This window comes from Natrix helvetica (genome assembly GCF_964273705.1).
Source record: "Natrix helvetica genome assembly, chromosome: 1".
Taxonomy (NCBI): domain Eukaryota; kingdom Metazoa; phylum Chordata; class Lepidosauria; order Squamata; family Natricidae; genus Natrix; species Natrix helvetica.
This window is the reverse complement of record NC_138548.1, coordinates 350,197,368-350,482,371: the sequence shown is the minus strand read 5'-3', so window position 1 is coordinate 350,482,371 and position 285,004 is coordinate 350,197,368. Positions and strand designations below refer to the sequence as shown.

The window sequence follows — 285,004 nt, the reverse complement described above, 5'->3', positions numbered from 1 at the left end:
CTATACAGAACAGAGTAACAGAGTTGGAAGGGACCTTGGAGGTCTTCTAGTCCAACTCCTTGCTCAGGCAGGAAACCCTATACCATTTCAGACAAATGGTGATCCAGTGTCTTCTTAAAAACTTCCAGTGTTGGAGCAATCAGTTCCTCTGATCAATTGTTCTAACTGTCAGGAAGTTTTCCCCTAGTTCTAGTTCGCTTCCCTCCTTGTTTAGTTTCCACTCATCCATTGCTTCTTGTCTTGTCTTCTGGTGGTTTGGAGAATAAATTGACTCCCTCTTCTTTGTGGCAGCCTCTCAGAGATTGGAACAACCGCTTTCACGTCAACCCTAGCCCTTCTTTTCATTAAATTAGAGATATCCAATTCCAGCACCCGTTCTTCCTATGTTTTAGTCTCCAGTCCCCTAATCATCTTTGTTGCTCTTCTCTGCACTCTTTCTAGAGTCTCCACATCTTTTCTACATCGTGGTGACCAGAACTGAATGCGGTATTCCAAGTGTGGCCTTACCAAGGCATTATAAAGTGGTATTAACACTTCATGTGATCTTGAGTCTATCCCTCTGTTGATGTAGCCTAGGACTGTGTTGGCTTTTTTGGCAGCTGCTGCACACTGCTGGCTCTTATTTAAATGGTTGCCCACTAGGACTCCAAGATCCTTCTCACAGTTGCTACTAGTAAGCCAGGTACACCTATACTATACCTGTTTTTCCTTGTGGTATTTTTCAATACTAAGATAGGTAGGTAAGCCCCACAAGGTAGGTAGGTAGGTGGCGTCATTGCAGCTCATCCTTTCACATATAAGCACCAAATACCCTCATAAACAACATGTGAATTCTGCTGATTGTCTGCATTTCAACAGCAGTATTTGTGGGGCATTTGTATGTCTTTTTGTGTCAAGGACAGATAGAACATTGCAATGCAAGCTCTACCATCTTTTGAACATGTGTGTACAGAATCCATGAATGTAGCAAAGGGGTGGGTTTTGCATTGGTGCTCTGCCTTCTTTCTGATTTGATGCTTTCTCCTTTCCTACTGTGTCGGTACCATAGATCCCGCCACAAATTGGATTACAAAAGTATCAAACGTTTCTACATTTTTATGGAGAATAGGATTGAACAGAAGGAATCATAATGACTAATTTGGAACCACTGATTTAGCAACAATTTGAGATGTAATAATTAGCTGGAGTCACAGAATAACAGAATAACAGAGATGGAAGGGACCTTGGAGGTCTTCTAGTCCAGCTTTGCCCGAACCTTTCTAGGTTGGCAGCGCAGCATGGGAAGAGGGGGAGGATTAGGGGATGGTTTTGTGTGAAGGGGTAGACGCGCACACAGCTTCATTTCTATGGCCGTGAATGGGGCTGTGCACGCCAGCCAGCCACTCATGTGGCCCAGTAGTGAATAGAAATAGAATGGAATGGAATGGAATGAAATGAAATGAAATAGGATGGGATGGGATGGGATGGGATGGGATGGGATGGGATGGGATGGGATGGAATGAAATAGAAATAGAAATAGAAATAGAAATAGAAATAGAAATAGGAATGGAATGGAATGGAACGGAACGGAACGGAACGGAACAGAACAGAACAGAATAGAATTCTGTATTGGCCAAGTGTGATTGGAGACACAAGGAATTTGTCTTTGGTGCATATGCTCTCAGTGTATGTGAAAAAATAAAATACATTCATCAAGAATGAAAAAATACAACACTTAGTGATAGTCATAGGTTACTAATAAGCTATCAAATAGTACTAGGAGACAAATAAAAAATAAATAAATTGAAAGATACAAGCAACGTGGCCATAATCATAAATGGGGAGAAATAGATACTAGGAAGGAAGAGAAGAATAACAGTAATACATTCTTAGTAAATTATTGACAGTGTTGTGGGAATCAGTTGTTAAGCAGAGTGATGGCATTCGGGGGAAAACCGTCCTTGTGTCTAGTTGTTCTGGTGTGCAGTGCCCTACAGCGTCGTTTTGAGGACAGAAGTTCAAACAATTTAAGTGCAGGATGTGAGGGGACTGTAGATATTTTCACGCCCAGTACTGGGTTGTGACCCACAGGTTGGGGACCCCTGTTCTAGTCCAACCCCCTGCTCAAGCAGGAGACTCCATAGTATGCCATTTCCGACAAATGGTTGTCCATGCTCTTCACACTTAACGTTGCCATGAAACTCCGTGTTTCTCATTGTTTTGAAAGACTGGTTCTGACCATGTGTGTCTTTCATGCTTCTGTTTGCACTGCCTATCCCCAGGCAATCCTGAGATCAATTATCCTGAGTCTAAATCAATTAGACTTTATATTGCGCTCATAGTCCATGCAGATAAAGAACTGTAAGCCTTTAAGAAATCATGTTTGATTGTCACATGCCAAAAAAAGTGCCATTTGTATTGTGGTTTGGCTTGATAAATAGTAGAAGGCTAGAAGAGCAAACAAAGAGGGCAGGGGAGTCGGTGGATAAGAACCATGTGCCTGGGCTCCAAACTAGATCCATTGCTTAGCAATAGCAGGGACCTGATACACTGCAGTAATCCTCTGGCATAATTCAGATTGTGAAATTTTCCTTTGTGATATTAAATCTGGGGATTTCCCAGATGACCTTTCCTCTTTTCCTCCCTCCACGATCCAGGTTTCCCCAATTTCTTTTCCCAAACCTTGGGAATTCCTGTCCACCTGCTGACCAAGGTCTTCTGGCCTCACCCTTCTCCCACCCAACTCTTGAATTGCTTAATAGACGGGGTTATTTCCCAAAACTCAGCTGCTTTCTCAGGGTGGGGCTAGCCAGCAACACGTTTGGAGGGAGGAAAATCAACATTTCATAAGCAGCTGCCCTGCATCGCTGCTGTCAGTACCAAAGCAGCAGCAGAGAAACTGAAAGGCGGACAGGGAAAGAGAGGCAGGAATGCAGAGGGTTCGTCCACTCCTTTACATCGCCACTGTCCTTGGGGCACTTGGCACAGGTAAGCTAAAAGATTCGAGAAACACCTGGTGAGTTTCCTCCAGGTGCCCAGAGCTATGTTGTGCTTGAAGGAAGCTATTGGCTCTCGAAGCCTGAAACTTCTCAGACTTTTGTCCTGCTGACAATGATGCCGCAAGGGTTGAGGAGAAGGGTTGTCACATGAAAATAATGAAGTTTTAAAAGTTTTTTTTTCCTAGTTCCTCTGTTGGAACTCTTTGCTAGTCAATATTTGCTGCTTTCTCCTATTCTCCAGTCTTTGCTCCCTGTATTTTGCATAACTGCTTTTTTGACCTCTTCTAAATAAAGGATCGGTTGTCTATTTAACTTTAGCATGATTGCTACCCTAAAAAAAATCACAAAGTTAGAATAATGAAATGTCAGAGAGATGTTTCTATCAATTCAATCAAATTTGGGTGGATTCAAAATTTATCTCAATAGCAAGAGACCATTATGTGGTTATGTTTTATGTAACATTTTATGCATGGTAAATTTGTGCGTGTAAACTGTGACTTTGCACTTTCTGTGTTTTGTCACTTTCTATGTTTTTTTTTCTCCATGCATCTTGCATTCATCATGTTAATCATAGTTCAATAAAAAGTATTTCTAGCTGCTTTTTGACATGCAAAAATATTTGTGTGGATGACTTATAATGGTTTTTCAATAAGAGGCTATTTTTAAGAACCAACATTCAGTGGTGATAATGTGGTAGCCTATAGGCAACCTTATTTGACAACTTCTGTGCTTTATAGGCAAGGCTTATGAAAAACAATCAGGAGATTGTCTCATAGAATCTTTGGCACTTGGCATCTAAGAGACGAGAAAGCTTTCAAAATGAATGTTGAGTTTTGAAATCAAAACCATTTCCTTTCTGAACTGCACATTTGAAAAGCCACAAAAGGGCAAAGGTCTGTTTCAAAATCTGTTCAAATGCCTTGGATGTGTTTCAAAATCATTTAGGTGTCAAAATTGCGAATGCACTATATCTTTCTGTTTATGAATCCTTTACACAGGCTTTTATATTTGAGGCATACACAATAGGTTTCATATTTATTCTTACAAGGAAGTTTTCAGCATACTGTAAAGCATTTGTCATTCATTAAGCATGGTGTGATCTCCTGGATGTCCCATTCCCATTTCCCAGTGTATGAAAAGCTATACAGTAGGGGCAAAAGCTTAGATTTCAATTATTTAATTAATCTTAGTTGTTTGATTAATTTATACAGCTGCCTATCTCAAACAGAAGATTCTGGGCAGCTAGCAATCTTTAGAAACAAAGTAACAACCATTTCTAGGCTGCATCAACAGAGGGATAGAATCAAGATCACGTGAAGTGTTAATACCACTTTATAATGCCTTGGTAAGGCCACACCTGGAATACTGCATTCAGTTTTGGTCGCCACGATGTAGAAAAGATGTGGAGACTCTAGAAAGAATGCAGAGAAGAGCAACAAAGATGATTAGGGGACTGGAGCCTAAAAATATGAAGAACAGTTGCAGGAACTGGGTATGTCTAGCTTAAGAGAAAGAAGGACTAGGGGAGACATGATAGCAGTGTTCCAATATCTCAGGGGTTGCCAGAAGGAAGAGGGAGTCAAACTATTCTCCAAGGCACCTGAGGGTAGAACAAGAAGCAATGGGTGGAAACTAATCAAGGAGAGAAGCAACTTAGAACTGAGGAGAAACCTCCTGACAGAACAATTAATCAGTGGAACAGCTTGCCTCCAGAAGTTGTGAATGCCCCAACACTGGAATTCTTTAAGAAGATGTTGGATAGCCATTTGTCTGAAACGGAATAGGGTTTCCTGCCTAGGCAGGGGGTTGGACTAGATGACCTCCAAGGTCCCTTCCAACTCTACTATTGTATTGTATTGTTTGTATTGTATTGTATTTTTAGTCCTTCTTAAAAATAATTGCAATGGAAAAGCATAATGTCAGAAAAAGATGTTTATAAGTCTAGCTCTTTCTCTGACTTATGGGAAGATTTATTTGCTTATAAACTTCTCTTTCTGGCATTATGTTTTATCCAGTGCAATTGACTTTAAGAAAGATTATAATAAGACTATAATGGTTGTTATTTTGTTTTTAAAGATTGCTAGCCACCCAGAATCATGTGTTTGAAATGGGCAGCTGTGTAAATTAGATGAACAAATAAGATTAGTGAAATAAATGAAATGATAGCCTTTGGCTTTATATAGCTTTTCATACACTGGAAAAAGGGAAAAACCCAAGAACCGTGCTTTATAAGTGGAAATGCCTTATAGTGGGCTGAAAACTTCCTTGTAACAATAAATATGAAACCTATTGGGTATGCATCAAATATATATACCTGTGTGAATGACACATAAACCAAAAGACATACTGCATCCACAATTTTGACACCTAAATGTTTTTGCGTTTGCTACTTGCATTTTAACAGGGATGCGGTGGCTCAGTGGCTAAGATGCTGAGCTTATCAATCAGAAAGGTCGCCAGTTCAGCTGTTCGAATCCCTAGCGCCATGTAACAGGGTGAGCTCCCGTTACTTGTCCCAGCTTCTGCCAATCTAGCAGTTCGAAAGCACGTTAAAAAATGCAAGTAGAAAAATAGGGACCACCTTTGGTGGGAAGGTAACAGCGTTCCGTCCCACCTTCAGTGTTTAGACATGCTGATCACATGACCAAGGGGATGTCTTTGGACAGCTCTGGCTCTTTGGCTTTGAAATGGAGATGAGCACTGCCTCCTCAAGTTGGGAATGACTAGCAGATGTGTGCGAGGGGAAGCTTTACCTTACTGCATTTTAACAGCAGCTGATCCATGGCTAAGCATATCTCAGTAAGAATTAAACTGAGATTTAGCACAAGTAAAGATAAAAACCACAGTGATTGTATTCTCTTTCTTGAAGTACTTAGGTTGGATTTTTTTTTTTTTTTGCAAGACTGTAATCAGTTTTTAGGCCATTTATAGTGGTTTTTGTTTGTATGGGCTCTTTCTTTCAGAAATAAGACAGCCTAAAGTTTAGAAAGTTTATGACTATTGGCTTGAGGTATATGGGACTTTCAGAAACAGTCCTTCCTGAACAAACTGGATTAGCCATTAGACTAAGTACACTAAATTGCAAGGTTATTGACAGACCTGCACCTTTCATCTGGACATTTCCCAGTAGAAAGAATTTGTCAATATTACCCCATCCCTTTCTACAAATGTGTGTGCACCCTTGCATACTTACAAAAGATAAATCAATTGTCTCTCAAGGGCGTGTAATCTCTAATTTACCAAATATTGCTGGATTTCATTTCCCAGCAAGGAAAGTCAACTATACCCAAAGGACCAGAGGACAGCATTTCTCAGTCCTGGCAGTTTCAAGCCGTGTGGACTTCAATTCCCAGAATTCCCTAGTCAGCATGGGGTATTGTGGGAGTTGAAGTCTACACATATTGAAGCTGCCAACGTTAAAAATGCTGCTCTACACAGATATCATTGCTCATGAAGGACCCCTCCCCATAATGCATTTTAGTAACAGCCTGCACTCTCTCTTACACACATTGTGACAGGCAGGGGCACCAGAGCAGCCATCTTGACTTTTTTGACCCTGTGACCCATGTTTTGTTTCCAAGGTCAAGTGCAAAGAGACACGATAGCAGTGTTCCAATATCTCAGGGGTTGCCACAAAGAAGAGGGAGTCAAACTATTCTCCAAGGCACCTGAGGGTAGATTAGAAGCAATGGGTGGAAACTAATCAAGGAGAGGAGCAACGTAGAATTGAGGAGAAATTTCCTGACAGTTAGAACAATTAATCAGTGGAACAGAAAATGCCTCCAGAAGTTGTGAATGCCCCAACACTGGAAGTTTTTAAGAAGATGTTGGATAGCCATTTGTCTGAAATGGTATAGGGTTTCCTGCCTAGGCAGAGGGTTGGACTAGAAGACCTCCAAGGTCCCTTCCAACTCTACTATTGTATTGTATTGTATTGTATTATTGATTGCATCTGGCCCTTTCCTTGCACTCTTGCAATCTCCAGCAGACATTTGTGATTTTTAGACAGCCAGGGAGAAGGGAGGAAATCTTTCCTCATGGAGTATAGGCAGTCCTTGACTAACAGCAGTTCATTTAGTAACTGTTCAAAGGACACTATGACCGTTTTTCACACTTATGACGGTTGCTGTATCGCCATAGTCACATGATCAAAATTCAGACACCTGGCCACTGCCTCATATTTATGACCGTTGCAGTGTCCCAGGGTCTGCAATCAACTTTTGTGACTTTCTGACAGGCGAAGTCAATGCGGGAGCCAGATTCACTTAACAACCATATTAGTAATTTAACAACTGCAGTGGTTAACAACTATGGCAAGGAAGGTCATAAAATGGGGCAAAACTCACTTAACACTTAGCAACAGAAATTTTGGGCTGAATTGTGGTAGTAAGTCAAGGGCTAATGGGAAAGGGTGGCAAAGATGGGGCCCCTGATGCATTTTTCAGACTGTAGGTTTATAAAACAAGACTAATTTCAGATTTGGGAAGTGGTGTGTGTGTGGGGTGTCAAATTGAACCCACCCTTCCCCAATGCAGCTCCACACGAAGGAAGAGGGAGACCAATTCCCAGCTTCCCAAAATGGTGAGACTCCGGATAGCCTTCGTGCTGCCACTGCCTGAGGTAAAATGGCCCTCCAGTCATATCCCCCCTTTTTTCAATGGGGAATTCGTATTAAGGCGAGATTGTTTCAGAGCTTGACCTAAAGGGCAAAGGAAAGGGCAAAGGGGATTATTTAATCAAGATATCAATTTTATTTAACCTTTGGTTTTAATTTATTTGACTTTTAATGTAGATGTATTTTTTAGGCCTGGAAGCTTCCCAGAGTTACTTATGGCAAGATGGGCGGCCAATAAATGTCACAAATAAATAAGTAAAGTGGCAAAACTCACTTAACAACACTCCCACTTAGATTTGGTCTCAGTTGTAGTCAAGGACTGCCAGTACATAACACCACAGCCCTCGGACCCTGAGTGATACTTTACTCAACCCTGAAATAAGCTTTGCCTTTTTACCTCAGGCAAACATACTCAGCTCCCAGTGGTTTTCAAACAATGAACATAATGTGAAAATCCTCTCCTATGGTGGGTCGTTGCAATGGGGGAGGGCAAGACCAGAGTCCGTGGCCTAGATAATATGTTCCCCCCCCAGAGGGGGTCAAAAAAGTCAAGATGCCAGCCACAGACAAACGATCAAACTCTACCCCTTTTACAATGCAAGCAAAAACACCTAAAAACGGTGAAGCATCAATTGCACAATTGAGGCTGCCATCCTAACTTGGCTGCCTACACGTTCAGGGGAATCTAAAGGAAAGTATCTCCTCTATAAAAGCAATCCTCACTTAACGACCATCTGAAGTTACAAAGGACCTCCCCAGAACTATTTAGGACCCAGTTCTGAAGTTCTGACAGTCGCAGCCCTAAACAATCACACAACAACTTGGCAACTTGGCTCTCGTTTATGGTCATTGGCAACTTCCTGTGGTGGTGTGACTGCAGTTTTTGACAATTTTTTTTTTTTTGCCAGTTTACGGCATTTACTTCCCGTTTCCAGCAAAAAAACCAGCCATTGAAAATAGGTTTGCTTAGTGACTGTGGCATGTACTTAACAACATCACCAGAAAGGTTGTAAAATCTGGCGTGGTTAAGTGGTGTCCCGCCACACCTTGCAACTGTAATTCCAGGCTCACTTTCAGTCATAAGTTGAGCGCTACCTGTACACATTGATTTGAAAACATTTACACGGTGGCTGCATCCACACAACACACTGAGGTTATGGGGACTATTTCCCCCCCTTTAACCAAATTACTGGATCAAAGCCCTGCCCTTTGGACATAATAAATAGGCTTCAAATATGTTGTTGCATCGCCATCTTGACTGTATTGACCTCCTCGGGTGTCCCAATGTATGGCTTATCATTGCATTTAGCTAGAATTTAACTTTAGCTTGTTGTTGACTTCAAATTCTGATTCCTGGGAAGGGAAAACAGTTTCTGTCCCTCGGACTCAAATACTAAAGATTCAAGGGCACAGTTGTTTGATAAGCTAGGTTTATTACAGATACTTGGAAATCTGTCATTAAAGTGGAAAGCCAGCAATTACCAGCTAGGTACCTGAAGCCATTTATATAGCATTCCTGAGGTTTCCAAAAGGAAGGAAGCTGTTTTTTAATCTGCCTGCCTACCTACCTACCTATCTATCTATTTCTACCTACCTACCTACCTACCTACCTACCTACCTACCTACCTACCTAACCTACCTATCTCTATCTAAAGCCCATTCGCCTTTTGAAAAAGCACCTTTGAGTTTGAGACTATTAGAACCTCATTACTAACTTAACAGCTGCAGTGATTCATTTAACAAGAAAGAAATGGGACAAAACTCACCTATACAACTTACTTAACAACTGTCTCGCTTAACAACAAAAAATCTGGGGCTCAATTGTGGTAAAAAGTGACGGATTACCTGTATAGGCTCTGGCCCTTCTTTAGGCCTGAAGCCAGAATGGGAGACTTTGGGGCCAGTCCTTTCTCCCAGTGCTAAGGCAAATCACTTCTGAAAAACATTGCCAAGAAAACCGCATGGGCTTTTTAATGTAGTTGCTGGGAGTCAAGATTGACTTGCAGTCAGCAAGACTAAAATTAAAAATCATGTTGGCTATTCAGGATTTAGAATAGTGTTTGTCAACCTGTCAGCTTTCACTTCAGTTGACACATCTTAAATTAAATACTGCATCCAGTTCTGGTCACCACATTACAAAAAAGATGTTGAGACATTGAGTAACTAAGGTGATTAAGGATCTGGAGAAAAAAAAAACATTTGAAAAACAGCTGCAAGAACTGGGCATGGCCAGTCTAGAGAAAAGAAGGACTAGTGGGGACATGATAGCAGCATTCCAGTATTTGAGAGGCTGCCACAAAGAGGAGGGAGTCAAATTATTTTCCAAAGCACCCGAGGGCAGGACAAGAAACAATGAATGGAAACTAATCAAAGAGAGAAGCAACCTGAACTAAGATGAAACTTCCTAACAGTGAGGACAATTAACTAGTCAAACAGATTGCCTTCAGATGTTGTAGGTGCTTCATCACTGGAGGTTTTGAAGAAGAGACTGGACAGTCACTTGCCTGAAATAGTATAAGGCAGCGATGGCGAACCTTTTTTGGCTCCTGTGCCACAAGTGGGGGGAGCGCAGGGGGGGTCGTGTGTGGGCGTGCCGCACCCATAATGCAATGCACACACACCCAGTGCGCATGCGCGCACAACAGGCGCTCCCCCCATTTTTACATGCTTTTTTCGCCCTCCCCAGGCTCCAGAGGCTTTATAGGAGCCTGGGGAGGGCGAAAAGAGCCTCCCCCGCCCCCCCGGAAGCCCTCCGGAGGCTTCAGGGATCGTCCAGAGGCTTCCCTGAAGCCTTCGGAATGCTTAAAACGACCCTCCGAGGAAACCTGACAAATGGCTCCGCGTGCCACCTGTGGCACGCGTGCCATAGGTTCGCCATCACTGGTATAAGGTCTCCAAACTACTACTGTAAAAATAGTTTCTGGGAATCAATTTCAACTTGTTTCAATTCACCCAGTGTTACTCTGCAAGACTTGGATGAAACGTCCCACAGAATCTTTTCATCACTAGGTTGAGATGGCTAGTTAGATGATATTAGCATACAGGGAGTCCCCAACTTAACAACCATAATTGGGACGAGAACTTTCATTATTGCTAAGTAAGACAATTGTTAAGTGAGTTGTGCCTAATTGGCCACATTTTTGGCATGGTTGTAAGTCAACTATACGGTTGTTAAATGAATCTTGCTTCTCCCATTGACTTGCTTGTCAGAACCCAGATGAAGAAGTAACAAATAGTGATCATGTGACCCCAGGATATACAACCATTAAGTGCCCATTGCCAAGTTCCTGAATTTTGCTGGAAGCGAATGAAAGAGAGAAGCAACCTAAAACTAAGGAGAAATTTCCTATGGTCCCTTCCAACTCTGTTATTCTATGCTGTTCTGTTCTTATAGAAACTCCCCTCCTCCATCTGTTGTTAGCTCCTTCTTCTCCCCAGTTTGGAATTCTAATCCTATGCAGAATTCCCATTCCATCCTACCTGCCTTTAGAACCTATATTTGACCCAAGCTAACCAAGGACAGAACCAATGTAGAAATAAACAGAAATTTCCTGACTATCAGAACAATTAGTGGAATGATTTGCCAATAGGATGGGATGGGATGGGATGGGATGGGATGGGATAGAATAGAATAGAATAGAATAGAATAGAATAGAATAGAATAGAATAGAATAGAATAGAATAGAATAGAATCTGGAAGGGACCTTTGAATGTTTTCTAGTCTAGCCCCATGTTTAAGCAGGAGCTTAAACATGGTATATACCATGTTTATACCATTTCAGATAAGTGACTGTGTAGTTTCTTGTTAAAAACCTCAAGCAATGGAGCGAATGATCACGATTTCTGGAGGCAAGCTGGTAAATTGTCTTCACTATTAGGATATTTCTCCTTAATTCCAGGTTGCTTCTCTCTTTATTTGGTTTCTAACCATTGTTTCTTGTCCTGCCCTCTGGTGTTTTGGAGAATAATTTGACCCCCTTCTTCTTTGTGGCAGCCCCTCAAATACTGGAATACTGCTATCATGTCACCCCTAATTCTTCTTTTCTTTAGACTAGCCAAACCCAAATCCTGCAGTTGTTCTTCATATGTTTTAGTCTCCAGGCCTTTGATCATCTTTGTTGCTCTTCTCTGAACTTTTTCCAAAGTCTCAACATCTTTTTTGTAGTATGATGACTGTTGTGGTCCCGCAGGATCCGGTTGAGCTGCTGATGGACTCGGATAGCGAGGAACCATATGAGTCTGCCCTGGACGATGTGGAGGACCTTGTGCAGGGTTCAGACTCAGAGCAGGGACCAGAGAGGCTGGTTGGCCACCAGGAGGCGCCTGAGGCATGGAGCACTGGGGAAGATCAAAGGCAGTCAGTCCCTGATGCTAGATTGAGAAGGGCTGAGAAAGGGAAGCAGCAACTCCATAGGCAGACTCACAGAAGATGATTAAGCACAGATGGTTGTGGATTGGCCCCTCCCAAGAGAGATTATAGGTGAGGCGTTGGGAGGGGACATTTGCAGGAAATAACCGTTCAAATTAGTAGTTAAGAAAATCTATCTGTGTATTCTAGCCGTGTCTGTTCGTTTGGACTATCTGCGTTGTTTCATTTGAATTATCTGGGTTGCTGCAGAGCTACTCTATTGAACGTGAGTTGTCTGGGCCCTCAGCCAAAGGATTCGTTGGCAAACAGCCAAGCCTGTGTTCTGGTTTATTTACAGATGTGGAGTGGGGGGTGTCAGAACAGGTGACTATTTGTAGATGTGCCAACACTGAAAGTTTTTAATGAAGAGGTTGGACAACCACTTGTCTGGTCCCTTCTAGCTCTATTCTGACTGATTGAAAGTTGGCAAGGTTGAGAAACACTGACTTAGAAAACAGGTGGAATCCTTTTAATGTTCTCTTGTATTTCTTCCTGTCAGATGTCGTGGATGCTGGCTGTGATGTGACGAAGCCATACGAAATTGAAGGAGGCAAAACAGTAGCACTGCAGAACAACACAGTGCTTAAGTATATATGTCCAGATGGCCAATACCCATACCCGACTGAGTACCGGACATGCGAATGGAACAAATACTGGAGCACTATGAGAAATATAAATAATGTGGCCATCTCCCGGGCCAGGTGCCGAGGTAATAATTAATTTCTAAATTTAGAAAAGAAAGTCTGCCTTTCAGCTGGCCATGAAAGCAATGACACACTGAGGGGATGTCCTGTTCTGGAGCTCATGGTTTTAGGGCCCCTTTTGATTTCATGGGGAGACCTATACAGAGGTGGATTCCTACCAGTTTGGACCGGTCTGGCCGAACCGGTAATGGTTTTCCAGCCTGGGTCACCAGAACTGGCAGCGACCCAGGTCTTCCATGCCTCTGAACCAGTTCCCCGGTCGGCACAGCATTCCCCCCCCCCACTTTTTAATGTTCTGCACATGCGCAGATCTATTTTTTGTAGACTATTAACTGTGCAAAATTGTACACCCCCCCGAATTGGCACTAATGCTGGCAGCAACCCACCCCTGGAACCAAAGCTTTGCTAGCATCCAAATGTGTGAAGCTACCAATGCTATATCTGAAACCTTCCTGCATATCTTCAGCTACCAGAGATGCTGAGCGTCTACTTCAAAGATCAGACCTAACGATTTTACTATCAAAAGAAATTGTAATTTCTTATCTTAGAAGTCTTTCTTCCTCATTGAACTGTGTTCAACCTCAGGGAAAATACTATATATATATAAATTGGACAGTCCTGACTGCCAACCCTACTTTACATCCACAATGAGGTCAGAACATGCCTGGTCCTTTAAAAAGCATCATCGGTGACTCTCTTTAACCATGGGAATGGGAAAAGTGAATCTTGGTTGTGTGTTGAGGTGCTACTGGTGACCTTACAGCCAGAAAGATGCTCTTCATTTGTTATCTATCAGGCTATTTCTGAACACAGCTTAGAGCGAACATCTCTTTGAGAAAGCGGGTAGTGCCACAACATTGAAATAAGTATCAGTGTGTGTGTCTATGGAGATTCTCACTCCTCCAGGTCACGGTTGTCCCAAAGATGCTTTTTCAAGAGGCAACTGGACTTTTTCTTTGAAGACGTTTCACTTCTCATCCAAGAAGCTTCTTCAGCTCTGACTGAAGAGTATAAAGCCTTCCATTACCCACCATCCAGTCAGAGTTGAAGAAGCTTCTTGGATGAGAAGCAAAATGTCTTGCAAGAAAAACCAGAAAGTCCAGTTGCCTCTTGAAAAGCACCTTTGTACTGGTATATTTTTCCCAAAGCTGCTTTTCCAAACTAGACTTGTTTCCCTTCAAAACATTTCACTTCTCATTCGTGAACCTTCTTGGATGAGAAGTGAAAAATTTTCAAGGGGGGAAAAAAATCCAAAAACGTTCAAATGCCTTTTGGAAAAGCACCTTTGGGGCTTTTGGATGATTGAGAATCTCCATAGATTAGTGATGTGTTGAGAAATAGGCAGTCCTTTGGTCCAGCCATTCTGGACAACTTTTGACCCATCTCAAGTTATCCCTTTTGGGGGAAGGTGACAGAGATGGTGGTAGGCATCTACAGAAGATCTTGACGGAAGCAAGCTATCTACATTCCTCTCAATCTGTTGCCGGTTGTTTTCCGGGTGTGATTCAAGGTATTAATTATGACCTTTAAAGCGCTCCATGGCTTAGGCCCAGGGTACCTGCGAGATCACCTACTGCCACCAGTAGCCTCCCACCATCCAGTACGATCCCACAGAGTTGGCCTCCTCAGGGTGCCGTCGGCCAGACAGTGTCGGCTGGTGACCCCCAGGGGGAGAGCCTTCTATGTGGGAGCGCCTTCCCTCTGGAATGAGCTGCCCCCGGAGCTTCGCATAATCCCTGACTTCCAGTCCTTCCGACGCGCCCTAAAAAGTTGGCTTTTCCAGCAAGCCGGTCTGGCCTGTTAATTTTAACTTATTTTAAATGTATTGTCTTTTAAATTTGGTTTGTTTTTTTGGATATGTATTTAATTTTTTTTTAACTTTTGGGATGTGTTTTTTTTTTTAATGTTGTACGCCACCCTGAGTCCTTTTGGAGAAGGGCGGCATATAAATCCAAATAAACAAACAAACAATCTGGGTTCAGTCAACTACACTAGTTGTTCTTATGGATGACCAGCAAGGTGGGCTGGATGGAGGAAGTACAGTCCCTCTTGTCCTGCTGGTTCTCTCAGCAACATAGAAAGTCTAAAATTCTGTTACAAGGTCTTGAGTCCCAGTCAGACAACCCCTCTGCACAATTTCATACGCTGAATACTGAAATAGCTCAAGAAGGAGAGGGGAGGATTCATTTGTTGAGGTAGAGAATATAACCATGAAGTACTCAATCCTACTTACGGATGATTTATTTTTCTTCTCAGATATTCGTTGCCCCAGAGTTACAGAATTTGAAAATGGTTACTATGAGCCACCACAGCCATATTACAATATAAGCCAGAACATCACATTTACTTGCTACGGAGGATACAGCATGAAGGGGTCTGAAGTCCGCACCTGCCTTCCCAGTGGGAAATGGAGTGGAACAATAACCATTTGTGATGACGGAAGTGAGTGTGAAAATTAATTACATGCAAGTCCTATCACCGTTCTCACTTCAGATTTCCTTTTCTTTTCTGTCTTCGAAAACCCTTCAGTTTTTAATCTTCTATCATCAATACTGTGTCAATAGACACAGCTGCCATTAGCCAATATAGACTATCAGCCACCGATGCTGATGGCCCATTTCCATACACCGACACGCTCAGACATCATGCAGGGTGTCAATTCCCTCGAAACTTGCAAGCTCTTGTGCAGGACTCCTGTGTGATGCTCCTATAGAAAAACATGGTTGTATTCAATGTGGAAATGAGGCATCAACACTTCATTTACAGGTCCCAAAGGTGCTTTTTCAAGCGGCAACTGGACTTTCTGGTTTTTCTTTGAAGACGTTTTGCTTCTCCTCCAAGAAGCTTCTTCAGCTCTGAACTGAACTTCTTGGAGGAGAAGCAAAACGTCTTCAAATAAAAACGAGAAAGTCCGTCTGCCTCTTGAAAAAGCACTTTTGGAAGAACAATGGCCTGGATGACTGATAATCTCCACAGACACTAAAGCAGGACCAAAAATGAGCATCTCTCAGGCCATATTAGTTTTAACTTTTATCACACCATGCTGTCCAAACTTCAGGTTTAAAAATCATTTGTTTTGGTAGCAACATCTTTTTTTTTTCATCCAGCCCAAACAGCAAGCAGTGAAATATAATTTCAGACCTGGTAAAGCCAAACATCTCTTTCCTTTGCATCTTGTAACACTTTACATGTAACTTGTGGGTTTTTTTGCCATATAAATTTAGATAATCTTTATGCCATTGTTTAAATGGCCCATCAATTATCAAACTGGGTATTGTTTGAATCAAAAACATCATTTTGGGCAAAACATTAGTTTTTTAGTCAGAGTAATGCCCAAATATTTTATTTTCTCCTCGATCTTAAAGCCAGTGTTCTGGTTCTATTTGCTCTTCAATTATCAATTGTCAAACTGGGTATTGTTTGAATCAAAAACATCATTTTGGGCAAAACATTAGTTTTTTAGTCAGAGTAATGCCCAAATATTTTATTTTCTCCTCGATCTTAAAGCCAGTGTTCTGGTTCTATTTGCTCTTCTAAATTCATATTTTTGTTGACATCTTTGTCTTCTGATCACTAGTCTTATAACCTGCTAATACACCAGGTCCTTTTATTTTCCCATTAAAGTTTCTATTCCCTTGAATGGATCTTCCCAAATTAAGACCAAATCATTGCAAATGCCTCAATGTATATGTTTTTTTTTAAACTTAACCTCCCTAATTCTCTCACCTTGTCTTCTGTCCCTGCTCATTACCTCAAGAACTAACACGAACAAGGGTAGACGCGGCCAACATCTTCGTGTCTCCTCTCTTTTTGAATCCCACCTTTTGTTGCTTTAATTCTTAGCTTTTTGAGGACTGAAAGATATTTCATATACTGTATGTATAGTATATTTGTTGCTAAATGCATATACTTCAAAATGACTATTTATTCATGGTGTCCTCTCTTCTCCTACCTAGCTGGCCATTGCCTTAACCCGGGGATTCCAATTGGTGGCCGAAAAGAAGGAAACCAATATCGGATAGAATATCGGGTCCGCTACACTTGTGAGAGGGGTCTCATCCTTTTTGGATCCAGTGAACGGATTTGCCAAGAATCAGGAAGCTGGAGTGGATCAGAACCAGAGTGTCGACGTGAGCAGAGGGGAAAGAATGCCTGATGGGATGAATATGGGGGCTTAAACACTGAAAATGTGAATCTTGGGGTTGTGAGAGGAATTCTTGATTACAAAAATTAGTATATAGGGTTGTCAGAAATGTCCTTCTGGGTTCAGATCCAAGTGGGCAGAAAGACACTGGAAACAGGGTGGCTGTTTGGAAAGATGGTTTTAATGGTGGAGAGGATCACATGGCTTGAGATGCTGGGGAAAAAGGGAACAGATGCTGAGAGTGCCCTGGTTTTATGCCCTCTCTGGGCCCCACCTTAGAGCTTTCTGTTCCTGTGTAAGAAATTGGTGGTCAGACTCCCAGGGGGCGGGGGTCTTAGCTAACTTTATAGGCTGTTTGTCTCCCAGGCTTGGTTGAGCCTTGCTGGCTGATGTAATATTCTCAGGTGCCATGTGGTGAGATGGATAGAGGGGTAATCCTACCGTGTCCTGAGGGCCATGTCTTAATCCCATCACCCTGGATCTGAAAAGGGTAGATCTTTGTTACGTAGAGTAGACTGGCTCAGTCTTAATGGCCCATTGACAAAGGGGGGGGGGTGAGTTTCTGCCTCCCTTTTAGGGGAAATATTCAGCCCTTTTAATATTTCCTAAAATATTTCATTTTTCTAGGAGAGGGGTGGGTGCTAATTTCCTACAAGAGGAATACCATACCTTCATCATAGTTTGGTTGTTTCATTCAGGGGTTATGTCAGAGGCAAGCTTCAAATATAAGGTCCAAACCATGGTCAGGTGACCTGACTTACTTTCTCATTCTCCATACAACATTTTTTCCAAGCCATATTAAGACATTTATATTACACAGCTGAGACCAGTTTGGTGTAGTGGTTAAGGCATCAGGCTAGACACGAGGAGGCAGTGAGTTCCTTAGGCACGAAGCCAGGGTTACCTTGGGACAGTCAATTTCCCTGAGCCCTAGGAAGGATGCAAATCACTTCTGAAAAACTTTGTGGAGAAAACTGCAGGGGCATTTTCCACATGAGTAGATTTTTTTTTTAAAACTACTTCAAGTAGTAGCTTAGAAATGTAGGGTGGGTGGATGGGGGGGGGGGAATCTGCCCTGGGTTTCTGTTAAGAGTTAGTTGATGAAATTCACCTTAAGAAACACTGTAACTTCAACACAACAATTGGGTCAAATTTCAGAGCTTTGCTTTATTGTCAGTCAAGAATTCATAATAAATATCATTTTAAGGAATATGCATGTGAAAAATTGTCTGAAGGGTGAATACAAAATCAGGAAAGAAACCTCCTTCTATACGTGTTTACCTCAGGGGGATTCATTTACTTATTAATTACATATGTAATGACATACAGTGCCCCTAAAATGGACCAAACAGATAGCATTAGACCAGGGGTGTCAAACCCGCGCCGTCACGTGATGTATCCTGACTTTTTTCTCTTTCACTAAACCAGGGGTGGGCGTGGCCAGTGCATGACGCCTCTGACCCACAGGCCACAAGTTTGATACCCCTGCACTAGACAGTCTTCTATGTTTATCCCAAAGGGTCCCAGAACAGCAAAATGTGCAACTTCCCTTCTTAATACTTCAATCCTGGTTTTCATAAAAATTAGTTCTGTTTATTTTGGGGCATTCTCTTTTATAATTTATAAAAGAGAATGCCCCATAATGTTATAAATATAACATTCTCTGTTACTAATTGAGCCTCCTCTTGTTCCTTCCCAGCCCCATATACTTTTGACAGCCCAGAAGAAGTTGCCAACAATTTCATTTCATCTTTGACTGAAACTGCTGAAGCGGCAGATGCCAATAGAAATATCTGTAAGTCTTTGTAAATGGAACAGGCTTGGATAAATTCCCTTCCTAGCATAACAAGTGAGATGACAACTAATATTGTTAGATGCTCTCAATTTCTCTGAGTAGCAAATATTCTAGGGCAATTTAAGGGAGTATTGGAAAAAAGAACACCAAGAGGTGTTCCGATATCTCAGGGGTTGCCACAAAGAAGAGGGAGTCAAACTATTCTCCAAAACACCTGAGGGTAGGACAAGAAGGAATGGGTGGAAACTAATCAAGGAGAGAAGCAACTTAGAACTGAGGAGAAATTTCCTGACAGTTAGAATAATTAATCAGTGGAACATCTTGCCTCCAGAAATTGTGAATGCTCCAACACTGGACATTTTAAAGAAGAGATTGGATAACCGTTTGTCTGAAGTGGGGTAGGGTTTCCCGCCTAAGCAGGGGGTTGGACTAGAAGACCTTCAAGATCCCTTCCAACTCTGTTATTCTAAAGCCATTATCTAGGTTTTTTTAAAACAACAACAACAATCACTCTTTTTTCCTTTCAAGAATGTTAACTAGTTCAACTCAGGGACACTGATAATGTTACCTAATAACATCTTAGAAAGCACCAAGGACTCTATAGTTGAATCCTGAGTTACAAAGATTATCTTCCATGAGAGAATTGTTAAAAGCATCACAACTAAGACATTGTACAACATTTTTCTAAATATTCAAGCAGATCATTAGTTGAGGAAAAATGGAAGCATATCTCAGGGATACTTCCAAGGCAGAAGATTCTACCCATGATACCTTGGGCATGAGTCTACCACTGTGTAGACTCCATTCTCTCTCCGTGGATGTCTGTTAGATTAACAGCTGCTGCTACTCATAGACATATCTATTTGCTACCTTCTTCTGAACCATCTTGCAGCTCTGGACTGAATCTCACCTCAAAATACAGAGATGTTCCTAGTTATCAAGGGAATAGCTCCTGGTCGTAATTTCCATTAATGAAATTTGCAGCAGTTTGTTGTGGTAGCTGTACCTTATTTCAGTAGTGCCTCTACCATCTTGTGTGTAGTTTCCCCCTTCAGTGTTAAGCCAGTATTTTCTGTGCATTAAGCATACTTGGTCATTGGGGTCCCTGTGTATATGGAAAGACTTGGCCTCCCCTGTATTTTGTAAAGCGTGTTGCATTTTTATATATCTTGGCATCATCACAGACCAGTGATTTGGCTCTTCAGATGGACAATGCCATTTTGACTGTCGATTCAATAATACAGATTAACGGAGTTGGAAGGGACCTTGTGTGTCATGTAGTCCAAACCTGCACCCAAGGAGGAGATGTTATATTTCTGACAGATGACAGTCCAGTTTTTTCTTGAAAGCTTCCTGGATTAAGCTCCCAAACTTACGAAGGCAACTTCTGTTCCATTGGTTGATTGTTCTCGCTGTCAGAACATTTCTCATTATTTCTAGGTTGAATTTCTCCTTGTTCAGTTTCTACCCTTTATTCCTTGTCTGGTCTTTAGGTGCTTTGGAAAATAGCTTGACCCCCTTCCTCTCTGTGGCAGCCCCTGAGATATTGGAACACTGCTATCCTGTCTCCCCTGGTCCTTCTCTTCAATAGACCAGCCATGCCCAGTTCCTGTAACCGTTCTTCATATGTTTTAGTCTTCAGTTCCCTAATCATCCTGGTTGCTCTTCAGTATATACAATATAGTTCAGAATATACAATATAATTCAGTATATACAATACAGCTGAACTTCATTCATTAAAAACAAAACAAACGAGGCTTTATATCAACTATTGCAGTTAACTGATTGATTGAGTGAGTGATCATGTGCTATCAGTTTGCAATTACTTCATTCCCTAGAAAAAATGTCTAGTATATCAAAACTACACATAACTGGGAAAACAAGATATGAATATTATTTCTTTTTCTCTCCAGCCTCTACACAGAAGCGAAAAATTGTCATTAAGAAAGGAGGAACAATGAACATCTACTTTCTCCTTGATGCCTCCAAAAGTATTACTGTAGCGAATTTCAACAGTACACAGAATCTTACAATCAAGTTGATTGAGAAGGTATGGAAGAATGAGATAATTTCTTTGCTCAGTCCTGTACCAAGAAGATACTGGTACTAGTTACAAACCAGGGTTTATCAAATTTCGCCTCTTTAATATATATGGACTTTAAGACGCAGAATTCCTCAGCAAGCATGATGAAATTATAAGGCAAAAGTAAACTATTTTTAAGAACAAGGGGATACTGGAAACGTGGAAAGCCACTGAGAAATGGCTGCCGTTGTGAGACTGGCCCAACCTAAAATTCTCATCAGCTTCATAAAATATTCTCTAACCATCCCATGCAGGGGTCTCCAAACTTGGCAACGCTAAAAGTTGTGGACTTCAGTTCCCAGAATTCCTCAACTAGCCATATTGGCTGAGGAATTCTGGGAGTTAAAGTCCACAAGTTGTAAAGTTGTGGGAACTTTGTAAAGCGGAAGGTCCTTCCAGGTAGCAAAAAAATAAGGCTAAACCTTAGTGAAGTTTGCTTTGCACCAAGGCAGTTACATTATTATTATTATAAACTTTTATTCATTAAACATGAAAGTCCGTCAACTGAACATTTAAAAAGGTATCACAAATATCACTGACTGGTGCTGATGGTTAATATGGGCTGCTGTCAGCATCTTAGGTATCAACCAAGTACCTTCTTAAAACATACGATTACCCCCATGCCCAGGGACTCAAACAAGTCCAAGCTGAGCAGGCTTGGAAGGAAACCGTTAACCACAGTTAGTGTGAGCGGCCCATCAAAATTCTTGAATTGGACGCGGAATGTGCCACAGCCTAAGACAGGGATACAGTTTCCCTGATAGTTGCTTAGCCAAAGTTCTTGATGCGTTTGGGATAGCCTTCTTCAGCTTTGCCCAGGATACAATGGTCAGGGATGACCCAGTATCGATTTCCATGCTGCACAGTGACCCCTCGATTTGGATGGTGACTCGCAGCTTTTTGTTTTTGGCGTGCTGGCTTGCCAAATCTTTGTCTGGAACACTGTCGTTGATTTCGCTCTTTCTGGCTTTTGTCGGGGCTTCCAGGACTCCCACCTGGGTGGTCTCAGTTTTCCCGACTGGCTAGACACTCTCTTGGATTGATGAGCAGATGGACGGTCTCCCCGGCAGACTCCGGCCAGGTGTCCTCTATGGTCACATTGCTGGCAAATGGCAGGTCACACCGCTGAAATGGCAGGCTGATCCTTGGTGGTTTCTCCCACAGCCGGCGCAAGGCGGGAAACATCCTTCGAATTCGCACGCTGTCTTTTTCTTTTTGAAAGGCAAACCTCGTCCTCGCTGTCAGACGAGAGGTCTCATTCGGCGTTCTCGTGATGAACTGCAACAGCTCTGCATGTGCTTTTCAGACCACCAGGTTTCCTCAGCATCTCTGTTGATTTTGTTGCGGATTCAGTAGCTCTGGCCTCACCTAGTGCAATTTGTAATGTGAGGTTTGTTTTGGCTAACAGCCTTTGCTGCAGATTAATGTCCCGTACCCCACAGATTATTTGGGTTCAAGCAGCAACTCATCTAGGTCTTGAAATTTGCAGTACGCTGCGGAGTGCGGCAACGTACTGATTGATAGTCTCCCCTTCTTTCTGCTCGCAGAGGTTGAATTCGTGCTGCTGCATGAATTTTGAAGGATCCAGCACATAGTGCGTCTTAAGCATATTCTGAAGTGCTGACCAGGTGACTGTCTGGACCGGAGTTGGTTTAGACAGAGCCTTGGCGGTGTCGAATACCTCCGGCACACAGTAGCTCAGGAATAGAGCTCACTTTCAGTTGTCCAATAGACTGAGAAGGCCGTTGGCTCCCATAAAGCACTCGAACCTCATCATGTAGGAGTACCAGTATTCCGTGGTTGGATAGAAGGGAGCTGGTGGGGCGTGCGTAGTCATTTTGATGAGCCGAGGCAAATTTGAATTTGCTGCTCAAAATGGCCGCTTGGTGCCTGATGTTAGTTCCGACTGGACTTACTGCTGGATCGTGTTGTCAGCTCTTTTGCCTAGTTGTCTTCCAATCCCATCTTCGTCACCAGTGTTAGATAGGGTGAATGGATGAGACAGGACCTGAAGCCTAGGTTCAGTGACAAGCAACAGCTCCTTATTAGACAACTATTTACAAATCCAGCCCCGGCCATGTCTAACTGCTAGCCCTTTTATAGGGAACTGTCAGATGGCTCAGCCAATCAGCTTTGAGTATTTTCCCGCCAGAATGGAGGACCTTGGTGGAGCCTATTGCTCTGGTCTCAATATGTAACACCTCCACTTAGAGGTCCTTCCACCTATGTTTCAAATCCCTGGTAATCCATAGTTGATCTTTAAAAACAAACAAACAGTAAAATGAAAGAGATTTATACTGAAAGAGATTCATATCTTTAATAAGTCCTCAGCAGCTTGAGGGACTTGATAGAAGAAAAACATTATTTATTGTTAGCTTCTGGGTCAAGATGGCTGATTTGCTGTGCCCTTTCAATACGTCAACCTGCAAAGCTCTGGAATGAGGCATTTGCAGAAGTTCTACAATAGGGTATCCCCAAACTTTTGTGGAAGTCATGGAATGGGGTAGTCTTGCCATATTTGTAAGTCTATGCCAGCAAGAATAGGCCAGGTTGAAAGGCTGGGAATGTAAAACCTTCCCTCACCAGCAAATGCTTGGTGGTGGGAGATTTTATGCGCTGAAGTGTCTAAGCCACTCCCATTCCCTTGGGACTGAATGTTAATGAACCTAGTTGAGAAATGCGGTACACGTCTTGCTTCTTTTTGTCTCCTGGTTTCCCTTTGTAGATCTCCAGCTATGACGTCTCCCCCAATTATGCCATCATCACTTTTGCCACAAACACCAAAGAAGTTTTGTCCACAATTGATGCACACAGCACTGATGCAGCCTGGGTGATTGAGCAACTACAAAATATTAAAATTTCTGGTGAGGTATATTTCTGATCTTTGCCACAGGGATAGGTCTGGCTAGAAGAACATTTTGCTCACTCACAATCTGTTTCATTTTATAATCTGAACAAGAAGTCTTTTTCATACTTGGAATAAATAAGTTTGCACACTTATATGTCACTCTGTAACATTTTCATTCTATTCCAAGCAACATCTACATCCTTAAGTCTTTTACTCTACTACCTGTATAGTAGCCAAAATATTGTTGCCCGCATTCTATAAACTAGGAAGTATTAATATACATTCAAAAGGCTTAAGGAATTCTTGAGACTGAAAAACATTCAATACTGAAGAACGACAGCTCTTGATGTTTTTCTGAGGGGAGGTCTGAAGATCAATTAGGTTATATTGCTGCTGCAGGTGTAGCCTGAATAGCAAATGAGATTTGCTAAGGGAAAGGGAAAGAGAAAGATTCCCCTTGCACATATGCGCTAGTTGTTCCCGACTCTAGGGGGAGGTGCTCATCTCTATTTCAAAGCTTAAGAGCCAGTGCTATGTGAAGATGTCTCCGTGGTCATGTGGTCGGCATGACTAAACGCCAAAGGCGCATGGAGTGCTCAGAGGTGGGGTGCTCCCATTGCGGCCCAGATTGGGTGAACTGAAAGTAGTGGCAATGGGAGGCTCCGCCCACCCACCCGGACGCTTCTGCAAATGCGCAGAAGCATCACATGAGCGCGCCCGAACCGGTAGTAAAAAAAATTGGCAACCTACCACTGGGAACACTGTTCACCAACGTGGTCCCTATTTTTCTACTTGCATTTTTTACGTGCTTTCGAACTGCTAGGTTGGCAGAAGCTGGGACAAGTATCGGGAGCTCAACCCATTACACAGCACAAGGGATTCGAACCGCTGAACTGCTTACCTTTCAATCGACAAGCTCGGCATCTTAGCCAGTGAGCCACCATGTCCCTTTTTTGCTAAGGTACCCAGCTGCAAATAATTGTGTTCATTTTTCTCCTTTTATCTCTTCTTTTTTTCTCTTTAGAGCATAAGATAAAGCCAGGAACCAACATCGAGAAAGCCCTGAAAAGTGTCTATGAAATGATGATTAGCCAGGAAGCTGAGGAGAAGAATCGTGGATTAAATCCTGCTCCTATTGTCAATTCCACACGCCATGTGATCATCCTCCTGACTGATGGTGAGGAAAATGAACACATACAAAAAAAACTTTCTTTTTTTTCAGCTACTTTTTAATATTTAATAGAGCAGCGACTTCAATATTTGTTGGAAAGAACCTTTATGCTATTTATTTAACCAATATATTCCTTACTCTGGAATTTAAATGAAATTTAAGGCTCAATTTCTTTTCTTAATATATACTGTATATTCAGGAAAAGTTGCTTTATATTTTTATCCTTTTCTCCATCATCTTCCAGAATCCACAGGTTCAAACCTTTTACTATGTGTGTAAATCCCCCCCCCTCCAAATAACCTTTTTTTATTCAAAACATTACAGTCTAAAAAAAATTGTACAAAAACAAGAGAATTTAAAAATCTGCATTAAACAGAACAAAAAACACAAACACACACGTATATATCATCCAACTTAGTTGAATACTGATAAATATATTGTAACAATGTTAGTTTCCCCTTCTTTTCCGAATTGAGTCCCAAATTTTTAAAATTCTACCTCTATTTTCTATTTATTTGACCTGTCAGCTATCTACTATATTAAGAACAGTTAACAGGCAAAGCAACAGAAAAAATAAACTTTCAAAATCTGTTAACAATCTATTATTGTATTTATCTTGCAGAAAGTCTACCATGACTTCTTTATCTATTCCAAATCACCACAACAGTTATCTCTGCTCCCTCCTGGATGAATATCAAATATCCTGATTTTCTCCCTAATAACATATCTTATAATAATAATAATAATAATAATAATAATAATAATAATAATAATAATAATAATAATAATAATAATAATAATAATAATAATAATAATATATTATTTCTTAGCCGCACCCTCTCCCGAAGGACTCGGGGCGGCGTACAATGAAACATATGAAATAAATATGTGGACAAAACAAACATATAACAGAGACATATACTGAGACACACACAAGGAGGAGGTCGGCTGATAAATAAAAACAATTAAAATACAGTATTTAAAAACCCCTAGAAATTAAATATAATTAAAATACCCAGTTAAAAACCCGTCAGGAGCGATATGGTTAGATCAAAGTTGAGCCAGGCCAGCTGCTTGGAATAGGTGGGTCTTATGAGTTGCTATCTGATTAAATATAGTAAGTCCATTGTCCAAAGTCAATCTATCTTCCCCAAAAAGGCCCAGTCAAAATTGTTTTCCAATTGGTTATAATAAATCCATCCCCAATCTCCATCAATCTTAACTCATCAAGCCTGTCAACTCTAAGGTCCATATTTATTTTTTTAGCCTTCTCCATTTGAACTTGTAGGTAAAAGCATTCTTTAGAACAAAGAAAAGACATACCGTGTTTCTTTTGACCCCCAAAATAAATGCTTGGCCTTATTTTTGGGGAGGTTTATTATTTTTGAGGTGCAGGAGGTGGTGAGCATGGTCACTTCATGGCTGCTGCTGTGTTGCAACATTTTTGGGGATGGCTTATTTTAGCCCATGCGCTCAAAAGCCCGATTGGGCTTATTATCCAGGGAGGTTTTATTTTCAGGGAAACAGGGTACATATAAAAATCATGTTAAAATCCAACAAGGGCTTAGAATAAATCAGCATTTGACCAATCAGTTAACAGCATCAAAAAGCCAGCTTTGGCAGCAAAAACAGCTGATTGGGAGTACGCTGATCAGGAGGAGAAAAATATTTCCCTGGTATTCAGCACACACCATCTTGGGGAAAGTCAAACCCTTTTTGGAGCAAGATCACTACTGAGTCTTTAAATGGCATATCAAAAACTTAATGGGGCTGGGGGAAATCTTTGATTTCAGTGATTCAATTTCATTTGAGTTGAATGAAGTGAATTATTTCTATAATTCCACAGAAACTTTGGAAGAGCTGTGGGACCACAGAATTTTGAGAGGCAACTTGATCACTTCTACCATATAATAACTGCTACTCTCAACCCTTAGGTCTCTACAACATGGGTGGGAATCCAATCCCTATCATGAAAAGAATTAAGGAATTCCTTAAGATTAAGGAATCTGGCTCCAATTCTCGCAAAGAATTCTTAGGTAAGTTCCAACGATCTACACATCAGGAAAGAAATGGGGAGAAAAATACTTTAAACCAGAATGTCACAATGTTTGGCCTCATTTGCCTGTGATAAGATTTTCTGCCAATATATAAGCCAGAGGTGGTATTCAACAGGTTCTGACCACTTCTGGAGAACCAGTAGCGGAAAGAGAGAGAGAGAGAGCACAAAGAGAGAGTGAGCAGACAGCAGAGAGTCAGAGAGTAGTTGGAATGTACCAACTCTTGCCATACTAACGTCAGGGGTTTCTCCCCCAAATCTATTGTAATATGTCCAAGAAAGACTTAAATCATCCAGGCCGAAGGTCTCTAAAAGATTGAATCATTGCAACTGGACCAAAATTTGTTGAGCTATGTAAGATTTTAAAGGTTAAAAGCAAGATGTCTATCTGATGTAAACCTATGATATAGATGTGTCAATAAAGTTTCTAAATAGTCTTCAAAAGCAGCCCCATATAAAGTATTTTGCAGTAACACACAACACCCACACCCACCAGAGGTGTTATTCAGCAGGTTTTGACCAGTTCTGGAGAACCGATAGAGGAAATTTTGAGTAGTTCGGAGAACCGGTAAATGCCACCTTTGACTGGCCCCGCCCCATCTATTCTCTGCCTCCCGAATCCCAGCTGATCGGGAGGAAATGGGGATTTCGCAGTAACCTTCTCTGGATTGGGGAGGGAATAGGGATTTTACAGGATCCTTCCCCAGGCACGCTAACCAAGCCATGCCATGCCATGCCCACCAAGCCATGCCCAAAGAATCGATAGTTAAAAAAATTGAATCCCACCACTGACACCCACACATTGTTAGTGTGGAATGGATGAAAGGACAAGTTTAGAGTCTGGAGTTTGTACACAATTCAGTGTGTACATTACTCTCGCAAATACATAATTTTTGTATGGATCTTTTTCCTAAAATGCATTTTTATTGCTGGTGAACTGCAGATTTCAAATGATATTTAAGAATGTTGGTTCACTTGTATAAATTTAGGTTAAGAAACTTCATTAAGTTTACATTCAGTGGAGATCTAAGCAAGTTTGTCCCTGATCCTTCAAGAGGGTTCCTACTTTTCTGTTGATTAAGAACACATATAACTGCCTTGTTTTAAAAAATGTAGTGATGGGTCATTGAGAGAATTCTCATACTAGATGAAAACTCTAAGTGTAGGTATTGAGTATGAAATGAGTAGTTTCCAGGCTAGGTGTGAACATAATGCAGGGGTCTGTTTAAACCCATGCAAAGATAAAAGTAATTTATATCTTTGAAAACGGCAGTGGGCAAACAGTTGTGTGTGTCTTTATTTTTGCCTGCAGTAAAACAAACCCTCATCTAATCCATCTGGTTTTGGAGTTTTCTGTCAAAATTAGACAGTGAAATGTCACAATGAAATATTGGGAGATTTTTTATAGATAGCGTGGTCTTAGCCAGGAAGATTGACAACAATTGCAATGCTGTACTTTATTAAGGACTCACCACTACAAACTACTGTTGCCTTTTTTTTGGTCAGAAACATTAGTCCTTCCCTCCCAACCTATGTCCATGTTTGCTTGCAGATGTTTATGTCTTTGCTGTTGGAGATACAATCAACAGGCAAACCTTGAATAATTTGGTATCGAAGAAACCTGGTGAGAAGCATTTCTTCGTAATGAAGGACATAAAGGACCTGCAAGAGTCCTTTGATTCAATGATCGGTAATTTCAACCTACCTTTTGTTGATTTGTTTGCATGCTTCTATAGGGCTTGTAATCCTTCTTGGAAAACTATTGCATTTCAGGAGCCTGTGGACTTTACTCCACTGGTCGTTGCTAATTATAGCAGGCAGTACTCATCTCTGTTTCAAGGCCATTGAGCCAGTGCTGTCTGAAGACATTTCCACGGTCATGTGGTTGGCATGACATCGCAGAACGTTATTACCTTCCCACCAGTGGTACCTATTTATCTACTTGCATTTACGGGCTTTCGGACTGCCAGGTTGCAGGAGCTGGGATGAGGAGGGAAACTCACCTGCTTCCATGGAGCTCGGGTCTTGAACCTGAGCTGTCAGATTTCCAGCCAACTGTGCTGCCCCACTCATTTACATGTACATGTGTTTTTTAGAGGGTTTATTAAAGTTCTCCAGCAGTTCCCTTCACTCAGCCTCAGAACTCTCCCAAATAATTCCAGCCACAAGCAGACCAAGATTAGTTCACAAGGCAATGGCCAATACTCCATAAAACAATAGAAAGTTACCCCAACAAATAAGTCCACCAAACAAACTTAAAGTCATCAGGCAAAACTGAAAGTACATCCATGAGGGCTCACTCGGCAAGAGAGGTGCAGAGTTTCCAAGCCACAAAGTCACCAGAAAGCACGAACAAACACACAGTCTTAAGCTGAATATGTTGTTCCCAGTAACGCCTCCCTCTGCTTGCCATAATAAATAGGTTTCCAGTGGAGCCCATCAAGACAAGCAGGGCCTTCTCCTGAATAATCTGGCAGATCTCATTTGCTCTTGTTTTTTCTCTGTCCTGGGTGCTTTCGGATCCACCACGGAAAGCAGCTCTACCTCCTCCTCTTCACTCACCCGAAAACTGTCCTCAGCTGAAGCCTCCCTTAAATCTCCTTCGGTCGGCAGTTCAGAGTCATTAATTAACCCAGTTCCTGACTTGCCAGGAACGAGCTTGTCCTCCCTTGAGCTGGCCTCCGAGGAAGAGTCAAAGGAGTTACAATACAATACAATAGTAGAGTTGGAAGGGACCTTGGAGGTCTTCTAGTCCAACCCCCTGCCTAGGCAGGAAACCCTATACCGTTTCAGACAGATGGCTATCCAACATCTTCTTAAACACTTCCAGTGTTGGGGCATTCACAACTTCTGGAGGCAACTTCTGTTCCACTGATTAATTGTTCTCACTGTCAGGAAGTTTCTCCTCAGTTCTAAGTTGCTTCTCTCCTTGATTAGTTTCCACCCATTGCTTCTTGTTTTACCCTCAGGTGCCTTGGAGAATAAATTGACTCCCTCTTCTTTGTGGCAACCCCTGAGATATTGGAACGCTGCTATCATGTCTCCCCTAGTCCTTCTTTCTCTTAAGCTAGACATACCCAGTTCCTGCAACCGTTCTTCATATGTTTTAGCCTCCAGTCCCCTCATCATCTTTGTTGCTCTTCTCTGCACTCTTTCTAGAGTCTCCACATCTTTTCTACATCGTGGCGACCAGAACTGAATGCAGTATACCAAGTGTGGCCTTACCAAGGCATTATAAAGCGGTATTAACACTTCATGTGATCTTGATTCTATCCCTCTGTTGATGCAGCCTAGGGCTGTGTTGGCGTTTTTGGCAGCTGCTGCACACTGCTGGCTCATATTTAAATGGTTGTCCAGTAGAACTCCAAGATCCCTCTCACAGTTAATACTATTGAGTACAACTCAACTACAATTGAGTTGTCCGAGGAAGACATCACACCGAGAAGCCCAGCATCTTAACCTGAGCCACTGTGCTGCCTTGTTTAAGAACCCACTTTTCCAGAATTTACCCCACTTCCATTTTTCTGCCGAGTGTGACTTTCCATAGCTACCTAATCTTCCTATTTACCCTTCTTATCCTTTTCAAGGAATCCTTGACTCATAGTTTCTTGCCTAGCCTCCATGTTATTAGGCCTTCAGCTTTTGTAGAAAACTCAAAGGTCTGAGAAAAGTGTCTCTCTCTCTTTCCAGATGAGAGCGAAGTTTTGTCTATGTGTGGCTTGGCAAAAGAACACCTGAAAGATCAAGAGAATAATCCCTGGAATACCAAGATCACCATCACGGTAAGGGAGACCTTTGGAACAGAACTGAGCTCGGAGAAGAACGCTTTCTTTGGTTATGGAGGTAGTTCTTGACTTACAGCAGTTCATTTAGTGACCGTTCAAAGTTACCGCGGCACTGAAAAAAGTGACCATTTTTCATACTCGCGTCTATTGCAGCATCCCTATGGCCATGGGGTCTAAATCTGGACACCTGGCAACTGACTCCTATTTATGACGGTTGCAGTGTCCCAGGGTCACACACTCCCCTTTTGCGACCTTATGACAAGCAAACTCAACGGGGAAGACAGATTCACTTCATAAATAGGATTCAGTTTCCCAGTGCCTGAGTTTTGCTCTTGCGACCATGGGGATGCTGTAACGGTCGTAAGTATGAAAGATGGTCACAAGTCACAAAATGAACTGTTGTAAATCAAGGATTACTTGTTTCTTCTCCAAGACATTATACCCATTCCTCATCTGGTTTTCCTTCTTATTACCTTGATTGCTATCCTCTGGACATGATGCATTTTTCAAAGTCCTTCCCAAACATTAGTGCTCATACTTGGATAAAATATAATCAATGGACAGTAGAGTGGCATGGGGATTTTTCTTGATGTTGACATTATTTTTATTGTAGATGCAAATTCAGTGGCATTAACTCAATAGCTGATGACTTCCCAATCACCAGGGATCATTGCGATACAGAGAGTTAAGGATTTATTTTATCTTCTCTCTTTGTCTGTAATGGTGCTTGCTTTTGGTCTAAGACAGGGGTGTCAAACGCAATTTCATTGAGGGCTGCATCAGGGCTGTGCTTGACCTTGGGGGGGGCGTGGCCAACTGGGTGGCCATGGCCAGCTCTCCCAAAACTGCTGGCATGTTTCCTATTGGATAGACTGGCCCATAGTGACTCAAGTAGACGGTGCCAGCCCCTTACATTTTTCAGGATGGCATTGTGGGCCAGATCCAACCACATTGCAAGCCCATGGGCCTTGAGTTTGACACCTCTAGTCTAAGAGATTGTTATTTCCTGTCACTTTGTTGGCATCTGCTCCCACACACAATAGAATACAAGCACCTACAGGTAAGATATAGTTAGCTGGGCCTAAGAAACCGTCTAAGTGCTAAGTGCTAGAAAAGAATCCAGCTCAGAGAACACCAACGACCCCTCATTTCAACTCTGAGCTACAAATATTCTCCTTTATTAGTTATGATCCAAGGACCTGGGAAAAGTGGGGGAAAGGCAGAACTGTTGTAGCTGATTGCAACTCTTAGAGAGCAATCATTGCCCAGTATTAGAGTACAGTACAGGTGGAGCAAAGGGTAAGAACTAGGATTATCTAATACATGGGTCGTAAACCTGGTCCCTACCGCCCACTAGTGGGCATTTTGGGATTCCAGGTGGGCGGTGGGGATTTCGGAGGTTAAAACCTCCTTTTGAACTAATGCGCGCGAGAATGCGTGCGTTAGGGATTTCGGAGGTTAAAACCTCCTTTTGTGCGAGTGAGCAGGCGAGCACAAGTGCGTGCACAAGCAAACACGTGGGAAGAGGAAAGGGAGGAGTAGAAACTGTTAGCAGGGACAGGCAGAAGCGGAGCAGAGCAGTTGCAAAATAGGAGAAAGAAAAGGCAGGAGAGAATTGTTGTTGGCTAATAATAATAAGTAGGCTAACTAGCTCAGCCTTACTTTTGTACATAGCCCTAAGGAAGATAAAAAAAGGAGATAAAAAGGAAAAGCACTCCTTTCTAAAAAATATTCCACACTTGCGCAAAAACTGGTGGGCGGTAAGGAAATTTTTCCATCAAGAAAGATCCATTAGTGGGCGGTAGGTAGAAAAAGGTTGACTACCACTGATCTAATATCACGTATAGGAGGATGGTGGTGCAGTGGTTAGAATGCAGTATTGCAGGCTAACTCTGTCCACTGTCAGGAGTTCGATCATGACCGACTCAACGTCGACTCAGCGTTCCATCCTTCCAAAGTCAGTAAAATAAGGACCCAGATTGTTGGGGCAATAGACTGATGTTGTAGACCACCCCGAGAGTCACAAACCAGTGTTCCCCAAACTTTTTTGGGGGGGGGGGAGGCCTGGCATGGGGGGGGAGCCGCTCACAGCCCTATACACGGTTACAGCAGATGCTGGTGCCAGCAGCCCGATTCGTGGCGCACGCGCCTGCCGCTGACACGATTGGAGTTGTGAGTGCTAGTGCCCGCTGCTCAGGCAGCCCAGTTGCGAATAGGCCACAGCTTGGTAGTGGACAGAGCCCACGGGTGTGGGACCCCCATTGTAAGTCACTATGGGGAGGGTATATACTGCCCATTCTAAGTGCTATTGCTATGGTAATAATAAGAATTCTTCAGTTAACGTTGCGTAAAGAATAAATCCTATTGAATGTAGTGGGAATTATTTCCAAGGAAATCTATGTAGGATGCTTTTGTGGCTTACTCGTGGCAATTTTTCTCTTCCAATCACAGCGTTCTGGTGGGATAGGGTTTGGCAACTGCAAAGGAACCCTCGTTTCCGAGTATTTTATCTTGACAGCAGCTCACTGTTTCACTATCGACGATACGGCCGACAACATCAAAGTCACAATTGGAAACGGTAAGCACAATTTATCTTTTGAGAGGAAGCTGATAGCGTGTGGTCAACTGGCCAGGAAAGAAACATGCCTGGCTTTCTGCTTCAGAGTAACCCAATGGGCTGGGATCATCTGATGGTCCCCACCATGTGGCAATACGCTATGCAGGCCAAGGCAGCAGAAAGTCTATTTTTTACTTTCCTGTTTCCTAGACAAGCAACAGTATCCTGTGGCTGCCGTTCATCTCCACCCGGAATACAATATCGGAAAGCTGAAAAATCTTGGAATCCCCGAATTCTATGATTATGATGTCGCCCTGATAAAACTTAGCAAAAAAGTTCATTTCAGTTTCAATGCGAGGTGAGATCTCGCAGAGGAGAGACAGAGATGGCAGAGCACTTTCAATTCTGTCTCAAAGGAACATTGGAATCAAGAGCTGTACAAAAGGCCTTGTGTTTTTTTAATCTCAGTCTTTTACTTTATCAAAGACAAGTCGGTTGTTTCATATTTCAAAGGCAAATTGATGGGGATGATATGTCTTAAATCAGTGAGCGGTGCTGGGGCCTAGAGGTGCAGCTCTCGCTTCACAATCAAGAGGTTGTGAGTTTGATCCTAGATAGAGGCAGATACTTATCTCTCCGTGCACAGTCGCAGTGGTGGGATTCAAATAATTTAACAACCGGTTCTCTGCTCTAATGATTGGCAGGGTAGGCGTGGCTGGGTGGTCATGTGATTGGGTGGCCAATTCGATGTCACTCACATCAACCCGGTGAATATCACCACTGGCACAATGAGAATGTATCTGCTGGGGGGGAAAAACCTCCGCATTGGCAACAGGAAGGGCATCCAGCCAGTAAATACTCAGTTGCCCAGACTCCACCCCGCAAGGAATTATGGGGTCATCAAAAGAAGATAATATGTGTTTTTCCAAACTTGGGAACTTTTAAGAGGTGTGGACTTTGACTCAAGGAATCCTTCAGCCAGCACAGGGCTTCCTGTTTTATTTTAGTTTGAAAAGTATTTATACATTAAAGAATTATCGTGTGCAGGGAGGAATAATTCTATTTAAAAAGATCTGAGCAGAAACTTAAAAGTCATAACGAGGTTGATGTCTCCTTGCACTTCTTAATTGTGTTCCATCACTGAAGGCTTTCAAAAAGAGACTGGACAACCATCTGTCTGAAATGATACAGGGCAGCGGCTCCCAACGTTTTGGGCACTAGGGACCGCTTCTGGGAAGAAAGGTTTTTTTTTCACAAACTGGAGTGGGTGTGGTTTTGTGTGCGCTTGTTAGCATCAGTGGTGGGTTTCAAATTTTTTTAGAACCTCTTCTGTAGGTGTGGCCTGCTTTGTGGGAGTGGCTTGCCAGCCATGTGACCGGGTGGGAGTGGCTTGCCAGCCATGTGACCGGGTGGGAGTGGCTTGCCAGTCATGTGACTGGGTGGGTGTGGCCAACTTCTAAAATGTGGTGAAGCACACTTAACAACGCTTAGCAACCAAAATGTTGGCTCAGAAACTCTGGCATTTGAAGCACGCAAGTCTTAAAGCTGTCAAGTTACAAGACCCTTGCACCCCTAACCCTTTAGAAAAAAAACCCCAGGGGTGTTCAAATTTGACAGCTTTAAGTCTTTAAGGTTTAGATAGGACTCTTAGAGGTGGGTGGGGCGATTAATGAGCCAGCCAATAAGTGAGTGGTGGGTGGGGCAAGCATGGTGCGGACGGGCGAGGGGAGGGAGCTGGAACCAGTTCTAAACGGCACGGTAGATTTGTGGAACCTCTTCTATAGAAGAGGTTAGAACTGGCAGGAACCCACCCCTGGTTAGCATGGCCCAGTTGCTGGCATGCTGCGGACCAGTGCCAGTCCATGGACTGGGGCAGGGGTAAAATCAACTTACCTTTGCTACTGGTTCGCAAATGTGAGCACATGTGCGCTTGCGCTCGCTCCGCTCGCACTCGCCATCTCCGCGCATGTGCAGAACCTTCCGCGCATGCGCAGAGTGTCAAAAACAGGACGTGATGACATCTGGGCAGGTGGGCCACCACAACCACTACCGGTTGACCCAAACCGAATAGAACCGACTGACTTTCACTATTGGACTTGGTGTTGGGACTCCTGCTGTAGGGTCTTCAGCAAAAGGTTGGACTAGAAGACTCCTTTACTCTATCTTCTGTGTTCTCCCCCACAGGCCCATTTGTTTACCGTGTACACATGGAACAACCCGAGCTCTGAGGAAATCCCTTGCAACAACCACTTGCCAGGACCATGGTAAGAGGATTATTTATGTTTAAAAAGGAACCACCATAAGGCAGAAGGGCAGTAGGTTCCCTGGGCAGCAAATGTTCTCCCAACGTAACTTTTCTCAACTTTGGCAAGTTTGGCGGACTTCAACTCCCAGAATTCCTTTATGGCTCTTCTGTTAACCTGTTCTCCAGAGGTGAGTTGCTCCCGGTTCTGCCTGGATTGGCTGAACCGGTAGTAGCAGCGGCAGGAGCCTCTGCTCCACCCCCCCATCACATGCGTGTGCATGTGCGGGAGCGCGCCCGAACCAGTAGTAAAAATATTGGCAACCACCACTGCTGTTCTCTGAATTTCTTTGCATCCCTCTTGTAACATGTTGCATCTTAGATTGATTCAATCTCGTACGTGAATGAATTGGACTGGGGGCAAACTTGCTTGAAACATTGGCCATGACTGGTCCATGGGATTGATGATTCTTCCCGCCTCTTCCCCTGTTCCTTTGTTTTCCCCACTAGATGTTCCTCTTCCTTCCAAAGGAAGGAACATCCTTTGGCCGTTCATTAAGCTCTTTTCGTATTGTTTGGTTTAACAGAGAATGAGCTGCTACCTGTGGCAAACATTCGTTCTTTTTTTGTAAGTGACTGTAAGTACCAAGACGAAACCGGCAGTGGGCTAGTTCGCAGACCTGTTCAAATCAAGAATAGTGACAAGGTAAGATCTTTGAGCAAAAAACCCTAAAAGGATTAGGTGGAGTGAGGCTCCCTTTAAGTCAAATCTAACACCTGAGGACTCCAATTTATTACATATTCCTCCCTCCCTCCCTCTTTTTCTTTCTTTCTTTCCTTCCTTCCATCCATCCTCCCTCCCTCCCTCTTTTTCCTTCCTCCCTCCCTCCCTTATTCATCCCTCCCTCCCTCTTCTTCCTTTCTTCCTTCCTTTTCTTTGGAGTCAGACAATGCCTCAATTGAATACATTAAATTAATAATAAATGTAGAGAATTTATATGACTACATACCGTACATGACCCTGGCAACTAATAGCAAGGGCATATTCACCCACCCCCCCACACACATGCACACACACTCCAAATAAAATTTCAAATAAATAACTTCCAGAGTGTTTCTGGAACTAAATAATTATCAAGTTAGGATAATATCTATTTCCAGGGTCTTCATTGGATTATTGTATTTCAATAATGATTGAATCTTGTATATAGACAAAAGAGTTCTGAAGAAAGGAAAAATCCTGATCTTGATTTTAGAGGATGTCTATATTTTTACGGGCAAACACTCTTATAGGGGGAAAAAAAAACCCATATTCCCTTCAAAGGGTACCTGCAGCTGAGGGTCAAATGGTGAAGATTTTATCTTGTCTGAGGATAGCTATTTGCTGGGAAGGGAATCAAAAAAGTCAAAATGACACTCAGAACACTGTGATTAGAGCTGTCCCTTTTTTAAACCCCTTTTGTTGGATTATACCACTTTGCTAAGTAGTGAGGATTTTTTTTTTTACTGTTCCTAATGGACATACCATGTTGACCTAATTCCTTGTGTGTCCAGTCACACTTGGCCAATAAATAATTCTATTCTATTGTATTCTTTAAAAAAATAGTATAAACCTAATTCTCTGTCAGGAAATATTTTATCAGCTGATATAAGGCAGGGAATGAGTCAGCAAGGTTTTTGGGCTGATATTACTTTAAGAGGCTGTATATATAAGAGAGGCCCTGTGAGGGTGTCCCTCTCTCCCTGTATGCTTCTGTGCTATAGCTGATGAGTGACTGCTTGCTCCTGGGTTATCTCAAAATAGTCACAATATGCACACTCTGACATTCTCCCTAAAATGGTAAATCTGTCCCAAACGGGCTGAGTTATAAAATGTCCTTTTGTAATTTCTCCGAATTCTTCAGAGATGAAAATTAAGCTTGATGGGCCAGGATTTTAATGTAGCTGTCACTCCAGCATATTCAGGGGTGATATTCAACAGGTTCTGACCAGTTTTGGAGAACCAGTAGCAGACATTTTGAGTAGTTCGGAGAACTGGTAAATACCACCTCTGACTGGCCCACCCTCATCTATTCTCTGCCTCCCAAGTCGCAGCCAATCGGGAGGAAATGGGGATTTTGCAGTAATCTTCCCCTGGGAGTGTGGTGGGAAAGGAGATTTTGCAGTATCTTCCTCCTGCCATGCTCACCAAGCCATGCCCACAGAACCAGTAGTAAAAAAAAAAAATTGAATCCCACCATTGACTGTTATTTGGTGAGCTGAATAGAGAATATGGGGTAGCTTGTAGCATCTCTTGAAGACAGAAAAGAGGAGGCAGTGGAAAGATGGCTGCACCAATCAGTGGCGTAGCGTGGGTTGTCAGCACCCGGGGCAAGTAATTTGCGCCCCCTAACCCGAGGGCGGCCCGACTGCAGCTGCCCCTTGGTCGGCATCAGTCAAGTGAGGCTCTCCATGCTGGCCTCCTGCCTTCCTCCCGAGGAGGAGCTTGACAGGGCAGCGGGAAAAGGCTCGACTGAAGGGAAGCAGGTGCCGCGGGGGTGGGAGGCGCACCGGGGGCTTCGGGAAGGCGCCGGCTCCCCGGGGCGCTCCAGGCGGAGCGGGAGGACGCGGTGGCGTTGCAGCCGCGGGCAGACGGAGCGCAGCGCCGCTCTCCTTCGGCTCCCGCGGGGGCGGCGCGGCGGGTCTTGGCGGCTCCGCTGGGAGGTAGGCGGTGCGCAGGAGGGGCCTGGGCGGGCCGGGGCCGGGGAGCTTAGTTCGCGGGCCAAGCTGGGCGCGGAAAGAGGCGGCCACAGTCCGGCAAAGGGCGGCGCAGGGCGAGTCAGGGTGCCCCCCCCAGATGTTGCGCCCGGTGCGGCCGGCACCCCCTGCACCCCCCACGCTACGCCACTGGCACCAATGTCACAAGTAGAGACTTACCCTAAACTGGGACTTATTAAAGACGGCATTCAAACAATCCCCACTCCAATGAACTATGGCTAAATGTGATGATTATGTAATGTCCCTTAATGATCCTCTTTGTTCAAATTTCTCTGTTTCGATTTTCTATTTCCAGAAAATGGCCTGTGAACAAGATGCGCGGAATGCCAAATTCTACAAAAACATTACCAATATCAAAGATGTGGTGACTGACAACTTTCTCTGCACGGGGGGACAGGATCCTGAGCTGGACCCCAATACATGCAAAGGTGAGGTGAATAATGGTACTCTCTACTGTTTCCGGGTTTCCTATCCCTTTGAGGCTTCTTGAAACCTCCAAAGCTTCATGGCAAGTGATCTTGCAAGTCACAGTAGATCAGCATTTGCAGGAAGAAAGGGAATGATTTATCAACAATATTTAAGAATATAAAGGCAAGGAGATCCTATGTTTGCAAGGATCTAAGAAAATGCCCTTCTGTTCCTTTTGGCTCTGGGCCCTAGTTATAACTACTATAACGACCTCCCCCCCGATATTAGAACCACCTCGGATCTCCGCTCCTTCCGCAAGAAACTCAAGACCCACCTGTTTCGATTAGCCGGCCTAGCCTAATTGAAATTGTAATTGTATTTACAGGGAACATCTATTACTAACCTTCCTGGATGGCTTTTTAAATTTTAAATTGGGGTTTTAAACTGGTTTTAGAATTGTTTTTAATTATTTAAATTGGTTTTGGGTTTTATACACAGACGGTATGTGTGCGTTGTTTTGTTTGATGTCTTATGTTATGTTTTGTTGTCATGAACATGAACGGTCTGTACACCGCCCCGAGTCCCTACGGGGAGAGGGGGCGGTCTATAAATTCAATAAACCTTAACCTTAACCTTAATAACCGATTATAACACCTAGGAAGCAGATAATTGGACTTTTCAACAGTAATTTTCACATAAACACAACAACAGGTATTAATGTATTACATTCTGAATCTACTGTATAACAGAATCAACAGAACAATAGAATTGAAAAGGACTTTGGAGATCTTCTAATCCAACTCCCTTCTCAGGGAGGAAGCTCTGTATTTCAGGGCCTTTCAGTGTAAATGCAACAGTTCGTTAATATAGCTACACCCCCTAGACTTTGGAAAACAGGGGCACGATGGTTCAGCGGTTAAAGATGCTAAGCTTGTCAGCAGGAAAGCTGAGGGCCCAGGTTCAAGACCTGAGCACTGTGTGACAGAGTGAGTTCCCATTCTTGATCCAGCTCCTGCCCGCTTAGCAGAACTGGACATGAATGAACAGGGGAAACTTTTACCATTCCTCTAGACCAGTGTTTCTCAATCTTGGCGACTTTACGTCCTGTGGACTTCAACTCCCAGAATTCCCCAGCCAGCACTCCCTCAGCATGATCCACTGGGGAATTCTGGGAGTTGAAGTTCATCCATCTTAAGGTTAACAAGGTTTGAAGAACACTGGTATAGACAAATATACATTCCTATAATAATCTAGTTTTTTAAAGGAAAATCTGGAGAAGACTGTTTTTGGTAGAACCTCCGAAATTATAATGAAAGTGAGAAGTCCCAGAAAATTGTCATGGAAGTTGTTTTATGCAGCTTCATAACCCATCAAATATGGTCATGCTAATACAGGAAATGGGAACCATGGCCCCTTTATGACCTGTGGACTTCAATTCCCAGAATCCCTGAGCCAGCATGGTTGAAGTCCACAAGTCATAAAGGGGCCATGGTTCCCAACCCCTTCTCTAATACACCCTCTTCCTCTAGTTTTTACATCACTGAATCATGTCTACATTTGGATACATGTTGATCATCATCTCCTTTTAACGACCCCATAATCCCTTGTGGGGTGGAGTCTGGGCAACTGAATGGAGCTAGCAGAGTGTTTACTGGCTGGATGCCCTTCCTGTTGCCAATGCGGAGTTTTGTTCAGCAGAAATATTCTCACTGTGCCCAGAGAGAGAAATTGTTAGGGTTCTAAATACCATGCAGAAATAAATCATTGTCCAAGGCAAAACATCCTTAAAGGTCCAATTTATTCTACAGGCAATTTAGCACGGCTATGGAAAATTCCAACTCTGAATTACATCCTGTGGGTTCACCCAGTTGAAAGTTCATGATCTATCCCCACACCCACAAATCCATCACATGTTCCAATCATCATCTTCCACGCTGGCATGTACACCCATCTTCTTCCGGCCAGGTGTCGAGGTGTGGAGACAAAAGATGACCTTGGCTTCTATAAAAGAATGTCAACAATCCATTCTACAATCCTCCTCCTTTCTATTCCCCCCTCCCAACTACTACACTAATGAAACAGCATAGAAAATTATAAGAAAGTGTGGCAGGCCAAAGATCCTAAAAAGAATATAACTACAGGCCTGACAGAAATATCTGCCTTTACCTAGGATGGAACTAACAGCCTCCTGATTGTGAGGTGAGAGTTCCACCTCTCTGGGCCACCACACACACATTTGGATAAATGTTGGTGCCTGTCTGAAATTCTCCCATGAACTGGATTCCTATATGTTATGTAGATTTGATCTGTCCATAACCAACTCAGTCCCTTGATTAAATCCCTTTTCCTTTTGGCTTGCAGGTGATTCTGGCGGTCCTCTCATTATTCAGAAAAAGTTGCGTTATATTCAGGTGAGTGGTTATTTCACCGAAACTGTTAGACAACAGCAGATGTGTATGTGAATGGCCCCAATTAAGCTTGTCAGCTTCAGACAATTGCCGGGATGAAACTCTTATTATCTTTCTGTCCCAAAGGTGATTTTTTAAGAAGCAACTGGACTTTCTTTGTTTTTCCTTAAAGACGTTTTGCTTCTCATCCAAGAAGCTTTCTCAGTTCTTGGATGAGAAATGAATTGAAGAAGCTTCTTGGATGAGAACTGAAACATCTTCAAGAAAAAGACAAAGTCCAGTTGCCTCTTGAAAAAGTACCTTCAGGACCACCATGACCTGGATGACTGAGAATCACCATAGACATATTATCTTTCTGCTATATGTCAATTGGCCGCATGGCTCCCAATGCCAAAAATTATCACAGAATCTTCAGATTAAATGGAGATGTCCATTTGCAATCATAATTTCATCGTCTTTGGTAAAGCACAGATTTTTTTACCCCCTTTATCTGATGTTGGTTTTCCTCCAATGAGAGCTATCAAACCCCCGGATTAAGTTTCTCACATTTTTCTATCTCTACCTTCTGTAGGTTGGCGTGATTAGCTGGGGTGTGGTTGATGTCTGCGGCCACCATGGTACAACATGTGAAGCACCCAACAAATTGAAGAAACGTACCTCCTATTCCAGGGATTATCACCTCAACCTCTTCAAAGTTATTCCATGGCTCAAAGAAAAGCTGGCTGATGAGGGACTGGAGTTCATCTAGAGAAGTTCTCTTCCCAGCCCGCTCAGATGCTCTGTGTAAATAGAAATCATTATCATTCCCAGTAAAGTCTGTGTTAACAATGGCTCTCCGATGTAACTGTATAGACAAAACAATAAATCTGATATGTGTTGTCCTTTGCTTATCTCCTATGTTGGAATGATTGGGTTTAGTATCTAAACAGAAGCATTTGCAAGAAAAATCAAGAAAGTGACTGTTTGGGGACCCGGAGCCCCCTGTAGGTAGTAATAGTAGTTTATTAACATAGCTGATAACTCGGTGTTGCCTGGATATTTATAGATGTCGAAGTGTTTGTCTGACAGGGAGCCATTGAGAGGGGCCTTTCTCCCTCCTACTTCCATGGCCATCCTCCATGCGCTCTCCCTTCCTACTCTAGGATGCTGCACTCACTCTCCTTAATGGCCCAGGCATTCCAGAGTTATGCTGCAACACACACAGACACACACACACCAGGGTGTCTCCCCTCACACCCCCACCCCCAGTATTTGTTTCCAGAGGGTAAGTCATCTGTGTACTAGTTTGGTTGAAAATGCTCAAGGCGTTCTAGAGTTATGCCGGAACATATATACATCCATCCATTTATATAGAGATAAGATAAGGATAAGGATAAGATAAGATAAGATATAAGGAGGAGGAGGAGGAGGAGGAGGAGGAGGAGGAGGAGGAGGAGGAGGAGGAGGAGGAGGAGGAGGAGGAGGAAGAGGAGGAAGAAGAGGAGGAGGAGGAAAGGAGAAGGAGAAGGGAAAGAAAGAAAGAAAGATTAGTCTTATGACCATATCAAAAGATAAGATTTTAAAAAATCAGAAAGAATAAAATACAATACAGGGAGTCCTCGACTTACAACCACAACTGAGTCCAAAATTTCTGTTGGTAAGCAACACTATAGTTAAGTAAATTTTGTCCTATTTTACAACTTATCTTTCCACAGTTATTAAATGAATCACTGCAGTTGTTAAGTGAAACTGGCTTCCCCACTGACTTTGCTTGAAGTTTGCCAAAGGCTTGCCACCTGAGCCCAGGGACACCCCAGCCGTCATAAATATGAGTCAATTGCCAAGATCTGAATTTTGACCACGTGACGTGACCATGGGGATACTGCAAGTGTCATAAGTGTGAAAAACCACCTTTTTTCAGTGCTGTTATAATTTTCGAACAGTCACTAAACAAACTGTTATAAATTGAGGATTACCTGTATGAGCGATATATTTGATGGCTGAGGCATTTTCCACATGTCCTTTCGAGATGTGACAGGTGATCCCATGGCCCATATTTGGCCATGGAATCCAACAACTCAAATCTTTCTATGGAAAAGGCCAGAGAATTCTGTCAAACTCATTGATAAGTATTTTTCAAACTGGAAAATAATTTTGTTCCTAGCCAACTGATTTCACATGTTTGCTGCCAGTTTGGCTGTCAATATCTAGGACTCTTTGTTTAAAAATTCCCCTTGCCTGAGAGGCAGTTGAGAGTGAAACAAATCACTTAAATATAAGCCAACAGTGTGCAGCAGCAGCAGCCAAGAGCCAATTCAATCCTAGGCTGCATTAATAAATGCATAGAATCAAGATCACGTGAAGTATTAGTACCGCTTTACAAAGCCTTAGTATGGCCACACTTGGAATATTGCTTCCAGTTTTGGTCACCGCAATATTAGAAAGATGTTGAGACTCCAGAAAGAGTCCAGAAAAGAGCAGCAAAGATGATTAGGGGTCTGGAGACTAAGATACATGAAGAACGGTTGCAGGAATTGGGTATGTCTAGTTTAATGAAAAGAAGGACTGGGAGTGACACAATAGCAATGTTCCAATAGGGACTATCATAAAGAAGAGGGAGTCAAACTATTCTCCAAAGCACCTGAGGGAAGGACAAGAAACAATGGATGGAAACTAATCAAGGAAAGAACCAACCTAGAACTAAGGAGAAACTTCCTAATGGTGAGAACAATTAACCAGTGGAACGTCTTGGCTCTTTCAGAAAGAGACTGGAGAGCCGCCTGTCTGAGTCAGACTAGATGACTTCAAAGGTCTCTCCAACTCTGTTATTCCATGTTATTTTATCTCAAGTTAAATTGGCTTACCCAGGAATTGGACCGAGCCATACTTATCTGTTGAGCATTGTTTGTAGCCAATCAGACTCCATTGAAAGAATCCTTTGCCGGTATTGGCAAATTGATGCTCTACATCAGGGGTGTCAAATGCAAGGCCCGAGGGCAGGATCTGGCTCGCGGAGTGCTTAGTCCTGCGGGGTTGCCCTGGAAACAACAAAGGACTGGCCCATGTGCTAAGTCCTCAACTTGCGACCGGTCCTAAAGTCCTCGACTTACAACCGGCCACAAGTCCTCGACTTACGATTGACAGCCAGCAACAGCCCAGCCGCGCCTGATTGGCTAAGACGCGGCTGGCTGAGCGTGGGCTGCCCAAGGCATTTCTATTGGACGCCCTACTTGACAGCTCCGTATAAATAGCTGTCAAGTAGGGCGAGGTGCTGAATTCTCTATGTATATAGTTGACTGTTGCTGTTTCTCAATAAATAGCTGTTCGGTTACCTCAGCCGCCTCACGCCTCATCTGTTCCTTCGAACTTCAACACTGGCGATGATGGGATGCTGACAGTCGCCGCTTGAACAGCCACTAAAGACAAGGAAGCGAAATTACTATTCTTTTTTTTTTCCTGAAGAGGACGATATTTTTACCTCACGCCGCAACAGCCATGGCTTTGCTCCCTCCATTCGCTCCGTTCGGAACTGCCGGCGAGTCATGGGCCGCGTTCCTGGAGCGTTTTGAGTGCTTCCTAATTGCTAACAATAACCATAACCCGCCCTCAGACTGCAAATGCAGCTTCTTTTTAAGCTCGTGTGGTCCCGAGATGTTTAATACGGCCAGGGCTCTCGCTTCACTTTGTGAGGGCCACACAAAACTCTCATGGGCTCCATTTTCTCTGGCAGAGGACTGCAGGAAGCTACCACAGCCGAAAACAGAGTCCAGGAAGGCCAGGTGTGGCTCTCACGAGCTCCATTTTCGCTGGCAGAGTGCTAGCAAAACGAAGTACTTGCAGAAGTGGCATTTGATCACACGAGTGATGTCGAGCTGGCCATGCCCACCCTTGGCCATGCCCCCCCCCAAGGTCAAACACAACCCTGATGCGGCCCTCAATGAAATCGAGTTTGACACCTCTGCTCTATATGCTAACTGCAGGAAAATTGCTGCACATAGTAGAGTGGAAGAATAATGAAATTCTCACAGGGGGGAAAAAATGAATAGTGAAAATGTCCACATTCGCATTAATGACAAAACTGAGCTGTTTCATCAGAAAACAAGCATCAAAAAACTTTTTAAAAGAAAATTGGAAACTTAATATTCTTTTAACTAAAAGAAAAAAAAATGAATTGCTGATTAATATATTTGAAGATGAAGAAAGATGCAGACTAAATGGGGGAGGGGGATTTCTAAATATTTAAGAAGGAAATGTAATTCTCTAGGGAAAAGAAAATGGAAAGCCACATATTTCTTAATTTTACTTTCCTTTTTATTCCTTTTTTTCTTGTTTCTTTCTGGATTTTTATTTGTTTTCTTTTTTTCTTTTGATCTGTCATTTACTCTACAGGTAGTCCTCGGCTTACGATCACAATTGAGCACCACGTTTCCGTTGATAAGTGAGACAGTTTTTCCTCATTTTTATGTCCTTTCTTGCCACAAATGTTATGCGAATCACTGCAGTTGTTAAGTTAGCAGCATGGTTGTTAAGTGAATCTGACTTCCCCGTTGACTTGGCTTGTCAGAAGGTCACAAAAGATGGTCACATGACCCCGGATACTGCAACCGTCATAAATACGAGTCGGATGCCAAGCGTCTGAATTATGATCATCTGCCCATAAAGTGAGGCCAAGGTCATAAGTGTGAAGTAAGTTTTTTTCAGTGTGGTTATACCTTCAAACGGTCACTAAATGAACTGTTGTAAGTCGAGGACTACCTGTATTACATGATAACTCCTAATAAATGTAAATTAAAAAAGAAGAAGAAGAGAACCAAACCAAGCACTATCTGGTAATCCATGTCTATATTTCTGTGTATGCTCACAGGCATATGATTTCTTCTGCATATACAAGGAGTCCTCGACCTACAATAGTTCATTTAGTGACCATTTCACATTACAATGGCACCAGGGGGGTTTCAGCTGGCGTTACTGCTGGTTCACTGGTGCGCGTGCTTTGCTCGTGCACATACTTTGCACGTGCGCCAGTGGTGGGTTTCAAAAATTTTAAGAACGTCTTCTGCTTGGTGGGAGTGGCTTACTGGCCATGTGACCATGTGGGAGTGACTTGCCAGCCATGTGACCGAGTGGGAGTGGCTTGGTGCTTAGCAACCAAAATGTTGGCTCAGAAACTCTGGCATTTGAAGCACGCAAGTCTTAAAGCTGTCAAGCTAAAAGTCTCTTGCACCCCTAACCCTTTAGAGAAAAAACCCCAGGGTGTTCAAACTTGACAGCTTTAAGACTTGTGGACTTCAACTCCCAGAATTCCTCCTCCAGTCATGTTGGTTCAGGAACTCTGGCATTGAAGTGTGCAAGTCTTAAAGCTGTCAAGTTACAAGACCCTTGCACCCCTAACCCTTTAGAAAAAAAAACCCAGGGGTGTTCAAACTTTACAACTTTAAGACTTGTGGACTCCAACTCCCAGAATTCCTCCTCTCGCTCCTCATCTTGATGATGTGCGGCCAGGCGAGGGGAGGGAGGGAGTTGGAACCGGTTCTAAACGGCACTGTAGATTTGTGGAACCTCTTCTATAGAAGAGGTTAGAACTGGCAAGAACCCACCCCTGACATGAGCACATGTGCAGTTCAATGGAAATTCTTCTGTGCATGCACAGAACTAAAAAAATAAGATGGTGATGGCAATGACCGGGAAATGGGTTTGGGGGCGTGGCCAGCCTAGGTAGCTGATGGTTCTGCAACTTAGGCCGGCATATCACTACCGGTTCAGCCAAATTGGGCCAAACCGATAGGAACCCACCTCTGAATGGCACTGAAAAAAGGGATGTATAGCTTTATCATAATTACAACCATTGGAGCATTCCCACAGTCATGTGATCAACATTCTGATGCTTGGCAATTGATTCACACTTATGACACTCAGAGTCCCAGGGTCATGTAATCCCCTTTTGCGACCTCCTGACAAGCCAAGTCAATGGAGACATCACATTTACTTAACAACTGGGTCACTAACCTAAACAACTGCAATGATTTCCCTAACAACTTCGGCAACTTCAAATTTCGATTAATAAATGCTCTGTCTTACATATTGGTAAACGCAATCAGAATTTCAAGTATAAACTAAGTGGCATTGATCTAGCAGATTACGCTCACTTTGTCAAGGACCTTTTTTGCGAAAATGGGCCCATTTTTTTTCAAAAAAAGGGCACGAATAGCCTTTCGGAGGCTTGTAGAGTGCTCCTGGGGCCTGGGGGGGGGGGGAATTGAGTGAAGAACAGCCCGTTTTTAGCTCATTTCTGCCCTCCCCAGCCCCCAGGAACACTCTGAAAGCCTCCAAAAGGCTATGCACGGCCATTTTGGTGAAGGGGGCAGGGTTTTGGGAGGCAAAAAAATGCTGTATTCAGTGTATAAGATGCACCCAGAAGCAAAAAGGTGTGTCTTATACTCCAAAAAATACTGTAGGTGTACTTATCGCTGATGATTTATGCTCCAAAGCTTACTGTAACAGCGTTGCAAAAAAGCATTAAGAATTGTAAATTTAATTTTGCACAGGTTTTTTTTTCCTGAAAACATTGTATTGCTAATTAGAGCTTATAAAACTTACACTAGACCAATTTTAGAGTATTGTTTAACTGTTTGGAATCCCCACCGTATGTCTCACATCAGTACAATCGAGCGGATTTAGGAGGATTTCACGAGAAAAGCCTTGCACTCTTCTGTACACAATAGAATTCCTTTTGCTACTAGGCTCCAAATTCTCTGTTTGGATAACTTAGAACTGTGTCACTTGCGGTCAGACCGAGGTATTGCATGCAAAATTATACGTAGTAATGTTTTACCTGTAAATGACTTTTTCTGTTTTAATCGCAATAATACGTGCGCGAACAACTGCTTTAAACTCCATGAAAATCGTTCTAAACTTGAGTGGAAAAAAATATGATTTCTGTAATAGAGATGCCAAAGTCTGGAATGCCCTACCTGACTCGGTTGTCTCAGCTACAAATTTTCACAGTTTCAGTCGCAAATTGACTTCCGTGGACCTTACTTCATACTTAAGTGGTAGTAGAGGGGTGCAGAAGTGCCTATCGTCCCTGCCATTGTATTTTTTTCTTTTATTCTTGTTTATGTTTTTGTTTGTCAAATTCCAATAAATAAAATAAATAAATAAAACTTTGGCAAGAAGGGTCATACATTTTACCTCCACCTGGGGTAAAATTCACCCCAATTAACCACTGTCTCGCTTAGCAACAAAAAATTTGGGTACAATTGTGGTCATAAGTCAAGGACCACCTGTGATGACATGGCAATAACTGAACTGTTTACATTTTTGCCATTACAGAGTCAGAATAATATTCAGGTACAGGGGGAGAGGGGGATTTCAAAACTATTGCCCCGAGAATATCGGGAAATGGTGTAATAACAGAGGTTGGATAAATCATTATCCAAGTACATAAAGAGTTCAGGTCATGGCCACCATTGAGTCCTTGCCAGGATCTAAGAATTGTCTAATTTGAAGTTAACCTCAGTATTACAGTTCATTTCTTGGGAAGAGATAAGAGGAGGTGGATCATAGCCAAGGAGAAAAATGAGGAAATGTTCACTGTGATGCAATTGTGTGATTTGCAAGAAATACCTGCCGTTGCATCACTTTCACCATTTCTATGAGATGCCTACAAGGGGTGTTTGTTTTGGAACGTTGAACGGTCACTAAATGAAGACTTTTGTAAGTCAAAGACTACCCATATTGCATTGTTATATTGCACTGGCACATCACCCATCAACGTTGTAGTTTTTTTTAAATACCCTGATGATCCTAGCAAACTTCTGATAAAGATAGGTTTACTTCAGCTAAGCATGATCAAGTTCCCCTTTTCATATTTGCCTTTTGTATTTCAGTAAAGTTTGTTTGAATTCTTAAATAAACACACGTCGATTTCCTGAAACTGGGGGATTTTCTGGCCATGATCGTTGTAGGCGGGAAAGTCACAGAAAAACAGAAATGCTATTGTGTTTCCCACAGCAGAAAAGGACTTGCTGGTTCTTTTATTTTCCCAATTCCTCTTTTTTCTCCCTCTTCTTAAAGTCTTGTGTTGATGTTTATATAGTCTTCACTTCGTTCACCCTGTGACAGGGATGAAATGCTACCGGTAGCAAAGATGGCAGCTGTTCGCTCAAACCGGTAGTAAAAAAAAAATACAACCGGTTCTCACGAACCGGTTTTGCCAACGATCTGTTGTGCCGCATGATTTATATTAGCTAGAAAGCCAATTTCCTGCTTTCTAGCTAATCTAAATCGCTATTCGCTTACTTCACTGTTCGCTTACTCGCTTGCCAGGCACGGTTGGTATCAGGCTCCTCACACCGACGCTCTGAGCATACGCCGAAGATCCTGCGCCTCACATTGCTACCAAACCGGTAGCAAAGGTAAGTGAATTTCACCCCTGCCCTGTGAGGTAAGTATGGAACAAAACATAAACTTGGATTTTACATTTTTAATTACAACTTCAAAGCATTGGCCCATTCACACAATATTAGGGGTTTCTATAGGATATGGTCAAAAATGAATATGGAAGAAAAATACGCTGAGTCCTGACACAACTGAGGGTCTCTCTGTGTTTTGAGCCTTCCAAACCTGGGAGGACTTTCCAAGACTAGACTTGGATAGAGTAGTGCGTCCCCATTGTACTCATAGTGCACAATCTGGGGGTTTCTGGGCCTCACAGTTCCTGTTTGTAAAGCAGGGGCAGTTTTAGATCTTCCTGTTTCTAGACTGCCATTCAGAGTCATTCACAGGTAAACTCAGGGGTGGGTTCCTGCCAGTTCTAACCCCCTCTATAGAAGAGGTTCCACAAATCTACAGTGCCGTTTAGAACCGGTTCCAGCTCCCTCCCCCCGCCTGTCTGCATATCATCAAGATGAAGAGCGAGAGGAGGAATTATGGGAGTTGAAGTCCACAAGTCTTAAAGCTGTCAAGTTTGAACACACCTGGATTTTTTTTCTAAAGGGCTAGTGGTGCAAACGTCTTGTAACTTGACAGCTTTAAGACTTGCACGCTTCAAATGCCAGAGTTCCTGAGCCAACATTTTGGTTGCTAAGCAAGAGCGTTGTTAAGTGAGTTTCACCACATTTTACAAGTTGGCCATGCCCACCAAGACACATGGCTGGCAGGCCACTCCCACCGGTCACATAGCTGGCAAGCCACTCCCACCCAGTCACATGGCCAGCAAGCCACTCCCACAAAGCAGGTCACACCTACAGAAGAGGTTCTAAAAATTTTTGAAACCCACCACTGGGTAGACGAGACCAAGAACTCAATTCCACAGGAAGGCTAAAACTACTTTTATTGAGATAATAGAATAGAATAGAATAGAATAGAATAGAATAGAATAGAATAGAATAGAACAGAACCAGTGGTGGGTTTCAAAAATTTTTAGAACCTCTAAAATTGTAACCTGTTTTGTGGGAGTGGCTTGCCAGCCATGTGACTGGGAGTGGCTTGCCAGCCATGTGACTGGGTGGGGTGGCTTGCCGGCCATGTGACCAAGTGGGAGTGGCTCGGTGCTTAGCAAACAAAATGTTGGCTCAGGAACTCTGTCATTTGAAGCACGCAAGTCTTAAAGCTGTCAAATTACAAGACCCTTGCACCCCTAACCCTTTAGGAAAAAAACCCAGGGGTGTTCAAACTTGACAGCTTTAAGACTTGTGGACTTCAACTCTCAGAATTCCTCCTCTCACTCTTCATCTTGATGATGTGCTGACAGGCGGGGGGAGGGAGCTGGAACCGTTTCTAAACGGCATGGTTGATTTGTGGAACCTCTTCTATAGAAGAGGTTAGAACTGGCAGGAACCCAGCCCTGAATGGAATGGAATGGAATGGAATGGAACTCGGAATGGAATGGAACTCGGAATGGAATGGAACTCGGAACGGAATGGAACATGAAATGGAACTGAACAGAACAGCATAGAATTCTTTATTGGACAAATGTGATTGGCCACACAAGGAATTTGTCTCCAGTGTGTAAGTTCTTATTGTGCATACAAAAACCATAGGTTATGTATCATAGATCATAGTTACAGTCATTAATCATAAGATACAGCAACAAGTGATAAATCATAGATACCAATAATAATAAAAACCAATGAGTGTGCTGAACATCCTCCTCTCCTCCTCTCCCTCCTCCTCCTCTTTATGGCAAGCAAAATGATAATATAAATAGCCAAGGTTTTATTTTTATCAGATGACTGAAATATTTCTAGAAGTTAAAAAGAATCTATTTTCCCCTTTTTTTAAAAAAAAAAATATCATTCTATATTGTTCGCTCTTATCCAGGGACCTTTTCAGATTTCATATCAGTATCATAAATATGTCATGAGGTTAATAGTGCAAACTAGCTCATCTGAGTGTACATCTGAAATTTTAAATTTAGATTTTAAAAAGCATCTGCCTGTTCATTTGCTGTATCTACAGGTGTAGAATAAGCTTTTGTTTTCCAGAATTAAAAAAATCTGGAGATTAAAATTGATAGGCTTTTGCTCTTGAGAACACTTTCATTAAAGGTATAATTTTACTTTGTGGCTAAAGTTTCAAAGGGGAAGCAAAGAGTTTCCCTGCTTTTGTTTCCTTGTTCCCAAAACTTTTGTTTCACTTATTTTGAAAAAAAAATTGCATATCCAAAGCACAGAACTGGCCCAGCTTAAAACTTGGTAACTTGAGTGATGTGCTTTTAAGCAGCTTCTAACTCGATCATTTCCTTCCAGCTGTATCTGCTAGCAAATATTTGCCAACCTATTCAAAAGTGTGGTTTTGGTTGAATGCCTAATGCAGGCATGTCCAAAGTGCGGCCTGGGGGCCAAATGTGGCCCTTTTTCAAATTTCAAGCGGCCCGCAGCCTCTTCTCCCCACTGGAGTTATTTGTTTAGTCTTTCATAAAATACCGTATTTTTCAAAGTATAAAGAAGCATCTTTTTCCCCTCAAAAAAGAGGCTAAAAATCTGGGTGCATCTTATACACTGAATACAGCATTTTTTGCCCCCCAAAACTCTGCCCCCTTCACCAAAATGGCTGTGCATAGCCTTTAGGAGGTTTTCAGAGTGATCCTGGGGGCTGTGGAGGGCATAAATGAGCAAAAAATGGGCCATTTTTTGCTCAACTTTGCCCCCCGTAGCCCCCAGGAGCACTCTAGAAGCCTCTTAAAGGCTATTCATGCCCTTTAAAAAAAAGGCCCATTTTCGTGGGAGAGTGCAAAAACTTTTTTTTTTAAATTTGCCTCTTCAAAATCTTGGTGCGTCTTATACTCTGAAAAATACAGTAGTTAATTCGCATTTAATGTTAAGGGTTCAAAGAATGTCAGGCTGAATGATCGGCCCCACACATTTTCACCTCACCAAATCTGGCCCTCCTCGCAAAAAGTTTGGATACCCCTGGCCTAATGAAAGAGGCACTAGAAAGAAGAAAGAAATACCGGTACTTGAAAGAAATACGATTGGGGCCAGATAGATGGATACTTGAATTCAGAAAATTCTTAAGCATACAATTGAAACCAGAAAGTTTCCTTTTATGCCTTGATGGACAAACAAGCTGAAATAAAACACAGAACTCTGTTTTCATATCTGTAAGGGAGGAGGAGGAGCTTCCGGCGATGGCGGTCGCCTCCTGAGCTCCTAAGAACGCCATGGAGCTCCCGACCGGGTAAGGGATTGCTGCCGGCCCTCATGTCATCGGAGGGCCGAGAGTTGGACAGCTCGACCACCCTGGCTTGTTTTGGGCTCGTTTTGGCCCACCAGGGTGGTCGGGGGAGATTGGAGGAAAAGGAGGAACGGAAGGCTGTAAACGGCCGGGGAAACAGCTGGGAAGCTGGGAAGCAATGGTGGCGGCGCGCGCAGCGCAGCGCGGCGTGAGGATTGCGCTGACGGCGAAAAAAGGCACCGGGGAGAAGAACGAGGCACCGGGGAGGAGAACAAGGCTGGGAGGCAATTGGGAGAGGCAGTTGGAGACAGCTGCGGCAGCGGGACGAGTGGAAAGAGTGGCGCCGCTGCCAGGGACTCCTCTGTGGTATTCTGCCGTATCCTGGCTGCTCCCATGCCCCCCCCCCCCCCCGGGTCTTGCCGGCGCCAGCAGAGGACGCCGAATGGTTATTACGATCTTGGAGAATTTTGGAGAACTTTATCCTAAACCGTGGAGAACTTTGGAGCGCCGGGTGGGGGGGCCAAGGTGGAGTGTGCCCACCTGGGCGTTCTGGATGGAAACCAGGAGTGAGGGCGAAGGTATAAAACAACGGTTGGGGGTGGCCTGGAACACCGGAGGCCACTGGAGGCCCTGTTTCAGGGCCATGGATAGGCCTGAACAGTTACCTAGGCCAAGAACAACTGGGCCAAGAACGCCCCCCCCCCCCCCATCTGGAACCACCTTGGACTGTCTCCCACCTTTCTGTCATCTCTGCCATCTTTCACCACTTGGGGATATTCGATCATTTCCCGCCCCCCCCCTCATCCAAGTACTAACTGGACATTGAAGCCTCCTACTTCCTATTGAGACTCTAACCCCCGTTTACCAACTTTTCAGTACCAGCACCCTTACCCCACTGGGTTTTTAACAATCTACTCGAGGTCAGACCTGCTCCGCCTGCGGGAGGCCCCTCTCTCGCAGGCATGGCCCTTGGCTCTCTCAAGGGCCTGCCTTGATGACGGGTTCGTGGACCCCGAGAGGTGTAGGAACCGGAAGCTAAGGGGATTTTTAGTAAAATGTTTTTTATCTTTTTTAGGGGGTCCCAGGGTGGGGGGGAGGGTTAATCAGACCGGGAGGAGGGCCAGAGCTGGACAGACAGGTGAGTCCAGGAAGGACGGGGATGCGGTGGAGGGGGGGAATATAAAGGTCACTAAAGCAGAGGGTTGTCCTATTACAACGGTCGCGGGGAGGAGGGGATGTGAGGACAGGATAAGATCCCAAGGTCGGTTGGGAGACTGTTGGTTACGCCCGGTCGCTTGTACCAACCCCTGCAGTCTAGGTGGACAGGTCCTACAGAGCCAGGGCCTGCGGCTGATGCTTTGCAACGCAAGGTCTGTCACCAACAAGGCCCCCCTCATTAATGAGTTGATCTCAGAGGGGGAGCTAGACCTTGCAGGGATAACGGAGACCTGGTTGGGCCACGAGGGTGGTTTACCCCTCGTGGAAATGTGCCCACCGGGTTTCCGTGCATTCCATCAGCCTCAGGCCCTGGGTAAGGGTGGAGGGGTGGCGGTGGTTATGCGGGAATGTTTAGAGCCGAGGGAGTTCACTGTCCTTCAGATACCCGGGTGTGAGTCCCTTGGTGTGAACTGGGGCCCAGGGAGGCAGTGGGGCTTGCTGATTGTATACTTGGCTCCTCGCTATGCATCAGCAGCCCTGCCCGAGCTCCTCGAGCTAATCTCAGCGACGGCAGTTGAGACTCCCAGACTTTTGGTCATGGGGGACTTCAACTTGCCGTCAACGGGAGCGGCTTCTGAGGTGGCTCGGGAGTTCATGGCTTCCATGACGGCCATGGACCTGACCCAATTAGTGCAGGGCCCCACTCACGAAGGGGGCCACACACTGGACCTCATTTTTGTATCTGAACAGTGGACGAGTGATCTGGGAATAGGGGATTTAGTCATCACGCCCCTGTCATGGTCAGACCACTCATCCCTCCGGCTGGACTTCCCTGGCGCTATCCCCCACCGCGAGGAGGCGGAACCAGACTCTATAAACTGGTACCGCCCCAGGCACCTGATGGAATCTGATAGATTCCAGACGGAGCTTGGGCCAATTCCTGTAGCCTTGTCCCGCTCCCGCTCCGAGGACCTAGTGACTGCCTGGAATAGGGCGACGACTGGGGCCTTGGACCGGGTTGCGCCTTTGCGACCTCTCCTGCGGCATCGACCCACCCGGGCTCCTTGGTTTACTGAGGAGCTTAGGGCGATGAAGCGCCACAGGAGACGTCTAGAGAGCAGGTGGAGGTCCTCACGCTCCGAATCTGACCGAACACAGGTAAGAGCCTATTTGCGGACTTACCTTGTGGCAATAAGAGCGGCCAAACGTAGACATTGTGCTGCTCTTATTGCGTCCGCGGATAACCGCCCTGCCGCCCTGTTTAGGGTGACCCGATCCCTTTTATCGCAGGGGGCGCGGGAGACACCCTTACAGGGTAGAGCAGAGGAGTTTGGAGAATATCTTCAGGACAAAATCGATCAGATCCGGAGCGGGTGGGCCTCCGTCAGTGGACCAGACGAGCTGCCAACAGCGAGTCTTGAGAGACCATTCTGGGAGGAGTTTGACTCTGTTGCCCCCGAGGATTTGGACAGGTTGCGTGGACGGCTACAACCTACCACATGTTTAACGGACCCGTGCCCCTCCTGGCTGGTACTGGCAGCCTGGGAGGTGACACGAGGCTGGCTCCTGGGCCTGGTGAACGCCTCATTGGGTGAGGGATACTTACCTACCGCCTTGAAAGAGGCGGTGGTGAGACCCTTGCTCAAGAGACCTTCGCTCGACCCAATGGAGCTAGCTAATTATCGTCCAGTCTCCAACCTCCCCTTCTTGGCGAAGGTTGTTGAGAATGTGGTGGCGCAGCAATTTCCACGACACCTAGACGAATCCGACTATCTAGACCCACGCCAGTCCGGCTTCCGACCCGGGCACAGCACTGAGACAGCCTTGGTCGCGTTGGTTGATGATCTCTGGAGGGCCAGAGATAGGGGTTGTTCCTCTATCCTGGTCCTATTAGACCTCTCGGCGGCTTTTGATACCATCGACCATGGTATCCTATTGCGCCGGTTGGAGGGGATGGGAGTCGGAGGCACCGTTTTGCGGTGGTTCGGCTCCTACCTCTCCGACCGGAAGCAATGTGTGTTGACAGGGGGGGCAGAGGTCGTCCCTGAGGCCACTCACTTGTGGGGTGCCACAGGGGTCGGTCCTCTCGCCTCTCCTGTTCAACGCATATGTGAAGCCGCTGGGCGAGATCATCCGTGGTTTTGGGGTTGAGTACCATCTTTACGCTGATGATACTCAGCTGTATATTTCAACCCCAAACCACCCCAACGAGGCTGTCGAAGTGATGTCCCGGTGTTTGGAAGCCGTCGGGGTCTGGATGGGGGACAACAGACTCAAACTCAACCCCTCCAAGACTGAGTGGCTGTGGGTACCGGCGCCTCGGTTCAGCCAGCTGACTCCATCGCTGGCCATAGGGGGCGAACAGCTGTCCCCTGTGGAGCGGGCGCGCAATTTGGGCGTCCTCCTCGATGCCCGGCTGTCAATGGAGGACCATGTGGCAGCCGTGGCAAGGGGGGCGTTCCACCAGGTTCGCCTGGTGCGCCAATTGCGCCCCCTACTGGACCGGAGTGCCCTGCGCACGGTCACTCATGCGCTGGTGATGTCTCGCCTGGACTACTGCAATGCTCTCTACATGGGGCTTCCCTTGGGACGCATCCGGAGACTGCAGCTAGTTCAGAACGCAGCCGCGCGGGTTATTATGGGAAGTACACGTTACTCCCACGTAACACCTCTCCTGCGCGAGCTGCACTGGCTACCTGTGGCCTTTCGGGTGCGTTTCAAGGTACTGATTACCATCTTTAAAGCTCTCCATGGCATAGGACCTAGGTATCTGCAGGATCGCATCCTACCACACACGTCCCTGCGACCTATCCGCTCACACAGAGAGGGGCTCCTCCTGGTGCCGTCTGCTAGGCAATGCCAGCGGGCGACACCTAGGAGTAGATCCTTCTCTGTGATGGGCCCAACCCTCTGGAATGACCTCCCCCCAGACATTCGAACTACCACCGACCTCCGTTCCTTCCGGCAAAAGTTAAAGACTCACCTATTTCAATCAGCTGGCCTGGCACTTTCTTAGTTTTACCTCCCGGGGATTTATTCATTTTAATTGGGTTTGGGGTTTTAATAAGCTTTTAATGTACTATATTTATTATTCTATATACAGTCTTGCAACCTCCTCCACCTACGTATTTAATTATTTAACTGTTTTATGTATGTATTTTATAACGCATTTTAGTGACTGTACACCGCCCCGAGTCCCTTTCGGGAGAAGGGGCGGTCTATAAATACGAATAATAAATAAAATAAATAAAATAAGTAAGTCTTGAATGCACAAAGATGGAAGAATTTAGAAATTCCTACAGTAGAAAAATGGATAGTGAAAATGATGGAGCAGAAGAACGAGCAAAATTGAAAAGAACAAACTTAGTTTCCATTTGGAAATCAGATTAGAATTTTTTGCTTGAAACAGGAAAAAAAATCAGATTTTTGCGAATTTGACGATTACAATGATTTATAAAATAGTTGTAATCATCAAATCCCAAAGTTAAGGATCAATTTTAGAGTATGTATCTGTGCTAAACAAAATCAGAACTTCAATTTTTCTTTTTCTTTCTTTCTTCTTTTCCCTATGCTCTCCCCTTTTAATTTTCTTTCTTCTTTCTTTCTTTTCTTTCCTTTCTCTCTCTGTCTCTTTCTCCCTTCCATCCTCCTTCCTTCCTTTCTTTTCTTTCTTTTCCTCCCTCCCTCCTTTCTTTTCTTTCTTTTCTTTCTTTCTTTCTCTCTTTCTCTTCCTTCCTTCCTCCTTCCTTTTCCTTCCTTCTTTTCCTCCCTCCCTCCCTCCCTTCTTTCTTTCTTTCTTTCTCTCTTTCTTTCTTTCCTTTCTCTCTCTTCTTTCCCTCCTTCTTCCTTCCTTTTTTCTTTCCTTTTTTCTTTTCCTTCCTTCCTCCCTTCCTTCTGTCTTTTCTTTCTTTCTTTCTCTTCCTTCCTTCTTCCTTCCTTTCTTTTCCTTCCTTCATTTCCTCCCTCCCTCCCTCCTTTCTTTCTTTCTTTCTTTCTTTCTTTCTTTCTTTCTTTCTTTCTTTCTTTCTATCTTATTGCGCTTAATAAACTCTTGTGAAAAGAAAGAATGTTTGGCTTGGCAGTCTGTTTCAGAGACGCTGATAAACAAGAAACTACTGGTTTTTGTTTGCACAAAGATTTCCAACAAAAATCTTTTGTAATTGAATTCTTTTGCAAACATTAACGAGTGTGGCTGCTGCCAATATCAAACTAACGAGGGCTTAGAAGAGTAAACTCTACAACAAATAGTTGTAGCAAAGGGGCTCTAATCTAGTGAAAGGAGGACTATGATTGCCATGAAAACAATGTTCCAGTATTTGAGGGGCTGCCAGAAAAAAGAGGGAGACAAGCTATTCCCCAAAACACCTGAGGGCAGGACAAGAAGCAACCTAGAACTAAGGAGAAATTTCCTGACGGTGAGAACAATCAATTAGTGGAACAACTTGCCTTCAGAAGTTGTAGGTGCTCCATCATTGGAGGCTTTTGAGAAGTGAGTGGACAGCCATTTATCTAAAAACGATATTATAGAGCCTCCTGCTTGAGCAAGGAGTTGGACTAGGAGATCTCCAAAGTCTCTTCTAGCTTAGTTATTCAGTATATAAACCAGGCTCTGTCTTCCAAGCCTTGGGTCCAGGGACGTGCGGTCAGGGGAGGCAGGGGAGGCAGAGCCGCACCGCTCTCATCATGAAAATAAAAAAAAAAAGAGAAAAGGGAAAAGGCGCTGAGGAGCCTTCTGCACACGTGGTCGGGAATGGGAGCGCTCCGTGGTCCCCTTCATGTTGACTCAGGAGTCAGGAAGGAGGGGAATGGGACCACGTGTGCAGGAGGCTCCTCTAGCCTCAGCCTCCCTCCTGCTCACGTCCCATTCCCCGCCTTCCTAAGTCAACATGAAAGGGACCGCGGAGCGTGAGCCGCGGTCGGAGCACGCTCCGTGGTCCCCTTCATGTTGACTTAGGAAGGCGGGGAATGGGACGTGCGCAGGAGGGAGGCTGACGTGGTCCCATTCCCCTCCTTCCTGAGTCAACATGAAGGGGACCGCGGCTCACACTGATGACGTCACCAACCTCACCAGCCGTAAAGCTCACCGCACGTCACTGCTTGGGTCAAATTGGTTGGTTAGGCCCTTCTGGAAAGATTTTGGTGGTTACAACTGATGGCTGTTTTTCTTTGGTCTTTCATTTAGGATGACGTGTTGTGCACCTTCATTGTTTTCTCTGTTGTGTCCTGAAAGCAGCCTAGAGTCATACAGACTTGGGGCATCCCATAAATTGAGCAAATAAATAACTTTTAAGAAAGCCAGGGATAGGCAGTCAATTGTCCCAGGGCTGCCTGCGGTTCTCAGGTTTGCTTGTTTTTCCGCTGAAAATTCTCAGCATGGTTTCCTCCTATTATAATCATTACGAGAAGTTGCAATGTTGTAACTGTGAGCCCGTTGCCGAGTACCTAAACTACGGTATTGTGTCAACAGAAACGCTGCCATGGCTGCGACAATGAGGACCTATTATGAACCTTCTCATTCAGGGCCATTGTAAACTTTCAAATGGTTGCTAAACAAGTGGTTATATACCAAGAAATACCCGAGGAGCCATGGTGGCGCAGGGGTCAGAATGCAATATTGCAGGCTAATTCTGCCGACTGCCAGCAGTTCGACAGTTCAAATCTCACCAGGCTCAAGGTTGACTCAGCCTTCCATCCTTCTGAGGTTGGTAAAATGAGGACCCAGATTGGTATAGGGTTTCCTGCCTAGGCAGGGGATTGGACTAGAAGACCTCCAAGGTCCCTTCCAATTCTACTATTGTATTGTATTGTTTGGGGGGGGGGGATATGCCGACTCTAAAACTCTTACAGAGGGCTGTAAAAGCACTGTGAAGCAGTATGTAAGTCTAAGTGTCAGGCCTGCAGTCATATTCCTTTTAGGCTCTTTGGCCTGCCACACTTTCTATTATTTCTTCTATGCTGCTTCATTAGTGGGGAATAGGGAGGAGGAATAGTAAGGAGCAGAATGTGTTGTTGTCATAATAAAACATTCCTTTCCAGAAGCCCAAGGTCATCCATTGTCTCCGCACCTCTGCACCTGACCGGAATTGGATGGGTGGAAATGCCAGCGTGGAAGAGGAAGATTGGACCATGTGATGGACTTGTGGATGTGGGGACAAGATCATGAACTTTCAACTGGGTGGAAAACCCAGGAAGCTTTCAGATTCGGGTTTCCACAGTTTGTACCAACATGTCTCTCTTATTAAATTGGAACTTTGATGAACGCTGTGCCTTGAATTCCGATTTAATTCTGGATGATATTTGGAATGCCAACACTAAGTGCTGTTGCTGTTGCTACAGGCTTTAGAACTCTAAGTAATAGAAAGCATAGATAAGTAATAATAGATAAGGTGCAGCAAATCTAAAACAAGCAAGAATAAGAAACACGCGTACATCGTTTCTGCAGCCCTCGATTTACCGTAGTTCCTTTAGTGACCATGTGAAGTTACAACGGCAGTGAATAAATTAACGTACGACCGTTTTTCACACTATGACCATTGCAGCAGTCCCAGGGTCACATGATCGAAATTCAGATGCTTGGCAACTGACTCACATTTATGACGGTTGCAATGTCCCGGAGTCACGTGATCTGTTTTGGCGAACTTCTGACAAGCCAAGTCAATGGGGAAGCAAGAAAGGTCGTAAAACGGGGCAAAACTCTCTTAACAACTGTCTCGCTTAGCAACAGAAATTTTGGGCTCCACTGTGGTCATACGTTGAGGACTAAAGGGAAAGGGTGGCCCAATCTTTCAGCAAAGATGGGGCCCCAGATATTTTTTTTTCAGAATGTGGGGTTATAGAACAAGAAAAGATGTGGAGACAGAGTGCAGAGAAGAGCAACAAAGATGATGAGGGGACTGGAGACTAAAACATATGAAGAACGGTTGCAGGAACTGGGTATGTCTAGTTTAATGAAAAGAAGGACTAGGGGAGACATGATAGCAGTGTTCCAATATCTCAGGGGTTGCCACAAAGAAGAGGGAGTCAAACTATTCTCCAAGGCACCTGAGGGTAGATTAGAAGCAATGGGTGGAAACTAATCAAGGAGAGAAGCAACTTAGAACTGAGGAGAAACTTCCTGACAGAACAATTAATCAGTGGAACAGAAAATGCCTCCAGAAGTTGTGAATGCCCCAACGCTGGAAGTCTTTAAGAAGATGTTGGATAGCCATTTGTCTGAAACGGTATAGGGTTTCCTGCCTAGGCAGGGGGTTGGACTAGAAGACCTCCAAGGTCCCTTCCAACTCTGCTATTGTATTGTATTGTAAGACTAATTTCAGAGTTGGGAAGAGGGGGTTGAAATACAAACTGAGCCCACCCTTACAGCTCCACGCAAAGGAAGAGGGAGACCAATTCCCAGCTTCCCAAAATGGTGGGACTCCATGCAGCCTTAGTACTGCCACTGCCTGAGGTAAAATGGCCCTCCATTCATATCCCCCTTTTTTAATGGGGGACTCGTATTAAGGCACGATTGGGGGGACTCATCAGAACAGGTAGTCCTTAACTTACAACCGTTCATTTAGTGACTGTTTGAAGTTACAACAGCACTGACTTACAACCGGTCTTCACACTTGCAACTGTCACAGCTGTTCCCACAGTCAAATTTGGGCGGTCGGCAACCAGGTTCGATTGACAGCCGCCTGCCATTGCTTTGTCCCAGGATCATCTGATCGCCCTCTGTGACTTTCCCAGCAGGTTTCCGACAAGCAAACTCAATGAGGGAGCTGGATTTTGTTTAATGGCCACATGATCCACTTAACAACCGCAGCGATTCACTAAACAACCGTGGCAAAAAAAAAAAAAGCCACGAAGTTGGACGCGATTCACTTAACAACCGCCTTGCTTAACAATGGGAATTCCGGTCCTAATTGTGACTGTAACTCAAATACTGCCTGGATATAAGAAGAGAAACAACATTCTTATGCCTTTTGATGGAAGTCTCTTGTCTGATTTGCAAAGATCTTTATTTTCATAATTTTAAAAAATTGCACAAAAACAATGGCGGTTCCCCCCCCCCCCTGCTTTTGACCTCTGCCATCCCACTAAGGACACTGACTGTAGGTGAAGATTTTGTAGGAGCATTAAAAGCAGGTTGTTGAGTGCGGGAAAGTGCCAGCGAAAGTTTGCCTTGCCTGCATAAAGCCGACGAGAGGAGGTGTTTGTGGGTTTAAAGGTTCCAATGTCTGCCTGACCCTCGGCCTTTTTGCCCCTCTAAGTAGAATTTCAAAACATTTTCAAATAAGCCAGATTTTGGCTTTTGGCTGACCCTTTGTCACCCGAGATGCTTATCAATGGATTTCGTTTACCATTTCCCACAACTCAGCTGCTTTCTCAGGGAGGGGCCAGCCCATCACATGATGGGAAGAAAGCCAAAACTTTTATAAGTACGGCAGCACAGAACTGCATTCCCCCTGCTGTAACGAAAGCAGGAGCGGGGAAAGAGAAAAGGAGCGGGAATGCAGTGCCTGGGCTCGTATATCCACCTTCTCCTCTTCCTGGGGGTGTTTTCTGCAGGTAGGGTGTGATATATTCCAGACCCAGTTTCAAAACTTAATATTATCCCCCTGCTTATGGACTACGAAGCGTTTGGGCTAAAGGTGCAAAAGATTCTCTTCTATCCTCCTTAAATGTATGGTTGCATGCTTGGAGGGTTTGCTTTCACAACATTTCCCCCCCAAAAAAGTGGATGCAGAAGGTCCCAGAAGTGAATTTCCCGTTAGGGATGTAACCCTAGGTTTGGCTTGGCAATGTATTTAAGCTATGATTGTAACAAAATGTATCTGTTACTTTAAATGCTAAAGAGATATAATTGGTTTGTTACCTCACGCAGCCATAAGAGGGAGCCAGAATGACTGCTAGCTCTCTGTTTGTTAGACGCTGATCCGTGTATTGTGAGGTACTGTGGTTTGCTACTGTTAGCTGTTTTTGTGTGCTAAACTGACTATTTGATAACTGAATGACTGAACCGTGTATGACTTGGACTGTTAACCGGACTCTGAATACCTCTATATTTCCACATAGTAAACTACTATATTTTATACTATTCAGTGTCCCTGTATGCTGGTTTGTGCGTGTTCTTCCATATCACTCTCATTACGCTTCTCTGCACACTCACTCTCCTAACGGGGAGCTTAAATTACTTAACATCCCCTTCTACACTATTCCATATTGTTTGATGCGTTATATTCTCCTTTGGCCATTGTTTGGTATTTCATGGTTGAAGAAGAATACACACACACACACACACACACACACACACACACAGAGAGAGAGAGAGAGAGAGAGAGAGAGAGAGAGAGAGAGAGCAATTCCTCCTAGGATCTCTGTACCCTGCTGAAGTATGTGATTTTCGAGCAAGCAGCAAGACACTGAACTAACCAACAAAGCTTAAGGCAGAGGTGTCAAACTAGATTTCTCTGAGGTCTGGATCAGCATTGTAGTTCTACTCTGCAGGCCAGCAGAGGAGGGGAGATGGGACAGAAGCCTCCTACAGCATCCTGCCAGCTGAAAACAGGACATGGGGGTGGCTGGGCTTGTACATCCCCCTGTGTCCCAATTTTGGCCTCATGTGAATACCCCCCACAGCTCATTTTGGCCAGCAGAGGCACCATGGGCCAGTGCTTGGATATTTCTAGGCTGGCCCCGTGGTCCAAATCTAAGCACCTGGCGGGCCAGATCTGGCCCATGGGTCTTGAGTTCGACCCCCATGGCTTATGGCAAGATTCCCAGTAGCTTGACATACTAAGCAGGCAGGGGATTTAAGATTCAAACAAATAGTTTTCCCTTGTTTGAAGCAACTTCAGCATCTGGGTTTGGGTTACTGTTGTGACCCAGCAGGATCCTTTGCAGCTGCTGAGTGACTCAGATAGCGACGAACCCTACGAGTCGGCTATGGAGGAGGTGGAGGACCCTGGGCAGGGTTCAGACGCAGAGCAGGGACCAGAGAGGCTGGTTGGCCACCAGGAGATGCCTGAGGCATGGAGCAGTGGGGAAGATCAGAGAGAGTTTGTCTCTGATGCCCGGCAGAGAAGGGCGGAGAAACGAAGGCAACAGCTGCTCCGGAGACAAGCTCCTTAGAGATAATGAAGCTCAGGAGGTTGGGGCGTGGCCCCTCCCAAGAGCTTATATAAACAGAGATTTTGGAAGGAGACTTCTTGCAGGACACAACCGTTTTTAAAGCAATCTGCAGTACGTCTGGTCTGATCTGTTTCTGTTTGTAACATGCTGGAGAAGCTGTTATCTGTATCTGTTGGAGTCTGGGTTGCTGCCAAGGTCTTATCTGTGAGTTCGTGTTTGGGCTTTCAGCCACCAAGATTGTAGTCCTGTTATTAAAGTGTGGCATCCAGCTAAGCCTGTGTCGGCATTCATTACTGGACGGAGGGGGGGTCAGAACAGGTTACTATGACTCTAGCTTCGAATCCCATTATTTATGATCCCAAGGATCATAAATCAACTAAGACCTCGTCTCTTCCTCGGAATTCCTTGGCTTGACTTTGGGCTGCTTAACTTGGAATTCACCTTTAAAGTTCTTATCTGAGTGATTCATTGTTTGTTTCCCTGCCCTTGCCTTTCTGCTACGTCTACGGCCTGGGTGTTGGGATTTACAGAAACGACTCTTCCCTTTAACACTGTGTGTGCCCAGGAGTTGTGTCTGTCTCCTGAACGGGTGCTAAGAAAGCCAGGATGCAAAAAAAGGGGGGGGGGATTCCATGTGGCATACAACAACAATCAAAACAATTTTGCGAAGTCGTGTCCGACTCACTGTGACACCATGGACAACGTTCCTCCAGGCCTTCCTGTCCGTTACCATCCTCTGGAGTCCATTTAAGTGGAGGAAGCGGAGACTCAGGGGGTTTTTAGTTAGTTGTTTTTTAAATATTTGTAGGGGGGGGTTTCAGGGGTTGTGGGGCGGGTGGGTCAGATCAGGAGCGATGTGAGAGCCGGGCCCCCAGGTGTGGTCGCGAGCAGAAGGGGCGGAAGGGAGGAGGAGGGGGAGGACACCATTCCTATACAGGGCTCTTTAATTCCAACAGTCGCAGGGAGGGGCAGATACGAGGACAATTTAAGAACTTACAGTCGGTTGGGAGACCGCGGTTGCTGGTTACACCCGGTCGCTTGTACCAACCCCCGCGTTCTAGGTGGTCAAGAGTCACAGACCCAGGGCCTAAGGCTGTTGTTATGCAATGCGAGGTCCGTTGTTAACAAGGCCACCCTCATTCACGATCTAATTTTAGAGGGGGAGCCGGACCTCGCAGGAATAACGGAGACCTGGTTGGGCCACGAGGGAGGTCGTCCCCTCGTGGAAATGTGCCCACCAGGATACCGAGCATTTCACCAGCCCCGGGCCCAGGGAAGGGGCGGTGGGGTGGCAGCAATTATTCGGGAGGACCTAGAGCCGAGGGAGTCCACTGTGCCACAGACGTCCGGATGTGAATCCCTTGTTGTGAAATGGGGCCCTGGGAGACAGTTGGGCCTGCTGATAGTATACCTGGCTCCTCGCTATACATCAGCGGCCCTGCCTGAACTCCTTGAGCTGATCGCATCGGTGGCGGTTGAGACCCCCAAACTTTTAGTGATGGGGGATTTTAACCTGCCGTCGGTGGGAGAAGCATCAGAGGGGGTTCGGGAGTTCATGGCTTCCATGACAGCCATGGACCTGACTCAAATGATTCAGGGCCCAACACATGAGGGAGGTCACACTCTGGACCTTGTTTTTGTCTCTGGCCAGTGGCTGAGTGATCTGGGAGGAGGCGACTTAACCATCACTCCCCTGTCATGGTCAGATCACTCACTCCTTCGTCTTGACTTCCCTGGTGCTACCTCCCGCCGCGGGGAGGCGGAACCGGAAAGTTCCAGATGGTTCCGCCCCAGGCGCCTGATGGAACCTGATAGGTTCCAGACGGAGCTTGGGCCACCTCCTGTAACCTTGACCCGCCCCCGGGTAGGGGACCTGGTGGTTGCGTGGAATAATGCAACTACCGGGGCCTTGAACCGGGTGGCGCCTTTGCGGCCTCTCCGGCGGCAACGATCCACCCTGGCCCCTTGGTTTACCGAGGAGCTGAGGGTGATGAAACGCCGCAAGAGACGTCTAGAGAGTCGTTGGAGATCCTCTCGCTCCGAATTTGATCGAACACAGGTACGAGCCCATTTAAGGACGTACCTTGTGGCATTGAGAGCGGCCAAACGTCAATACTGTGCCACTCTCATTGCATCCGCGGAGAACCGCCCTGCCGCCCTGTTTCGGGTGTCCCGCTCCCTCTTGTTTCAGAGGCCGCGGGAGGCCCCTCTACAGGGCAGGGCAGAGGAATTTGGTAAATATCTGCAGGATAAAATCGCTCAAATCCGGAGAGACTGGGTTCCTGTCAGTGATCCCATGGCGAGTCTTGAGGCTTCTATCTGGGAGGAGTTTGACTTGGTTGCCATCGAGGATTTGGACAGATTGCGTGGACGACTGCGACCCACCACATGTTTATTGGACCCGTGTCCCTCCTGGCTTGTACTGGCATCCTGGGAGGTTACACGAGACTGGCTCCTGGGCCTAGTGAATGCTTCGTTGGGAGAGGGGTCTCTCCCGGCCGCCTTGAAAGAGGCGGTGGTGAGACCCTTGCTCAAGAAGCCTTCCCTGGACCCTTTGGAGCTGGCCAATTATCGTCCTGTCTCCAACCTTCCCTTCTTGGCGAAGGTTGTAGAGAGTGTGGTGGCCTACCAGTTCCCACGACATCTGGAGGAAAATGATTATCTAGACCCGCGCCAGTCCGGCTTCCGCCCCGGTCACAGCACGGAGACGGCCTTGGTCGCGTTGGTGGATGATCTCTGGAGGGCCAGAGATAGAGGTTGTTCCTCTATCCTGGTCCTATTAGACCTCTCGGCGGCTTTTGATACCATCGACCATGGTATCCTGCTGCGCCGGCTGGAGGGGTTGGGGGTCCGGGGCACCGTTTTGCGGTGGTTCGGCTCCTACCTTTCTGACCGGACGCAGCGTGTGTTGACAGGAGAAGAGAGGTCGACCCTACGCCCCCTTACTTGTGGGGTGCCACAGGGGTCGGTCCTCTCACCACTCCTGTTCAACACATATATGAAGCCGCTGGGTGAGATCATCCGTGGTTTCGGGGTGGGATACCATCTGTACGCTGATGATACTCAGCTGTACTTTTCCACCCCGAACCACCCCAACGAGGCCATCGAAGTGATGTCCCGGTGGGTGGAAGCCGTACGGATCTGGATGGATGACAACCAACTCAAGCTCAACCCTTCCAAGACGGAGTGGCTGTGGGTACCAGCCCCCCGGTTCAGCCAATTAATTCCATCATTGGCCATTGGGGGCATCCATCTTGCCCCCGTGGAGCGGGCGCGCAATTTGGGCGTCCTCCTAGATGCCCGGCTGTCCATGGATGACCATGTGACAGCCGTGGCAAGGGGGGCGTTCCACCAGGTTCGCCTGGTGCGCCAATTGCACCCCCTACTGGACCGGGATGCCTTGCGCACAGTCACTCATGCGCTGGTGACGTCTCGCTTGGACTACTGTAACGCTCTCTACATGGGGCTTCCCTTGAAATGCACCCGGAGGCTGCAGTTGGTCCAGAACGCAGCCGCGCGGGTAATTATGGGGAGTACTAGGTACTCCCACGTGACACCGCTCCTGCGCGAGCTGCACTGGCTTCCTGTGGTCTATCGGGTGCGTTTCAAGGTTTTGATAACTATCTTTAAAGCGCTCCATGGCTTAGGACCTAGTTACTTGCGGGATCGTATTCTGCCCCATACATCCCTGCGACCAATTCGCTCGCACAGAGAGGGGCTCCTCCAGGTGCCGTCCGCTAGACAATGTCGTGGGGCGGCGCCTAGGAGTAGAGCCTTCTCTGTGGCGGGCCCAGCCCTGTGGAATGACCTCCCTCCGGATATTAGGAATACCTCTGACCTCCGCTCCTTCCGTATTAAGCTTAAGACCCACCTTTTCCAAGCAGCTGGCCTGGCTCAACTTTGATTTAACCATATCGCTCCTGACGGGTTTTTAACTGGGTATTTTAATTATATTTAATTTCTAGGGGTTTTAAATACAGTATTTTAATTGTTTTTATCAATCGATCTCCTCCTTATGTATGTATGTATGTATGTTTTAGTGTACCTTTGTTATATGTTTGTTTTGTTTACATATTTATTTCGAATGTTTCGTTGTACGCCGCCCCGAGTCCTTCGGGAGAGGGTGCGGCTAAGAAATAAATATATTATTATTATTATTATTATTATTATTATTATTATTATTATTATTATTATTATTATTATTATTATTATTATTATTAAGCTCACGCTTACTGCTTTGGTGACTCCATCCAGCCACCTCATTCTCTGTCGTCCCTTTTTTCTTTTGCCCTCCATCTTTCCCAGCATGAGGCTCTTCTCCAGTGAGTCCTTCCTTCTCATTAGGTGGCCAAAGTATTTGAGTTTCACCTTCAGGATCTGTCTTTCTAAAGAGCAGTCAGGGTTGATCTCCTCTAGGACCGACCGGTTTGATCGATCGCCTTGCAGTCCAAGGGACTCGCAGGACTCTTCTCCAGCACCAGAGTTCAAAGGCCTCAGTTCTTTGGCGCTCAGCCTTTCTTATGGTCCAACTTTCACAGCCATACATTGCAGCTGGGAAAACCATAGCCTTGACTGTACGCACTTTTGTTGTTAGGGTGATGTCTCTGCTTTTTAGTATGCTGTCTAGATTTGCCATAACTTTCCTCCCCAGGAGCAAGGGTCTTTTAATTTCTTGGCTGCAGTCTCCATCTGCGGTGATCTTGGAGTTCAGGATAATAAAATCTGTCGCTACCTCCATTTCTTCCCCATCGATTTGCCAGGAATTGAGAGGGCCGGATGCCATGATCTTAATTTTCTTAATGTTAAGTTTCAAGCCAACTTTTGCACTCTCCTCATTCACCTGCATCAGGAGGCTCTTTAGTTCCTTTTCACTTTCAACCACAATCATAAGAACATTTAAAACAACATAAAAATAAATAAAAGGCAAGAATGCCGCCATCTCTCCAGAACAGGAATTCAGAGGCATTGTCTCCGTTACTTCTAGTTTCCGTAATGCTTCTTCATTTCATATAAAAAAGTCAATACAGGCAGTCCTTGATGTACAACGGCTTGTTTAGTGACCACTGAAGGTTACAACGGCACTGAAAAAAGTGACGTAACCGTTTTTCACACTTACGACCGTTTCAGCATTCCCACGATCACGCGGGATTGGAGCACGCGGTGTGTGTGTGTGTGTGTGTGATGCAATCCCCTTTTGCCACCGTCTGACAAAGCAAGTCAATGGAGAAGCCAGATTCACTTAACAACCGTGTTACTAACTTGACAACAACAGTGATTCGCTTAACAACGGTGGCAAGAAAGGTCGTAAAATGGGGCCAAAAAACTCACTGAACAACTGTCTCGTTTAGCAACAGAAGTTTTGGGCTCAACTGTGGTCATTCAGTCGAGGACTACCTGTATCAAAAAGAGCTGCGCGATCTGAATCTTTTGGGAGAAATATCCATCTGTTTCAGTTCCAAGCCTGGAGAAAGACACTGGAAACATGGAGGCTGATTGGAAAGAGGGTTTAATGGTGAACAGGACCACCAAGCACATGGTCCTGTGCAGCTGACCACATGGAGTGGAGAGTGGGGTTTTTTTATACCTTTTCTTCGGCTTTGAATTTGAACTTCCTGTTCCTGTGCGAGAACATGTATTCTATTGACTGTTGTCAGATTCATATGGGGTCATGCTTGTCTGAGCTCCCAGGTTTGGTTGAAGTTTGCTGAGTGATTCAATGTCCTTAGGACAGCGATGGTGAACCTTTATTGGCTCGCGTGCCATAAGCGGGGGGAGCGCAGGGGGGTCATGTGCGGGCGTGCCACACCCATAATGCAATGCGTGACACACACACACCCGTATGCATGCATGCAGTACAGGCGCTCCCCACCATTTTTCGTTGCTTTTTTTGCCCTCCCCAGGCTCCAGAGGCTTTACAGGAGCCTGGGGAGGGCGAAAGCAGCCTCCACCGCCCCCCCCAGAAGCCCTCCGGAGGTTTGAGGGACCTTCAGGACGCTTCCCTGAAGCCTCCGGAGCAGTCAAATTGACCCTCCGAGCAAACCGGAAGTCCGTTCCCGAACTTCTGGTTTGCCCATAGGGCCGGTCTTTTGCGCTCCGGAGGCTTCGGGGAAGCTCATGAAGTGTCCGGGGGGCCTCCAGGGGGGAGGGGGGAGGCTCTTTTCGCTCTCCCCAGGCTCCTATAAAGGCTCTGGAGCCTGGGGAGGGTGAAAAATGGCTTTTAAAAAGGGTGAACTCCGCTGGCCAGCCCGCACATGCGCGCTGGCCAGCTGACAGGGCAGCGTCTCGCGTGCTCTGACAAATGGCTCCGCGTGCCATAGGTTCGCCATCACTGCCTTAGGAGATTGTGCAATGCAGTGAGCTCTGTGTCTTCCGCTAAAGGGTCCTATGATGTCCTGAAGGGCCATGTCTTAATCCCATCACCCTGGAGCTGATAGTCTTTTGTCTTGTAGATAGGCTGACCCAGTCCTGCTGGGGCTACTAAGAAAGGTGGCCACTGCTTTCCAAGAGCATGTTTCTCCTTTAGGGAAATATAAATATTCTGCCTTTTTAAATATTTCCCAAAATATTTTGTTCTGACTGAGGCTTCTCAAGAGCATGAAGCAAACTCCTTGTCCTGACAAAAACCCCTCTTGTGAATTTACGGTGAATTCTGCTCATTCACAGCCAGCAAAGTCTTTCAAGGGAGGATTTACACTCACCAACCTTATTTGGCTTGGAGAGCTGAATATCTGCAAAACTTGGCAGAGTGTCTTGGAGAGTCGCGAGCAAATTAATCGAACTAATTGTCTCCTGCAAACTCCACTCCCTTTTCGCTCTTCTTTTATTTCCTCTGGGAGGGGCCATTCACCATCTACCTGTGGCCTTACTCCCAAGTTGACCCTTGTTCCTTAGCTGTTCCCTTCGTCTGGCAGCTCTGTGCACGCGCACACTGGGAACAGACTCCAGCTGTTCTTCTGCCCCACTGATGTCTCACTCTGAAGGCATTTGATAACGGGCATACGGCTCTTTCCCCCTCTCTGCCTCCGACGCAGAGCCCTCAACAGAGCCTTCCCCAGACTCCAGGACCGGCCCATGTTCCTCCCCAACCTCCTCACTGTCTGAATCTGCTGCCAGTTCCACTGGCTGCTGGTGGGCCACAACCTATTTCATTCTTCTAGGAGAGGGATGGGTGCCAACTTTGTACAATTCTGGCTAACACTTTCACCACTCTGCTACCCTTTCAACTTTCCACTCTGCTTCCTTTCTAGGTGCAGTCGATGGAGCCTGCGACCCTAAAGCTGCTGAGATCATAGGAGGCAATTATACTCTCCTGGAAGATGGAACCTCATTGATCTATGACTGTCCTCAGGGACAGTATCCCTATCCGACACAATTCCGGTCTTGTAAGAGGGGCAACCAGTGGAGCCCCTTGAAGGGCAGGGACGGCAGGACTGTCGAGCAGGCTGTGTGTCAAGGTATAGTGGATTCATTTCTCAAAACAGAGGCCTGGTATGACAACTTCCCTTCTTCCTCTCAGACTTCATCGCCAACCAAGTCCAGGGTTTTCCACCACAGGCATTTTTGTAACTGTATAAAAATACCCCGTGGGAGTCACTAGCAGACTTATCAAAGTGCAAAAACATGTTTACTTTACTTTTATCTATTGTATTAGGCAAAGGTATAGATTCCCCTCACACATGTGTGCTAGTCATTCCCGACTCTAGGGGGAGGTGCTCGTCTCCGTTTCAAAGCCGAAGAGCCAGCACTGCCCGAAGACATCTCCGTGGCCATGTGGCTGCCTTCCCACCATAGGTGGTTCCTATTTTTCTACTTGCATTCTTTTGCGTGCTTTCGAACTGCTAGGTTGGCAGAAGATGGGACAAGTAACGGGAGCTCACTCCGTTACGCGGCGCTAGGGATTCAAACCGCCGAACTGCCGACCTTTCTGATCAACAAGCTCAGCGTCTGAGCCACTGAGCCACCGCGCCCATCATTTCCACCGGAGGCCTTTTTGTAACTGTACTTTTAAAAACCCCGTGGGAGTCACTAGCAGTCTTATCAAACTGCAAAATCATGTTTACAATACAATACAATGCAATAGCAGAGTTGGAAGGGACCTTGGAGGTCTTCTAGTCCAACCCCCTGCGCAGGCAGGAAACCCTATACCGTTTCCTTTATTTTATGTTTACTTTACTTTGATCTACTGTATTAGAAACATTTATAAAGGCGCCTATCTTAAAAACAACTCTGGTTGGCTTACAACCAATAAAACAATATTCATCAGAATGAAAAGAACCACAATAAGATTAAAACCAGGAAGCCGGCATGCAACCCTGAAGCACCCACACACCTCCTTTTAATTTTTAATTTAATCTATCGGGTTTTTTTAGGTGGCTCCCATTTCCCTGAACTTGACATGTATTGTGGTTTTATGTGGTTTTCACGCTTTTTATCTGTAAACCGCCCAGAATCACTCTAAGAGTGGGAGGGGAGTACCTATGTTTGATAAATTTGTGTGTGTGTGTGTGTGCGTGTGTGCGTGTGTGTTTGTGTGTGCGTGTGTGTGTGTGTGTGTGTTCCAGCATAATTCTGGAACTCCTCAAGCAATTTCAACCAAACTTGGTACACAGATGACTTAATCTCTGGAAACAAATACTGTGGGGGTAAGGCTCCCCTAACACCTGGGGGAGGGTGTGTTCTGTTAAGATACAGCCTGTTGTGCCTTAAAATGGCTTGTACTGTACAGCGCGGTGTAGTTGCCATGGTAACGCTTCCACAGTACTCCACAAGGGGGCTCCCTCTGGTAAGGGGGAATATCCAACATTAGAAATTATGTTTGGTCTGGACATTTTCAACAAAATCAGGGCTTTTTCTGTCTAATACAGGATTAGAATAAATAAATATCCAGGCAATGCCGAGTTATCAGCCAGCGAATAATATTTAAAAAAAATCTTGGTCGTATAGTGGTTAGAATGCAGTATCGCAGGCAAACTCGGCCCAAAGTCTGGAGTTCGATCCTGACCAGCTCAAGGTTGACTCAGCCTTCCACCCTTCTGAGGTCAGCAAATTGAGGAGCCCGATTACTGGAGGCAATGCGCAAATAAAGGGTTACGTTATAAAGCTCCCATATAAAGATATATAAAGATATGTCGGAACGCCATTGCTCTTGTTAGGGTTGAGCCCCAAATTTCAATGTGCTAAGTAAGACAGTTGTTAAATGGGTTTTGCCCCATTTTATGATCTTTCCTGGCCTGGTTGTTAAGTGAATCGCTGCAGTGGATAAGTTAATAAAGTGGTTGTTAATTGAATCTGGCTTCCCCATGGACTTTGCCTTGCAAAAGAGGGGATCGCGTAACCATCACAACACTGTAATTGTAATAAATATGAGACAGTTGTCAAGCATCCAAATTTTGATCATGTCTCTTTGGCGATGCAACAAGAGTCATACAAGTGAAAAATGGTCATAAGTCATTTGAGCAATCACTAGCAATAGCACTTAGACTTATATACTGCTTCATAGTGCTTTACAGCACCCTGTAAGCAGCTTACAGAGTCATCCTATTGCCCCCAACCATCTGGCTCCTCATTTTACTGAGCTGGGAAGGATGGAAGGCCGAGTCAACCTTGAGGTTAGGATCAAACTTCTGGCAGTGGGCAGAGTTTGCCTGCAATACTGCATTCTAACCACTGTGCCCCCACGGCTCTCTAAACGAATGGCTGTAAATTAAGGATTACCTGTAGTGATATTTGTGTTAGAATGCAACTTTCCTTTCATCACTCCTGTCAACGTTGCTTCTAGGCATGCCACAGTCTATGCAATTCTTTGTGGCTTCACAATTATAATGGTCTCCGATGAGCAGGGCCAGATTGATTGTGAATTGCAATTGTGGAACTGGAAGGAGCTGGAGCTGGGATTGGATCAGTGGTGGGATTCATTTTTTTTTACTACCAGTTCTGTGGGCGTGGCTTGGTGGGCGTGGCAGAGGAAGGATACTGCAAAATCCCCATTCCCTCCCCACTCCTGGGGGAAGGATACTGCAAAATCCCCATTCTCTCCCCACTCTTGGGGGGAAGGATACTGCAAAATCCCCATTCCCTCCCCACTCTTGGGGGGAAGGATACTGCAAAATCCCCATTCCCTCCCCACTCCTGGGGGAAGGATACTGCAAAAACCCCACCCTACTAACCTGCTTTCCAGCTCCGCTCTCCGTTGCAGGGCAACAAAAGAAGACCCAGCCAATCAGCTGGGACTTGGGAGGCAGCGGATAGATCAGGGGCGGGGCTAGCCAGTGGTGGTATTTGCCTGTTCTCCAAACTACTCAAAATTTCTGCTACCGGTTCACTAGAACCGGTCAAAACCGGCTGAATACCACCTCTGGATTGGATAGGACATGCAGAAAAATTGACCGATGTTTTTTCTCTTCCATCCAGCCATCCGGTGTGTCAGGCCTCTAGAATTTGAAAATGGCGTATTTGAGACCACCCAACAATTTTACAGCATAAACCAGGAGCTGAATTTCTCTTGCTACGATGGATACAAACTGCGAGGGTCCCAGATACGTACTTGTCTCCCCAGCGGGAAATGGAGTGGAGAAACAGCCATATGTGATGATGGAAGTGAGTCTGATTATCCTTCATGATCGAAATCTTCCATTTCTTCCCCCTTGGGGAAAGGTCTATGGAAATTCTCAATCATCCAGCTTGCTTGTCCCAAAAATGCTTCTGAACGGAACTAAAGAAGCTTCTTGGATGAGAAGCGAAACATTTTCAAAGAAAAAAAAACAAGAAAATCCAGTTGCCTTTTGAGGTGGGGGTGGGGAAGCACCTCTGAGTTACCCTTTGGGGGAATGTATTCATGATTTGAACGTGTGGTTGTCCTCTGATTGCTGTATTTTTTTATGTTATACTTTTTTAGTTTAGGGAATTTATATTACTGCCTATTCGCCCATGGTGACTCAAGGTGGCTTACAAGAATATAAAAACTTCATATATGAAACAATTAAACTAATAGAAGAGAATAATCATATAGTAAAATAATATAGTAAAATAACCCCCACCCCATGCCCCAGCAACAGCAAATCACACGAGTCGTTTAATGGGCTCCATCCAGCTCTGGGTTCCCCAGGCCCGCTGGCAGAACCAGCGCCTTCCAGAAGAGTGCTAAAGTGGGGGCCATTCTAATCTCTGGGGTGGTATGTTCCAGAGAGAGGGAGCCACCACGGATAAGGCCCTTCTTCTGGCTCCCACCAGGTGTTTCTCTCGAGGGGATGGGACCCTGAACATTCCTTACTTGCCCCCTCTGATGGATCAGGTAGATGTGACCAGCAAGAGACAAGTTCCGCAGATAACCTGATCCCAAGCCATGAACAGTTTTAAAGGTGACAAACAGCACCTTGAATTGTACCCGGAAGCAAATCAGCAGCCAATGCAGCACCTGCAGGAAAGGTGATACGTGTGCCTAGCGAGGCCTGCAGAAACCCAGGCAGGCTGCTACATTTTGCACCAACTAGAGCTTCCGGATACTCTTCAAGGGCAGGCCCACCTACATTGCAATAGTCAAGACGGGGAGTGACTCGGGCTAACCTTTTTGTTGTTCGGTGCCAAAAATGCGAGCACGCCTATGCGTGTGTGCCAGCACCCATAATGCAAAGCGCACACCCCCATGCGCATGCGTGCACCACCGCCAGCACGCTTCACACACACACTCATGTGCGCCTCACTACTTGCCTCCAAGCTGAGCTTGGTATTTCCTTCGGGGTGGGTGGGGGAGGCCGGTTTTGCTCTCCCCAAGCTCCAGGAAAGCCTCTGGATCCTGGGGGGTGGGGGTGGGTGTGGAGCGCAAAAAACAGGCCAATCAGTTTCGAGCTTCCAGAGTTTTGTTTTGCTTTGTTTGTTTTTGTTTTTTATTGGATTTATATGCCGCCCTTCTCCCAAAGGACTCAGGGCGGCGTACAACATTAAAAAACACACATCCTGAAAGTTAAAAAGAAATTAAATACATATCCAAAAAAAAACCATACAATTAATCAGTGGAATGACTTTACTCCTGAAGTTGTGGAAGCACCATCACTAGAATCTATGGAGATTCTCCATCCAGGTCATGGTTGTCCCAAAGGTGCTTTTTCAAGAGGCAACTGGACTTTCTGGTTATTTTTCTTTGAAGATTTTTCACTTCTCATCCAAGAAGCTTCTTCAGCTCTTCTGAGAGCTGCACAGAGCTGGAAAAGCTTCTTGGATGAGAAGCGAAACATCTTCAAAGAGAACACCAGAAAGTCCAGTTGCCTCTTGAAAAAGCTCCACCATCACTGGAGGTTTTTAAGAAGAGATTGGACAGCCATTTATCTGGAATGAGTCTCTTGCTTGAGCAGGGAGTTGGACTAGAAGACCTCCAAGGTCCCTTCCAAATCTGTTATTCCCTTAATTCTTAACATTCTTGAAGTCCACACATCTTCAAATTGCCAAGGTTTGAGAAACGCTGGTCTAGAACGATAGAACTGAAAACCAATGATTTCTCAAAGAGTTTGTATCATACATTGACGGTGTTCGATGTGTGGTTTAACTGTTTACCACCTTGAGTGCTTGGGAACGGCGGTAATGCAGAAATTGTACTTGCAGAGAAATAAATACATCGGTGTTTCATTCCCTTCCCCCTCTCCTTTTCAGCTGGCCATTGTCCTGACCCAGGAATTCCCATTGGCGCCCGAAAATACGGCACAGAGTATCAAAGAGACAGTTTAGTTCGCTACGAGTGTTCTAGAGGGCTGTCTCTTATCGGATCTAAAGAAAGAGTTTGCCAAAGATCAGGAATTTGGAGTGGATCTGAACCAGAATGTCGAAGTGAGTAAATAGGATAGGGAAAAGATGGGCTTTGCATCTGACAAGGTGAATTTGTCAAGGTTCCAAGTAACAGACCCAATGCAATCAAAACTCCGAGGCCAAAGAGCTCCTCAAAGTCCAAATGTATTACGCATGTCATATTGGCACATCTGGTGCAAACCTGACTCTGGAAGTCCCAAGGTTTTCCTCACCCAAATGAAAAATCAAAGTTCTTCCCCCCAGCCCACATTTCCATCATATCCGAGGTGGTATTCAGCAGGTTCTAACCAGTTCTGGAGAACCGGTAGCGGGAATTTATATATATATATATATATATATATATATATATATATATATATATATATATATATATATATATATATATATATATATATATATATATATATATATATATATATATATATATATATATATATATATATATATATATATATATATATATATATATATATATATATATATATATATATATATATATATATATATATATATATATATATATATATATATATACACATACATACATACATACATACATACATACATATATATATATATATACATACACATACATATATATATATATATATATAAATTTTTATTTTTAGACAAACATAAAACAAACAGACATAAACACACACAAAATTAAAATCCTTCTCCAATTACTTACAGCGTGTCGATTGGTTACAAAACGTTTGTGCTTTCTCACAATAGTCTTCACTTGCAATTTACATAAAGACTCATATCATCATTCTAATATATATGTATACAATTGTTATGGTTATTAAACATTCATTTGACTATAACTATTATTACATCCTTTTTATGTAAAATATTCTAAATTTAAGATAAATTTATGTTATGGCATTTACATCATCCTGAAATCATCCAATAGTATTACTGTGAAGTTTCCAAGAGTTGCCCTAATTAATTTATGAGTCCCGAAACAAGGTTAAAAAAAACCCCATTCATTTATTAGGACTAACATCTTGGCACGGACTTCTGTGTAGCTGAAACTAAATCCCACTTAATGGGCATCTGACCTTTATCCCTGTGCCCCCCCCCCCTCTGGCTGAGGTCATCAATCACATTCTCCAACAGGACATTATGGCAGGGTTCTGGACATGCACATTCACATCCCAGTACAGAAATATGAGACTTTTACTCTGGCCAAAAGTATGCATGGCATTCTCCCCCCCCCCCACTTTTCAAGTTGATAGTAGTCATGGAAACGCTTTAGGCGCTGACAATTACATCTTTATATTCTATTCTATATAGAATTCTTTATCTTTTATAACAAAGCTTTTAAACATCCTCTCCATAGTCCTCACTTACAATTTATATAAAATTTCATATTATCAATCTAGTGTATATATATATGCATTATTATCATTATTCATCATTTATTTAGCTATAACTATTATTACTTTATTTTATACATACTATTCTAAATGTAACTAAGTTTAACTTAATTTTTATTCTAACATTTCATTTCATCATCCTGTATCCTTCCGTGCATGTATGTCCTGTATATATGTATGTTTATGTGTTTGTATACATGTTTTATGTTTTATATACTCCATTGTACGCCGCCCCGAGTCCTGTCTGGAAAGGGAGCGGCTAATAAATTTAAATTTATTATTATTAGTAGTAGTAGTAGTACAGTCCTATATCTCTTGCCATTTGTGGTATTTGTATTCTAATTGTTTTCTTGATAAGTCTTATGTGGACTTCTCTTGGCACCTTGTTGTTCCTTGGGTATCTTGTAAAGACTCGAAACCCTTCATTTGTTCCTTCCATCAGCTTGCCTTTAGTTATCACTGGTGCTTCTGCCAGAATTTCTCTCATTGTTTCTGCCAAATTCTCTCCCTTTTCTTCTTCCATGTTTTGAGGTTTGAGATAGGGTTCCAGTTCGTTAATCTCTCCTTTCAACATTCCACTCCTGTCGTTTCCAACCACGCACGATTTGTTGTCAATGTCAACAATTTTCTTATTACTTTGTTCATATTTTTCTTCAATTTTTTGAACTCTATCCTCAAATTTCATCATCGTTTTATAAATATTCTCAACTCTTCCCTCTATTTTTTTCTGTTTTTTGTTCTATGTTCTCCATCCCCTCTTAAATGTTTTTGTACTTATTTGTACTTTTTGAATTTCAAACATAATCATTTGCAATGTTAATTTTTCTTCTTCTTCAGATTGCGCCATTCTTCCAGGTTATAAACACTGCCACTAAAACATCCAAAGCTTTTTTATTAAGTTTTGAACAAGTTCACTATAATCTTTCAAGTCAAGGTTTTCTCTTCACTCCAGTCCAGCTATTGATAGTACTCCAGAAGAGCACCTGCATAAACAATCCATACTCTTCCCACTATCCCTTTCAATCAACAAAATCAGGAGCCTTGAAGTATTAGATATGAGTCAGATGTTCACAGGAAATAAAAAAACAATGTTTCCAAGCCTCCAGCCTATAGATGGCAGTGTTGCTTCTTTTTCCTCTGCCTCTACCCCTCTCTTTAAATTCCGAACTTAAGAGAGAGAAACAAAGTGCTTAAAAGCAAACAATCCAGCTGAGCGTTGTAAAAAGAAAAGAAAGAGAATCATAATTCACAAATATGAAAAAAGAGGAAAAATAGAACAAGAGGGAAAAAAGAAACCAGTCCAATTTAAAAAGTAAGAGGCATTTGTAAAAGTTCCATCCATTAAAAAAAAAAAAGCAAAATTTAAAAAAGATAACACACTAAGTTTAATTCAGGCTTAATTCACAGCTTGCTCTCTTCTGTCTTCAATTTTAATTTTACTCTAAGTCTTTTTGGGTGTTCTCTTCTCTAATAGTAAAATTTATCTCACCATTTGACACTCTCTTTCTCCTGCTTTCCTTCCATTCAGGGGCTGTCCCAACCTTCTGCAGCTTCAATGGCTGCTTCTCTTTCACCAGAAAAAAGAGCTTCTTCTGGATCAATCATGGACTTTGCAATGTCCCTGAGATCAGCAGGGTGTGCCCTTCTCTATCACTGTCTCTACGGGACGGTTTAGGTCCAAAAGGGCCGTCCAGCAGCAGAGATATCGACAGCAATCCTGGATCTCAGTCCCGCCCTCCCGGTAGCAGAAATTTTGAGTAGTTTGAAGAACCGGGAAATACCACCTCTGATTGGCCCCGCCCCCATCTATTCTCAGCCTCCTGAGTCCCAGCTGATTGGGAGGAAATGGGGATTTTGTAGTATCCTCCCCCTGGAGTGGGAAGGGAATGGAGATTTTATAGTATCCTAGCCACGCCCACCAAGCCATGCCCACAGAACCGGTACTAAAAAAAATTGAATCCCACCATTGCATCACATGGTCCAACCAGGTCACAATCTTAACTCCTGTTGGTTTAAGTCCACGCCTCCCCAGCACCTGGTCCTGGTGAGAACGTCCTTAATTTCCAGGAGAAAGAATTTTATTTTGGCTACAAAGTCCCCAACTATCTCTACTCCTTCCCTGCCATTCCTACAGCTCCAACCACTTAGCTGTTGCAGCCCTGAAGATGCTCCATCATGGCCTCAGGGTTGACACTGTTACTGTTTTCTCTCTTTTTTGCCATCATTTATGGAACTATTGGGTTTTTTTTCTACCCTTACATACACACACACACACACACCCCACTGGGAACCAAATTCACTGTCTCTTTCTTTTTCCCCCCAGGCCAATTCACTTATGATTCTAAAGAAGAAATCGCCACCAAGTTTCTTCCATCCCTCATTGAAGTTGCTTTGTCTGCCAGCCAAGGTAAATTTTTGTAAGTGTGGTAGGAGATCAGGGGTGGCTGCTGGGGGTTTGCAGGGGTTTGGGAGAACCTCTAGCTAAGATTCTGTGCAGTTCGGAGAACCCCCAAATCCCACTCTGGTTGGCCCACCCCACCCCACCCTGCCCCTCCCAGGAGTCTCCATGCAGCCAGTTTTGGATGCAGGTAAGGGCATGTGCAGAGGCTTACGGAGGGTGAAAATGGGCCTACTGGAAGTTTGGGAAGTCCAGAAACCTTAACCGTTTCCAGACTCCAGAGGGCCTCCGAAGCCCACGGAGGACAAAAATGCCACCCCCCCCCCCATCTTGGTCCAGGAGGCAGACTAGGCCACGCCCATCGTGGCCACGCCCACCCAGCAACCAGGCACAGAACCCCTTGCTTAGTTTTTTGAAGCCCACCCCTGGCGTAGGATAGGAGACTGGGGCATCATTTCCCCTGCTTTCGTCATTGGAATCATGTGGTATCATCCTTGGTAGAAGGACTACTTGTTAAAGATTCCAATGCAGTTATCCACGTCTGATTGCTGCCATCTTTGTGAGGTGGGCCAGGTCAGGAAAGAGACTGAGGAAGGATCTTGAGAGCTTGCCAGAATTTCCTTCATTTCCTTTCTTATGCCTAGCAGAAACAAGGTGTGGGGAAAAAAGCATAACGATTGTCATACTGCAAACCCCATGCCTTATATTAGGGGGTCCCCATACTTGGCAACTGTAAGACTTGTGGATTTTAACTCCCAGAATTCCCCAGCGAGCATGAAATAGGAATAGCACTTAGACTTATGTACCGCTTCACAGTGCTTTAACAGCCCTCTCTAAGTGGTTTATAGAGTCAGCTTATTGCCCCCAACAATCTGGGTCCTCATTTTACGCACCTTGGAAGAACGGAAGGCTGAGTCAAGCTTGAGTCAGTGAGAATTGAACTGCCGAACTACTGGTAGCAGGAAGTCAGCAGAAGTAGCCTGCAGTACTGCATTCTAACTACTGTGCTACTGTGGCTCTTCACAAGTCTTAAAATTACCAAGTTTGGAGAAATAGCTAACACTCCAGAAGATAGGCTCAAGATCCAGATGGATTTCGACAGACTTGAGCACTGGGCCCTGTCTAAGAAAATGAAATTCAACGTACACGAAAGTAAGATTTTATACTTAGGCAAGAAAAACCAACCGTATGGGTACAGACTAAGAGAAAACTGGATCAACAGCAGTAACAGTGAGAAGGATCTTGGTCCTCACGGACAATCATTAGCAGCCAAAAAAGCCAACGCAGTTCTAGGCTGCATTAACAGAGGGATAGAATCAAGATCACGTGAAGTGTTAATACCAATTTATAATGCCTTGGTAAGGCCACACTTGGAATACTGCATTCAGTTTTGGTCGCCACAATGTAAAATAAGATGCTGACACTCTGGAAAGAGTGCAGAGAAGAGCAAGAAAGATGATTAAGGACTGGAGGCTAAAATATATGAAGAACGGTTGCAGGAACTGGGTATGTCTAGTTTAATGAAAAGAAGGACTAGGGGAGACGACATGATAGCAGTGTTCCAATATCTCAGGGGTTGCCACAAAGAAGAGGGAGTCAAGCTATTCTCCAAAGCACCTGAGGGTAGAAGAAGAAGCAATGGGTGGAAACTAATCAAGGAGAGAAGCAACTTAGAACTGAGGAGAAATTTCCTGACAGTTAGAACAATTAATCAGTGGAACAGAAAATGCCTCCAGAAGTCGTGAATGCTCCAACACTGGAAGTTTTTAAGAAGAGATTGGATAACCATTTGTCTGAAGTGGTGTAGGGTTTCCTGCCTGCGCAGGGGGTTGGACTTGAAGATCTCCAAGGTCCCTTCCAACTCTGTTATTCTGTTCTATTTTATTCTATTTTATTCTATTCTATTCTATACCTCCAAGGTCCCTTCCAACTCTGTTATTCTGGTTTTCTTTCCCTATCAGGGGCATCACCTAACAACAGAAGTGACTCACTGAATATCTACTTTCTCATTGATGCCTCAGAAAGCTTTGCCCGACCAAGTTTCACAAAGGCTAAGGAAGCATTGGTGAAGTTAATCGAGAAGGTAGGTTTCATTTTGAAAACTTCCTTGAACCAGCTTTGCTTCAACAAAACTGAAAGCGGCTTGAACTACAAGACCCATGTTCCAGGATTGTGAATATTCCTAGAAAGCTCTAGTGACATATAGAAGAAGGGCAGATAGCTTTTTGAAAGAAGGCGATAGGGTCAATTGGTGGGGGGGGGGGGGGGAGCAATGGCCAAGCTATAGAAATAGCCTTGTTAAGTAGGCAACAAGCATACAGTACACGTTTAATCCATCTATCTATCCTGAAACATGACATAGGTAATCCTCAATTTACAGCCGTTCCTGCAACGACTGTTGAAAATTGCAATTATGCTGAAAAATGTTACTGGCAACCAGTTCTCACACTTAATCCCTGTCGCAGTGTCGCCAATCTGAAATTCGGGCACTAGGAAACTTGGCATGTATTTGTGACAGTTTCAGCTTCACAGTGTGTGTGTGTGCGTGTGCGTGCGTGCGTGTGCGTGTGTGTCACCAATCTGAAATTCGGGCACTAGGAAACTTGGCATGTATTTGTGACAGTTTCAGCTTCACAGTGTGTGTGTGTGTGTGTGTGTGTGTGTGTGTGTGTGTGTGTGTGACACGATTACCATTTGTGGCCTTCCTGGGAGGTTTCCAACAAGCCAAGTCAATGGGGGAAGCTGGATTTGCTGGATGACCAAGTGATTCCCTTTAACAAGAGGGGGGAAAAGAGGGCACAATTTGTTGAGTGAGTTTTGCCCCGTTTTCTTGCCCCGTTGGTTAAGTGAGTCACTGCGGTTGTTCGATTAGTCACCCGGTGGTTAAGGGAATCTGGTTTCCCCATTGACTTTGCTTCTCAGAAGGTCGCAAAAGCCGATCACATGACCCAGGGGCACTGCAACCGTCATAACTGTGAGTCAGCTGCCAAGCATCTGAATGTAAATCACATGACCCTGGGGAAGCAGCCAACGGTCGTAAGCCCCAAAAATGGTCATGTCACTTTTTTCAGTGCCATTGCAACTTCAAATGGTCACTAAGTGAACTGCTGTAAATTGAGGACTGCCTTTATACAGTCTTTTATTTGTTTCTTTTTATAATTCATGCGGGCAGTCCTCAACTTGCGGCCACAATTGGAGACTGTCATTTGGTTGGGGCTGTTTACTGTTGGCTTCTTGGATAGTTTCTTGATTGGGGTGCTGTTTAATTGATCGAAGGTCTGATGTTAATCTTGGAATTAAGCTAATCTGGGTGCTGGTGGAAATTGTTTGGCTTTTTTTCAAGGGTGGGCTTCAAAAATTTCAGCAACGGGTTCTCTGTCCGGTTGCTAAGTGGGCGTGGCCATGGTGAGCGCGGCCTAGTTGGCCTCCTGCACCGCGGCGATGTGTGTGCATTTCTGCCTTCTCCAGGCTCCGGAAGCTTTCTTCAAGACTCCAGGAGGGCGAAAACTGCTTCCGGAAGCTGGAAACAGGCCCATTTCTGGCCTTCTGGAACTTCCAGGAGGCTCATTTTTCCCCCTCCTTGAGCGTCCACACAGGCCCTGCACTTACCTCGCATCCAAAACGGGCTGCGTGGAGACTCCTGGGAGGGGAGGGGTGGACAGAGCCAGTCAGGAGTGGGATTTGGAGGTTCTCCAGACCGGCCATAGCGTTAGCAATAGGTTCTCCCAAACCCGGGCGAACCTGTAGCAGCCTGCCCCTGCTTTTTTTTTTCTCTCTTTTGGGCTGGTTAATCGTCTCTTTTGTATAGTCATAGATGTTGTTAATGTCTATGTGTCTATTGATGACTTAGACTTAGAATAACTTTACTGTCACTTTAAATGTACACTAATCGGCATACATTAAAATGAAATTTCGTTGCATCCAGTTCTCAAAGGGTCTCCACCTCTAATATGCACTACAATAACATGACAAGAAAACTACGCATATACCCACATATACTATACGACACAGAGAGACAACACAATCTAGTTCAGATCGATAGATGTACGTAGCAAAAGAAACGAATCCTGCGGGTTTACCAGACGGATGGCGTAGGGAGCAAAGCTGTTACATAATTTGGGAGTCCTGCTAGAAATACTTCGAAACCTCCTCTCAGAGGAGAACAACAGAAACAGACCATGAAGTGGGTGGTGGCTAATTTGTCAGAGTGCCAGGTGGCTTTCAGAAATTCCCTAGCGTTTTTGGACTTGGTTCGGTCTAGGATGTTCACATTTTCCCAATTGAAAATATGGTTAAGGCTGCCTATGGTTTGCTTTGGGGTGACTTCAAGCAAAATTTATCAGAAGAGGTTTAACCCTTTGGCTTTTTAAAAATTATTATTAGTAGTAGCATTAGTATTATTATTTTACTTTTATTCATTAAACATGAAACTCAGTCAACTGAAAAAAGATGTATCACCAATATTATTGATAAGGGTTGCTGCCAGCATCCTAGGTATCAACCAGTATCTTATATTGTTGTTGTTGTTTTCATTATTATTGTTATTTTTATTATTACTGTTATTATATACTTTATTCAGTAAACATGAAACTCAGTCAACTGAAAAAAGATGTATCACAAATATTATTGATAACGGTTGTTGCCAGCATCCTAGGTATCGACCAGTATCTTATATTATTGTTGTTGTTGTTATTTTTATTATTATAATTATACAATTGTATCACAGCGGCCAGTTGTTTCACCGGATTTGGCATTGATTACTAGGACGTCGTAACATATTTTCGTAATATACGTGCAGATCCAAGCAGTACAGCTTTTTGCATTTGACTGATGGTGATTTTGTCAAGTTTTAACTGTTTTAAATGTAATTCCAGTGCTTTTGGAATAGCACCCAGTGTGCCGATTACCACTGGAATTACCACTGCTGGTTTGTGCTTATTATTATTATTGCATCAACAGAATTGTATCACAGCGGCCAGTTGTTTCGCCGGATTTGGCATTGATTACTAGTCGGGCCCCACCCAGGGGCCTAGGACGTCGTAACGTATTTTTGTAATATGTGTGCGGATCCAAGCAGTGCGGCCTTTTGCATTTGACTGATGGTGATTTTGTCAATTTTTAACTGTTTTAAATGTAATTCCAGTGCTTTTGGAATAGCACCCAGTGTGCCGATTACCACTGGAATTACCACTGCTGGTTTGTGCCATAATCGTTGGATTTCGATTTTTAGGTCCTGGTATTTCGCGATTTTTTCATGTTCCTTCTCGTTGACCCTGCTATCACCTGGTATTGCGATGTCTATGATTGTAACCTTATTTTTCTCAACCAGTGTGATGTCTGGTGTATTATGCGCCAGTATTTTGTCCGTTTGTATACGAAAATCCCATAGGATCTTGACCATCTGATTTTCGGTGACCTTTTTCAGGCCTATGTTCCCACCAGTTTGTTTTATTATAATAATTATAATAATTATAATAATTATAATAATTATAATAATTATAATAATTATAATAATTATAATAATTATAATAATTATAATAATTATAATAATTATAATAATTATAATAATTATAATAATTATAATAATTATAATAATTATAATAATTATAATAATTATAATAATTATAATAATTATAATAATTATAATAATTATAATAATTATAATAATTATAATAATTATAATAATTATAATAATTATAATAATTATAATAATCAATGTAATCAATGCCAACTAGTAATCAATGCCAAATCCGGCGAAACAACTGGCCGCTGTGATACAATTCTGTTGATGCAATAATAATAATAATAATAATAATAATAATAATAATAATAATAATAATAATAATAATAATTATAATAATTATAATAATTATAATAATTATAATAATTATAATAATTATAATAATTATAATAATAATAATTATAATTATAATTATTATTATTATTATTATTATTATTATTATTATTATTATTATTATTATTATTATTATTATTATTATTATTATTATTATTATTATTATTATTGCATCAACAGAATTGTATCACAGCGGCCAGTTGTTTCGCCGGATTTGGCATTGATTACTAGTCGGGCCCCACCCAGGGGCCTAGGACGTCGTAACATATTTTCGTAATATACGTGCAGATCCAAGCAGTACAGCTTTTTGCATTTGACTGATGGTGATTTTGTCAAGTTTTAACTGTTTTAAATGTAATTCCAGTGCTTTTGGAATAGCACCCAGTGTGCCGATTACCACTGGAATTACCACTGCTGGTTTGTGCCATAATCGTTGAATTTCAATTTTTAAGTCCTGGTATTTCGCGACTTTTTCATGTTCCTTCTCTTCGATCCTGCTATCACCTGGTATTGCGATGTCTATGATTGTAACCTTACTTTTCTCAATCAGTGTGATGTCTGGTGTGTTATGCGCTAGTATTTTGTCTGTTTGTATATGAAAATCCCACAGGATTTTGACCATCTGATTTTCGGTGACTTTTTCAGGCTTATGTTCCCACCAGTTTGTTGTTGTTTTAATATTATAATTTTTGCACAAATTCCAGTGGATCATTTGTGCTACTGAATTGTGCCGCAATTTATAATCAGTCTGCGCGATTTTTTTACAGCAGCTGAGTATGTGGTCAACAGTTTCATCAACTTCTTTGCAGAGTCTGCATTTGGCATCATCAGAGGATTTTTCGATTTTGGCCTTAATGGCATTTGTTCGGATAGCTTGTTCTTGCGCAGCCAGGATTAGTGACTCTGTTTCTTTCTTTAATGTACCTGTTGTTAACCATAACCAAGTTTTTTCACTGTCCACTTTATCTTTTATTTTTTCCAGAAATTGACCATGCAATGCTTTGTTCTGCCAACTCTCCATTCTTGATTTTATCACATCTTTTCTGTATTCTTGTTTCGTCCGTTGGGCCTTCAGTAGATTTTTGTTCTTTACTTCGATTAATAGATGTTCTTGACTTTCTTTTAAATAATCAGCCTGTGCATGTTTTTCTTCTTCAACTATTTGCTTCATTTGTAATAATCCTCTGCCACCTGATTTTCGGGGCAGGTATAGTCTATCAGTGTCACCACGTGGATGTAAACTGTAGTGCATTGTCATTAGTTTCCTGGTTTTTCGGTCCAAAATGTCCAAATCAGCTTGTGTCCAGTTAACTATACCAGCTGTGTATCTTATAACTGGTATTGCCCAGGTATTTATGGCCTTGATTGTATTTCCACCATTTAATTTAGATTTCAAAATTTTCCTAACTCTGTTGGTGTACTCTCTCCTGACAATATTTTTTACTTGTCCATGTTTGATGTTATCCAACTGCAAAATGCCTAAGTATTTGTAGGCTTCATTTTCGTTGCATTTAATTAGTTGGCCATTGGGCATTTCAATTCCCTCACATGTAGTGATTTTGCCCCTTTTTATGGATACAGTGGCGCATTTTTCCATGCCAAACTGCATTGAAATATCGGTACTGAATACTCGGACTGTGTTTGTCAGTGATTGGATTTCTATTTCTGACTTTCCATAGAGTTTCAAATCATCCAAATATAATAAATGTGAAATTTTTTCGGCTTCTTTGGCTGTTTGGTAGCCTAATTTCATTTTTTTTAAGATTACTGATAGTGGGATCATCACGATGATGAAGAGAAGAGGTGAAAGTGAATCACCCTGGAAAATTCCTCGCTTGATATTAACCATTCCATAGTTCTCATTCCCTACTGCCAACTCAGTTCTCCATTGTTTCATCGTCTTTTCAGTGAAGGATGTAATATTTTTACTAATGCCAGTTGTTTCTAAGCATTTTATGATCCAACTATGTGGCAATGAGTCGAATGCTTTTTTATAATCAATCCAGACCATATTCAAGTTCGTTTTTCTTTTCTTACAATTTTCTAATATCATTTTATCAATTAGGAGCTGATCTTTTGTGCCCCTACTCCTTCTTTTGTTGCCTTTTTGCTCTACTGGCAAGATGTTGTTTGTTTCCAAATAATCCATAATGTTATCTGCAATAATGCCTGTGAGTAATTTAAAGGTTGTTGGCAAGCATGTTATTGGTCTGTAGTTTTCAGGTATTGTTCCTTTAGTTGCATCTTTCTGAATCAAGTATGTTTTTCCAGTTGTCAACCATTCATCAATTTGACCATTTTGTAAAATTTCATTCAGTTGCCTGGCCAACATTGCATGTAAACTGGTCAGATATTTGAGCCAGAAACCATGTAATTGGTCATTTCCAGGTGATGTCCAATTCTTTACTTTTTTTACTCGATTTTTGACCATCTCAGTTGTTATTTCTAATACTTGCATTTGTTTGTTACCAATGCTTTCCTCAAAGTCATGTATCCACTTTGCTTCCTTATTGTAGTCCTTTGCATTTCCCCACAATTCTTTCCAGAATTCAGCTGTGGCCTGCTTTTCTGGTTTTTGACTTTTGGTGCCACCATTCACATTAAGACTTTGATAAAAACGCCGTTGGTCTGATCGAAATTGTTGATTTTGTTTATACTGGATGATTCGTGCCTCATATCTTTCAATTTTTCTAGCTGTTGCTGTTATCTGCTGTTTTACAATCTCTACAGCTTCATTGATGTTTCTTGTATCCAATCTGTATCTTCTGATTAGCTGATCTATGATTTTTCTGTTATTATTATTATTATTATTATTATTATTATTATCATTATCATTATCATTATCATTATCATTATCATTATCATTATCATTATCATTATCATTATAGATCTCCAGCTATGACCTCCTTCCCAATTATGGCATTGTGACTTTTGCCACCCAAAGCAGAGAGGTTCTGAGTACAATTAATGCACGGAGTAGCGATGCTAACTGGGTGTCTAAACTGCTGGGCTCCATTAGCACCGATGGTGAGCATACTGGATTGGGGGGGGGGGAGAAACGTAAATACAGTTAGTCCTCAACTTATGACCACAATGGAGCCCAACATTTCTGTTGCTAAGCAAGACATTTGTTAACAGTTAGTGAGTTTTACCCCATTTTGCAACCTTGCTTGCCACAGTTGTTAAGTGAAGCACGGACGATCTTACATTAGCTATCCGGTCGTTAAGTGAATCGGGCTTCCCTGTTGACTTTGCTTGTCAGAAGGTCACAAAAGGGGATGAAATGACCCCAGGACATTGCAACCGTCATAAATATGAGTCAGTTACCAAGCTTTTCCTCCCTCACATGACCATGGGGATGCTAGGACGGTCGTAAGTGTGAAAAATGGTCGCATCCTTCCGTGCCATTGTAATATTGTAACAGTCACTAAATGAAGTGTTGTAAGTCGAGGACTACCTGTGCCGTGGTAGGAGAGCTTGGAGCTCCTGCCATATGGCTGCCATAGCTTTTCTTTCATGTATGAGGGCAACCAAGAAAATTATTTTATTGATTTATTTTAATCAGCTTCACACTGAAGGCCCTTGTGGTCATATACATGACATTTGGGTGTAAATGCCTGTCAGAAAATTTCATTTATTGTCCTTTATTACCATTATATTTGTAATTTATCACCATTGACATTTATTACCATTATATTTGTGGATGGTCGCTAACCAAAATAGTCTCACAGGTGCTTTTTTTCAAAACTACAACTGGGCTTTGAAAAACTTTCCATTTTTTTTTAAGACATTTCGCTCCTCATCCAAGAAGCTTCTTCAGTTCTAACTGAATGGTGGAAGATGGAAAAATGTATATTCCTTGCAATCATCTGGTCCTTAACGCTCTCTCTGAGAGTCGTTGAGGGCTGCTTGGAGGTTTATCAGTGCCCTCAGGCTCACCTGAATAGTGCAAATGAGTGTGACGCCTTCTTGGAAATGCTAAAAGGACTGTGTTGCAAACAGGAGATATCCAGGGGTGGGCTTCAAATTTTTTAGCAAGGGGTTCTCTTCTGGATGGGCGTGGCCATGGTGGGAGTGGCCTAGTCGGGCTCATGCACCATGGGGCGGGGGCATTTTTGCTCTCCTTGGGCTCTGGAAGCTTTTCTTGAGCCTCCGGGAGGGCAAAAATGGCCTCCCCAGACTCCAGAGGCCCTCTAGAGCAGTGTTTCCCAACCTTGGCAAGTTGAAGATGCCTGGACTTCAACTCCCAGAATTCCCCAGCCAGCTAGCTGGGGAATTCTGGGAGTTGAAGTCCAGACATCTTCAACTTGCCAAGGTTGGGAATCACTGCTCTAGAGGCTGGAAACAGGCCTGTTTTTGGCTTTCCTCGAACTTCCATTTTTGTTTTGTTTTTTGCCCTCCCCGAGCCTCCACACGCATCCTGCACTTACCTGCATCCAATACGGGCCGCATGGGGACTCCTGGGAGGGGAGGGGAGGGGTGGCCAGGGCCCAGCCAGGTGTGGGATTTGGGAGTTCTCCAAACTGCACAGAATCTTAGCTAGAGGTTGTCCCGAACCCACAGCAGCCCCCCACCCCCACCCCGGTCAGAACTGAAGCAGTTTCTTCGATGAGAAGCGAAACGTCTTCAAGAAAAAACAAAGCCCAGTTGCCTTTTGAAGAAAAAAAAAAAGCACCTTTGGGACAACCCTGATCTGGATGACTGAGAATCCCCATAGATAACTAATCAAGATAATTGCTAAATGTGGAGCAGCTGTATATCTCGGGACACTCTGTTGATTTTCTGCTAGCTGTAGAGATGCTGTTTTTTTTCATCTCATGTTCCAATACAGGAAAATATTTGCAGCTCAGGGTTGTAAGGAAGAGTCCTTGATGCTCTCTGATGAGCATAGATTAATATCAGACCAATAATCAAAAAGTTTTAGAAAGTTAGCACCCACCCCTCTGAGAAGAATCACATGTTTTAAGGTAAAGATAAAGGTTCCCCTCGCACATACAGTATATGTTAGTCATTCCTGACTCTAGGGGGCGGTACTCATCTCCGTTTCAAAGCCGAAGAGCCAGTGCTGTCCGAAGATGTCTCCGTGGTCATGTGGCCGGCATGACTAAATGCCAAAGGCGCACAGAACACTGCTACCTTCCCACCAAAGGTGGCCCCTATTTTTCTACTTGCATTTTTACATTCTTTCGAACTGCTAGGTTGGCAGAAGCTGGGACAAGTAACGGGAGCTCATTCCATTACATGCTGCTAGGGATTCGAACCGTGAAACTGCCGACCTTTCTGATCAACAAGCTCAGCGTCTGAGCCACTCAGCCCAAGTATGAAATGTTTTAGGGAATATTAAAAAGGCAGAATATTATATTTCCCCCTAAAAGAGAAATAGAAATCTTAAGGGAGACAGAAACTCAGATCCACAGTTCACTACCCCTACGCAAGATACTAAGCTGAGGCCAGCTTTTCGAAATGTGGTCATCCATTCAAGACAGGATATTTTGAACAAAGGCAGAATTAGATAGAAGGGTAGGATCAGCCATTAAGACACAATAGGGGTGGCCCAACACCCTTTCAGGAGGGCACAAGCCTCCTCATGACATCATCTCGGAGAGTCCAGGCTTCAACCAAACTTAACTCAGACAATCTAAAAAGTTGGTCCCTACAGGAACCAATAGAATATATGCTCTTGCCACAGGAACAGGAAGCTCAAGTTCAAAGCCCAGAGAGGGCTGTTATAAATATGCTCTGCTCTATGTGGTCAGCTGCACCAGGACCTCAAATCCATGGGGTCCTGTCCATCAATAAACCATCTTTCTAATCAGCCTCTATGTTTCCAGTGTTTTGCTCCCCACTTGGAACTGAACCCAGAAGGACATTTCTTCCGACAAAGTAAACAATACCCCAATTGAGAAACTACTAAAGAAGCCAACAGTAAACAGCCCAGCCAAAGAACCTCTAAGACCAACCCCGCAGACAGGGCAAGGCACAAGAATCTAAACCGAGAGCAAATCCCACTCCTTACCAGCACTGATGGTGTTAACTGGTGTAGTAACGAAACAAGACAACAATCAAGTTCAGACAGCACCAAGGACCTTTCATTTCATGTTTCCTCTGTTAAGCTTATTGGGGCTTATTAAGGCTCACCAACTAATGCACTGTTCAACTCTGCATTTTGATTTTCCAGTACATGAGCTGAAGCCTGGAACCAACATCCAGAAAGGCCTTCAATCTGTCTATGAAATGATGATTGCGCAGGAGGAGGAAGAGGTGCGACTGGGGCTGAATCCCCCTCCTGTCTCCACCACAACTCGTCATGTCATTATCCTCCTAACAGATGGTGAGCACATCAAGAGGACGGTGCAAACTCTTGAGTTCTTTTGGTTGCTCTTGTTCTGTTGCTTGAGAAAGAATTTTTAGAGTACCTTAAAAAGATTATAAGAGAAGCCAACAGTCATTTCAAATGTCAAGCACCATTTTATACAAGGGCCTCAACTTGTCTGGGAAGGGAGGGAGGGAGGGAGGGAGGGAGGGAGGGAGGGAGGGAGGGAAGGAAAGGAAAAGGAGGGAGGAAAGGAGGCAGGAAGGAAGGGAAGGAAGGAAAGAGAGGGAGAGAGAAAGGAAATGAGGAAGAGGGAAAGGAATGGAAGAAGGAAGGAATAAAGGGAGGAAGGAAAGGGAAGGAGGGAAAGGGAAGGAGAAAGAGAGAGAGCAAAAGAAAAAGGGAGGAAAGGAGGTAGGAAGGAAAGAAGGGAAAGAGGAAAAGGAAGGAGGAAGAAAGGGAGGGAGGAAATGTAGGGAGGAATGAAGGAAAGGAGGCAGGAAGAAAGGGATAAAGGGAAGGGAAGGAGGGATAGGGAAAGAGAGGGAGAGAGGGAGATGGAGGGAGGGAAGGAAGGAAGGAGGAAAGATAGGAAGGAAGGAAGAAAGGAGGAAGGAATAAAGGGAGGGAGGGAGGAAGCAAAAGGGAAAGGGAGGAAAGGAGGTAGGAAGAAAGGAAAGAAGGGAAGGAGGAAAAGGGAGGGAGAGAGAAAATGAGGAAGGGAGGAATAAAGGAAAGGAGGTAGGAAGAAAGCAATGGAAAGGGAAGGAGGGAGAGGGAGAAGGAGAGAGGGAGGGAAGGAAGGAAGGAAGGAAGGAAGGAAGGAAGGAAGGAAGGAAGGGGTAGACAAAGGATTGAAGGCAATAAAAGCTGTTATTGTGCTAAAGTGCTTTTGAAACTGCTGGAAATAGAATCCAGGACCGAGTAAAAGCAATTTTTTAAAAAAATCCATAATATTCTGTTCCTTCTCTCACCTTATTCCCAAATAAACGTATGAAAGATCAGAATGACTCTTTGCAATAATCTTTCTTTTTCTAGGAAACTACAACTTGGGGGGCTCACCATCTTTTACCATCCAACAGATAAAGGAGTTTCTTAAAATTGGCATATCTTCCCCAAACTCTCGGGATGATCATTTGGGTAAGATGACGATCCGTGAGCCGGACGGCTTCATTTTTTCCTTGGCTGCATTTCACCATCCCGGCCAGTTGGGGCACTGGTTGTTTTATTTCATTTCCCTGAATTCCTTGTCTTATTTATCGCTGTACCGCTAAAAACTCTTGTGCCTCTTTTGCCTGTGACCTTTAACTGTGTGCAAAACAGTTTTTTGAAAGGATTTTTCTGTCATGCAATTTTAATGTGGAGAAACGATTGCTGGTTTCACGGCGCTATTCCTCTCCGTAACGTATGCTTCTGTCCACCTCTATGCCTAGATATTTATGTCTTTGGTAATGGCCCGGACGTCAACGTTGAAACTATTAATGCATTGGCTTCTCACAAACCCAATGAGAGACACGGCTTCATTTTGAAGGACTTGAGTGAACTGCAAGAGGTCTTGGAGGAGAGTCTGGGTAACTCTCAGTTTTCTTTTCACTGGTTTCATGATTCATTGACTTGACCCTGACATTCAACATTTTGTTTCCCTGCAAAGAAGGAAGTTGGAAGTTTAGGTTTAGGTTTAGGTTTATTTGGATTTATATGCCGCCCTTCTCCAAAGGACTCAGGGCAGCGTACAACATTAAAAACACACATCACAAAAGTTAAAAAAAAGATAAAACCCAATTCCAAAAAGACCAAACCGATTTTTTTTTAAAAAAAAGTTTCTATCTTTCATACCACAGCAATAGCAATAGCAATTAGACTTACATACCGCTTCACAGTACTATAGAATGGAATGGGAATGGGAATAGAATAGAATAGAATAGAATAGAATAGAATAGAAGAATAGAATAGAATAGAATAGAATAGAATAGAATAGAATAGAATAGAATAGAATAGAACAGAACAGAACAGAACAGAATAGAATTCTTTATTGGCCAAGTGTGATTGGATACACAAGGAATTTGTCTTTGGTGCAGATGCTCTCAGTGTACCTAAGAGGAAAAGATATATTCACCAAGAATCATAAGATACAACACTTAGTGATAGTCATAGGTTACTAATAAGCAATCAAATTATACTAGGAAACAAATAAAACAATATAAATTTTAAAGATACAAGCAACATGGTTATAGTCATAAGCGGGAAGAGATCTGTACTAGGAAGGAAGAGAAGAATAACAGTAGTACAGTCTTAGTAGATCATATGACAGTGTTGTGAGAATTAGTTCTTTAGCAGAGTGATGGCACTCAGGAAATTTGAAAAAAGAAGTTGGAACTTTCTATCTTTTGTTACACGGCTCGCAATAGCTCAGTTAGACTTATATACCGCTTCACAGTGCTTTACAGCCCTCTCTAAGGGGTTTACAGGATGAGCACATTGCCCCCAACAATCTGGGTCCTTATTTTACCGGCCTTGGAAGGATGGAAGGCCGAGTCAACCTTGAGCTGGTGGGAGTTGAACTGGCGAACTGCTGGCAGTCAGCAGATTTAGCCTGCAACATTGCATTCTAACCACAGCGCCAGTAGACAGTCCTTGACTTACATTCTTTTGTTTAGGGACTGTGTAGCACTGCAACAAGTGACTTATATGACTGTCATAAATATGAACCAGTTGCCCAGCATTCAAATCTTGATCACATGGCCATGGGTATGCTGCAATTGTCATGTGAAAACGGTAGAAGTCATTTGTTTTCAGGGCCATTGTAACTTCAAGTGGTCACTAAATAAATAAGTACCGTATTTTTCAGAGTATAAGGCACACCAAGATTTTAAAGAGGCAAATTAAGAAAAAAGGTTTGGCACTCTACAAACCTCCCCAAAATGGCCCGTTTTTTGTGAAAATGTGGCTGTTTTTTTTTTTTTTCCAAAAATGGCAATGGCTCAGTTATTATTAGATCTGTTGCATTTTCAACTGAAATCTCAGAAGAACCCCGTTACCTTTATGAGATTTGATGATCTCAAAAGAATTTGGTAACTCTTACATGTCTATGGAGATTCTCAGTCATCCAGGTCATGGTTATCCCAGAGGTGTTTTTTTTCCCCAAGAGACAACTGGACTTTCTTGTTTTTCTTTGAAGACGTTTCGCTTCTCATCCAGGAAGCTTCTTCAAGTCTGACTGGATGGTGGGGAATGGAAGGATTTATACTCTGTGCAGATAGCTGGTCATTTGCATCCTTTTAGGAAGTCATTGAGACCACTTGGAGATTTATCTGTGTCCTCAGGGTCACCTGAGTAGTCTTATATCTCTAGTCTACAACACAGTCCTTTCAACAAATCTCAGAAGGCTCCATAACCATTTTCACTACTCCGGTGACCCTCAGGACAGATAAACCGCCAAGTCACCTCAACGACTCTCTCCAAGAATGCAAATGACCCGCTGTCTGTAAGAACGATAAATGCTTCCATTCCCCACCATCCAGGTCGGAGCTGAAGAAGCTTCTTGGATAAGAAGTGAAATGCTTTCAAAGAAAAACAAGAAAGTCCACTTGCCTCTGGAAAAAGCATCTTTGGTAACTCTTATACTTTTTCATTGTAAATGTTTAATTGGCGGGCTCGGTAGACACCCTCTTGAAGTTTGGTGAATCTGTGGGTATCCATCCATGAATACCAAGTTTCCAAACCCACTTAAAACGTTTTCTCTGGTGGTGGTTGAGGAATAAAGTTTGAGGAACTCAGTATAGGAACTATGATGACCCAGGGTGGTAGCACATAGGCAACACAGACAGAGAACCCGTAGGAGTCCCTTTATGAACACCAACTGTGCCCCCAACGTCCCTTTCAACTCTCCAGCCTGGAGAAAAGCTCTTCCACAAACCTGTAACAGCCTTTGGCTGAAAATACTCCAGTCCAAACACTGTAAGCAGAAAACTTCCAAATCCAATAAGGCAAGATAAGGTAATTAATCTGGCAGGGCAAGCAAAATAAAGGAGTTCCAGAAAAGAAGTAGCATGACAGTAAATCAAATCAGTTGGGAGGATGCCAGGAACTCAGATAAGCAGTAACACCAGATGAATTCAGTGTTTGTTCCCAACCACTGCCCGTCCCATTTACCTCTCCTTTAAACTCCATCCCCAGGTGTGCCTTGTGAAGGGAATCGGAGCCCTTTCCTCCCTCGTAAGCCACACAACCCACGTTGCTCTCTTCTCCGTTCTTTCCTGCATGCCCTAGGATGAGGAGGGAGTGGGCCTTGGTCTTCACCTGAACCCCCTCTCCTGCCTCTCCCTGCTCTGCCCAGCCTGACTTTGCCCTTCCCTCGTTTCCTCCACAGCCAACGAAGCCATTCTCCTGCACTTTGTCAGCTCCGACGTGGGCATGACAGGAACTGTCCTCCATTCACTTTAGTCCATTTCCATCTTTTTTCTCCCAGCCTAAGGATGTCACTTGTGTCCTTCCTAGGAATCCAGAAGTCCCACCTCTGTCTCCCTTTCAATCTGCTCATTTTTTTGTCTGATCCTTTCAAAAACATATCTTTCTATTCCCAGGCGATGGTGAATCTTTGCCCATGTGTGGTTTCTCACCAGGAGAAGAAGCAGTAAATGACTATGAAAAGTATCCCTGGTTTGCAAGGATTGTCATCAATGTAAGACCGACTAACACCGGGATCGATAGGTAGCAATAGCACTTAGACCAGCGATGGCGAACCTTTTTTGGCTCGCATGCCACAAGTGGGGGGGAGCACAGGGGGGTCGTGTGCAGGCGTGCCGCACCCATAATGCAATACGCGACCTCCCCAGTGCGCATGCGCACACAACAGGCGCGACCCCCAATTTTTACATGTTTTTTTCACCCTCCCCAGGCTCCAGAGGCTTTAAAGGAGCCTGGGGAGGGCAAAAAGAGCCTCCCCTGCCCCCCCGGAGGCCCTCCGGAGGCTTCAGGGACCGTCCGGAGGCTTCCCTGAAGCTTTCAGAACGCTTAAAACCACCTCCAACCGGAGGGTGGTTTTAAGCGCTCCGAAGGCGTCAGGTAAGCCTCCGGACGGTCCCTGAAGCCTTCGGATCACTCAAAACGACCCTCCGAGCAAACCGGAAGTCACTTCCGGTTTGCTTGGAGGGTCGTTTTGAGCGCTTCGAAGGTGTCAGGGACCGTCCGGAGGCTTCCTGAAGCCTTCGGAATGCTTAAAACCACCCTCCAAGCAACCCGGAAGTCACGTCCGGTTTGCTCAGACAGTCGTTTTAAGCTCTCCGAAGGCCTCAGGGAAGCCTCCGGACGGTCCCTGAAACCTTCGGAACGCTTAAAACGACCCTCCGAGCAAACCGGAAGTGACTTCCGGTTTTCTCGGAGCGTCATTTTAAGTGTTCTGAAGGCTTCAGGGAAGCCTCTGGATGGTCCCTGAAGCCTCCGGAGGGCCTCTGGGGGGGTGGGGGAGGCTCTTCTCGCCCTCCCCAGGCTCTTATAAAGCCTCTGGAGCCTGGGGAGGGCGAAAAAAATGGCTTTTAAAAACGGTGAACTTGCTGGCCAGCGCGCGCATGCGCACTGGCCAGCTAACAGGGCAGCGCCTCACGTGCCCTGACAAATGGCTCCGCGTGCCACCTGTGGCACGTGTGCCATAGGTTCGCCATCACTGACTTAAACTAATGTACCACTTCATAGTGCTTTTACAGCCCTCTCTAAGCGGCTTACAGAATCAGCCTATTGCCCCCAACAATCTTTGTGGGTTGCCACAAAGAAGAGGGAATCAAACTATTCTCCAAGGCACCTGAGGGTAGAACAAGAAGCAATGGGTGGAAACTAATCAAGGAGAGAAGCAACTTAGAACTGAGGAGAAACTTCCTGACAGTTAGAACAATTAATCAGTGGAACAGAAGTTGCCTCGAGAAGTTGTGAATGCCCCAACACTGGAAGTCTTTAAGAAGATGTTGGATAGCCATTTGTCTGAAACGGTATAGGGTTTCCTGCCTAGGCAGAATTGTATTGTATTGTATAATCTGGATCCTCCTTTTACCCACCTCGGAAGGAGGGAAGGCTGAGTCAACCTTGAGTGGGTGAGATTTGAACTGCTGAACTGTAGCTAGCAGTCAGCTGAAGTGCCTGCAGTACTGCACTCTAACCACTGCACCATCTCGGCTCTTTTAGATACTTTTATTCTGGGCATACGAACAGCACAATAAGCCTTTTTAACTAAAACCCAGCCAATCCAGTAAAGATAACCATAAAATGTGACCAGAGAAAACATCAAAAGAGAAATCCGTATTCCAACCACGTAATGTGACACGTTTCCAAGACCATTTCATTTTTGGGGCGGACACCCAAAATGAAATATTCCATACTTCCAATAAAGGATAATATCTGTGGCTCAGGATTGAAATGAGGGGTCCTTGGTGCTCCCTGAGTTTGGATGCTTTAATGCAGATGTTTCATTACCCAAACTAAGTAACCTTCATCCGTGCTGGTCCTGGTGATGTTAATGTTATTTGAGATGAGCACTGATGACGTTCCCTATTTTGGGTAATGGAACATCTGCAAGGAAGCAGCCAGGCTCAGAGAGCGCCAAGGGCCCCCTTATTCCATATTTCAAATGCAGAATTTTGCACATAACGGCACAGCAACAAAATGTCTGGCAGAAGGCACTTTGTTCATGCTTCACCAATGCAAAATGATATGGTGCCATGCCTAAGAAGGATTCCTTTAGTAAAATCGCCATCGAGATAGCAACGTTTTCTGGGATCTGGTTTGCTTTCCTTAATCATCTTTGTCGCCTTCTGTGATTGTTGGGTTGGTTCTAAAGTCCAACTCTGTGTTTCTCAAATTCGGCAACTTGAAGATGAGTGGACTTCAACTCCCAGAATTCCCCATCCAGCATGGCTGGCTGGGGAATTCTGGGAGTTGAGGTCCACACATCTTCAAGTTGCTGAAGTCGAGAAGCATTGTTTTGAGCTAAGATTCTTGCCGCTCTCCGCGATCCCAGGATGATTTCCACGTCTAAATTTTAGGAACCGCGGCAAGAAATCTGCAAGGGAGTCATTGTCTCCGACCAGTACATCTTGACAGCAGCCCACTGCTTGGCCGGGATCAAAGACATCAGCGTCATCCTTGGTAAGCCAAATTCTCGCACGGGCGTGGAGATAGAAAGAAGAAGAGGTGGGTTGTTTCTAACGGGTGAAAAAAGACTCAGCTGCTTTGTTCTTGGACCATTTCAAGCAGGTCGTGATCAGGAGTGGGTTGCTACCAGTATTACTGCCAGTTCGGCGAGCAAACGTTTTACACACGTGCGCAATTTGCACCTAAAAAGATCTGCGCATGCGCACAATGTTAGCAAAAGGAAAAGGGGGGAATTAATTTTTTGCAATGACTATTGTTCTGCGCATGAACCGAATATCAAGATGGTGGCGCCAACAATAGAACCAGTTTGGGGGCGTGGCAGACCTACTCAGCTGAACCGGTCCAGACCAGTAGGAACCCCCCCTTGGTCGTGATGGTTTTAACACAGGGGTCCACAACACTGGTACTGGGCCATGGCCCATTGGGCCACACAACCAGGCCACCCAAGCTGCGGTCAAGTGCATGAGGGTGCAAATCTGCATTTGTGCAAGCAGTGTTCATGCATGGAAAATCACCCCGTCCACCGTCAACGGCGTTGCTGGTCCACAGAGCCGGAAAGATTGGGGACTGCTGTTTAACATTTCCGTGGTTCCATTATTATAATAGCCTCCTGTTCTAGGTGTCAGGCCTGCAGTTATATTCCTTCTTAGGATCTTTGGCCTGCCACACTCTCTATTATTTTCCTATGCTGTTTCATTAGTGTAGCAGTTGGGAGGGGGGAATAGAAAGGAGTAGGATTGTGGAATGTGTTGTTGTCATTCCTTTCTAGAAGCCCAAGGTCATCTTTTGTCTCTGCACCTCTGCACCTGACCGGAGCCATCTGGGTGGAGATGCCAGCGTGGCCGAAGAAGATTGGACCATGTGATGGATTTATGGGTGTGGGGATAAGATCATGAATTTTCAACTGGGTGGAATCCCAGGAAGCTTTAGAGTTGGGATTTCCACAGATGTGCCAACATGTCTCTCTTATTAAATTGTAACTTTAAGGATAGCTCTGCCTTGGACTCTGATTTAATAATGCATGATATTTGGAACGCTGACACTAGGATTCTCCAGCAGCACGAAGCCTAGTCCTCGTCCCAATAAACCCTTTTTATTTAATTTCTACTGAATTTCTCTCCAGCGAAGTCTTTCCTCTCCCACAGTCTTTCAAGATGGTTCACAATTACCGACCTTTATCAGGCTTGGAGAGTGGCCAGGCGGATATCTTTCAGACGCCTCCGCAATACTTGGCAAGAATGCAGGAATGAACTAATTGTCTCCTGCAAACTCCCATTTCCCTTCGCTCCTCTTTTATTCCCTCTGGGAAGGGGCGTTCATCATCCACCTGTGGCCTTACTCCCAACTCGACCCCTGTTCTTTAGCTGTTCCCTTCGTCTGGCAACTCTGCACATGCGTACACTCGGAACAGGCTCCAGCTGTTCATCTGCCTCATTGATGTCCGACTCCGAAGGCAGCTGATAACTGTCGGACAGCTCTGGCCCCATCTCTGCCTCCGACACAGAGCTCTCATCAGAGCCTTCCCCAGACTCCAGGACTGGCCCATGTTCCTCCCCAACCCTCTCACTGTCCGAATCTGCTGCCAGCTTTGCTGGCCGTTGGCGGGCCACAACACCTCCATTCTCTGCGAAGGTTTCCAGGAAATCCACATTCTCTCTCTCTCTCGCCTTTAGGAACCACCAACTTTGCAGTAGCAGAAATCCGATACCACCCAGAATATAATAGTGAGAAAATAAAAAATATGGGCACCCCGGAGTTCTACGGTTTTGATGTTGCTCTGGTCAAACTCAAAGAGAAGCATCTTCCATCTTTTACAAGGTGAGTTAAAAGGAGAATGAGGATCAGAGGATCCTGTAAAATTTACTGTATTTTTCGGAGTATAAGACGCATCTTTCCCCCCCCCCCAAAAGGGGGTGAAAATCTGAGTGCATCTTATACACTGAATACAGCATTTTTGCCCCCCCCGAAACCCCGCCCCTTTTGCAAAAATAGACGTGCTGAGGGTTTGGGAGGCCTGCAAAGTGCTCCTGCGGGCTGGGGAGGGCAAAAAAGAGCAAAAAATGGGCTGATTTTTGCTCGCTTTTGCCCCCCCTCCTAGCCCCCAGGAGCACTTTGCAGGCTCCTCAAACTCTCTGCATGCCCCGCTTTTCACAAAAAAATGAGGCATGCAGAGTGTTCGGGAGGCCTGCAGAGTGCAAAAACTTTTTAAAAAAATTTACCTCTTCAAAATCTTGATGCGTCTTATACTTCAAAAAATGCAGTAGGTCCGTTATCAGATGATGTCTCTTGAGTAGTGTGGTGGACCTCTTGCCTCCCAATCAGGAGGCTGTGAGTTCGATCCTAGGTAGAGGCAGATATTTCTCTCTCTGGGCACAATGAGAATATATTTGTTGCAAAAACTCCTCATTGGCAACAGGAAGGGCATCCGGCCAGTAAACACTCAGCTCCATTCAGTTGCCAAGACTCCACCCCGCAAGGGATTATAGCAGTGGTGGGTTTCAAAAAATTTTAGAACCTCTTTTGTAGGTGTGGCCTGCTTTGTGAGAGTGGCTTGCCGGCCATGTGACTGGGTGGGAGTGGCTTGCCAGCCATATGACCGAGTGGGAGTGGCTTGGCAGTCATGTGACTGGGTGGGTGTGGCCAACTTGTAAAATGTGGTGAAACTCACTTAACAACGCTCTTGCTTAGCAACCAAAATGTTGGCTCAGAAACTCTGCCTTTGAAGCACGCAAGTCTTAAAGCTGTCAGGTTACAAGACCCTTGCACCCCTAACCCTTTAGAAAAAAAACCCAGGGGAGTTCAAACTTGACAGCTTTAAGACTTGTGGACTTCAACTCCCAGAATTCCTCCTTTTGCTCTTCATCTTGATGATCTGCGGACGGGCAGGGGGGAGGGAGCTGGAACCGGATCTAAATGGCACTGTAGATTTGTGGAACCTCTTCTATAGGAGAGGTTAGAACTGGCAGGAACCCATCCCTGGATTATAGGGTCGTTTAAAAAAGATAATGACTAACTGTCCTTTCTCATCTTCTTCTTCTAATAGGCCAGTCTGCCTACCGTGCACAATCGACACCACTCGGATTCTGAGAAAGCCACATCCTCAGACCACATGCAAGGATCACGGTAAGAGAAACTAAGGGTTCAATTCTCAGTAGGCACAACAAATATTGTTAGTATCCCTACCTCCCCCCTCCCTTCCTGGTGTTTTTCCCACAAGACTCTGCCTTTTTGTTGAGGGAAGGACCAACTGAATGTTGATCCACTGGTTGCAACATAAATTGACCAATCAGTTTGTTGCCAGAACCTAACATGGGTTGAGAGGGACAGTCTGGCCCAGGGGTGAAATCCAGCAGGTTCTGACCAGTTCTGGAGAACCGGTAGCGGAAAGTTTGAGTAGTTCGGAGAACTGGCAAATACCACCTCTGACTGGCCCCAGGGTGGGAGTGGAGATTTTTGCAGTATCTTTCCCCTGCCTTACTCTGCCATGCCCACCCAAAAAAAATGAATTTCACCACTGGTCTGGCCCCAGATCACCCCGATGTCTTTCATGCCGGGCGGAACTAGAACTTACCATCTCCTGGCAATTGACCCAAAGTCACCCAGCTTATGTCACACAGATGTCTTTCATGCCTAAGGTGGAACTAGAATTCATTGTCTCCTGGTTTCTAACTTGGTGTTAGACCAAACTGGCTCTCCATTAGCATCACCACTACACCAAACTGTTCTCTCTATTAGCATCCCCAGTAATGAATTCAATGAACTCTTGATTTAATGGATTAGTAGAAGGAAGGGGGTATCCATTAAAACTGAATGTCTTTTAAATTGAGTGTTTAATAACAACAAGAATGAAGAACTGCATCTACATGGAGGGAAGTACGCAGTGGAGTACACCAAGGCTCTGTTTTAGGCCCAGTACTTTTCAACATCTTCATGAATGATTTGGATGAGGGGATAAATGAGGATAAATGGGGAACTCATCAAATTTGCAGATGACACCAAGATGGCAGGAATTGCCAACACTCCAGAAGACAGGCTTAAGATACAGAAGGATCTTGACAAACGTGAACAATTGGGCACTACCATGTTTTCCCGAAAATACATGTCCTCATAATACAGCCATGCCACATTTTTCTGGTGGGCAAAAATATAAGCCCCACAACCATAGAGCGTGCACCCAGAGCTGCCGCTGCCGAAAGACTCGGGTTGGAAGCCGCGGCTGTGCCCGGCTGCAATGGGGGTTTGCCGGGTGGCTGCTCGTGAGCGTGGTCACTTCATGGCTGTTGTGTTGCACTGCTGTGACAGCGCAACACGGCCATTCGCCCATGAGGCTGTGCCCGGCTCTTTGGGAGCCCGCTCGCAAGAGAGCAGCCGCCCGGCAACCCCAAAACAATAAACCCTCCCCCCCCCCCATAATAAAGCCCAAGCCATATTTTGTAGGTAAAAAAAAAATAAGACCCTGTCGTATTTTCGGGGAAACATGGTATCTAATAAAATGAAATTCAGTGGTGAAAAGAGTAAGGTTCTACATTTAGACAAGAAAAACAAAATGTACAGGTACAGTATAGATGGCACCTTGCTCAATAGTACTAACTGTGAGAGGTTACTGAGAGTAGTAACATTTCTCCATTGAATTCCATATTGGCCTATTAAAAATCTAGTTCTCCTCCTCCATCCCTTCCTTATAGATTAGCGCTTCACTAATACTCACCATCCTGCTTTACATTTTTTGTTTCTTCTTCTTTTTTTCCCCTAGAGGAAGCACTCCTGTATGATGGAAATATTCCTTCTCTTTTTATCACCCCCTGTGAATACAGCAGTGGCCAGAAATCTGGATTGCTCCAGAGAAATGTTTTGATCAAGAATGGACAAAAGGTGCTAACAGGGAATTCACTTTGAGTGAGCAGTTCAGCCACAGTAATGGGTTTGCTATCATAGATAGGTAGCCCTCGACTTACGAACATCCGTTTAAGAACCATTCAAAGTTACGACAGCACTGTGAAAAAAGTGACCGGTCTTCGGTCACTTTTTTCACAGTGCTGTCGTAACTTTGAATGGTTCTTAAACGGATGTTCGTAAGTCGCAGAGTCCCATGGTGATGTGATCAAAATTTGAACCCTTGGCAGTTGACATGTCTTTATGATGGTTGCAGCATGCCAGGGCCAAGTGATTGCCACTTGTGACACCCTCCCGGCTGTTTTCTGAACAATCAAAATCAATGGGGGAAATCCAGATTCACTTAACGACCGCACGATTAGCTTAACAACCATGGCAAAATAGGTTGTAAAACCAGGCGTGACCGAATGTCATCACCAAAGCACGTTCCAGCCCCAATTAGGGTCACACGTTGAGGGCTACCTACATTGCAACGTCCTGCTATCCATCATGTCACATAAGTAACAAACCTATTTCCAGACCAGCCTTCCCCAGCCTGCCTCCTTCAAGAGTTTCCCAACAACCATGGTGGCTCAGGTCCTGAAGATGCCTAGGTTTGGGATTCAGCCGGTAAAGGCCGGTTCAGGCAAACTGAATGCTAATTTTACATCTGGTTCGCCAAACCAGTAGTTGGAAGGACTGGCTGGCCCCACCTGCCCCTCCCCTCTACGCGGCCTGTTTTGGGTGCCAGGTAAGGACGGGGCCTGTGCGGAGGCTCTGGGAGGGTGAAAAACGGGCCTATCGGAAGTTCTAGAAATCTGGAAACAGGCCCATTTCCGGCCTCTAGAGAGCTTCCGGAGCCTTGGGGAGGCTGTTTTCGCCCTCCTGGAGGCTCAAAAAAGGCTTCAGGAGCCTGGGGAGGGCGAAAACACCGCCCCCCTGTGGTGCAGGAGGCTGAGTAGGCCATACCCACCATGGCCACGCCCACCCAGCAACCGGGCGGAGAACTCGTTGCTGAAATTTTTGAATTCCCTCCCCTGTTCAGGACCTCCTGGATGTGTTTTGTGCTTAAATCCATGTCTCCATTTCTCTCTCCAGAAAATGGCCTGCAACCTGGATGCTGAAGAAGCCAGACGATACGTGAATGTTGCAAATATCTCAGAGGTGGTGAACGAACACTTCCTTTGCACAGGAGGCATTGATCCACAGGTGGACCCCAATGTTTGTTCACGTAAGAAGAACTGGTGCCTAAATCTGATTCCTTCTCTTTAGGCCTGGGAAGTATAGGATCTTCCAAAGCAGCAAGTGATCTGGCCCAGCGTTAGCCTTATTAGGGTCTCCTGCTTGAGCAGGGGGTCAGACTAGATGACCTACCAGGTCCCTTCCAACTCTGTTATTCTAATTTCTTCTATGTATACATTGATAATTGGATAGGCGACTATTTAAGGCTGTGAGCTAGATTGAGGAGAAAAATTTTGGTGCCCTGAAAGAAAAAACAAACAGGCTACTTCCATATTTTTATCAAGAAAAGAACATTGATGTATCTCCCAGTATATGATTGCCCAAAGTGGAAGTGACAGTTGATTTACACAGAATTAAAATGAAATTAAAGGATTAAACCTAATTGAAAAGTAGATTCTGCATGCCAGTTTGACGGCAATACTTGGAGATGCTTCTGCGACTATTGGACTCAAGATTTCTCCAATGAGCTGTGCAACTCTTTCCTGAAATTCTTGTGCTCATGGATAATTTAGAATGTGCAAGATGGAAACTGAAGCACAGGAACATTCAAAGAGAAGCCAGGGCTCAAATAAACAAGATCAAGTTTATTAAAAATTGTCTGCTTTAATTACTTTGAACACTAGGAATCCTTCTTCTATCTGCTGTATCCCAAATGGCAGGAGTAGTCTTCTGTATTTGACTCACAAAGGGATTGCTTACATTGGGCAAGTAATAGCCCTCCATCTCCTCCTCCACCTTGGAGATATTTGGTTTAGGGATCAACAAGCAAAAGTTACTTTAATGGGAATTAAGCATCTATGTTTAATGTCTATGTTGGGGAAATCAGGAGATTCAAACAATTCAAATGAGTAAGATTTATTACAACACTAAGCTCGCCACATGAATCTGGCCAACTGAACATTAAGAAAAATGAGGGGGAGATAAGAGAGGCATTCAAGGTAGGATGGACTTAGATCACGGGTGTCAAACTCATGTCATCATGGTGGCATCACGTGACTTTTCCCCCCTTTGCTAAACCGGGCCTGGCCAGTGCCTGACACATCCGGCCCATGGGCCGGGAGTTTGACAGCCCTGAGTTAGATCTCTAACAGCCAGTGGTGGGTTTCAAAATTTTTTAGAATCTCTTCTTTAGATGTGGCCTGCTTTGTGGGAGTGGCTTGCCGGCCATGTGATTGGGTGGGAGTGGCTTGCCAGCCATGTGATTGGGTGGGAGTGGCCAACCTGTAATATGTGGTGAAACTCACTTAACAACACTCTTGCTTAGCAACCAAAATGTTGGCTCAGGAACTCTGGCATTGAAGCACGCAAGTCTTAAAGCTGTCAACTTACAAGACCCTTGCACCCCTAACCCTTTAGAAAAAAACCCAGGGGAGTTCAAACTTGACAGCTTTAAGACTTGTGGACTTCAACTCCCAGAATTCCTCCTCCAGTCATGTTGGCTCAGGAACTCTGGCATTGAAGCACGCAAGTCTTAAAGCTGTCAACTTACAAGACCCTGGCACCCCTAACCCTTTAGAAAAAAAAGAACCAGGGGTGTTCAAACTTGACAGCTTTAAGACTTGTGGACTTCAACTCCCAGAATTCCTCCTCTCGCTCTTCATCTTGATGATGTGCGGACGGGCGGTGGGGAGGGAGCTGGAACCGGTTCTAAACGGCACTGTAGATTTGTGGAACCTCTTCTATAGAAGAGGTTAGAACTGGCAGGAACCCACCCCTGCTTACAGCGCCACCCCTACCATGGTGCAGGAAGCCAACTAGGCCACGCCCACCATGGCCACGCCCACCCAGCAATGGGGCAGCGAACCTGTTGCTGCAATTTTTGAAGCCCACCCCTGTACTCGAGTTGTGGGGGAGGGGGATCAGAGAAGGAACATTAAGAATTTCATCCTTCCTCATTCATTACTTCAGGAAATTAGAATCTTTTTGGTGGTGCCTGAAATGTTTGATGAAACCAGCTTCTAGTAACATCGTTCTGGTTTAGAGCTTGGCTGTGCCTAGCCAGCTAACTCCTCGGCTAAGCTCCTTTCTTCTCTTGGTTGCAGATGATTCTGGTGGGCCTCTCCTCATTCAGAGAAGGCTACGTTACGTCCAGGTGAGTGGTGACTTGAGCCAAATCCAGCCAAACAGACCAACATGCCAACCTTCAAATATAACTGGAAGCTTGGTTCCTAAAACCATTCATTAAGGGGGAAGACCCATCCTACGGCGTTACTATTTGCGGTCATGAGAGAACAACGGGCAGCCATATTGGTGGATAAACCAAAATGTTATATATATGTCCTACTTAGATATTCTTTCTTCTCTCTGGAGCAGTGTTTTTCAAACTTGGCAGCTTCAAGATAGCAATAGCAATAGCACTTAAAGAGTTATATACAGGGGTGAAATCCATCAGGTTCTGGAGAACTGGTAGCGGAAATTTTGAGTAGTTCGGAGAACCGGCAAATGCCACCTCTGCCTGGCCCCAGTGTGGGGTGGGAATGGAGATTTTGCATTATCCTTCCCCTGCCACGCCCACCAAGCCACATTACATCCACCAAGCCACACCCACAAAACCGGTAGTAAAAAAAATTGAATTTCACCACTGGTTATATACCTCTTCACAGTGCTTTGCAGTCCTCTCTAAGCAGTTTACAGAGTCAGCCTGTTGCCCCCAACAATCCGGGTCCACATTTTACCCACCTTGGAAGGATGAGAGGCTGAGTCAATCTTGAGCCTGATGAGATTCGAACTGACAAACTGCAATCAGTCAGTAGAAGTAGCCTGCAGTACTGTCTTCTACCCACTGCGCCATCTTGGCTCTTCAATGTGTGGACTTCAATTCCCAGAATTCCCTAAACCAGTCCGCCAAGATTTCTGAGCGTTGGAGTTCACACCGAGATGTTGCCAAGTTTGGAAAAACACTGCCTTGGAGTCCGTCGAGGTTTACAGCCACGGTTTGTTCTCCATTTTGTCTCCCCTTCTGTAGGTGGGTGTGATCAGCTGGAGCGTGGCTGACATTTGCGAAGGCAGTAGATCCTTATTGTGCGACTCGGAGCCTGTGATGAAGCAGTCCCTTCCCCATGCCAGAGATTTCCACATCAACATCTTCAAAATTCTACCTTGGCTCAAGGAGCAATTGGGGACAGAGGTGGAGTTTTTGTAAACAATTAATCAGTGGAACAAAAGTTGCCTCCAGAAGTTGTGAATGCCCCAACACTGGAAGTCTTTAAGAAGATGCTGGATAGCTATTTGTCTGAAACGGTATAGGGTTTCCTGCCTAGGCAGGGGGGTTGGACTAGAACACCTCCAAGGTCCCTGCCAACTCTGCTATTGTATTGTATTGTATTGTATTGTAAATGCGCTTTTCTCTTTGCTCTGTCTTGAATAAACGGATGACGGAATTTAACATCCTTAAAACTGAATGTAATATTAATTTTGTGTATTAAATGTCAGGCAGGGAGGGAGGTTCACACAGGGGAGTTGTGTTGGCTCTAATTGTGTACACATGAAGCCAGAAAACCTGGTTAAATAATGTGTGCTCCAACCCTCATTGGTGAAGTGTAAGGAATCCAACCATCTTGTTACACTTGGGCGACAACTCTCAGAATGTCTAGCCTTCACGATAAACAGCCACTATCTTGCATTTAAAGGTAAAAGGTTTCCCATCCAGTCATTTCTAACTCTAAGGTAGTGATGGCAAATCTTTTTGTTGTCGCGTGCCGAAAGCGTGTGCACACCTGCATTTAAAGATGCAATTCATGCGCGCCCCCCACACCTCCAATCCCAGCACATGGGCACACACTCCCCTGGCACTCCCCTCATCCATGCGCATGCACACGAGACCCCCCCTTGCGCTTCCCTGCCCCCCATGGGCATGTGACCCCCTGCACCCCATTTTGGGCCTAGTAGGCCTTCCTGCAGTCTTCTTGAAGCAAAAATGGGCAGCTGGGGGGCCCTTGCTATCCCCTGCCCCCCTGTCAGTGACGTGCAGTCAGGTGAGGCAGGTGAGGCACAGCCTCACCACTCTCATCATGAAAAAAAAAAAGTAAAAGGAAAAAGCTGAGCTAGTTGCTGCCTCACTGTGGATGACTCTGCTTAACCTCACTGGTGCTCTCCCTCCCCAAGTGTAGTGACTTCCTCCCCAGGCCCCCATTCATTTCTCTCTCTCACACACACAGCTGGATAAAACTATATAAAAATCTAGCCCAGCTTCACTGATTACAAGTTTGAAAAGGCAACGTGGCTCCACCTGCAATCAAACTACACTTGGGGAGGGAGAGCACAAGCGAGCACTGAGGAGACCACAGGAGGAGGCAGGAAGCCAGGCAAAGAGCCATGCTGTAGTACACACACTTCCCCCCAGCCTCTTTCTTTTGGAAGGCTCGGCTCAGCTCCCCTCCGGCTTCTCTGCCTCTCCTCTCACCCCAGTCTGCCAGCAGGAGGTGGTGGGTGGGCTTTATTGTGTTCCAGGCATTTCCCACCCAGACAGCAGGCTGCATATGCAATGGTGGAGGTGTTTGGGAAAGGCAGCAGGGGAATGGGGGGGGGGGGGGATGGCAGAGGAGCTGCTTTCAAGTCACTGGAAAAGATATCCAATCCAACTTTTGTGTGTGGGGGGGTTTGTTTGAGAGTGAGTGAGAGAGGGAAGGGGTAGGAGAGATAGTCCAATCCAACTTCTGTGTGTGTGTGTGTGTGTGTGTGTGTGTGTGTGTGTGTTTGAGAGAGGGGGAGGAAGGAGGGGAAGGAGAAGAAAAAGAAAAAGAAAGAAGGAGCAAAGGAGAAAAACAAATGCTGTCGCTTTAAATTGGAACTGAGCATGCCTGGCTGTGGAATTCTGGGAGTTGAAGTCCACAAGTCTAAAAATATTTGAAACCCAGCACTGTGTCAGTGCCTCACCAGTCATAAACCTCACCGCACGTCACTGCCCCCTGTGCAGGTACGCACATCTCCCGCATGCATAGCAGAGGTCCGAAAATCAGCTGGCCAGCGGGAGGCGCGTGTACATGCACGGTGGAGCTGAGTGGGGGCAACGACTCGTGTGCCCATAAAGAGGGCTCTATGTGCCACTTCTGGTATGCATGCCATGGTTTCACCATCACGGCTCTAGGAGGTGGCACTCCTCTCCATTTCCTAGCTGAGGGAAACAACGTTGTCTGAAGCCACTTTCTGTGGTCATGTGGCCAGCATGCCTATACACGGAGGCACAAGGAACACTGTTATCTTCCCACCGAAGTGGTACCTATTAATCTACTTGCATTTGCATGCTTTCGAACTGCTAGGTGGGCGGGAGCTGGAGTAAGTAACGGGAGCTCCACCCGTTGCGCAGAACTCAGGTCTCGAACCCAGGCTATCAACTTTCCATCTGACAGGCTCAGTGTCTTTAACCCCTGGGCCGTTACGCCCCATCTTGCATTTACACGATCAAGATGTGCATGTTATTTTTGACTTCTATAAAGCCACAGTTAACACCATTCCATGTTCTGATGAGATGCTAAGCCTCCAACGCTGATTATGCGGGCCGTGTGGCCAGGTCACGACCATAACAGAATCCATCACGGTTGGACCTTGTGATGCCCATAAAAATGGGCCGGTCACATGATCAACCCAATTTTATAACCTTTTTTGCCGAAGCTATGCAGCAAAGCACCGCAGTCATTAAGGAAATCTGCAGTTGTGAAGTGAACCAATACAAACTTAACACAGTTGTTAAGTGAACCAATGCTTTTCTATGTTTTGCTGAACAACAGAAGTAAGTCAAGCTATTCTCCAAGGGAGTCAAGCTATTCTCCAAGGCACCTGAGGACAGAACAAGAAGCAATGGGTGGAAACTAATCAAGGAGAGAAGCAACTTAGAACTGAGGAGAAACTTCCTGACAGTTAGAACAATTAATCAGTGGAACAGCTTGCCTCCAGAGGTTGTGAATGCCCCAACACTGGAAGTCTTTAAGAAGATGTTGGATAGCCATTTGTCTGGAACGGTATAGGGTTTCCTGCCTAGGCAGGGGGTTGGACTAGAAGACCTCCAAGGTCCCTTCCAACTCTACTATTGTATTGTATTGTAAATGCTGGGTTGTGATGGGAAAAAATGTTGTAATAGGGAGTCACATATGGCCTTGCAGCAAACAGGAATAAGGCTGGGCTATGGCAATCCCTACAGCCTGAAATAGCTGATCATCGGGAGGCCCATGCTGAAATTGAAAGTGAAAGTGAAACGGGCTGTTTGCTGTTTGCTGCAAGGAGGCAAATTGCTGGGAGGCACATTTTTTTTCTTGTGCTAATCAGACTAAACAGAAACAGGCTGTTCGCGGTTTGCTGCAAGGAGGTAAGTCAATAACTATAAATGCCTATAGAATGTTCCAATAATTTATCTTATTTTTTAAAGACTGCTTTATGATTGTTCTAGACAACTTAACAAAATGAAGAAGCTTTTTAAAATAAATGCTTGATCTGAAGAGGGCCAGTGCTATTGTATCTTCTTTTAAATAGCAGAGAATAATGTATACTTCCAGAAAGCCACATCAATTTTAACAGCATCTGTACAAGCATAGTCTGAAATGTAACTCTATAAACAGTATATATCATCTATTACTGGCGGTCCTCGACTTACGATCGTAATTGAGCCCAACATTTCCATTGCTAAGTGAGACCGTTGACAAGTGAGGTTTGCGACCCTTCTTGACACAGTGGCTAAGCGAATCGCCGCTGTGGTTAAGTTAGTAACACGGTTGTTAAGTGAATCTGTCTTCCCCGTTGCCTTTGCGCTTGTCTGAAGGTTGCAAAAGGGGATTGCGTGACCCCGGGATGCTGCCATTGTCATAAACCACTTGTCAAGCATCCCAATTTTGATCACAGGACCATGGGGATGCCGCCACTGTCATAAGTGTGAAAAATGATCGTCACTCCCCCCCCCGCCATTTTGCTGTTGTTAACTTCGAACAGTTGCTAAATGAATGGTTGTAAGTCAAGGACTACCTGTGTCCTCATTTTTTACATCCACTTCCCCCATTTATTTGGTTGGAGATTAGTTTTCATACAGGAATTTTACTTTCTCTTCTTGCAATGCTGCTGTGACTTATATATACTTAAATCATAGGATTCAAAACAAGGTGGTCTTTATGTAGATCAGTGGTTCCCAAAGTGGGTGCTACCGCCCTCTAGGGGTGGTGAGATGGCTTAGGGGGGCGGTAAGAGGCAAGGGGGGCGGCAAAGGAGTGCTGGAGGTGGCCTCCTCTAGCGAGCTATTCAGAACAAGTTTGCTCACTCTCCCCCGCCCATCCAGAAGCTGCTTGATCGCTTGCTTCCCTCGTCCATCTGCACTATGCTAGCCCTGCCCACTCACTGATTGGCTGGCTCACCAATCACCCCACCCGCCTCTAAGAGCCCTATCTAAACCCAGTTAACTTTTTTTCTGTTTGGCTTTCTATAGATAGGGCTCTTAGAGGTGGGCGGGACGATTGGTGAGCCAGCCAATCAGTGAGCACAGGGCTAGCACAGTGCGGACAGGTGGGGGGGGAGTGAGTGATCAAAGGGAGGCCACTTCGCCTACCTTCGCTCCCACTTTGTCTTGATGAGGTCCCTGCAGCTGCGGGCGCTGATGGACGGAGGTAGCCAGAGCGGCGGGGAAGCCCGGGGGAGCGGGCGAGCGAGCGAGAAAGCTGCCTGATCCTCCATTCTCGCCCACTCGCCCGCCCGGGCTGCTCTGGCTACCTCCATCCGTCCGCACCCGGAAGCTGCAGCAACCTCATCAAGACAAAGTGGGAGGCGAAGGGGCCTCGGTGCCCTGCCTGATCCTCCTTCGCTCGCTAGCTATTTTGCCTGCATGGGGTGCCTCGGCGGAAGCCCTTTGCTGACGGCCAGACCTCCCCTCCCTGGGGCGACAGCCCATCCATGCTCACCGTCCCAGTAACGCTGCGGCCGCTCGGCCTGCGAAGAGAGGGAGTGAGTAAGAGTGAAGGGTGAGAGAGAGCAAAAGGGGCTCTCTGCAGGGGCTCCGCATTCCCCCCCACCCACCGGAGCCTTCCCAGAGGAGGTGGGGCTGGGGAATGTGGGGCGGGGAGGCACTGTCTGGGGTGGGACTAGATGACCTCTGGGGGTCCCAACTGGCCCTTCTGGAGACCAGAAGCAAGCAAACACACACACACACACACACAGCAAAAGTGTTTGGTTTTGAATATAATCCTCCCTAGTGCTTGGGGAAAAAATAAGAGGAACATTTGGATATACATTTTGAATTAACTTGGAAAGAAAATTGCTAAAATCACTTTTAGTTGTGTTCTGCATTAAGAATTCATGCAGTAGCATTTCTTGTTGAATTAGCAGAGTAATATTTACAACAGCCAGCTAAGATCGTTTTATCTGTCTTATAATATGCATGGGTAGAGGATTTAGGCATAAGTGCAATGTTTGCCTGTGATTATATAATAAATTCACAGCTTATACATTTGAATTAGATGTTATTCAATTCATGTTTAACCTATACTTGATATACTTGTATTCAATACATGTGTTAATTATGTCAATGGAAGAGATAGGAAACTGCATTAGTGATATATATGTCAATGCGTTGATTTGTACTAAAAATGTTTAGTTTAAAGAAGTTATAAGGAATCACAAATATGAGTGTGGAAAATGTAATGTAGTTGTGGATGACCCTTTGCATGAGTTGTATTGGGAAATAACAACAACAACAACAACAATAATAATAATAAAAATAAAAATAATGATTCCCCAAAGAGGTAAAAGGCTACATTTTGCTAGAGTTATTCTTTGCTTCCAAACTGTTGAGGAGGGGGATTGGACTCCATTGTCTATATTTCCCTTTCCATCCCCATGGTTCTTTAGTGAAAATTATAACCCAAGAACATAAAGATCTGTTAAAATGTTCCCATTCTCACTTTCCATATTGGGAATCCCTAGGTACCATGCAATAATCTCATCAAATAATTCAAGCAAATGTTGGTGACATTGAGCTGAAGCCAAAGTTCAAGAAATTGTACCAAGTGTTTTAGTTACAGAAAGAAATTTCTGATCGCTATCCTGCACTATGGACAGTGGTTAAGAAGCTCCTTGTTGCATTTCCAACATCATATTTGGTGGAACGTGGCTTCAGTGTGGTCTCCAAGCAAAGAAAATGACTCCAGATTACTGAATGTGGTGATTTAAGACTCCTGCTAAGAGCCTTAAAACCAGACATTGGGAAACTGGTATCACTTCATCAAGCCCATCCATCACATTAAGAATTTACTGAACAGTGAAGTAGTTACTAAATTTTGCTAAGTTTACTAAGTTACTAGTTACTAAGGTTCTTGATAAATGACTATCAGGCTTTGAAAACCTGGTATCACTGGATCATGTTCAACAATTTTGTTGAATTAACTAACTACAAAGATTTTTAAATTGGATTTTGAATAAATGTGCAATTAATTGTTACCGTTTTGAATTTTACTGTTACTATCTTTATTCCTTCATGCAAACCACCAAGTCACATGACTCCCCAAGCCATGCCCATCAAGCCACGCCCACAGAACCGGCCGTAAAAAAAATTGAATTCCACCACTGGGTGGGGGGCACTGAGGATCAGTTTGTAGCACTAAGGGGGCGGTGGACTGAAAAAGTTTGAGAACCACTGATGTAGATGCTCATGGTAAGATAAAGGTAAAGGTTCCCCTCGCACATATGTGCTAGTCGTTCCTGACTCTAGGGGGTGGTGCTCATCTCCGTTTCAAAGCCAAAGAGCCAGCACTGTCCGAAGACGTCTCCGTGGTCATGTGGCCAGCATGTTTAAATGCCGAAGGCACACGGAACGCTGTTCCCTTCCCACCAAAGTTGGTTCCTATTTTTTCTACTTGTATTTTTACGTGCTTTAAACTGCTAGGTTGGCAGAAGCTGAGACAAGTAACGGGAGCTCACTCAGGGATTTGAACCACCGAACTGCCAACCTTCTGATCGACAAGCTCAGCATCTTAGCCACTGAGTCACCACATCCCTTCTTTTAATAGTTTTTTTTATTTTTTATTATTTCAAAACAAACACAACACATCCTTCTTTACATACTGTAGAAAGTGTATCAGTTGGTTACAAAAAGGCTTTCGTGCATCTCTTCCACAGTCAACAAACATAATTCATATTAACTCAAGTATTTTAACTCAGATATTTATACATGTTACCATCATCATACCTCCATTTTCATTTGACTATAATTGTTTAAACGTCCTTCATCATAAAATATACCAAGATTTAATACATAACCACATACTGGCACTTCATTTACTATTTCTAAAATCCTCCAATAACACTGAATCCTTATGGCCTATTCTAGCTAAACATCCATAATATTTAATAACAAAGTCTTCTAGTCCTCCTTTCCAAATCACTGTTTACACTGTTTACAATTTATATCCAGTTTCCTTATGTTGTACCAACACCTGTATATACGTTATCATTATCCCTCCTTTATTTAACTATATCCTGCATCATAACATTTCCCCCCTAATAATCAAGACTTAACTGTATCCAACTTAGTTCTTTTTTATTAACCTTCATATATAATCCAAAAGGATTTTTAATCTTCCTTTCATGGGTACCATTCAATATTCATATCCAATTATTACTTATCATAACACTACACATTGTATACATTATTATCATTATCAATTATTTAACTATATCCATTGTCACTAAATTTCACTAAGTTTAACTAGTTTTAAATTATACTCTTCCATCTATCAACCTTTATCTTTCCAGTAACAAAACAGTCTCATATCTTCGGCCATTTGTGGTGTCAATCCTCTAATCATCTCCTTAATCAAATTTGTATGGACTCCTCTTAGCAACTCCTTGCTTATAAAATCTCTCATGTAATTTCAATGCCCTTCCTCTGTTTCCTTAATCAGCTTATCTTTGATTGTCGGCAATGTTATCAATGATATTGCTAATAAAATTTCTCTCTTTAAATCCATAAATTCCTGTTTTCTCTTCTTCTGTATCTTGCCATCTGGGGTAGATTTCCCCTCCATTTAATTCCTCTTTCAGTATTCCATTCTTTCCATTTTCAGAGACAAACCAATCACCATAAATATCAGCAATTTTAATTTCTTTATATTCATTTTCCTCTTCAATTTTTAGGATTTTAACCACCACTTTTTCCATTTGATAACATCTCCAACTTCTTCATCATATTTTACTGTTAGATACTCTAAGTCTTCCAACTTCTTCTCTATCCTCTCATATGTGTTTGATAATTTCTGTATTTCTGAGAATATCTTTTGCAGACTTGAAATTTCTTTCTGCTTTTGAAATTGTGCCATTATCTCCAGCTAACTAACACTGCTGCTCTAGCTTGGAAGGTTTTAACAAGATTAAGCATAGATTCACAATAACGTTTTATTTTCACTTTTCTCTGGTTAAAGATATACTTCAAAGGGACATTTGTATGCTTTTCTTCTTATCACTCTCTATAAACAAGCAGTGAGACCTTGGAGTGCCAAGCCAGGATAATCCGTGAGAAGTGATTCGTTTCCAATACACAAACCACCAGCCTGCGAGTAGCAGTGTTATTGTTGCAATCTTCTTTGTTTCTTTTTGTATCTTTTTTTGTATTTCAAGTTTTTAAAAAAGTCTGATTCTTGAATGAGTTAGAACACCCATAGTAGTGAAAGAGAATTTTAGTCCATAGGTTACAAAGAATAATAAAAGAAAAAAAATGGAAAACTTAATCCATTCATTTTAAAAGGCTTACATAAATTCCATCCATGAAGATAGCTTTTAAAAAGTATGATAACCCACTGTCCAAAACCATTCCAAATTTAATTCCGCCGCTTAATTCTTCTGTTCTCCAATTTAAATTGGTTTTAAGTTTTTTATAGGCAGTCTCTTTTAAAAAGGTAAAAATTCCTCACCAGCTAGAAACACTTTCTCTTTCCGTATCCTTTTGGAGCCGCCCCGACTTCATCAGCCTAATGCCTGGATTTTTTTGTCGACGGCTTGAAGAACTTCTCTTGGATCAATCAGGGAGTTTGCGATGTCCCTGAGATCAGCAAGATATATTGTTCCTGTTCACCATCTCTGCGGGAGGGCTTAGGTCCGTTTGGACCACCCAGCGACAAAAGTATCAACGGCAATCTCAGAGCATTGAGATTGTACGTGGTCTCATCACGACATTGGCTCCTTCTCTCCCCCCACCGCATCCCTTCTTGTGACTTATATATACTTAAATCATAGGATTCGAAACAAGCTGGTCTTTTTCTATGTAGATGATCATATTATCCCCATTATTAATTTTGCTTGATGCGTGGCTAATTTTGAAGCTAATAAATTGCTTTTTGTTATCAAACTAAGTGTTATTTCCAACCTTATTGCCTCCACCTTCCTTTCTTTCTGCTGCAAATCATCTGCTGAAAACAATGACTTTCTTTTCTGTGGCTAAACCACATTTAGGAGATTCTTGAGTATTTATATTTCATCTATATTTTCTTTCAGACAGACAGACAGACAGACAGACACACACCTCTATTTACACAACCAGCCTGCCCTCCAAGTTGGGGGAAGCTTCTATTAAAGACATCAAAAAGGACACAGTGCTTTCCAAAGCCTCACTCCTAAAACTGGAGTTAGCACAGTTCAAAACGTTTTTTTAAAAAGCCGACATTTATTTGAATCTTTTAAATGAAAAGGCAGAGGGAGGATGGGGGGGAGGATGGGGGAACGGGTGCTGCTACGCTTCAGAAGTTGTCCTCTTTGTAGATAACCTGGGATCGCTTGTCTCGATGAGAACCATTGATGGTGTTTATCGCAGCTGAAAAAAGGAAACAATGAACACATCAGCGATCTCCTAGCGAAAGATATACAGATTTTTGGCTTATCCCACTTTTGGCTCCCCCTCCCCAAAAAAGAAACCATGCAAAGCTTGTAGCACAGGGGTGTCCAAACTTGGGAACTTTAAGACTTGTGGACTTCAACTCCCAGAATTCCCCAGCCAGCTTGGCTGGGGAATTCTGGGAGTTGAAGTCCACAAGTCTTAAAGTTCCCAAGTTTGGACACCCCTGTTGTAGCATAAGCCCCCTTCACCCCTCAACTCAATTTGGGATGCAGAAATATTTTGGGGGGGACTTGATCTTGGGAACCTCTGATGCCAAATCCTGGTGATGCTAGAGACCTAGGCATCTCTATTTAGTCTGTTCCCATTATTACGATTTGTAAGCACAAGCAAGCACAAGGTAAAATGGCATTTTAGATGCATAAGCAAGATTATTTGGCCTGAAAGCCTGTAAAGATTCTCAGTCCTTCAGGTCATGGTTGTCCCAAAGGTGCTTTTTTTTTCAGGAGGCAACGGGACTTTCTGGTTTTTTTTTCTCCTTTGGAAGACGTTTCGCTTCTCATCCAAGAAGCTTCTTCAGCTCTGACAGGATAGTGGGGAATGGAAGGATTTATATTCCTTGCCGACAGCTGGTCATTTGCATCCTTTTAGAGGGTCTTCAAAGAGAAAAAACCAGAAAGTCCAGTTGCCTCCGGAAAAAGCACCTTTGGGACAACCGTGACCTGGATGACTCTTGAGAATTTCTACAGACTTTTAGCTATATACTTTGGGATGATGTGGGAGTAAGAGTGGGTTTCCAGAGAACAAAACTGCAGACTACTGGAACCATTTGCACCACTCAGGTGACCCTGAAGACACAGATCAACCTCCCAGGGTTTCAACGACCCTCTAAAAAGATGCAAATGACCAGCTTGTCTGCAAGGAATATAAACCCTTCCATTCGCCACTATCCTGTCAGAGTTGAAGAAGCTTTTTGGATGAGAAGCGAAACGTCTTCAAAGAGAAAAAACAAAAAAGTCCAGGTGCCTCTTGATTACAACCATAATCTGGATGAATCTCTACAGACAATGATTTGGGCTGCTTTTAACCTAAAGGTAAAAATGACCTGGGGAACTTCTTGGTCATCCTCATCTGCCCTCAAGAGGCCAATTTGCACCCTATGCCTGATCCCTCCCATGCTTCCGTCAAAGTCCGTCTCCTCACCCAAAGTTCCCCACACGGATTTGCCGACGGCCACATCCAGCATGGGCTGCTTGCGAGCGATGCTGACCATCAGCTTCACGTCTTCCACGACGGTATCGTTGAGCTGGGAGGAGAAAAAGACACCCAATCAACTCAGACCAACTTGGAGAAAACAAGAGACTTCCCTATCTGGCAGAGGCCAATAAGACTAAACCAAGCCACGATCCAACATCCTATCGAGGTGCAAGAGAGAAGGGTGGGTGGGATTGGGAGGGCAGATCCCAGATATAATAGGACCATCCGAACAGACAACTGAAGAGCAGAAAATGAGGGAGGGAAACGGGTGCTTCTGCACTGCTCCTCCTGATGCATTCATTTCTTAAATGCATATAAGCGCCCACCTCACTATTGAAGTGACTCTGGCCAGCTTACAAAGCGATAGAAAGATAATACAAAGCCATTAAAATTAAAGAAGATTAAATCAAGACTAAAAACCATTAAAATTAAGAGACATTAAATAAAGATTAAAAACTAAAAGAGGATGGGAGATACAGGGGTGGAAGTCTTTTCAGTCACTCCCAGCATGGGCCACCTCCATCATTCATTCATTCACTCACTTCCTCCCTCTCTCCCTCATCTTCCTTCCTCCCTCCCTCGTCTTCCTCCCTCCCTTTTCCTTCCTCCCTCCTCCATCTTCCTTCTTTCCTCCCTCTTCCTTCCTCCCTCCTTCATCTTCCTTCCTTCTTCTTCCTTCCTCCCTCCTCCATCTTCCTCCCTCCCTCCTCCATCTTATTTCTTCCCTCCTCCCTCTTCCTCCCTCCCACCTCCATCTTCCTCCCCTCCCTCGTCTTCCTTCCTTCATCCCTCATCTTCCTTCCTTCCTCCCTCGTCTTACTTCCTCCCTCCCTCCTGCTCCCTTCCTCCTTCCATTATTTTTACAAATAACAAGGCTGCAAACATATCCAACACATCTTCCTCCTCCTATTTTCCTCACAGCCACCACCCTTGTGAGGGGGAGTTGGGCTGAGAGACGGTGAACAACCCAAGTCACCCAGCCGGCTTTCACGTCTAAGACGGGACTTGAACTATACAATACAATAGCAGAGTTGGAAGGGACCCTGGAAGTCTTCTAGTCCAACCCCCTGCCTAGGCAGGAAACCCTATACCGTTTCAGACAAATAGCTATCCAACATCTTCTTAAAGACTTCCAGTGTTGGGGGATTCACAACTTCTGGAGGCAACTTCTGTTCCACTGATTAATTGTTCTCACTGTCAGGAAATTTCTCCTCAGTTCTAAGTTGCTTCTCTCTTTGATTAGTTTCCACCCATTGCTTCTCGTTCTACCCTCAGGTGCCTTGGAAAATAGTTTGACTCCCTCTTCTTTGTGGTAACCCCTGAGATATTGGAACTCATGGTCTCCTGCTTTCTAGCCTGGTGTCTTAACCATTAGACCATACCGGCTCTCATTTTACTTCTGTCAACAATAAGAAAACCCCTTTTCCCGATACCTGAGCGACAGCTTGATCTGCTGATTCGATCTTGTCATAGGTCACAAAAGCACAACTGAGTGGGGAAAAAATAAAGAGCAGTTAGTGGGGGTGGGTGTGGGTGGGAAAGGTCCCATGTGGCTCTCGCTTGGGGTGCGAGAGGTCCCGGGTTCAAATCCTGGACGAGCCCCACGTTGGGCAGCGTTCCAAATATCATGCAGAATTAAATCAGAGTCTAAGGCAGAGCTATCCTTAAAGTTCCAATTTAATAATCAGTGGCACAAGGCACCATTTACCAAGGAACCATGGTCAGTGTGGGTCAAAGTTACAAATCTGTTCCTCCTATCAGGCCTGGAAGCCATCATTTGCTTTGGGCCTTCAGGCCTGCCATATTCAATGCTGTGGGAAACTGGGAGGGGGGGTTATATGGAGTATGGGAGACATATAGTCAAAATAACATTCCTTTCTCAGAGAGTCAAGGTCATCTGGGCCTGCAGCTGCGATGGTGTGACTGGGAGGCATCTCCAGTTTTGGACGGTGCCTCATTGGATCATGTGATGGACATGTGGGTGCTGGGTAGGGATTTGAACTTTCGCTTGGGTGGGGAAAACCTGGAAACTTTCAGATTCGGGTTTTCCCAGTTGTGCCAATATGACATCTCTAATAAAATGGAACTTTGAGGAACTTCAAGCCTCGGAGTCTTCTTTCGTTGGGGGTGTTACTTGGAACCCTGACACCTCCGACCTTAATGGGGAAAGCAGTAGAGGAAGGGGAAGGAGTAGGAAATGAATTTTTTGACCCCATTGTGGTTGCTTCCGGCAACAACAGCTGACTTGGGTCATCTATACATGTACCCTCCTGACATTTTGGTCTTTAAAAACCTGGGAGTTCACATTTTTCAGCACGTAAAATAAGATTAAGACACGCATAGTATATCATCATTCCCACACCTTCCATTAAAAAAAAAATTAACATTTGGGGTACTAAAAATTTAATCTGAAATGAATACCCATTACTTGCGTCATTTCACATAGCATTTTTTCCAGCCACAGCTTTTAAGATGTGTGGACTTCAACTCCCAAAATTTTGCAGCCAACATATTGGTGGGAAGGGGAGGAGAGGAATGAAGAGAAATACCAATTGCCTTCAAGATGATTCTTTTTTTAAAAAAAAATAATGACGCTATCTTCTTCCTATGACTGGCAAAGAGATACTGAAAATGATTCCTCAATTTTGGATACTGATCCTTCTTCATATCTACCCAATTCTGAGAAACAAATCTGTAAGGCTATTCAGTAAAATGTCAGTTCAGTAAGCCATGATTTAGTCATGCTCCTCAAATTAAGAGTTGAGATTTAATCGACAATCTAGTATGAGGAGATCAACCTTTGGATATCTGTATCATCATCGGATATTCTGAGGTAACGGAAACGAGGTAGCCATCTTGAAGACTGTCGCTATTTACAGGTAGCCCTTGACCCACAGCCATTTGTTCAGTCAGTTTTTCACACTTACAGCTATTATAGCATCCCCATGGTCATGCAATCAAAATTTGGCATGCTTGGCAACTGGAATGTATTGCTGATCGTTGCAGTGTCCCGGGGTTGTGCGACCTTCCGACGAGCAAAGTCAACAAGGAAGCCGATTCACTTAACAACCGGGTTACTAACTTAACAACTTCTTTCATTGAATGCTTCTTTCAATGAATTTCCTGACAGGAAAGGTTGTAAAATGGGGCAAAACTCACTTAACAGCTGTCTCGCTTAGTGATGGAAACATGGGGGGGGGGGTTTCACATGCGGTCGTTAAGTCGAGGACTACCTGTGTTTAATTAAGGAGAGATGGGTGAATTGAGATGTATTTGAATGTTAGGAGCTCGTGTTGGTAGTTGGGCTGTTGGGCTGAGCTCAGCAATTTGGTTGCAAATGTTTCGTCACCATTCCAGGAGACATTGTCAGTGCACTTTGAATTGTGCTCATCTGTCAGAGCACTGGCCTTTAAAATACCTTTTTATGTGATGCAAATTAGCGTGGATGTTGTTTGTTCAGATACTTCTGAGTCATGCTCTGACTTCGGACAGTTTGATGGGCTGGCTGTTGTTACTGATGGCCTTTGTGTCAATCCTGAAGCGAACCTGGCTGAGGCCATCTTTACGGCTTCAGCGTTGCCACAAGATATGTGGGGGGGGGGGAATAGTTAGCTGGGTTTTTGTAGTCAAAACAAAAACCCTGTGGGAACCAAGGACATTTCAACAAGTGGTGGGGAAGAGGAGTAGAATAACCGAGAAACCAGCCGGCACCTTGACTGGACAATGTGACTGATGACCTTGGAGGGGGGTGGGGTTGGGAAGAGAGGAGATAGACCACTTTTACTTTTTTGAAGGTGAAAACTGCAGGAACTTTCAGAGTCAGTTTTCACCAGCTGTGCCAATATGATGCATCCAATAAATCAGGGGTGTCAAATTTGCATCGTCATGGCATTATCACATGACTTTTGCCCCCTTCACTAAACCAGGCTTGGGGGTGGCGGGCGCATGACGCATCCAGCCCACGGGCCGCGAGTTTGACAGCCCTGCAATAAATTGTTCTTTGAGGAATCTTACCTGCCTCGGAGTTCTGCTGTCAATGGGTGCACTACTTGGGATGTTTAAAGTACTGTCTGTGTGACCAAAATCAGACCACAGTTCAGCAGCACCTGAACAAACACTACTTTACATCACACAGACGGCACTTAAAACCAAAGGCCATGCCACAGTAACACCAGCCAGCCAATCCAACAATCCAAACTCCGACCATGATTCAGAAGTAGCTGAACAAACAACACTCACACTAATTTGCTGTATTCGGACAGAAGAGCACACTTCAAATGCACTGACGCTGTCTCCTTGAATGGCGACGAAATATTTGCAACCAAATTGCCAAGCTCGGCACTCAGACCAACAGCCCAATGGGTGAATTGTTTGGCAGGATTCTTTGTTTCCATGCAAATTTCTACTGAGGGCATCGCTTGGACATTCCTCGGAGACCCTGCCCAGGTTCTTCCCAGCACTCACTTCCGGACGCTGTCTACAGAGAGGTCAATGATATTCCCAAAGGCCGAGAAAGCCGTGGTCAACATGGCCTCATTCATATTTGCCCCGTCCACGTACACCGTGTTCCCTTTGCGGGGCAGACGTCCCTCGGGGTAAGAATCCGATCCTGGATAACGAAAGGAAAAAAGAAAGAAAGAAGCGGTTGAGAAATAATGTGTTATTCTGCCTATGTCCTGCAAACCACACAGAAAGTCTTCTTCTCTTTTCTCCTGCACAATCGATATTTTGTATAGTCGTGTATAAACTCATCCGCGGATAAGCCGACTCTTCCATTTTTTACCAAATAAGCTGACTCTTTAAAATTCTTGTGTGCTTTAAATGTCACAATGGGCTTATCCTCAAATATGTATTTGTTTTAGTTAAAAATTTTAGGGTCAATTTATTCTTTATATGCAAGTACTTTTTTTTTAAAAAAAAAGTGGTTTCCATATGCAGAAGAGCCAAACCCAATTTCTAAGGTGTACTCTGGCACTTGAAATAGTCTTGTACAGTAACCAGTTCGTATTTATGACAGCCTGCAGTGTCCCAAGGTTACGTGATCACCTTTGGCAACCTTCTGACAAGAGAAGTCAATGGGTAAGCCAGATTCACTTAACAACCGGATTACGAATTTAACAACTACAGTGATTCACTGAACAACCGGGGCAAAAGAAAGGTTGTGAAATGGGGCGAAACTCGCTTAACAGCTGTCTCACTTAGCAACAGAATTTTTGAGCTCAATTGTCATCGTACGTCGATGCTAGCTGTGTATCTTTACTGGTGCAAGTAGTTTGCTTTAGTCTGGCAAGACTTCTGTCTATAGCAGAGAAGCAATAAAAGGAAATTGCTTTGACGTAAGTCAGCCCATTAGCACTGCCCTCCACTAGAACGAAGTATTTCTTACGGCGGTAGCCTTCTTTGTCCCGTTCTCGCTCACGCCCTCGATCTCGGTCCCGGTCTCTGTCTCGGTCCCGGTCTCTGTCTCGGTCCCGGTCTCTGTCTCGATCTCTGTCCCGGTCCCTACTTCTGTCCCGGCTACGATCTCGGTCATTGTCCTTCTCATAGCCATGCAGACTTTCACTCTGATCGGGTTCTTTGTCTGGATCTCTGCCTTCTTCTGGCTCTTTCTCTGGATCTCGGAGGCTATCGCTGGAGCTCACAAAGCTAGGAGAGAGCATGGAAAGTACAGAATTGAATTCACCAGAAGTGGTGGACTATGGAGAAGCAGTTAGATACAAGGGGACATTTGGTTCTGACCTAAGCTTCCCCAGCAGCACGAAGCCAAGTCCTCATCCTGATAAACCCCTTTCATTTAATTTACAGTGAATTCCTATCCCACAGTCCTCTCCCACAGTCTTTCAAGGTAGTTCACAATTACCGACCTTTATCAGGCTTGGAGAGTGGCCAGGCCGATATCTTTCAGACGCTGCAATACTTGGCAAGAATGCAGGAATGAATTAATTCTCTCCTGCAAACTCCACTCCCCTTTCGCTCCTCTTTTGTTCCCTCTGGGAGGGGCCATTCACCCTCCACCTGTGGCTTTACTCCCAAGTCCACCCTTGTTCCTTAGCTGCTCCCTTCGTCTGGCAACTCTGCGCATGCGCACATCGGGAACAGGCTCCAGCTGTTCTTCTGCCCCACTTATATCCAACTCAGAAGGCAGCTGATACCCGTCAAGACAGCCCTGACTCCATCTCTGCCTCCGACTGCAGAGCCCACATCAGAGCTTTCCCCAGAGTCCAGGACTGGCTGATGTTCCTCCCCAACCTCCTCACTGTCTGAGTCTGCCACCTGCTCTGCTGGCCGCTGGCGGGCCACAAAATTGGCATGAAACGTAACACTTGGCCTGGTAGGCAAAGAACAATGCAGACTGACAGATTTGCCTTCATGTTTTGCTTTCAGCCTTTGAGTATCGTTTCACATGCCTTTTCTTTCCTCCCATTCGCTGGCAGGCAAACTTTTAAAAAAGAGTTTCCAGTTTTTCATGTCTACGTTATCACCGCCCAAAGGCTTTGCAAATGACTACTTTAAGCAATGTCATTCTCACACTTGACCTCCATCTGGGAAGCATCTCCAGTTTTGTACGGTGCCTGATTGGGCCATGTGATGGACATGTGGTTGCTGGGCAGGGACTTGAACTTTCTTTTGTGTGGGGAAAACCTGGGAGCTTTCAGATTCGGGTTTTCCCAGATGTGCCAATATGACATCCCTAATAAAATGGAACTTCGAGGAAACGCAAGCCTCGGAGTCTTCTTTTGTTAGAGGTGTTACTTGGAACCCTGCCGGGAACTTTGCACTTCTGAATTAAAGCCCAGCAAATACCCAGATCTGTTGAGCCCTGAATGGTCTGTATGACATCTGAATCTTCAGTTATAAACGAAGAGTGACAATAAAAGAATTCTCCACTTCCAAAATTAGTGTTAGAAGTACGCATCGTTGTGTGGTAAAATAACACATCCTACTTTTCAGAATCATTTCTTAGGCTCCCTTAATTCTAGGGCACAATTTTTTCACACCAAGGAACCTATCGACCTGTTTAGTTCCAACAGAAACCACCAAAATGAGAAAGTTACACTAAACAGCAACGATTGTGCCTCAACACAAAAATGTCAGTTAATGCAACCTTTATCAGCTGGATTTCTCCAGTGACTGAACAGATTCTGTTTGCCAAAACTGGCATCAACGGGAGGAATTATCCTGATAGCACTATAAGAGTCACCTTATCAGAGAGATGGGTGACATATAAATGCAATTGATAAATAAAAGAATAAAGATCAATAAAACAATGGCGTGAATGGAACCAACCTCTCATATAGATACTTCCTTTGGGGGCGCCGGGCCTAAAATGAAAAATTTAAAAACAAATGGCTTATTAAGTATGAAATTACATTCTAAGTCTGATGCAGTCATGTTATTTGACGACCCCAATCATGGTTGGTAAGCGAGCAATGCCCGTAGATGCACTGCCTTGAGTTTGTTTCAAATAAAGCGGGATGTAAATCTAACTCAAAAAAAATCTGAATAGCATTGGCCTCCTTCCCCTGCCGCGCCCACCAAGCCATGCTAACAGAACCGATAGTAAAAAATATTGAATCCCCCCACTGCACATAGGAGAAACCAGGATATGAGTGACTGAACCGATATTCTGAACCATTGAAACATATATTTTGAACCACTGAAGGAGAACCATGCAAGCACCGACCTAACCCATTTCCCAAACTGAATAGGGAATTGTATCTCAGTTACCTCTCGGGAATCGTCATCTGCAGAGACGCTGCGCTGAAAGGGCTGGTAAGTTGGGGCAGATCCCTTCTTGGTCTCCTAAAGGCAAACAGGCATTAAAAAGCAAGCTGAAAGTCACTTGCCCCAAGCCACTAGATGTCCATGGAGATTCTTAGCCATCCAGATCGTTGTTGTCCCAAAGGGGCTTTATTTTCAAGAGGCAAACTGAGCTTTCTTGGTTTTTTTTCCTTGAAGGGGTTTCACGTCTCATCTTCAATTCTGACTGGATGGTGGGGAATGGAAGGATTTAGGCTCCTTGCAGTCAGCTGGTCATTTGCATTTTTTTAGCGATAAGTTGAGGCTACCTGGAGGTTTATCTCTGTCCTCAGGGTCACCTGAGTGGTGCAAATGGGTGCGGAGCCTTCTTGGAACGGTTGAAAGGACTGTGTTGTAGATAGGATATAGGTGATGTCATATCCCTCCCATTGCATTTAAAAGACACAGGGCACTCCTTTGAAGACAGCAAAGTCCGCATTTGGACAGAGAGAACCGCTGGTTTGAAAGAGGGGTCAAAGACACCATCTATGTCAAAATTCAGCAGCCCCCTCTCAACAGAGGAATACGACATCATCTATCTCCAGTCTACAACACAGTCCTTTCAACAGTTCCAAGAAGGCTACACACACATTTGCACCTCTCAGGTGACTCTCAGGACACAGATAAACTTCCAGGTGATCTTAGAGACCCACTAAAAGAATGCAAATAACCAGCTGTCTGCAAGGAGTATAAACCCTTCTATTACCCACCATCCAGTCAGAGCTGAAGAAGCTTCTTGGATGAGAAGTAAAATGCCTTCAAGGAAAAACCAGAACGTCCAGGTGCCTCTTGAAAAAAGCATTTTCCTTTCGGGAGAGGGGGCGGTCTAGAAGCATTAAATATAATAAATATAATAATAATAATTTTTGGCCCAATCCACTAGGGCAGCCATACTGGCTGGGGAATTCTGGGAATTGAAGTCCACAGGTCTTAAAAGATTCCCAGGATGGACATCCCAGCATGAGAGGGTTTCCTCCTGCATCTCCCTTGCATTAACCCAACTTACTTTTGGCTTCACCTTCCGAGTCCAAGAGCGTTTGAATCCCGAGTTCTTGTTCTCAACTTTAATAGCACTGATGGCCCCCGTTTTCACCAGCATCTTGGCTTGTTCTGTGGCTGTCGCGGTGTCGACTACCGGCTGATCTGAGATGGCTGGAAACAGGGAAGAAAGGGAAAAACTGCTGTCCCCAAATGGGCAACATTGGCAAGAGGACGCCTCCCTCACAACAGCCCATTGTTTCCCAAAAGTCCGACTTACATCGTTTAATTCCTCCCTGGATAGCCTGACTGGTTGAACCCTGTTGCTTTTTTAAGGCCATGAGGGCCTTTTTCTGGATGGGAAGAAGACAAATAAAAGTCAATAAAAGATACGCATAGTCCAACATCCCTTCCTTCCCAAAAAGGAACTTTTGCTAGTCCCTTTATTTCCTATTCCTAACTCCTACCCTCAAAACGACGCTATAGGGAACTGTACACCAAGGCAACTAGACACAAGAACAGTTTTTTCCCAAATGTCATCATTCTGCTAAACCAGTGCTTCTCAAATAGTGGGGCGCGCCCCCCGGGGGGGCGCGAGGCTCCATAAAGGGGGGCTCGAAGCCGGGTCAGGATCGGAGCGGGTGCTCCGATGCGTCTCCTCTGCCCGCTTTTGTTCCGCCCTGGCGGCAGGGATTGCCCGTCAGGATCGCTGAGCTCGCCCGCGTCTCTCTTCCCTCAGCCGCCCCTTCTCTTTCTCCTTCTTCCGACCGGATGCGTCTCTGTCTGGAGAGTTTCCAAGGCTCCGTGGTAAGGAAAGGCGAGAGTTTCCAAAGCTTAGAGCGCTCCGGTGTTTTATCCCGCTCTCCTTCCCTTTGAGCCCCGCCTCTGCGGCTCCCTCCCTCCCTAAGTCGGCGGTCATCTTAAGGACCACTTGGACAGTCTTCGCATCTGGGATGCGTGGGTCTTTCCCACTGAGACGAGCAGGTGTTGTTTCTAGAAATCACTGCGTGCAGGATATATATGTGTGTGTTTGTGTGTGTATACATGCATATACAAGTGTCATTTCTTCAGTGTTATCACAGAAGTGAGTACACCCCTTAACATTTTGTAAATATTTAAGTATACTTAAATATTTACAAAATGTTAAGGGGTGTACTCACTTCTGTGATACTCTATATGTAAATATATGTATTTATATGTTCTAGCTGTGCTCCTTTAAATCTTTTCTGCTACAGTTAATAAAGCTATTCTTCGTTGTAAATTGATCCACATTTCTTTCTTTTTTTATTCTCTTATACGTTAATAAGGATACAGTGTTATGCAGAGGTGTACTTATAACAATTTTATAGACAAATGATACTATTTACAGTCGCCTGGGGGGCGCGAAATGTTTTCTTCTTCCTAGGGGGGGACATGACAGAAAATAATTGAGAAGCACTGTGATAAACAAATAATTCCCTCAACACTGCCAAACTATTTACTAAGTCTGCCTTACTATTACTATTAGTATTCTCATCGTTCCGATCACCCATCTCTTCCCACTTATGACTGCAGGACTGTAACTTTGTTGCTTGTATCCTTGCGATATTGTTTCCTAGTATGATTTGATTGCTTATTTGTACCTTATGACTACCTTATGATTCTTGATGAATGTATCTTTTCTTTTATGTACATTGAGAGCATATGCACCAAAGATAAATTCCTTGTGTGTCCAATCACACTTGAGCAATAAAAAATTCTATTCTATTCTATATTCTATTCTATATTCTATTCTATATTCTATTCCATATTCTATTCTATATTCTGTTCTATATTCTATTCTATATTCTATTCCATAGTCTATTCTTTATTCTATTCTATATTCTATTCTATTCCTATTTCTATTCTATTCTAACATCATGGCTGACATTCAACCCCTTGATCTATACAGGTAGTCCTTGACTTAACGGCCACAATTGAGCCCAACATTTCTGTGGCTAAGCCAGAAACTTGTTAAACTTTGTTAAACAAGGTTAAACTTTGCTCTTTGGTAAAAAGAGAATCTGGCATCGCATCTACACTGACTTTGTTTGTCAGAAGGTCGTAAAAGGTGGATTACATGACCCCGGGACACTACAACGGTCATAAATACAAGTCAGTTACCAAGTGCTCGAATTTGGATCACGTGACCATGGGGATGCTGCAACAGTTGTATGAAAAACGGTCATAAATCATGTTTTTCAATGCCGCTGTAACTTCACTAAATGAGCTGTTGTTAAGTCAAAGACTACCTGTACTTTTAAGAATATTATTTCATCCTCAAGGTGAATAAGCTCACCTTTTTCTTGAGCTTGGCAAATTTCTTCTGTAGAGCCTCCTCATCTTCTGTTAACCCGGGTGGCAAAACAATCATGATGGAATGATAACAGTACTGCCAAGAAATGGAAACCAAGGAAGGAATCAGTCAGGTGAAGCTTGGTGTGGTACGCCCATGATGGGCATACATGCAGGCAGGGCACCCTTAGAATTAGCAAATACACATTTAATATATTTTACCATTGCATTTTATCTCTCTATATAAAAGCCAAATACCACCCACTCATCATGAAATCTCCAGAACTGTAAAGCCTACAAACTTGAAATTTGACACACATGTTCCTCTTGGCTTCTAGGTGCTCACTACAAAAGGATTTTTCAAAATGACCATCAGATCATTAGTATTTCTTATACAGTAATTAACACGCTCTGATGCTAAGGAGTTCTACTCCCCCTCCCCACCTGAAAAGATCTCTATTCCAACTGCCATTTGCCTTATATTAACACGCTTTGATGCTAATGAGTTCTACTCCCCCTCCCCATCTGAAAAGAACTCTGTTCCAACAGCCAGTTGCCTCACATTCTGTTACCTCAGTTCAAATTGGCAGACGTTCCACTCCTTCACTTAGGAGCGGCCTGGGGCTCCTTACAGTTCTAAATGTCGATAGCTCACCTAAATGTCTACGTCTTCCACTTATGGAACTGCTTCTGGACTCAAGGTGGTGGGAGCGATATTCCCTTACATGTTTCAATCACCGACCACCACTGAACCAACGGATTGTGAACCCAATTTCTCCTGCATAGCCCGATCACATAGTTTCGTCGCAAAATACGGGTATCCAGCTAGTATATTTTATTACTGCATTTTTCTTGTATTAACACTGCAATTTCTATTTGTTACAGCAAACGTATTACAGGTACTCCTCGACTTATGACTGCAACTGAGCACAACATTTATGTTGCTAAGTGAGACAGTTATTAAGTCTGTTTGGCCCCATTTTATGACATTTCTTGCAAGAGTTGTCAGGTGAATCACTGCAGTTGTTCAGTTAGTAAACTAACCCAAATAGCTGCTGATTCTGTTCTACAGAGGAATTATTGAACCTGTCATCTGCACTCCATAACTGTCTGGTTTGGCTCTGCAACCTAACAAGACATAGACTTCAACGGATAATTAGAATTGCAGAAAAAATGATTGCTACCAATCTGCCTTCCATTGAGGACCTGTATACTGCGCGAGTCAAAAAGAGGGCCATGAAAATATCTACAGACCCCTCACATCCTGGACATCAATTATTTCAACTTCTACCCTCAAGACGACGCTATAGGGCACTGCATACCAGAACAACTAGATGCAGGAACAGTTTTTTCCTGAATGCCATCATTCATCTTAATAACTAATTCCCACAACACTGTCAAATAATATACTAAGGCAGTATTACCATTATTCTTTTCTTCCTTCCTAGTATCTATCTCTTCCCACTTATGACTATAACCATATTGCTTGTATCTTTCAATTTATATTATATTGTTTTGTGTTTACTAGTACAATTTGATAGCTTATTAGTAAGCTTGACTATCATTAAGGGTTGTATCTTTTTATTCTTGATGAATGCATTTTATTCTCCTTATGTACACTGAGAGCATATGAACCAAAGACAAATTCCTTGTGTGTCCAATCACAGTTGGCCAATAAAGAATTCTAATACGGTGAAGTGAAGCTGGTTTTCCCAGACTTTGCTTGTGAGAAGACCGTCAAAGGTGACTCTGGGACACCGCAACAATCATAAATATGACTCAATTGCCAAGCGTATGAATTTTGATCACGTGGCCATAGGGATGCTACAATGTGTGAAAACCATTGTAAGTCACTTTTTTCACTGCTGTTCCGGCATGCTCTTTTCTCTCCTGCCCTTGATTGATTTTTTTTTTTGCAGTGCGTCCCGAACCTAGGCTAATACAGGTGGTCCTCAACTTAGGACCACAACTGAAGCCAAAATTTCTGTTGCTAAGTGACACATTGGTTAAGTGAATTTTTCCACATTTTTACGATCTTCCCTGTCACCCCTTGTCAAGTGAATCACTGCAGTTGTTCAGTTAGCAACACAAATTGGGCTTGCCCACTGACTCTGCTTGTCAGAAGGTCACAACATAGGATCACGTGACGCAGGAAGACCACAATACGGTCATAAATGAGCCAGTTGCCAGATGTTTGCATTTTGATCACATGACCGTGAGAATGCTACAACAGTCGTAAAAGTGTGCAACACAGTCCTGAGTGTCGTCGTAATTTCAAACATTTGTTAAATGGACTTAAATCAACAACTACCTCTGTACATCCCTCATGTATTTTAATATGAGAAGGCATCACTCACACACACCACTCAATTTTTAGTCTGTTGAATTCCTGTAAATTTATGGTTTTTTTTTAATACTTCCATCTTTATTGTACTGCTAGACACAGAGAGCTGCTTTGGATAGAGAGGGAGGCAGCGTAGAAATTGAATCTATCTATATCTATTCTAAATGTGTGTGTGTGTGTGTGTGTGTGTGTGTGTGTGTGTGTTTCAGCATAACTCTGGAACGCCTTGAGCAATTTCAACCAAACTTGGTACACAGATGACTTACTCTCTGGAAACAAATACTGTGGGGGTAAGACACTCCTAACCACCCTCGAGGTGTGTGTGTGTGTGTGTGTGTGTGTGTGTGCATTCCAGCATAACTCTGGAACACCCGGGCCACTTAAACGAAAAGGAATGAATTATAGGAATTATGAATGCTATCCTAAGTGTGAAAAATGGCCCTAATGTAAGTCCCCCCTTTTTTTCCAGTGGCCCCTGTAACTTAACGAAACTACTATAAGTCGAGGACTACTTGCTGGACGATCTGTCTGGATTTTGGCTGCAGTTCAGAAACATTTAGCGTTGGAAGAAATGTCCTTCTGGGTTCAGTTCCAAGTGGGGGGAAAAACACTGGAAACATGGAGGCTGTTTGGTTTTAATGGTGGACAGGACCACATAGTTTGAGGTCCTGGGGAAAAGAGGATTGCATGCCTTGAAGAGGGAAGAGATGCTGGGAGTGCCTGGGTTTTCTGCCCTCTCTGGGCTTTTGAATTTGAGCTTGTATTCTGATTGATTGTCAGACTCCCATGGGGCCATGCAGGAGCAACTCTGTAGGCTATCCTGAGTCCCAGGCTTGGTTGAGCCTTGCTGAGTGATGATGTAATGAAAGGACTTTGGGCAATTCCTACTATGGCTCTGCCTGAAGGGTGTGGATCTTTGTTATGTAGAATAGACTGGCTCAGGCCTTAATGTCCCATTGACAAAGGTTGGGGGTGGGGCTAAGTTTCTGCCTCCCTTTTAGGGGAAATATTCTGCCCTTTTAATATTTCCTAAAATATTTCACTTTCCTAGGAGAGGTGTGGGTGCTAACTTCCTACATTAGGAACTGCAGACAAATCCAGACAAATCATCCATCAGGTAGTCCTCGACTTACGGCAATTTCTCCCCCCTCCCCTCACCCGGATAGGCACTTCCGGGGGGGATATCCCGGGGTGGATTTGTGGGCGTGTCAGGGACTCACCTTGCAAAAGTTTCCAAATTGTGAGACGCCTCACATTCGAACTCGCGTCCTCCTCCTCCTCTTCCCCCTCCCGCCGCAGCCCACGAATCCCTGAAGCGACGAAACGTTCCACTCCGGACCCTCCCACAATGCACCGGGCCTTCCCAGGATGCACCGGGAGCCAGTTTCCCTCCCCCTCCCCCCAGCTTTCCCTACGAACTGGCGCCGAGCCCGTCCCAGGATGCATTGCGGCCCCGGCCAACGCTGAGCGTAACGACGGTTGGGCAACCCTTGGTTTGATTCCCCCCCTCACGCGCGCGCACACATACATACTCACCGGTCGTCGTTGTTTTTAAATGGCTTTGCCTTTCAGTCTTAAGAGTCGACCCTTCCCAAGATGGAGGAGGAGGAGAAGGAGGAGGAGGAGTACTGAGGCGGCTTAATTTGCATAAGCCGCCCAGCGACGCGAAAACGATTGGTTGAGAATTACAGAAACGTGACCCTTCGGACGCACGAGAGCGGAGAAAACAAGAGACGGCGTTCTCGATTTGCATACTGGGCTCTCATTGGCTGAACCGTGACACAGGGATGACGTTCGGAAAGTACGGGATGCTCCGAAGCCGAACAGGTGTTTTTTTTAAACCCGTATTTGAATATCCAGCTGCTCATTGGCTGCCTTCGGGGTTTTGAGTCGAGTGGGGAAGAGCTTTCGATTTGCATACCGTCACGTCATTGGACAGCTGTTCTTGCTTCCTTAGTCAACCCGTCCCTTCGTTCGAAACTAAAGCTATTTTTCTCCTACCAGGCTTCCGCCCTTTGTTTGGTTGACCAATCCCGTTTCACTTCCGCTTACGGACGTGAGACAGCAATGAATACCCGTCACCCTGAAAAACACGGCGTGGCTTCAACCGCCCTTCCTTTTGGGGAGGGAAAGGTTCCGCCCTAAGTATTGACAGCCCGGAGGCGAGAGTTTCCGGGTCAGTCCATGAGCGAACCGTGGCAGCTGAGATGGATCTGGAGAGGATAGGTGAGGACCTAATTAGATTAGACTGAACTAATCTAATGGAGCCTTTAAGATCTCCTGTTGCAATTGATCCTGCTCATTGTCTTTTTATCCCACCCCCTTAAAACTCGATTTAAAATGTTTAAGGAAATCTTTTCCACCCAATTGTCCTCTAGATCTAGTGGATTGCAATCCCCATATTCCCCGCCTTGCACATGCAGTGATTTGGGATTATGGGGATCGTGGTCCAACATGCCTCCTGCAGAAAGCCCCTTTCAATTCAAAATGCAATCGTAGGCTGCACTAACAGAGGGATAAGAATCATGATACAAGATGTTAATACCACTTTATAAAACCTCTGCAATTATTAATTAATACCACTTTAGAATGCCTTGGTAAGGCCACACTTGGAATATTGCATCTCGTTTTAGTCGCCATGATATAACAAAAAGACTGTAGAAAGAGTGCAGAGAAGAGCAACAAAGATGATTAGGGGCCTGGAAGCTAAAACATATAAAGAACGGTTGCTGGAACTGAGTATGTACTCTAGTTTAGTGAAAAGAAGGACTGGGGAGATATGATAACAGTGTTCCAATATCTCAGGGGTTGCCACAAAGAAAAAGGTCAACCTGGTACCAAAGCACCTGAAGGCCGGGCAAGACACAATGGATGGAAAGTAATCAAGGAGAGAAGCAACCTAGAACTAAGGAGGAATTTCCTGACAGAACAATTAATCAGTGGAACACCTTGCCTCCAGGAGTTGTAAATGCTCCAACACTGGAAGTTTTTAAGAAGAGGTTGGACAACCATTTGTCTGAAGTAGTGTAGTTTTTCCTGCCTGAGCAGGGGATTGGACTAGAAGACTTCCAAAATCCCTTCCAACTTTGTTAATCTGTATTATTCTGTATTCTAAACAGAGGTAAAATTTCAGCAACACAGCTTTTGTTTTCCTGAATGCAGTGCGAGGATAACTGAGTCTGTATCAGACTGGAGAAATTAATTGTTGAGCAAATAAATAAACCAATAAATAAAAATAACTCATAATAAATCATAATTTACACATGATAAGTTTCTTTGCTCAATGTTTAAGCAGCCTCAAATGCCCAAGCAACTGTAGGTATTGTGCAAGATAGGAAAAACAAAAAATATTGTGTTTCCCAACCATGTCAACTTTAAGATGAATGGACTTCCACTCCCAGAATTCCTCACCCGGTATACATGCTGGACAGGAAATTCTGGCCATTGAAGTCCATTCATCTTAAAGTTGCCCAGCATGGGAAACACTGCAGAAATAGAAAACAGTAATAAATAACAGGAGCGACAAAAAAAAGTTATATTACAACATTGAGGAAGGAGACTCCAGGAACGAAGGGATGGATCCCAAGATTGCAAAGCCCCTTGCCTTTGGACCTGATGAAAGAGCCATGTCTCAAAACCTTTCCTAAAAGACCACAAAGTTGAAGCTATGTGGGCTTTGAGGAGGGACTCCTCCTCTTACGATGTCTCCGATCAACACGATTCTTGTCTATGGATTCTGAAGCTGTAACTAACGTATTAAATTGGGGTTCAAACTATTCTGCCAAACTCTAGGGTTCCGGCCCTCTCAATTCCTGGCAAATAGATGGGGAAGAAATGAGGGTAGTGACAGATTTTATTTTCCTGGGCTCCAAGATGACTGCACATGGGGTTTACAGCCAAGAAATTAAAAGACGCTTGCTTCTGGGGAGGAAAGCTATGGCCAATCTAGACAGCATACTAAAAAGCAGAGGCATCACCCTGCCAACAAAAGTGTGTATAGTCAAGGCTATGGTTTTCCCAGTTGAAATGTATGGCTGTGAAGGTTGAGCCATAAGAATGCTGAGCGCCAAAGAATGGAGGCCTTTGAACTCTGGTGCTGGAGAAGACTCCTGCGAGTCCCTTGGACTGCAAGGTGATCAAACCGGCCAGTCCTAGAGGAGATCAACCCTGACTGCTCTTTAGAAGGCCAGAGCCTGAAGAGGAAACTCAAATACTTTGGCCACCTAATGAGAAGGAAGGACTCACTGGAGAAGAGCCTAATGCTGGGAACGACTGAGGGCAAAAGAAGAAAGGGACGTCAGAGAATGAGGTGGATGGATGGAGTCACTGAAGCAGTTGGCGTGAGCTTAAATGGACTCCAGAGGATGACAGAGGACAGGAAGGCCTGGAGGAACGTTGTCCATGGGATTGCGATGCGTTGGACACAACTTCGCAACTAACAACAACAACAGGGTTCTGTGAGATGTTTCATAAAGTTCCAACAGAAAATGGAGAGAGAGAGGGGAAGAATTAACTCCAACACAATTGACTTTTCCCCTGTAGAGCTTTGCTTCTTAAGAAGAGGTTCCACAGATTTATGGCCTGAAAAACTCCGAAAATCCTGTTTTAATTTACAAAGGACCATCCTGCTTCTCTCACAGTTGAATTTTCCACTGAGTCCTGTAAAGACACAGGGGTGGGGGTGGGGGGACTTTGTGTGGGAGGATTGACTTATTTCCACTAGGAATGCATTATGATTTTTTTTAACCTTTTGATTGTCTCAGTTCTTGTAATTATGTTGGTACATATGCATCTTTTTTTAAAAAAAAAATGGAGCTTCAGCATGAGTCAAAATTAAACATCAAACGTCTGCCACGTACTTCTGTGGGCAGATGAAGCAAAATTCAGAGAGCTGTGTTGGTGGAGAAACAAGAAACCTTGTGAGAGCAGCAGCGTGATCTCTTACAATCAACCTGGGATGAAGGACAGGATGCCCCTTTGAGGTTGACAAAGAAACCTAGGGGAGCATAAAGCAAAGGAGATTGGTTGATTATGTTCTGTCAAGGCAATGTCAACTGTTAGCAACTGGGTAGTAAGATTTTTTTGCCTAGGACAATCTGCCCTCAACCTGATCCTTTGGATATTCCAATGATGCTGTTGTAACTGAGTCTAGCGACTTTGCTTTTAGTTGTCTATGGAGATGCTTGTCTATGGAGACTGCTATTAGTTTCCCCCACTCCTTCCCCCCTTCCTTCTTTCCCCTCTCCCCCTCCCATCTTCTTTCTTTCTTTCCTCTCCTCCCCCTTTTTTGCCCCTCCCTTCCTCCCTCCCTTCCTTCCCTTCTACCTCTCCCTCACCCGTCTCCTTCCCATCACTCTGTCTTTCTTTCTTTCTTTCTTTCTTTCTTTCTTTCTTTCTTTCTTCCTTCCTTCCTTCCTTCCTTCCTTCCTTCCTTCCTTCCATCCATCCATCACCAGTATTGACTTTTTCATCCTGATTATTTGTGCCTCAAGTAAGAATTCTGGATTATTTGTTTTGATAGTCCACACGTGTTTTCTTGGTTAAAAGGGATCTTGACAATGCTTCAGTTGGAATTCTTCTCCTGGGTAAAATCAGGATCAGTCATGGAAACGGTCTGTTCCAGTTCCGTAATCGGGAGTATCCATAGGGAGAGGAGACATAAAAATCTGCAAAGGTTCATGGTTTTAGCCCCTTTCCTTCACAGATACCGCCATTTTGCAAATTTCAATCCTCACCCGTGGATACGGTTGTCTCAAGAGACTATTATTTTAAAGCAACATTAACGAGAGCACAGTTTTGACCGAAGTGTAGCGAACGATTGTCTTAACGTATCTTTGCCTTTTTGTGTTCTTCAAGCGCTCCCTCCCCGAGGACCTTTAGACTTGCCTCTTTCCATTTTGGAGGTTGGATGTTCCGGTCATTTTGAGCTCATCACCCAAGAAGAACCAACCAAAGAAGGATTTCCATTGACCACGGTGAGTATAGTACCTCTTCCTATCCTGAAAGGAGAGGCAAAACCATAATGCAGTTTGTTGGGTTTTGACTTAGCAGGTTGCGCAAAATCAGCCACCGGGATTGGTCATCCTCAGGTTTTGGTTTAGAATGGGTGTGTCAGGGTTCCAAGTGACACCCCCAAATGAAAGAAAACTCAAGAAGATTGAGTTTCCTCAAAGTTCCATTTTATTAGGGATGTCATATTGGCACATCTGGGAAAACCCGAATCTGAAAGCTTCCAGGTTTCCCCACCCAAGCCCCTGCCCATCACCCACATGTCCATCACATGGCGCAATCAGGCACCATCCAAAACTGGAGATGCCTCCCAGTCACACCATCGGCAGCTGCAGGGCAAGGTGTCCTTGACTCTCTGAGAAAAGAATGTTATTTTGGCTATATATCACCGATATATAATCCCCCCTCCCATTTTCCCTCAGTAGAAAATGTGGCAGGCCTGAAGGACCAATTGTAAAAGGTGGCTCCCAGCTCTGACAGGGTGAGCAACTTAAAATAATAATCTTTTTTAGCCAGATTTAAAAAAAACCTATAGAGATAGTTTTGAATTACAGTATAGTTTTGAAAAACGGTATAGGGTTTCCTGCCTAAGCAGGGGGTTGGACTAGAAGACCTCCAAGGTCCCTTCCAACTCTACTATTGTATTGTATTGTATTGTATTGTATTGAATTGAATTAAGCTTGGGGAGACTCAGATTCCAGTTCCCCATCAGCCGCATTCCTGTGGGATTTCGGACGAGTCCCCCTTTCTATGCCTGACAGCCAATGGGAAGTAGTGAAAAAGGTGCTGGGCTATGAATGGGGAAACCCAGTTTCTTTCTTTATTAAATTATTAAATTTATTTCAGATATTTTCAATTGGGTATTTTTTAGGGGTTATTTTTAAACATTGTTTTTAACTACTTTACTTGGGTACAGTCTTTTATAGCCTCCTCTTTTAGGCACTTAGTACTTAACTATGTTTGTATTTTTATGTATTTATGTGTTTTAATCTGACTGTACACCGCCCCGAGTCCCTTTTGGGAGAGAGGGCGGTATAAAAGTCCAAAATAAAGTAAAGTAAAGTAAATTTCCTGCCCATCTCACCTGTGGTAATCACTTACTTTCCCTACCGGTTCGCAAATGTGAGCACATGTGCACGCTTTGCTCGTGCACCCCCTGTCCACACATTCGCTTGGCCTTCTGCGCATGCACTTTGATCGCGTGTGTGGCTTGCACGCAAGCGCATGGCTTGAAAACGTGCCTAAATAGGACAGCATAGAGCTGGGGAGGGTGGGCGGGCCCACCTGCGATTTCCACTACCAATTCGAGCAAACCGGTCCGAACTGGCTGAATACCATCAGAGAATACTCTGCATCTCACTATGAGATGACCCTGGACAGCTTACAAATCAACAATTCTAGTCCACCCCTGAATCATGAAGACTCTCTGGAGGGTTTGGGGTCAGTCATTCTCAACCCAACCTATTTCCAATAGTGGACTCTGGAAGAATTAGGAGAAAGGTAAAGGGACGCGGTGGCTCAGTGACTAAGAAGCTGAGCTTGTCGATCAGAAAGGTTGGCAGTTCAGTGGTTCGAATCCCTAGCACTGTGTAACGGAGTGAGCTCCCGTTATGTGTTCCATCTTCAGCCAACCTAGCAGTTCGAAAGCACATAAAAATGCAAGTAGAAAATTAGGGACCACTTTGGTGGGAAGGTAACAGCTTTCCGTACACCTTCGGCGTTTAAGTCATGCCACATGACCGCATGAGACTTCTTCAGACAGTGCTGGCTCTTCGGCTTTGAAACGAAGATGAACACCCCCCTCTAGAGTCGGGAATAACTAGCAGATATGTGCGAGGGGAACCTTTATGTTTAGGGGGAAAGTGTGCAGTATATGAGCTCCAATCAACTGAATTGTTATTGTAACAAATCCTTTGCAACACTACAGGTAGTCCTCGACTTAACAACAGTTCATTTAGTGACCATTCAAAGTTACAACGGTACTGAAAAAAACCTGACCTGCGACCATTTTTCACAGTTAAGACCCTTGTAGCAACCCCATGATCATGTGACTGAAATTCAGACACTTGGCCACTGGTTCATACTTAGGGCCTGTTGTTGCGTCCCAAGGTCATGTGATCCCCTTTTGCGATCTTCTGAATTGAATAGAATATGAATAGGAAAAGAATGAAATTAGGAAAGAATGAATAGAATGGAATGGAATGAGAATAGGAATAGGAATAGGGAAAGAATGAAATTAGGAAAGAATGAATAGAATGGAATGAAATGGGAATAGAATAGAATAGAATTCTTTATTGGCTAAGTGTGATTGGACACACAAGGAATTTGTTTGTTGCATAAGCTCTCGGTGTACATAAAAACTTATCAGCTGCAGCAATTCACTTAACAACTGGCAAGAAAGGTCATACATTGGGGCGAAACTCACTCAAATGTTTCACTTAATAACAGAAATTTAGCACTCCATTGTGGTCATTATGTTGAGCATTAACTGTACAGAAATGGTTTGCCACTGTCTTTTTCCACAATGTTTTTCTGTTTTCTGGTGTAACTTACAGCCCAGAAAATCTCTGTTAAGTCCCTCACTGAAGAACTACCGCTTAGCTTCTGAGCTGTAGCAAATACGTTTTATGGATGGCGTTAAACAAGAAATGATCACACCTTCCTTCTCTTTTTCCCACTTCCTTCCTCAGCTGCCCCATGGACTGCCCCCATACGCTGAAGATCTGGCCTCGGAATTGGAGCAGCATTATCTCAACAGCCCGGAATGGCTTCCCTTACATGACTTTGAAAGGTCTCACAGGTGAGTTCCCAGCAGCTGGGATGCTTGAAGGTTGCAGTAGGAAGGAGAAGAGGTCTGGGTGCGATGGGAAAGGGGATTATCTGTAGCAGAAGGAGAGTCAGCGTGGTGGGGAGGGTGAGAATGAGACAACTCATTGCAGCCAGGTGGGTGTGACTCGGGCGTGGCCATCTGAGGGCCGCCAGGTGGAAGGGCGTGGATAGGCGTGGCCAGGTCGATGCGAAGGATTAGGTGCAGCGTTTCTCCAAATTGGGGGGAGGAGCGGGGGGCAATCCCTCCCTTCCCTGTCAAATTTGGCAGAGAAACCCTCTACTCAGGAGACAAAGGAAAAAGCAGCTTTTCTTCAAATTGGGGGGAGAGTGGCGGGGGATCCACCCCATTTGCCTTTCAAATTTTGCCCCCCTCTCCTGTTTGCCAGCACCTCTCCGGGTGACTTTTTGTTCTGGCAAGTTGGCTTACACGTCCAGTTGCTCGGAGCGACTTGTTCTGCACCCACCTGGCCACACCCACCTGGCACTCCCCCACCTGGCCACACCCACGTGGTTGTGTCTGTCTGGCCACGCCCACCCAACCGCCCCGGGTCATCTGCCCCAAGCCGGCTGCACCTAACTCTTCTCGTCGACATGGCCACGCGCACCTGGCGGCACTCGGGTGGCCACGCCCACCCGGCTGTGGCGAATCGTCATCAACCCGTCAAGGGAGCCCAAATAATTGAACTCCACCTCTTGTCCCGAGGCAGATTCTGGCCCCGAGAGAAGGAGGTCCAATCTCTCTTCGCGCTGGAGGTCACCCCTGTGCACTCCACCCTCCAGGCCGAACGCAATCCCACCACCGGGGAGCTGCTGGGTTTTAAAGAGGTGAGAGATGAGCTTTCTTCCCTTGCAGCCCCAAATAACCCTTTGAGTAATGAGTTCTTCTGAGCAATCACCGTCTCTCAGTACAAGTTCCTTTTGGAATGCCCATGGTTTCAAAAGTCATGCTTTCCCTGAGAGGTTAGCTGAGGCAGATCCTTACATACAGATACAGATTAGCAGAGTTGGAAGGGACTTGTAGGTCATCTAGCCCAACCCCCCCACCCAGGGATGGCGAACCTTTTAGACATCGAGTGCCCAAACTGTGTGCGCTTGCATGCCCAAACTGAAAGGTGCTCGCATGTGTGAACGTGGATATGCGCCCGTGGGCAGCAGAGACCCAAAGACCAGCTGGCCAGCGGGAGGTGGGGCATCCCAACACCGGCAGCGTGGCAAGAGTTAAGATCTTTTTCTTTCGGGGGCTCCTGTTTCGTCGTTTTCAGAGAAACAGAAGTTCACGAAAGAAACGCCACTGGGATCTGACCACCTCTTGCACACCTGCCGTAGGTTTGCCATTGTTAAGTAATTAAGCTCCCCGTTGGGAGAGCGAGTGCGCAGAGAAGTGTAATGAGAGTGATATGGAATAACACGCAGAAACCAGCATACAGAGACACTGAATAGTATAAAAATATAGTAGTTTACTATGTAGAAATATAGAAGTATTCAGAGTCCAGTTAACAGTCCAAGTCATACACGGTTCAGTAATTCGGTTATCAAGATAATCAGTCTAACACACAAAGTATAGCTAAACAGTAGCAAACTACAGTACCTCACTATACACCAACCAGCTTCTAACAAACAGAGAGAGAACTAACAGTCATTCTAGCTCCCTTTTATGGCTGCTTGAGGTAACAAACCAATTACATCTCTGAAGCATTTAAAGTAACAGTAGAGTAATCATAGCTTATATACATTGCCAAGCCAAGCCTAGGGTTACATCCTTAACAGCCATCATGGCCCTACCCCATTTCTGACAGGTGGCAGCCCAGTCTCTCCTTGAAAGCTTCCAGTGATGAAGCTCCCACAACTTCCGAAGGCAACTTCTGTTCCATGGGTTGATTGCTCTCACCGTCGTTTCCAGATTGAATCTCTCCTTGTTCACTTTTCACCCGTTATTCCTTACGCTCTCCCTCTTTTGACTTCAATTCTAGGCACTTGTGGACAACACGGGATTGTCAGCCAAGAATTCTCTTTCCTTCCAGCGAGCGCCTGGTCCTCCCTCTGAATCTCTGAGAGGCAGCGCCACCAACTACCCCTTCTGGCCAGGTGTGGGTCTCCCGTTTCTGTTACCTGAGTCCCGAGTTTATAATTTCGAAGGCAGAACCATCGATAGGAACAAACCTGAAATCAAGCAACATCCACCATCGGGGGCTTTAGAAACTTTTTACAGGTTATGGATCAGCGGTCCCGAACCTTTGAGGTTTAGCAGCCCGGCAAGCGGGAAGAGAGGAGAACCGGGCCATGCATGTGCGTGCAGCTTGACTTGCGCAAGTAGAGCTGCGCACATGTGTGTTTGCACACACACCTACCCGCCACTCGCAGAAGTCAAGTTGTGTGTGCCCTAGCCTGCCGCTCACTCAACCCGGTTCTAAATAGGCCATGGGCCTGGTAGTGGGCTGCGGCTCAGGGGTGTTGCAAATCAATTAGTTGGCTTTTGTATGGGTTCCAAGTAACAGCCTGTCAGGGTTCCAAATAGCATCCAAAATTAAATCAGAATCCAAGGCAAAGTATTGCTCAAAGTTCCAATTTATTAAGAGAGCCATGTTGGCACATCTGGGAAAACCCGAATCTGAAAGCTTCCCGGTTTTCCCCACCCATTTGAAAGTTCATGATCTTGCCCTCACATGCACAAGTCCATCACATGGTCCAATCTCCCACTTCCATGCTGGCAGCTCCACCCATCCAGTTCGGTCAGGTCCAAAGACAAAGGATGACCTTGGCTTCCTAGAAAGAATTTTGTTATGGCTACATATCATCTAACTCCATACAATCCCCCCTCCCATTTTCCCCACAATAGAAACTGCATAGTAGAATAATAGAAAGTGTGGCAGGCCAAAGACCCAAAAGAAAAGATGGCCGTAGGTCTGACACAGCCCGTATGAAATCAAAAGTTCAAGATCAGAAGCTTCCTCAAAATATAGATTTATCAGGCAGGTCATATTGGCACAGCTGGTGAAAACCCAAATGAAGCTCCCTGCATTTCCCCCACCTAACTCAAAATCCAAAGTTTTTCCCCCGTTACACACAACCAGCGGTGGGTTTCACATTTTGTCACCACCAGTTCACTGCACCCGCATCCGCTTGCTTTGCCCCATCCGTGCATGCGCCCACCCTTCCACGCATGTGCTTTGCGCACACGGACGCCTACCACACATGCGCTCAGTCTCAAAAATGTGCCTAAATAGAACAGCATAGAGCCAAGGTGGGGAGGCAGGGGGAGTGGGCCACCCACCTGCGATTTCCACTACCGGTTCGGGTGAAGTGGTCGAAACTGGCCACCTCTGCACACAACCATCCCCTGCTCCAATCAGGTCACAGTCCCAAACCCGGATGAATCCCATCCACGTCCCACCAGATGGCTCCCAGAAGAAAGAATATTATTTTGGCTACATATTTCCCCAGCTGTCTCTACTCCCCTTCTCCCTTTCCCACAGTTCTATCCAGCCTTGCTTTGGCAACCTTGAAGACGTTCCAAGATAGCTCCAGGTTTGACATTCTTCCCATGTCTCTTAATTTGGTTATAGAACACGCATCTTCTTTTTGAAGATTTTGCCCTCCGGGTAACTAAGCTCCTGACCGCTAATAATATGCTCTTGTAACACCATCTCTCCAGGTGGGATAGATGAGCCTAGCTTGGAACTGATTAAGGCTCAAGAAGATAAGGAAGAGGACATTGATTTTGAGAAAGGTAATGTAAGCATGTTCCAGCCAACGGCTCTATTGTTTCAATCCCGACTTCTGTTTTTTTCGTAATGTCCTCTGCCCTCTGTTTTGACTAGATTAATTCCATTTACGGTAGTCAGAGATAGGGAGGATAGGAAAATGGGGTCTGGCACAAAAGAGCTGTACTGTGAGATTATTTCTGTTCTCGGTTACCTGGGTTGTTTATGATTTTATTAACAAAGAATGATATGAACAAGACTCAGATGGAAGTAGAACTTGAAATAATTGACCAGAGATTCCTTGCTGGCATAATCACAACTGTCCCTCCTGGCAAATGTTTTATCAACTGGTTATTTTTAGGGGTATTGTTTTTAATATTGTGTCTATTTTAGGGGTTTAAAAACTTATATTTATAGCTTTGTACAGTTCTTTTAATTACATTTTAACCTCCTCCATGCCAACTATACATATTTAATTTTTTATTGTATTTTGTTATATTCTGCACGGACTGTACACCGCCCCGAGTCCCTTTTGGGAGAGGGGGTGGTCTAGAAGCATCAAATATAAATAAATAAATAAAGAGTCACGGTGGCACAGAGGTTAGAATGCAGTACTGCAGGCTAATTCTGCTGACTGCCGATTGCCAGCAGTTCAGTGGTTTGAATCTCACTGACTCAAGGTTAACTCACCTTCCATCCTGTCAAGATGGGTAAAATGAGGACCCAGATTGTTGAGGGGCAATATGCTGACTCTGTCAACTGCGTAGAATGGGTTGTAAAGCACTGGGAAGCGGTATTATAAGTCTGCTATTGCTATTAAAACTAAAACTAAATTAAAGAATAGAGTGTATTTCATGGTAGATTTATTGATAGAATTTTAATCCATCTGAAAAATTCCTGGACTGGTTTAGATCTGTTTCCCAACCTTCCGGTATGTGGAATACAGTTCCCAGATACCGATCTAAACCAGTCCAGAGAATATTTATAGCTCAGGGTTGAACTGCAGGATCCTTGGTGCTCTCTAAGCTTGGATGTTTTCTTGCAGATGTTTCATTGCTAAACTAGGTAGTATCATTAGTTCTACATTCCTAGAATTCCAACAGTAGCCATACTGGCTGTGGAATTCTGGGATTTGAAGTTTACACATCTGCAAATAGTCAAGGTTCAGTAACACCAGCTTAGATCCATTAATTAAGTGGACTATCCTTGATTTCAAGTTTGACGTTGAAGACCTGGTATCTTCCTGGCAGCTTTTTTCATGTTTTTTCTCTTTCCCTCTTAGATTTGCTGACAGTGCCACCTGGATGGAAGAAAGGGGTGGAATTCACCAAACAAGGTATAGCAAAATCAAAGCGTCAATAGTAAAATGAAAATAATGAGTGCCACAACTAAGGGAGTACAAATCATATCAAGAGTGAAATATGTTTTGCCAGAAGTGTTTCAATCTTGAAATCTTCTGGCCCGGTCTTCATTTCATTGTTGGAACTGTTTCAAGCACAGAACGCTTCTATACATTTCAAAATTTATTATTTTTCTCTCTTCCAGTCCAGTATTTCTCAGAATGCTTAGGTGCCACTTTAACCAATAATTCTGAGCAGATAGTTCCAAATTATTCCATGGGGTTAAGTTTAAGGCAAAAAGAAATCCTCTCCCCTAGTTCCGGTCACTGTTCACCTATTTCGCCCCAGCAACAGTCTTAGTTGTTGTTATTCGGTTGTCCCAGCTTTGTGGCAGTCATCTTTAGGCTGTCTCTTCTCCTTGCTGTGGCTGAGAGGGAAAAAGAGCCCCGGAACAGACAGGAGAGCTGCGTCTCCCCTTGACCTCACAGGGTGCCTCTCCTTGCTTCACTGCACGTGCAAGGTGGCTTTGGCTCTTCTCGGAGCCCACCAGCAGTGGGAAGTCATCACAGGGAACATGAAGACCTGTTCCCTGTGTCTGATATTGCTGCACTGTCAACCGGAAGTCCTCAAGCACAGAGCGCTTCTGATCAGCTCCATATTCATAACATTAATTTATTATGACCACCCCAAAATATTAGGAAAAATATTAGCTGGAAAAATCCATTTAGCTCATATAGCATATATCAGCATGAAAGTAACTTGGAATGTATAGGTAGATTCTACTTAAAGAAATCTTAAGGATTTCTCCACCTGGGTTTCTTTAAAAAAAGAGGTTCAGATTTTGCTCCTTTTGCTTCTTCAGAGATCATGGCCTCCCCAGGATTGCTGAATTTGACCAATTTGCTGGGTGCACTGGACACCTTCGAGCTGGAGGCCTCCAGTGATGAAGAAAGCAAAGAGAAGACAGAGGAAGTGGAGAAGAGGAGGAAGAAAGGGAAGAATAAAGGAGCAAGGGAAGAAGAGATCCCTCCAGCAGAACCAGCACCATTGCACAGAGTGAACAGCTTGGAGGAACTGGTGCTTAAGGTAAGGACGTGTCTGCAGGCAGGTTTCCTCTTCATGGGTGTGCATGATGATATGAGATGTAGGAGCCCTATGTCAGAAGCAAGAAGGAGACAGAGGTAGGGTACATCAAGCTGTAGAATAGAGAAACTCAGGCTCAGGTATAGGTGGCCTGCAGCTCCCAGCATCCTCTAGCTTTGGTCCAGCAAGATCTAGAAAGCTCTAGAGCAACGATGGCAAACCTTTTTTGGCTCGCGTGCCATAAGTGGGGGGAGCGCAGGGGGGTCGTATGCAGGCATGCCACACTCATAATGCAATGCGTCCCCCCCCAGTGCATATGCGCGCACTACAGGCGCTTCCCCCCATTTTTTGCATGCTTTTTTTGCCCTCCCCAGGCTCCAGAGGCTTTCTAGGAGCCTGGGGAGGGCGAAAACAGCATACCCCGTCCCCCTGGAAGCCCTCCAGAGGCTTCAGGGACCTTCAGGACACTTCCCTGAAGCCTCCGGAGCAGTCAAAATGACCCTCCGAGCAAACCGGAGTTTGCTCGGAGGGTCATTTTGAGCGCTCTGAAGGCTTCAGGGACCTCTCAGTAACCTCTCACAGTTACTACTATTGAGTCCGAAAAATACGGTAGTTTGGAAACGCTACGTTAGCTCTAGAAAGCAGTTTGGGAGGATTCCATATTAATTGCTCTGTCCTGTCCTTGCCCTGTCTGCCTTGTTCTCAGGAGATGACACCTGTCCCCGAATCAGCCCCACAGGCTGCCCCTGCCCCAGTTGCAGTGCCCCCTAAAGAACAGTGGGCTATCCTGGTCGATATAAGCTCCCCCGTGGACGATTTCTACAAGCTAATTCCTGATCCAGCCTTCCAGGTAAACCACCAGTTGTTAACCGTCCGATAGCATATGCCGGGGGGGGGGGGGGGGGGAGGGGATAACTCCTGGGACATAATTTTACCCACATAATTTACTGATAGATCCATATAGGCACAGAAGAAGCAAAGCCAATTCTAAAGGTTCCCTCAAACAGCCCCAAAGGTGCTCCCCCCCCCCAAGAGGTGACTTTCTTGTTTTTCTTCTAAGACATTTCGCTTCTCATGCAAGAAGCTTCATCAGCTCTGACTGGATGATGGGGAATGGAAGGATTTATATTCCTGGCAGACAGCTGGTCATTTGCATCTTTTTAGAGAGTCGTTGAGGCCACCTGGAGGTTTATTTGTGTCCTGAAGGTCACCTGTCTAGTGATCTCCCTCCAGTCTACAACACAGTCCTTTCAACAGTTTTCCCAGGAGGCTCCATACCCATTTTCACTATTCAGGTGATCCTGATGACAGTGATAAACCTCCAAGTGGCCTCAACGACTCTAAAAGAATGCAAATGACCAGCTGTCTGCAAGGACTATTAACCCTTTCCCTTCCCCTCTATCCAGTCAGAGCTGAAGAAGCTGCTTGGATAAGAAGCGGAACATCTAAGAAGAAGAAAAAAGTCTGGTTACCTCCTGAAAAAAAATCACTTTTGGGTCCATCCCCCCCTCCCTTCCATTTTGGTTGTCTATCTACGAAGGAAACAGCAAGCAGGGATAGAATCTGAATTGGCTTTGGCACCAATTCTGTTGGGCTGCTGGGAAAGGAGAGCTGTGTGTCAATAAACTGAATTTCCTCTCTCCCCTCCCCAGTGGCCTTTTGAGCCTGACGTTTTCCAGAAACAGGCAATTCTCCACTTGGAGAAGCATGATTCAGTTTTTGTCGCCGCCCACACCTCTGCAGGAAAGACTGTTGTGGCCGAGTACGCCATTGCTCTGTCGCAGAAGCACATGACGCGGTGAGAATATCCTTTATTTCCGGTGTTCGGTTTTGTGTTACGCTTTCAAATCATCTTCTCGATCCAAAATGGGCATTTTTTTTCTCATCCTAGCATTTTACTTGCAAATTCAGGGTCCTCCATTTTTTATTTTCAGATCAATCAAGTTTGGTCCATTTGTTGCAACTGGATGCAGTATTCCAAGTGTGGCCTTACCAAGGCCTTATAAAGTGGTATTAACACTTCACGTGATCTCGATTCTATCCCTCTGTTGATGCAGCCTAGAACTGTGCCCCGGGCGAATTGGTCCGAACCGGCTGAATACCATCTCTGGTTCTCAACAAAAAAACCCACATTTGGATCTTCCAAATGTCTCCCTTTTTCCCCCCTCTGTCTCCTTTTGCAGCACCATCTACACATCCCCAATCAAAGCGCTTTCCAACCAGAAGTTTCGGGATTTCAAGAACACCTTTGGGGATGTTGGCTTGCTGACAGGAGATGTGCAGCTGCATCCGGACGCCTCCTGCCTCATCATGACGACCGAGATCCTCAGGTGAGGGCTAGGCCAAAGAGAGAAGGCTGTCTCTCAATGCAAAGGGGGCAGGCAGGACGACCGGAAGGTACGATGAGGCATAGGTGTCTAGTGGAGATTCTCAGTCATCCAGGTCACGGTTGTCCCAAAGGTGTTTTTTTGTTTTTTCTCAGGAGGCAACTAGACGTTCTCGTTTTTTTCTTTTGAAGACGTTTCGCTTCTCATCCAAGAAGCTTCTTCGGCTCTGACTAATGGTGGGGAATGGAAGGATTTGTATTCCTTGCAGACAGCTGATCGTTTGCATCCTTTTTGAGCAGTGATTCCCAAGCGTTGTTGTTGTTTCTTTGGCCATGCCCCACCTAAGCATCTCTAAAATCTTGATGCCCCCCCGCCCCGCCCCCTTTGACATATAATTCTTACTTTACTCAAAAAGTGAACTCTACTCACACGGAGGAAGCCTAAAAGTCCATTAACTGGGTTTAAACAAGGTTCGAATTGCCCCCATTAAAAATCAAATTGCCCCCTTGTGGGACATGGGCCCTACGTTGGGAACCAGTGTTTTAGAAGGTCGTTGAGGCACTGGGAGGTTTAGCTGTGTTTTCAGAGTCACCTGAGTAGTGCAAATGGTTCCTGTAGCCTACAATTTTTTTCCCTCTGGAAATCCATTCGTACTCCCACGCCATTCAAAAGGCATTCATCCCAAAGTGCACAGCTAAAAGTCTATGGAGATTGTCAAGTCATCCAGGTCCAGGAATGCAAAGGACCAGCTGACTGCAAGGAATATAAATCCTTCCATTCCCCACTATCCTGTCAGAGCTGAAGAAGCTTCTTGGATGAGAAGCAGTGGTGGGGTTCAAAAATTTTTTAAAACCTCTTCTGTAGGTGTGGCCTGCTTTGTGGGAGTGGCTTGCCAGCCATGTGACTGGGTGGGTGTGGCCAACTTGTAAAATGTGGTGAAACTCACTTAACAACGCTCTTGCTTAGCAACCAAAATGTTGGCTCAGGAACTCTGGCATTTGAAGCACGCAAGTCTTAAAGCTGTCAAGTTACAAAACCCTTGCACCCCTAACCCTTTAGAAAAAAAAACCCCCAGGGGTGTTCAAACTTTACAACTTTAAGACTTGTGGACTTCAACTCCCAGAATTCCTCCTCTTGCTCTTCATCTTGATGATGTGCGGACGGGCGGGGGGAGGGAGTTGGAACCGGTTCTAAATGGCACTGTAGATTTGTGGAACCTCTTCTATAGACCAGGTTAGAACTGGCAGGAACCCACCCCTGATGAGAAGCGAAACGTCTTCAAAAGGAAAAACAAGGAATGGATGACCGAGAATCTCTACAGACTATCTGTAGCTTTATTTGCCAGTTCTGGGTTTTTTTGTGTTTATTTTTTAAGGCAGGACAACGTATCAGTCAGAATTGACTTTTTCTGATTCAGGATCTTTTCTCAAACCGAAATTCCTTCATACTTTTTAATAATTAAGCAGGGCCAAACTGACAACCCAAATCTTTTTAGTTGTTTTTGAGAACCGATAATGCTGTCTTAGAAATGCCGTTTTCTTCTGTTCTATTTGCAAAGGTCTATGCTCTACAATGGCTCCGATGTCCTCAGGGACCTAGAGTGGGTGATCTTCGATGAAGTGCATTACATTAATGATTCTGAGGTAAGGATGAAAACAATGGAAGAAATCGGGACCTGAGCAGTCCTGAGGCATTTACCGTATTTTTCGGAGTATAAGACGCACCAAGATTTTGGAGAGGTCATTTTTTTTAAAAAAAAGGTTTTGCAATCTGAAGGCCTCCCAAATCCTCTGTACGCCTCATTTTTTTTGTGTCAAAAGTGCAAAGTGCTCCTGGGGGCTGGGGGGGGGGGCAAAAATGAGCAAAAAACGGCCGCGTTTTTACCAAAACAGGGCGTGCATAGCCTTTAAGAGACTTGAAGAGTGCTCCTGGATGATCGGGGAGGGGGAGGCAAAAAGGAGCAAAAGGCAGCCCATTTTTTCACTTGTTTTTGCCCTCCCCAGCCCCCAGGAGCACTCTGGAAGCCTCCTAAAGGCAATGCACGTCCATTTTGGTGAAGGGGGTGGGGTTTCAGGAGGCCAAAAATGCTGTGTTCAGTGTATAAGATGCACCCAGATTTTCACCCTCTTTTTTGGGGGGAAAAGTTGCGTCTTCTACTCAAATACGATGGGTTGGTGGAAATTCAGTGCCTTCTTCAGATGCCCTCTTTCCATTTCTCCCTACAGGTAGTCCTCGACTTACAACAGTTCATTTAGTGACCGTTCAAAGTTACAACGGCCCTGAAAAAAAAGTGACATGACCCTTTTTCACACTCACGACCTTCGTAGCATTCCCCCTGATCGTGTAATCAAAATTCAGATGCTTGGCAAGCGGCTCATGTTTATGACCGTTGCTGTGTCTCAAGGTCACGTGGTCCCCTTTTGCGACCTTCCGACAAGCAAAGTCAATGGGGGAATCCAGATTCACTTAGCGACTTAGCGACTGCAGTGATTCCCGGTGATTAAAGGTGGCAAGAAAGATCATAAAACGGAGCCAAGCTCACTCAACAAGTCTTTCGCTCAACAACAGGAGTTTTGGGCTCAATTGTGGTCGTTAAGTCGAGGACTACCTATAGAAAAGGAGAAATACTTGGGTCCGTTGCTCTGTCATAAAAGTGAGAAAGAATGTATGGGTCAAAGGCCAGTTCCTTCGATATGTACCTTATTTATGGAAGAACAGTGTCTTAAGTGCTCCTTGATCCTGACTTTGCATTGTCCCTTCATTCTTTTTATTGGATCACAGCCAGTGTTGGGATTCAGCCTGTTTGCACCAGTTCAAGAGAGCCGGTTTTTAAATGACCGCTATTAAAGTGGATGTTTTAAATGCCCCGCTATTAAAGTGGATCTTGGGCACTGCGGTGCGCTGTAATAGAGAAATGGGCAATGGAACAGCTGGCGCAAGGGATGGAGAAGGCCGCTTCCCTCGTCCCTCGTTTCTTCATTGCAGCGCAGTGCCCAGGATCCACTCCCCCGCTGATTGGGGGGGGGGCGAGATTGAAGAACAGATTTGCCCAAAGTCAGTTGGCCATTGTGGGAGGCTCATCCCACATATGTGATGAAGGACAATGGGCCATGCCTCCCACAACAGCTATCCTGACCCTGGGTAAACCGGTTGTTAAAAATATTTGAATTCCACCACTGACCACAGCAGAAACACATCCTTCTTCACATGCTCAGGGGCATTCTTGTCTTTCTTTTCTCCTCAGCGTGGTGTGGTTTGGGAAGAGGTCCTCATCATGTTGCCAGACCACGTGAACATAATTTTGCTGAGTGCCACCGTCCCCAACACCCTGGAGTTTGCTGACTGGATTGGGTGAGCAGAAGGTTAACTCAAGAGAGGTCTCGCAGCTCATTTAGGCCCCGTACATGCTTTCAGGTGCTTCGGTGACGCGAAGGTGTCTACTTTCCTCCCTTGTGGGTTCTGATTTTTTTATGATAGAAATAGAACAGCTGAGTTGGAAGGGACCCTGGAGGTCTTCTAGTCCAACCCCCTGCCTAGGCAGGAAACCCTATACCATTTTAGACAAATGGTTATCCAATCTCTTCTTAAAGACTTCCAGTGTTGGAGCATTCACAACTTCTGGAGGCAAGCTGTTCCACTGATTCATTGTTCTAACTGTCAGGAAGTTTCTCCTCAGTTCTAAGTTGCTTCACTCCTTGATTAGTTTGCATCCATTGCTTCTCGTTCTACCCTCAGGTGCATTGGATAATAGTTTGACTCCCTCTTCTTTGTGGAAACCCCTGAGATATTGGAACACTGCTATCATGTCTCCCCTGGTCCTTCTTTCCATTAAGCTAAACATACCCAGTTCCTGCAACCGTTCTTCAGATGTTTTAGTCTCCAGTCCCCTAATCATCTTGGTTGATCTTCTCTGTACTTTAAATGGTTGTCCATTAGGACTCCAAGATCCCTCTAACAGTTACTACTATTGAGCGAGGTACCACCTATTCTGTACCTGCATTTTGTTTTTCTTGCCTAAATGTAGAACCTTACTCTTTTCACCATTGAATTTCATTTTGTTAGTGCCCAATGTTCAAGTTTGTCAAGATCCTTCTGTATCTTAAGCCTATCTTCTGAAGTGTTGGCTATTCCTGCCAGCTTGGTGTCATCTGCAAATTTGATGAGTTCCCCATCTATCCCCTTGTCCCAAGTCATTGATGAAGATGTTGATTATGGAATGAGAACTTCTAGAAACCATAATACAGCTCCCAGAGGCCTTTGCTCTAGCAATTTGTCTAGTCGGCTTTAGAAGGCAGCTGAGCCAGATGTTGGCAATATAGAGGTAGTCCTCAATTTAACAACAGTTCGATTAGTGACCAATCAAAGTTACAACAGCACCAAAAAGTGAGAGTTACGGCTACTTTTCATAGTTACGATGTTTGCGGCATCACTGAACCAATGTCTCGCTTAGCAACAGAAATTTTGGGCTCAATTGTGGTCATATGAGCCATGGTGGCGCAGTGGTTAGAACGCAGTACTGCAGGCAACTTCTGTTGACTACTGGCTGCCAGCAGTTCGGCAGTTCGATTCTCACCGGGCTCAAAGTTGACTCAGGCTTCCATCCTTCCGAGGTGGGTAAAATGAGGACCCAGATTGTTGGGGGGCAATAGGCTGACTCTATAAACCGCTTAGAGAGGGCTATAAAAGCTCTATGAAGCGGTATATAAGTCTTAAGTGATATTGCTATTGCTGTCAGCGTTCCAAGTAATGCATACATAGAAAGCAACATTCTGAGGTAGGGAGATTCCTCAAAAAACAAATTTATTGGATATATCATATTGGCACAACTGGTGAAAACCGACTCTGAAAGTCCCTGCGGTTTTCACTTAATTAAAAAGTGAAAGTTTTCCCTTTCCCCCAGGTCATTGGTCACAATGTCCAATAGAGGTGCTGGATGGTTACTTGGTTACTCCATTCCTCCTCTCTCCAGCCACCTGTTGGACTGTCCTTGGTTCCCACAGGAAAACTTTTTGTTTTGAATACAAAGCCCCAGCTATCTATTTTCCCCTCTCCCTGTCCCTTCTTTTCTTCCTTGTGGCAACCCTGAAGCCTCTAAGACGGCCTCAGCCAGGTTCGCTTCAGGATGGATAAAATCCTCATTATATGTTCTGTCTCGTTATCCGTTCTCTGAACAGCACAGTTTTGGAGAAGGGAGGGAAGAGCTCACCAATGTAACACTGTTTGTGGAATTCCTGCTTTTGACAGGCGAATCAAGCGGAAGGAGATTTATGTGATCAGCACACTGAAGCGCCCTGTTCCACTGGAGCATTATCTGTACACGGGAAATAGCCAGAAGACGCAGAACGAGCTCTTCCTCCTGGTGGACGCCCATGGGACGTTCCTTACGAAGGGGTAAGCTGAAGATCGACAGAGGATCCCTTATAATACCTTCCAGGCCAACTTCTCCTTCCCTACTGCCACAAGAATTAAAGCTATCTTTGTTTATCTATCTATCTATCATCTATCTATCATCTATCTACCTACCTACCTACCTACCTACCTACCTACCTACCTACCTACTACCTACTTACTTACCTTCCTATCTGTTCTGTCCCGTGATTCCAATGAATATGCAGACACAGGCTTGGCTGTCTGCCACGACTAATTGCATAGATAAGACACCCCTTGGCTAGGAGCCTAGAAAGTTATCTTCAAGAAACCAAGATTAAACTTACGGAATGCTTTCTCAACGGCTAGTAAAATGGACTGTTGTTTCCTGCAAAGATTCCCCTCCCGTCGCTCCACCTATAAACTCTTTGGGAGGGGCCACACTCTTAGCCAGCTGTCCTTACTTCCTTCTATGACGTCTTCTCCACAGCTGTTGCTTTCTCCTGTCAATTCTATGCATACGCCCATCAGAGACAACCTCCCTCTGTTCCTCCTCACTGCTCCCTGACTCAGATGCCACCTGGTGGCCAACAGGCCCCTCTAGTTCCTGCTCTGACTCCAAACACCCTCCAGTGTCTTCCTCATCCTCCAGGGCAGTCCCACAATGGTCTGAGCTGTCAGAGTCCACCAACAGCTCAGCCGGCCGCTGCTGGACCACAACACTATCCTATCCTATCCTATCCTATCTTATTTTTATATATATGGCTGTGTGTGTGTATGTTCCAGCATAACTCAGGAACGCCTTGAGCAATGTCAACCAAACTTGGTACACAGATGACTTACTTTCTGGAAACAAATACTGTGGGGGGTAAGATACCCCTAACACCCCTTGGTGTTCTGTTATGAAACAGCCTGTTGTGCCTTCAAATGGCTTCTACTGCACTGCCGTAAAATGGCTTCTACTGTACAGCACAGTGGAGTTGCCATGGTAACGGCTTCACAAAATACTCCACCAGGGGGCTCCCTCTGGTAAGGGGGAAAATCCAACATTAGAAATTACGTTTGATCCGGGCATTTTCCCCCTATAAATAAATACCCGGGCAACGCCGGGTTATTGGCGAGTGATTTTTAAAAATGCCACTGTGAAATGGTTGAAACCTTGCTGAGCTTTAATCATAGGTTGATAACAATGCTCTAGTTCAGGGGTGTCCAAACTTGGGAACTTTAAGACTTGTGGACTTCAACTCCCAGAATTCTGGGAAAGTCCACAAGTCTTAAAGTTCCCAAGTTTGGACACCCCTGCTCTAGTCGGTTAATAATAATAATAATAATAATAATAATAATAATAATAATAATAATAATAATTTAATTTAATTTGTTAGCCGCTCCCTCTCCACAAGGGACTCGGGGCGGCGTACAATAAAAACATACATAAATACATATAAGCATACACACATACACATACATATACATACACGGACACGGACACGGAGGAGGTAACAATTACATATATCACAATAATAATAATAAAATTAACCATTAAAAATACCCCATAATAAAATTACAAATTTAGGAGGAAAGGATAAACTACGGTTGAGCCAGGCCAGATAATTGAAAAAGGTGGGTCTTGAGCTTTACACGGAAGGAGCGGAGATCGGAAGTAATCCTGATATCAAGGGGGAGGTCATTCCACAGGGCTGGGCCCATCACAGAGAAGGCCCTGCTCCTGGGTGTCGCCCCCCGACACTGTTTAGCGGACGGCACCCGGAGAAGTCCCTCTCTGTGTGAGCGGATTGGTCGTAGGGATGTATGGGGCAGGATGCGATCCCGCAGGTAACTAGGTCCTGTGCCATGGAGCGCTTTGAAGATCGTAATCAAAACCTTGAAACGCACCCGGTAGACCACAGGAAGCCAGTGCAGCTCACGCAGGAGAGGTGTTACATGGGAGTACCTAGTCCTCCCCATAATCACCCGCGCGGCCGCATTCTGGACCAACTGCAGTCTCCGAGTGCATCTCAGGGGAAGCCCCATGTAGAGAGCATTGCAGTAGTCCAGGCGAGACGTCACCAGCGCATGGGTGACTGTGCGTAAGGCATCCCGGTCCAATAAGGGGCGCAATTGGCGCACCAGGCGAACCTGGTGGAACGCCCCCCTTGCCACGGCTGTTACATGGTCATCCATGGACAGCCGGGCATCCAGGAGGACGCCCAAATTGCGCGCCCGCTCCATGGGGGCCAGTTGCTCGCCCCCAATGGCCAGAGATGGAAGCAACTGGTTGAACCGGGGGGCCAGAAGCCACAGCCACTCCGTCTTGGAGGGGTTGAGTTTGAGTCGGTTGTCACCCATCCAGACCCGTACGGCCTCCAAGCACCGGGACATCATTTCGACGGCCTCGTTGGGGTGGTTCGGGGTGGAAATGTATAGCTGAGTGTCATCAGCATACAGATGGTATCCCACCCCAAAGCCACGGATGATCTCGCCCAGCGGTTTCATATATGTGTTGAACAGGAGCGGCGAGAGAACCGACCCCTGTGGCACCCCACAAGTGAGGGGGCTCAGGGTCGATCTCTGCTCTCCTGCCAACACACGTTGCGTCCGGCCGGAGAGGTAGGAGCCGAACCACCGTAAAACGGTGCCCCTAACTCCCAACCCCTCCAGCCGGTGCAACAGGATACCATGGTCGATGGTATCGAAAGCCGCCGAGAGATCTAATAGGACCAGGATAGAGGAACAACCCCTATCTCTGGCCCTCCAGAGATCATCAACCAACGCGACCAAGGCCGTCTCCGTGCTGTGCCTGGGTCAGAAGCCGGACTGGCACGGGTCTAGATAATCATTCTCCTCCAGGTGACGTGGAAACTGTTGGGCCACCACACTCTCTACAACCTTCGCTAAAAAGGGAAGGTTGGAGACTGGACGATAATTAGCTAGCTCCGTTGGGTCCAGGGAAGGCTTTTCCCACAGCAGGTAATAACCCCAGTATGTGCCCTAGAACATACCTGGGCAATCTTTTTATATCTCACGAATGAAGGCAAAGATACATATCCCAGGGTAATGTTGCAGGATCCAATCTGGGTCGGTCACCGGGACCAAAGGTTTTGTCATCCGAGCTTTTGAACTCGTGCTGGAGCCCATGCAACAGGAATTGACTTAATAACCAGCCATCCACACCACGATCAGCAACTGCCTAAAAAGACACACGCAACCAGGCATTCCATAAATACTACACATAGAATAGGCCAAAGGGAACATCCTGGTGAGCGAGAAATTCCCTGAGCACGGGGCCTCCTGCACAAGTCTGAAAGCTCAAAAGACAAAAACTTCTATCAGAGTTTGTGGCAGAAAATCCAGAAAGCACACACAGGTAACTGATTCAGCAGGATTCATTAACTTCTCTTTATATATAATATAATACATGGAGTAAATATACAATACCAGTAGCAGAGGAGATAACAGTTTTCAGTTTCAATTCAGAGAGCAGACGAGATTAGTTCTCTGGCACAGACTCAGAGCTACAGAGATAAGCCACGCCCATGCTCCAAGCCCTTTGGCATGGCTCTCAGTCCCATTGGCTGACCCAGTTGCCATGCCTATACGTGGGCTGAACTTGTTCCCATGTCTCGGCCAGTTCATGAATATTCTGACAACCTCTGGCCTGGTCATCGACCCAGATAGGATCCTTTTTATATCTGGTTGAATCGGCAGTCAGGAATTCAAGGTTGTCGGGCCAGGATGGGGTGGTTTTTTTTGCAGCATGGGAAAAAATATGTCATTTAGGTGTTCTGTATTATAATATAATAACCTCCCTGTCAGGCCTGTAGTTATGTTCTTTTTAGGATCTTTGGCCTGCCACACTTTCTTATAATTTTCTATGCTGTTTCATTAGTGTAGTAGTTGGGAGGGGGGAATAGAAAGGAGTAGGATTGTGGAATGTATTGTTGACATTCTTTTATAGAAGCCAAGGTCATCTTTTGTCTCCGCATCTCGACACCTGACCGGAAGCAGAGGGGTGTAGATGCCAGCGTGGAAGATGAGGATTGGAACATGTGATGGATTTGTGGGTGTGGGGATAAATTATGAACTTTCAACTGGGTGGAATTCCAGGATGCAAATCAGAGTTGGAATTCCATAGAGGTGCTAACTTGCCTGTAGAATAAATTGGACTTTTAAGGATGTTTTGCCTTGGACAATGATTTATTTCTGCATGGTATTTAGAACCCTAACACTCCCTTTAATGCAAGGGTGTCAAACTGGCAGTCCGCGGGCAGATGCATCACGCACAGGCCATGCCTACCCCAGCTGCCGGAAGGGGGGAAAACATGTGATGACAACGGGACGCGGCAAGTTTGACACCCGTGTTTTCATGTGTTGTCTTCCTCTGTTATCCTTTCAGGTATTATGATGCTGTAGATGCCAAAAAGGACCGAAGCAGCAAACACTCCCAGACCTTTGGGGCCAAACAGCCAATGCATGCAGGAGCCGGGCCTGGCCAAGTAAGCTGAATTAAATTAGATACTAGTAGGGGGTTGTGTCAGTGGACAAAATATGAGCAAATGGTTTAATCTTTCCCTTTCCTGGCACTCAAAAAGAGTCTGTTCAAATGACGTCCTGCGAGATGTATCCAGATTTTTGGATGTCTCCCCATGGCTTCCTTGGTTGGTTGAGGAAGGGAGCATTGCATTGAAAGAGAAGAAGGTTGGGGTGGCGGGGGGGGGGGGAAGGATCTAGTCCTAGAGCAAACATCTGGGATTTCCACAGGACAAGAACATCTGGCTCTCCCTCATTGACATGCTGCGCAAGAAGGACCAACTGCCGGTGGTAGCCTTCACATTCTCTCGCAACCGCTGCGACGAAAATGCCTCCATGCTGACCACCATCGACCTGACCACCACGACGGAGAAAAGCGAGATCCACGTCTTCTTCCAGAAGTGCATCTCCCGACTGAAGGGCACCGATCGGCAGCTGCCTCAGGTGAGAGAAAAAGAAAAGGCTACTGGGGTCGGGGGGGGGGGGGTTGTCACTTTGGTAGCATAGCCAGAATGGGATCCGAGCCTCAGGACCTCGGTGGTTGCCAAGAGGAAGAGCAACGGAAGTCAAGGGGCCGTAACGGTGGAGGATCACACTGGAAGCGCTTAATGAATCAGTAGCAGATCCCACCTTCACCCTCTGCCTGTCCCGTGTCCTCCCTCGCCATCTTTATACCATCTTTTTAGCATAATCTTAATCACATCTTTGCTACTACAGTAGATGTATATATGTGTGTATCAGTGACGTGCGGTGAGGTTTATGGCTGGTGAGGCTGGTGACGTCATCAGGAAGGCTGGGAATGGGACCACGTGTGCAGGAGGCTGAGGCAGCCTCAGCCTCCTGCACACGTGGTCCCATTCCCCGCCTTCCTGAGTCAACATGAAGGGGACCACAGAGCGCGAGCCGCGGGACCGTGGAGCGCACTGCACGGTCCCCTTCATGTTGACTCAGGAAGGCAGGGAATCGGACCACGTGTGCCTTTTCCCTTTTCCCTTTTTTTTTTCATGATGAGAGCGGTGAGGCTCTGCCTCCCCTGACCGCACGTCCCTGGTGTGTATACACAGCTTTATTGCTTCTAGCCTTGTAAGCTGCCCAGAATCGCCTTGCAGTCGAGATGGGTTGCAAACAAGTTTGGATAGGCGGATAGAATAGGGTGGGTGAGATGGCATGGCATAGCATAGCAAAGGGAGATATATTAAATGGATGGATCTATGGATCGAAGGATAAGATTGGGTAGATAAGATGAAAAGGAGGGAGGGAGGGTACAGCACTACAGGCTACTTCAGCTGACTGCTAGCTGCAGTTCGGCAGTTCAGATCTCACAGGTTTCGAGGTTGACTCAGCCTTCTGTCTTTCCGAGGTGGGTAAAATGAGGACCCAGACGGTTGGGGGCAATATGCTGACTCTGTAAACCGCTTAGAGAGGATTATAAAGCACTGTGAAGCTGTATATAAGTCTAAGTGCTATTGCTAAAGAAGGAAGGGTGGGTAGGTGGGTGGAGGAAGGGAGGGAGGGATAGGATAGGATAGGATAGGAAAGATGGATGGATGGATGGATGGATAGATGGAGAGAGAGAGAGAGGATGTTGATGATGATGAGGGAAATGTATAAAATCCTCTCTAGCACCAGTCCCGGATTTCAGTATAAAATTAAGTTGAATTGCGTTGGACGACATTGTTACTAAAAAAAACTCACTTGTGGGATTTCCTCCCCCCCCCCCTCAGGTTCTTCACATGGTCGACCTTTTGAAACGTGGGATTGGGGTGCACCACAGTGGCATTCTGCCCATCCTCAAGGAGGTAGTGGAGATGCTTTTCAGCAAAGGCCTTGTCAAGGTAGGTGTAAGAGTTCAGCAGGCTGAGCCCCCCCACCCTTCCCCGTCGGGGGGGGGCGGGGGAATCAAATTCATCATCCGTTTGCAGGCTCTGCGCCCCACTAAGACTTAAATCCAGCTCCTCCTTGAAGTCTCTTGACTCCGATATGGCACCAATTTGCCTCGACCATTAATAGATCAGATTCTTGTGTAGAAGTAGTCCTCAACTTACGGCTATGATGGAGCCCAACGTTTCTATTGCTAAGCGAGGTAGTTGTTCGGTGAATTTTGCTCCATTTTGTGACCTTTCTTGCCACAGTTGTTAAGGGAATCGCCGCAGTGGTTAAGTTAGTAAGACGGCTGTTAAGTGAATCTGGCTTCCCTATCGACTTTGCTTGTCAGAAGAGCGCCAATAGGGGAACACATGACCCCACGACACTGCAATCGTCATAAATATGAGTCAATTGCCCAGGGTCTGAATTTTGATCGCATACCCATGGGGGCTGCTGCAGTGGTAGTAACTGTGAAAAATGGTCATATGTACACTCTCTTCCGTGCTGTTGAAGCTTCAAACTGACACAAAATGAACTGCTGTAACTCGAGGACTATCTCCATGGAATAAACTTAATACTTTTGAACCCCATCCTGGCTCCTGAGAGGAGAATGTCCCATGGACCAAACCTCTTCAAACTTGTGCCTCCAGGTGGTTGGAGCATTCCCAGGTTCCCTCCTCTGGTCTGGAATGGGATAACTCGAAACAGCCAACTTGCCACAAAACAAGTTTCCGCAGCCAATTCACTACGGGAAAACTCGCTGCAGGACAATTTGACCATTTTATTGAACCATTTAAAATACATTTTAAAATATGTGTAAATGGTTGTCATTCTCATTTCCTTCTGCCCCTCCTTTGGCAGCCTTTCTTGAATGATTCTGTTTCACGCTTTCTTTTGATATGATGTCATTTTTGTCCTGCAGCCAGTTGGCCATGGTGATGTCAGCGTTCCAAATACCATGCATGAAATCAATCAGAGACCAAGGCAGAATCATCCTTAAAGTTCCAATTTAATCATACAGGCATGTTGGCACTGTGCTATGGAATTCCAACTCTGATCTTCTTCCTGGGATTCCACCCAGTTGAAAGTTCATGATCTTATCCCCATAAACCCCATAAATCCATCACATGTTCCAATCCTCATCTTCCATGCTGGCATCTACACCCCACTGCTTCCGGTCAGGTGTCGAGGTGCGGAGACAAAAGATGACCTTGGGCTTCTAGAAAAGAATGACAACAATACATTCCACAATCCTACTCCTTTCTATTCCCCCCCTCCCAACTACTACACTAATGAAACAGCATAGGAAATTATAAGAAAGTGTGGCAGGCCAAAGATCCTAAAAAGAACATAACTACAGGCCTGACAGGTGAATTGCCCCATGAAGAGCTGGCCATGGGGAATTGGCCACAGTGAACTGGCTGTGACAAGTTGTCCTAGAACCCCCTGTGCATGCCTGCACGCATGCCCCCCTTGCCCATTTTTGGCTACCAGTTGGTTCAGAAGGCCTTCCAGGCCCAAAATGGGGCACAGGGGTGGCGGTGCATGTGCGCAACCCCCCTCCCAAATGCAATGCGAGCAGCCCCACACCTGTGCATGCACATTCACATCCCCCGCATGCAGCTGCCCCTGAACATGCGCGCCAGAGACCCAAAGACCAGCTGGCTGACGGGAGATGCGCACGCCTCCACGGTGGAGCTGGGCTAGGGCGACGTCTGGCATGCCCACAGAGAGGGCTCTGTGTGCCACCTGTGGCAGGTGTGCCATAGGTTCACCATCGCAGTCCTAGACCCTCCCTAGTGTTGTGACCCGCAAGCAGCCAGCAGAGCTGGCAGTACATACAGACAGTAAGGAGGTTGGGGAGGAACATGGGCCAGTCCTGGAGTCTGGGGAAGGCTCTGATGAGGGCTCTGCGTCTGAGGCAGAGATGGGGCCAGGGCCGTCTGACAGTTATCAGCTGCCTTCAGAGTCGGACATCAATGAGGCAGAGGAACAGCTGGAGCCTGTTCCCAGTGTGCGCATGCGCAAAGTTTCCAGACGAAGGGAACAGCTAAGGAGCAAGGGTCAACTTGGGACTAAGGCCACAGGTGGACGGTGAATGGCCTCTCCCATAGGGAACAAAAGAGGAGCGAAAGGGGAGTGGAGTTTTCATGAGACAATTAGTTCATTCCTGCACTCTTGCCAAGTATTGCAACATCTGAAAGATATCGGCCTGGCCACTCTCCAAGCCTGATAAAGGTCAGTAATTGTGAACCATCTTGAAACACTGTGGGAGAGGAAAGACTTTGCTGGAGAGGAATTCCCTGTCAATCAATAAAAGGCGGTTTATCGGGACGGGGACTCAGCTTCGTGCTGCTGGGGAAGCCAAGGTCAGAACACCCAGTCATTGGGCTGGAGGACTATGGGACATGAAATGTAATTCTCTCTTAAACATCAGTGGGAGGAAAGCTGCTCCAAGCCATTCTGGCTTATTGCCGAGAAAAGCAGGTGGCCTCTCCCCATCTTTCTCCTTCCTTTCCGGATTCTAGATCCTCTTCGCCACGGAGACTTTCGCCATGGGGGTGAACATGCCAGCAAGGACCGTGGTTTTCAATTCCGTTCGTAAACACGACGGTGCTAATTTCCGGGACTTGGTACCAGGTAGGAGCGGAGAGGAGCATACATCCTGGTGCGGGTGGATGGAGGCAGGGCTGGGGGGGGGGTTTTAATAATAATAATAATAATAATAATAATAATAATAATAATAATAATAATAATAATAATAAATATTTATTTCTTAGCCGCACCCTCTCCCGAAGGACTCGGGGCGGCGTACAATAAAACATAGGAAATAAATATATAGACAAACATACATATAACAAAAACGTATACCAAGACATATACATATATAAATATACAAGAAGGAGGTGAGCTGATGAATAAAAACAATTAAAAACACAATGTTTAAAAACCCCTAAATAATTTAATACAATTAAAATACCCCAAATAAAAAACCCATCAGGAGCGATATAGTTGGATTAAAATTGAGCCAGGCCAGCTACTTGAAATAGGTGGGTCTTGAGTAAGTAGAATGGCCAGATGTTCCACAGACAAAACATCTGCCTGTTTCTTCTCTTGCACATCATCTCCCACTTCCTACCCCCGGCTTTTCCCCTTTGCGAGCTCTTTATCTTGTCACTGTTCCTGATGGCTGGCACGAAGGCTTTAAAGATGGCACGTTCCACAGAGCTACCTTAGAACTATTGGGGTCTTTGGGCAAAAAGCCAATTAAGCTCATAAATTGTTTCAACTATCCTCAAAACGACTCTATAGAGCACTGCACACGAAGACAACTAGACACGAAAACAGGTTTTTCCCCCGAACACCATCACTCTGCTAAACAAACAATTTCCTCACCACTGTCAGACTATTCACTAAGGCTGCATTGCTATTACTATTAGTCTTCACATCGTTCCTATCACCCATCTCCTCCCACTCATGACTGCAGGACTGTAACGTTGCTGCTTGTATCCTTACGATTTATATTGATTGTTTCCTGATTGCCTATTTGTACCCTATGACTATCATTAAGTGTGGTATCTTATGATTCTTGACAAATGTATCTTGTCTTTTATGTATACTGAGAGCCTACGCACCAAAAGACAAATTCCTTGTGTCTCCAATCACACTTGGCCAATAAAGAATTCTATTCTATTCTATCTCAACTATTTATGATATTTTGGGGGCACTTTGAGGCTGGGAACATAGATATAGTGACCACAGCATGATTTCTTCTCCAAAAGAAAGCAAAAGGGGACTAGCATTGTTTTTCAACCTTGCCCACTTTAAGATGCCTGGACTTCAACTCCCAGAATTCCCTAACCAGAATGCCAAAATTCTGGGAGTTAAAGTTTGAGCATCTTAAAAATGGCCAAGGACGAGAAACACTGGGCTAAAAGGCTAAAATTCTAGCAAAGTACAGGTAATCTTCGACTTACGACCACAATTGAGGCCATAATTTTTCTTGCTAAGCGAAACATTTGTTAAATGAATTTAGCCCCATTTTACGACCTTTCTTGCCGCAGTCATTAAGAGAACCGCTGCAGTTGTTAAGTTAGTGTCACGGTCGTTAAGTGAATCCGGCTTCCCTCAGAAGGTCACCAAAAGGGGATCGCATGACCCTGGGACATTGCATCCGTCATAAAGATGAGTCAGTTGCCAAGCATCTGACTTTCGATCACGTGACCATGGTGGTATATTGCAGCGGTCGTAAGTCCGTAAAGCGGTCACAACTCACTTTTTTCAGTGCCGTTGTAACTTTGAACGGTCACTAAATGAGCCGTTGTGAGTTGAGGACTACCTATATACAGAGATGATGTTTCATCTGTCAGCCTTGCCGAGGCAAGAATGAAACTTGTGTTGGTTTTTCCCTTCTGGATAGTGTGGTTAATGCCACATATATCTGTCTTTCCTCCGTGTTCTAATAGCGGAATACATCCAGATGGCAGGCCGGGCTGGGCGTCGAGGTCTCGACACCACTGGGATGGTGATCATTCTGTGCAAAAACCAAGTGCCCGAAATGTCAGACCTTCACCGCATGATGTTGGTGAGTGATTGGTGTGCGTTTGTCTCACTTAAATTGCAACAGGATGCAACTGCAGTTGCTTAAGCTGTAAATGGATCCGTCTTAACAGAATAACAGAGTTGGAAGGGACCTTGCAGGTCATCTAGTCCAACCCCCCCTCTCACCCAAGCAGCCATTTCTGACAGATGACTGTCCAGTATCTTCTTGAAAGCTTCCAGTGCTGAAGTTCCTACAACTTCCCGAGGCAACTTCTGTTCCATTGGTTGATTGTTCTCACTGTCAGAAAATTTCTCCTTGTTTCTAGGTTGAATCTCTCCTTGGTCAGTTTCCATCCATTATTCCTTGTCAGGCCTTCGGGTGCTTTGGAAAATAGCCTGACCCCTTCCTCTCTGTGGCAGCCCCTCAAATATTGGAACACTCACTCCAGAAGATAGGCTTAAGATACAGAAGGATCTTGACAAACTTGAACATTGGGCACTGTCTAATAAAATGAAATTCAATGGTGAAAAGAGTAAGGTTCTACATTTAGGCAACAAAAACGAAATGCACAGGTACAGTATAGATGATACCTTGCTCAGTAGTAGTAACTGTGAAAGGGATCTTGGAGTCCTAGTGGACAACCATTTAAATATGAGCCAGCAGTGTGCAGCAGCTGCCAAAAAAGCCAACACAGTCCTAGGCTGCATCAACAGAGGGATAGAATCAAGAACCCGTGAAGTGTTAATACCACTTTATAATGCCTTGGTAAGGCCACACTTGGAATACTGCATTCAGTTTTGGTCGCCACGATGTAAAAAAGATGTGGAGACTCTAGAAAGAGTGCAGAGAAGAGCAACAAAGATGATTAGGGGACTGGAGACTAAAACTTATGAAGAACGGTTGCAGGAACTGGGTATGTCTAGCTTAAGAGAAAGAAGGACTAGGGGAGACATGATAGCAGTGTTCCAATATCTCAGGGGTTGCCACAAAGAAGAGGGAGTCAAACTATTCCCCAAGGCACCTGAGGGTAGAACAAGAAGCAATGGGTGGAAACTAATCAAGGAGAGAAGCAACTTAGAACTGAGGAGACATTTCCTGACAGTTAGAACAATGAATCAGTGGAACAGCTTGCCTCCCGAAGTTGTGAATGCCCCAACACTGGAAGTCTTTAAGAAGATGTTGGATAGCCATTTGTCTGAAATGGTATAGGGTTTCCTGCCTAGGCAGGGGGTTGTACTAGAAGACCTCCAAGGTCCCTTCCAACTCTACTATTGTATTATTGTATTGTATTGCTCTCATATCTCCCCTGGTCCTTCTCTTCGCTAGACTAGCCATGCCCAGTTCCTGCAACCGTTCATCGTATGTTTTGACCTCCAGTCCCCTAATCATCCTGGTTGCTCTTCTCTGCACTGTTTCTAGAGTCCCAACATCTTTTTTTTTATAGTGTGACCAAAACTGTATACAGTATTCTAGGTGTGGTCTTACTAAGGCTTTATAGAGTGGTATTAGTACCTCACGTGATCTTGACTAAATCCCTCTGTTAATGCAATTTAGGATTGCATTGGCTTTTTTGGCTGCTGCCAGACACTGCTGGCTCATATTTAGCTGGTTGTGCACTAAGAATCCAAGATCCCTCTCACAGTCACTGCTATTAAACATGGTTTCTCCCAATTTATATGTGTACTTTTGGTTTTCTTGCACAAGTGTAAGACTTTACTTTTTCTCTACATTGAATTTCATTTTGTTTATTTGGGTTGAAATTATAGCCAGTGATAAAATATCCTCCTTCTGGCTGAGGATAAAAGTGTCAGGTTTCCGAAGGATGCCCTAGTTAATTCATGAGCCTCGAGCCAAGTTTCAAAAGAAATCCAGTCATTTATTAGGAGCAACATTTTGGCAATACCCAAGCTCTACCCTCACGTAATTTATGCCCCCCTATGACCCTATTTCCCCCCCCTTCCCTGGGTGTGTCATAAATCACATTTTCTAATGGTTCCCGGGCTGCAGAATCCACACCCCCACCTGCTTGCTCTGGTAATCAGGGATACAATCTAGAGAAAGGCATGTGTGGAATGTACTTTAGGTCGAGGCAGCCGAGCAGCTCTGTCAGTTCTCCCTCCTGCTTATGGCAACTTGAAAGCAGGCCTGGAATGCTTTGATGAGTTGACCAAAAGTTTATTGGAACCTCATTAAGGACAAAGAACAGCCACGCCCTTCTGGGTTCAAACATCTGATGTTTGCTACTTCAGTTTGGACATTCCAGGTAATCCTTGACTTGCAACCATAATTGGACCCTGCACCACAGTCGTAAGTTGTGGTGGTTGTCAAACAGATCGCCATGTGACTGCTGCCAATTGTACCATCTTTCTGTTTCCTTTTAGGGCAAACCTACTCGGTTGCAGTCCCAGTTCCGCCTGACGTACACCATGATCCTAAACCTGTTGAGGGTGGAGGCACTCCGCGTGGAAGACATGATGAGGAGAAGCTTCTCTGAGTTTCACACCCGGAAAGACAGCAAGGTGTGATGGATTGGGGGGCGGGCAGGGGGGGAAATTGAAATAGCTCCTGGAAAGATGCTTGAGAGGAATCCAGAGAAGCACCCTAAACTTTTCTGAGACCCAACAGTTTGAGGCGGAGGGAGGATAATGGAAAAGAAGTGCGTGTTGGAAGGAATCTCTCATTTTTAAGACAGAAGGTCATCTGGAAGAAAATGGAGGATGAGTAAGGAAGATAATACAGGGAGCAGAGAAGGAAAAACTGTACAAATCTGTTGAATGGAACGGAACAGAACAGAATAGAATAGTATAGTTAGAATTCAGTAGAATTCTAGTAGAATAATTAGAATAGAATTCAGAATAGAATAAAATAGAATAGAATAACTTTATTGTCACTTTCAATGTACATGAATCGGCATACATTAAAATGAAATTACATTGCATACAGCTCTCAAAGGGTCTCCACCTCTAATATGAACATAAGCATGACTAAATAAATACATACAAAATTGTGCATGTACCTACATCTATTATATTACACGGAGAAAAGAGATGGAAGTCCATCTTTAAAGTCAAGAACAGGGGTCTGTAAACTTGGCAACTTTTAAGATTTGTGGACTTCAACTCCCAGAATTTCTCCCTGCTGGCTGGGGAATTCTGGGAGTTGAAGTTCACACATCTTAAAAGGTTGCCACGTTTGGACACGGACACACTCACACACACACACACACACGGTCAAAAGATGAAGCCTAAACTGCTGTAGACGATTGAATCCCTCCAGCTAGCAGCGGTTTCCCAAAGATGTAGTAAAGACGTGTTCTCATTTGGTATCAAGGACCGAATTCTGAACTTGCTGTGCGGATATGATGTTGCTCTTCCAGATCACCTTGAAGACCGCCAAATATTTCCTTCTATGGTGGCTGCGATCACCTGGTATACGAAGTGCATTAAACCATTGGACTGGGGGGCATGTAGCATGCTGAATCCACGTTTCGGCTGTGTTCACACAACTCTCGGAGCCAAACACCACCACCCCCTCCCCCCGATATAACCTAGCATGTTTTGTGAACCCGGCGTCCTTGTGTTAAATAGTTGGGTGGAAAGGAAAAGGCAAGGAGTCCGGCGCTGCGTGGCTTTGCTCCATCTTCTGCGTTTCCTCGCCAGGTCTATGAACACAGAATCGCCCAGCTGAGCAGTATGTTAGCCAAGATGGAAATGCCAGACAGCTCAAGGCAGCTTGGTGACTTACAGGCGTATTATTCTGTCGTCCGAGAACTGCGAGAGATACGGGAGCGCGTTCAGGTACTGACTGGGAGACGCTTCATTACCTAAAAACGTTAAAACAATGAAGCAATAACTACTGTATGCACTCTATTTACAATACAATACAATAGTAGAGTTGGAAGGGACCTTGGAGGTCTTCTAGTCCAACCCCCTGCCTAGGCAGGAAACCTTATACAGTTTCAGACAGATGGCTATCCAACATCTTCTTAAAGACTTCTAGTGTTGGGGCATTCACAACTTCTGGAGGCAAGTTGTTCCACTGATTAATTGTTCTAACTGTCAGGAAGTTTCTCCTCAGTTCTAAGTTGCTTCTCTCCTTGATTAGTTTCCACCCATTGCTTCTTGTCCTGCCCTCAGGTGCCTTGGAGAATAGCTTGACTCCCTCTTCTTTGTGGCAACCCCTGAGATATTGGAACACTGCTATCATGTCTCCCCTAGTCCTTCTTTCTCTTAAGCTAGACAGACCCAGTTCCTGCAACCGTTCTTCATATGTTTTAGTCTCCAGTCCCCTAATCCTCTTTGTTGCTCTTCTCTGCACTCTGCAATGAAGCAAGCAAGCTCAGAGAGCACCAAGGAACCCCCCCCCCCTCGTCTCAGCCCCGAGCTACAAATATTCTCCTTTATGGGTTTCTCCCTTCCAGAGGCGCGTCATGGAATCCATGAACGGATTGAAAGCCCTTTCTGTGGGGCGAGTGATTGTGGTGAACAACCAAGAGCACAAGAACGCCCTGGGAGTCATCTTGCAGGTAGGTCCCATCGTTTCCACACCGGCCCTGCGCTTTACAAATGGAACGGGAACTGTTTAGCCCAGGGTTGGGCAGCTATAATCCTTTGGCGGCCTGCGGACTTCAACTCCCAGAATCCCTGAGCCGGGCCATGCTGGCTGAAGAATTCTGGGAGTCGAAGTCTATAAGTCGTAAAGGGGGCCATAGATACTCAACCCTTGATTTATCCCACACAAGGCTAAGGAGCCCCAAATCATTCAGCCCTCTAACCCAGTATTTCTTAACTTTTGGCGATTTTAGCATACTGTAGGTGGACTTCAAGTCCCAGTCAGAATACTGGAGAAACAGTTATCTAACCTGTCTGTCTGTGTGTGCTCTTTGTATCTGTATAGTTTTTTTTAAAAAAAAAAAACAGGCCTTATGTCATGCCTGCAGCCAGATTCCTTTTGGATCTTTGGCCTGCCACTCTTTCTATTATTCTACTATGCATTTTCTATTGTGGGAAAATGGGAGGGGGGATTGTACGGAGTTAGATGCTATGTAGCCAAAACAAAATTCCTTCTAGAAAGCCAAGGTCATCCTTTGTCTTTGCACTTCTGCACCTGACCGGAGCTGGATGGGTGGAACTGCCAGTATGGCAGTGGGAGATTGGACCATGTGATGGACGTGTGGGTGTGGGGGCAAGATCTTGAACTTTCAACTGGGTGGGGAAAACCGGGAAGCTTTCAGATTTGAGTTTCCCCAGATGTGCCAAGATGGCTCTCTTAATAGATTGGAACTTTGAGCAATACTTTGCCTCGGACTCTGATTTAATTTTGGATGCTATTTGGTACCCTGACACCTAATGGATGAACTTATTCAGTAAGATTCTCCTCTGGCCAGGCCTAATAAAAGGAGTGCTGATTTAGAAATTACTTCATTTTATGCAACATTCAGAAGACTCAGGTCACAAAAATGAGTTGAAACATTGTTGCGATTGTTATAATGTAATTCTTGGAGGTGATACAAAAGATGATTGAATATATTGATGGTTGAATGTAAAATCAAAAGCTGCCAATGTTTATTCAAATGTTGATGTTTTCTTTTCTTCTTTTTTGTAAAAGTTGTGAGATTTTGGGGGGATTTCTACCTCCCGCATGATGTAGCTGTCAAAATTTTCTGTACCTATTTACCCTTTTCCTTAAAACACTTGTAAAAACTAATAAAATTTTTTACAATAGAAATTACTTCTTTTAGCTACCCTTCGTTGTTACAATGGCGATGAAAAAAAATAACTTTGTGACCAGTCCTCTCCCTCCTCCTCCAGGTTTCTTCAGACGCAGCCAATCGGGCCTTCAGCACTTTAGTGATGTGTGAGAAGAACTCCATGGAGCGAGACTTGACTGAAGGCCAGGAATTGAATCCTCCTCCATCTGCGGAAGTTCCTCTGCCCGAGGACCTTCTCCACACCAAGCTCTTCCTTCCTGAAGGTAAAGTGATGGAGAACTCAGAACAGGAGTCGTCTGGGGGCTGGAGGTTGAGGAGGGAGGGGCGGAATTCATCGAGCAGGGAAACACGCTATGACCCTCTGTAAGCGAATGCACGAGCGCAGTTGTGCCTCTTAAATGCAGGTAGTTCTCGACATACAACAGTTTGCGTCGTGACCGTTCAAAGTTACACTGAAAAATGTGACATAACCATTTTTCTTAGTTAACAACCTTCGCAGCATCCTCATGATAGCAATAGAAATAGGATACTTAGACTTACCGCATTTTTCGGACAATAAGACGCACCATGATTTTGAAGAGGTAAATCTTAAAAAAAGTTTTTGCACTCTCCAAGCCTCCCAAACCCTCTTCACACCTCGTTTTTTGAAAAAAAAAAAAAAAAAGACATGCAGAGCTTTGGGAGGCTTGTAGAGTGCTCCTGGGGGCTGGGGGGAGGGGCAAAAACGAGCAAAAAATGACCCGCTTTTCACAAAAATGGGCCATTTTTTGCAAAAAAAGGGGGGTCAGCAGAGACTTTGGGAGGCTTGTAGAGTGCTCCTGGGGGCTGGGGGGGCAAAAATGAGCAAAAACAGTCTGTTTTTTGCTTGCGTTTGCCCTCCCCAGCCCCCAGAAGCACTTTGCAAGCCTCCCAAACCCTCTGCACCCCCATTTTTGCAAAGGGGGTGGGGTTTCAGTAGGCCAAAATTGCTATATTCAGTGTATAAGACGCACCCTGGTTTTCACCCTCTTTTTTGAGGTAAAAAGGTTCGTCTTATACTCCAAAAAATACGGTACGTACTGCTTCACAGTGCTTTTACAGCCCTCTCTAAGCGGTTTACAAAGTCAGCCTATTGACAAACCCCCCCCCTCCGCCCCCAACAATCTGGGTCCTCCTTTTACCCACCTCAGAAGGAGGGAAGGCTGAGTCAATCTTGAGCCGGTGAGATTTGAACTGCTGAACTGCAGCTAGCAGTCAGCTGAAGTAGCCTGCAGTACTGCACTCTAACCACTGTGACATCTCTGCTCTCACGTGATCAAAATTCAAATGCTAGGCAACTGGTTCACAGTTATGACCTTTTTTTCTGTGTCCCAGGATCATGAGATCCCCTTTTGAGACCTTCTGACAAGCAAAGTCAATGGGGAAACCAGATTCACTTAACAACCAGGCTACTAACCTATCAACTGCAGCGATTCACTTAACAGCTGTGGCAAGGAAAGTCATAAAATGAGGCAAAAGTCACTTAACCAATGTCTCACTGAAGAATAGAAACTTTGGGCTCAATTGAGGTTGTAACTCAAAGACTACCTGTATTCCAAACATGTGAAGAATTGGGAGGAAACAAAATTCCCCTCAAGGTTTCCGACAAGATTGTCCTCCAGGAGAGTTAGAAACTGAACAGCACTGACTTCTCATACTCCCAAGTCACAGCTGCTCAGGAAAGCTGTTTGGTGTCAGACCTGTCCCAACTTGGTACCTCATGAAAGAAACACCCTCGACTCCATTTGTAGCAAAAAGGTTACTTTTACTAAAAGCAAAGTGGTTACAATAGGCAAAGCCAGAACTAAGAGTTTGAGCATCCCAAAGGTGCTTTTTTGAAGAGGCAACTGGACTTTCTGGGGGGTTTTTTGAAGACGTTGCGCTTCTCATCTAAGAAAAGTCTTCAGCTCTGACTGGATGATGGAGAATGGAAGGATTTATACTCCTTGAAGGCAGCTGGTCATTTGCATCCTTTCAGCGAGTTGTTGAGGCCACCTGGAGGTTTACCTGTGTCCTCAGGATCACCTGAGGTGCAAATGGGTGTGGAGCCTTCTAGGAACTGCTGAAAGAATTGTGTTGTGGTCAGGAGGTAGATGATGTCATATCCCTCCCCCTCTGTTGAGAGAGGGCTGTTCAATTTTGACATAGATGGCCTCTTTGATGGACCCCCTTTCAAACCAGCGGTCCTCTCTGTCGAAAATGTGGACTTTGCTCTCTTCCAAAGAGTGTCTTTGAAATGCAGATGGACTGCTGAACCTTGTCCTGATGGGTTTGTTTTCCAGGGCGCTGCTCTGGAGAGTCCAAAGAAGGGGTTAAACACAGCCAATCTGCCCAGAACTGAATTGAAACTTTAAGCCACGCCTCTGGTGCCGACTCTCCTCAGATTTTTTCAATTCAGCTAGCCCAGTGGACGCTTTCATTCAACGTATGGAATGACAACATTGCTTCATTTATTGTTCTCTTCGTTGTCTGTTATGGAGAAGCTCCTGTAGGATCTTTTTTGAGATTTGATGTTAAGAGTTTGAGTGCAAAAATTCCCCTAGTTAACATTCCACTCCCCGGCACACCCTCCTGTTATCACCCCATTGCCCAGTCACATTCTGAAAAGATACATTTTGGTAACTGTTGTGGCCCAGCAGGAGCCATTGGAGCTGCAAACAGACTCCGACAGCGAGGGGCCCTATGAGTCGGCTCTGGAAGATGTGGCAAACCCTGGACAGGGTTCCGACTCCAAGCAGGGATCAGAGAGGCTGGTTGGCCACCAGGAGGCGCCTGAGGCATGGAGCAGCGGTGAAAGCCAAAGGGAGTGTGCTCCTGATGTCATGCCTTGGAGCAGTGGGGAGGAGAAAAGGGAGTTGGTCCTGGACGCCCGGAAACAGAGGGCTGATAGACGTAGAGAACAACCACGCAGATACAGAAGATAATTGGATCTAGGTGGTTGTAATTAGGCTCCTCTCAAGATAGTATATAAGGAGAGACTTTGTGAGGAGTCTGGTTGCAGGATTCAACTTAATTACCAACGCTGGAGAAGCTCTCGTGTCTGTTTCTTATCTTGGAAGTCTGGATTGCTGCCAAGGTCTAGTCAGTGTGTCAATTTACTGTGAATAAATCGTCTAGCAGTATTCTTGTCTTGGAGTGCTTTGGTGTGCGAAGACGGGGGGGTCAGAACAGGTAGCTATCCCCACTGTGGTTGGTGAGATGGATAGATGTTGCCTTCCATTCCCAGGACCAACGGCCTTCAGATGTCTTGGGACAGTACAACTTATTCTTTTCCTTTTTCCCCCAAGTCTTTCTTTCAGGTTTAACTCCCCCGGTTCCTTACTCTTTATAACATATGGCAGACTGACATCTGGCTGAGCTGGAAGTTGAGCGAAAGATGGCAGCTCTGACACCCAGGCTCTTTCTCCTCTCCCTCACAGGCCCCTGTGGACACACCATAAAGAAACTGGGCCCCGCGGATATTCTGGGCATCACAACGAAAACCCTCCGCGTTAATGCCGAGCGTATCCTGGAGGATTTCAGGAAACGACAAATGCCCAGGTTCAGGTGAGCCGAGAAGCGACATTTGCCGTTTTCTACTCATCACCCCTCCGACCTGGCCTGCTTCTGATGCCATCCACTGCATTGTTAAGATTAATTTAATTTAATTTAATTTATTAGATTTCTAGACCGCCCCCTCTCCCCGAAGGGACTCGGGGCGGTGTACAGGTATAAATTTAAAAAACCATACAAACAATAGTATACATAGCTAAAATTAGATTAAATAGCCCCTGTACGAATTTATAAAAATTAAAAACTTAGACCATAAAACCAATCATAAAATTTAAAAATAAAACTGAGGTGGGAAAGCTGGAATTAGGCCAGGCCAGCTAGCTGAAACAGGTGGGTTTTGAGTTTCTGACGGAAGGAGCGGAGGTCCGTAGTCATTCTAATGTCAGGGGGGTTCCCAGATTCCCAGAATGATTCATTTGAGATGGGTGGCTTTTATCAGTCAGAGAAATAAATAAACTTACCTGAGAAATGAGGTTTACATGTAAGAACTCAGAAGGACCGGCATTCCTCAGCTTCGTATTCCGGGAACCTGGTGTTCTGACCTAGGCTTCCCCAAATCACGAAGCAACCTCCTTGTCCTGACAAAAAAACCCTTTTTATTAAGTTACTGTGAATTCTGCTCACTCACATCCAGCCAAGTCTTTCAAGAGAGGATTAAGAGTCATAGGCTTTATCTGGCTTGGAGAGCTGACAGGCTGATATCTGAAAAACTTGGCAAGGAGTCTCGGAGTATCACAAACCAATTAAGTGAACTAATTGTCTCCTGCAAACTCCGCTCCCCTTTCGCTCCTCTTTTATTCCCTCTGGGAGGGGCTTTTCATCATCCACCTGTAGCAGGGCTGGGTTCCTGCCAGTTCTAACCTCCTCTATAGAAGCGGTTCCACAAATCTACAGTGTCGTTTAGAACCGGTTCCAGCTCCCTCCCCTCGCCCGTCCGCACATCATCAAGATGAAGAGCAAGGGGAGGAATTCTGGGAGTTGGGTCATTTTTGGGAGGTCTGCAGAGTGCAAAACCTTTTTTTAAAATTTGCCTCTTAAAAATCTCGGTGCGTCTTATACTCAGAAAAATATGGTACATGAAAGTCGGTGATCTCGCAGTAACTTAGACCTGGCTGAAAGATTTTAGCTAGCTTTTCTGTTTGGTGGGGGACACACTCATGAACTCGAAGTTAATGTAACTTGGAACACAAGGGAGATTTTGGAAGGATTCAAGGCACCCAGTTATTGGTGACCCTGAATTTCAAGGGTCAGGCATTAAAAACCTACTGTTATCATCTTTTAATGACCCCATAAACCCTTGCCGGCTGGACAATTGAGTGGAGCTGAGTGATTCCTGGCCAGATGCCCTTCCTGTTGCCAATGCAGAGTTATATTCACCAGATATATGCTCCTCATGCCCAGAGAGAGAGAAATATCTGCCTCTACCTAGGACTGAACTCACAACCTCCTGATTGTGAGGCGAGAGCTCCACCTCTAGGCCACTAGCACAACTCATTAAAAAACCTACTGTGGCCTCCTTATTTCTCTCTCTCGCCATCTTGCAGGAACGACCCACCTGGACCGTCAGCAGCTACAGCAATCCAGGAGCTGCTGCGTTTAGCCGAGGGCTCTCCAGAAGGCCTCCCGCTCCTGGATCCCGTGAACGACCTTCAGCTGAAGGATCTGGAAGTCGTAGAGAGCATGATCCGTGCCCGTGGTCTGGAGGAACGTTTGCCTGGGTTCCAGTGTGTGCACAGCCCCCTCTTCCACATAGAGGTCAGTTCAGAGCAGGGGTAGGCTTTCAAAATTTTAGCAAGGGGTTCTCTGCCCGGTTGCTGGCTGGGTGTGGCCATGGTGGGCGTGGCCTACTTGCCCTCCTGCACCATGGTGGGGGGGATTTTTGCCCTTCCCGGGCTCCAGGAGGGTGAAAAAGGCCTCCCCTCAGGCTCCAGAGACCCTCCGGAGGCCGAAAACTGGTCCATTTCTGGCCTTCCCGAACTTCTGGTAGGCCCATTTTTCACCCTCGCCGAGCCTCCAGGCGTGCCTTGCACTTACCTGGCATCCAAAACAAGTCGCATGGGGACTCCTCATCTCTATTTCTATTGATCTTCTATATAATCTATCTCTATCTTTATATAATCTATATCTATTTCATCTCTATCTCATCTCATCTCTATTAATCATCTATGTAATCTATATCTATCTCTTATCTCTTTATGTCTATCTGTCTGTCTGTCTGTCTATCTATCCGTCCGTCCATCCATCCATCCATCCAACTATCTTCAATCTGTAGATTAGTTGCCGTTGGCCAGTTGCAGAATTCTTGAAGGTTTTCAAGAAAAGATTGGACGACCATTTGTCTAGGATGGTATAAGGACTTCTGCCTTAGGCAACGGTTTGGATTACAAGACCTGTAAGGTTCCTTCCAGCTCTATGAATCTATGATTCAGCTGGTCTTTCTCCCTCCTATGCTAGAGGTTTGGGGGCTCAGAATAAGAGAGTTGGAAGGGACCCTGGAGGTCTTCTAGTCCAACCCCCTGCTGAAGCAAGAAACTACACTTCACAATTTCTGGAGGCAAGCTGTTCCACTGATTAATTGTTCTAACTGTCAGGAAATTTCTCCTCAGTTCTAAGTTGCTTCTCTCCTTGATTAGTTTCCACCCATTGCTTCTTGTTCTACCCTCAGGTGCCTTGGAGAATAGTTTGACTCCCTCTTCTTTGTGGCAACCCCTGAGATATCAGAACGCTGCCATCATGTCTCCCCTAGTCCTTCTTTTCATTCACAAGCATCAGCTCCATTTGGGTTGCCTTTGAATAAGGAATTGCAGACGTAGCGATGAAGCTCTTTTCCCGAAAAATTAGCAAATATTCAGACAGGCTCGCCCAGCCTCGCCTCTCCCGGTTGCGTTGAACAGCACCCTTTCCTTCACACCAGGGCCGCTGGGAATGTGGTCCTCCTTGCACAAGAGTCCTTCGGATTATCTTACCTCCCTTCTCTCACCTTTCTGATCTCCTCCCTCCCTCTCTAGTTTGTACGCTTCCGAGAGCGCCAACGGGTGCTGGACGAACTAGAGCAGCTGCGCTTCCTGCTGTCGGACCAGTCCCTTCTCTTACTGCCCGAGTACCACCAGCGCGTCGAAGTAAGTGACTCTCTGCACATGCAAACCGATGGCCGGGGAGTGAAGAAATTAAGAAACGGAGTTCTTGTGTCTTGTGCAGAGCTGGGCCAAGGGCCAACCAAGAGAAATCTTTTCAATCTTTTACAGCAATAGCACTTAGACCAGCGGTTCTCAATCTGTGGGTCGGGACCCCTTTGGGGGTCGAACGACCCTTCCACAGGGGTCACCTAAGACCATTGGAAAACACATCGTTTTGATGGTCTTAGGAACCGAGACACCAATTTGATGGTTGGGGGTCACCACAACATGAGGAACTGTATTAAAGGGCCGCCGCGGCATTGGGAAGGTTGAGAACCACTGACTTAGACTTACGTTTACCCCAAAATAAGACAGGGTCTTATTTTCTTTTGACCCCCGAAATAAGCACTTGGCCTTATTTTCAGGGAGGCCTTATTATTTTTTGAGGTGCAGGAGGCGGCGAGCGTGGTCACCTCACGGCTGCTGCTGTGTTGCAATATTTTTGGGTAGGGCTTATTTTAGCATATAAGCCCGATTGGGCTTATCATCCAGGGAGGTCTTATTTTTGGCAAAACAGGGTATGTATCACTCCGCAGGGCTTTCACAGCCCTCTCTAAGCGGTTTTACAGAGTCACCTTATTTCCCCCAACGATCTGGGTCCTCATTTTATCCACCTCGGAAGGACGGAAGGCTGAGTCAACCTTGAGCCTGGTGAGATTCGATCTGCCAAACTGCTGGCAGCCGGTGAACAGCAGAAGTAGCCTGCAGTACCCCACTCTAACCACTGCGCCACCGTGGCTCAGCATCTTTATAGAGCGCCACGACGCAGTAAATCAGTCTAAAGTGCTACTGCTATTGCTACAGCCTATCCCCCCATGGTGAATTCTTGTCAATTCCATGGAATCATCAAAGGGAGAGTGCTCTCTTTTGTTCCCCAAGCCAGAGGTGGAGCTGGTTGGGCTTTTTTTCAGCCTCCACTTCTGGTCCCTTCAGGTCTTGCGTTCCCTGGGCTACATCAACGAAGGAGGAGCCGTGGAGCTCAAGGGGAGCGTTGCCCGTCAGATCAGCAACCATGAGCTGCTCCTGACGCAGCTGCTCCTGGACAACGCCCTGACCGACCTGCGGCCCGAGGAGATCGTGGCCTTGCTGAGCTGCACGGTGTGCCAGGTCCGCACCCAGGTGGAGCCCCAACTGCCCTCTGTCCTTCAGAAGGTGAGTGGGGAGCGGAACACAAGGGAGGACCTGAGTTGCCATTTAGGCTTCTTCCTCTCCTCCAGATCTTTGTCTGCCACCGACATCTCAGAGTTGTTGGCCTCTTGGTGAGATCCAGATAGGCTACTACTATGACGACTGGCTTAACGTCAACCGTCCCATTGGCTTATGCAGCAAAAGAAACTCCTGGCACGTCATTTTACCCAAGAATATAACTTGATAGATGAGTGGTGCAGTGGCCTAGAGGTGGAGCTCTCGCCTGACCATCAGGAGGCTGTGAGTTTGATCCTAGGTAGCAGCGGGTATATATATCTCTCTCTCTCTGGGCACAACAAGTAAAATATCAGCTGCGAACTCTGCATTGACAACAGGAAGGGCATCTGGCCAGTAAATACTCAGCTCCATTCAGTTGCCAGGTTCCTCCCCGATGTAAGAGATTGCAAGGTCATTAAAATAAATAATAATAATAATAATAATAATAATAATAATAATAATAATAATAATAATGACAACAACAACCTGACTGATAGATGCATATAGACACAAGAGAAGGATAACAACAACCTGACTGATAGATGCATATAGACACAGTAGAAGGATAACAACAACTTGACTGATAGATGCATCAGTCAAGTTGTTATCCTTCTCCTGTGTCTATATGCATCTATCAGTCAGGTTGTTGTTATCCTTCTCTTGTGTCTATATGCAGGATAACAACAACTTGACTGATAGATGCATATAGACACAGGAGAAGCATAGCCAGTTCTGAAGTTTTCGTGCAAAAAATTGAAGTTAAAAATCTCCCTTTGCCCCCACCCTGTGGGTCACCCACTGTCCATTCTCTACCAATCCAGTGCAATCTCTTTGTTTTGGGAGACAGTCCGCTCAGCTCAGAAGGCTCTCATCATTCGACCTTGAGGTGTCGAGAATCCCCCAGGCCACAGGCGGCAAACATGAATTCCTCAGTTCCCTCCCAGCCACCCATATCTTCCAATCATATACAATCCCTCTTCCCTGTTGTCTGGCTTTGAGCAAAAACGCCCAGTGAGTCATCCATGACAGTCAGTGTCTCCTGGACGGATCCCCACCTTCTCTCCCTCTTCCTCCTTCAGGGCATACAGCACATCCGCTCGGTAGCCGAACAGATCGCCCTGCTGCAACGCAAGTGCGGCCTGCAAGAATCGATCGAGGATTTTGTGGAGCAGTACAAATTCGGGCTGGTGGAAGTGGTTTACGAATGGGCCCGTGGCATGGTAAGGGCTGAGGCTCCCCACCCATTCCCTTCCCAGTCTGAGTTCTCTCATCCCACGGGGAGCATCTTTCCCTCTCTTTACTCTGAAGATGGACAAAGCTTCCCTGTTTGTGGAGTGAGTAGAGCGTGATAGTTTCTTCCCTACGGAAGAAACCATTTGGAGCTTTAGGGCAGTGAGACAATGTAGAACAAGGAGAGAAGTTAAAGAGCCCCCAGGACCAAGGGATGGTTGCCTTTGGACCACCCAGTGGATAATTGAGTAACTGTCCTGCAGACCAGAAAGTGCTGGTTGGTGGGTTGTCCCAAACAATGAGAGAAGTTAAAGAGCCCCCAGGACCAAGGGATGGTTGCCTTTGGACCACCCAGTGGATAATTGAGTAACTGTCCTGCAGGCCAGAAAGTGCTGGTTGGTGGGTCGTCCCAAAAGTACTTTTTCAAAAGACAACTGGACTGTCTGTAGAGATTCTCAGTCATCCAGGTCATGGTTGTCCCAAAGGTGCTTTTTTTTTCAGGAGGCAACGGGACTTTCTGGTTTTTTTTTCTCCTTTTGAAGACGTTTCGCTTCTCATCCAAGAAGCTTCTTCAGCTCTGACAGGATTTATATTCCTTGCAGACAGCTGGTCATTCGCATCTTTTTAGAGGCTCCTTGAAGCACTTGGAGGTTTATCTGTGTCCTCGGGGTCACCTGAGCAGTGCTCCTGGTTCCTGTAGCCTGCAATTTTTCTGGAAATCCACTCCTACTCACACACCATTCAAAGGGTGTTCATCCCAAATTGTATAGCCCATGATGGCGAACCTTGCATGCCAAAAGCGAAGGGAGCGCAGGGAGGGTCATACGTGGCGTGCCACACCCATAATGCTATGCGCACGACCATAGCGCGTATGCGCGCATGACCAGAGCTCCCCCCCCCATTTATTGCATGCTTTTTTCGCCCTCCCCAGGCTCCAGAAGCTTTATAGGAGCCTGTAGAGAGCGAAAAACAGCCTCCCCTGCCCATCCGGAGGCCCACTGGTGGCTTCAGGAGCTTCCCTGAAGCCTCTGGAGCACGGAAAACCAGCCCTACGGGCAAACTGGAAGTTCGGGAACGGACTTCCGACTTGCTCATAGGGCCGGTTTTAGCCCTCCGGAGCATTCAGGGGCCTTCAGGAGGCTTCCCTGAAGGCTTCAGAGGGCAAAAAACGACTCTACGAGCAACCCGGAAGTGAGTTCCGGTTTGTCCGTAGGGCCATTTTTCGTCCTCCGGAGCCTTCAAGGAAGCCTCCTGAAGGCCCCTGAATGCTCCGGAGGGCTAAAACGGGCCCTACGAGCAAACCAGAAGTGAGTTCCAGGTTGCTCATAGGGCTGGTTTTTCATGCTCCCGAGGTTTCAGGGAAGCCTCCGCGTGCCCTGACAAATGGTTCCGCGTGCCACCTGTGGCACGTTTGCCACAGGTTCGCCATCACGGGTATATCCGAAGGTCCGTAGAGATTCTCAGTCATCCAGAAATCCTTTATTGCAAGGAATATAAATCCTTCCATTCCCCACTGTCCTGTCAGAGCTGAAGAAGCTTTTTGGATGAGAAGCGCAACGTGTTCAAAGAGAAAATAAGAAAGTCCAGTTGCCTCCTGAAAAGGCACCTTTGGGACATTTGGACTGTGTTTTTTCTCGAAGACCTTTTGCTTCTCATCCAAGAAGCTTCTTCAGTTCAGACGTTCGGAGACAAAACGTCTCCAAAGAAAAAGCAGAAAGTCCCCATTGCCTCTTTGGGATGACCTTGACCTGGAGGACTGAGAATCTCCATAGACATTGGTTACATGATTTACATTCGGATGCGTGGCCACTGACTCACACTTATGACGGTTGCAGGGATCACCGGGGGTCACGTGATCCCCGTATACAGTCTTCTGACAATCCAAATCAAGGGGGAAACCAGATTCCCTTAAAAGCCATGTGACTAATTTAATAACTGCAGTGATTCACTTAACCAACGCGGCAAGAGAAGTCGTAAAATGGGAGAAAATTCACTTAACAAATTTCTCACTTAGCAACGTAAACTTTGGGCTCAATTACGGTCGTGAGTGGAGGGCTACCTGTCATGCCAAGGCAGAAGTGAAATTCACGCGCCAATTCCCTAAGCGAAAACTACTTTTCCCCGCCGTGGTGGCACGGCGATTAGAATGCGGCACAGGAAGCTAATTCTGCCGACGGACAGGAGTTCGATCCTGACTGGCTCAAGATTGACTCAGCCTTCCACACTTCTGAGGTCGGTAAAATAAGGACCCAGATTGTTGGGGACTTAGAGACGACTGTAAAGTAGGGTGAAGAGGTGAATACGTCTAAGTGCTATACATCCTATTCCTCCCCCCCCCCCCCAATCGTCCTATCAATCTCCAAGACGTTTTTGAAACAGCCACTTTGGTTTTAGCCTGGCTCAAAGCTGCATTCTTCTCATAGTAAGGTCGTCTTGAACGCCATCTCAAAGAGCCCCCTTCACTTTTGTAGCTTTCACTCCCCCCCCCAGCACTCCCCCTTCCTCTCAACACCACCCACCCATCCCCCAGTTTCATGCCAGTCCAGTACTGAACAGCTGGCATGAGGTAGCAGTTCTGACAAATAGGGATCACTTATGTCCTGTGCCCCCCCCTCCCCGTGCACGCACATTCACGTCCCCCGCAGGCAGCTGCCCCTGAACATGCGCGCCAGAGACCCAAAGACCAGCTGGCTGACGGGAGATGCGCACGCCTCCACGCTGGGGTTGGGCTAGGGCGACATCTGGCGTGCCCACAGAGAGGGCTCTGTGTGCCACCTGTGGCAGGTGTGCCATAGGTTCACCATCGCAGTCCTAGACCCTCCCTAGTGTTGTGACCCGCAAGCAGCAAGCAGAGCTGGCAGTACATATAGTGAGGAGGTTGGGGAGGAACATGGGCCAGTCCTGGAGTCCGGGGAAGGCTCTGATGAGGGCTCTGTGTCGGAGGCAGAGAGGGGGCCAGAGCCTTCTGACAGTTATCAGCTGCTTTCAGAGTCAGACATCAGTGGGGCAGACGAACAGCTGGATCCTGTTCCCAGTGTGTGCATGTGTAGAGTTGCCAGACAAAGGGAACAGCTAAAGAACAGGGGGCGACTTGGGAGTAAGGCCATATGATGAATGGCCCCTCCTAGAGGAAATAAAAGCGAAAGGGGAGTGGAGTTTGCAGGAGACAATTAGTTCGCTTAATTGGTTTGTGACTCTGAGACTCCTTGCCAAGTTTTGTAGATATCAGCTTGTCGGCTCTCCAAGCCAGATAAGGTCTGTGACTGTAAATCCTCCCTTGAAAGATTTTGTTGGATGTGAATGAGCAGAATTCACAGTCAACTAATAAAAGGGGTTTTTTGTTGGGACAAGGAGTTTGCTTCATGCTCTTGGGAAGCCTCGGTCACAACAACATTTTCCTTTTTCCACTCCGCCCTCAGCCCTTTGCCGAGATCGCCCACCTGACCGACGTGCAGGAAGGCATTATCGTCCGTTGCATTCAGCGCCTAGATGAAACCTGTCGCGAGATGCGCAATGCTGCCCGGGTGACAGGAGAGCCGACCCTGCACGCGAAGATGGAAGCCGCCTCCAACATGATCAAGAGAGACATTGTCTTTGCTGCTAGCCTCTACACCCAGTGAGGGGGACATGCTGGCTGGACCGTGGATCCCTTTGGCCATCCTGGGAAGTTCTCACTCCCTTATTCTGACCTCTAAGAGGTTTTGCAATGCATCTGCAGAGATAAACAATAAAAAATATCCTTGTCCCAGCCAAGGAAAGTTGGTCACCTATCTTCGTGTAGTAAAGCCGGGGGTCCACAACCTTTGGGACACAGCCCACTAGTGGGCCCTGATGGTGTTTGCAACTGGGACATGGAAATGGCTGGCGAGCGCACATCCTTCCGTGAGCAAGGATTGAGTGCATGCTCGCGCACTCCATTTGCGTGAACAGCAGACTGCCTATGTAAGTGTTGCCACGCGCCACGCATTCCTACCAGCCACTTGCACAAACAACCGCATCCCCTCCCACTGGTCTGCAAAGCCCGAAACGTTAGGGAACTCTTTAGTAAAGGATATGGCCCTACTATTAGGGGACTGGAGGCTAAAATATATGAAGAACGGTTGCAGGAACTGGGTATGTCTAGTTTGGTGAAAAGAAGGACTAGGGGAGACATGATAGCAGTCTTCCAATATCTCAGGGGTTGCCACAAAGAAGAGGGAGTCAAACTATTCTCCAAAGCACCTGGGGGTAGAACAAGCAGCAATGGGTGGAAACTAATCAAGGAGAGAAGCAACTTAGAACTGAGGAGAAATTTCCTGACAGAACAATTAATCAGTGGAACAGAAAATGCCTCCAGAAGTTGTGAATGCCCCAACAGTGAAAGTCTTTAAGAAGAAGTTGGATAGGCATCTGTCTGGAACGGTATAGGGTTTCCTGCCTAGGCAGGGGGTTGGACTAGAAGACCTCCAGGGTCCCTTCCGACTCTTATTCTATTCTATTTTATTTCACAGGCAACACAACTAAGCATCAACTCTCTTTTTCTTTCTGGCTGCTACCTGCATTTATCCACCTTTCACCTCCGACCTGTCTTCAATTTTCACATTTTCTCACAGCCTCCCCCACCCCCCCACCCCAAATTCCACAGTTCTTGCGCTGACACAAAATATACTATGCACAAATATAAAAGGGTAGGGGTCTTTTAACTTAACCCCTCCATCCCACAATCTCCTACAGAACCAATTTGAGCATTTAACCAAGCATTGCAGGACTGACTAAACTGAGATTCACTGGAGTCTCAGAATGATCTGAAGATCTTTTAAGAGAGACGCTGAGGCCACTTTGAGATTTATCTGTGTCCTCAGAGTCACCTTACTAAGAACTATTTGCACCACTCAGGTGACTCTCAGGACACAAATAAACCTCCAGGTGGCCTCAGCGTCTCTCTCAACAGAATGCAAATGACCAGCTGTCTGCAAGGAATATAAATCCTTCCATTCTCCACCATCCTGTCAGAGCTGAAGAAGCTTCTTGGATGAGAAGCGAAACGTCTTCCAAAGAAAAAACAAGAAAATCCAGGTGCCTCCTGAAAAAGTACCTTTGGGACTGATCCAATTCATACATTATGTTAAATAGGATCCAATTATGGATCGCATAATATAAAGATTACCCACAAATTACCCACATCTGGCTGAGACACATCCAGAGCTCATCCATTCTCAAACCATCTTAAAGGTAAGGGTAAAGGTTCCCGTCACACATATGTGCTAGTCATTTCCAACTCTAGGGGGCAGTGCTCATCTCTGTTTCAAAGTCGAAGAGCCAGCGCTGTCTGAAGACGTCTCCGTGATCATGTGGCCGGCATGACTAAATGCCGAAGGAGCACGGAGCGCTGTTACCTTCCCACCAAAGGTGGTCCCTATTTTCTATTTGCATTTTTACGTGCTTTCGAACTGCTAGGTTGGCAGAAGCTGGGACAGGTAACGGGAGCTCACTCCGTTACACGGAGCTAGGGATTCGAACCGCTGAACTGCCGACCTTTCTGATCAACAAGCTCAGCGTCTTAGCCACTCCGTCCCTCAAACCATCTTACTTGACTTCAAATATGCTTCGATCAACAAAAGGACACTCTTAGTACATGAGAATTTTGCTCCCTCCTTTATTGTTTGTAAACCATGAGAAAGAACATGCAGCAGAAGCATATAGAAAACGATGCACGAGCGGTTGGTTTCTTGTCCTTCCTTTGTGGTCACAGCAGTGCCATCATTCTGTCCTCCCGTTCTCCAAGAGGCAGGTAACTGGCTTCTTGGTGCGTATTTTCTGTCCATCGCCCACCTTGGCCTGCACAATGCAGCCGCTTCTAGATCCGAAAAGCATCTTGGCCTGCAGTGCATCAGTCTGGAAGTCACGGTGTGGGTGGCTTCTCCGCACTCAGAGCTTCCACGTACCAGTCAGGCAGGAAACAGTACTGCGAATCCTGATGCACCGTGAAGGAAACCGGGTGTCCTGGGTTCCAGGCAAAGAGATGGACCAATCTGGAAGAGAGGAAGGGAGCAGCAAAGTTTTGAGATCGGGGCAGCAAACGTTCAGTGCCCTGAGAAATAATTCCCATCGTCCATCACCAGGGTGGCAGAATCTAGAATTGCTGGTCTCTCTCTCTCTCTTTTAATGATCAGCTTTGGACACTTCACTATGTTGCTGACCTCTTCTACCGTGTTTCCCTGAAAATAGGACCTAGCCCAAAAATAAGTCCTAGCCTGCTTTTTTAAAAGCATGTGCCTAATATAAGCCCCCCCCACACACACACCCAAAAATAAGCCCTAGCGAAGGGGTTTTTGCGTGGCCAGCACAGGAGGCGGCAAGCGTGTGCGGCAGGGGTGAAATTCAGCAGATGGTGGAGAACCGTTAGCGGAAATTTTGAGTCGTTCGGAGAACTGGCAAATACCACCTCTGGCTGGCCCCAGAGTGTGGAGGGAATGGGGATTTTGCAATATCCTTCCCATGGAATGGACATTTTGCAGTATCTTTCCCCTGCCATGCCCACAGAACCGGTAGTAAAAAAAAAATGAATTTCACCACTGGCGTGCAGGCCGACAGTGTCAGCAGGCAGAGGCAGAGGGATGCACACGATCTGGATGCACCGCAGGGGCGACGGGAAAGCCAAGAATGGGCTGGAATGGGCGGGCAGCCACGGGAGGGTTGTCTTTTCGTCTCTCGTCTTGCCTGCGTGGCGTATCAGGATCCCCTGCCTTTCGCCTCTGTCTGCTGCTTGGACAGGGAATCAACTCACCGGCGCTGTGCGGGCTGCACAGCCCGAGTGCGCCAAGGGACCTGTGAGCTGCAGCTGCTGCTGGATACTGTCGATCTGCCTCATATGCACGTTGGGGGATGGGGCACCCAGCTGGGTGAATCATCCTGAAATCATGTTTCCCCAACATAAGTTCTATTTTGGAGCCCCCCAAAATATAAGATTGGGTCTTATTTTCAGGGAAACACAATAGCATCCCTTGTCATTGGCCACACCAATTGTGGATGCTAGGAGTTGCCATTTAGCAACTTCCAGGGGTCCTCAGGCTCCATTTTATTGTTGTAGTCAACTGCTGAAAGAACATGGCTTCCTGCCAGGTATGTCAAAATTACTACTCACTTTGGATTGTCTTCCGTCACCACTGTCTTCAAAAAGGCTAGGAAAGCAGCACAGAAATTCATACAGACCGCTGGCTTCCAACAGCCACGATCGTCCTGTCAGAGTAGGGAAGAAATTGTAACTTAGAAACAAAATCCAGTCAGGGCTTTGGTTTTGAGGCATATATGCAACCAAGTATATATCTCTTTTCGTTTCCGGCCCTTAAAAGAAGTAATCTTGCTGGTAGCCAAGATTCATCTGTTCTATGAATTAATGATCTTTCGTTGGTCAGGAGAGCAAGGGTAGTTTCTGTTTAGACCAGCCTTGGCAAACTTGAAGATGTGTGGACTTCAACTCCTAGCATTCCCCAGCCAGCATGGAGAATTCTGGGCGTTGAAGTCCACACATCTTAATGTTGCCCAAATTGAGAAACACCGGTTTAAGACCATCAAGGTAGTTTAAGTAACCCACTTCATAAGAGAGACACTTTTAACTCTTAGACCTACGGATAAAATTGGAGGATGAGAAGGACAGCTTGAAAAGAAAAGTGCGGGAGAAAAACCGTATGCTCTAGTCCTGCCTCAGGCATGAAAGCGGACTGATGTCAACTCATAAAGAATTTGCATGTCTATTATCAAATTGCCATGGTGAGGAAGGAACATTGGCGCAGGACGGTCCAGGAGTGGGTTGTTCAATCCTTATTTGCCCAAGAGACTGAGTCAGAATTTAAGCCACGCCTCCAGCTTCCCCTGCTGATATCCAATTCCGACGTGGCGCAGCTCCAACTAGAGAAACGAAAGAAGAACAGGCCCTGCCCGCAGCATTAGTAGCCCCCGGGGACCCGGACCTAACCGAAAACAACAACTAGGGTGGGACCTGGACCGTCCTGTGCCACGCTGAGAAGAACGTTCAGGTAGGACCAACGTTCCTTCTCCAGCTGATGGCGCAGGAGGGTCCAGGAGTGGGACATACCAAAGCGACAGTCCCTAGGGCGGGGACTCACTGGTTCGTGGTACCCGAGGGCGCATTTATTTTTATTTTATTTATTTATTTATTTTATTTCTTAGATTTTTAAACCGCCCCTCTCCCAAAAAGGGACTCGGGGCGGTGTACAGTCAATATAATAAAATCATTCATAATAATTAAATACATTTAAACTACATTTAAGATACATTTGGAGGGGGAAATAGGCTGTACTAAGAAATAAATAATTCTAATCTTAAAACATCACAATTAAAACCCCAAACCCTAAAATAAAATAAATCCCTGGGAGGTAAAACTAAGAAAGTGCCAGGCCAGCTGATTGAAACAGGTGAGTCTTTAACTTTTGCCGGAAGGAACGGAGGTCGGTGGTAGTTCGAATGTCTGGGGGGAGGTCATTCCAGAGGGTTGGGCCCATCACAGAGAAGGATCTACTCCTAGGTGTCGCCCGCTGGCATTGACTAGCAGACGGCACCAGGAGGAGCCCCTCTCTGTGTGAGCGGATAGGTCGCAGGGACGTGTGTGGTAGGATGCGATCCTGCAGGTAACTAGGTCCTCTGCCATGGAGCGCTTTAAAGATGGTGATCAATACCTTGAAACGCACCCGAAAGGCCACAGGTAGCCAGTGCAGCTCGCGCAGGAGAGGTGTTACGTGGGAGTAACGTGTACTTCCCATAATAACCCGCGCGGCTGCGTTCTGAACTAGCTGCAGTCTCCGGATGCGTCCCAAGGGAAGCCCCATGTAGAGGGCATTGCAGTAGTCCAGGCGAGACGTCACCAGCGCATGAGTGACCGTGCGCAGGGCACTCCGGTCCAGTAGGGGGCGCAATTGGCGCACCAGGCGAACCTGGTGGAACGCCCCCCTTGCCACGGCTGCCACATGGTCCTCCATTGACAGCCAGGCATCAAGGACGACGCCCAAATTGCGCGCCCGCTCCACAGGGGACAATTGTTCGCCCCCTATGGCCAGCGATGGAGTCAGCTGGCTGAACCGAGGTGCCGGTAACCACAGCCACTCGGTCTTGGAGGGGTTGAGTTTGAGTCTGTTGTCCCCCATCCAGACCCCGACGGCTTCCAAACACCGGGACATCACTTCGACAGCCTCGTTGGGGTGGTTTGGGGTTGAAATATACAGCTGAGTATCATCAGCGTAAAGATGGTACTCAACCCCAAAACCACGGATGATCTCACCCAGCGGCTTCACATATGCGTTGAACAGGAGAGGCGAGAGGACCGACCCCTGTGGCACCCCACAAGTGAGTGGCCTCAGGGACGATCTCTGCCCCCCTGTCAACACACATTGCTTCCGGTCGGAGAGGTAGGAGCCGAACCACCACAAAACGGTGCCTCCGACTCCCATCCCCTCCAACCGGCGCAATAGGATACCATGGTCGATGGTATCAAAAGCCGCCGAGAGGTCTAATAGGATCAGGATAGAGGAGCAACCTCTATCTCTGGCCCTCCAGAGATCATCAACCAACGCGACCAAGGCTGTCTCAGTGCTGTGCCCGGGTCGGAAGCCGGACTGGCGTGGGTCTAGATAGTCGGATTCGTCTAGGTGTCGTGGGAGCTGCTGCGCCACCACATTCTCGACAACCTTCGCCAAGAAGGGGAGGTTGGAGACTGGACGATAGTTAGCTAGCTCCATTGGGTCGAGCGCAGGCCTCTTGAGCAAGGGTCTCACCACCGCCTCTTTCAAGGCGGTTGGTAAGTATCCCTCACTCAGTGAGGCGCTCACCAGGCCCAGGAGCCAGCCTCGTGTCACCTCCCAGGCTGCCAGTACCAGCCAGGAGGGGCACGGGTCCGTTAAACAAGTGGTGGGTCGCAGCCGTCCACGCAGCCTGTCCAAATCCTCGGGGGCAACAGAGTCAAACTCCTCCCAGAATGGTCTCTCAAGACTCGCTGTTGGCGGCTCGTCTGGTCCACTGACGGAGGTCCACCCGCTCCGGATCTGATCGATTTTGTCCTGAAGATATTCCCCAAACTCCTCTGCTCTACCCTGTAAGGGTGTCTCCCGCGCCCCCTGCGATAAAAGGGAGCGAGTCACCCTAAACAGGGCGGCAGGGCGGTTATCCGCGGACGCAATAAGAGCAGCACAATGTCTACGTTTGGCCGCTCTTATTGCCACAAGGTAAGTCCGCAAATAGGCTCTTACCTGTGTTCGGTCAGATTCGGAGCGCGAGGATCTCCACCTGCTCTCTAGACGTCTCCTGTGGCGCTTCATCACCCTGAGCGCATGTACTCCTTGCAGCACCCTACGCCCAAATGATGCCTCTATGCGAACGCTATAGTGCCTAATGAAAGGTGAGGGGGAAACCCACGTCGCAGCTCTACAAACGTCTCCGATCGGAGCCTGAGTGTTCCACGCGGCCGTGCTGGCCGCACTCCTAGTCAAATGAGCCATTCTCCCCTGCGGCACCGGCTTTCCCCTCACCTCATAAGCTCTGGCAATACAAGCTTGCAACCAGCGTCCAATAGTAGAAGAGGACACCCATGAACCCATGGCAGAAGGCTGGAAAGAGACAAACAATGCCTCCGTTTTTCTGGAGGGCGCCATTCTCTTTATGTAAATACGGAGGGCCCTGCTTTCCTGCTTTCTAGCTAATATAGATCGCGCGTCACAGCTGATTGTCAGAAAAAACGTTTTGCCCCAATTGGCTTCATTTATTTTACTACTAGTTTGGGTGAGCCAGTAGCATTTTTACTACTGGTTCGGGCGAACCGGTCCAAACTGGTAGCATTTCTGTTGTGGCCCAGCAGGATCCGGTTGAGCTGCTGATGGACTCGGATAGCGAGGAACCATATGAGTCTGCCATGGAAGATGTGGAGGACCCTGGGCAGGGTTCAGACTCAGAGCAGGGACCAGAGAGGCTGGTTGGCCACCAGGAGGCGCCTGAGGCATGGAGCAGTGGGGAAGATCAAAGGCAGTTTGTCCCTGTTGCTAGATTAAGAAGGGCTATGAAACGGAAGCAGCAGCTCCGTAGGCAGACTCATAGAAGATAATTAAGCTCAGGTGGTTGTGGATTGGCCCCTCCCAAGAGAGTATATAAGTGAGCAGTTGGGAGGGGACATTTGCAGGAAACAACCGTTCGAAACAGTATTGAAGAAACTCTGTCTGTCTTGTAGCCGTGTCTGTTTGATTTGGGTTGCTGCCAACTATTCTTGATTATGAGTTTGCCTGGCCCTTCAGCCAAAGGAGTCGTTATCTCCATGATTAAAGAATGGCAAATAGCCAAGCCTGTGTCTGGGTTATTCGCAGGCTGGAGGGGGGGTCAGAACAATTTCACCCTTGGTTTCCCTGTGGAGATGCCAAAGGGTCTGGCCTTTCCCAAGATTAAACTTACCCGGATGAGTTTGAATATTTTCATAGTCTCAAACGTTTCCAGACCCACAATGGAGCCATCGGGCCCTCGATACCCTGCCACAATCCGGGACACCCCGGGAAGAAAAGACTGGGCCCACCACTTGATGATCTTGTGCCTGAAAAGAAAAGAAGGCCATGAACGTAAACCGGCATTTAAGTGAACCTCTATCAGTAAGCTGGGAAGGGCTTTGCTTCTTGGGGAAATGAGCAAAAAGGCCGATTCATTATGATTTGATTTGGGGAAAATAAACCCAGAATTTGGAACTGCGGCCCGTTGTTGGCTTGCTGGCTACAGTCGGGGCATTGACTATCCTCCAGAGATATTGACTTACAGATGCTCCTCAAATGTACAACTACAATTGAGCCCAAGATCTAGGGTGTTTCGTAAGACATTGGTTTAAGTGGGGTTTGCCTCATTTTGCAACCTTGCTTACCCCGGTTGTTAAGCGAACCGCTGCACCTGTTTAGTTAATAACACGGCTGTTAAGTGAAACGGCCTCTTCCCCATTGACTTTGCCTGTCGGAAGGTTGCAAAAGGGGATCACGTGACCCCTCCCTCCCCGGGACACTGCAACCGTCATAAATGTGAAACAGTTGCCAAGCATCTGAATTTTGATCACGTGACCATGGAAATGCTGTGATGGTCGTAAGTGTGAAAAATGGCTGTAAGTCACCTTTTTTCAGTGCTGTTGTAACTTTGAACAGTCACTAAATGAACTGTTGTAAATCAAGGACTACCTGTATTCCAGGGTGTGTATTCTGCTCCATTCAAATTCTTCTGTCCTGAAGGGTTTTTTTCTATCCTTATGGATCATCTCATGGAAGAAGCTTCATAAGCCAATATTTTTGGGGGAATTATGGGCTCTCCCTAAAGCATTGCTTTATTTCTCTCTTATGATCTAAATCCGTGATGGTGAACCGATGGCCACCACAGGTGGCACACGGAGCCATTTCTGAGGGCACGCGAGGCATTGCTCTGCCAGCTCCATCAAATCTCTTTGATTTTCCCTGAAGCTTCCGGAGGACGAAAAAACCGCCCAACATGCAAACTGGAAGTTCAGGAGCCTGGGTAGGTCGAAAAACGGCCCAACACGCAAACTAGAATTTCGGGAACAGACTTCTGGGTTGTCCGTTGGGCCATTTTTCTCCCTCCGGAGGCTTCAGGAGGCTTCCGGAAGCCTCCGGAAGGTCGAAAAACAGCCCAACGCGCAAAGAGCAGACTCTTTGTGCCACCGGACTCTTCATTTAGATCAGTGATGGATAACCTTTTTGTCGAGGCATGCCAAAAGCTGGGGTCGCGCGCGTGCATGCCCACCCATAACACAATGCCCTCCCCCCGCGCATAAGCGCGCACAACCCCTCCGCGTATGCACGCAGGCCTCACTGAAGACTCTGGATTTCCGGGAGGCGTGTTGGGCCGTTTTTCGCCCTCCACAGGGTTCAGGAAAGTCTCCGGAGGGAGAAAAATGGCCCAACGGACAACCTGGAAGCCTGTTCCCGAAATTCCAGTTTGCGTGCTGGGCCATTTTTCAACCTCCTCAGGCTTCAGGAGGCTTCCCTGAAGCCTGGATAGGGCGAAAAACAGCCCAACGGGGCCCGCCATAAGTTCAGGAACACCCCCAACACGAGTGGCATCAAGGTGGCCATGCCCACACTAGCTACACCTCCTCCCTCCACAGTCAAACACAACCCTGACGCAGCCCTCAATAAAATCGAGTTTGACACCCCTGCTGTAGATGTTTTCACTCTCTATGGGTTTATTGCAGAAGATTTGAGCCGCATAGAACTTTATTTTCACTGGCAGTAGTCCATTTGCTTCCTTGTGGTTGCCAAACTGAAACTCTGGACTTTGCTTTTGTTTTCCTAGGCTTGCCACTTTGTGCCAATTTCCACTTTCCTCCCCCACCAGCCTAGGAGCCATCCGAGAAAGGGATGGCTGTGTGACAGGTCTAGCTGGGGAGTAAAAAAATGGGGACAGACGCAAGCATCAAGAAGGAAACACAATTTTGACTCCTCCTTCCTCACCGGTAGAAACTTCTCCTCTGAGCAGGGCTGTGCATGACTTTGCTAGTCTTCAGCTCCACGTAGCAACTAGGTGGCTGCGGCGAAGGGCTCCGGGGATCGGTGCAATCTACCTCTCCAGAGAAGAGAAGCGAGTGATTTCCCAGGCGGGAACGAATCACTGTGCAGAAAGCTTCATTTGTGTTCACTACTCCGGTTGGATCAGGAATCCCATCGGGAGTATCTGAAGGAGAATGAGAAGGCTGTTTACTTCCTGGAAATTACCTCAGGTCATTCCTTCAAGAAGCTTTGACAGGCGATCGTCCGCTTACTACCATAATTGGAACTGGAATTTCTGTCATAAGATGAGCGAGACATGATTTTAGAACCCTTTTTACGACTTTAAATTAATTTAAATTGGAGAGCAGAAGAAATAAGTGGCGGAATTAAATTTGGAATGGTTTTGGACAGTGGGTTATCTTACTTTTTAAAGGCTATCTTCACGGATGGAATTTAGGCAAGCCTTTTAAAACGAATGGATTAAGTTTTCTTCTTCTATTTTTTTTTCTTTTACTATTCTTTGTTACCCTATGGACTAAAATTCTCCTCTTTCATTACTGTGGGTGTTTTTCTGATTCATTCAAGAATCGGACTTTTTTTTAACTTGAAATACAAAAAAGATACAAAAAAGTGCAAACCCATTCTTGTGTATAGTTTTTGCTGGAAACTTGGGAAAAAAAACACTTACAAATTAGGATTACATGATCACAAGGCATTATCAGTCGTAAATGTGAACCAGAAGCCAAATGCCCAAATTGCAATCGTGTGAACATAGGGTTGGTAGGACGGCCATAAGTGCAAGGACCAATCATAAGTGTGAAGACCGGACTGTCATCGGTCTGACTAACGAACCCAACAAAAGCAGGCACTTTCAGGAACTCTGAAATCCCCAAAGCAAAACTTCATTGAGTACATCATTTCGGCACTGAAGAAAGCAAAACCAGCTCTAACTTTTCCCTCTCAGTGCTGCATAGTTAAAGAATAGCTTTGTCCCCGCCTCCCATTGGATGAGTCACATTGTCCAATTATGAATTGCTCTTTTGTTTTGAGAACGGTTCATGTCTTGGCCGACATCTGCAGAAGGGTCCTTGGTGGATGTTTGGCTCTCACGGTTGAAGTCTGGAACCTCCGCATTCCATCTTCTCCCGCCCTTCCCCCCCCCCCCCCCCGCAGTTCTTTGGCAAGTTGAAAAGCACAGGAAGCATAAGCGAATTCAATCTTGACAGAGGCTTTTTCAGCAGCTATTGTAACTTTGAACCATCATTAAATAGATGGTTACAAGTCGAGGACTGCCTGTAGCATTAAATAAACATTGCATTGCATCACTGCAGCCATTTAGTCAATCATTAGCTGGATTAATTGATTAATATCCATTTCCACAAAAAGTGTCTCACAGTTTCTCCTAGATTTTTCCCCCCGAGTTTGGCTACCACCGGCAAACATGGCTCTCCTCCTACATTGTCTGCATCGTAAGAGCCAAGGTGGCACAGTGGTTAGAATGCAGTACTGCAGGGTACTTCTGCTGACTGCTGGCTGCCTGCAATTTGGCAGTTCAAATCTCACCAGCCTCAAGGTTGACTCAGCCTTCCATCCATTCCAAGGTGGGTAAAATGAGAACCCAGATTGCTGTGGGTAATATGCTGACTCTGTAAACCGCTTAGAGAGGGCTATAAAAGCACTATGAAGTGGTGTATAAGTCTAATTGCTATTGCTATTATTCCCAATAATTCAAACACTCTGAAACAGTTAGCAGTCACAAATTCAGTTAAAGCAACTGGAGGGGAGGGGGAATTAAGCATTGCCCCTAAAGACCTGGCTTTCAATTCACAGATGGGAGCTCTCCAGAGACCTTACCAGCGCACATATAATGCTCAAATTTATATCCCATATACATGAGCTCCTTCAGCATTTCCGAGCGCTGCTCCCGTTCTCTGCGGGCGGCCTCCGTTTCAAACTCGCTAATGTACAAGGTCCCACGGAAGAGAGTGACTGCCAGCAACCATCCCTCCCGATTCTCGTATGGGGTGGTGAGCACTTTGGTGAGATGCCCCCGCCAAGTCACGAAGTCAGCATTCAGGAGCTTTCTGCAGGGGGGAGGGAGAGGGAGAAAGAGAAAAGAGAAAGAAAAAAAGAAGAAGAAAAGAAAAAGGAAGAGGAGAAAGAGAGAAAGTGAAAAGGGAAAGGAAAAGGAAAAGAGAAAGAAAAAAGAGGGGAAAAGAAAAAGGAAGGGGAGAAAGAGAGAAAGAGAAAAGGAAAAGAGAAAGAAGAAAAGAAAAAGGAAGAGGAGAAAGAGAGAAAGAGAAAAGGAAAACAGAAAGAAAAAAGAGGAAAAGAAAAGGGAAGAGGAGAAAGAGAGAGAAAGAGAGAAAGTGAAAAGAGAAAGGAAAAGGAAAAGAGGAAGAAAAAAGAGGAAAAGAAAAGGGAAGAGGAGAAAGAGAGAGAAAGAGAGAAAGTGAAAAGAGAAAGGAAAAGGAAAAGAGAAAGAAGAAGAAAAGAAAAAGAAAGAGGACAAAGAAAAGATAAAGGAAAGGGAAAAGCGAAAGAAGGAGAAAAGAAAAAGAAAGAGGAGAAAGAAAAATAGAAAGAAAAAAGAGTGGAAAAAAGAAAAAGGAAAAGGAGAAAGAGAGAGAGAAAGAGAAAAGAGAAAGGAAAAGAGAAAGAAAAAAGAGGGAAAAAGACAAAAGGAAGAGGAGAAAGAGAGAGAAAAAGAGAAATTATGAATAACCAACCAAAAAAAAACCTAGATCTGTCTAAATCCCAGTAGAGTTCACCTGTAATGATTGCCCAAATTACTCCCTACAGTTTTCTTGGCAAGATTTGAAAAATAGTTTGCCCTTGGCTTCTTCTTCGTAGGACAGAGAGAGAGAGAGAGGACTGGCCCAAGGTGACCTACCCTCTTTCCCCAAAAATAAGATCTTCCCAGAGAATAAGCCCAATCAGGCTTTCGAGCGCATGTGCTAAAAGAAACTCTCCCCAAAAATAAGCCCTCCCCAAAAATATTGCCACACAGCAGCAGCCGTGAGTTGACCACGCTCGCTGCCTCCTACATTTCAAAAATAGTAAGACCTCCCCGAAAATAAGGCACTATCCTTGTGTTCAAATCATGTCAACCTACAGTACAGCAACTACTTACAAGTAGTCCTCAACTTACAGCCACAACGTGGATCAGAACTTCCCACTGCCAAGCAATAGGGTCCTTAAGCGAGTCGTGCCTGATTTTTTTCAAACTTTTTTTTGCTGCGGTCCTTAAGTGAGTCTCCCGATATTTAAGCAAATCGGGCTCCCTCCCCCATTAGCTTTGCTCATTATTGCAATGGCGCAAATGCAACCCTCGTCAATGCAAGCCAGTTGCCGGTGGGGAATACTGCAGTGGTTGGTTGTAAGGGTGGACTAATCATGAATCATCTTTTTCAGCGCCGCTGTAATTTCAAAAGGTCATTCAATGAATGGTCGTAAGTCGAGAACTACCGTGTTTCCCTGAAAATAAAACCTACCCCCCCAAAATAAGACCTACCTTTATTTTTTTACATTCCCAATATAAGCCCTACCCCTAAAATAAACCCTAGCTGAGATCCCACCCACTCCATTGCACCTGGTTGCATAGGGTGGGATGAGGCACACAGGTAAAAATCAAGCTAAGATGGGGATGGGGTGGTGGAGACGCTTACCTTCGGACTGTTGCAGCCAGGCCTTGCACACCCAGACACTTGCCTCACCTTGCCGTCCCACTTCTTCTGTGGCTGATTGCTGCCGCTTGCGCGCATCGCCCCCTGCCTCCATTTTGCTGTCAAGAGGAAAGGCCTCTGCAGCTGCTAAAAAAGCTCCAAATTAACGCATGAGGTGCCCACGGCCCCCGTTTTGCAGGGTATGTTCATAGACTGGCATAGACATGGCAACAGGTCAGCCAATGGGGGCTGTTTGGATGGGCATGGTAACAGGTCAGCCAATGGGGACTGTTTGGAAACTGAAACAGTATTTGCTGTGTGAGCAACAAGGAGACAGCAAGGAGCCTGAGCGTGGCTTAGCTCTGCAGCTTTGAGTCCGTGCTGAGCTCAAAAACTAGTCTGCTGCTCTAAACTGAAACTGAAACTGAGTGTTCTCTCCTCTGCCTGTGTATTTGCTACCACGCTGGAAAATCTGCTTTTAGTATTGTATATTTACTTCATGTGTTATACTAAATATAAAAAGAAGTTAATGAATCCTGCTGAATCAGTTACCTGTGTGTGCTTTCTGGATTTGATTGCCGCAACAAACTCGGACAAGTTACGCTGTCAGAGGCGCTGTCACAGCTCGTTTCTCGGCTGCAGAAGTCTTTCCTCAAGGCCTCTGACAGGAAAATGGAGGCCAGGGATGCCACACGCAAGCGGCGGTAAGCGGCTGCAGAAGAAGTGGGCCAGCAGCGGCCACACGAGCTCCTGCTGAGCAGGGCTGTCGGTGCTGCCACAAGGTGAGTCGGTGGAAGACATCCCCCGAAAATATGAACTGGTGCCTTTTTTGGTGGCAAAAAAATATAAGACCGGGTCCTTTTTTCGGGGAAACATGGTACCCGTACAAGAAGACACTTTCAGCCTTGATTAAAACACTCTCTGGCCAGCCAGCCCTCCCTCTAACTCTTTCTCACCCTTTGTCCTCAGTCTGTAACTGCTTCTGGTTCTGCACAATCCATTGCAGCAGATGCTCCAGGCCTTCACGGACGCTGTCATCTCGCTGCACGTAGCGGTCGCGGTAGCCATCGCGCAAGTCAAATCCAGGGGTGGGGCCTTCGGAAGGGGGCGGAGCATAGTAGCGCAGCTGACGAGCATCTCCGTGGAAGCACCGCTTAGCATCTAGGGAAAAGCATCCCATTTCAGCTGGCCGCCGGTAAAAGGGGAAAGGGGCGTCGTACAGAGGGGGAGCAACCGGCAAAGTAAGGGGCGCCTTGGAATCGCTCCTTGGATGCTTGGCTTGGGATTCATCCTTGTGATCCGCTTGGCTGAAAGACCTGGAACTGGCTGTGTGCTTCATAAGGGTTTTGTGTCTAATAACAAAAGGAATGAGCATGAAACTTCTGCCTTCAGAAAATACACCTGAGAAATTGTCCTCGCTGAGTGCTCCTCTGGGATTAAGGCCAAAATGGAAAATGTCTGTCACGATTCTCAGCCATCCAGGTCACGGTTGTCCCAAAGGTGCTTTTTTTTAGGAGGCCACTGGACTTTCTTGTTTTTTCTTGGAAGACGTTTCGCTTCTCATCGAAGATGCTTCTTCAGCTCTGACTGGAGCTGAAGTCAGAGCTGAAGAAGCCTCTTGGATGAGAAGCGAAACGTCTTCCAAGAAAAAACAAGCATGTCCAGTGGCCCTCTTTAAAAAAGCACCGTTGGGACGGCTAAGATGGAAAGGAATTTGTAAAACTCCAACCCGATATTTGACATTACACGTAGTCCTCGACGTACAACAGTTCCATTTAGTGATCGTTCAAAGTGACAACGGCGCTGGAAAAACAGACTTGTGACCGTCCATTGCATCATCCTCATGATCACATGATCAAAATTCAGGGGCTTAGCAACTGACTCATATTTATGATAGCTGCAGCATGTGTGTGTGTGTGTATGCGTGAGAGAGAGGGAGAGGGAGAGGGAGAGAGAGAGAGAGAGAGAGAGAGAGATGTGATCATCTTTTGCTACCTTTCAACAAGTAAAAGTCAATGGGGAAGCAGGCAGAGGTACCGTGGGCCGGTCGTTCGTGGCTTCCAGGGAGGCCTGCGGGCTTGACCTAAGCACCCTACGGGCCACGTCCGGCCCACAAGCCTTGAGTGTGACGCCCCTGCACTAGATAATGAAATGAAAAAAGAGACTTAGGACCACTTTTCACCCTTAACAAGTGCTGCAGCATCCCCATGGTCACCTGATCAAAATTCAGGGGCTTAGCAAAATTTGGACGCTTGGCAATTATACTTATGACGGTTGCTGTGTCCCGAAGTCATGTGATCACCTTTTGCAAGCCCACGTCAATCAGAAAGCCAGATTCACTTAACAGCCGGGTTACTAACTTAGCAACTGCAGCGATTCCTTTAACAACTGTGGCAAGAAAGGTCATAAAGTGGGGCAAAACTTGCTTAGAAAATGTCTCGCTTAGCAACTGAAATGTTGTGCTCCATTGTGGTCGTAAGTCGAGGACTACCTGTAAAACAAAGAACTCCCCCCCCCCAAAGTCCTGGCTCCTAATCTCCGCCCCCCCCACGAGATCTTAGGAGCTGACCTCTGCCCTTTGCCCTCTGACCTGGCCTTGGATTCCTAGAGCGACCATTAGAAACAAGGGAAATCTCAATGGAGCCTTCCCTGTGCCTTCTTCCGAATTCCCCGCTTACCTGCCGAGCGCCGGGAATGCCTGCAGCCACGTAGGGGATCGCACGCCTCACGTTAAACCGTCAACCAAGCTCAGTCGGAGCGGTTGGTTTTCTGATTAAAAAAACAAAGCCCAGTTTCGCTTCTTTGCTCTAAGTTGCATCATCAAAGGGCGCCAGTTAGCAGAGGAAGCCCTGCCTTTCCTCCCCCCGACCCCCCCCCCGCTTTCCTTCAGAGCCGTGCAATTTAAACTTAAGGCCACTAGATGGCACTCGAAGCCTGCTTTCTCCTCCTTCGGGCGCCTTTAAGGTTTCCTGTAGTTCCTCCAACTCGGGCCCTTTAAGATGCGTGGACCTCGAGTCACAACATTTCCCAGCCGACATGGGGAATGGAATTCTGGGAGTTGTAGTTTATATTTCTTAAAAAGCCAAGGTTGAGAAACACTAGTTACTAGAGCTTTCTAATTTGATGGCTTTTGCTTCTGCAATCCCAGCCTGGGGATAATGCAGTGGTGAAATTCAATTTTTTTTACTACCAGTTCTGTGGGCAGGGCTTGGTGGGCCTGACAGGGGAAGGATACTGCAAAATCTCCATTCCCTCACCACTCTGGGGCTAGTGAGAGTGGTATTTGCCATTTCTCCGAACTGTTGAAAGAAATGTCCTTCTGGGTTCCGCTCCAAGTGGGGGGAAAAGACACTGGAGACACGGAGGCTGCTTGGAAAGATGGTTTAATGGTGGGCAGGACCACATGGCTTGAGTCCTGAACAGAAAAGTTGATCACATGCTTTGATATTGGTGGAGAAGAAGAGAAGGGCGGACTGAGATGCTGAGTCCCTGGTTTTATGCCCTCTCTGGCCTTTGATCTTGATCTTGTCTTCTGATGGGTTGTCAGACTCCCATGGGGCCTTGCAGGGGCAACTCTCTAGGCCCGTGATGGCGAACCTATGGCACGCGTGCCACAAGTGGCACGTGGAGCCATTTGTCAGGGCACGCGAGGCGCTGGCCAGCTGAGTTCACCTTTTTAAAAGCTATTTTTCACCTTCCCCAGGCTCCAGAGGCTTTATAGGAGCCTGGGGAGGGCGAAAAGAGCCTCCCCCGCCCCCCCGGAGGCTTCAGGGACCGTCCCTGAAGCCTTCGGAACGCTTAAAACCACCCTCCGAGCAAACCGGAAGTGACTTCCGGTTTGCTCGGAGGGTGGTTTTAAGCGTTCCGAAGGCTTCAGGGAAGCCTCCGGACAGTCCCTGAAGCCTCCGGAGGGCCTCCAGGGGGTCGGGGGAGGCTCTTTTCGCCCTCCCCAGGCTCCTATAAAGCCCCTGGAGCCTGGGAAGGGCAAAAAAATTGTAAAAATGGGGGGGGTCGCGCGTTGTGCGCGCATGCGCACTGGGGGGGTCGCGCGTTGCATTATGGGTGCGGCACGCCCGCACTCGACCCCCCTGCGCTCCCCCCACTTGTGGCATGCGAGCCAAAAAAGAGTCGCCATCACTGCTCTAGGCTGTGTTTTGAATCCAGGTTTGGTTGAGTTCTCAGATGCCATGTGGTGAGTTGGGTAAAGGGCCAATATTATCATGCCTTAATCCCATCCCCCTGGAGCTGAAGGGGAGAACTCTTTATTATGTAAAGGGACTGGCTTGGCCACCTTAATGGCCCATTGACAAAGTGGGTGGAGGCAGGAAGCTACAGGGAGCTATTCTCAATTTAAAACATGTTTCTTCCTTCTCACATCCAGGGAAATATAATATTCTGCCTTTTCAATATTTCCTAGGATATTTCATTTTTCTGGGGGAGGGCTGGGTGACAACTTTCCACAGAACTACTCAAAATTTCCGCTACTGGTTCTCCAGAACCTGCTGAATTTCACCCCTGGGATAATGGGAATTGTAGTGTGAGCTATTTGGAGGACATGAGGAAGATATTTTAGGCAGATTCCCATGGAGTCTGTCCTGATCCTTTTTGGAAGGTGTTGAAAATTGTGCTCATGTCAATGCAGTTAATCATTGGGAAGGGGGGTTAGAGTATTATTAAATTTATATTATGCTTTTTAAATTACTGTTTTGTATCAGTATATATGTTACGGTGAAAGACCGAAATCTGGTGAATGTCGACATTCACCGGTGAAAGACCGAATATTTCATTACATTGTTTTACATTCGGACCTTCACCGGTGAATGTCGACATTCACACAGTCGCTTGGTGTATGTCCGAAAATACCCTTATCCTCTCGACACCCTTACCCTAAATCCCCTTACCCTAATACCTCGGCTCCTCGCTTCCTTTTAAGCGTCTTCTATTCGCGGAGTTTTTTTTTTTTAAAACCTGCGATCCTTAAGAAGACGCTTAAAAGGAAGCGAGGAGCCGAGGTATTAGGGTAAGGGGATTAGGGTAAGGGTGTCGAGAGGATAAGGGTATTTTTGGACATACACCAAGCGACTGTGTGAATGTCGACATTCACCGGTGAAGGTCCGAATGTAAAACAATGTAATGAAATATTCGGTCTTTCACCGGTGAATGTCGACATTCACCAGATTTCGGTCTTTCACCGTAACATATATATATATATATTGAGCATAGTCAGTTTGTCTGTTTTTATGCTAATTCAATGGTATAAGTTAGATTGGGAAGTTGAAAAATCATTTTTGAAGAATGAAATTTTTTTTTAGAAGCTGTCCATCTGGAGAATCAAGTGAGTCAGACAGAGTTGCTTCCCCTTCATTTAAATTTTTTTTTTAAAAAAAAAATCTGAATGAGTTGGTTTTTCATATGCAATAAACCTAGACCTCACATGAATATTTTGGTTAAAAACAGAGATGTATCAAAATAGAAGAAAGTGGTGGCCATCTATGCTTTTCAAAGTCAGTCATTTGTGGAAAAGAAAAAGCAACTTTCTCTTGTTTCAGATGTGGTCCCTTCCAGCCTGCAAGACTGTTGGTAGGCTGCTCAGAAGAAAGAGTCTTCTACTGATACTAGACAGCATTAGTTTTATGTCCTCTCTGGCCTTTGATCTTGAGCTTGTCTTCTGCTTGGTTGTCAGACTCCCAATGGGGCCATGCAGGGGCAGCTCTCTAGGCTGCGTTTTGAATCCAGGTTTGGTTGAGTTCTCAGATGCCATGTGGTGAGTTGGGTAAAGGGCCAATATTATCATGCCTTAATCCCATCCCCCTGGAGCTGAAGGGGAGAACTCTTTATTATGTAAAGGGACTGGCTTGGCCACCTTCCAGCCTGCAAGACTGTTGGTAGGCTGCTCAGAAGAAAGAGAATCTTCTACTGATACTAGACAGCATTAGTTTTATGTCCTCTCTGGCCTTTGATCTTGAGCTTGTCTTCTGCTTGGTTGTCAGACTCCCAATGGGGCCATGCAGGGGCAACTCTCTAGGCTGCGTCTTGAATCCAGGTTTGGTTGAGTTCTCAGATGCCATGTGGTGAGTTGGGTAAAGGGCCAATATTATCATGCCTTAATCCCATCCCCCTGGATCCTAGACAGCATTAGACTGCTGCCACTGGAGACCCATTTAAGCAGTGTTGCTTAGCATTGAGGTCTCTCTAGAGTGGAAAGCAAGAGAGAAGTAGCAGAGGACACAAAACCGCTTCTCCGCTGATTAGACATTTCAAGACCAAGGACATAGAAAGAAGGTTGTAGTCTAACAATTCAAAAACATAGATCACTTGATTTTTGAGGAGTTTTTTATCAAAAGCAAAAGGTAAATGTCCACATCGTGTAAATTTTCACTTTAAGTCTTGTTCCAACATCAGTGAGATGCTACTGTCACCCAAACATGCATAAAATAATTCTGATGGGGGGGGGGGGGACAACCCTAACCACCAGAGAATTATTACATATATACATATATCAGATTTAGACATCAGAAATCTGCATGATCACCACATGGGGGCAATCTCGGCCGCCATCTCAGGGTCAACCATATCTTTCCAGCCTAGAGTGGGTCTTTCCCATAAGTCTAAAATCATTTTTTTTCAGCTTCGGCAACTTTAAGTTGGGTGGACTTCAACCCCCAAAATTCTCCAACCAGTATCTTAAAATTGCTAGGGTTGAAAAAGACTGATCTAAATCAGTGTTTCTTAAACTCTATTCCAAGGACGTCAGAAGTCTCTGAGGGGTCTGCAAAAAATTTTTTAAAATATTTGCCAGATTTGCATTCTTTCTTCTTGTTTTTTTACTTAATTATTTTATTTTATTTTATTTTGGAATGGAATAGAATAGAATAGTTGGAAGGGACCTTGGAGGTCTTCTAGTCCAACCCCCTGCTCAGGCAGGAAGCTATACCATTTAAGACAAATAGTTGTCCAATCTCTTCTTGAAAACTTCCAGTGTCTGGAGCATCTACAACTTCTGGAGGCAAGTTGTTCCACTGATTAATTGTTCTGTCAGGAAATTTCTCCTCAGTTCCAGATATTCTCCTCATATATTGAAGGCATTTGCAAAAATTGAAAAGTGTCACTCTTATTATTTCTAATGGATAAAACATAGGGTTTTTTCATGAAAAATATGCATATTAATATTGAATAGGCTTAATGTTTTTACATATTTCAATACATTCTACAAATGCGTAGCTTTAATATGGCAAGCATCAATAAATATAACCCACATAAGCAGAAACTCTTTTGTGGGGTTCTCCATAATTGGGGTTCTAAGAGCCAAAAATCCAACAAACATTCGTCTAGATTAGAATAACGGCCACGCCCACCTTTCTTCCTTTAGCCGGACGAGGAAGCCATTGGGCTTTCCATCTGTCAGTCAAGCTATTTTTCTCCCGCCTACTCCAAAGACGAAGGGAGGCCCCAAAAAAGACACTTCAAACAACGTGACGTCATCTGTTGCCGACGTCCAGCAAGCGAGACGACGCGAGTGAGAACTGAGAGGGGTAGGCAATGAAGCCTCAATTCGAAGTGAAATCAATGGGAGGGGAGGGAAGCCGAGGGGAGTGGGGGGAAATCTCTGAGATTCTGATTCAGGGAGAAAATGTGTAAATTGAGGACAGGGAGGAGCTCGGAGGTGAAAGGTGGATAAATGCCGGTAGAAGCCAGAAAGAAAAAACAGAGTTGGTGCTTAGTCGTGTTGCCTGTGAAATAAAATAGAATAGAATATCAGTTGGAAGGGACCTTGGAGGTCTTCTAGTCTAACCCCCTGCTCAGGAAACCCCTAGGAAACCCTATACCATTTCAGACAAGTGGTTGTCCAGTCTCTTCTTAAAAACTTGAAGTGTTGAAGCATTCATAACTTGTGGAGGCAACTTGTTCTACTGATTAATTGTTCCGTCGGGAAGTTTCTCCTTAGTTTTAGGTGAAAACTTTTGCTGTAGAAACGTTTTGGGGCTGAGTCATGTGAGGGGGCTGGGAGGAGAGTCTCAAAGAAGTAAAATACATTGTCACCTTGTTTTTTTGCTTCTGTTCATAAGCAATTTTTTTACTACTGCGTATACGCGCATGCGCACAAAGCGTGCACGGCCCAAAGCACGTCCTTGAGAGAACCGGCAGTAGAAGAAGCCGGAACCCACCCCTGGATGCCAGGGCATTGCAACCGTCATAAATAGGAGTCAGTTGCCAACCGTCTGGATTTTGATCACGTGATCCTGGGAATGTTGCAATAGTTGTAAGCGTGAAAATGATCATGTCACTTTTTTCAGTGCTTAAATGAACTGTTGTAAGTGGAGTACTCTATCTGTACAGCCAAATGAGCAAATGTCAATAGACCGGTTACATATGTTTTCAACCTTAAGCCTTCTCTCTCTCTCTCTCTCTCTCTTTCTCTCTCTCTCTCTCTCTCTCTCTCTCTCTCTCTCTCTCTCTCCCTCTCTCCCTCTCTCCCTCTCCCTCTCTTTCCCTCCTTCTCCCTCCCTCTTCCTCTCTCCAGCCTTATGAAGCGGAGGCACCAGCTCCTTTCTGATACTTTCAAGGCCAAGAAGCAACGGCCGGCTGTGAGTGACGGATCCGAGCCTTCAGGACAGGGTGAGAAAGAGTGAAATGCATTTTGCACAAAGAAACTGATATGGGGCAGGTGAATGAAAAAGGAGGGAGTTTCTAAATGGAGTCAGAGGAGGTCTTCATGGAAATGCTAAGACGTGAGACTTCTCCGTTCTTATCTTAGCTGTTCTTTTTCTTAGAAGGCCCTGCGGCAGTCGAAGCTGCTCTTCAGAATCTGGTATCTCTCTTCCCTCGCAAAGTATTTGAAGATTCCTTGCCGCCTTTGATTCTGAGGCATCAAATCTACAGTCTTGTCAAAGATCGGACGGTTGTGGACAGATATCTGGTAAGAACCTTCTTCCTGGTTGGGATACAGCAACATCAGCAATGAGGTAACACAGCCAAGATGGTGGTCACAGCAGCCCAATTGAAGCCCCACCCATTGGATGTGTCAGTGTGTATATAGGTAAAGATTAATTCTCCAAGCTTGTGGGTTGGAGAATTTCATTCCAAACATTTCATTACCAGGCTAGGTAACCTCTTCAGTGGAGTTTAGGGGATGTCGGTGTTTTTCTGTTTATAAGGGCTCAGGTGTGGGCGTGTCAAGTGAGGGTCTTCTGATGTGTCAGCTATGAGTCATCTGTGAGTCTTGTGATGGGTCTTGTGATAAGGAGATTACCTCAGGTCAGGGTAGTTTGGAGGTGAATTGATAAGTGTGTGTGAGTATGGGGGGGAATTGCATGAGATGGTTGAAGGTTGATGCCGTCTCTGCTTGGCGATTGATTTGGATTCTGAGGGGTTTGTAGGCTGGTTGCAGAACAATGTTGATGGAATTGCTTGTGGAGTGCCTTTTCCTCCTCCACACCCCTTCCCACTCTATCCTGGCATTTGTTTTTCTAAGCTAAGCATCTGGATGTCCGCATGTTCTTAAAAGTACCAAGGTGTGGCTCAATTAGCACAGGCAGCTGCAACACCGGTTTGGCTGCTTGTTAGTAAAATTGTCAGATAATGTCTGAATGCATGAGGGAAGTGGGGGTGGGAAGCATTTCTGCCTGACTGCAATTGCTTTTTCCAAAGAGCAGACAGAAATTCCAACACCTCTTAGTCATAAAAACAGTTAAAATGTTATTCAGTGGTCCTGCTTCTAGAACAGGGGTGTCAAACTCAAGGCCTGCGGGCCAGAATCCAGCCGGCTGGGTGCTTAGATCTAGCCCACAGGGCCGCCCTGGAAACAATGAAGGACCGGCCTGCAATGCCTCTGCTAGTGAGAACAGAGCTCGGGAGGGCTGCATGCGGCCCTCCCGAGCTTCGTTTTCACTGGCAGTAGGTTGCAGGAGGCCATTGCAGCTGAAAACAGAGCTTGGGAGCTCGTTTTCTCTGGCAGAGCGCTCGGGTCGCCACAGGCACCCTAACACAAGGAATGTTGAGCTGGCCAACCCTGATGCGGCCTTCAACGAAATCGAGTTTGACCCCCTTATTCTAGAAATTACCTCCATCTGAGGAAACCTGTGAGGGAATGCAGTCTGGAATCCAGGGAGGGAGGGAGGACATTCCAGAGAAGCAAGAGGCAACTCCGTTCAGATAGTTTGGGTGAGAGAAAAAGAACCTTCTCTCTGGTTGTTCCCAGAATATATTTGTATTTATTTTTTAATGTATTTGTATCCCGCCTATATTGTTTTTACAAATAACTCAAGGTGGTGGACATATTCAACATATCTCCCTCCTCCTATTTTCTCCATAACAACCCTGTGAGGTGAGTTGGGCTGAGAGAAAGTGATTGGCCCAAGATGACTTTTATGGCTAAGGTGGCACTAGATAGAATTCATGGGTCTCCCAGTTTCTAGTCTGGTGTCTTAATCACTATGCCAAACTGGGCCTTACATATGCTTTGTAGGGGCGGTAGCATACTTTAGTTTGGCAAGATTTTGTCTTTAGATGAGGAACAATAAAAGAAACTCTTCTTGGAAGTGTCTCAGTATGACTGTCTTGGTATTGGGAGCCTGATCAAACCAGAGAGATTGATATCCAAATTGCACGTAAACTTTGGAAAACTGTAATCTCATTCAAGACAGGCAGTTTTGGAATTACCATTGTCCCTTGCAATGAGTAAACCCTTATCTGGATTCCGTTTCAGACTCAGTGTAATATTATTCAATACAATAGCAGAATTGGAAGAGACCTTGGAGGTCTTCTAGTCCAACCCCCTGCCTAGGCAGGAAACCCTATACCGTTCCAGACAAATGGCTATCCAACATCTTCTTAAAGACTTCCAGTGTTGGGGCATTCACAACTTCTGGAGGCAACTTCTGTTCCACTGATTAATTGTTCTAACTGTCAGGAAGTTTCTCCTCACAGTTAGAACAATTCATTCAACAGTATCTGATTGCAAGATCTGGGGTGGGGGGGTCACTTATATTGAAATAGTATCTAGGGCTGATGGATAACCTCTCCAGATGATCTCCCCTAGCAATTTGAAAACCATTGGCAATAGAATGGAATATTGAAGGACACCCTATCCTAAGTTCCATGTTCCGGAATCTCTCTCCCTTAGAGAAAGGGATGGCAGAACTGAAAAGTTATGTCCCTATTTCCAGCTGTCTCGCATAATCTGAAAGAGTGGCTTTCTAATATAGTGAAGGAAACTTAACTTCAATTGACAATTGGCCTTTCCCTCACTCACTTTTCAATATCCCGGTGAAATAAAGCTTTGAAGATACTGGCCTTTTCTTGCAGAAAAAGGAAAGATACCCAAATTACTTTTGTCACAATAGTGGATTTATAAAGCACATTAAGCCAGGTGAGTTAAAGGGCCAGGAACCACAATTGCAGTGTATCCTAGGTCCGTGATGGAGAACCTACGGCATGTGGCACGCAGAGCCCTCTCTGTGGGCACGGGCGCCATCGTCCCATCTCAGCCATGCACGCCAGCCAGCTGGTCTTCGGGTTTTCAGCGCTCTGGCATGCGTGCAGAAACCCAAAGATCAGCTGGTTGGCGTGTCCATGCACGGCGCCCAGCTGGTCCTCAGATTTGCAGCACTCCGGTTCCCCCCTTGCGCTTTCCGGTTTGGGCACTCTGTGCCTAAAAGATTCGCCATCACTGTCCTAGGTTTACTTAGCTTTAACTTTCCTTACGGTTTTTTTTTTTCCAGCGGCTCTGCCATGCAAGCCCTTTTGGTTCAGCATATCGAGGGAATCCTTTAAAAAGTTCAGAACTCCAATGACATGTTTATTGTGTGAGTTCAACTATAAGACAGGTTTAAGTTTATTTTAATTTCCAATGACTATAGATCAGCGATGGCAAACCTTTTTTGGCTCGCGTGCCATAAGTGGGGGGAGCGCAGGGGGGTCGTGTGCGGGCGTGCCGCACCCATAATGCAATGTGCAGCACCCCCCAGTCCGCATGCACACACTACAGGCGCAACCCCCCCCCATTTCTTGCATGCTTTTTTTGCCCTCCCCAGGCTCCAGAGGCTTTATAGGAGCCTGGGGAGGGTGAAAACAGCCTCCCCCCGCCCCCCGGAAGCCCTACGGAGCTTCAGGGACCTTCAGGATGCCTCCCTGAAGCCTCCAGAGCAGTCAAAATGAACCTCCGAGCAAATCAGAAGTCACTTCCGGTTTGCTCGGAGGGTCGTTTTGAGCGCTCCGAAGGCTTGAGGGACGCTTCCCTAAAGCCTCCGGAGCAGTCAAAACAAACCTCCGAGCAAACCGGAAGTCCGTTCCCGAACTTCTGGTTTGCCTATAGGGCCGATTTCTTGCGCTCCGGAGGCTTCAGGGAAGCTCCGGAGGGCCTCCGTGGGGGCGGGGGAGACTCTTTTCGGCCTCCCCAGGCTCCTATAAAGCCTCTGGAGCCTGGGGAGGGCGAAAAATGGCTATAAAAAAGGGTGAACTCAGCTGATAGGGCAGCACCTCGCGTGCCCTGACAAATGGCTCTGCGTGCCACCTGTGGCACGCGTGCCATAGTTTCGCCATCACTGCTATAGATAATTGCTGTTTCGCCCTGCCATGTTAACGAAGGCAGGGGGCTCTTCTAAAAGCATGTTTTATGCTCCGCTTTGCCTTTCTCAAAATTCACCTGCCATATCTGCTTCTGGAAAATGACTTGAGACATTCTTTTTCTCTCTATAGAGCCAGCTGAAAAATGAGGGCCGGATCCGAATGTTTCAGCACAGCTTTGAAGCGGATTTTTTTGTGGTGGCATTCACGGACAGCTACATATCTAAGGTTTGCTTCTGCCAAAGAGAGGGGGGTCGATGGGGTAGAAGAGCCGAACAGCCAGCAAGCTGGGGATGATGCTCTGATTTATTTTTGTCGCAGGTGCAGGAATTTATAGCAGGAAAGGAGTTTGCCAGGACAGTGAAGAAGTTTTTAGATTCGGTCCTTGCCACCTGCCCTGACATCAGTTTCGACAAGAAAAGGATGTTGAAAGACTTCGGCTTTAGAGACACAGAAATCACGTAAGCAGACGAGGAATCCCTGAGCTGTCAATTTTCCTGCTCTTCCATAACTATATTTTTTTTTCCTTTCACTGTTTGCTCTGCCGGCCTTTTCTTCAAATTAAGCTCATTCATTATGTGTCTGTTGGCTGGGGAATTCTGGGAATTGAAGCCCACCCATCTTCAAGCTGCCGAAGTTAAGAAACACCGCTACATGGTTTTGCTTGTGATTTAAAGACAAATAGCAATAGCACTTGATCTTACAGTGTTTTCCCCGAAAATAAGGCAGGGTCTTCTTTTCTTTTGACCCCTGAAATAAGCACTTGGCCTTATTTTTGGGGTGGTCTTATTATTTTTGAGGTGCAGGAGGCGGTGAGCGTGGTCACCTCATGGCTGCTGCTGTATTGCAATATTTTCGGGGAGGTCTTATTTTAGCCCATGCACTCAAAAGCCCAATTGGGCTTATTATCCAGGGAGGTCTTAATTTCAGGGAAACAGGGTACATACCACTTCACAGTGCTTTTACAGCCCTCTCTAAGCAGTTTACAGAGTCAGCATAGTGACCCCAACAATCTGGGTCCTCATTTTACCCACCTCGGAAGGATGGAAGGCTGAGTCAACCTTGAGCCTGGTGAGATTCGATCTGCCAATCTGCTGGCAGCCAGCAGGCAGAAGTAGCCTGCAGTACTGCACTCTAACCACTGCGCTACCATGGCAAATAAGTCTCTCTGCTCATGTTACAAAAGGCAGCCTTTGGGAGAACTTAAATCTCACAGGATCAAGTCACAGTCTTCTCTCATTCACAGTCCTGTTTTCCACAGTGGCTAATTAGATACCTTGGTGTTCTGACCCCCCTCTTCATACACCAAAGCACTCCAAGACAAGAATACTACCAGCCTCCAGGAAAGTCACTCCTTATATACTATCTTGAGAGGAGCCTAATTACAACCACCTGGGTCCAATTATCTTCTGTATCTGCGTAGTTGTTCTCTACGTCTATCAGCCCTCCGTTGCCGGGCGTCCAGGACCAACTCCCTTGTCTCCTCCCCACTGCTCCAAGGCATGATATCAGGAGCACACTCCCTTTGGCTTTCACCGCTGCTCCATGCCTCAGGCGCCTCCTGGTGGCCAACCAGCCTCTCTGATCCCTGCTCGGAGTCGGAACCCTGTCCAGGGTCCTCCACATCTTCCAGAGCCGACTCATAGGGCCCCTCGCTGTCGGAGTCTGGTTGCAGCTCCAACGGCTCCTGCTGGGCCACAACACCTTGGGATGTTCTTCGACAACTCATGCAAGGATAGCCTTCTTCTGAACAGGCCGTCCTCGACTTATGACCACAGTTAAGCCCAAAACTTCTGCTGCTACGCAAGATAGATGTTAAATGAGTTTTTCCCTATTTTATAACCTTTCTTGCCACAGTTGTGAAGTGAATGGCTGCATTGTGAAGTTAGTAAGATGATTGTTTAGTGAATCTGACTTCCCCATTGACTTTGCATGCCTGAAAAGGCAGGAAACAGTCTTCAAATCAGCTGTACATTGTTGCTCATGGAATAAATCACAGTGGGCATTTATTTTTTCCATTTCTGCCTCTTCTTCAGGCAGCTGGTGAATGCTGGAGTCTTGACTGTCCGTGACGCGGGGAGCTGGTGGCTCGCTGTGCCTGGAGCAGGCCGCTTCATCAAATGCTTCATCAAAGGTGTGTCTGTTCACACATTGTGCTAAGCAATAGTTGTAGTTTGTTGGCTGGACTCAGACATGATGCTAGGAAACAATATAAACAAATCGCATTATCACACCGAGCCTGTGTCTTTTGAAACCCGCAAGATTTCCCTAGCTTAAGCAAGTCCCAAATTCACATCCAGAACCAGCAAATTTATATTTCAGGTTTTTGGGGCACTAGAAACTTCTTCGCATTTTAAATTCATGAAACCATTACAATTTAGAGTGTCTCTTTGATTTGAGGGTTTGTTTTTTTGCAAACTAAATTAACCCTGTTGCAAGAAGGGGGAAAAACAAAACAGTTCTCCATTACCTTATTCATTGCAAGGTGTCCAGTCTTGAACTCCAGCCTAATGCTGGAATTTGTCACACCTGCCCTGACTTGGTTCCTTAGACAATAAAAGACCCTTGACTCTATTTGTAGTGAGGGCTATACTTTTAATAAAAGCCAAGTGGATTACAGAATGGCAAAGCCAGATGTGAAGTTCACGTGCCAACACCTCCCAGTTAAAAGTTTCCCTCCAGTTCCTCTCTTCCCTTCTTGTCCAATTATATTTGCATAAATTCTTTTTCGAACAGTCTCTTCGAGCTGGTTGGTTGGTGAGCCGTTGCATTCCATTCCCAGGGTTTGACCCTAGAGATAGTGTCACTGGGAGGCACGATGAATTGGTAGTCTTGCCCTCTCCCGTCAGCCGGATCTCCAACATGGCCTTTTCCTCTGATGCATGCTTGCTATCAGCTGCCATAGTAACAGGGAGAGGGGGACATGGCATTTGGGTTTGGGAAGTGAGCTGGTATGGTGAAGACCCATGTGAACTAAAAGGGAGGTTTGCTCTCAAAAATTGTTGCTCTGTTGAATGGAGTTGTTTACACCCAGTCAAGGCCAACTGTCCTAGGACTCCAGGTGGGCAAAATACCTAAAGATGAGCTTCACATGACATTATGCGGGACGTGGATTGGACAGTCAGTTCTGAGACACTGGAGGGGTGGGTGGATTTGGGGAAACTTTCAACCTATAACTTTCGTGTCTTTTGAATCAGATCTTGCCTTGCTTTCACCGCTTTCATTTCAAACTTAGTGAAAGTACCTCTTCTCTAATGAAGTTGGGTTTTTCTTTCTTTCTTGAGTTTTGAATGGAGGCAGGCCTGACATCCATCCATCCGGCTCCCTCCCGCAGAGTGCATGGCAAACAGACAGCTAGCAAAAGGAAAACTGAAGCATATGATGGCAGTTCTGACAATATGTTTCCAAAAGGAGCTGCTCGCTGACTGTTCTTCCCTTCCCAGGAAGGAAAGCTGTCTTGGGGATGATCCAGAAATCCAAATACAAGGAAGTCCTCCTGAATGATTTGCAGAGCCGTCAAGCGCCCAATGCAATGAAACTGGGCCTTCCCTACCATATTCATGACATCATTGGAGCCCAGCTGGTTGACTGGTATGAGATTCCTTTTTCTTCTCTTCTCTTGTCTCCGTTCCCTTCTATTTACGACTTCCAGGAACACACAGGCAATCCTACACCGATTCATTTAGCAACTGCCTCGAAGTTACAGCCTCTTTGGAGAAAAAGTGACTTAAAACCGATCCTCGCACATACAGCCATCGCAGCATCCCCACAATCGAATGATCAAAATTCAGATGCTTGGCAACCATTGTACATTTATTTTTATTTTTTTAATTAATTTTTATTGAATGTTTTAATCTTTAAAAACAGTAAAAAAGACACAAGGAAAAAAAAACAATAAAACAAAACACGGGACATACATAACAATATAGAGTAATTTTACAGCTTTCAATATCGGCTTTCCTGCCTAGCTTTTATAATTCTCCCTTCTGCATTGTCTTCCTATCACTATAGCCTTGTCCTATGATGTAACAAGCATAATATAAACACTTATAGTAATATTCATTATTTGTATCTCCATCTATTTGTATTCCCTATTTTCTGTTTTGGCTTCTGATTTCTAGCCACTTGTATATTTTATTCCATACATTATAGAAGTCCGATTCTTCTCTTTCTTTTAGTTCTATTGTCATTTTGTCCATTTCTGCACATTCAATTATTTTTCTGATTGTAGTTTCATCTGAGGGTGTATTAATTTTTTTCCAATTTTGTGCGAAGGCAATCCTGGCTGCCGTGAGTATATGTATGATTATTTATTGAGATTGTTTGTCCATTTTTTGATCCAGTAGTCCTAATAAGAATGCTTCTGGTTTGAGTTCTATTTTTCGCTCAGTAATTTCTTCTAACCACTGTCGAATTTTGCACCAGTACTTCCTTGTGATGGGGCACGTCCACCACATGTGATAAAATCTTCCAGGCTTGTGATTGTATCTCCAACAATTAGGGGATAAATTTGGGTACATTTTGGCCAATCTCGCTGGAGGCAAATGCCATCTATAAAACATTTTATAGAGATTTTCTTTGTAAGCTGCTGCCTTCGTAAATTTATAATTTCTTTCCCACAGTTTATCCCAATTTTCTAACTCTATATTGTGGCCAAAATTTCTTCCCCAGCTAATCATTGTCTCCTTTACCGTCTCTTCCTCCATTTTATATTTTAAAAGAAAATTATATAATCTAGTGATCATTTTTCCTCCCGTTCCTAGTAATATTTTATCTAATTCCACTTGTGTCTCATATATTCCGTATTGTTCCCGATCTTTTTTAAATCTTGTTTTAATTTGTAGGTATAGCCACCATTCCATATTTATTCCCTGTGCTTTCAGATCTTGTACTGATTTTAGTTCTCCTTTTTCATCTAAGAGGTCTGCATATCTTACCATTTTACTAAGGTCTATAGTAAATGGATATGTCATTGCCTCCATGGTTGATAACCAGCTTGGGATTTTCAGGTAGTGGTTTTTTTTTTCCCCCAGACCCTAAACAAAGCATCCCTTATTATATGTCTCTGAAAGTAGGAGTGGGATTTAGTCTTTCCCTCCCAGAGGAAGCCATACCAGCCTAGTTGGAGATCGTGTCCTAGGATAAGGATTCTTTTATTTTTTAATTGGATCCAGTCTTTTAACCATGTTAGGGCTGCCGCCTGGTAATATAGCTCCCAATCTGGCAGTCCAAAGCCGCCTCTGTTTCTACTATCTTGTAGAAGTTTGTATTTGATACGCGGTTTTTTTCCCTGACAAAATAAATTTTGTACATTTATGAGATACATCCTGGGTCCGTATGATTTCCATTTATAACCTTTCCAGCTGGCTTCTGACAAGCAGTGTCAGTGGGGAAGCTGGATTTGCATAATACTACATGATTTAGTAAGGTACGCTGTGGTTCAGTGGCTAAGACGCTGAGCTTGTCGATCAGAAAGGTTGGCAGTTTGGCAGTTCGAATCCCTAGCGCCGTGTAATGGAGTGAGCTCCCATTACTTGTCCCAGCTTCTGCCAACCTAGCAGTTCAAAAGCATGTAAAAATGCAAGTAGAAAAATAGGGACCACCTTTGGTGGGAAGGTAACAGCATTCCATGCGCCTTTGGTGTTTAGTCATGCCGGACACATGACCACAGAGAACGTCTTCAGACAGCGCTGGCTCTTCGGCTTTGAAACGGGGATGAGCACCGCCCCCTAGAGTCGGGAACGACTAGCACCGATGTGCGAGGGGAACCTTTATCTTTACCTTGCATGGTTTAGTTAGATTAGAAACTGCAGTGATTCACATAACCATGACAAAAAGAAATGTCATAAAATCAGGCACACAACTCACTTAATAATCCCCTGATTTAGCTATCAAAATTCTAGTCCCGAATGTGCTTATACGTTGAGGACTATTTCTCCCCCCTTAGATTTTTGATCTTCTCGGAAACAAAATAAAAGGATTTATACTTTCCCTTCCAAAGAACCCAAGCTGGAAGGCTGACTTAGGAAAACAAGGTTTCTGATGCGCGGACTTCAGCCCCCAGAATTTCCCAGCCAGCATGCTGGCAGAAGAAGTCTACGTATCTTTAAAAGTTGCCACGGTTGGGAAGCACCGATTTAGAGAGAACTGCACATTTTAACAAGAGGCTCAGCGGGTTAAAGATTTTCAAAAGACGTGTCTCCTTACCATTGTTATTCTACATTCCTCTTGCGAAGTCTTTAAGAAGGAATCCAGTCAGATCCAAGAATTTGAGCATGCCTTTACAGATAAACCTGGGCAACTGCAAAATACAAAAGCCACATCTTCTGATAACTAATCTGTCCTTGGGATTCTAAGGCTACTCCTAGATATTTGCCTATCAGGTTCATTTTAAATATCCTGTGTCTTCTATCCATTTTGAAATAGCATTCTCCCACCTCACGATCGCATTGAGCAAATGATAGCATTGTTCCAATATCTCAGGGGTTGCCACAAAGAAGAGGGAGTCAAACTATTCTCCAAAGCACCTAAGGGTAGAACAAGAAGCAATGGGTGGAAACTAATTAAGGAGAGAAGCAACTTAGAACTGAGGAGAAATTTCCTGACAGTTAGAACAATCATTCAGTGGAACAGAAAATGCCTCCAGAAGTTGTGAATGCCCCAACACTGAAGTCTTTAAGATGTTGGATAGCCATTTGTCTGAAACGGTATAGGGTTTCCTGCCTAGGCAGGGGGTTGGACTAGAAGACCTCCAAGGTCCCTTCCAACTCTGCTATTGTATTGTATTGTATCCAATTCTGAGAGTTGGTTGAAATATAACACAAGTATGGAGCTAGGAAGCCTTGTTTACTGACATTGCTTTGCTATGAATGGAAGAACATTGTTGCAAAGAAGTTTCCTGGCTGCACTGGGAGGGAATATAATACCTCACCAGAGAGCTTTAATGATTGCCTTGTTCCATCAAAAGTCAAACTCTACCATGTGGGTTAACCCCACATGAATGTCTGAACTCGGCGTCAGAAAATCTTCTATGTATCTATAAATGGCTGTGTGTGTGTATGTTCCAGCATAACTCTGGAACGCCTTGAGCAATTTCAACCAAATTTGGTACACAGATTACTTACTCTCTGGAAAAAAAATACTGTGGGGATAAGACACCCCTAACACCCCTCAGGGGGAGGGGTGTTCTGTTAAGATACAGCCTGTTGTGCCTTAAAATGGCTTCTAATATACAGCGCAGAGGAGTTGCCATGGAAACAGCTTCACAGTACTCCACAACTGAGTTCCCTCTGGTAAGGGGGAAAGTCCAACATTAGAATTTGGTCCGGACATTTTCCCCCTATAAATAAATACCTGGGCAACACTGGGTTATCAACGAGTACAAAATACAAAAGTGTTTACAGTATTTATTTTCATGCCGTTTCATCCGCTTGGCTATGTTTTTTCCTGCTTTTAATGTTGACAATCTCTTTCTCATTCCCTCTAGTGTGCCAACGACCTCTGGGACCCTCCTGCGACTAACAGATGATTAAAAATGTGCCAAGCAGAGAACTGTGCCCCAAAATAGACTATTTTGCCTTCAGAATTTTTTTTTTCACATAAGGATTCGGGATCTTCTCCATGAGCCCCTGGCATTAATGGGACCAGAAGAAACTTTTTCCTCAGCAAAGTATCCTTCACTGATCTAGAAATTGCACTTAACATAGGAGCTCCTTGTAGGGAGCCATCTTAGACGGATTGAGGCTGCCCACAGTAATGGTCCCATGCAAGGGCCTGAATTGAGAGTAAAACAAAATGGAGGCAGGCCTTGTCCATGAATTGCAGAAGCTGAAGTAGACAATGCTTATTGCAAGATACGCTCCCTAGATGATTCATTCCTTGAGTACGGTGTTAGGTATTTATTCTGCATATCTTGTGTATGGGTGTACATTGGGTATGAATTTTGTTACTTGTTGCAAAAAGAAAGATTGGAAAGTGTCTTTAAACAAAATTAAAGCCCCAAAGGAATGTACTTGTCTTTTATTCTCTTCATGTTTTCCCTATGCCCCCAGAAGCATCAAGAAAAAATGATACCACCGTGTGAAAAATGTCCGGACCAAACATAATTTCTAACATTAGATTTTCCCTCTTATCAGAGGGATCCTCCTTGTGGAGTACTGTGAAGCCATTACCATGGCAACTCCACTGTGCTGTACAGTAGAAGCCATTTTACGCCATTTTTATATATATAGAAGAAGATTATTCTCCCTTTCTAAAGAGATCTAACCACTCTGACCTTTTGTGACACAGGAAACTGCCTTATATTAGACACTGAACAGTAAATGCTTGTTCCTCTCTTTTCAGCAGTGTGAAATTAAGAATTGCTGTTATTGTGATTGCTCATTTGTTACACAACTTCATGTGTGCTTCCACTGAGTCACATGTCTTGTGCTCGTGTTCATTTTTCCCCATCTGGAGAAATCGTTTTGAACAGTCTTTGCAGTTTCTAAACTGTCCCCATCCTGTGGTTTACTACAATCTAGAAATTTCACCCTATTTCTTCATTCCTGGCCCTAGCATTTTTAGGAAATAATTAGAAAATTTCACTCTAAAAAAAAACAAACCTTTGGGAAGGACTCTAAGAACTAGTTATTTAATGCTGTGTTATTTTTTACTCTTCAATTTCCTTAGCAATCTCCGGGGGTGGGGGAATCATTGTTTTAAGGCTGGACTGCTAAGTGTCATTATTGATACATCCCCCAATGTCAGGCAATTCATTATGAATCCACATCCTTGTCAAACGTATCTCTTCCCTTTCTCAAAAGAGGATATTAATATCACAGAAAAGAATCTATCTTTCCACCTTCTCCAAACAGCTGATTCACCCCTTCATCTTTCTGGCTTTTGATAGCCAAAAAAACCCTTTTGTCAATTATTATCTTCCCTTATCAGTCTAAGTTCTTTTTATGGTGTAGGGTTCAGCTTATTGCTTTAGTAAAACTCCCGGTATATGAACAAAATCAAAAAGAATCATATTAATCGTATTAATAGGGATTCAACAAAATCTGCAGGACTACAATATAAAGGTTCCCCTTGCATATATGTGCTAGTCGTTCCTGACTCTAGGGGGCGGTGCTCATCTCCGTTTCAAAGCCGAAGAGCCAGCACTGTCTTTTACATGCTTTCAATATTTGTATTTTAACTAAGAATTGTACAGTATATTTTTTACCTCCTCCGTCTACGTCCACGTCTATGTCTATGTTCATGTCTATGTATTTGTATATGGTTTTAACATGACTGTACACCGGCCCGAGTCCTGCCTAGGAAAGGGTGCGGTCTAGAAATAAAAGTTGTTGTTGTTGTTGTTGTTATTATTATTATTATTATTATTATCATTATTATTATTATTATTAAAGACGTCTCCATAGTCATGGCAATGCTAAATGCCAAAGGCGCATGGAATACTGTTACTTTCCCACCAAAGGGGGTCCCTATTTTTCTACTTGCATTTTTTACATGCTTTCAAACGGCTAGGTTGGCAGAAGCTAAGACAAGTAACAGGAGCTCACTCCCTTACGCGGCGCTACGGATTAAACCGCCAAACTGCCGACCTTTCTGATCGACAAGCTCACAGCGTCTTAGCCACTGAGCCACCTTCGTCACTATACCAGGACTATAGACATTGCAAAATTCCTAAATGGAGATCACCAAACCTCCATGTCAGGGTTCCAAGTAATAATCCCATAGCAAACAAAACTCCAAGGCAGGTAGATTCCTCAAAGAACAGTTTTATTGGATGTAGCATATTGGCACAGTTCTGGAGAAAACTGACACTGAAAATTCTCCCGGTTTTCACCTAATTAAAAGTAAAAGGTTTTCCCCGTCCCCAAACAATCAATCACATGGTACAATGAGGTTGCCATTCGGTTGCCTGGTAATGCCCCCTCCTCTCTCTCTCTGACAAGGTGTGAGAATGTCCTTGGTTCCCAGGAGAACGTATTTTGTTTTGGCTACAAAACGCCAGCTTCTCCCCTCCCTATACCTCAACTCCAATGTGGCAACACCGAAGCTTCAAAATGGCTTCGGTCAAGTCAGCTTCAGGGTTGACAGGCATCCCCCCTTAATTGAAAAGGACATCCTGCAAAGAAAAGAAAGCACAGAGAGGTTACTCAAGGTTCAGCCTAACCTTCCCCTTCCTCCCCCTTCAGGGTTGCCACTCCGTATAGTAGGAGTATAGTAGGACAAAATCACACAGGTCTCTAAATCTCTAAAATAGCATGGCGTTCCAACCATATATTTTAATGTTTCATTTTGGGGACGTCGACCATACTTTGGGCCTCTGGAGCTGTGGGTTACAGGACTTTAATATCTTCAATGCTGGATGGGAGTGGACTACCCCAGATGGACGAGACATGCAACTTGGGTATTCTCTTGGACTTGCAACTCCTGCCCAGTGAGCAGGTGGCAGTCATGGCGTGGAGAGCCTCTGCAAAAGTTGTATTGTGTGCCAGTTGCATGCTTTCCTAGATCAGGAGTCCTTTTTGCTCAGTCACTCGAGCCCTGGTCTTCTCCCAATCAGACTACTGGAACAGGCTCTATCTAGAGCTACCCTTGAAGAGTATCTGGAAGCTTCAGATGGCACAGTTCTTGGAGCCCCCGCCAGTGGTCTATGTTAACTCTGCAGTCCTGCGTGCTGCACTGGTTGTCAGTTTGCCACAGCCATGGTAGCTGAGTATCACCAGTGCGTTGAAGTGAGTGCCTCTCTGCAGTTGGATGGTCGGGGGCTTAAGAAATGAAGAAATGGAGTTCTCGTGTCTTGTGCAGAGCTGGGCCAAGGGGCAGCCTAGAGAAATATGGTTAGTAGCTTAAGAGTTTGAGATTAGGGCAGTGTTTCTCAACTTCGGCAGCTTGAAGACTTCAATTCCCAGAATTCCCCAACCAGCTCTCATTCCCAAGTGAGCCATGGTGGCGCAGCGGTTAGAATGCAGTATTGCAGGCTAATTCTGCTGACCGCTGACTGCCATCAGTTTGGCAGTTCGATTCTCACCAGTTCAAGGTTGACTCAACCTTCCATCCTTCCACGGTTGGTCAAATGAGGACCCAGATTATTGGTGGGGCAATATATATGTTGATTTTGTAAACTGCTTAGAGAGGGCTGTAAAGCACCGTGAGTGGTATATAAGTCTTGATTGCTACCGCTTCCAGGTTCAATTTAAGGTGTTGTTTCTCATCTTTAAAGCCCTTCATGGTGTCAACTCTCCTTGTTGACATTCCACGCATACCGCCAGTGGAGCCAGATCTCAGATTACAGTAGCTGGTTTGAGATGACTGTATCTATTGGGAAATGTGATTTATGACACAGACTGAGGGAAGAAAAGAACGGGCAAAGTTCAGAAGCAGATAAAGCAAAGTAATGGCTGTGAATAAATCTTGCCTAATGAATAATGCCTAATGAAGTTGTTAATAAACTACTGGTTTTTGTATTAAAACATTAGCTAGATTATTATGAATCAGTTACGGCATCGTTAGGAAACTTTACAGACAGCCATTTCTGGATCCAGATTATCTGAGAAATTGTCTCACCTTCCTGGGATTACCTTGTCTCACCCGTGTCAGCCGAAGAGGCCCCTGTTTGCTCCTGTCACTCAATTTTATCTGGTGTGGTCAGGGGTGGGTTCCTGTACTGGTTGGTACTGGCTCGCTTTGTGCGCACTTTGCTCGCGCATGCTCAGTTAACTGAAAATTCTTCTCTGCACGCGAAGAAACATGCTGGCGACATCAGAAGAGACCAGGGAACCGGTTCGGGGGCGTGGCCAGCCTGGGTCGCTGCCAATTCTGCGACCCAGGCCAAATCACCACGAATCGGGCCGAACCAGAAGCAACCCACCTCTAGGTGGGGTCCAGGAAGAGTCTTTCCTGCCATGGCACTTTCCCTCTGGAACATCGTGCCCCTCGAGGGAAGTTCCGTGCCCACCCTTTGACTCTTCCAAAAGAGCCCGAAGAGCTGGCTCTGTCAGATGGCTAGGGGTCCCAATGGGGAAGTGGCAATTTGGAAGTGGTTAATAGATTAGACAAACTCCCAGCTCTTCCTCCTCCTCATTGCGGTTAATGGGATTTTTAAATTATAGTTTTATTTATCATTTTAAATGTTTTCATGGTAATGTTATTGTAAGGCAACCCAGAGTTGTCTCGTGAGATAGGTGGCATAGAAGTTTATAAAGAAGACACATAAATACATATGCTTCAATTTGACACTTGCTTCAGTGCTTAATATCAGTAAGTGTCTTTCTTTGCTTTCATCTCTCTCTCTCTCTCTCTCTCTCTCTCTCTCTCTCTCTCTCTCTCTCTCTCTCCCACCCTCCCTCCCTCTCTCTTTCCTTTTACTCAAGAGTTGATGGGAGAGAAGAATGCTATTGGGTACTTGTTAATGGAATCCCAAATGAGCTACTTGTTTGTTGCCTAGTCGGAGTGTTGTTAGTTTATATCCTCAAGGAAGCAAGTAGGAAATGTATAAAGAGAACGCTTTGAAGACCTTGAAAATATAAATACCATCACCCTGACTACACAAGTAACAAGAATCTCCTTTGGGATTCCTCAAAGAAACAAAAAAAAGTGATTTGATGAAATCGTGTTTTGGCCGCAACAAAACTTAAAGAACCGTAACAGAACAACAGAGTTGGAAGGGACCTTGGTGGTGTTCTAGTCCAACCCCTTGCTCAAGCAGAAGATCCAAGAAGCAATGGATGGAAACTAATCAAGGAAAGAAGCAACCTAGAACTAAGGAGAAATTTCCTGACAATTAGAGCAATTAATCAGTGGAACAACTTGCCTTCAAAAGTTGTGAGTGCTCTAACATTGGATATTTTAAAGAAGAGATTGGACAACCATTTCTCTGAAATGGTGTACAGTCTCCTGCCTGATCAGGGATTTGGTCTAGAAGACCTCCCAGGGTCCCTTCCAACTCTGTTACAGGTAGTCCTCAACTTGTGACTACAATTAACCCCAAGATTTCTGTTGTTAAGTGAGACACCTATTAAGTGAATTTTGCCCCATTTTACGACCTTTCTTGCCACAGTTGTTAAGTGAACCACTGTGGTTGATAAGTTAGTAACCCAGCTGTTCAGGGAATCTGGGCTTTCATTGACTTTGCTTTTCAGAAGGTCGCAGAAGGGGATCGTGTGACCTCGGCACACAGCAACGGTCATAATTATGAACCAGTTGCCAAGCATCTGAATTTTGATCACATAACCATGGGGATGTTGTGAAGGTCAGAAGTGTGAAAAATGGTCGTCCGTCGCATTTTTCAGTGCCATTGTAACTTTGAACGGTCACTAAAGGGATTGTTGTAAGCGGAGGACTGGCTGTATTCTGTTATTGAAATGAAGAGAAACAAGGAAAGGGGCAGCACCCAGCCAGGATGGATCCTATATGTTAAATATTAAATTGAATTGATCACTTTTTTCTCCTTTTATGTACACTATTTGTTGTTGTAGTAGTTCAGGTACTCCTTGATTTAAGACCACAATTGAGCCCAAAATTTATGTTGCTAAGTGAGACATTTGTTATGGGAATTTGCCCATTTTACAATGTTTCTTGCCACCATTAAGTGAATCACTCCAGTTGTTAAATGAGTAACATGGTTGTTAAATGAATCTGGCTTCCCCATTGATTTTGTTTGTCAACAGGTCGCAAAAGGGGATCACATGATGCCAGGTTATTGAACCCGTCATCAATGTGAGTCAATTGTCAAGCATTCAAAGGTAAATCCCATGACCATGGGGATACTACCATGGGGATAAGCATGACAAATGTTCGTAAGCCACTTATTTTTTCAGTGCTGTGGTAACTTTGAACGATCCCTCAGTGAACTGTTGTAAATCGAGGGCTACCTGTATGAGCCAGTTGATGCCAGGTTATTATTACACCCGTCATAAGTGACAGTCAGACCTCCAAGGTCCCTTCCAACCCTGCTATTGTATTATATTGTATTGTATAGTTCTCCAGAGAAGAGCATTGTATTGTATAGTTCTATACAGAGAAGAGCAACCAGTTTTTTTATTTATTTTATTTATTTTTTTAATTGTTTTAATTAAACAAAAAAAACACACAAAAACATTCTTCATTACATCTTCCAGAAAGCATGTCGATTGGTTACAAATAAATTTCGTGCGTTACTACAATCATTCTTTATACTTCATTCATACTGAATTGTACATTTTAAATCAAAAATCTTTATACCATCAATATACCATCATTCTCATTTAACTATATTTGTTTAAACGTGCTTTTGTCTAGAATCATTTATATTTATATTATAATAAATCTAGACAAAAATTTATTACTAGAATTTATAAGTACCCAGGAGAGATTACATCTTTATAACAAAATCTAAACAAAAAAAATATTAATAAAATTAGTAAATCTTTTCCCCAGGTCGCATATTATAGTTTATATCCAAATTGTTTTTACCCGTTAGAGTTATTATTTCATTATTGTCATGATGGGTTATCTGTTGACGAATAAACATTTTTAAACCAAAAACATTCTATAACCATCTACAACGTCCTACTTATTAATCACCAAAAATTTGCAAGGCTACTACAGAGAGGAAGGGGTGAAGCTATTTTCCAAGGCACCCGAAGACCGGACAAGGAATAATGGATGGGAACTGACCAAGGAGAGATTCAACCTGGAAATAAAGAGAAGTTTTCCACAGTGAGAACAATCAACCACTGGAACAACTTTGCCTCCAAAAGTTGTGGGAGCTTCATCACTGAAGGCTTTCAAGAAGAGACCGGACTGCCGCCTGTCAGAAATAGAACAGGCTCTCCTGCTTGGGCAGGGGGTTGGACTAGATGACCTACAAGGTCCCTTCCAACTCTGTTAATCCTCTGTTAGTTGTCTGTCTCACTGTTTTATATTTTATTTTCTATGATGAAACAATACATTTCATCATAGAAACCCATCAATAAATGCCTAAAAAGAGAAAAGGGGCAGGGCCTCGTCCACCCACTCAGACACGGTTTGGAGGACAGCGGGGGGAAAAGGAAAACAAGCAGCAACCACAACAGCAGCAGCTGCCTCCTCCTTCCATCGGCCTTGGTCGTCACTTCCGCCCAATAAACACAGACACACACAGACTCACATACAGAGGCAATGAAGGCTGGCTGCGACTTCGCGCCGGGATCGCCTCCGCGGGGCGGTTCGGGCTTTGCCCGGAGGAGACCCTCCGTTTGGGGGCTCCTGTGCCTGGGGCTGTGGTGCTGGCCGATCTCCGGGATGGTCACTCCGGACCAGGTAACGCCGGCGTGGCGTCGCTCGACTTTTGGGGGGGACACAGATGCCCGCTTTGGGATCCGCTGGGATCGTCTGAATGAAGAAGCCCCCTTCGGGCTAAGCGAAGCCCCCCCGACCCAGATGCCTCCTGCGTGCGGGACAAGGTGGGATGGAGTGGGGAGGTGACCGGGCAGAGGGGCTGCCTTGGAGGAGCAACCGAAGCCGCGTCCCTTGGCTAAGCTGCAAAGGGACCGGAGGAGACAGGAGGTCGCCCGGGGAAGGGACTCCCATCACTCGGATGACTCACAATAGCAGGGTTGTTGTTGTTGTGGTGGTGGTGGTGGTGGTTGAAGTTTAGCCGGCTTGCTTCGCTGCTCCGGATTGTGGGGCGGTTCACACGCGCGCGGTGTGGACCGGTTCCCGTCCCAGCCGGCGAAGGAGCAACTTAGAACGCCTTTCGGGGCTGGAAAGGGACCCTGGAGGTCTTCTAGTCCAACCCCTTGCTGAAGCAGGAGACCTTGTCCCATTGCAGACAGATGGATGTCCGCTCTCTTCTTTTTTCTTTTTTTCCAATCCAAACCTTTATTGTCAGAGTACAACATGTAAAGAATAGAATAGAATAACAAGAGTTGGAAGGGACCTTGGAAGGTCTTCTAGTCTAACCCCCTGCTGAGGCAGCAAACCCTACACCCCTTCAGACAAATGGTTATCCAACATCTTTTTGTGTGTGTGCATTTCCTCGCTCTTCTTTTTTTAAAACACAAATAATGCAAACAGTACATATACAACTGAATACAAAAAGAAAGAAAGAAAGAAAGAAAGAGAAAGAAAGAAAGAAAGAAAGAAGAAAGAGAAAGAAAGAAAGAAAGAAAGAAAGAAAGAAAGAAAGAGGGAGGGAGAGGGAAGGAAGAAAGAAAGAAGGAAGGAAGGAAGAAAGAAGAAAGAAAGAAAGAAAGAAAGAAAGAAAGAAAGAAAGAAAGAAAGTAGGAAGGAAGTAGGGAGGGAGGGAGGAAGGGAGGAAGAAGAAAGAAGGAAGGAAGAAGAAGAAAGAAAGAAAAAGAAGAAGAAAAAGGAAGAAAGAAAGAAAAGAAAGAAGAAAGAAAAAGAAAGAAAGACAGACAGACAGACAAAATATGAAGCACCCACAACATCTGGAAGTAAACCGTTGCACCACAAACAGTGTTTGTCCTCATTGTCAGGACATTTCTCCTTATTCTATGTTGCTTCTATCTTTAGTTACTTTCCACCCAGTGCTTCTTGTCCTGTCTTCAGGTGCTTTGGAGAACAGATTGACACCTTCTTCTTTATGTCTATGGAGATCCTCAGTCATCCAGGTCATGGGTGTGCTTTTTCAAGAGGCAACAGGACTTTCTGCTTTTTCTTTGAAGACGAAGAAGAAACTTCTTGGATGAGAAGTGAAACAACTTCAAAGAAAAACCAGAAAGTCCCCCGAGTAGGTCGCTGGGTTGTAGGTTTTGTTTCTTTATTGTTTCTATGAAGTGGATTGAGTTTTGTACGTGTGAGGTGATGGATTCTGTGTAGGGCTGAAGTTGTTTGGCAAGAAATTTGGCAAAATTCTGTAGAGGTGAGCCTATGGAGCTGACTATGGGTCTGAGTGGTGTTCCTTCTTTGTGTATCTTGGGGAGGCCATAGAGCTTGGGGCATCTGGATGAAGCTTTGACAGCTATCCAAAACAAATACAACCCCCCCTCCCAAGCACATCCTAGATCTGACCAATCGTTTGTTGACTAGGGCTGGTTTCCAGATGTCTGGTAGGCAGGAGGTAACGTCACATTTATTCATGTTGGGGGGGTGTTATAAACGAGCCCCATCCACCACCCAGGTTGTTACAACACGAAACAATAGACACACAGCCAGCACCAATCAGCACCAATCTACCAATCATGATACAACCACACAACCAATCATTCCACTTACTAAAACAAAGCCAGCACTCCACACCCACCCACCAAGATTTATAGAAAGACGGCAGCTCCGATCACACTTTAAGCCCAAAACCCAGCCTCAAGTATATATATATATATTTGTGTTGTGTTTGTGCTGATAAATAAATGAAGGGAGACTAGTATAGATCTATTTCAAGCTAATTAGCTCTCATCAGCTAGCCATACCCTTACCGGGAATCGAACCTGGGCTGTATTGCAAATTAGGCAGATGTAATTTGGGCATACCAGGGGTTGTAACACAAATACATACATACATACATACATACATACACACATACACATACATATACACGCACACACGCACACACGCATGTTGCACGCACGCACGCGCACGCACACACACCACACACATACTAGCAGGATACCTGTGCTAACAATGGTCGTAAACTATGTGATCAGGCTAAGCAGGAGGAATTTGATTCACAATCCATTGGATCAGTGGTGGTCGGTGATTCAAACATCTAAGGGAATATCGCTCCCATCACCTTGAGTCCGGAAGCAGTTTCATAGGTGGAAGGTGTAGACATTTTGGTGAGGTACCGATGTTTAGTACTGTAAGGAGCCCCAGACCACCCCTGAGTGAAGAAGTGGAACGTCTGCCAGTTTGAAGTGAGGTAACGGAAAGTGAGACTTCTTTTCAGGTGGGGAGGGGGAGTAGAATGTCTAACTCCTTAGCATTTGAGCATGTTAATATAAGGCAACTGGCAGTTGGAACAGAGTTCTTTTCAGGTGGGGAGGGGGAGTAGAACTCCTTAGCATCAGAGCATGCTAATTACTGTATAAGAAATACTAATGATCTGATACTCATTTCAAAAAAATCCATTCTTAGCGAGCACCTAGAAGCCAAGAGGAACGTACGTGCCAAATTTCAAGTTTGTAGGCTTTACGGTTCTGGAGATTTCGTGATTGGTGAGTGAGTGATACCAGTGAGTGTATTTGCCATTTTTTATATATCTCTACAGTAGACTTGAGACAACTCTCTCTCCTGAGGCTACTGTAAATGATAGGATTAGTAAAGAGAATGAGTTGAAATTTTGCGGCTGGTAGCTGAGGGAGATCTTGTTTGCTTGTGTTTGTCTATTAAGCTATTCTATTTTGATTGGGCATAATTAGGGCTTATGTATAGGACAGTTTTAGGAAGCTCTCAGACTGGCAGCTTCTGAGCCCTGTGTGGGAGCGTACTACTCGGAATTGTTAGGGTTAAAGCAAAGTTTTACAAGTCAATTTGTACATCAGTAAATAAATTATGAGCATTACAGCCCCAATACATCTAAGGGACACCAGGCTCAGGATGGCTTTTGTTAAGTAAGTAAGCTCCCCGTTAGGAGAGCGAGTGTGCAGAGAAGCGTAGTGAGAGTGGTATGGAAGAACACGCACAAATCAGCATACAGGGACACCGAATAGTATAAAATATAGTAGTTTACTATGTGGAAATATAGAGGTATTCAGAGTCCAGTTAACAGTCCAAGTCATACACGGTTCAGTCAGTCAGTTATCAATATTCTCAGTTTAACACACAGAGTAGCTAACAGTAGCAAGACTCAGTAACTCACGAGCAGTATCAAACAGTATCCATGATCAGCATCTAACAAACAGAGAGCTAACAGCCATTCTGGTTCCCTCTTATGGCTGCTTGAGGTAACAAGCCAATTACATCTCTTCAACATTTAAAGTAACAGTAAAGTAATCATAGCTTATATACATTGCCAAGCCAAGCCTAGGGTTACATCCCTAACAGCTTTTCTAGAAAATTTAGGTATTTATTAAATATCTCAGATTGCACAATTCCATGATAACCATTCAGGCGGTTCTCAGCTTATAACCATTTAGCAACTGTCCAAAGTTACAATTCTCCCCCCCAAAAAGCTACTTACAACCTGGTTCTAAAATTCAGACAGACAGCTGCCCCTCACCCTGCGGTCACGTGACCAAAATTTAAGTGCTCAGTAACCATCTTGAATTTACAATGTCTCACGTTCAACATTCTCAATTATGGTTGTAAGTTCAATTACACTTATGGCTCAATTAAGTCAAAGACTACCTGTAATTAGCAAGATTGTTTGCCTACAGGTAGTCCTTGACTCACAGCAGTTTGTTTTAGTGACCGTTCCAAGTTACCACGGCACTGAAAAAAGTGACTTACGACCATTTCTCACACGATCGCTGCCTCATCCCCATCGTCACGCGATCAACATTCGGACGCTTGGCGACGGATTCATATTTATGACGGTTGCAGTGTCCTGGGGTCATGCGAGCACCCTTTGCAACCTTCTGACAAGCAAAGTCAATGGGGAAGCCGGATTCACTTAACAACCCTGTTACTAATTTAACAACTGTACTGATTCACTTATCAACTATGATCAGAAAGTTCGTAAAATGGGCCAAAATGTAATATCTGTCTCAGTGAGCAACAGAAATTTGGGGCTCGATTGTGATCGTATGTCGAGGACTACTTATATATGTCTGAGTGACGGGTCCCTTTTTTGACTTAATCACAGCTAGGTGTATTTACGGTTTCTCTTGCAAAACGTTTTACATTCTTCTCTGTGCGGATCCTAGAAAGGTCTGTTTCGTTTGTTTATTTCCCCGTCACATTTTTCACTCTTTGGTAATCTCCTTCTTGTTCTGTGCTCTAATCTCTGTACCTTTTGTCCCTGACAGTTGCACTTGCCTGCATGTTCCCATTCTTGGGTGGACAGAAAAATAGACCGGGATATTTTTTTTTCAATTTTATTAACAAACATATAAAATACACACACACAAAACTTAGACGTACAACACATTTACACAATGCAATACAAACAGGAACTTCCTGTTCTTTCTAATAGCAATTAACAATCGATAGCGCTCACCTTATATTATTTCCCCTTCAATTGTATTTCATTTGAGTTTCACCATTCTTAACTCTTTTATTTTACTCATAACTATTATTTTTGAGTTTTGTTACATTCCTTCATTGATGCCTGTTTCTTTCCTCCATCCACCTATCCACCATTTATCCCATATCTGGTAGAATTCTGATTCTTCTTTTCCCCGAATTTCTTTAGTTAGTTTGTCCATTTCAGCACAATCCATAACCTTTCTTATCATTTCATCTTCACTTGGAGTTAATTTATTCTTCTATTTCTGGGCAAAGGCAATCCTTGCCGCCGTAATTATATGTAGTATTAAATACTGGATTTCTTTTTTGTATTTCGCAGACATTATTCCTAATAAAAAAATTTCAGGTTTCCATTCTATTTTAACCCCTGTTATTGCCACCAGCCAATTTTTGATCTTTTTCCAAAATTTTTTAGCCTCTTCACAGGTCTGACCGGGATATTTTTTCATTGTCTCTTTGTCAAATCTTGGTTTGTCTGTGATGAAACCAGAAGGCACGGCTGTTCCTGCTGTCAACATTTTGATACAGGATGAAGTTAAGGAGAAGTTAAGCCTTATTTGAAATAACTTTGCTCTCCCACTTCCAAAAGGGTGTATGGCAACTCACCACAGCAAAATTGTCACGGCCAATTTGCTGTGGCCAACTCTCCACAAGACAACTCACTGAGGGACAAGAGTTACACTAACATCAAAGAAATGGTGGAATAGAATCACTAAAGGGAGGATGCAACAGGAGGGACAGAATGAAAGGTGAATGACGTTTTTTAAAAAAATATTCAAGAATTAAATTGAATTATTAAATTGTCCTGGCGTGAGATGTCCTGCAGTGAGTTAGCCATGGTGAGTGGGCTATGGCGAGTTTGCCGCAGCGAGTTGGCTGTGGCGATTCGTCCTATTCTGATCCCAGAATAGTATTGAATAGCGATGCTTACAGTCCAAAGGAAAGGTTAGGGTTAGGAAAACAACAGAAACTACCAAGACTTAAAAATATCACTGGGAACTGGGTAGATTTCAGCCCTGATTTTATCAATGAGACGCTGTAATATGTAGTATTGGCTGGATACCCGTGCTTTGCAATAAAACTATGGGATCAGGCGATGCAGGAGAAATTTGGTTCACAATCCGTTGGCTCAGTGGTGGTCGGTGATTGAAACACATAAGGGAATATCGCTCCCGCCGCCTTGAGTCCAGAAGCAGGTGGAAGGTGCAGACATTTTGGTGAGGTACCGACATTTAGTACTATAAGGAGCCCCAGGCTGCTCCTGAGTGAAGGAGTGGAACGTCTGACAATTTGAACTGAGGTAATAGACTGTGAGGCAACTGGCAGTTGGAACAGACTTCTTTTCAGGTGGGGAGGGGAGTAGAATGTCTAACTCCTTAGCATCAGAGCCAGGGGTGGGTTGCTGCTGATGTTACTGCTGGTTCGTTTCACGCGCTTGCCTGATGTGTGCTGCCGCATGTGCACAGTTGCCTGTAAAATGTTCTGTGCAGGCAAAAGGACAAAAATCCATGCCGGCAATGCCAGCGGCGACCGGGAAACCAGTTCAGAGGTGTGGCCAGCCTGGGTCGCTGCCAGTTCTGCGACCCAGGCCAACAAACCACTACTGATTCGGCTGAGCCAGTGAGAACCAGTAGCAACCCACCTCTGATCAGAGCTTGTTAATATAAGGCAACTGGCATTTGGAACAGAGTTCTTTTCAGCTGAGGCGGGGGAGTAGAACTCCTTAGCATCAGAGCATATTAATTACTGTATAATAAAAGAAATAACTGCAAGCCACTTCTGGAAAAAAAACCTTGCCAATAAAACTGCAGGGATTTGTCTCTATGCAGTCTCTGAGAATTGGACATGATTGAACGAATGGGTGGGTGGGTGGGAAGTAACACCATCCCAAAACTGGTTTTGCGTGAAGATCTTGCATGGATGTTTTCAGAGGGAGTCTATCTATCAGCTGATAGTAGGGCTGCTTTGGGTATGGGTGTAGGGACATGGACAATTCAAGGACAATTTAAAATAATGTTATCAGATGTTTACCTTGCTGAGGATAGAAGGATTAGCTTAAAGTCCCCGGGGCCAGCTTTTGTGCCAAAGGGTGTGTGATGTCAGTCTAGAAGATGATAAGGGAAAAAAAGATAGGATTCCTGCTTTATGCTAACCCAAGATGTGATTTGTTTAGTTTAAGTTTACAACTACATGAATCACTCTCCTTTGTTAAACCCTGGTTTTATTAAGTTATTGCTACATGTAATAGTTTTAAGGGAGAGGGTTGCCTCTGATCTTTGAGTGGGGAGTCGGGTTGCAATTCAAGATGTAAGCTAGGCTAAAATATTAAAAGAGCCAGTTTAGTTCATTGGTTAAGAAATTGACCTAGAAATCAGGAGACTGTGAGTTCTGTTAGTGCAGGAAAATGGCTAAGTGACTTTGATCTGTCACACATATACTAAGCCCAATTCCCCTAACAGGATTGTGTGGGGAAAATAGGAAGTGGAAGGAATATTAGTATGTTTGCCACTTTTAGTTGTCTATGAAATGCAAGATAAAAATCTAGAGAGTTGTTAATTACAGAAAAAATAATTAACTATAATATAGCAGAGAGCCAGTTAGCTATAAAAGACACAATGAACTCTGAGTTCTAGTCTTCTCTTAGACATGAAACCAGCTTGGGCCAGTCCGTCCCTCTCAGCCCCAGGAATGGGAAAATGTGCAAGGCGCTTCCAAGCTGGGGAATTTATCCATATAGTCACCAAGAGTCAAGACTCAGGATTGACTTCGAGGCACGGGAGGGGGTGGGGAAGCTGTACAGGAAGTCCTCAATTTAAAACCAAAATTGAGTCTGGAATTTTGGTCGTAAGTTGTTGCGTTTGTAAGTCAAGTCACCATATGACCGGAGTCATTTTTACAATGGTCATTAAATGAGATATTGTGGCTTTTATGCAGATTACAGGTCATAAATCCAAATCCAGTTTATCCAGTGGGTGTTTTTTGCCAGAAAATGGCAACAACAACAACACAAAATGAAATTACATGACCTCCGGATTCTACAACCTGTTGTAAATACGAGCCAGTTGCCTAGCACCCAAAAGGTAATCATATGACTGAAAGGACAGTTTTAGTTCATTGTAACTTTGGTCATTAAGCAACTGGTTCAGAAGTCAAGTTAAAGTAGAATAAAATATGGATTAAAATATAAGAATGAAGACGTGGCATAAAAGGGACAGTTGGAAGCTTGCTTAAAGGGACAGGGAAATGTCATCAGCCTTCAACCACAACATGTTCCAGCAAACGTCCCTATGTCAAAAGTCCAAAACCACAAGGTTCAATTAAAGTCCGCATAAAGACACATAGTCAGTACCTATGGCCCAAGACGAAAGGAAAAGTAAGATTCCATCTCCTTATAAGGCTTTTTCCTCAAGGTAACCAATAAGAAATGAGTTAAGTGTTTCCGTGTTAACGCTGTCTTTGAGAATGTATAAGAATGTGTGCTTCGATATTGAAGGTTGTTCAGAATTTGCAACGTTAGCCATGTGCTAACTTTCTGAACCAGGCTGCCAAATAAACTCCTCCTGTATCCTGAGAAGTCTATAACGCCTGTCATTTTCTGCAACAAAGTCTATTAAAAATAACAGTTAAAAATCAATAATTACTTTGGAGGGGCTGCTGGCTGCCCTTAAAACTTTGGAGGGCAAAATATTATCCTGAAAGGCCTCTTAATGTACACCCTAGTTTACTTTTGAAAAGCCATAGTTAATATTTGGGGGGGGGGGGGAGCGTACATACAAATCTCCTATATTTTTAACTCCAAACTCATAATAGAACTAGATGAGGTTTGAGGTCACTGTGATGTCTTTAGGAGTCAATAAATATTCTGCTGTTTGCAAAATGATTCATCTTCACTTCAGATCATGTGCCCAGCGGTTAACAGGAAATGTCAGGGATATGTAAGAAGCAATGGAAATTTGTTTGAAGGTTTTGTCCGGTTTATAATATTTTATATCACGCTTTTCCTCCACGGAGCTCTCAGCATTTGATCCTCCACCCCTTATCTTTTATGAAATCTGAAATGTTGTCATTTCTGCAACTATTATTAGAGTGTTAGATTTGCTTTGTTATATATACTCTTCCATTTACCTTGAGCGTTTCTGGGTTTTTTTCTTTTTATTTGTGACTTCTAAGTATGCTTAGTTCCTAATGGGGATTTTTGGCAGACTGAAAAGCAGAGCCAACGACAGTGATCAATACAGGTAATCTTCCACTTACAACCACAATTGAGCCCAAAATGTCGGTTGTTAAGTGAGACATTGAGTTTTGCCCCATTTCACAATCTTTCTTGCCACAGCTGTTAAGTGAATCACTGCAGTTGATAAGTTAGTAACCTAGCAGTTAAATGAAACTGGCTTCCCCGTTGACTTTGCTCATCAGAAGGTGGCAAAAGAGGATCCCATGACCTTGCGACATGGCACCGGTCATAAATATGAACCAACTGCCAAGCATCTGAATTTTGATCACGTGATCATGGGGCTGCTTCAAAGGTTGTAACTGTGAAAAACAGTTGCAAGTCACTTTTTTCAGTGCTGTTGTAACTTTGAATGGCCACTAAATGAAGTGTTGTAAGTCAAAAACTACCTGTAACGAAAAGCAGGTGAGTAGACCAGCTCTTCAGAACTTTTCTGGACCAGGAGAGGACAGGAGATCGCCCACGTGAACTCTGAACAGTTGTTACTTTCAAAGAGGCCACAAGACTGGTCCCCACTGGGTTTTGAGCACTGGGAGACAACGGAAATAACCAACTTGTTCACAACCACAGTTGGCACCTTTTAAAAGCCACTATGTTCGTAAGCTTCCTTTTCCAATCACATTTAGAAATTGTTAACTACTTTTGAGGTATTATCTAAAATGCACAGCTAATTAATTGAGAATATAAAATGACACAAACTCTTTTAACATTGAAAATACCAAAGGATAGGTGGAGAAATAGAATCAGAAGTTTAGTAATGTCAGCTTCTAAGTTTGCTCCTATGGCTAGACTGTGCCCAAAAGGTGTTACAAAAGAACCGGCAAATGAGAAACACATTTTATTTGACAAGACAGAGATGACATTGAAAGTGGATCTGCAAATAGCTACAAGAATGACATGAAAGAGGATGTCTTACTGTACATATAAAAGAGACTAGTTGATGCTTTAAAAATCTAAGGAGAAATACAAATAATAAACCAACATTCAGTCACACTTTTGTTCCATATAGCATCAATCTCGTGAACTCTCAAGTTTCCTATTTCCGCTACATAGTCAAAATGGATAGTGATTAATATATGTGTGTGTGTGTGTGTGTGTGTGTGTGTGTGTACACGGGTGCAGATATATCTTTATGTATATAGAATGTGTACTCAGGGACGTAGTGGTTCAGTGCTAAGACGCTGAGCTTGTCGATTAGAAAGGTCGGCCGTTCGGCGGTTCAAATCCCTAGCGCTTTCTGTTCTTTCTCTTAACTATATTCTTTTCTTTTCTTTATATTTTCTGTGCTTACTTTTCTCCACCATTTTTTCCCGACCTTTGCATTTTCACTTTTCCTTTTCTTTCTTGTTCTTAGTTTGCATTACATTTGACTACTGTAACTGAAATCCTTAATAAAAATTTCATTTATTAGAGGTTTTTTTTTCTTTTTTGCCTTGTGGTTAAGTTGTTACACTCTTGCACATTTTTGGGTGAAGTTCCCTAAATTTCAAGATTCTGATAACTAGTTCCCTCTTGGTATTTTCAGTGCTTCTGTTTCAGTTTCTGTCCCACTTGTTCACTCACTTAAGGAAGTTCTTATTGCATTCCATCACGGTACGGCCTTAAGAATACAATTGTGCAGTTGGAAGAGTGTTAGCTTTGTTGTTGTTAATCGCAAAGTCTTGTCCGATCCATCACCACGCCATGGACAACGTTCTTTCAGGCCCTCCTGTCCTCTACCATTTAAGTTCACACTGACTCCATCCAGCCACCTCATTCTCTGTCGTCCCCTTCTTCTTTTGCCCTCCATCTTTCCCAGCATTAGGCTCTTCTCCAGTGAGTCCTTCCTTCTCATTAGGTGGCCAAAGTATTTGAGTTTCCTCTTCAGGATCTGGCCTTCTAAAGAGCAGTCAGGGTTGATCTCCTCTAGTACTGACCGGTTTGATCCCCTTGCAGTCCAAGGGACTCACAGGAGTCTTCTCCAGCACCAGAGTTCAAAGGCCTCAATTCTTTGGCGCTCAGCCTTTCTTATGGTCCAACTTCCACAGACATACATTGCAACTGGGAAAACAATAGCCTTGACTATACGCACTTTTGTTGGCAGGGTGGTGTCTCTGCTTTTTAGTATGCTGTCTAGATTCTTTCTCACTTATTTTTATTGTGTTTCAGGATTTGGGCCCAAAGGCGAACAGACTTAATTTGGTGCAAATCCTTCTGTTAAAGATAAAGCAGAGTCTCGGTCTCTTTTGCATCTGCTTAACCAAGTTTGATTGAAAAACAGTACCGTAATTGGCCCAACCCTGGTTCTCTCTTCAGACAGGAAGTTAGCACTTTCTGTGGGGATTATGAATCTCAGGAACAGGAAACTTTCTATCTCATCCTGCCATTAAAAAAAAGCGCAGGGGTCAGTGGTGGGATTCAAACATTTTTACTACCGGTTCTGTGGGCATGGCTTGGTGGGCAGGGCAGGGGAAGAATACCGCAAAATCCCCATTTCCTCCTGATCAGCTGGGACTCGGGAGGCAGAGAATAGATTGGGGGCGGGGCCAGTCAGAGGTGGTATGTACTGGTTCCCCGAACTACTCAAAATTTCCGCTACTGGTTCTCCAGAACTGATCAGAACCTGCTGAGTACCTCTGGCAGGGGTCCATGCAGAGAACAAGCCTCACGGATAACAGATATGCTTATGATTTCTCCACCGCTTCTTTGTTGCAACCAAGGCCTGATGAACTTCCCTGGTTTGTCTCGGCAGGTGAAGCCTCGTATCGTCATGGAGCAATTGCTCTGGGTCAGTGGCGGCGCAATCGGGGAGGTAAACACGTTCAGGATCCCTCTCATCACAGCGACACCTTACGGCACCCTCTTGGCCTTTTCAGAAGCCAGGAAGACGTCTGCTTCTGACAGCGGAGCTAAATTCATAGCCCTTCGCAGATCAGTAGACAAAGGTTTGTGAGGCTGAAGAAGCAGGAGGGGCGGGAGTAGGCGGTGGTTTCTGTCTCAGGGGGCAGAAATCTCTAAGGCCGCGATGGCGAACCTATGGCATGCATGCCAGAGGTGGCATGCAGCGCCCTCTCTGATGGCACGCGAGCCGTCACCCCAGTTCAGTTCCACTGCGCATGTGTGTGCGCCTCCCACCGGCCAGCTGGCCTTCGGGTCTCTGCGTGGGGAGCGGGGTGCACAGGGGTCTCGCACATATCCGCAGAGGTGTGTGCGGGGGGCGTGTGCGGGGGGCGTGCGGGTGTGTGTGTGTCGCATGCGCAGTGTGTTCTGACCTAGGCTTCCCCAAAAAGCACAAAGGAGATCCCTGGTCCCGACAAAACCCCTTTTATTAAATGAATGTGAATTTCTCTCATTCATATTCAACAAAGGCCTGGTAAGCCATCTTTCCAAGGTGAATGTATGACCACAGGCCTTATCTATATTGGAACGCTGCCATGTAAATATTTTCCAAACGCAGTACTGTGCAAGGAAAGACTTGGCACAGAGTCTCTGAGATTCACGGACAGATCTCCACACTCCTGAAACGAATGAACGAATGTCCACTCTCCTGTCGCTCCTCTTTTATTTCCTATGGGGGGGGGGATTCACCATCCACCTGTGGCTTTACTCCCAAGTCTGATTTCTTAGCTGTTCTTTTCTTCTGGCAGCTCTGCGCATGCGCACACTGGGAACAGGCTCCTGCTGTTCCTCTGCCTCACTGCTGTCTAGCTCCAAAGGCAGCTGAGAATTTCCAGACTTCCTTGGCCCCCTCTCTGCCTCCGACACAGAGCCCTCATCTGAGCCTTCCCCATCCTCTAGAACTGGCCCATGTTCCTCCCCAACCTACTCATTATCCGAATGTGCTGACAGCTCCGTTGTCCGCTGGCGGGCCACAACACAGCGCAACTCTTGCTAGTAATCCAAGAGGAGGCTGGTATCAGACTGAAAAAGCCGAGCAGAGAAATTTAATCCGTGATCTGCCTGTCCTTCTAGGTGCTAACTGGAGCCCGACTTCATTCATAGTTGATGATGGTTCCCTCACAGACGGTCTCAATCTTGGAGCTGTGGTGATAGATTGGGAAAAGGACATGGTGTTCTTGATATATACTCTCTGTGCACACTACCGGGGATGTTCTACTGCCAGCGTCATGATTATTCGCAGCTTGGATGACGGGGTCACATGGAGCCGTCCCCGGAACCTCTCTGAGGAAATTGGCACGACCATGTTTGCCCCTGGACCGGGCTACGGCATCCAGGTGAGCCTACGCCTCAAACATAGAGGCAGTAAGAATGATTGCGCTGAATTATTCACTGTTTTTCTTAGCCCCCCCTCCCCCCCCGTTTATATGTGTCCTGATGATGATGCGGGACTGGAACAGAACAGAGCCTGTAGCAAGCATGCTAGTGTTGATCCTTATCAACCGCTATTTTTACAAAAGAGCAAATTTCTGCCTCTTCCAGGTAAACAAGTCAGCAAACAGGAGCAGATCAGTGGGGGGTTCTGGCCGGTATACCCCGGTTTGGGCATACCGGGAGCAGCTGGGAGCAGCGGCCACTGTACCGGAATGGTGCTTTAGTGGGGGGGGGCCACCTCCCCTCAAGTTCCTTACCTGTTTTTAAGTCAACCGGGCCATTTGCACACACAGACGCAGCGTACGGCGGCTGCGCAACCTCCGCCAAGCAGCTGGAGGGTTGCAGAGCGGTGGGTACACATGTGTGCACAGCGCGCATGCCCATGGTAGATGCCCGGCCCCATCGCAGCATACTGGTTGCAACGGGATCTGGAACACACCACTGGAACGAATTCTACTTTATTGTAAGGCTACATTAACAAAATCTGAAAATCTGAAAATAAAAGCTTTCCACTACTACTTTTAACTGCTTGGAGATCCATTGGGGCAGGTCCGTTCTACGTTTCTTTCTCTGACCGTTAAACCATTGAGGCTCCTGCCTCTCTTGTCTGACTGTCTGTAGAGATTCTCAGTCATCCAGGTAATGGTTGTCCCAAAGGGGCTTCTTCTGGAGGCAACTAGACTTCCTTGTTTTTCTTTGAAGGTGTCCCAACCCTAAAGCAGAGGCAGCATTTTCATGGAAGAATGAAGTGCACCCTCTCATTCCTCTTTGAGAAAGGGATGGAGGAGAGAAGCAGTGCAGTGCAACGGTGAAGGAAACGGCAATTGTGCTCACATTCCTAGCTGTCAGACCCAGTAAACCAAGGAAAACACCCAGTATTGTTTCCAAGCAGAGTTAAAGAATTTTTCCACACCTATAGACAGAATCTTGCCAAACTGGAGTACACTGCTATCTACATCAGGCATCCACTCTGAGAATATTAGTGTCGGAGAGAGACTGGCTGAGCCAGGGGGAGAAATCAAGTGGGGAATTAGTCTGGAATCTCTACATAGGCACACAAGGGCAAGGTCCGACTCTCCCATTGAATGCCCTTGAACCTTATCCAGAGAATATTCCTGGGTTATGGGGATAAGCAACAAAGTAACTAATTGAACTCTTCGTATGTGGATCTGATTGTCCATACCTGAGAATTAAAGAGTTGATGTCTTCACCTTCACACAACATTCCTGGCAGTGGTGGGTTCCGGGAGGTACGGCTCAGTAGGGCCGTATCGGTAGTAGTCAGGAGCAGCGGCCACCGTACCAGTACGGTGGCTTGTTTGGACCACCTGCCCGCCCGCGTTCCTTACTTGTTTTTTGAAGCAACCAGGCCAATTGCTCACGAGCAGCTGGATGTCGCAAGGCGGGGGCATGCGCATGCATGCGCAGCTCACATGCCCGATGAGGATGCTCGGTCCCGTGTGCAGTGTGCTGGTTGCGACTGGAGCCGGAACCCACCACTGATGCTTGGCCTATCTGTTATTCCTCTGAAATGCACTTCCTCCCAGCTTTCTATATTCCATCACACTAACCAATGGTGTCCTGGTTTGCAGAAACGCTACGAGCCCAAGAAGGGACGCTTGATAGTTTGTGGTCATGGGACTTTAGAGCTGGACGGGATCTCCTGCCTCCTCAGTGATGACCACGGCATGACCTGGTATTACGGGAGGCAACCTTTGCATGGCATCCCATATGGACTGCAGAAGAATTACAGTGACTTTAATCCTGACGAATGCCAGGTCAGTACCACAGTGAAGTTCGAACCTTGGCTCTTGAGTTTTACGTCTCAGAAAATTCACCAGGGTGTCAAAGCTGACTCTAGGCAGCTTACAGTAAAGTTTTGTTTCTTTCGATGGCATAACCCTTAATGGTTGAAACAAATTGGAGTGTGAGGTCTTACCCAAATGAGGAGGAAAAGGCTATTAGTGTTTATCCCAAAAGGCTATTAGTGTTTATCCCAAATCATCTTAATTTCATCCACAGGCTCATGTGTTCTGTGTAGTAAAGATTTTGCTTTAAATAATCTTGTATGGTATTAGAACTGTGTATTTATACATTGAATGATGAAATAATGGATTGTATCTTAATATAAATACATGCAAAGAGTGAAATATGGGCAGTACGGTAAGTTAAAAACGAACAGTATTCAAAGCACCAACAGTGGGCGAGAGATGTTGAACAGAAAGAAAAAGGCTTTTAATATGATTAAAAGTGAGAATGGAGACAAATAAAAGAAAGGGGGAATAATACTATACACATTTTACATAATAAAATAAAAGCAATAACAAGAGGGACTGGAGACTAAAACATATGAAGAACGGTTGCAGGAACTGGGTATGTTTAGTTTAAGAGAAAGAAGGACTAGGGGAGACATGATAACAGTGTTCCAATATCTCAGGGGTTGCCACAAAGAAGAGGGAGTCAAACTATTTTCCAAGGCACCTGAGGATAGAACAAGAAGCAATGGGTGGAAACTAATCAAGGAGAGAAGCAACTTAAAACTGAGGAGGAATTTCCTGACAGTTAGAACAATTAATCAGTGGAACAGCTTGCCTCCAGAAGTTGTGAATGCCCCAACACTGGAAGTCTTTAAGAAGATGTTGGATAGCCATTTGTCTGAAACGGTATAGGGTTTACTGCCTAGGCAGGGGGTTGGACTAGAAGACCTCCAAGGTCCCTTCCAACTCTGCTATTGTATTGTATTGTAAGAGGGAAGTTTAAAAATTGAATGGCAGTATTATCATGTATGTTAATATGGTGATTGGCATTCGAACAATATATTGAAACATAAAATAATGTAATAATGAAAGATAATAACTTCATATAAATGTGTATTATTATTAGAAATACATAAGCTGGATGAATGTAACAACTATGATTAATATTGCTAGTTTGATCTGTATTAAAATGTATGACACCCAGGTGCCCAGGTGTTCATGCATTTATACGTACACATGTAAAATAAAATTAAAAACTTGAAATTTTAAAAAAAATGTTTTAAATAACCATGCTGTGTATGGCTTAGCAGGGCTTGGCTACCTAGTGATTCACAAACCATGGCAATAGAAAGGGTGAGGTCCTACCCAAATATAGAGGAAAAGAAAGAATAGGATTGCTTATCCCAAAATCCTCTCAGCTGCTCATTGGTCTCCTTTTCGAACAGCCCTATGAGCTGCCAGATGGCTCCGTGGTGGTGAATGCCCGGAATGAGAATTTCTACCACTGCCGATGTCGCATCGTGGTTCGCAGTTACGACGGTTGCAATACCCTTCCACTGGAGAACGTCAGATTTGATGAGCGTTTAGTGGATCCCGCAGTGGCTGCAGGAGCTCTTTTCAAATCCGGCCTGGTTTTCTTCACCAACCCAGCCCATCGCGAGTTGCGTGAGTAAAAATAATGAAAACGTATGGGATTTTCTCTCTGTTTATATATTTGTACCAGAGGTGGGTTGCTCCCAGTTCGGCCCAAATCGGGCGAACCGATAGTAGCGACGGTGGGCGGCTCCGCCCACCTGCCCAGACGCATCTGCCCATTGCGCATCTGCGGGAGCACACCCGAACCTGTAGTAGAAAAAGTGGCAACGCACTTATGATCTGTACCCAGGAGTACAAGTTGCACAATGCTACTGTTTGCTTAACTTTGGTGTATTATTGGTGTATTATTATTATTATTATTATTATTATTATTATTATTATTATTATTATTATTATTATTATTATTATTATTATTATTATTATATGATTGTATCACAGCGGCCAGTTGTTTCGCCAGATTTGGCATTGATTACTAGTCGGGCCCCACCTAGGGGCCTAGAACGTCATAACGTATTTTCGTAATATACGTGCAGATCCAAGCAGTGCAGCTTTTTGCATTTGACTGATGGTGATTTTGTCAAGTTTTAACTGTTTTAAATGTAATTCCAGTGCTTTTGGAATAGCACCCAGTGTGCCAATTACCACTGGAATTACCACGGCTGGTTTGTGCTTGTTGTTGTTGTTGTTGTTGTTGTTGTTATTATTATTATTATTAGTGGAATGTTATTATTATTATTACAATTGGCCAAATTCACTCAAATTGCTGGGGGTGGGAAATATTTTTGCTGATACTTTTTTTAAATCTACAACTGTCCTCTCCCTACAGACATTGAAAAGACTGCAATTGACACAAGAGATTTTTGTGTTCGTAGCACTTCTATTTGTTGTGCACTTTGCTTAAGCTTCTGTTAATTCTCTTAATTTCCCTATTAGACCTTCGAATCAAAATTACAGGTGAAGACTATTACACATGCATGCCGGTAACTGGAAGACAAGCTGGCTGGTGTGCATGCGTGCGCCGGAAACCAGAATTTCATTTCCTGATGTGCGCATGGCCACTTAGCAGCTTCTCTTCCAGGTTGCGTCCCGATGAGTGCGCACACACAGTCCCTTTTTGGTGCTTGGTGCCGAATAGGTTCGCCATCACTGAAGTAGGAGGTGCTGTGAAATCTGTCTGGGTAATATTGTTATTTATAACATTTAATGCAGAATGTGCTGCACTAAGTACAGCACAGGCTGCAGCAGATAAAAGATGTTTTTTCCAATCTTAAAACAGCAGGCTTAACTATACAGCCAGCCAGGTGTCACCTAGGATTTTCTGAATTACCATAGATTACCTTGATCACCATGAAATTAAGGCATCCTCAGGGTCACCTGAATAGGGCAAATGGGTGTGAATCCTTCTTGGAACTGCTGAAAGGACTGTGTTGTAAACAGAAGATTGGTGGGGCCCTATTCCTCCCCCTCTGTGGAGAATGTCCAGAATATGGACTTTCTGTCTTCAAAAGAGTGAAACTTCTTGCTAAAATGTGCAAATATTGCAAAACCGGTTTTTCTCAACCTTGGAAACTTTAAAATCTCTGACTTTTTAACTCTGCTGGTTAATCCTGGGAGTTGAAGTCCACGCATATAAATATTTGCAAGTTTTAAAAATATTGTAGAGTGCTCCTGGGGGATGGGGGGGGGCAAAAACAGCCCGGTTTTTGCTCATGTTTGCCCTCCCCAGCCCCCAGGAGCACTTTGCAAGCCTCCCAAAGCCTCTGCACATCCATTTTTGCAAAGAGGGCGGGGTTTTGGGAGGCCAAAAATTTTGTATTCAATGTATAAGATGCACCCTCTTTTGGGGGGGAAGGTGCGTCTTATACTCTGAAAAATACGGTAAGTTGGACACTGAATTTTTTTCCTTTCCATTGCAGGGGTCAACCTGACGCTGCGCTGGAGTTTCACCAATGGGTCTTCTTGGTGGAAAGAACCCTTGCTGATCTGGAGAGGTTCCAGTGGCTATTCCTCCATGACTACCCTGGAGGGAAATTCTCCGCAGGACGACCACTGCCTCTTTATCATTTACGAGAAGGGCGAGGTCGATTATACAGAAAGCATCTCCGTGGCCAAGATTAGCCTCAGCGGGCAGCTCTGACCCTCTTTTCCAGGGCATCTTAAACATTCCCCAAGTTTGTCATGGCAGGGAAAGGAAAACGTGTGCTCAAACTGAGGAGAAACCAAATGGATGTGTTTGGGGGATCTAAAGAATGCAATTGAAGGACATGGGTAGAGAGCTTGGGCATGTCCCAGCAGAAGTTGGGGTGGCTAAAGAGGACCACATATTTATTTTCCAATCGTGCCCTCCACTTCTCTTTGTGCCTGCCTAATAGGCAACACACACACACACCTCCTCAAACCTCTCTTATTATTTCTTTCTGACCTTCTGAGGTTGAATCTGTTTTCCTGTGCTTTTCCTCACATTTATGGATGTGTATAGATTTATAGAAATTGTGGGTACATCCGGTAGGGATGGGCGGATCCCTGGAACGAAACACAAAGGCAGACTCTGTCAGATCTGTGAAGGATAAATTTATGCACTTTTGACTGACTTTCTGAACAATAAAATGGAATCGAGAGCAGAAGATATCACTTGCTGGACAAAAAAAATCCCTAAAGCCTACGTCAACGTGCCTAAGGTTTCGCAAACAGTTGTATGGGAGAACAAGCCAGTTTTTCTTCTGCGTTGCCAATATCTGTGATTTCAAATGAATGTATTTAAAGCCTGTTTCCCCATTTTTCTGATGGGACAAGTTGCCTGTACGGCTTATAAAAACGCCGGACCGTGAATTTTAAGAGCACAAAAGAAATGGGGGAGGGAGTAGAGAGGCGAACAAGCAGGGGACAGTTTTGAGATAAAAATATTTATAGAGATTCTCAGTCACCCAGGTCATGGTTGTCCCGAAGGTGCTTTTTCAAGAGGCAACAACTGGACTTTGTTTTTCCTTGAAGACATTTTGCTTCTCATCCAAGAAGCTTCTTCAGTTCTGAACTTCATTCAGTCAAGCAAAACATCTTCAAGGACAAAACAAAGTCCAATTTTGCCTCTTGAAAAAGCATCTCTGGGTTGTAAAAATATTCTTGTAGAAGTCATTGAAATGACCTCTCTACATCTGCTACTTCTCTGCAAAATCCATGGGCTCTTTTGAGCCCCCCCCCAAAAAAACCCTTAGATTTTACTCCTCCTGTACCTCAATATCAGCAAAATGGCTGCATTTTGGTGGCCTGTATTTTAAGGATGGATTGTGGGTAGTTTGTACTCCATAGATTTTGTTCCCATTTCTAACCTTAAGTTTGCCAGCCTAAAGCTTCTAAGCTTGAGAAATGCTGCTGGAGTGCTTACCCTCGTTTATATTTTAATGATGAATCTTCATGGCTGGATTTCTTTATGCCATAAAGTTGTGGCCCCTTTGGGCTAGAGAGGATAATCTGCACACATTTTGCTTCTTTTCATTCACACATCTCTGTGTGTGTTGTTTTTTAGAGCTCCAATTATCACATGTCCTCTATAAAGTCCATATTGTGACTGTTTGAATCAGTTTTAGCCCTCCAGGGAGTTATTGTTAATCCCTTTCCTTTAATGTGCAATCTTGTTTGACGGGCCAAGTTTTGGGAAATTGATATTTTTTAAAAAAACTGTTGGTGTGGCAGTCATTTTATTTTCGACATTTTTTTAATTGACTGATTATAAAGCATGAAGTCCTTTTGGACGTGGGTGTTAAGGAGTCGAAAACAACTAGATAGCAGATAATCACTCAAGCAATTCTAACAGTCTGGTGGGTGGCCAGCTTGCTTCCAGTCTCCGAATTCTTTTCATGCGTTTAAAATAAGATAAACCGGTAATTCCTGACACCAGAACCACCCGTGCAAGAATGGGTGCAGTTAATAAAATTACAGAGCTCACCTTGAGCTCCAGGCAACCGTCAGGTAGCGTAATTGATATCATGAAGCTAATTCTTGGAAGAAGAAAAGAGATCTGAGCTCAAGGTCTGTACGCCGTAGATTTTATGTACGCTCGGCAGAAGCATCATTTTACACACGCTTGTCAGAAGCGTCATGGAATAAAGCTTTAGTGGTTGATAATTCGAGCAAGGCCCTTTTTTTTCCCATTTTGAACATGGCAGTTTTAAGTGACGTGTGCTGAAAAACTACAAGTTACAGGGTGGGAATGGCCTATTTTGATCCAGGCGTGCTAACTTTTACATATTTATGGGCTCTGATTTTTACACTACCATGTCCTACGAGGGCTCGAGGCACAACCAATAAAAGCAAATCCTTGCAAAATGTCCTCCGAAGAAACGACGACACATCATAAATTGTCTTAAGGAAGGAAAACTCAAAAAGGAGAGGGGAACGAGCCATTGTTTCTACTGTAGCAGTTTTGTTTATTTATTTTCATCTTGATTTTTATGTGGTTTGCCTTTTCAATGTTGATTTTTATGAGGAGTGCCTTTATCCAGATGTTGGAAGTAAACTCTCTTCAGTTACTGGAAGATTATTAAACATGAAAATAAAAGATGAATGAAATTAATGAAATGTGATTCCTTTTATTAAATAAGCAGAGGTTTATCTCAGATTACAGCTTCTTGAGCCATAACTTATATTGTATATATCTGTTTATGTATAAACCACCCCTTTGAAGAAATTAATTAAAAGGTGGGGGAGACAGGAGCTGACGTCGCAACGACACGACGTGCGATCTCAGAACTCCGAGATTGCAGTCGATACTTTTGCTGCTGGGCAGTCCCTTTGGACCTAAACTGTCCCGAAGAGACGGTGACAGGGAAGAGTACGTCTTGCTGATCTCAGGGACACCCCAAAGTTCCTGATTGATCCAAGAGAATCTCTTCTTGCCAGCGACATATGCACAGCCCCAAGCTGCTGAAGTTGGGACAGCTCCACAACGGGAGGAAAGCGGAAAGAGAAAGTGTGTCCATCTGGTGAGGAATTCTTATTTTTATAAAAGACTGCCCAAAAAAGATTGAGGCTAAATTAAATTGGTTAAGAAAAGAAAATAAGCAGCGAAATTAAACATTATTGGACAGTGTGTTATCCTTTTTTATTTTATTTTTTTATGGATGGAAGTTTTTTAAACATTTTTCACTTTTTAAAGTCAAAGTATTGGTTTTTCTTCTCCTACTTCTTTTTTTACCTATAGATTAAATCTTTTGCTTTACTTCTACAATACTGGTTGGGATGGATTTTTTCTTTTTATTTTGTTTCATTTAAGAATTTAGTTTCTTCTAAACCTGAAACATAAAGAAGATATAAAAAGAATATAAAGAGGGTAATAACCTCAGAGGGAAAATAAGCTACACTGCCACTTGGAGGTTGAGTCCTGGAAACATTTATTTTTCTTTCTTTTCTTTGATCATTTTGACCTTGCACTTCAAAGGCTTCAGCTTGTTTATAGAAGAGATAAGAAGAAGAGCATGGGTTGTTTATGCAGGTGCTCTTTGGATGCTCTTTGGTAGCTGGAAAGAAGTCAAAACAAAGCTTTGTTTTTAAACTAGAGTGGCAGTGTTTACTAACTGGAAGGATGGAGCAACACCAAGAAGAAACCATAACATTACAACAGATTATCTTTGAAATTCAAAAATTATTAGAAATAACAGATTTGAGAAGAGATTGGAAAACATTGAAAATATAAATTGTAATGTGGTAAAACCAGATGGAAATATGGAAGATATCCAGCAAATGGAAAAAGTGGAAGCTAGAGTCCTAAAAACCCAGGGGAAAATGAACAAAGAGGCAAGATAATTGTGGATATTGACAGTGAACTGAGTGTGGTTGGAGATGGAAAGAGTGGAACATGGAAAGGGGAGATAGATGGAAAGGCGCTCCACACTTCAAGTTATAGAAGAAGAAGAAGAAAGGGAAGAATTGATGGACTTAAGGAGATAAACTTTGACAAAAGCGCTACTGATAACCAAAGATAAGCTGATTAAAGAAGTGGACGGAGGGTCTCGAGATTTTACAAGATATCTAACAAGCAACAAGTTGTGAAGAGAAGTCCACACAAATTTGATTAAGGAAATAACCAGAAGACTAATTCCACAAATGGCAAAAGAAATAGGACTACACTATTACTGGAAATACACAGGTTGAGCTATGGGAACTAATAACAAAACACTAGTTAAATGTAGTTAAAATTAGAGCATTATGTTAAAAATGAAGTGATAATGGATAAAGTTAGATAAATAATTGTTAGTGATGTACAATGTACACATATGTATTGGTTTGATAAGAGGAAATTTGGTATAAATTTTAAATGGTGACCATGAAAGGAAGTTTAAAAACTCTGTTATGTATGAAAGCCTATAATACAACAATGATAATAATGTAATAATTGTATTGACATGATAAAAGGGAAATTAGATATAAATTATAAACAGTGATTAAGAAAAGAGGTCCAAAAATTTTGTTATCAAACATAATTTTTATTTTGAATGTGTCATAAAGATATAATGTTGCTGGATGATATTGAAAATAGATAATGGAATGCCATTATGTGCTTTTGTTTTAAATTCCGGAATATTTGTTATAAAGGGACATTAAAACAACTATAGTCATATGAAGGAAGAGATATGATGATAGTAATATATATAAATATATCTGATGTAAAATATATAATTTGATATGAATCATAGGTGATGACTGTGGAAGGGATGCACGAAAGTTCTTTGTAACCAATTGACACACTTTTTACAATTTGTAATGGAAGATGTTTTATGGTGTTTGTTGTGTCTTGTTTGTTTGTGTTTAGTCAAAAATAAAATAAAAAAAAGGAATTAATTAAAAGGCTTAGTATTTATTTTTAAACTGTTTTACTGCTGACTGGGAGGCCTTTACAGACTTTTTGGTGAAATGGGAAAAAATGAATATTCCTTATGGTTTGGATGATTAGGAAAGATAGATAATAGAAAAAAAAAATAGGTTTGTTTTTGTAACCATAAAGTATGAGGTAATTTTGTATGTGTTGTAATAATTGTAAAGAAAATTAGAAACTACTTTTATCTTTTTCTTTTTTCTTTACTTTTGGATTTTCCTCTGTTCTTTTTCCTTTTTTCGTTTTACGTTACATTACTTCTTGTTAGTTTTTATCCTCTGTTTAAAATAACTAATTAAAAAAATATTGTGTATTTTTTAAAGCGTAAGTGCATCATTATTCCCACTTGGGTGGAAACTAATCAAGGAGAGAAGCAACCTAAAACTGAGGAGAAATTTCCTGGAGAAATTTCCTGGCGAACAATTAATCAGTGGAACAACATAGCACCAGAAGTTGTGAATGCTCCAACAAGTGTGAATACTCCAATAACAAGTTTTTAAGACGAGATTGGACAACCATTTGTCTGAAATGCTATAGGGTTTCCTGCCTGAGCAAGGGGTTGGACTAGAAGACCTCCAAGGTCCCTTCCAACTCTGTTGTTCTACTCCTACTCTATTCTACCCTATTCTAAACTTCAGCCTTTTTCAGGATACAGGCATACAAGCCCTAATCGCCTTCCGTCTTGACTACAACAATGCATTCATATTGGGCTGCATTTGAAAAGTATCCAGAAGCTTCAATTAGTTCAAAATGTAGTGGCCCACATGGTTGTGTGCAAGCTTATATTTGCACATGTATCACAACTTTTGAGGGAGCTACATTGGCTGCTGATTTTGTCTCCTGATCCAATTCAAGGTGTTGGTTGTCACCTTTAAAGCCTTACCCCAGTTATTTGAAAAGCCATCTTTTCCCAATTATACCTAACCCACCAGAGAGGGTATGTTACTTGTCCCCCTTTTAAGGAGTTCCATCTGGTGGGATCAAGAAAAAGGGCCTTCTCCATGGTAGCCCCTTCGCTGTAGAACATCACTCCAGAATGTCCCAAAGGTGCTTTTTCAAGAGGCAACTGGACTTTCTTGTTTTTCTTTGAAGATGTTTCGCTTCTCATCCAAAAAAAGCTTCTTCAGCTCGGACAGGATGATGGGGAATGGAAAGAGTTATACTCTTTGCAGACATGGTTATTTGCATTTTCTAGAGAGTCGTTGAGGCCACTTGGAGGTTTATCCATGCCCTCGGGGTCCCCTGAGTAGTGCAAATGGGTGTGGAGCCTTCTTGGAACCGCTGAAAGGGCTGTGTCGTAGATGAGATAGATGACTACTATCTGACTACTCAGATAGATGGCAGGTACAGTACATTAAACACAAGTATTCAAAGCCCTAGAGCAGTGTTTCTCAATCTTGGCAACTTGAAGATGTCCGGACTTCAACTCCCAGAATTCCCCAGCCAGCTGGGGAATTCTGGGAGTTGAAGTCCGGACATCTTCAAGTTGCCAAGGTTGAGAAACACTGCCCTAGAGAGAAGCAAATTTGTACAGTTAGTCCTCGACTTATAACATTTCAGTTAGTGACTGTTCAAAGTTACAACGGCACTGAAAAAAGTGACTGATGACCGTTTTTCACACTTACGACCTTTGCAGCAGCGCCATGACCATGTGGTCCAAGTTCAGATGCTTGTCAGCTAGTTCAATACGTACGACCGTTGCTCTGTCCCCAGGTCACCTTATCGCCTTTTGCAACGTTCTGGCAAGCAAAACCAATGGGGAAGCCAGATTCACTTAACAACCGTGTTAGTCACTTATCAACTTCAGTTATTCTCTTAACAACCGTGGCAGAAAAAAAAAACCTGGGTCGCAAAATGGGGCAAAACTCACTTTAACGAATGTCTCACTTAACAACAGAAATTTTGGGCTCAATTGTGTTCGTAAGTCGAGGACTACCTGTAACTTGGCAACCACTAAGCTGCAGAAATGCTGAAGTAGCCGGGCACTAGGACCTTGAAGTGCTTTGCTCAGAAGTGGTACCCACTCTTGCTGGGAGCAGAAGGCATCACCAGAGCCGCTTGCAGCATCGTTGCTACGCATCTATTGCTGCAGAAATATGGCCAGCCAGACCCAGGGAATTCAGCAGCTGCTGCAGGCAGAGAAGAGGGCTGCAGAGAAGGTGGCAGAGGCTCGAAAACGTGAGTTGGAGCTCCTGGTTGTTAGGGAAGATGCTGGAAGTAGTGGGGAGGCTGACAAGCAGTGGAGAATGGCAGCATCAAGTGGAGAATGGCAGCATCTCTCTGGCAGCTTCTTGTGGAGAGGAATGGCAGAGATATTTTTGAGGAATTCTGGGCCTTGAAAAGTCATTTCTGCCTTGTCCTTGGACTTCTTTGTCTCCACCCCAGGAAAGGCCAGGCGGCTGAAGCAGGCCAAGGAAGAAGCCCAAGCTGAAATTGAGCAGTATCGCTTGGAACGGGAGAGAGAATTCCAGCAAAAACAACAGGCGGTGAGATGAAGGGGTCTGAGCTTCCTTAGCCTTGGGGAGGCGGGGGGGGCTTGATGAAAAACTGATGATGAAACCCAGAGGAAGGGTGGGGAGATGAATAAAAGATGAGAAGGGGGATGTGGGTGATGGAGTCGGAGTTTTAAGAAGCCTGATAGGAATTTTGGAGAGGAGGACGAGAGAAAAGGTGGCACAGGGGTCTGGATAGCTGAAGACTGGAGTTGGCCTTTGCAATTTCCACTGCATTTTAAAGATAGGGAGTTTTTGCATCAAGATCAAGGTTTCTGAGATATCTGGTGAGCCCCAAATGTTTTGCTTCCTATTGAAGTCAAGGTATCAAAGACCATAATCTGGCCCCCTTGAAAACAAAATACAAATAAGCCAGGGGTGGGTTGCTTCTGGCATTACTGCCAGTTCGGCATGCAAACATTTTTGCTGTCACCAAGGCAGAGTTTCGTTCAGCAGACATATTCACATTGTGCCCCGAGGGAAAACAAATATCTGCCTCTACCTAGGATCAAACTCACAGCCTCCTGATTGTGAGGAGAGACCTCCACCTCTAGGCCACCACAACACTCTTTGAACCAGCACTAAATGAATTGTTGTTATTCGAGGACTACCTGTATTAGTGCTTCATTTCTTATTATTTTGGAAGAACCTTGATTTTTTTTCTCCCCCCCGCTCTAGGCTCTGGGCTCGCAGGGAAATCTTTCCGCAGAGGTGGAGGCTCAGACCCGCAAAAAGCTGCAAGCTATGCACGGAGGGCAAGCTCGGGGCAAGGACCAGGTCTTGCGCCACCTTCTCACTACCGTATGGAATGTGCAGCCCCAAATTCACCCCAATTACCGCCTGGCTGTCTAAAGGGCCTAGTGCCCCTGCCTGCAGTTGATTGGTGGACTTCCGATGTGCTCCTTATTCTCAACACAACACACTTTAGATGCCCAAATACCCAAGTCCCCTATTTCCACCTATAACTTCACTGAATCCTACAGGTCTTAACAAACAACCTGTTCTCCCTGATGCTTCTCATTCATCCTTTCTCCTTCCTTTATTGTATCTTGAATCAAGGCTGTGAATTGCATTTGATAGTCCTGAGTAATCCATCATGCCCAAAAGATGCAAAAGCAAGCAATCAGCTTTCTATTCGTTACTGGACACTGAGCGCACACTACATGCAAAGACACACACCAGTTTTCAAAGTACATCTATAGATTATTCTCTATTTCCCCAGGATTACCGGTAGTCCTCAATTTACAACCATAATCGAGCCTACAATTATGGTGATATAACTGTGATGGGTCATTCAGCGAGTCATTATGTGACCGCTTCTGATTTTATGATTTTTATTTTTTATTTTTGTGGTGGTCATTATGCAAATGCTATGGTTATAAAGTAAACCCACTGTTTGTTATCTCCATTTTTTTTCTGGAAGTAAACTGGAAGTAAATGCCGGTTTCCAAGAAAAAAAAGCATCGCAACTCATGTCCACAAGCACACTGCAATGAGAGATAAGCAAGCCAGTTGTGACGCATCCAAAATGCAATCATATGGCTACAGCTGTGTGTATGTGAACTTTGAATCTGGATTGTCACTTTTTCAGGGTCTGTCGGAATTTTGAACAGTCGTTAAGCAACTGGACGTAAGTTGAGGACTACCTGTAGCTGGTTTTTTTTGGGGGGGGGCTTAGTTTTCATTTTTAAAGGGGCTGTAAAATCCAAAGAGCTGATCCCTATAAAACAGATCCACTTTCTTTCACAAACCCAGTGCTGGATCTTTCCTTCCGTATTGCACAATCCTATGGCACGAAAAGATATATCTGGAAATGTGAAGGTTGCAAGATTACCCTTGTGTTACCTGCTACATGTATTTGTCTGCTGAGACTGAGAGGTTCTATTTCTACTCCGTTGTACCCTGCTTAATTTGTTTCCCTCCTATGATCAATCATGTTTATCCGCAACTGAACAGTTCAATAAAAGTGGCAAGCAGTTAAACAACAGGGAAAAATGTCGTGTTTTGTTTTTCTTGGACAGTTCTGCAGGTACAAGTATAGTTTTTAACTTACAACCGCAGTTGGAGCCCAACATTTATGTTGTGAAGTGAGAAATTTGTTAATTGAGTTTTGCCCCATTTTACAACTTTTCTTGCAATATTTGTTAAGCAACTCACTGCAATGGTTAAATTAGCAGCACGGTTGTTAAGTGAATCCGGTTTTCCCCTTGGACTTTGCTCGTCAGAAGTTCGCAAAAGGGAGTCACGTAACCCCGGGACACTGCAAACCGTCATAAACGTGAGTCAGTTGTCAAGCATCCGAATGCAAATCATGTGACCGTGGGGATGCTGCAACGGTCTTAAGTGTGAAATATGTTCATAAGTCACTTTTTTCTGTGCCACTATAATTTTGGTCACTAAACGAACTGTTGTAAGTCGAGAACAACCTGTTGTTGTTGGTTTAAACCATGTGAACTGGCTGCTTCTTCCAACAGAACAAGATTTCTCTTTCCTAATCTGGCATCATCCAAACATTTTTGCAATTCATCTCTCATTGTCTCCTACTAGTACATGTCATGGAATTGCGGGGCAAATGTGAAGTCAGAGATGCTGACACAAACAGGTGGTTTTATACAAATAAATATGTTTTAAACCGCTTAGAGAGGGCAGTAAAGCACTGTGAAGCGGTATTTAAGTCTAAGCGCTATTACTATTTTCCATCAATATGTACAGCAGTCGCGATCACAGAGCATAAAAGGCAATCAAAAGAAAAGGGCGGGAAAAACGGGAATCTCTCCCTCCAATGCAACCAATCACAGTGCAGTTTGCTTCACACAGGCGCCATCACTTTTCTCAACAATCAAACACAACTGTGTGTTTCGACTCACTGAACAACCCTCCTCTGCTCCAGCTATTAAATTTAAATATCTCAACAATATTAAATATTCTCTGGGCAATGCAATTTGGGTCACCGGATTAGGGAATTCCTCCACAGACATCTTAGGCAATTGAAAAGCTTTTAAATACTGTGTTTCCCTGAAAATATGACAGGGTCTTTTCTTTTTACCTACAAAATATGGCTTGGGCTTTATTATGGGGGGAGGGTTTATTGTTTTGGGGTTGCCGGGCGGTTGCTCTCTTGCGAGTGGGATCCCAAAGAGGCGGGCACAGCCTCATGGGCGAATGGCTATGTTGTGCTGTTGCAGCAGCACAACACAACAGCCATGAAGTGACCACGCTCACGAGCAGCCACCCGGCAAACCCCCTTTGCAGCTGGGCACAGCACCATTCACTGACCTAGGGGTATCGCCAAGCCGCATGAGCGCCTGTTCGCCGCCGCCCAGCTCCCGCAGCTTGGCACCTTCAAAATGCCAGTGAATGGCGCTCTGCACGGCTGGAGAGGGGGGTTGCGTGAGTGGCTGTTCCGCTCTCGCTCACCCACCTCCCAGCCTCACAATGCATGGCCCAGCTCTCATTACAGAGCCAGGGCACCTCCGCCGCCGCCATCATCCAAGCCTGGCTTTTTCCGTGGCTTCCAACCTGAGTCTTTTGGCAGTGGCTGCTCTGGACGCACGCTCTATGGTTGTGGGCCAGCTGCCTACAAAGCGTTCTGAGCGACGGGAGGTGAATCTTTGCAGGAAACAATAGTCCATTTTACTAGCCATTGAGAAAGCATTCCGTAAGTCTAATCTTGGTTTCTTGAAGATAGCATTCTAGGCTCCTAGCCAAGCGGTGGTTTTATCTGTGTAATTAGTCGTGGCAGACAGCCAAGCCTATGTCTGCATATTCATTAGAATCACGGGACAGAACAGGTTGGCTCCTTCCTGATTCCTTGGATTATAAGGAGAGGAATAAATATGCAATTGGCCATGCAGGATTTTGTTACTGTAGCCAAGGTGTGCTGATAAATGTTTAAAAACCGGCTCTGCCAACTCCAGTGCCACCACGGCGCCATGCTGCTAGCTAATGGAACAGCCGATTGGCATATTAAGGATTGTCCTTCAGCTCTGCTTTCTCCCAGCTTGCAAAATTCCCAAAATTGTGACCATCTGCTCTTGCAAGAAGATACAGGCCAGCTGCAGCACACAATTACTATAGTCTAACTTAACAAAGTATAGTTCTAGTATTCTTCTGTGTTGGTTTCCTATCCTTATTCTTGAAGGGCTGACAGCTCTCTGGATGTGTAAGGCTATACATAATTTGCAGCTAGCATGCACACTGTTTTTATGACTACATCTCAATACAAGTCATCATGCAAGTCTACATCTAGGAGTCCTTGAGTTGTCAAAGGACCACATAAAGAAGATAAATTAATGTTTAATTAAGAGAGAGAGAGAGAGAGAGGTAGGTAGGTAGGTAGGTAGATAGGTAGGTAGGTAGGTAGGTAGGTAGGTAGTGTTGAAAGAGTATGTATGGAATATATTATACAAATACCAGGTCTCTGATATCACATATGTAATTTCCAAACATTTGTTTGTAGCTCAGTAGCTGTCCCGGTTAACAGAAAATGATAAAGAAAATTACCCGCATGGTAACGTGTCCAAAGTAGGGATAATTTGAGTCTAGTTATTTGAGTATGGAGGAAGATTGGATTAATAACTGTACAATGTATTGTTTGGGGCAGAGGTTCAGCATCATGCCTGTTAGATATTAACATATATCGGGATAAGTCTTCCCTCTGGTCCGCTCCTACAGCGGGAAACAGGTATTCCTCTGATTGGTCGAGGGGCGTGCCCACTCCCTATAAAAGGGGAACCCTCCGACCTCAGAGGAAGCTGGATCACTATTATTACTAATAAAGAGCTGTTAAGTCACTTCGTGTCCGCAGTCTGTCTCTCATTGCCCAGATCTAACATTGGCGACGAAGGTGGGATTGAGAGACAGATAGGACGAAGAACGCTACCTCCAGAATCTCCGGATTTGATCCAGCCCAGGAATTCGGCAGCAATTCCGACAGCCATCTCAGATCACCGCAGCGCGGCAAATTCAAACTGAGAAGATGGCGATGCATGCTCCCCCCGCTCCTTTCGACCCAGAGAACGACGAATGGGAAGCTTTCATGATTCGTTTCGAGTGTTTCCTCGAAGCAAACGAATACACGGGGATCACCGATGCGAGGAAGAAAAACATCTTCCTCGGCTACTGCGGAAAGGAAGTCTTCAATACGGCCAGAGACCTCACTGCGCCTACTCCAATACAAGCAGTATCGTGGACGACGTTGCAACAAACTCTGCAAACTCATTACGCGCCAAAACCTTCCCGCCATGTCTGCCGAAAGGAATTCAACATGAGGACCCAGAAGGCGGGAGAATCCGTCAATCAATATGTTGCAGCCCTACGAAAAGCAGCAGCTCACTGCGAATACAGGGATTTGGAAGAGCACATCTTAGAGCGGCTCATCTGTGGGATAAGAGACATTTCGCTGCAAAAGAAGCTGTTGGCAAACCTGGGTTTAACCCTACAGACAGCGTTAAACGAAGCAAGAGCGTCAGAATCAGCGGAGAAATCATCGGTGACCATCCAACGAGGGGCCAGCGTAAACCAGCCAGCACCGAGGCAAACCAGAGTGCACTACGAGGACGCAAGCCCTGACTACGAAAATCCCGAGTTCGAGGACAGTCACCTGATGCAGAGCAGTCACTTGAGGCCTGGGGGGAGACCCGGATCCCGTTTGCCGCCCTGCGCAAGTTGCGGAGGGAATCACCCCAGGTCTACTTGTAGGTTCAGGAACGTTGTTTGTTCGCATTGCAACAAACTTGGGCACATCGCACGAGTGTGCCGGAGCGGAGTCCCTGCCTCACGGCAGCCACCCATGTACCGCCAACAGAAGCCCAACCCAGGGGCTTGGCGAAATCAAAAAGGGCGCCCAGAGAGAAATCCACAAGTGTTTACCCAGAGAGAAAATTTCCAAAGAGCTGAACGAGCGTATTCCCAGAGAGATTACTCACAAGGAAGTGAGCGAGCGTATCCCCAGAGAGAATACACACAAAGAGCTGAAAGAGCGTTCTATCAAGACGCTCAACGAGAGTATTTTCAGGATGTTGACGATGAGATAGAGTTGACCCAGAGAGAGGAGTTGCGAACGTATCTCACCACAATACATCAGGTCCGCCCTAAGCGGCCAAAAAGGCTGAGAGTCACAGTCCGCTTGGAGGGCTCACCCTGCGAGCTAGAAGTCGACACAGGATCGACCCTGACGATCATTTCATGGGCATCCATGAAACAGGCTATCCCTAGCCTCAGAAAGAGCCAACTACACGCTCCAGACGTCCTGCTACGAGACTACCAGGGGAACCAAGTCCCCATCGTGGGCCAAGGCACATTCCACATCCGTTTCAAGGACATCGAAGCCCAGCTGCCCGTGACCATCGCCAGCGCGCCATTGCAGAACCTTCTGGGGCTCGATTGGTTTGAAGCCCTGGGGTTAGAAGTCACCGGGATCAACGCCGTAAGAAACAGCAGCGCTGAACAGATTTTTAAGGAGTTCGAGGATGTGTTCAGCCCCGGTCTTGGTAAGTATGTGGGTAAACCAATATCATTCAATTTAGACCCCAAAGTGGCGCCAATCCGACTTAAACCAAGACGAGTGCCTTTTGCACTCCGCCCAAAAATAGATAAAGAAATAGATAAATTAGTGGAGCAAGGAATCCTTGAGCCGGTAGATCACGCGCGCTGGGAAACGCCCATCGTGACCCCAGTCAAACCAGACGGATCAGTCCGCATCTGCGCGGACTATAAATGCACAATTAATGTCGCGCTACAACAGAGCGCATATCCTGTGCCTGTAGTACAACACTTATTGCACTCGTTGGGGCCAGGAAAGATATTTGCAAAGTTAGACATGGCACAAGCTTACCAGCAACTGCCAGTGGATAGCGCCACAGCGGAGGCCCAAACCATAGTGACGCATAGAGGAGCATTCAAATGCAACCGGCTACAATTTGGCGTAAGCATTGCCCCAGGATTGTTCCAGAGCGTCATGGAACGACTTTTGCAAGGGATACCGGGAGTCGTCCCCTATTTTGACGACATCTTGGTGTCCGCTGCAAATGAGGAGCAATTAAACAAAAGAGTCAGATCTGTTTTGGCCAGAATCAGAGAAAAGGGTCTCCGCCTTAAAAAAGAAAAATGCCAAATTAACGTGCCTAGTGTAGAATTCCTGGGTTATAGAATCGATGGTCAGGGAATACACCCCACTTCAAAGAAAATTAAGGCGATCCAGGACGCCCCCACACCACGGAATCAGACCGAGTTGCAGGCCTTCCTCGGATTACTTAACTTCTACAGCGTTTTTCTGAGACAGAAGGCGACCGTTGCTGAGCCTCTACACCGTCTACTCCAGAGGAACGCACCATGGAAATGGGGACGAACCGAAGCTGCAGCTTTCGCCGGGGTAAAGCGCCTGCTCACCGCTGACTCACTACTTGTTCAATACAGTCAGACTCTACCGCTAGTATTGACCTGCGACGCATCGCCTTTTGGAGTTGGAGCAGTCCTCAGCCACAGGATGCCCGACGGAAAAGAAGCACCCATTGCTTTCTACTCCAGAACTCTTTCATCGGCCGAAAGGAACTACAGCCAAATGGACAGAGAAGCGCTGGCTGCCGTAGCTGGTGTAAAACGTTTCCATGAATACCTCTACGGCCGCGACTTTGAACTGATCACAGATCACAAACCGCTGTTGGGACTTTTGGCGGGAAACCGCCCCACTCCGGTCTCCCTTTCTCCACGCATGACCAGGTGGACTGTTTTCCTGGCTGCGTACTCCTACAAGTTAATTCATCGACCGGGCTCCACTCTAGGACACGCAGACGCGCTCAGCCGTTGCCCATTACCAGATATTTTACCAGACCCCACTCCAGAAGTACCGGTATTGCTCATTGACTGTTTGGATTCGGGACCGGTTTCTTCCTACGATGTTGCAAGGTTCTCCTCTAAAGACAATTTAATAAAGCAAGTGCAAACTTGGGTATGGAGGGGGTGGCCGAAGGGAAATGTGGACCCGGAATTTAAAATGTTTTGGTCGAAACGGGACGAACTCTCAGTATTACAGGGATGTTTGTTGTGGGGGGATCGAGTTGTTATTCCTTATGCTCTACGAAAAAATGTATTAGATGCTTTGCATATGGGTCACCCGGGGATCGTGAGAATGAAAGCGTTAGCGAGAAGTTACGTGTGGTGGCCAAACATGGACAAAGAAATAGAGGAGTGGGTGGCCACTTGCGACCCATGTCAGGAGTCGAGACCAGCACCCCCGGAAGCGCCCGCCACAGAATGGGAAAAACCCAGGGCACCCTGGTCACGTATACACATTGATTTTGCAGGGCCATTCCAGGGTCAAACCTTCCTCATAGTTGTAGATGCTTATTCTAAATGGCTAGATGTAGTCTTAATGACGTCAACCACGGCAGAGGCAGTCATAAAGGTTCTTCGGCGGCTCTTCGCCACCCATGGTCTACCAGATCTTTTAGTGTCCGATAACGGGCCCCAATTCACGGCCATGCAGTTTGAAACATTTTTAGCGGGTTTGGGAATCAGGCATGCCCTCATCGCGCCATTCCATCCAGCATCCAACGGTCAGGCAGAGAGAATGGTGCGATTCGCGAAAGAGGCCCTCGCTAGGATGGGTCCAGGTGATTGGCAAACACGCATTGACCATTACCTCCTCATTCAACACATTACCCCGAGCGCAACGACGGGTAGGAGCCCCGCTGAACTACTCATGGGTCGCCGCCTACGGTCTCACCTGGACCGGCTCCACCCGAATTACTCTGCCACGGCTCCCCCAGACTCTACAAGCAAGGTCCGGTCTTTCAGAGTAGGGGACTCAGTATATGCTCACAACTACACAGGGGGGACATTGTGGATGCCAGCAAAGGTCATTGGCATCACGGGTCCTCGATCGTATTTGCTGGAGCTAGAAGATGGGCGAAATTGGAAAAGGCACATCGATCAACTTCGAGGTCGCCTTGCACACTCCAACATCAGGGATGAAGGCGAAAGTTTCCTGTCTACAGAGAGCCAACCGCAGGAAAACTCCATCGCAGGGAACAACGACACCGGCGAGCTAAGCGTGGAACAGGACAACACGCACGCAGCTGAAGAACCCCCAGTCAACGCAGCCGAACTAGCTCCTGAATGCCCAAGCAACGAAAGCGAAAGACCTCCAGAACGGGAAAAAGGAAATGCACCCGATCCTGCAACTACTTCGAACCAACATGCACCCGATCCTGCAAGCACTTCAACCCAACCTGAACTACGACGTTCCTCCCGAGCAAGACAAACACCCACCTACCTAAAGGACTATGTCACCTACCGTAACGTCCCATCTAGGAGGGGAGGGGTGTTAGATATTAACATATATCGGGATAAGTCTTCCCTCTGGTCCGCTCCTACAGCGGGAAACAGGTATTCCTCTGATTGGTCGAGGGGCGTGCCCACTCCCTATAAAAGGGGAACCCTCCGACCTCAGAGGAAGCTGGATCACTATTATTACTAATAAAGAGCTGTTAAGTCACTTCGTGTCCGCAGTCTGTCTCTCGTTGCCCAGATCTAACAATGCCAGATTGCTGTACCCCAAAGTCACAGCCAGTGAGAATGGAAATAAAATGCCAATAGGAACTGTTAGAAATCCCAAGGGTGCTTTTTCAAAAGGCATTCAGGCACTTCTTTGTTTTTTCCTTGAAGATATTTTGCTTCTCATCCAAGAAGCTTCTTCAGTTCTTAATGGGGGGGGGGGGGAGGAAACTGAAGAAGCTTTCTGGATGAGAAGTGAAAGGCCTTCAAGGAAAAAAATAAAGAAAAGTCCAGCTTCCTTTTGAAAAAGCATTTTTGGGACAGCCACAACCTGGATGACAGAGACTCTCCATAGATACCGGTAACTATTAGAAATCTTTATATTTTGCTTTAGTTCCCAAGCTCTTGTACCTTGAATAGCAGCCTATTGGAAATACAAAGGGATGAAGTAGAATAAACAATCAATCCATGGATTGAGCCAAAGATTTTAGAAAGAAATTTAAGCATCTCTATTCTGATTGACTGGAGAGCTACTTGTCAGAAATCCTATAGGGTCATTCGCTTGATTAGGGGGTTGGACTAGATGACCTACAAGATCTCTTCCAATTCTGTTTTTTTTTTTAAATTATTATAAGATTGGGGTAGAAATTTAACTGGTGTTTTCTGCAGAACCACCCCCGTTGAGTTATTGGCCGTAATACTGTTGCACAAGAATTACGTAATTCTTTTCTGAGAACCAGCTACTGGTAGAACACAACGTTTTTAACATGAAATAAATACGATGATTTAAAAGTGAACCACGTGGCTTTACTGACCAATTGTGAGCCAGCACCAGTTTACTCCCATTGGGAGGACGCCTTCAAAATCCATCCCAAGAATCCTGTATTAAAATAGGATCGAACGAAAACTCACAAATAATAGCATCATTTACAAATTATTATTTTAAAAGATGAGAGATGTAATCATCTTTTTAAAGTTTATTTTTTTTTATCGGGCACTCAGTTAGACAAAAGGCGCCAAAAAAAAAAACCAACAGCAACGGCGCGGGGTCCTCACCGCAGGTCTCTCCAGTCGCTTCCGGTTACGCCCATCACCTAACGGAAGTGGCTTTCTTTCCGCTGTGACCGCGTCTCGGCATTAACTCGTCGAAGTCCTCCCCTCTGTGTAAGGTAAACTGCTCTTTGATAATCGCCCGTTTATAGGCGCTGCGGTTAGTCATCCGTCGTATATCGAGGCAGGTAAGGTTCCTTCGGGCATTTGCCTTTCCGATTCTTCTTTTTTGGATGGTCATTTCTTCACCCCCGAGCCCAAATTTTACAATGGGGAGCGTGCGCCGTAGACCCTGTATTGTAGTAAAAGCCTGAAATTAAAGATGGCGCCTTTTTTTGCGCGTTGGGTGCGTTTCTTGGGCCGATCGTAATCGAGAAACATCGGCTACCCGATATTACTTTCGTCTTTTAGGCCTGGTCCGTTAGATCGAGAGATCTCTTGTGCTCCACCCCAGAAAAAAAACTAGTCGACAAGCTAATCTTATAGATGCACACTACGGCAGTTTTTGTAACGCCTCCCCCCTCCATTTTTTTAAACGGGCCCTTTATCTGTAAAGGAAGAAAAATCTGAAGTATTGTCTAATGAGGCGAATACAATGATTTCTGTAGCCCCCCCTCCCAGAAAAACTGACTTTACAATACATGATTATATATTTTTACTGTAGTAATTAAGAATTGTTGCTAGCCTGAGCATCCTGCATTTGCTTCCTGTTTATCTTTCGGATTAAATAGCTGCATCTTTTCTTGAAGAACGGAAACATGTTCATGCATACTAGCATTCATATAGATCAGGGGTTCGTTCCAGGGTTAAATGGATGTAAGGAGCTTAATTCCTTAGTTTAAAGGTTAAACTCCCTGAGAAATTCACAGTATTAATACACAGGATCTCTTTCATCCAGGATTTCTTCTTGGCTCTAGGAAGTGGTCAGAAAAGATAGGAGATGGTTTTCTTTACTGATCTTGCTTTGATAGCTGATTTCAGAGTGAAATTTAAGGTGGGGGGGATTTGCAAATTGTTCTTGAGTCTGCCTATTTCACGGAAACCTGGATGCTGAGGTGCGCCTCATGCAGCTGAACTGTTGCAGTACAGTACTTCCAACATCTTTGCCATGCTTTTTGCAAATATTGGGACTTCAGGAGTACTTAGACTTGCAAAGGTTGCTTATTGGCTATCCCTGTCTTAAGGCAAAGATTGTTACTTAAATCCTATTTGCATAGCGTTTACACTTTCATATGTATTACAACACTTTGATGTTTCCTACAAAAGGAACATACAGGCAGTCCTTGACTTACAACTATAATTAAGACCAGAATTTCCATTGCTGAGCAAGGGGATTATTGAGTGAGTTGGATGTTATGCCCAGGTTTATGATCTTTTTGCCATGGTTGGTGTTAAGCAAATAACTGCAGTTAAATGAATCCTGTTATTAAGTGAATCTGGCTTCCCCCTGTGATTTAGGTTGTTGGAAGCCAGCTGAAAGATAGCAGTTGGTGATCACATAACCCTGGGAAGCTGCAACCATCTTAAATGCATGCTAGATTTTGATCATGTGACACTGGGATACCACGGCAGCCATAAGTGTGAGGATAGATTATAAATTATTTTTTTCGGTGCCATTGTAACTTTGGACAATCACTGAATGAATGGTTGTAAATCTGTACAATAGAAGTACTTATGCCAGCACAGTCATTTGTTATAATAACAATGGATGATTGATAATCTGTGGCATGGCATATTGATTTCATTGTGACTAATCAGATCTTATCTGCAAAATCAGGTAGTCACTGGATGGCAGTAAAATTAAACTGGATCTCACTTCCCTTTGGTGGCTGTCTGGATTTTTGCAGCCCAGATCTAGGTTTCCAGCTTACAAGTACTCTTACGGGTAAACCAGAATTCATCAATTTTTTTTGAAAATTATTAATAGCAAAATCAAGTAACAATTGAATCCTGGTTTGCACATAATGGTAAGCCACGATATAGCTTCATGCAACCAAAAATAATATATTCCTGAGGTGTTCTCAGATACTTTCCTTTGTATTTCACCTGGCTTTTTAAGAGATTCTGGTAATATGAAGGTGGCATCATTTGCTGAAGTTATTTATTTGCAGGAACGAGTTAACAAAGCTCTATGCAATGGGAGTATATCTTGGCTAAATTTATTTTTGTGGTAGAATGATTTAATGTGGTAGTCATTTTGTGCATGGGCAAGTCTTTCGTGACAGCCATTGTGGGAGTTTGCTTATCACTTGCTCTCGAAACCCCAAATGTGCCCCTAATCCTTGTGAAATGAACTTAAATCTTGTGCCATAATAACTTGGAGTAGAGTTATAATACCATGCAATAGAAAGGGCCTTGGGCTAAGTTATGAATGTAGAAGTCTTAGTTTGCAGATGCCTCACAGGCTGGTGCTACAACATGACTGCTCTCTTGAAAGGGTTAGAGATCACTGTGGCTTGTAATGCTTTTTTTAATTGGTGCTCTGCAGTATATTGATAATGTTGGGAATTTCTTTTCTAAAACACTTTGGCTCACTTAAAGCCTTTATCTCAGTTTTTAGATAGGGAGGCATCACCATGACCGAGAATGACGTTGACAATGAGCTGCTGGATTATGAAGATGATGAGGTGGAAAACCAAGCAGCTGGAGAAGGGGTGGATGTCCCATCTAAGAAAGACGTCAAGGGATCCTATGTCTCCATCCACAGTTCTGGCTTCCGTGATTTCCTATTAAAACCAGAACTCTTGCGTGCCATTGTTGACTGTGGCTTTGAGCACCCTTCAGAAGGTGAGTTGAGTGACTTCTTCCATGGAGAACTTGGGCTTCTGCGATCTCAGTGGCACCAGGTGTTAATTCTGCCCTTATTCTCAATCCAGTGCAACACGAGTGCATCCCACAGGCAATCTTGGGCATGGATGTCCTGTGCCAGGCCAAGTCTGGCATGGGCAAGACTGCTGTCTTCGTTCTCGCTACACTTCAACAGTTGGAACCAATAACAGGACAGGTATGTCAATGAAATACAGACACCACACATACACACACACACACACACTGATGCTAGAGGGGCACAGATGTTTGAAGCCTGATCATACAGGTGGGCTAAGAATAAAGCAGAGGCGATAGGAGAAATTATAAATTATTTTTGTCCTCTTTCACAGGTTTCTGTACTGGTGATGTGTCACACGCGTGAACTGGCCTTCCAGATTAGTAAAGAATATGAACGGTTCTCCAAGTACATGCCCACTGTCAAGGTGAGAGACAGGAAGTTGTTCCTCTTCTGAATCGTCAAGATTCTGCTCTCATTTATCATCATGGGAGTGAACAAATTCAGATAATTATTTCTTTGTCTATGCCAACTCTTGATCCTAGGCAGCTCACAAAAGCCATGTGACACGAATTATTATTATGTTCATTAAATAAAAAAACACATACAGTGATGCGACCTTAACTTCTTTCCAAAATATAACGGGGAAAGAGCCATTCTAACTTCAGGAGGGAGGATTAACATTGGGCTGCTCCTAAAAAGCCTTATTTTGAAGCACCTTCCCCTTTAATTTCTCACAGGCTAGGGACTTTGAGCCGCTTCTATCTGCCATTGTTGAGTGGGAGGGCAGAACCTGGGTTAGAAGGTTAACAGTTGCTTTGGTGAGATGGGTGGCCTAGAAGTTTGATAATTTAAAAAAAGATATGAACCATAGAAAGAACTTAACAGGTGATAGTGCCTGAAGCTTGGTCCTGCAAAACCAGTGTTGTTGTTCTGTACGCTGTTGACTACAGCCAAGGGAGCAGCTATACTCAACGACTGTAGCTTCTGAATTGACTTTGAGAGCAGCCCTCAGCAAAATAGATTGCAGTCTCTCAGTTCAAGTTAAGGACACATTACTGATACCATAGTCACCCAGTCTAGAGAAGGCTGCATTGGATAGCACAGGGGTTCCCAACCTTTTCTATAACCCGCACCCCTAGAATGCTTCTGATATATTCCCACACCCCGTACAAAAGTAATATATATATTATATATATATAATTATGCATAAACACTATAATTTTGAAACTTCTAACCCCGAGTTTCTACACTCCCTAGAATAACATCTTGTACCTCCAGCGGGTCCCAGCACCCCCGGTTTGGAACCCCTGGGATAGCATAACTACCGTTTACTGTTCCACCAGAGGACATGAGTCCTAAACGACCCAAGTTGTTAACCTGCTGTTCTAGGGGTAGTATTAGCCTGTCCAGAGCTAAATAAGCATTCTGGAAACTGATGGATTCTAAACAAAACAGCACCTCCATCTTGCTATGATCTATATTCTTGTCTGTTCCATCTCAGCTGCCAGTGGTTCTCAACCTGTGGTCCATGGACCCGGGGGGGGGGGGTGTCACAGGGGATCCACAAAAGCTTGAAGAAATATAATGATTTAAATTTGACTTTGTGTTATCTGTCCGTGGCTGCAAAATGCATTTAAAAGGGGTTCATGGTAAAAAAAACGGTCGAGAACCACTTCTCTAGGCACTGGAGAAAGACTTAACATCTCTTTAACATAAAAATAGGAAAGGATTCAAAAATTTTCTTGGGTTGTGTCAGATTTGGCACAATATTCTGCTACTTAGCACCCCTGAAAACTCAGGTGGTTGATTAAGCTGAAGACAATATTCTTTCATTCTTCCCTCCCATAGGTAGCAGTGTTCTTTGGGGGCCTGTCCATCAAGAAGGATGAAGAGGTTCTGAAGAAGAACTGCCCCCACATTGTGGTGGGGACCCCGGGCCGCATCCTGGCTTTGGCCCGCAACAAGAGCCTTAACCTCAAACATATCAAGCATTTCATCCTGGACGAATGTGACAAAATGCTTGAGCAGCTTGGTGAGTGTTAAGGGTATTGTGGAATAGAAAGAAAAGTCAGAGCTTTACAGAATCCGGAAATCTACCTTGTGCCCTTTGTAGTTCTATGAAGGCAAGGAAGAATAGGAAGATTCTCCCTTCTTCTCAGACTATTGTTACCTTATTATGGGTATTTTCTGACTTTGGCTGTCTCTCTTTTAAAATTGAGGCAATTGTGTAACTCAATATGATCTGTAGAGAAGATAAAATTTTAAAAAATATATTTTAATAGCAATAGCATTTAGATTCATATATCACTCCATAGTGCTTTATAGCAACGACATAGATATATCCATTAATAATAGCAATAGCACTTTGACTTACCGTATTTTTCGGAGTATAAGGCGCACCAAGATTTTAAAGAGGCAAATAAAAAAAATGTTTTTTGCACTCTGCAGACCTCCCAAAAATGGGCATGCATAGCCTTTAGGAGGCTTGTAGAGTGCTGCTGGGGGGAGCAGAAATGAGCAAAAAATGGCCCGTTATTCACTCATTTCTGCCCTCCCCAGCCCCCAGGAGCACTCTGGAAGTTTCCTAAAGGCTCTGCATGGCCATTTTTGCAAAGGGAGTGGGGTTTCAGAAAGCCAAAAATGCTGTATTCAGTGTATAAGACGCACCCAGATTTTCACACACACCCCTTTTATTTTATTTTAATTTTTTTGAAGGAAAAGGTGCGTCTTATACTCCGAAAAATATGGTATATACTGCTCCAAAGTGCTTTCACACTCTGAGCAGTTTACTATTGTGGGCGTGTTGCCTCAACAATCTGAGTCCTCTACCTCAGAAGGATAAAAAGCTGAATCAATCTTGAGCTGGTCAGGATCGAACTGCTTTCAGTGGGCAGAATTAGCCTGCAATACTGCATTCTAACCACCACAGCACTAGGGTTTGCAATAGCAATTAGACTTACATAGTGCTTCACAGCCCTTTCTAAGTGGTTTTACAGAGTCAGCCTATTGCCCCCAACAATCTGGGTCCCCATTTTACCCACCTTGGAAGGATGGAAGGCTGAGTCAGCCTTGAGCCTGGTGAGATCCGAACTGCAGGCGTTGGGCAGACTTAGCCTGCATTCTAACCACTGCGCCCCCAGGGCTGTTTTTTTCCAAGGCTTTGAGATATGTTTGTGTATGTTTAACTCAAGTAGCTATTGTTAACCTGTTGGCCCTTTTTCCCTCCCAGATATGCGTCGAGATGTCCAGGAGATCTTCCGCATGACCCTGCATGAAAAGCAGGTCATGATGTTCAGTGCTACTCTCGGCAAGGAAATCCGCCCCGTGTGCCGCAAATTCATGCAAGACGTAATTAAAACCCTTCTACCTTCTTTACCCACCTGGCCGGTCAGCCTACCTCTCTCCCTCCCTCTCCCCATCCAGGGAAGGAGAAGGGGGCCGGCGCGGAAAACACTACCACTCTTTACAGCTCATTGGGCTGCACCCTTGCTGCCCCTCACCTAGCCAGTTCCGCTAAGGCATCTGTAGGAGACACATATAACTTTCCGGAAGATCATTCGGGTGACGCCAAGAGCCTCCTTTGCACACACGAGCGACAGCACCTCTCCCAATAGGGTCACAACAGCACTTCAGCTATGATCTTGATTTTGCCTCTCTGGCACACTTAGCTTAGAGATCATCTACATTTTACTCAGGGCGGATCCGTCCCAGAAGGCATCCTCTTTATGCTTTCCCACCTGGCAAGCGGCGCAACATGGGCAGCACTCCCTTGCTGCCCCAGTTCCCTCCCTCTGCGTGGAATTTGCCTGCTTGTGTCAGCACCGTGCACAGAAGATCCTGGCCCACACACGCACCCACCTTCAGAAGATCCTGGCCCACACACACCCAGGCAAGTGGTAGCCTTTTTTTCTCCTCCCAACCCCCCACCCCGCCCACTCGCCACCCCGCGTTAACCTGATGATACACACATTACGCACAAGACACAACTGCGGCCTGTGTGTTCCTGATCCTGCCCTTCCTTGCCCCGCCCCTCCCCGCCCACGCATTCTGGAGACCTGCGGCGAAAAGACTCCCCGAGGGATCCGAACAATCGGAGGCAGCCCAGTGGAGCGGACGCCTGGTGACCCGGAGGAGAAGTTTTATCCTTTTTTTGGAACGGGCAAAAAAGCGTTATTTTCTGTAACCCTCTTTTCTCCTTCCTCCCCCTGTGCCAAGTGGGAAAGGGATTTATTTCAGAGCCTTCGCAGTAGGGAGGGCAATAATCTGGGCATTTTCCATAAAATTATGAGGCAGAAAAGTTAACTCTTTAGAGCAGAGGTGGGGAACGATGGTTCCTTTTATGACTTGCGGACTTCGACTCCCAGAATTCCTACTGGCTCGGGAATTCTGGGAGTTGAAGTCTGCAAGTCATAAAGGGGCCATCGTTCCCCACCCCTGCTTTTAGAGTGCATTAATAAGAACCCTGAAATGAGTTGGACAGGGGCCTTTGAGTTCCAAATCAGGCGATTTACTGGTCTGATACGAGCAGATCAAAAAGGATGTCTTCTCTTATAAGGAAGGAAAGAAATGGCAGCTCCTTTTCTTTGTTGTCCAGGTCTTTCTTATCCCTTTAGGCCAAGCAGGTTAAGATACAACCCTCTGCATGGTTAAATATTAAATGTCTTGGAGAAGTGACAGGTGGCAGTTAAGGTAGCTGGAGTATTTCAGTAAACCCCTTTTTTCCCCCTATAAGTAGGTGTTCTCCATGTGGTTGTTTTTTAAAAATTTCAGGCAGTGAAAAGGGGGATTATCGAAGCTTTGAATCCCTATTTGAAAAAGGGATTATTTGAAGACGATACACAGAGTCCCGATGTGACTCGAAAATTCTTTTAAGACAATAATATTAACGTCTTGTAACAAGAGATATATTTTAAAAAGGTGACGTTAGCTCTCATTCACAGAATGTTTTGCAGGATAAACCCTTGGCTGAGAAGGGAGACCACTGCTTCCCAGTGTGCACTGCTTTATTTATTTATTTATTAGACTTATAAGCCGCTCCCTCTCCTCAAAGGGACTCAGGGCAGCGAGTCCCTGAGTCCCTTTAGACGCATGCAGGGCTTTTTTTTTTTTTTTTTTGAGTGTTAATTGTCAGAAGGAGTTAGCCAGCCTTTGTTTTCTGGGCCTGTTCTAAGGTAGAGAAAGTTTCTCCCGTGCACTTCTGTGCTGCTTGTCCTCCCCCCCCCGTCCCCGCCAAGCCCAGGTCAGTCTTACTTTGGTCTAACTGGCCCTGGATTTGCTTCTCAGCCTATGGAGATCTTCGTGGATGACGAGACCAAGCTGACGCTGCATGGTCTGCAGCAATACTATGTCAAACTGAAAGACAACGAGAAGAACCGCAAGCTGTTTGACCTGCTTGATGTGCTGGAGTTCAACCAGGTGCTTTCTGGAAATAGAGCCTGTCTTGGGGGCTGGTGTGGGGGAAGGGTGGAGGGCCCAGAGCTGACTAAACCCAGTACAGGTGGCGTCGACTAATAACCGCTTGTTTAGCAAGCATTTGAAGCTATCATGAAAGAAATGTGGCAGCTGGTCCTCGCTTACAATCATGGTCACATGATCAAAACTTGCCAGTAACCAACATTTACAGGTTGTCCTTGACAACAGTTCATTGATCGAAATGTAGCAACTGACCCATGGCAGTTGCAGGGTCCCAGGGTCATGTGATCAGCTTTTGTGGCCTGGCAGGCAAAGTCAATGGGGAAGCCAGATTAATTTAACAACCATGTTATTAACAACTGCAGTGATCCGCTTCACAAAAGTTCATAGAATGAGGCAAACATCACTCAAGAAATGTTTCACTTAGAAACTGGGAAAGTTTGGGCTTAATTGAAAGTCAAGGGCAGTCTGTGTTTATGACAGTTGCAGGGTCCCTAGATCATGTGATCCATTGGGGACCTTCCCAGTCTGCTTCCAACAAGCAAAGCTAGGTAAACCAGTTTACCTTCATGGCATGATTCGCCTAACAACTTCAGTGATTTGCTTAACGATGGCAAAAAGTAGGCTTGATTCACTTAACAGCAGTCTGCTGGGCAAGGAAAATTCTGCTCTGGTTGCCATCAAGAACTATCCTGTTTCCCCGAAAATGAGAAAATAAGCCCTAGCATGTTTTTACACATGTGCCTAATATAAGCCCTACCCCCCAAATAAACCCTTCTTAAGACTTGTCTACACAGCTGCCCTGCTGCCCATTCCATCTGGTTGCCCACAGTGCCATGGCTGTGAGGCGAGGCAGAGTGGTGGTGGAACTGCCTCGTGTGCCACACATTGACTTACTTCAGGGCTCTTGCAGCTAGGCCATCCACGCCTTGACACCGGCGGCAGCACCAGCAGCCATTTGCAGCAGGAGCCCATGTGGCCACCGGCCCACTTCTGCTTGCTCACGGCCGCAACGGAGCAGGAGGTCAAGTGGTGTGTTGGTGCTGTGACTGCGAGGCAAGGCAGGTGTCAGGGCATGGATGGCCTGGTTGCAGGGGCCCTGCGGTAAGTCTTTAAAGACAGCTTGAGGATCTTAATTGAATTAGGAGTTGACTACTACTGCTATGACTGTCGAATCTAAGTTTTAGGCAAAAAAGTAGCCTTGACATACAGGAGTTTTGCTTACGTTGTCTGAAGAATAAAACCTACCTGCCACTTTTTGACAAACTCCGGAGTTGTCCCGAGGGGGCTTCAAAAAAACCTAACTAAGAAGGCTGATTGGTGTTCCTTAGGGTTGACTTTCCTCTTCCTTTGCCCAGGTGGTCATCTTTGTGAAGTCTGTGCAGCGTTGCATAGCTCTGGCTCAGCTTTTGGTGGAGCAGAACTTCCCAGCCATTGCCATCCATAGGGGCATGCCCCAGGAGGAGAGGTAAGGCTGTGACGGGAAGGGGCTCTGGGTTCAGCTGCCTGCGGGGTCCTTTTGCTGTGATGAATTTGCTCAGACTAGAGTCTCTGACTTCTTCAGTGATGATGCTTTTAAGCCCTGAGCAATGGCCCCTGCGGCAACTGTTGTAAATTCTCTTATTTATTTATTTATTTAATTAGATTTCTAGACCGCCCCCTCTCCCCGAGGGACTCGGGGCGGTGTACAGGTATAAATTTAAAAAACCATACAAACAATAGTATACATAGCTAAAATTAGATTAAATAGCCCCTGTACGAATTTATAAAAATTAAAAACTCAGACCATAAAACCAATCATAAAAATTTAAAAATAAAACTGAGGTGGGGAAGCTGGAATTAGGCCAGGCCAGCTAGCTGAAACAGGTGGGTTTTGAGTTTCTGACGAAAGGAGCGGAGGTCCGTAGTCATTCTAATGTCGGGAAGGTCATTCCAGAGGGTCGGGCCCATCACAGAAGGCCCTTCCCCTAGGCGTCGCCCGCTGGCACAGCCTAGTGGACGGCACCCGGAGGAGTCCCTCTCTATGTGAGCGAATCGGCCGAAGGGATGTATGGGGCAGGAAAAAAGTTGCCAAAAAAGTTGATTTGTACGAGAAGGTAAACTAGACAAAGAAATGGGTATCCCGGGGAGAAAAGGCCTGTTTCTCATTTGAAATGTTCCAAAAAAGATAGGTGCTTTTAGCATTTGTTGCTTTTCACATGCGCATCAAGATGAGCAGTGTTAGATCCTGAATATTAGGAGTAGATTCTCTGAACCGGAAGCAGATTGATGTGTTCCACAGGTAATCTGCTCCTGAGATGAGCGTTTTGTCTGGAATGCCATATCTGGGAAATTTCAGATCACCTCCAGTACATTCATAAATATTGAAGCTTTTCAAAGGAGATTTGAGATACTCGATTCTCAAATCAATGACTTTTACACACCCTACATTTTGCGTGTGTATAATATGTGTAGAAAGAAGAAAAGTCTTGGTGGGTTAGATCACAGTAATGGGAATTGAACATCTTACGAAGCAAGGGTTCAAAAAGTGTAACCTATGGATGAGGGATCATCAATATCACTTTATAGCCCATGGACAATTTGGGACAAAAAAAGTCCCCTATTTTAATTCTTTAGTCGGGAGAAGCTTAGGATGCCAATAGGTATTTTGTGGCTCAGTGGCTAAGATGCTGAGCTTGTCGATCAGAAAGGGCGGCAGTTCGAATCCCTAGTGCTGCGTAGTAGAGTGAGCTCCCATTACTTGTCCTAGCTTCTGCCAACCTAGCAGCAGTAAAAATGCAAGTAGAAAAAATAGGGACCACCTTTGGTGGGAAGGTAACAGCGTTCTGTGCGCCTTCGGTGTTTAGTCATGCCGGCCACATGACCACGGAGACATCTTCGGACAGTGCTTACTCCGGCTTTGAAACGGAGATGCGTACTGCCCCCTAGAGTCACGAACGACTAGCACGTATGTGTGAGGGGAACCTTTACCTTTATATATAATATTTACCTTATAAAAGATCTGGCGAATCTTAAATTGGGCTCCTGATTCCACCTTTTCAGGGTGGGCTTTGGAATGTGTGCCAAGGACCAGCATGGCGTTCAAAAAATAAAATAAAAAATAAATAATTTAATGCCTCTGACTGAACCACGGGTGAAGTTCCATAGTGAAAAACACTACCATGTATTTGCTGTCTCACAGATTGTCGCGGTACCAGCAGTTCAAGGATTTCCAGCGTCGTATCTTGGTAGCCACCAATCTGTTTGGCCGCGGCATGGATATCGAGCGAGTCAACATCGCTTTCAACTACGATATGCCAGAAGATTCAGACACTTATTTGCACCGGGTAAGCTGAGCTGTCCAAAAAGCAACCCCCTAAATTTCCTAGGTTTGGGTGCCCAAATTGAGGACGGGCACGAAAGTCCAAGGTGTAGTTACAATGATGAGTTGCTCAGACTAGAGTCTCTGACTTTTTTCTGATGTCTCTTTTCAAGCTCCTGAGTAAGTGCCCTTGGTTGAAAGCACTTTGTTTTTTTAGTCCTGTACCGATCTTTGGCTGGGTTTGAATCCTACTTGGGGCTCCTGTGGGGGGAAAAAAATGACTCCCGTCTTCTTATTTCTGGATTCTAGGTGGCTCGTGCTGGCCGCTTTGGCACAAAGGGCCTGGCAATCACTTTTGTGTCGGATGAGAACGATGCTAAGATCCTAAATGAAGTGCAGGATCGCTTTGAAGTGAACATCAGCGAACTGCCTGACGAAATCGATATCTCCTCCTACAGTGAGTCTGTTTTACCGATTTCTCCTCCACTGACGATCACAACAATTGAGCCCAAAGTTTATGTTTACTGAGTGAGTCATTTTGTTAAGCGGGTTTTGCCCCATGTTACAACCTTTCTTGCCTCAGTTGTTAAAGGCATCACTGCAGTTGATAAGTTAGTAACCCGGTTGTTAAGGGAATATGGCTTCCCCGTTGACTTTAATGGTCAGAAGGTCACAAAAGGTCATCCGTATGACCCTGGAATACAGCATCGGTCATAAATATGAACCAGTTGCCAAATGTTTGAATTTGAGGTGGTGTGAAAAACGGTCGTAAGTCACTTTTTTCAGTGCTGTTGTAACTCTGAACAGTCTCTAAACAAACTGTTGTAAGTCGGGGATTACCTGTACTGTGCTTTAGCCCAGCCCACCACATCCTTACAAATAAGTATGCCAGGAAGAGGATGTGGGGTGAAACCCATGGCTGATGGCATAATAGTATTGCTCGCTAAACATTTTGCAGAGTAAAACTTTATACTTTCTAGATGAAAATGAAAAGTTGATGATAATACATACAGTGTAAACATCCCCACGTCGTCTATATAAAAGAACCACTTTCAGTATACAGACAGTCCTTGACTTATGAGCACAATGGAATCCAAAATGTACGTTGCTAAGTGAATTCTGCCTCATTTTACAACCTTTTTTATCACAGTTGAATGAATCATGGCAGTTATTAAGATAGCGGTTGAGTGAATCTGGCTTCCCCATTGTCCTTACTGGTCAGAAAGTCTCAGAAGCTGATCAGATACCTTGAGACACAACAACCATCTTAAATATGAGTCAATTGTCAAGCGTCTTAATTTTGATTACGTGACGATGGGGATGCTTCAACAGTCACAAGTTAGAAAAAAGGATCATAAGTCACTTTTTCCAGCACTGTTGTAACTTTGAATGATCACCAAACAAAACCTTGGTTTAAATTGTAAGGCTTACTTACATTCTAGTGATTTAATATGTTGGATTAAAGAGGACACCCTTTTTGTGCATTGGTTCTTCCTTAGCTGATTTTTGTTCATTTCCATCTTTATATTTATCATTTGAATATTTTATATCAGGGGTGTCAAACTCAATTTCATTGAGGGCCGCGGCCTGAGCATTCTGCCAGCGAAAATGGACCTCCCGAGCTCAACTTTAGGTTCCAGGAGGCCGTTGCAACCGAAAACGGAGCTGCCCTCCTGCGCTCCATTTTCGCTGGCAGAGGCATCACGGGGGCTCGTCCTTCACTGTTTTCACAGCAGCCCTGCAGGCTGGATCTAACCATCCCGCTGGCTGGGTCTGGCCAGCAGGCCTTCAGTTTGACACCCCTGTTTTATATTATACATCCCGGGGTTGCTTGATAGATGGGTGGCATATAAATTTAATAAATAAAGAAATGAAATAAAACCAAATTATTATTTCTGAGAAATATAATTGTTCTTTTTATGGTTTGTATCCACTTTATTAGCTGGGGGAGCAATGGCATTGGGTTTTGAGTGAACATAAAAGAAGTTGATAGGTAGCTTAAGGGAAGACATTGCGAAACGAGTGGGACATAGGAAAGGGATTTCTTGCCCTTCAGTGGGAGTTTGATTTGCTTGGCTATAATGATGGGTCGTTTTCATTTTAGTCGGGAGCCGTTCACTTGCCCTGTCCTTTACCTGACACTTTCTCTTTTTTTCAGTTGAACAGACACGATAAAAGGGGGGGGGCCTCGCCTCTCCACGTTGACCTTGGTTTTAATTCCTGACCTCTGCCACTTTCCTGAAACTTCACATTTAATTTCACCTGATGGAGAAAGAAGTGACTTGACTGTCTGGAATACAAACCCACCCCAGTCCTGTGGCAGGGACAGAAGAGCTTCTGTCACTTAGCTACGTGTAGTAGTTGGAAACAAGGCCGATCACAGCAAACCTCCATTGCTCATTGAGGTTGGAAGCCTCATTGCTCGACCGGCGGCACCCAAGATGAAAGCAGCACCTTCCTGTCGATGCTTTTAATACAAAAAGAGACTTGACTTTCAGATGGATGTTCACTGCCTGCCTACCAGCAAGATGGTTTTTTTTTTTTTTTTTTGCGGGGTGGGGGGGGTGGGGGATTCCACATGTTGCATTGCTCCTCGCTGTTCTCCAGTCAGCACGTTATCTTCCCCCACTGCTCTGACAGGAAGCAGAAAAGAAAAGGGGGAGGGAGCTGAGGTGGGAAGGTTTGCTCTTGTGAATTCGTGGCATTCAAAAATTGTGTTTTGTTTTAAATGGTGTGACTTCCTCCAATGGGAGAAACTTAAGAAAACAAGCTTCCTTTTATAACGCTCTCTCTCTCTCATGCCATTTAAAAATCCACTTTTAATTCCCCCCCCTCCCCTGTGTATTCCTCTTGGCTCTGGAACTTTGTCTGCATGTTAACATTACTTCCATCCCTGCTGGTATCTTCTGGTGGGAAACTAGTAGTGAAAGTTAGTCATGTTTTAGCTGTGGCTTGTGTTCTCTTTCTCTCTCTCCCTCCCTTTGAGACCCTCTTATTATTTTTGGTAATAAAGGAGCCCAGCTCTTAAGGGTGACTGATTAAACTAGTCTTGTGAATAAACATTTTGCTGGCGTTTCATTTTTTAGGATTATGGCTCCATTGTACCTAACATAACTGTGTTAATGCCACTTTATAATGCCTTGGTAAGGCCACACTTGGAATACTGCATTCAGTTCTGGTCGCCACGATGTAAAAAAGATGTGGAGACTCTAGAAAGAGTGCAGAGAAGAGCAACAAAGATGATTAGGGGACTGGAGACTAGAACATATGAAGAACAGTTGCAGGAACTGGGTATGTCTAGCTTAAGAGAAAGAAGGACTAGGGGAGACATGATAGCAGTGTTCCAATATCAGGGGTTGCCACAAAGAAGAGGGAGTCAAACTATTTTCCAAAGCACCTGAGGGTAGAACAAGAAGCAATGGGTGGAAACTAATCAAGGAGAGAAGCAACTTAGAACTGAGGAGAAACTTCCTGACAGTTAGAACAATTAATCAGTGGAACAGAAAATGCCTCCAGAAGTTGTGAATGCCCCAACACTGGAAGTCTTTAAGAAGATGTTGGATAGCCATTTGTCTGAAGTGGTATAGGGTTTCCTGCCTAGGCAGGGGGTTGGACTAGAAGACCTCCAAGGTCCCTTCCAACTCTGCTATTGTATAACTTTTTTTTTACTGTAAGCACACTGGCCCACCTTAAAAATGAAATTATGTTGCCTGCTCTCAAGAGAGTACATATCTTCTGTCATACATAACACATAGATACACGTGCTATATACATAAATAAAAATATACCTGCACACACACACACATACACATACATTAGTACATACATATATGTTAAATCACTTCTCTTTTGAATAAATTGTGGAAAGGAAACTTGGGAGTTCACAGGGTTGATGCTATATGGAGCAAAACTGACTGAATCTGGAGTTCTTCAGATACCTCTGAAGCTGGTTCTGTGGGGCGTGGCAGGGGAAGGATACTGCAAAAATCCCCATTTCCTCCAGATCAGCTGGGACTCAGGAGGCAGAGAATAAAGGGGGGCAGTCAGGTGGTATTTACAGGTTCTCAGAATATACTCAAAAATTTCCGCTAATGGTTCTCCAGAACCGGTCAGGTCAGTACCTGCTGAACACCACTTCTGCTGTGAAGTATTTATTCAAGTCGATATGAAGCCAGTAGTAAGAGGACTAAGTTCAAAATTGGATAGTCACTTGTAGGCAAAGGCCTGAGTGATTACAACTGGCCCTGTAATGGTGAATACTTGCTTAATAACAGCTGTGTGACTTGATGTCTGATGGATTCATCTGGGCCATGTACAAGTAGTCCTTGATTTGTGACCTTAATGGAGCCTGCTTACAGCAGTTGTATTTGCGGCAGTCATTAAGCAAACCATCCCAGTTTGTTAAATGAAGAGGGTTATTAAATGAACACTTGCATTAAGCAAACCAATGGCTTGCTATGGACATTAAGCAAACCAATGGCTTGCTATGGACATTAAGCAAACCAATGGCTATGCTACGTAATTGCCAAAACCTAGAAGTGTTGAGTGTTCAATAAAACATTTGTCAAACATCATGTGACTACAGGACACGGAATTATAAATGGCCATGTGCCTGAACTCTGGTCACGTGACCATGAGAGGAGAACAGAACTGGGTCATAAGTAGCCCCAAGGTAGGTGGTTGTAATTTCGAACTGTTGCTGAGCAAGCAGTCCTAAATCAACTCCCTGTAGAAAGGTCTAGTTTAATGGAATGTGTGAGATGACCAGTTTTATTTGACACTACAATCTTTACAGAGTTTGTGGTGAGAACATGACTTCCTAATAAAGGTGCCCCTTGATCCTCTCCCAGTTAAAACTTGTCTGCCACATAAAGAACTACCGTATTTTTCAGGCTATAAAACACACCAGAGTATAAGACGCACCATGATTTTGAAGAGGTGATTTTTTTAAAAAGGCCTCCCAAACCCTCTGCATGCCTCATCTTTTGCAAGAAAAAAAAAGGGCATGCAGAGCTTTGGGAGGCTTGTAGAGTGCTCCTGGGGGCAAAAACGAGCTTCACAAGTATCTTGTGTACAGTAAAAGTTTAACAAAAGGCAGCGCAGGATTGCAAAAGGCCTCAGATTAGCTGCTGTGATATCAACAGCTATGTGTCTTCTCCCTGAATTGTCCCTGTGCAGCAGCTCAATGACTGTTAGTCCTTGCTTTAAGACCACAACAGCCCCAAATTTCTGTTGTCGAGTGAGACATTAAACTTTTGCCCCATTTTACAACCCTTCTCACAGTTAAGTGAATCACTATAGTTGATAACCCGGTTGTTAAGTGAATCTGGCTCCCCCATTGACTTTGTTTATCAGGTCACAAAAAGGGATCCCATGTCCCTGGGACATTGCAATGGTTGTAAGTGTGAACCAGTGATTCCCACAAAAGTTGTAAGTGTGAAAAATGGTCATGTCACTTTTTACAGTGCTGTTGTAACTGATTGGTCACTAAATGAACTGTTGTAAGTTGAGGACCACCTGCACATTCTTTCGATGCCCTAAACACACAATCTAACCATGATGCAGTTCATTTTTCAGGATTTTCCCCTTTAAGGGACTGTAGGTGAGCTCCAGGCAGGCCTTGGGAAAGGTAATGTAACTTGATTCTCATCCCTACTGATACTTTAAAGACTTGGGAGTTTGATCTGGTAGCCTGATACTCAGCCTGGTAGCAGGTTACCCATACCTGCCTGTTTGTGCTTGGAGATACTTGTAAACCTCAAAAGGTCTCCCCGCATGTGAGAACCATTCATGCAGCCCCTGCGAGGTATAGGGTCTTTCAGAGCATAGTTTCGTATTTTTTTTTCCAAATTGGCAATTTTAAACTGAAGATTTCAAACTTCCCCAGTTGGCTGGAGAATTCTGGGACTTGAAGTCCACCCAGTTAAAAGGTCACCAATTTTGAAAAATCTCTCCCATGGGCAGAAACTAATTTTTGTTATTTGTTTGCAATCTTTAAATAGAACCAGTTAGTAAGAGGCGCTGGTCACCAATGCTTCTGACCACGACCAAATCGGGTTCCCGACCAGAAACAAATCACTTTTTATTTTTATTTTTTGCCAATTGCATTTGTATTATTCATCTAGCAACCGTTTAAGCCACCATTAATTGTTAACACGTGTCTTGTTTCTTCTGGATTTCAACTTCTAGATTTGAAACGCCAACGTTTCAACCCAACATCATAGTGGTGCATAGGGCATAGCAGCCTGCCTTAACGTACCATGTGTATTGTACCATGTCCCTTGTATTTGGATTCATTTCATGTATTCATTATCATGTCTATACTTATATGTTATTTAATTCATGCTTGACGAAATAGATAAGAATGATAGATTAGGATGGATGGATGGATAGATAGATAGATAGATAGATAGATAGATAGATGATAGATGATAGATAGATAGATGATTGATAGATAGATGATAGATAGATAGATGATAGATAGATGATAGATAGATAGATGATAGATAGATAGATGATAGATGATAGATAGATAGATAGATAGATAGATGATAGATAGATAGATAGATAGATAGATAGATAGATAGATAGATAGATAGATAGATAGATGATAGATAGATGATAGATAGATAGACAGATCCCCTGGGGGGAGTTGAACCTAAAAAAAAGCAATTCCAACTATTTTAATAACGCACTTTCATTTTCCACCCTTGGGGAGGGGAACTCCCCTTCCTTGCCGATCCCACACCCATCCACCTTTGGTTGGAAGGGGTGATGGTGATGGTTTAAGCAAGCTCTTTTTGTCTGCTACTCTCCAGAAGTTCGGCCGGGTCAGAAATATTTAATTTTATTTTATTTTCCTAGGGAGCCTCGAAAGGAGAGCCCAGCTAGAAGGCAGGGAGAAAAGCAGAGGACAGGAAAAGATCGATGCTGGTTCTTGCTATCCCGAAGTACAGCGCGCATCTCCATCAATGGCGCAATCCCCAAAAGCAGCCATACATTAAACCAGGGGTGTCCAAACTTGGGAACTTTAAGACTTGTGGACTTCAACTCCCAGAATTCCCCAGCCAGCATTAAAGTTCCCAAGTTTGGACACCCCTGCATTAAACCCACAGACGATTTTCCCCGCGGCCTTCAGGCCGATCTCGCCTCTACGCTCTCAACCCCGCTGGCTACTTCCTTCCCTCCCCCGCCTTTCGCTTTTCAACCCTCCCAACTGCAAGCAGCTGCCGGTTGGGAATTGCAGCAAACGAGGAGGTGGGGTGGGGTGGGGGTAGAAGTCCGCAAGCCGCTTGGAGAGCCTCCCCCAAGTTGGGTAAAGGCTCTTTTGCCTCTCCGAAGCCAGAGATCCAACCCCGCTCCCGGGCTTTCCTCTTCGACCTTGCCGGCGTCCTGCGCTGGCTCGGATACGTGCGATCCCCGAAGCGATCGCGTCCTAGCCCGCCCTGCCAGATCCCCGATCGCTCCGGTTACTGGGCCGGCCAGATCCAGAGGCTGCCTCCTCCTCCCCGCAAAAGCCTCCACCTCTTCGGGTGGCGCCTCTCCCAATCCGGTCGGGCCAGAAAAGCCAAACAAGGAGGGGAGCTCGCCTTCCTCTCCTCCTCGCGCCTCCCTCTCTGCGTCGAGGGTTGGGCCGCTTCTTCCTCTCTTTCCTTTCGTTCTCTCCCTCTCTCTTTCTTTCTCTCCTTCCCTCCGGGCTTGGCTGGTCCAAAGATTTTCCCCGGGACGGGCTCCCCTCCCGTTTTTTCTCCCCTTTGCTTTTTGCTGGCGCTGTTGCTGGAAGCGCCAAGAAAGAGGCGAGATTGCAAATGCAAAGCTTCCTCCCGCTCCCACCGCCGCCCCAGGTTGGAAAGTGAGGAGGGGGAGCGGGGGCGCCTCGACCCCTTTGAGAAACAGAGCGATCCCGGCGCGTCGTGAACGCGCCTTTTCCCAAAGGAGAAAAGTTGCTCCGGAGACCTTCGCGCGCAATTGCCCGCTCCCGCTCCGGGTGTATGTCTGTGCGTTTGTAGATCAGGTGGGTCACAATACGGTGCGACCTCTTCTAGCTGCGGGGTGTGTGTGTTGTGGATAGGGAGGAAGGGTCTGCCTATTTGGGGGGCAGTTGGTGATGGGGGGGGTTAAAGCTTCGTGGGTCTCGATCCTTTGATTCGATGCGCGGACGAGGAAAGGGAGGCTGTTCCTTCCAGGTTTGAATTGGGGGGGAGGGGGAGGGGTTGGATTGGATTGGAGAAGCGGGGGGGGGGTCTAAAATCGGCCCCTCCACCGAAGCTTGCTCTGGATGGCCAATTCAGGCCTGAAAAGGCAGTTCCAGCAAGCGCAGGATGCTATAAATAGATCATATAATATCAGTCCGCCAGCATCCCCCTCTCCATTTTTCATTCATCGTTGAGCTCAAAACATTTTCTCCACTTGAAGTTGAGTGTGCAAATTCCAGGTAGGGATGTTGTGGCTGTTTTTTTTTTAATCTAGGGCTTTGCAGAAACCTGCATATCCAACACAGACATATATAAATGATAGCTGCAGATGAGGTTTTTATTCCCCTCCTTTTGAAAGGCCCATGATAGGAATTGGAGTGTTTTGGCCCAGGTCTCATTATGCACCTTCAGGTAATGTTAAAATGTCAAGGTAAGCCTTGTTCCTCTGGTTTATTTATTTTAATTTATATAACTGCCCAATTTGGCCTCTTCAAAAATTCCTTTCTATGTGAGGTGGCTCTTAAAAAAATTCCTTTTTATGTGAGGTGGCTCTTTAAAAAATTCCTTTTTATGTGAGGTTGCTCTAGCAAACCTCTTTGTTGCTAAGGAAGTGGAAAAGCTGAAATTAACAGCTGGAATGGGCCAAAAGAGCTGGCGTGGAAGAGAGCAAAGTTCAAAGACACTTGAACTCTTGATAGCTTGGCTCTCAAAACATGTTGGTGCTATCTGATAAGCTAAGCGATGTTTTGAGATGGTTGTTTGCGGAGGTATAGATATGAAAAACTGTAAACCAGTGAGCTGAAGACTTCGTGAAAGGGTTCAAGATGAACAGGGAGTTCTATGAATAGGTGAGATGTCCCTTTGGATAAATGTCTGAGGCATTTATCACTACAACGTTGACAACTTTAAAATGTGGATTTCAACTCCCAGAATTCCCTAGCCACTGGGCACTTCAACCCCAGGAATTCTGCAGTCGGCATGCTGGCTGGGGAATTCTGGGAGTTGAAGTCCACATATATTAAACATCCCGAGGTTGAGAAACATTGGTTTAAGGAATATTGGCAGTGAGGCCCCCTCATTTTAAGGTAAGGATGCACTCACAGATTCTCAGTGACAAGGATAAAAGAATTTGTGTCTCTTTATAGCACTGTTTCTCAACCTTGGCAACCTTAAGATAACTTGTTAGAATAAAATAGAGCTGGAAAGGGACCTTGGAGGTCTTCTAGTCCAGCCCCCTGTTCAAGCAGGAGACCCTACAATCTGAGACAAGTGACTGTCCAGTCTCTTCTTAAAAACCTCCAGTAATGAAACACCCACAATTTCTGAAGGCAAAGCTGTTCCACTGGTTAATTGTCCTCATTGCTAGGAAGCTTCTCCTTAATTCCAGATTGCTTCTCTCTTTGATTAGTTTCCCACCATTATTTTTTGTCCTGCCCTCTGGTGCTTTGGAGAATAATTTGACCCCCCTCTCCTTTGTGGCAGCCTTCAAATACTGAAATACTATCATGTCACCCCTAATTCTTCTTTTCTTTAGACTAGCCAGACCCAAAATCTGCAGCCATTTTCATATGGTTTATTCTCCAGTCATCTTAGTTGCTCTTCTCTGAACTTTTTCCAAACTTAAAAGACTTCAACTCCCAGAATTCTGGGATCTTGGCTGGCTGGCTGAGGAATTCTGGGAATTGAAATCCACAGAGACTTAAGAAGCCCTGGTTTAGAGAAACTGCTTTCATTATTATCTTTTCATGTATTCACCACCACCACCACTACCACCAAATTAGAGGTAGCTAAGGTAGCT

General features: G+C 44.9%; 9 protein-coding genes and 1 long non-coding RNA gene across 18 annotated transcripts; 7 read left to right on the top strand and 3 right to left on the bottom strand.

Moving 5' to 3' along the window:
• The first annotated feature begins 2,811 nt into the window (after nt 1-2,811).
• LOC309382600 (complement factor B-like) lies at nt 2,812-41,843 on the top strand. Its single transcript, XM_081934292.1, has 18 exons — nt 2,812-2,967; nt 12,501-12,710; nt 14,962-15,147; nt 16,662-16,835; nt 18,549-18,644; nt 20,558-20,694; nt 23,453-23,591; nt 24,600-24,752; nt 26,681-26,782; nt 28,355-28,492; nt 30,493-30,584; nt 33,039-33,165; nt 33,355-33,502; nt 35,329-35,408; nt 35,974-36,092; nt 38,439-38,571; nt 40,913-40,962; nt 41,531-41,843. The coding sequence occupies exons 1-18, from the start codon at nt 2,910-2,912 to the stop codon at nt 41,705-41,707; spliced, it is 2,319 nt and encodes a 772-aa protein (XP_081790418.1). The 5' UTR covers nt 2,812-2,909; the 3' UTR covers nt 41,708-41,843.
• Nucleotides 41,844-62,168: 20,325 nt separating this feature from the next.
• LOC309382602 (complement factor B-like) lies at nt 62,169-109,285 on the top strand. The gene is made up of 18 exons (XM_081934295.1): nt 62,169-62,325; nt 71,136-71,342; nt 74,299-74,484; nt 76,531-76,704; nt 80,389-80,472; nt 82,425-82,546; nt 89,206-89,344; nt 92,496-92,648; nt 93,669-93,770; nt 94,064-94,201; nt 97,214-97,311; nt 99,662-99,764; nt 101,444-101,588; nt 102,814-102,893; nt 104,524-104,642; nt 105,741-105,873; nt 107,927-107,976; nt 108,850-109,285. Exons 1-18 carry the CDS (start codon nt 62,268-62,270, stop codon nt 109,024-109,026), a joined length of 2,268 nt encoding a protein of 755 aa, XP_081790421.1. The 5' UTR covers nt 62,169-62,267; the 3' UTR covers nt 109,027-109,285.
• A 9,204-nt stretch (nt 109,286-118,489) lies between these two features.
• On the bottom strand, nt 118,490-135,077 carry NELFE (negative elongation factor complex member E). Of its 2 annotated transcripts, none has more exons than XM_081934309.1 (11): nt 134,902-135,077; nt 131,030-131,122; nt 128,993-129,065; nt 128,741-128,886; nt 127,663-127,737; nt 127,222-127,256; nt 125,321-125,580; nt 124,399-124,543; nt 121,368-121,422; nt 119,881-119,983; nt 118,490-118,656 (listed from the first exon to the last, which is right to left on the bottom strand). In XM_081934309.1, the coding sequence occupies exons 2-11, from the start codon at nt 131,102-131,104 to the stop codon at nt 118,583-118,585; spliced, it is 1,041 nt and encodes a 346-aa protein (XP_081790435.1). In that variant the 5' UTR covers nt 131,105-131,122; nt 134,902-135,077; the 3' UTR covers nt 118,490-118,582. The 2 variants fall into 2 exon arrangements, with proteins under 2 accessions (XP_081790435.1, XP_081790436.1); XM_081934310.1 differs by lacking the exon at nt 134,902-135,077 and adding an exon at nt 134,586-134,716.
• Nucleotides 135,078-135,446: 369 nt separating this feature from the next.
• On the top strand, nt 135,447-185,598 carry SKIC2 (SKI2 subunit of superkiller complex). The gene is made up of 29 exons (XM_081934272.1): nt 135,447-135,595; nt 139,226-139,344; nt 142,069-142,178; nt 142,915-143,032; nt 144,178-144,292; nt 145,860-145,934; nt 147,191-147,244; nt 148,111-148,334; nt 149,038-149,181; nt 149,984-150,129; nt 150,515-150,661; nt 152,217-152,301; nt 153,903-154,009; nt 155,903-156,049; nt 160,419-160,518; nt 160,784-160,996; nt 162,277-162,387; nt 164,947-165,058; nt 166,885-167,003; nt 169,343-169,480; nt 170,621-170,758; nt 171,382-171,486; nt 172,772-172,934; nt 176,109-176,235; nt 177,786-177,996; nt 179,250-179,360; nt 180,351-180,569; nt 181,682-181,822; nt 185,252-185,598. Exons 1-29 carry the CDS (start codon nt 135,577-135,579, stop codon nt 185,450-185,452), a joined length of 3,819 nt encoding a protein of 1,272 aa, XP_081790398.1. The 5' UTR covers nt 135,447-135,576; the 3' UTR covers nt 185,453-185,598.
• A 1,853-nt stretch (nt 185,599-187,451) lies between these two features.
• On the bottom strand, nt 187,452-201,844 carry DXO (decapping exoribonuclease). 2 transcript variants are annotated; one of them, XM_081934307.1, is made up of 7 exons: nt 201,684-201,844; nt 199,962-200,357; nt 197,195-197,424; nt 195,305-195,524; nt 193,260-193,395; nt 188,956-189,050; nt 187,452-187,843 (listed from the first exon to the last, which is right to left on the bottom strand). In XM_081934307.1, the coding sequence occupies exons 2-7, from the start codon at nt 200,342-200,344 to the stop codon at nt 187,714-187,716; spliced, it is 1,194 nt and encodes a 397-aa protein (XP_081790433.1). In that variant the 5' UTR covers nt 200,345-200,357; nt 201,684-201,844; the 3' UTR covers nt 187,452-187,713. The 2 variants fall into 2 exon arrangements, with proteins under 2 accessions (XP_081790433.1, XP_081790434.1); XM_081934308.1 differs by lacking the exons at nt 199,962-200,357; nt 201,684-201,844 and adding an exon at nt 199,558-199,668.
• Nucleotides 201,845-206,400: 4,556 nt separating this feature from the next.
• WHR1 (winged helix repair factor 1) lies at nt 206,401-220,909 on the top strand. Of its 4 annotated transcripts, none has more exons than XM_081934319.1 (8): nt 206,401-206,537; nt 207,527-207,621; nt 207,780-207,922; nt 211,702-211,797; nt 211,891-212,030; nt 213,606-213,703; nt 215,013-215,160; nt 219,056-220,909. In XM_081934319.1, the coding sequence occupies exons 2-8, from the start codon at nt 207,531-207,533 to the stop codon at nt 219,099-219,101; spliced, it is 762 nt and encodes a 253-aa protein (XP_081790445.1). In that variant the 5' UTR covers nt 206,401-206,537; nt 207,527-207,530; the 3' UTR covers nt 219,102-220,909. The 4 variants fall into 4 exon arrangements, with proteins under 4 accessions (XP_081790445.1, XP_081790443.1, XP_081790446.1 ...); XM_081934317.1 differs by having other exon boundaries at nt 207,777-207,922; XM_081934320.1 differs by lacking the exon at nt 206,401-206,537 and adding an exon at nt 206,700-207,265.
• Nucleotides 220,910-226,570: 5,661 nt separating this feature from the next.
• Nucleotides 226,571-248,141, top strand: NEU1 (neuraminidase 1). 2 transcript variants are annotated; one of them, XM_081934305.1, is made up of 6 exons: nt 226,571-226,845; nt 238,635-238,827; nt 239,855-240,117; nt 241,806-241,991; nt 243,416-243,635; nt 245,483-248,141. In XM_081934305.1, exons 1-6 carry the CDS (start codon nt 226,705-226,707, stop codon nt 245,701-245,703), a joined length of 1,224 nt encoding a protein of 407 aa, XP_081790431.1. In that variant the 5' UTR covers nt 226,571-226,704; the 3' UTR covers nt 245,704-248,141. The 2 variants fall into 2 exon arrangements, with proteins under 2 accessions (XP_081790431.1, XP_081790432.1); XM_081934306.1 differs by lacking the exon at nt 226,571-226,845 and adding an exon at nt 226,911-226,988.
• A 4,324-nt stretch (nt 248,142-252,465) lies between these two features.
• On the top strand, nt 252,466-254,950 carry ATP6V1G2 (ATPase H+ transporting V1 subunit G2). Its single transcript, XM_081939190.1, has 3 exons — nt 252,466-252,612; nt 252,820-252,920; nt 253,605-254,950. Exons 1-3 carry the CDS (start codon nt 252,531-252,533, stop codon nt 253,776-253,778), a joined length of 357 nt encoding a protein of 118 aa, XP_081795316.1. The 5' UTR covers nt 252,466-252,530; the 3' UTR covers nt 253,779-254,950.
• Nucleotides 254,951-263,472: 8,522 nt separating this feature from the next.
• Nucleotides 263,473-278,071, top strand: DDX39B (DExD-box helicase 39B). Of its 3 annotated transcripts, none has more exons than XM_081938956.1 (11): nt 263,473-263,590; nt 266,025-266,258; nt 266,348-266,475; nt 266,630-266,722; nt 268,147-268,330; nt 269,528-269,646; nt 271,582-271,713; nt 273,069-273,178; nt 274,892-275,036; nt 275,321-275,539; nt 277,170-278,071. In XM_081938956.1, exons 2-10 carry the CDS (start codon nt 266,048-266,050, stop codon nt 275,537-275,539), a joined length of 1,341 nt encoding a protein of 446 aa, XP_081795082.1. In that variant the 5' UTR covers nt 263,473-263,590; nt 266,025-266,047; the 3' UTR covers nt 277,170-278,071. The 3 variants fall into 3 exon arrangements, with proteins under 3 accessions (XP_081795082.1, XP_081795081.1, XP_081795083.1); XM_081938955.1 differs by having other exon boundaries at nt 263,499-263,659; XM_081938957.1 differs by having other exon boundaries at nt 263,501-263,659; nt 275,321-275,468.
• On the bottom strand, nt 271,049-271,586 carry LOC309384978. The gene is made up of 2 exons (XR_014174137.1): nt 271,385-271,586; nt 271,049-271,299 (listed from the first exon to the last, which is right to left on the bottom strand). It is a non-coding gene; the product is annotated as an uncharacterized lncRNA (long non-coding RNA).
• Nucleotides 278,072-285,004: the final 6,933 nt, after the last annotated feature.

What these genes read in the sequence shown, in the direction of transcription:
- DDX39B (XM_081938956.1), top strand. Translation starts at nt 266,048, where the DNA reads ATGACCGAGAATGACGTTGACAATGAGCTGCTGGATTATGAAGATGAT. An exon ending in CAAAATGCTTGAGCAGCTTG is followed by an intron (nt 268,331 to 269,527) that starts GTGAGTGTTAAG and finishes TTTCCCTCCCAG; the next exon opens with ATATGCGTCGAGATGTCCAG. An exon ending in CAGACACTTATTTGCACCGG is followed by an intron (nt 275,037 to 275,320) that starts GTAAGCTGAGCT and finishes TCTGGATTCTAG; the next exon opens with GTGGCTCGTGCTGGCCGCTT.
- WHR1 (XM_081934317.1), top strand. Translation starts at nt 207,531, where the DNA reads ATGAAGCGGAGGCACCAGCTCCTTTCTGATACTTTCAAGGCCAAGAAG. An exon ending in ATCCGAGCCTTCAGGACAGG is followed by an intron (nt 207,622 to 207,776) that starts GTGAGAAAGAGT and finishes TCTTTTTCTTAG; the next exon opens with AAGGCCCTGCGGCAGTCGAA. An exon ending in CGGACAGCTACATATCTAAG is followed by an intron (nt 211,798 to 211,890) that starts GTTTGCTTCTGC and finishes TTTTTGTCGCAG; the next exon opens with GTGCAGGAATTTATAGCAGG.
- DXO (XM_081934307.1), bottom strand. Translation starts at nt 200,344, where the DNA reads ATGAAGCACACAGCCAGTTCCAGGTCTTTCAGCCAAGCGGATCACAAG. An exon ending in TTACAGACTGAGGACAAAGG is followed by an intron (nt 197,425 to 199,961) that starts GTGAGAAAGAGT and finishes TCCCCCCTGCAG; the next exon opens with AAAGCTCCTGAATGCTGACT. An exon ending in GTGACGGAAGACAATCCAAA is followed by an intron (nt 187,844 to 188,955) that starts GTGAGTAGTAAT and finishes CCTCTCTTCCAG; the next exon opens with ATTGGTCCATCTCTTTGCCT.
- SKIC2 (XM_081934272.1), top strand. An exon ending in AAGGATTTCCATTGACCACG is followed by an intron (nt 139,345 to 142,068) that starts GTGAGTATAGTA and finishes TTCCTTCCTCAG; the next exon opens with CTGCCCCATGGACTGCCCCC. An exon ending in ATGACGACCGAGATCCTCAG is followed by an intron (nt 150,662 to 152,216) that starts GTGAGGGCTAGG and finishes CTATTTGCAAAG; the next exon opens with GTCTATGCTCTACAATGGCT.
- ATP6V1G2 (XM_081939190.1), top strand. Translation starts at nt 252,531, where the DNA reads ATGGCCAGCCAGACCCAGGGAATTCAGCAGCTGCTGCAGGCAGAGAAG. An exon ending in GGTGGCAGAGGCTCGAAAAC is followed by an intron (nt 252,613 to 252,819) that starts GTGAGTTGGAGC and finishes TCTCCACCCCAG; the next exon opens with GAAAGGCCAGGCGGCTGAAG. An exon ending in TCCAGCAAAAACAACAGGCG is followed by an intron (nt 252,921 to 253,604) that starts GTGAGATGAAGG and finishes CCCCCGCTCTAG; the next exon opens with GCTCTGGGCTCGCAGGGAAA.
- LOC309382602 (XM_081934295.1), top strand. Translation starts at nt 62,268, where the DNA reads ATGCAGTGCCTGGGCTCGTATATCCACCTTCTCCTCTTCCTGGGGGTG. An exon ending in ATCTGAACCAGAATGTCGAA is followed by an intron (nt 76,705 to 80,388) that starts GTGAGTAAATAG and finishes TTTTCCCCCCAG; the next exon opens with GCCAATTCACTTATGATTCT. An exon ending in GGGCTCCATTAGCACCGATG is followed by an intron (nt 89,345 to 92,495) that starts GTGAGCATACTG and finishes TTGATTTTCCAG; the next exon opens with TACATGAGCTGAAGCCTGGA.
- NEU1 (XM_081934305.1), top strand. Translation starts at nt 226,705, where the DNA reads ATGAAGGCTGGCTGCGACTTCGCGCCGGGATCGCCTCCGCGGGGCGGT. An exon ending in TCGCAGATCAGTAGACAAAG is followed by an intron (nt 238,828 to 239,854) that starts GTTTGTGAGGCT and finishes CTGTCCTTCTAG; the next exon opens with GTGCTAACTGGAGCCCGACT. An exon ending in CCCAGCCCATCGCGAGTTGC is followed by an intron (nt 243,636 to 245,482) that starts GTGAGTAAAAAT and finishes TTTCCATTGCAG; the next exon opens with GGGTCAACCTGACGCTGCGC.
- LOC309382600 (XM_081934292.1), top strand. Translation starts at nt 2,910, where the DNA reads ATGCAGAGGGTTCGTCCACTCCTTTACATCGCCACTGTCCTTGGGGCA. An exon ending in CAAAGTCACAATTGGAAACG is followed by an intron (nt 33,166 to 33,354) that starts GTAAGCACAATT and finishes CCTGTTTCCTAG; the next exon opens with ACAAGCAACAGTATCCTGTG. An exon ending in CATTTCAGTTTCAATGCGAG is followed by an intron (nt 33,503 to 35,328) that starts GTGAGATCTCGC and finishes TCTCCCCCACAG; the next exon opens with GCCCATTTGTTTACCGTGTA.
- NELFE (XM_081934309.1), bottom strand. Translation starts at nt 131,104, where the DNA reads ATGATTGTTTTGCCACCCGGGTTAACAGAAGATGAGGAGGCTCTACAG. An exon ending in CCAGGGAGGAATTAAACGAT is followed by an intron (nt 128,887 to 128,992) that starts GTAAGTCGGACT and finishes CCCTGTTTCCAG; the next exon opens with CCATCTCAGATCAGCCGGTA. An exon ending in AGGAAGTATCTATATGAGAG is followed by an intron (nt 125,581 to 127,221) that starts GTTGGTTCCATT and finishes GCTCTCTCCTAG; the next exon opens with CTTTGTGAGCTCCAGCGATA.